General features: G+C 41.6%; 1 protein-coding gene across 1 annotated transcript; it reads right to left on the reverse strand.

Moving 5' to 3' along the window:
• Positions 1 to 8585: 8585 nt before the first annotated feature.
• Positions 8586 to 211612, reverse strand: GLI1 (GLI family zinc finger 1). The gene is made up of 12 exons (XM_073613802.1): positions 211018 to 211612; positions 31286 to 31443; positions 28603 to 28701; positions 27276 to 27471; positions 26694 to 26847; positions 24041 to 24148; positions 22230 to 22370; positions 21904 to 22053; positions 17812 to 17976; positions 16512 to 16772; positions 15985 to 16267; positions 8586 to 13954 (listed from the first exon to the last, which is right to left on the reverse strand). The coding sequence occupies exons 2-12, from the start codon at positions 31392 to 31394 to the stop codon at positions 11514 to 11516; spliced, it is 4107 nt and encodes a 1368-aa protein (XP_073469903.1). The 5' UTR covers positions 31395 to 31443; positions 211018 to 211612; the 3' UTR covers positions 8586 to 11513.
• Between the last annotated feature and the right edge of the window lie 76746 nt (positions 211613 to 288358).

Raw genomic sequence — 288358 nt, forward strand, 5'->3', positions numbered from 1 at the left:
CTATCCAGCGGCACCCTGCACCCTACACCATTTCTTTCACTGTCAACTCTTGGATTCCCTCATGGTCAGAAGTTGAGCCCTGGTGCTGTGAATCTTGTCACTTCCACCTGTCTCCTACTTGCTCTTGTAAATTCCTGTGCTGTGTCTCCAGACTGACTTCTTATTTTATCATGCTCAGATGACACCAGGATACATGTATATTAAGCAAAAAATGGATTGCTAAAGAAAAAAGCAACAGGACATACAGGGCCTGTAAAGTCATGTTGCTTTTTCCCAGATCGGACCAGTGTACAAAAGTGAGTACACCCCTAAGTGAAAATGTCCAAATTGGGCCCAAAGTGTCAATATTTTGTGTGACCACCATTATTTTCCAGCACTGCCTTAACCCTCTTGGGCATGGAGTTCACCAGAGCTTCACAGGTTGTCACTCTTCCACTCCTCTATGACGACATCACGGAGCTGGTCGGTGTTAGAGACCTTGCGCTCCTCTACCTTCTGTTTGAGGATGCCCCACAGATGCTCAATAGGGTTTAGGTCTGGAGACATGCTTGGCCAGCCCATCACCTTTCAGTGTTGTCACATGAAAAGATATAAAAAAAAATTACAAAAATGTGAGGGGTGTACTCACTTTTGTGAGATACTGTATGTGAGTGTGTGCATGTGCATGTATGTATGTGTATGTGTGTGTGTGTATGTGTTTATATGTGTGTGTGTATATATATCTATATATAGATATATATAGATATATATAGATATATATAGATATATATAGATATATATATACACATATGTGTGTGTGTATTTATATATGTGTGTGTATATACAGTATATGTGTATGTATGTGTGTGGTTCGTCAACCAGCCATGTTACGGAATCGGAGATAACGTGTTATTGATTATTGGCCTTGGAGTTATTGCTTTGACCCAAGTCCAGTCCAGGAACAGGAGGAGGAGGAGTTCTTGGACCAAAAATTGGGTGCTTTATTAATCATGATCAATTATGTCAAATGCCTTTGCTGCGGGAGCTTCAGGAGAATAATCCAGATGTTTTTCGGAATTATCTCCGGATGACGGACCCCTGTTTTCACCAACTCTTGGCATTGTTGACCCTCTATATCAGCTGTTGCAAAACTACAAGTCCCATCATGCCTCTGCCTCTGGGTGTCATGCTTGTGGCTGTCAGAGTCTTGTTATGCCTTGTGGGACTTGTAGTTCTGCAACAGCTGGAGGTCCGCTAGTTGCATATCCCTGCTCTATATTAAGAAGCAGGACACATGCATGAGGCTTTTATTTTATTTTTTGGTTGAATAATGATTTGATTTGGTATATTTTCAATATTTTTGGATGCATAGAATGTACTTTTTGGTTAATTTCTATTGGCAGATAGCATGTCTTATTTTATTTGTTTTCTTTTTTTAATGCACAATTAAAAAAATGTGGCATAGCACTGTGAATAATACTTGGCTATGTGTTTTACTTCAAATGACAGTTTGGGAGTAGGCAGTTACATTAAAAAAAATACAATGTAAAATTAACAAGGGACATCAACATAGTTGTATCTTTGATCTTAAAAACTACGGGATAATGGTGTTGTGGTAACTTGCACCAAAAAACAAAAAAAAAAGCATAATAATAATATTCTTGATATCACTAGAAAAAAAAGCCTTTGATAATTTGTTTGCAATAACTCCATCAGTATCACCAGCAAAGCAGCTTCATTATTATGCCATTAAAGAAGAAGAGACTGTTCAGTGCCTTTCGAGATTTCATAATTTGCCGCGTCACGAATGTTAATTCTATATTATGAACGCTAGTTTACAAGACTGGAATATATAAAAAGCCACACATTTAAAAAATGTTAAATCAAAAATATTTAAAATAAAAAATATGTATTATATAAATATAGTCCTTGTGATTAAATGTCCAACAACAAAAAATGTGAATACAAAAAATTCCGCAATATTCAATAGCTGATGGTAGAGGTTCAGGTAACGCAAATTCCTGTTAGATGAAATGCTTACCAGATAGCAAGCCAAATGAAACAGGTGGCTATAAACCCAGCCTGGGCCTTTGGGGAACCAATCCCAGTATATCCTGGACGAATTGCACTTGCAGACCGAATTGGATCCACAAAGGTTTTACCCAAAAAAATTTATAATAACATAGCGTAATACTGACACAAATTACGTGATAATAAAGAAAAGGAAAAAAGGATTTTTTTATATATGTGACACTCCACCAGTGATAAAATCATATAAGATCATAAACCATCCAGTGCCTATAGGCACAAATGGAATTATAAGGTGAGTGACATAAAAAACATGCATTAGAGTGAAAATCTCCTATATGGAGAACCAGTGCAAAAACCTTCCAAAAAAGCCGCTTACCAGATGTTAAAAAACAAGGAGGCATGTGATTAACCACCAGATGATAAATGGAAAAAGGAGGTATCTTTTCCTTTTCTTTATTATCACGTAATTTGTGTCAGTATTACACTATGTTATTATAAATTTTTTTCTTACACATGGAGCTCTCTTCAGCAAGGGATCTGTCAGCGGATCCCCACAGAGCTATACAGGATGGATGTCCATTTTTTTACATCAATGCCCATTCAGTTTGTATCCAGCAGAAACCATTTATATTAGACTACATCCAATCTGTCAAATTTAGGTCGGGAAAATCACAGTCCTTTTCTGTTTTATTTTTTTTCTTCAGATGGACTGGATGGACTTGGAGGTAGGGGAATGTATATCAGGCCTGCCTGAAAAACTGACAGATGGACCTAACCAATCTGCATGCCAGTTTTTATAAAGTATCATGCACTTTGGTGCTGGGTGCAATTTTTCAAAAGGGTCATGTACTTCGTTCGTTCTTCATTGAAAGGAATGGGCTGCCCTAAACGCAACATGTAGAAATGTGCAAAAACTCAGATGTTTCTTTTTTCTCTACAGTGGAACGTCAGATTATGAGCATAATCCGTTCCAGGAGTATGCTCGTAATCCAATGTACTCGCATATCAAAGCAAGTTTTCCCATTGAAGTCAATGGAAACGAAAATAATTTGTTCTGCATTGACTTCAATGGGATGCAATACTGCATGCAGCCAGAGGCGGGGGGCGCTGGAGAGCCTCGGAAACAGCCGAAAAGGCCCGAGCACACTTCGGCTGACCTTGGCAAACCTCGGAAAGACTCCGTTCACGAGCCTTTCCAAGGTTTGCCGAGGTCAGCCGAACTGTCCTCGGGCCTTTCTGTGCATTTCCGAATGCCGACGATCTGCGCTGTTCGGTACTGCACATCGTTTTTGGCCTGAATCCTGCTCGCTTGGCAAGACAATACTCGCAAACCGAGTTAGGATTTTTAGAAATACAGTGCTCGTTTTGCGAAATGCTCATTAACCACGTTACTCGCAAACTCGCAAGCTTCCACTGTATATCTTAAATGGTTATATTTTATGATTAGACTTTCTTAAGGCCAATTGGTTACGTATTCGTATTAATATACTTTGATAACTAAATGTCAATTTGGCATTGAATTAATATAACAATGTTGTTTATATCCAATCCAATATTATTATTATAATTTTTGTATACATTTATGGAACAACTGGATATCTTAAAGCGGAGTTCCACCCAAAAGTGGAACTTCAGTTTGTTCGTCTCTTCCCACCCTTCGGTGCCACATTTGGCACCTTTCAGGGGGGAGGGGGGCCTGTTTTTGATAGGTCCCCTTCCCCACTTCTGGGAGATGGCGCTGCGGCGCCATCTCTTGGAAGTTCGGCCCCCTCCTCCTTCCTCTGTCGCCGGGCCAATTAGAAATTCCCAGAGCGCTTTGCGCATACACACTAGGGAAGATCGGCTACGGTGGTGACATCGCGGGCTCCGTGGAGAGGTAAGTGTCCTAATAATAACAATCGGCAGCTGCAGTATTTGTGGCTGCTGACTTAATTTTTTGTGGGGAACTCCTATTTAAGCTGCATATATTTATTCTTATAAGCTTTTGATATTTTTACATTGTATACATGTTGTAAAACATTTGTGATTATATGTGCAATACAAAACCTCATGTATGTTTAACTATTAATATGTTTAATAAATGTATGAAAATTTATTGTACCTAGAAATGCACAAAAACGTATGCATGCTCTGTTACTACTGCATAGTTATGAACAGAGCCTGAATGTCCTTACTTTTATAAATACCTTCAGTGTTTGGCATCCACATCCAGTGTTCCAAATGAGGCACAAATTAAACTCCTGCAAACTCTGTGTAAAGGAAACTTAGCCTCGGTTCACACCAGAGGCGGCACGACTTGCAGGTCGCCTCACAGAGGCGACCTGCACACGACTGCCCGGGCGACTTGCAAAACGACTTCTGTATAGAAGTCTATGCAAGTCGCCCCAAGTCGCCCCCAAAGTCGTACAGGAACCTTTTTCTAAGTCGGAGCGACTTGCGTCGCTCCGATTAGAACGGTTCCCTTGTACTGAACGGGACGCTACTTGTCAGGCGACCTAGGTCGCCTGACAAGTCGTCCTAGTGTGAACCGAGCCTTAAGGTTTTCTTGTTAGATATATCATCACAGTAGTAAAAACATTCTGTAAAACAGTTGCCTTTAAAATATATGCTGTTTTTTCTTGTCCAATATCTTACAGATTTTACATTTTTTTTACTTTATCAGTTGGTAAATTATGGTTTCAACAAAGCCGCTAAATCGCAGTGTTTAAAAAGAATAATTTTAGCTTTATTAAAACTGTGTTCCAGCTGCCCTGCCCTTAGCGATAGATAATATAAACATTTTATGGTGTCTAGTCGCCATCTGGTGGTCATATTGATAAACCTTTGTTTAAATTAGCAATGGGAAAAAAAAGTGCTTAAAGTGAAACTTAGCGCCTAAAAGTTAGTTTGCTTCGTTTAACCACTTCAATACCGGACACTTTCACCCTTCTCCTTGCCCAGGTCAATTTTCAGCTTTCATCGCTGTCACAATTTGAATGCCAATTACTCAGTCATGCAACAAATGAAATTTTCTATCACTTTTTGAGGCAGATATTTTTCAAATTGTTTTGTTTTTTTGCCATACAAACAAAAGTATTCTGATACCTTTCTTTTGTAAAAAATAATCCAAATCAGTGTATATTATTTAGTCTGTGCGAAAGTTATAGAGCCTAAAAACTATATGGTATATACTGTATATTTGAAAATTGATCAATCCTGATGTACTATGAATTCATATAAAAATACTACGCTATACACTTAAATAAACAATAGCATCCAGCACTACGATCTTAACAAAAATTGTGTGAATGAATAAAGTGGAAGTAGTGCAGCGCTAAGAATCAAATGTTGAGTATTGACATATCAACATACTGTGATATACAAAATAAATTGTGATTAGCATATACAAAAAACTCTAAAACCATCAACTGATTAATAGTGTCTCTAAATAAAGTGCACTGTGCAAATTGTAAATCAACATTGGTAGTATAGTTCCATTGGTGATTAAAACATTAATCCATTAGTATATATTGATGGGAAGGAATCCAGGAGTGTAGGACTAAAAGAGTCACAGCCATGTGTGAATTCACCACCCAGGGGAGAAGATTAAACACACTTACCAGAAGGTAGCATCAATCAGGCATTTGAATTTAAAGCTCTGGATTGCGAGTGGTGCAATTCCTCCTCCTCAGCTGAGTCACCTCAGGCAACCTCAACCCGGCATATGAGAGTATGGATCAAGATGGCAATACCCCAGATGGTAAAAAACCTCCTTTCACCAGAGAACTCTTTAGTAGGTTTATGGTTAACAGCATTCATAAACAAAACAACAGAAAGCCTCCACATAGTGAAAAAACATTTGGTTACGGGTTTATTTGAAATAAAAAGGTTTTACATTTAAGAATGCTAGTAATGTGTAATGTTTTCATGTTTTTGGTAAAATATATTTTTCACAAAAAACTAATCCGAAACTCCCAAAGGTGTCTTCACAAACCACAAACAATACCATTGCTAATGCAAATTTTAAAAGAGTCACAATTTTGTGTGTTGTTTAGTATTTCCAAATGATCATAACTTTACACAAAAAATGTGATATGTGTACCAACATCAGAAATCAAAACATCAGAAATCAAAATGTCATTCCCAAAATTCAGAGGGTAACATCACTATTCTACACTCACACACCAAGACCCACCAAATATCACAGAATAAATCAAGAAGCATAACTCCTGACTAATGTCATTCCACCACCTATAGGTATGTCCAAAGAAATGCAGTATTTGTGTATTTATGTGTAGGAGGGTTCCACTACCATGCCATATGTTTACCATGGCCAAGGACAATAATCAGCCTTAAGAATTCCGCACCAGCACTAATTGCAGCCTCTTACCAAGCAAAAAGCAAAAAAATTTGAGATTGTTCAGCATGCTGACAGTAATCAGCCATACCCAGGCTTCAAAACAGATAGCATATGCCAGAAACAGGTTGTTCAATGGTTCTCCGGCCTTCCACAGTACATCTGCAATGATTAACAAATTGCACCCCTGGGACTTAGGACTGTTTGACACCACAGAGATGCATTCTACATCAATGTGGCAGCACAGTAGCTAACTGGTTATCACTTCTGCTTCACAGCACTGGGGTTCCTGGTTCAAATCCCAGACATGCCACTTCATGTAGAGAAGTTATCTGTTCTCCCTATGTTGTTAAACATAACTCATGTCCTTACCCAAACTATGTCTACATTTAGTATTTTTGTGGAGGAGGGTTCCACCACCATTGCAAATCATGTCATATGTTTTCCATGGGCAAGGGCAATAATCAGCCTTAAGAATTCCCCACTAGCACTAATTGCAGCCTCTTACCAAGTAACAAAATTAGAGATGTTTCTCTAGCAGCATGCTGACAGTAATCAGCCATACTCAGCCTGGCATAGATGGCATATGCCAGAAACAGGTTGATCAATGGTTCTCTGGCCTTCCACAGTACATCTACATTGATTAACAAATTGCACCCCTGGGACTTAGGACTGTTTGACACCACAGAAATGCAGACTACATTCATGTGGCAGCACAGTGGCTAACTGGTTAGCACTTCTGCTTAGCAGCACTGGGGTCTCTGGTTCAAATTTCAAACATGGCACTTCCTCTAGAGAATTTGTCTGTTCTCCCTATATTGTCCTTACCGAAATTATGGCCCTTTGGGTCTGGCATAGATTTTAAGGGGAACTCCACGCCAAAAAAAAATGGTGTGTGGCCCCCCTAAAATCCATACCAGGCCCTTTGGGTCTGGCATCGATTTTAAGGGTAATACCATGCCAAACAAAAAAAATAGCATGGGGTCCCCCCCAAAGTCCATACCAGGCCCTTTGGGTCTGGCATAGATTTTGAGGGGAACTCCATGCCAAAATTTAAAAAATGGTGTGGGGTCCCCCCAAAATCTATGCCACACCCAAAGGGCCTGGTATGGATTTTGGGGGGGATCCAAGCCATTTTTTTTGGCTTGGAGTTACCCTTAAAATCTATGCCAGACCCAAAGGGCCTGGTATGGATTTTGGGGGGGACCCCACACCACAACCACAGTCTGCTCAGTGATCTGTGAGAGTGAAAGAGAGCATGCGTGGGTAGGGAAGGAAGCTGAATAATTGTTCATGAGTTTCCAGGGCCATGCCTTCAACACTCTCTATGTCCTGATATCTGCAGAATGGAGTAGGGAGGACAATGTAATGAGCATCTGAAAAAAACAGCATTCTTTTACAAAACACAGCACAGCATGTGAAAGCAGAGCTTCACTCTCTAAATCATTATTGAATATTTTAAAACCATATCCTGCTAGCATTAGTGAATAAATAGGAAAGTATAACATATTTACCTGTTTTAAACTTGTCTTTTTATATTTCTTCAATTACATCCTGGTGTCCAGGCCTAGGCAAATTATGTCATACATCCCTGGAGTATTTAGGAGGGAAGGAGGGGTTTTCTTAGCCAAACACACCCACCTAGTATTTTTCGTTTGTGGTGCTGGGATGCAGTGCAGTTCTGCTTTAACATAAGACACTTTAATGCAAGGGAGGTTTTGGTGAATAAGTAAGTAAAGGTGAACTAACCCTCAAGGTTACAAATACAGAAGACTTTCTTCAAGCAATATTGTCTTGCAAAAATTATTATTTTTCCTGCAATCTATAGACAGAAAGGTGTGTTTTGGAAACGTGTGTAAATCACTCAAAAAAAATACGTCGAGTGGGAATGTGAATGTGAAGCCCAAGAGAATTAGCCGTTCTATGAGCAACACTCAGAAATGCCTGTTAATAGCTCAAAAAAAATTGTGAGTGAGAATGTGCATCTGTGCTTTGCGAAATGAGAATGGGGCCTTAACTTGATACAGATAGACATACTTTTTTTTGATCAACTTGGTCAATGGCTGCCAATATGCTCTCCTTGGGAGCCTGTGTAAGTGAACTTTTTTTCTCCTCCACTCTATGTAAATCTAAGGTAGTTACAACCAAATAAAACACAAACAATATCTTATATAAAGTAATACTGTCAAATGAGACATATTTTATTGTCTTATGAAAAAAGACTAGCAAAAAAGGAATTTACAAATATAAAAATACACACTGTACAAAACAGAAGGATTTACAAGCTTCCCTCGAGCTGTTAAAAATAAAACCTTTCATTGTTTTATTATTTTTTTTTTACATAAAACATTCTTAAAACCTTTGAATGTAGATCAGAGATAAAGTTATAGCATCTTCAAGAAGTATTCTCATTCTCTACATTTTACTGATATAGTTCTTTAATAAAAACAGTAAAAACGAAATATACAATAATAGAAAGAAAAAAGTGTGTGTCATCGATGACTGATGTGCTTTGGTATTTCTCCTAAAGGAACCTAACCTGATGAAAGTTCTAGTTTTTAAGCTGTCGATCTACTTTAAATGATGCTAGTTTTCTGCCTTTAATGTTGTCCTGTAGCTGTGTGATAGCTAATACATCACCAGCAAAGGACAAGCATTCAGCATGTTGGATATCCTGTGGACAAACAGTACCTGTCATGACTTACTAATAAGTGAATCAGATTTTCATTATGACAGCTAGGGTACATGGCAACATGTACATTTCTTTTGTAACAGATTCCCTTTAAACATGACTATTTTTTGTTTGACTTCAAGTTGGAAATGGAGATAAAAGCCCGGGTAACAGCCTCAGCCTTCACTCTCAGCCTGCCAAGGTTTTGGACATGTTTTTGCGTCATTAATAAATAATCTCCACTAAGCAAATGATCAGAATTCAAATTGCCATTGATGAATTTACAAACTTTTCTGCAATGTACTGTGTGACAGATCAGAAGTACAGAACTGGGAATTGCGCTTCCAAGACAGATCTTGTTTTTTTTTTTTTTTTTTTGTAAACATGTTTGTGAGAAGCCTCAGATAGAAGCTATCACTCTTTTACAAGAATCCATTTTTGCACCAGAGTAGTGAATTTATCTTCATACGTAGGTGGTTTATATTATGTAAGACACAACATTCTGGATCATGAATTGGCTAATGATAAGGAGAATGTTAGAAGACTAGAACCAGTGTGTAGTAGTTGCCTGCAATAACTGCTATAATGCAGTAAATAGAATAATCCCAATGGATAATGAGCTTCTAATGTGTCTGAATAATTGCTTATGGATTAACGGAACTTATAATTAAGCAGATCATGTATTCAGCTCCTATATATTGCATTAGCAGATTGGGTAGTGGTGAGATCCTTCATATCAAGATTGCTTTCCTTTATTGTTGAAGAAAAACTGCTGAAGTTTTAATGATGATCTCCTTGCAAACTGACAGGCTTCATTCTTATACTGGTTCACTGACTAGGTTTAATAAAAAACCTGTTTTAGGAGCAACATGGAAGCAATAAGGAGGCTGCCAATGCTGACCTCTCCTTCTGAAACGCCTGGCTGTAATGCTGGTGCTCTTACTTCAACAAGCTGAAGAAAAAGAACTAAATAACGAAATAGGGAGTGATGGCCTTTCTCCGACTTTCTTATTCTGCATTGCTCTTCTGTGTTAACTCTTAAAGTTTTTAAAACCAGAGGTTTAGCCTAAGTGCCACGGTACACATGGCAGACTATTGCTGTGCAGTTAACATGTGCAATACCTTTATTTGAATGGGCTGCTTAAAGCGCCACAACTTTCCAAAGATGGTTCCGCCAGTATTGTAGAGCAGCCCACCGCAATGCATAGTAGTGAATGACACAACACACCAACACTTGTGACAGGTGTTACTGCACATTGCAGTAACACGTGCATTTTCACAAACTTTACCAAAGAAAAGTGGTGTAAATGGGCCCTTGCGGTTACCTTATTAGGCGAAAGCTACACAGGTGAGAATTAGTAGCTCAGTCAAACTTCCAAAACAAAATAAATTAAATCACTAAATGTAGCAATTGATTGCTAATGAGATGGAACACATTTTAGCAGCACAATTGAGCTATTATAAATCCCCTGTGTAATTCTAGACTAATGAGGTGACTGCCAGCAAGCAGTTAAATCTTTCAGTAGAAAAAGATTAAAATATGGTGAAAAACAAAAAAAAAGACTAAAGCTCAAGTAGCTCAAGCTAAGAGCAGCCCCAAAATATGCATTTCGATAAGAGACAATTTAAATGATTTGTTTTATTCTGACTCTATATTTGACCTAGGAATGTTGATAAGTTTGCTTAACCAGGTTACCTTTGCCTGACCTTAGCAGTAGAAAATGTCACTTTGTAGGTTTTATCAATATTCCTGAGAAATTATCCCCTAGCATCTACGAACATATACACATTAGCTTATTAAATAAGGCAGTGTAAATAGCAATCAAAATATACACAGTACAATAATACACAGCAACCAGTAAACTTTCACCTTCCAATATGTAAGCACATAAAAAAAAAAGAAATATAGTTGCTGATTAATTACTGTATTTTGCTTGCTTGCCTTTGCCTTAATAAATAAACCCCTTATGTATAAAAGAGATGCCTACATGTAACAAGCGGCAGCCTGTGATATACTATCACTAAACTACAACATGTTACCATGCCATTGTGTAACAGAATGGTAGTATCTATAAAAATACATGTATGCTGTCCTCTAAATAAAATAGGTCAAGGTTACTATTTTAGTGAATCTCATCAGCTATCCTAGACAGAAATGTATTGTGATCCATGTTTAGTCAACAAATGTCAAACACTATCCAATATCATACAGTCATCTTACAAATATAAGGATATAGGGCAAATGTGCAAATTTTTGTCATAATTAGTAAGTCCATGACAGAAAGACAAGGCATAATGATAGAGATTTAATGGAAAGAGAACACTTTTTAGTACCATCAAAACTAATATCTTGCATTCTCTGTAAGCACACTATATAAAAATGACCCAGCATACTCTGAACACAAAGAGCAATAATGAGCAAGCTCTGCACCATAAATGATCATTAAGATCTGGGCAGTTGTCGGTTATGTCCCTATGAATGAAGTTCTAAGATGCTCAAGAAATATTGTTGAGGAACTTATTTTCGCCAGCTAAAGAAGACAGCATGGAGTTCAGGTCTGCCACAGCCATGTTTGGAACCATGGATGTTGGATTCCGTGATGTGCTCAAGTGTGAAGGAGGTTGAGATGGTCCTGGTATGCCAGATGGAGTTATATTATCTGACATTAAAGATGTGTGGTCTGATTCATCGATGATGGCAGTAAAATCAAGTTGAGTGTTCTCCAAGTCCAGACTGTCCAAAGGATTGGAAGCTGGACACGGACTACTGTATGGAATGGAGTCTGTCTTCATGAAATTCAGGTTAGAATTGTACTGTCCATGCTGAAGTCCATCACAGCTGTTTTGATGGTTTAGTGGTGGTACAAACCTTTGGGTTCCTGTTTTTATATGATGTATCTCACCTTGCCCTGAGTAATACATCATACTAGTGGTGTCATTATTGTCTGGCTGAGAATGGATGGGGGGCAGGGTAACCATTCTTCTAGGACTGGATTCAGCTGAATGGTAAGACGGACTAAGTTGAGGTGGACTACCCATGTATGTTGACTGGCTTGCTATACTGTGCTGCCGGCTTAATGGTTTTGGGCCACTGGGTGGATGAGGAACCATATCTAGACTGTAACACTGATTTCCAGGACTCCTCATTGTTTTAGATTGGCTTGACTGGCTATCCTGTGAATTTGGACTCAGTAAATTACTCTGTGTCTGTTTGCCCTGATAATTCATATATTTAGGGCTCATGTATGCCTGGGTATTAGGTGTATTTCTGTGCTGATTCTGGCCAGTTTCAACATCCTCCCCAGAGTTATTCATCATTGGAATATGCTTGGGCTGTTGCTCCAACATTAGTGCTTGTTGAGATTGAACATAATTTCTTACCATCATCTCTTTTACTTGCATCATGGGGGTTTGTGACCTTCGCCCCTGAGGGCTTAACATACTGGGGTTTAGGCCAACATTGTAGCATGTGTTTTGCTGGTTGTCTTGCTGACCTGGGTAATCACAGATTGTTTTTCCTGGGGACATGGGCACTGTGTTTGGCTGATTGAAAACATGTTGCTGAGCTGCATGATGCTTCATGTTCTGGCAGGACATCATAGATGACATGGATTGATGAAACTGGTGTTCTGGTTTGATATGCACCTGACCTAAGTGATTGTACCTTGGATTATTTACATGCATACTCTGTTGACAAGAATTGTTGTTCCCAAGGGAAACTTGTTTGGCTGACTCCGATGTTGGATTGGAGTACTGGCTATGACACTGATTTCCTGGTGATAGATTTGATTGCATCGCATGATGGTTGGGGCTTTGACCTGCAGTCACATCTATTGATGCAGAGCTTACTTCATGCCATTGAATAGGTAAATTGGAGTTGTTGGTCATTTGTCTTTGATTCTGGTAAGGCTCACTCTGAGCTGTGATTTGGCACTGGTTGAATTCAGAATGACCTAAAATATTGTCCTGGCCAGAATGGTTGTGTGGATTTATGTGCATTCCACCCATTGCTCTCTGAGAATTTGAGTAAGCATTTTGGGTTTGAACATCTAACCCATGAAGTTGAAGGCTTGGGTTCATCTGGCTACTAGGAGTACCCATTTGAGATCCTTGATAGTTCATATAGTGCTGCATTTCATTAGGGGCCATCATATTGTGCTCTTTATTGTGAGACTGTCCATTTGTGCTGGTTACCTCCATAAACACATTCTCACTGATGCTGGGTGGTCTGGGTGAAAAGATATGTCTCTGAATATTTGCATCAGAACCTCCATAATGTTGCTGTTGGCTAATAGTGTGTCTTCCCATCATGGCTGTATTCATATTGGACATACTCTTGAACCGCTGAACTTTAGATATTGCCTGAGGATCAACCCCAGGTCTGGCAGGGTCACTAGCTCTTCTTATTCCAGCCCCTGGAGCTTGGGCTGGGTGAATTATTCCTGTACCATAACTATGGTATTCATTATTACTATGTCTTCTTTGAGTGTTACTCCCTAAAACCGAAGTAATTGATGGCCCTCGGCAGTCTCCAGGAGGATAAGCCATGCGATTATTAGAATTCAATCTCTCCATGTTGGGAAGCGGTGTAGGTGGTGGACCACCAGTAGCTGCAGCATATTTTACTTTCAGTCTGTACTGCTGTGCCGGAGTTAGGCCTGGAAGTCCCATGGTATTGGAATGTCTGGAAGGATCTGAGGTCATTTGGTCATATGTATCCACCATGTTCCCAACTTCACCTGGTCGCTGGTTGGATAGATATGGTGACACAACAGAAGATCTACGGCTGACTGTATAAGCTGAACTCATTGTGCTTGTAGTGCTGTTGCGTCTGTCATTCAGTGGATTTAAATGATCATTAGAAGACAATTCCATTAGGTGATTGCTGTGGGGGATGCCAAGTGGACTGCACATTCCTTGCAATTCTCCCTGAGAAGCTGTAGATTTAAATAAAAAGATACTAAATCAAAAATTGCAAATCAAATTCACACCACCTAAAGATGGAAAGTTCTTCCATTGATATAACAATAGTAATTTTTTTAAAATATAAAGTGTATCTAAACTCAAGGGAAATTTTAATATATTGCAGCGTGTTGGCCTTTAGATGATATAGCTGCATTCATTTTCTTTTTTTTTAGGCTGAGTGAACAAACACCACTGATCGCTCAGTTGTTGGTCTTCAGTGAGCAGAGAGCCAGTGGCTGTCAGTCACCAGCTCTTTGTTCTGTCCCTTCAGCACTCGTGGAGTGCTGGGCTGTGAATGGGGGGGGGGGGGCAGCTGGTTTGGGCTTTCAGCGGGCAGGTGTCTGGGTGGATCCCAACAATAAAGTTGGGGTCTCTACAGAGCCTGGACCAGCTGAGGGACGCCAGTCAACAGTAGGCTTTATACAGGTCACAGGAGTACAGAATGAAGTGTACTCCTGTGATCTGCAGGAGTAGTAAGACCAAAAGAGCTTTGGCCCTACTTCTCCTTTAATATTGGATTTAACAAACCAAAAAGGCACAAAGAAGAGAAGTTCATTGTTGGGGCTTACATACACATCAAAGCATATCGAAACAAAAAAACAAAAATGGAATATAAAGATATAAAATGTTTGCTTTTGAGTTTAGATACACTTTAAGTCTTTTGGTTGCACAATGTGGTCCTTCAAAATCTGTCATAGGCATGTTAGGGGTAATAAATTGTACGAAGGGCAGTCCTTTTTTTAAAGGCTTTCTAATGGGAAAATGGTATTTTTAAGTAAAGTTCGTATCAGTAAAAGCATATGTTTCAAGAATGCTTTACTTTTAAACCCATTTACAAGTTAACTAAATAGTAACTAAATAGTAAATTAAAATACTTTCTTTAACCAGGAAACTTTTTATATTATCTTTAAGCATTTTCTCCATACGCTCTTCACTGGACTATATATGAAGCTTAGCTAATAAAAGCAATCCAAAGATGGAGCTTTTTTTTTCTGAAAGAAAGATTTGACTAACCAATCGAGTTTGCATAATTCATAACAAATAAAAAAAAAAAATAACACAACTGAACATTATTTTAAGATTTCCTGGAAACTGCCCAAATGGTAAATGCTCTGTGATACAGCAGATATTACCCAGATGTCACAGCAATTCCACTACCCACAAGTTTACATTGCTAATATTCCTTGATAATTATCATCTGCTGAAAATCATTTTCCAGTTAGTCGTTTACGTACAGTACAATGGACGAATTGATAAAGGAGTTCATCAAAGATTAGTCAGATCAATTAATTTTTGTTCTGTCTATGGTCATGCTAACAAATCTGTAACCTGTCTATTCTATTTTTTAATTTTTTAATGTTGCTAAAATCTTTGGCTAAGCATTGACTAAACTATAGTGCATGTTATTATTATTATTTTAGCCATGTAACTGTGCAGCTCTCATTGGTTTTCATTGCTGAAAATAATGGTTGTTACTTCAGAGAATGATTGCTCTAGCTTACTAAATTAAGCCTTAAAGCTGAATGCCAATCAATTAAATACACACTGGAAAAAAATTTACCTGCCAAAGGATTAATGTTTTGCCCATTTAGTCCTAAAATTTACACAGCTCTACCTAACAGCACATACATTGTGGTGACCTGACATTTCTCTGCTGCAGTTAATGAAAAATCCTAGGTCACCTCCCTGGCGTGCTCTCACTTCCTATCAGCATATGGGGCAAACCTGATTGGCACCAAGAGCTCTCTCTTCCTCTCCTAAGGCTACTTTACAGGGGATTACAGAAGGCTGATACCAATACAAATCCACGTATTTAGAAAAGCTGCATTAAAAAAATACATTGTGCCCACCATTTTATATCTTCCTAAAGGTCATCTTTATGTGAGTTAGTTTTGGAAAAGGGACTGAGATAAGTGATTGTCTGTTCTATGTACAGCATTGCAGAAATATATCAACACCATATAAATAAAATGTCCATTTTCAATCTACTAGTATGACTTACCTGTATTGTGGATAGCAGGCAGTTTTACAGACTTTCCTAAGGGTGGTGCTTTTCTCATCTGATTTAATTTGTCAATTCTGAGGTTCTCCAGCTTCCTGAGGGCAGAAGCTCCTGCAGTTCCAATAGACTCTACTGAAGGAATATCTTCTAATGTGGACAAGTCCTCAAAGCTACCACCAGCATTGGCATTCATTTCTACACCACTGTCATTGTTGTTTGTGCTACCCAATGGAGATCTTTCACTGCTGCAAGATGACTGTCCTCCAGGGCTGGGCTGAGATTTCTGTATCGCAATAGTAAAAAGATAGCAATAGAGGAGCTTTAGAGGCTTGATAGTTAAACACTTTTTACGTTATCTTCATATACAGGGTGGTTAGCATCTAATCATATAATATGTAACAGTGATGGTCGTGCTTATTATGTACATATTGTGTTTGGTTTCTTCTTTTTGTCATGTAATTGCTATTAGCTAATTATTTCTTATGTAAAAAGCAAAACTTTTTATGCGTATCTCAAACGATTCTCACCATAGCCATATCTGGCACAGTTAGTCTTCCCTCCTCCTTTCGTGCCTGGGCAGAGTTTGGATCTAAGTCCTGCTGAATGTCACTTTTCATCCCTTGAGGTCCAGTACCCTCATGTGTGCCATGACTTCTAGGCAGGCCATCCCCACGGTGTTTTTTAGTGATGTGTGCTTCAGGACCATGGACTGTCTTCACATGTTTCCTTAGAGAGCTGGGGTCTGTATACCTCTTTGTGCAGCCTGGGATCTTGCACACATATGGTTTCTGAATGAGATATCAATTTTGTTCAATTGAATAGTTTGCACATTTAAATGAATGCACTATGGCATATTAATCAAAATGCTAATACAGGAGCTAATTGTCATAGGAAAAAAAAGTTGATACAGACAGTTTTTCCTAATAATCAGCTAAATATGGCTAATTTCTAAAATTTTTACTGAACAGCCAGGAATTGAGATAAGATACTATATGTATGTATATAGCTATTTCCAGCACTAACTAGATATACCCAGTAGGTAATGAGTGCCTAAATTGGTCCCATGTAACTAACTGTAAGTGGCCAAATCTATTGCAACTTGGGCTGCCCACAGCAGACAAAACAAAGTTTCTGGTCTTATGATCTCCTAATGTATTACCAGCTTTGGTAATTGTCTACCAACAACTTTAATGCTTTCTGTTGGGGACTTTGGAGGTTTCCCCCACGTTCAGAGAAATGGAGAGTAATGGCAGACTGAGCAGAAGAAAGCTGTGGTAAAACTATTCCTGTGATTTTTTAAGAACATTGGTTAAACGAGACTGTCCTTATAATAATACTTATCCAGCAGGTGGTTTGAGAACTTTCAGCTTCTGTTTCAATATTTTTATCGGAGTTACAAAAGTCATGGTTTGCCCACGCAGGGGCGACATCAAACAGATATGTAAAGAAGTAGCGCGTGAACACGTAATGAGCAACATTACAATAAACTGTAACCAGGGCCATAGAGGACCAGGTTGAAAATTAGGGATATGTCATAGACTATATTACTCTGCACCCTTGAGTACAGCAGTCTACATTGCTAGCCTTCATATCAGTGAACTTTCAGCTTCTAAATAAACAGAGCTGTATTTTCCATAGTACATGTGTTTGAACTTATGCAATCATTTCTTCTGAGTAAAGGATTGATAAATACTTTGGACCTTATTGTTCCATAGTGCTGTTTTTGTACTTTTTGTACTGCTTTTCTGTACTTCGGTCTTAGATGAGTTTTTCATACTACTGTATTGACCATGTATCTGCACAAATGCCAACAAAGCTCTTTCCTACCTCATTGGAATGAGTGCGATTCTGGTGCTTGGCTCGGTCAGAAGCATTAGAGAATGCCTTGTTACAGCCTTCATGTTCACACACATATGGTTTCTCTCCTGTGTGGGAACGCAGGTGGGTCTTCAGATTTTCTAGACGTGAATATGCTTTGTTACAACCCTCAAACTAGAAAAAGAAAAGTACAGAACAAAGATAAAAATCATTTTGTTATACATGTACAGTATTAAGACCGTAATCTGATTTTTTTCACCAGTAAGATTGATAAAATTTATGAAATGTTCTAATGTACTCTATTTACCAAAATGGCTATGTTTAGTGCTGCCTCTGTTGCCTTTACCTTTTGTCACTCACTGTATTTACTGAACAGGATGGTAAGATGAAAGTGTAATGCCGTGTACACACGAGTGGACTTTCCGGCATACTTGATCCAGCGGACCAGAGTCTGCCGGACAATCCGACCGTGTGTAGGCTCCGGCGGACTTTTCCGGCGGACTTTTTCCCAAAAGTCCGCCGGACCTAGATTTGAAACATGTTTTAAATCTTTCCGTCTGACTCAGTTTCTGATGGAAAGTCCGCTCGTCTGTGTGCTGGTCCGACGGAAAGCCCGCTCGTCTGTATGCTTGTCCAACGGACCAGATACGACGTAAGGGCAGGGTATTGCATTACACGCTCGCTGCAATAGGAAAAACAAATTTTCCTATTGCGGTGAGCGTGGGGCATACCAGGCCCTTAGGTCTGGTATGGATTTTAAAGAGAACCCCCTACGCCGAAAAAACGGCGTGGGGTCCCCCCTAGAATCCATACCAGACCCCGATCCGAGCACGCAGCCCGGCCGGTCAGGAAAGGGGGTGGGGACGAACGAGCGCCCCCCCTCCTGAACCGTACCAGGCTGCATGCCCTCAACATGGGGGGTGGGTGCTTTGGGGGAGGGGGCGCCCTGCGGGCGCCCCCACCACAAAGTACCTTGTCCCCATGTTGATGAGGACAAGGGCTTCTTCCCGACAACCCTGGCCGTTGGTTTTCAGGGTCTGCGGATGGGGGGCTTATCGGAATCCGGGAGCCCTCTATAATAAGAGGGCCCTCAGATCCCGGCCCCCCACCCTATGTGAATGAGTATGGGGTACATGGTAGCCCTACCCATTTACCAAGGGAAAAAGTGTCAATAATAAAACACACTACACAGGTTTTTTAAATAATTTATTAGACAGCTCCGGGGGGGTCTTGCTCCGGGGGGGTCTTCTTCCGGGGGTCTTCTTTCGGGGGGGGGGTCTTCTTCTGGCTTCGGGGATCCCTCCGGTTCCTCTTCTCCCGGTGTTCCAGTTCTTCTGCCGGCTCCTCCGCTGTCTTCACGCCGCTCTTTTGCCAATGGAGGTCCGGACTTCTGGCTTCTGAGCTTCTTCTCTTCTCCTCTTCTTCCGATGTTGACACGACGCTCTCTCTGGCTGGAATGCTCTCTGAGAGCTCTGTTGTGACTTATATAAGCGGAGACCCCGCCCCCTTATGCCGTCACAGTCCCTGGGCATGCTGGGACTGTGACGTTTTAGGGGGCGTGGTCAACGACCACGCCTCCTTATGTCATCACAGTCCCAGCAGGGAGAAGAGGAACCGGAGGGATCCCCGATGCCGGAAGAAGACCCCCCCGGAAAAAGACCCCCGGAAGAAGACCCCCGGAAGAAGACCCCCCGGAGCAAGACCCCCCGGAGCTATCTAATAAATTATTTCAAAAACCTGTGTAGTGTGTTTTATTATTGACACTTTTTCCCTAGGTGAATGGGTAGGGGTGCCATGTACCCCATACTCATTCACATAGGGTGGGGGGCCGGGATCTGGGGGCCCTCTTATTATAGGGGGCTCCCAGATTCCTATAAGCCCCCCGCCAGCAGACCCCGACAACCAACGGCCAGGGTTGTTGGGAAGAGGCCCTTGTCCTCATCAACATAGGGACAAGGTGCTTTGTGGTGGGGGGGGCCTGCAGGGCGCCCCCTCCCCCAAAGCACCCACCCCCCATGTTGAGGGCATTCGGCCTGGTATGGTTCAGGAGGGGGGGGAGCTCGCTCGTCCCCACCCCCTTTCCTGACAGGCCGGGCTGCATGCTCGGATCGGGGTCTGGTATGGATTCTAGGGGGGACCCCACGCCGTTTTTTTCGGCGTAGGGGGTTCCCTTTAAAATCAATACCAGACCTAAGGGCCTGGTATGCCCCACGACGGGGCTCACAAGGTGTCAATCTTGCCAATAAAAGCGGCGAGATTGACTTCCTTTTCTAGTCCTGTCTTACCTGAGTCACGTTCAAAATGAACGGACTTGTCCGTGTGTGGGCAAGTCCGTTCATTCTGAAAATCCGGCGAAAGTCAGTCGGAAAGACGGGCGGACCTAGCCCGCCGGAAAGTCCGGTCGTGTGTGGGCAAGTCCATCTGTTTTTAAGTCCGGCGCACCTGGTGGACAAAGTCCGTCGGAAAGTCTGCCGGACCAAGTATGCCAGAAAGTCCAATCGTGTGTACGCGGCATGAGAATGGGGGGAAAAGGAGCTCTACCTTCCTTCTTGATTTAAAATAAAAACTGCTGCTTCTGCCAATAGCTCATCGTCAGGTTAGTTCATTTCTTGAAAATGGTAGAAAATCAAAAGTTGGACCGGACACTTGTATTAGTATCCAGGAAGCCTGATATAGAACAGAGAGCTATGAGAGCTAGAATAAACCTTCATGGATAACACTTGCTGTCAATTTTCAGGTCAGCTATTTTATGAATACTATCACCTTTTGGCCAATATTGGGACTTTTTAGGAACTCAAAATTATATAATTGTTATTTTATAAGCTAAAAGCTGTGTTAAAAACAAAAGAATCTTTTTAAGTTGCATGGCACCAGTGATATTTTTCTTACCAAGTTCTTCCTCCATTTAAGATTCTTTTAATAAGTACAAATTCTATGCTTTTATTCAGAGGACTGAGATGAGTGTTATTAGAATGTAGGATAATGTTTCCTGCTGTGGTTTTTAAGTACAATTTTACCCAAATTGCATTCTTGGATCTTTTGTTGGTTCCAGGTACAAGTTAGCTTAGGACGGGGCAAAAGTTGCTATTGCTACTTATGGAGGTAATGGGAGCCATTGGCTACAAAAACATTATGAATCACAGTTTGAACTGCAAATGTTCTAGGATAGAAGGCCTATATTCCCAACATAACTGCCATTTCTACAAGAAACAAATAAATGGTCTCCAAAGTTGTTTGTGTGGGACATTGTAATACCATGTATTAACATCAATTTTCACCACTGGAGCGCTGTGCATGGAGCTGTCTGAGTAGTTACATAATCTGAGGTCTTGTTGCCAGGTGCAATTTGTAGTATGAGTCTTCCTTTAGACTGTCCGCCACAGCTCTTATTGATACAGCTAGCTATCCTCTGGTTCACATTGTGGTTTTCAGCATTCATCATGAGAACATTATAAAAGAGAAAGTGCTTTGACAATATTTTTTAGAGAACTAGGCGATCTACTCAGTTTTGGGTCATTTCTGACCAAGCCATATCTGAAAACATGGTAAATCCCTGAGACTTCCATCCTTCCTCCCACAATATATTTGTAATGTTTTATGCAGTCAATATTAGCTATGGATTCTTATTTTGAAGAAGAATAGGAAGGAGGGGGCACTGGGTAAAAAAAAAATGAAATGATTTTATGTAACTTGTAAAAAGATTTATTTGTTTTTGATGAAATAAATAAAAATTATATATTGTACAGATACCCACAAAAACTCCCAGTATTGGCAAAAAAGTTTTGGTAGTATACTTGCAGGAATGCTGCTACTTATTTTAGTCCTCATATTCTCATATAAGTCTATACTATTGTGGTAATAAAACAGCCATTTTCAGGCACAATCTTTAAGCAGCAGGCCTTCTTTCTTTATTTTTTTAATTTTAAATATCAGTGTGGGCTACCATTTGAGGCATATATTAAAGTCCCACTATATTATGATTAACCAATAATGTTTTATACAGGGATGACCTCTGAGTGTAAAAAAAATATTGTTAACAACTCTACATCCTCACCATTATCTTTTTGAACTTTCTTTAATATGAATGGCTTCAAAACTCACTGTGCACTTGTGGGGCTTCTCCCCAGTGTGTCTTCTCATGTGGACAACAAGCATATACTGGGCCTTGAATGGTCTGAGTTCGCGGGAGCAGTCCTGCCAATGACACACAAACTCTTTCTTCTCCCCATGGATGTGTTCATTGTTAATGTGCTGTGGAAGAGTAATTTAAATGAAAAACAATTACTATACAACTGTCAATTTAAACACACTTGGAATTTGTTTTCTGGCCTTGTAAAAGTTGATAATGTTTAGAGGCCTTGATGTAGACTAGAGCAGCCAAATAAGCAGGTGGAAATGGCAGAGCTACAAGGAATCATCTGTCTTACATGAACAAGGTGTTCCTGAGTATCAAACTCTTTAGTACAGTTTTCCCAGTGACAGTTGGTTTCATACACAGCTTCTGGTTCATGTTTCCCATCTTCTTTCTCCAAGTCATCTCGGCCATCGAGCAACCCTAGCAATGGATCCTATTTGAAAGAGAAATTATAAATTATAAACTTTCCAGTATAAGTTGAAAGTAGAATTTTTCAGATATTCATAAACTTGCTGTACTGTTTCTAGGACTGAATAAAAGTTACACCCAGATATGTATTTAGAAGGTATGCTGCTTTAGTCAGAAATCTATCGGCATTGAAAATATCTATAAGGGCAAGTTCACACCACGCAACATTTGTATAAAATGTGTGTACTGGCGTGTGGTGTGAAAATGTGCTGCCAGGTACTATAATGTGTTGTTAAAACACTTTACAGTGCTTGCTCTTTTCTTCTTATTTTTTAAAACTTCTATGTAATTCTATGCATTGCAGTGCTTTGTGGTGTATTGCAGCATGTTGGAAAGTGCTGTGCTGCTCAAAAATGCAACATGTCCTATTTTTTTTTTTTTTAGCACACACCAATGCAGCACGTTGGTGTGAACTAAACTCATGGGACCTAAGACCTAACAAATTGTCTTCTTTTTGCAATGGGGCAGTGTTTGGTTATACTGGATGGACTTGTGTCTTTTTTCAACCAGACTAACTATGTAACTATGCTGGTGTGAATGAGCCTTAAAGGTTTTCAAGGTTATGGGCATCTAGTATTAGTTTGATTTCTTGCCACTAATCAGGCAGAGAATATTACTGTCATGTCTAATAGGCGTTACCCCTTCCATCACGAGTATTATTCATAAGATAAAAAGAAATCAGAATATTCCATGGAAGGTGACTGACCAAAGTGGAAGGAGACCGAAAAAAATAAAGGCAAATATGCACCGTTGGGGCTGAGCAATGGGTTTGCTTTAAGAAATATTTTGACATGCTATGGTGAATGGATTCTACCAAGGAGGGATTGTACAGACATATACTAGGGAGGTATGAATTGACAGATACACCTTTAAGGATTTTAAATGAGCGAAGTTTTAAGGAATGCCCAAAAGAGCATGTGGCTACATGTGAGATAATAGTTGGTGGCTGATAGAAACTTCCTTTTATCTGCATGTTGTATGATCTACTAAAATGTAAGCATGTATACAGCAGGTGCAAGATCTATGCTTTTTTGTTTACATACAAAATTTCTAAAGACTGTAGTAGAGATCCCTGCAATAAATATTGCCTTCCCCTCAAGTTTATTATTGAGATGAGGCGTGCGCATATCAAATATCCAACTTTGATCTGTACAGCAGTTATCATTACTTTTCACTGTTACAAGAAGAGAGAGTATGAGAAAATGCCTTTATGTTATTAGTCCCACAGACAGTCTTTTTACCAGGAAAAATAAACTCAAATAGCAAATGTCCAATTAAATACAACATTGGTCATACCTTATGTAATGTGCTTGGTCAGTTTGTTTGTTTGAAAATGTTTTATATGGACAACACCTGACTACGTTAATGACCTTAAAATAAATGTACATAAAAACCAAAAATGCCGCAATACCTTAAAAAAAAATTTAAGTAGAATTGTAGAAAAGCCAGTGCAAGCAATGTGAAGAAAAAAGCCTATTGCTGGAAGCCTCGGAGATGCCTATTAATGTTAATTGTCAGGTTGGGGGGCATATGGGTATGTCTATCTTTAATATTTCGGTGATGATTTAGGAATAGATTATGAAAACATTAATGGTAATACAATAATTATAAGCTTATGTTCTACTATACTCGTACCTGTGTGCCAGCAGAAGCCGGACTTGATATATCCCCCTCTGATCCATCTTCCAGTCGTTTGGTATTCATAGTGTCTAAGCTTGCGCTGGATAATGGCTCAGATTTCATCTGTGTGGATGACCAGTGTGATTAAATGAAAGTGAAAATATGGGCAGTGTAATGATTACATTTTTTTAAAACAAATATGTTATTATTTGTTGAGCTGTAAGCAGGGCTGGTGCTACCATTAGGTGGAGTAGGCAGCCGCCTAGGGCACACTACCCCCTAGCCTCTGTCCCGGTGAATCTCCAGGCGTGTATGAGCTCGCCCCTGTTCAGTGTCGGGCCGGCTGTCCTGGGAACACATCTGCTGCATGCCGCCAATACCCCAATGTGTCCCACTGAGCACCCCTCTGTCACATCTCCTCACAGAGTAATATCTCACAGCTCCGGGACTCCTTTGCTCCAGCCTGTCCCTCTGGTGTGGCGCTGTGTATCTGTGTGAGTGCAGCGGAGGGGCGGGGCTCAGTGGAGATGGGTGCATCGAGAGGGGCAGCGTCTGTTAGCTGACCTCCTGGTCGACAGGGACACCATGGAGCAGCTGGCTGGTGGCGCTGGTGGGGACACCATAGCAATACTGCCCGCCCAGTGCTAAGGAGAGCCCGGATGTGATGGTCAAAGAAGCGCAGAAGTAAGGAGGAGGATGGATCTTCCCCAACTACATCGAACTGTGTGTGGGGGGTGGAGGGGGTGAGTATTGCAAGAAATACAGTAGGTGACCGCGATATTGTGTTAATCTCGCCGCTGTTATCAGCGAGATTTGACACCTGCGAGCCCCGTCACGGGAGCCAGTGCCGAGCTGGCTAGCTCAACGGAAAAGGAAAACTTTTTTTTCCTTTCGCGATGAGTGACAGGCAGTGCTGACAGCTGTCTGGTATGAATCATGAGGGGGAACGCCTCGCCAAATTTTAAATAAAAAACCGACGTGGGTTCCCCACCAGGGGCATACCAGGCCCTTAGGTCTGGTATGGATTGTAAGGGGAACCCCCCTAGACCGAAAAATCGGCGTGGGGTCCCCCCAAAATCCATACCAGACCCTTATCCGAGCACACAGCCTGGCTGGTCAGGAATGGGGGTAGGGACGAGCGAGCGCCCCCCCCCCCTCCTGAACCGTACCAGGCCGCATGCCCTCAACATGGGGGGGTGGGCGCTTTGGGGCGGGGGGGCCCTGCGGGCCCCCCCACCCCAAAGAACCTTGTCCCCATGTTGACGAGGACAAGGGCCTCTTCCTGACAACCCTGGCCGTTGGTTGTCGGGGTCTGCGGGCAGAGGGCTTATCGGAATCCAGGAGCCCCATTTATTAAGGAGGCCCCCAGATCCGGCCCCCCACCCTATGTGAATGAGTATTGGGTACATGGTACCCCTACCCATTCACCTAGGGAAAAAAGTGTCAATAAAAAAATACACTACACAGGTTTTAAATGTAATTAGGCAGCTCCGAGGGTCTTCTTCTGACTTCGGGGGTCTTCTTCTGACTTCGCTCTCTCCGGCCTTTTCTCCCGGTGTTCGGCTTCTTCTTCCGGTGTTCCGCCTCTTCTCCAGGTGTTCGGCTTCTTCTCCCGGTGGCCAGGGTTGTCGGGAAGAGGTCCTTGTCCTCATCAACATGAGGACAAGGTGCTTTGGGGTGGGGGGGCCCGCAGGGTGCCCCCCTGCCCCAAAGCGCCCACCCCCCCATGTTGAGGGCATGCAGCCTGGTACAGTTCAGGGGGGGGCGCTCGCTCGTCCCCACCCCCATTCCTGATCGGCCGGGCTGCGTGTTCGGATAAGGGTCTGGTATGGATTTTGGGGGGAACCCCCACGCCGATTTTTCAGCGTAGGGGGTTCCCCTTACAATCCATACCAGACTTAAGGGCCTGGTATGCCCCTGGGGGGAACTCAAGCACCAAAAATTTGGCGCAGCATTCCCCCTCATGATTCATACCAGACAGCTGTCAGCACTGCCTGTCGCTCATTGGGAAAGGAAAAAAAAGTTTTCCTTTCCCGATGAGCGAGCCAGCGCGACATGCACAGCACCTTGTCGCCGAGAACAGATAGGATCACGCTGGAAACACAATCTCGCGGTCAGGTACTGTATGTGTCAGGTAGATGGGTCAGTGTATGTGTCAGGTAGGTGGGTCAGTGTATGTGTCAGGTAGGTGGGTCAGTCTATGTGTCAGGTAGGTGGGTCAGAGTATGTGTCAGGTAGGTGGGTCAGTGTATGTGTCAGGTAGGTGGGTCAGTGTGTGTGTAATGGTCAGGTAGGTCACATGTTACAAGGGGAGGGCAAAGGGGTGGAGTCAGGGGCGGAGCCAATTGGGTGGCAAAATGAGGTTTCGCCTAGGGTGTCAAAAATTCTTGCACCATCCCTGGCTGTAAGAGTACTGACATATCAAATTTAGGCAGACAATGTAGCCCTTAATAGGAATCTGTTAGCCTAAAACTTTAGAAGCTGCCACTGTTTACATGCCTTTGAAGGTGCCTGTTCCATTACTATCATCCCTATACTGGTTCTCCATCTTTTACAGTTATTGAGAGTCACTGACCTGGAACGAGCGTTACAGCTGATATGCATAATTTTGTCATGCTTATATTTAAATATTTAGGTTTTTTAGCATGGACGGACGGCCTGAACCCACCTGGCAGTGCTTGATTGAGGTGCGAGATTGAAGGGTGCCCATTCCTCTGCTGGTCAAGTGTTCATGCGAGTTGTAAGACATATGGCTGTTTGATCCATATGAGGAGCCCTGAGGTCTCTGATGGTTAAGGCAATTCTGATACCCAAGTGAGGGGCTGAAAGCAAAAGCAACATGGTGTAAAAGATAAAGTGATCAGTAGAGTTTACTTTTCAATATTTCAAAGCAGTAATGACCAATAATATTATATTAATGTTACAGCACCATACTTTTTGAAGGGACTTTTTTGGTGGGATTGTGACTTAGGATATACATACTTATTTAAACAGGCCCTGGTAACATTTAGGGGTGGCACATTGTTTTATTTTGTTACCGTGTTTCTTTATCTCTCTGCGGATGTAATTATTTTTATACATATATATACAACGGTTTAGAAATGGAAATGCCACAATAAACTGTCATCACTGTGGGATAAACAATTAAAACTTCCCAGAGAATGTTATTTTGAAAATCCAGCCATTGCTTTACCAAGGTCATTTACTTCTAACTATTTAACTATATTACAGCAAATGTTTCTATATATACCTTATAGTCCCGATTGACAAGTGGCCATAGGAACCATTGGCTGAGGAACATCTGGAGTTAATGAATGCTACCAGGGAATTAGGAGATGTTCGTATCATGGTCTGAAGATCGATACTGGCATCTGATAAAGGGGAAATAGACATGGCTCTCTTCTTGCTTAGCTTCACTGAACTTCGTGGAGTGGAGAAACGAGACCCTTATCAGAGAAAAACAGGTAATGGTCATTACATGATGTGAGTTTGCTGACACTACTTTATTACTATATTAAATATAATAAATATTGTACATTTTCCTAGATAAGACCTCTCTTGGTCAACTTTGTGAATGCTTTGGCAGGCTCAGTTGGGAGAGAAATTGGATATACAAACACATATCATTGTCTTTTGTATGCATGTACTCTTGTCTGGTAGCTCTAGGCTCCTGAGTTTAATTCCCATTGAGAACTGTCCACAGGGAGTGTATATGTCCTCCTTGTGTCTGCATGGGTTTGGTGTGGCTTGTATATGCTGCAGTATGGACATTAGCATGTGGTATTTTTATTAGCAGTAGACATAGTGACTGATTTGGATGGTTAAATGTACTCTATAAATTAGTAAAATTAATTATATAAACACATTGGGAATGATTTACTAAAGACAAAAAGACTGTGCACTTTGAAAGTGCAGTTGCTCCAGAGCTTAGTAAATGAGGTAAAGATTCCCATATCAAAGAATACCCAATCACGTGCAATAAAAATAAAAAAAAAAAACAGCATTTTTGCTTGAACATGATGGATGATGGAAGTCAGCAGAGCTTCTGCACATTTACTAAGGTCTGGAGCAACTGCTCTTGCAGAGTGCACAGTCCATTTCAGTCAGGCACTGATATCATCACTAATGGCAAATCCAACAGTGGTTCGTACGTCCTCTTCCTAGGACCTGGAAACTGCTACCAGTGGACCAATCACCTTGTGATCGTTAATAGTGCGATTTTTTCTTCCTACCTTTGTGAGTAGATTTTAATCTTGGTTTTAGTAAATAAATATACCTTGGGATGATGCACTAGGCTGGTGCGCTCTCTTTCTTTCTTATCGTTTACTACTAGGATAATCCCATCCTGGAAAGCAGCAAGGCCGAAATCCATTGTCCTTTTTGAACCCTTAGGATCATCTAGCTTACACACCTGTGCGCAAGAGTATTTGTTTCTATAATACTGCACAGTCCATTTGCCTTTAGTAAATCAACCCCTTTATCTATGACTAGGACATGCATATTTGTAAAATTTGATGATGTGTTTACAAAAATTTGGCTTGTGTTCTCTTTGGTGAGAGCCATTTTGAAATGCTTACCATCTGCACCAGCCATGTGCTCATTGGTTTGTGCCAGTCCAAAGCTATGGTGGCTGGTTATGAGGTTGTTCTGATGGCAGTAGGGCATCTCATTCATGCCTGCACATATAAAATAAATAGAAAAATACTGCATTATCATGGTAAAATAGCACAATAAATAATATCCATGCTCACTGTATGTAGCAACGTCAGTGTATTTAAGCAAAAGGTAAAACACACAGAATGAGAAAAAAAAAATGCTATATTTCTGGTAATGTAATAAAGCATAGCAAAAATACATCAGAAATGGGACTTAATGCCAAGTGTATTTACAAAATGATTTCATACTGACTGTTTTAACATCGATGCTGAGAAGTGGGAGTACCAAGACCTCATAAATCTGCACCTAACATACTTAAGGGTGGTGTCTGAAGTAAGAACCTATTGCCCAATGCAAACAATCAGCTTGTGTCAAATCTGAAAGCAAAAAGACTAGATGATTTTCTTGCAGTGAATAATAGCTAAAATTTGAAGTACAAAAGGTTGGCATGGCAAAATTTTGTTCAGGCAATGGTTGGGGCATCAGACAGAAATTTGTTTTCCTCCATATGGCAAAATTGGAAAACGTTTCCTCAAAGGATTTTGTTGTCCCTTCCTCTAGACCTAAAACTGCAGAATTTTGGTAAAGATGAACTGGATGGACACTAGTCGTTCCCAGATTTGATAACACTGTATCTTTGTAATATAGATGATTGCTGTTGCCAATGTAGACAATTCCTCTTGCAGATATAATTATGTAAAATTCTAGATTAATGTTAAAAATTTAATAAGATACATTTTCAAACCTTACTGAAACTTCTACCTATTTCCAGATATTGCTCCTTGACCAGTTTATTAGAAAGTTTTATTCCATTGATACTGTCAGTTTTAGCGCTGATGTACACGTGATTTGTTTTTCTACACGTCAAACACTCAAAGTCTGCATGTGACCTGCTTAGTGTTATTTTTCCTTTGATGCTGCAGCTTCTACTGAGGTGTCTTTGGATTTCAGGTAGTTCAAATGCACCCTTTCTTGTCAAGTGCTGCAGTTTGCATTAGAATGCATGCAGTTAGGCAGAACTGTGTTAAAAAAGAAGGGCTGTGTTTGAAATGAAGGCCTTTCTATACAAGCCCTTAGGCACATCAGAAAAGATGCCACTTCATAGCGTTGTGACATTTATTGACCCATGTACGGAACATGGGGGTGAGCATCCAGGGGAGATGAATGCTTCCTACAAACTACAGTATGCGGTAAAGAGAAATGTTAAAGGGAAAGTGTGGGAAGCTTTAAGAAAAAAAAAAAAATGATATATACTTACCTACCTGGTGCAGCTGTCCCCTGTCGATGTTTAAGCCCAAGAAATGAGTGATCACATGACTGCTGATCACTCCGTTTTCAGGTCTGCTCTGAACAGCGAGTGGTGACTGTCAGAGACTGCTCTGTGCTTTGCCCCTTCAGCACTCACTGGAGCGCCGGGCAGGAGAGGGGGAGGCATGCTGAGAGGCTGAGTCAGCTGCCTGTGAGGCATCTGGGTGGATCCCAACATTATTGTTGAGATTCCTCCAGGGTCTGGAGCAGCTCTGAAACATCAGCCTAAAGCAGGCTTTATCCTGTTGTTGGCTGATTCTGGGCCAGAGGAGTGCAGAATTAAGTGCACTCCTGTGACCCACAAGAGAAGTATGACCAAAAGCACTTTGGCCATACTTCTCTTTTAAAGGCTAAGTTCACTTTAAAACATAAAATAAAAAAATAAATGCACATTTTTTTTGCAGGTAAAAAAATGTGCATTTATTCTTTTTTGTTGCAGGTGCCTGGAAAGCACTGCACCAGCGATCAGCAGATCGCTGATGCCATGCAATTCTCCTGTACACTGTCAGTGTATCAGCATACCCATACGTCCCGTATGGGTAAGCCGATACTCGCTTACAGGAAGACTCAATGAATTACCACGGCACTGTGTGTCTGAATAACGTGGCCGTGTGGGTGGAGCCCCGCACGGTCGCGCTGTTTTCAAACAGTGGCAGCTAGTACGGGGAACTTCCGCAGGTACTGCTCCCATGGGGAGGAGGGCAGCAGGCAGAGGGTCCAGCAGTGGGAACGTGTTACATGTTCCACCCTAAAATCAGGTGGAACATGAAACATGTTCCCAAAGGTGAACTTATCCTTTGAAGTAGAAGGAGTGGAGAGGGATTAAAACCTGTCAGGTTTTTATTGTGTTCCCGCATGGGGAGATTCACCCTCTCTATTTGTTCTGGTAACCAATGTCACTAATAGTAAAAGTGAAAGAAAATCTCAAATTTTCATTTCATCTTTAATCTCAAAAGGGAAATTTTCAAAAGGTGACACATGTTGTGGTTTCTCAATATGGAGGGATTTCCTCTGGCTTCCTGTTGTGGTTATGGGACACGAAATGAAGGTAAATCTCCCCTATGGGACATAGATGTAAAAAAAATATAGAAAAGTCATAATCCTCTCTTACTCTATCCAAAATCCAAAAAATTTGGCTTTAGTTCTATTTAATCTTGTACCAACAGCAGAATATCCAAGCAATTTGAAAAAGTTGCAGTGTATAATAAAATAAACACAACATATTTGTATAGAAAAGACATATATTTGTTGCAAAGCAAAGTTACTCTTTAATTAGCAATCATTCTGTATACTAACCTTCAGCCATGACATTGGGGGACCTCAGATAGCAATGTTCTACATAGCTGTTCATAGGAGGATTCATGGAGTTGAACATAGCAGGGGGGCACTGGCGGGATGCCATCATGGACAACCCTTAGTCATTGGCACATCTGTTTATATTTTTTTTAGAACTTCTGCAAGAGAATATGTTAGAATTAAGTTTCTTGCAAATATTGAAACCTTTATACAGTATACAAGCATATATTACATGTAACATATACAGTATGTATTACATCATACCTCATGAATATACAAATAAAAAGTGAAATACATTTGGTTTACAGAGTCTGCTTTTGACTCAGACCACTCCAGCTGCAAAAGGTAATGTTATTCTGAGTACACACAGAAACCTTTGTGTCATAGGTAGACACTGGGGTTCCTAGTAGGCCATGGTCTAATATGTGCCAATTCTCATTCTGCCAAACAGTAACTGACTATGTTTATAGTTTATTTATTACTGATTTTTCATTGTTTTAATCAATCTTAAATAACTTTTGAAACTGTAATAATTTTGCTGTTTTCAGCTTGTTGAAATTCAGCGTAAGTCCCATAAAATGCCATGCAGGATCTAGATACCGTACTTAAAGCAGTAATAAGGACAAAACCAAAAATGTAACATTTTGCAGCTTACCAATTATTAGATGTGGTGGCTGCCTTAGTTTTCTTTTGACTTTTCTCCCTGGTGATCTGGCCAGTAACATACAGCACCTCCTGTATTAGAGTGCCTCCACTTTGGATGAAGGAACAAAAGAGACACCTTTGGACAGCAGCATTGTCAGATTTTTAAGGATAAGCTCACCTTTGTAAAGTAAATAATAAATGCTCATCTCTTTGCAGGTAAAAAAAAAAGTGCATTTAATTTTTTACTAGGGGCCTGGAAAGGGTGCAATGCAGGACTGTTGCAGACTGTCACTTTGAGTGCAATTTCAAGTGCACTTTGCACATGTAGTGCAAAGTGGATTTGCCTTTAGTAAATAATCCACATTGTGTTTTTATTAATTTACCACTAGATGGCAGCGCATAACTATCACTATACAAGAATAATCTCCGTGCACTCACTCATCATGGATGGTGGTACCCCCCGTTTCTCTACCCCTCTAGTTAAGTTATTTGGAGGCTTCTTTTTCATTTTTCCTTAGCTTAGTGAATATGGTGGAAATTTGCTTTAGAAAGAATACCCAATCATGTGCAAGGTAAATAAAATAAAACTGTTTGCCTGCACCTAATTGGATGATAGAATTTAGCAGAGATTCACTCATTCACTAGGGAAAGGGAAAATACACTTCCAAAATGATCAGCCTTTTGTAAAGCAACCCCTATAGGTGGATGTGCTGACACATTTGCACAGGCATGGCTCATCATTGTCAAAAGTTGGCACAAAGCAACAAGTGCATGGCAGAAAATGGCTGGAGGAAATACTGAAATATGAAAAATTATGAAAAAAAGTGAAAAGATTATTTATGGAAGTGAAATCATGGCCATGGTTTATGAAACACAGCACTTTAGCCAACTTAATCCAGTTAGGGTTTAGAGCCACTTTAAAAAGAAGCTTTTACATTTTTCTTTATCATTCATTATTTAGTACTCCGACATATCATTATTTCTAACATCACCCACTATTCATTCTTGCTCACTTCCATGTAGACCTTTTAATAAAAGTGTCCTCCTCTCTTCCACCAGCTAGCTGGAGCAATGTACACTTTGAACAGTAGGTGGTGCTATAACTGTAGGTATGCATATGTTGTGGGAAAGGCTCAGATCATGTAACTGATGTAACATCTGTAACAACATGGGCTTGTTCCACACATCTCAATGATGCCTAAATTCTTTCACTGTCTGTAGGTGGCCTGTGTAAAACCAGAAAGTGACTGAGGATATGAGTAATTAACTGAAATCACTTGCCCCAGACGCAATGAAATAAAACAAACACATTTAAAATGAAAATATTATCATAATTATCATAATGATATTACGTTTTGTGGGATCTGATGATAGAATTTGTGAGAGTTTCAGCCTATAATGGAAATGATACAACTCACCCATTATCAGTGGCACACTGTCTGTGAGCGGGAGCTGCGTACCCACTCCTGCATGCCTGTCAAAGGACTGCGTCTGCAGACACTTCCATAGGCTGCCTGCACGCAGCTCAGGGGTGGATGCAGGCAGAAAAACAAAAGCCTCATTCACGTAGTACGGGTGCCAGTGCCCCTGTGAATGAGGCAAGAGGGGCATTTCAATCTGTGCCCTGAGCAAGGCCCTGTTTGCCTGCACAGGACGCACAGATGTTGCATGCATTCCTGTGTAGGTAGCCCCATTGCTGTATTGTGGGATGCAGCAGCTGCACGGACACAGCCACTGTGTCCAGAATGACATCTGTGCGGGTGAAGGGCCCCAAACACACTCACATGGCACCCTCTCCCACACAGATGTCAAACTGGGAACAGCGACTGTGTCCTGCATCTTCTGCATCCCACAATACAGCAATAGGACTGCCTGCAACACCTGTGCATCCCCATGGAGTTAAATACTGCCCTGCCCGGGGTATGGATTGAAATGCCCCATGTGAAGGCCTAAGTGGGAAATGACCAGTGCTTGAGCAGTTTTCAGGAAATATACTGTAGTGATGGTACCTCTGACAACTAACCAAATGATTGCTTTAAACTGTAAAAATGCATTTTTACTCTATTATCAAAATGTATAAGAGAAAAAAAATATGTTTCTTATGCAAAATATCCATTGGGTTCTTCCTTCCCCCTACAGCAGCTTGGAGCTTACACAGGGCTGAACAGCATTGGCCAAGCACCAGTGCTGTCATGTGTGGGGAAGGGCAGTGGGTCACATGTTTCTTATACCTGGAAGTACAGGAAACAGTAGGGGAGCAAAGATAAGGTAAGGTGAGTATGTGTAACTGGTGGGCTCACCACAAAAACAAACTTGTTGTATTGCCCTGCATGAGTAAACCACGGGTTCACTGTAAATTTTAAATTTTTTGCTAAACCCAGGACCCTGCATTCACTATATCTGGTCTCCCACGGCACACAGAACATGGAAATGCAATTATTTTAGTAAAATATCAACTGATAAATACATTTTCTCATCAGCAGTATATAGAAGACTTGTGACTTCTATCAGTGTCTGGTTAAAGCAGAAGTAAACCCATAGATTTAACAGTTTCAAAAACAGTTACATTTGCGGCACGTGCCCAGAATGTAACTTTTACATTGGTTGTGCTCTCAACCAAACTGTCAAACCATCCAATGGCTGTGTCATAAGTGATCACACGTGCAACACTGTGATTTACTAAAACTGGAGAGTGCAAAATCTGGTGCAGCTGTGCATAGAAACCAGTCAGCTTCCAGTTTTTATTGTCAAAGCTTTAATTGAACAAGCTGAAGTTAGAAGCTGATTGGCTACCATGCACAGCTGCATCAGATTTTGCACCAGTTTTAGTAAATCAACCCCCATGGCAGTTGAAGATTAAACAGAGGCCAAGATGGCAGCTGTCTTGTCTGAAACTGATAGGAGGGTTTACTTCCACTTTAAAGCTTGTATGAGGAGTCCTCATTTTCCCCTGATTGTCCTATGAGGCTGCAGGACCCCTGACCTTTTGTCTGGACAGTGCTGATTGGCCCTGTGCTGATCACATGCACCCTCCCAAAAAAAAAAAAAAAAACTCTCTAGCCACACACACCAAACTGAGCATGTTCAGCTTGCCCCAAGGTTCAATTCTATCAGCAGATGGATATAACTCTCTCTTACTCCATTCAAAATGAAACTTTTTTCCCTATGGTTTTACTTTAATTTCACCTGTTGATCCTATAAGTGACACCCTTCCTGCCCAAGAGTGACAACACTCCCTCACTGTACTGAATCTATGGGGGAGATGCGTTGTAACCCTTGGCTGCTCTCCTGATTTAGAATACAATCACCCACTCCTCTCCTTTACATGGGGGGAGGTGTTCTGTAGTGCAAGGTAGCCCATCGACGGTGTGAATTTCTTTTGTTGCAGGAAAGAAATTTGCACGATTCCCCCATCTACATACACAGTGATGACAGGGGAATCCCTCCTGCCGAGTAATTGCCTTCTCCTGGTGGGGGGGGGGGAGATGGGCAGAGGCGGGAAAGCTGTCCTCTCCAGAAGAATACAGTGACTATCACTAGAGGCTATAGCAGCCACTTGCGATAATCGGAAGCAAATCCGCCAGTCTGGTTGTACCAAGTTGATTGATCGATCAACTTGGTACATTCAGCCTGTCCATTAGCGGTTCAAATCTTGGCCAGTTCCTGCTGAAACGACCGAGATTCGAACCATGTATGGCCGGCCTTAGGTAGCTAGATAGATAACAGATATCAGTTTAGTGCACAGGAAGTTACAAATATAATTAAATTATGATGGGATCAACAGATACTTTTCTTTACTTGCAGAAAATGTACTCAGGCTGAAAAAAGAAAACTAATGCATTCACCACATTTAAGGACTAATTCAAAGAGGGGACCAACAACTGCTGCATATGACTGCCCATAGACAGTAATTACAAGATGCGGCTGTATGCGTGTATGAATCGGTACTTGCGTAAGTACGTGCGCAGACTTATGCCGTATACACACGGTCGGATGTGAGCTTGTTGTCCGACCGTGTGTATGCGGCATTATGCCCTGAACATAGACAGTTTTCTTCGCTTTGAAAATGCTGACAATAGAAACAAATAGCACTGCTTCCTATACAATTATCATTTATGTGCCAGCTTTCATTTTCTAACCTGCAAAGCTAGAATTTGATTGGCTATTACTGACAACGATTTAAATGCTCTGCTACGTACACCAGAAGAGTAACATGAGAGTACCATAGCTAACTTCAAGTACGTCAGCCAACTAATGCTCTGAAATGGAACAAGCTGCTGCTAAAAAAAACCCTAAAACTGTACTTTCCCTGCATTTTTATTGGGTGTTGTAAGCCGTTAAAAGCAGTCCATTCAATTTAGTCTTGTTTATTACATTATACTCTAGATTGAAAACACCAGGTCTAGAAAGAACAGAAAGTCAGGGACCAATAATAGTGGAGATGCCTTGGTCAATGAGATGTAGTCTGCAACATTTCTTCCACTTTTACCTTTCACTGACTGCTTTAACCCTCCTCAGTACACATCATTTGAGGGAAGATTACAGTATTTACAGGAACTATCTGGTTGGGTCAAGGGAGGTCACAGAGAGACATTAATGTTTCAGGCTGAGCTGTTTAACAGCTGAGAAGCTTCATAATGAGGAGCAGGTCATCTGACGCTGTGGTTACGCTCCTCCTTCTACTTGGGTGGTATAAGGGAAGCCTGAGAGAAGCCAGGCATCCCAGTCAGTCAGCATAACAATGGACAAGCTGCATTCAGCAGCTCCCTGAAGGGATCTCATTTCCTGACAAGCTGGAGAAGGAGAAAGACCTAGATATTGTTATACTACTTGTTCTAGGACTTCCTCGGTGTAGGAGCACCACTCCTCTACATTGTGCCTACCTGGTATGGCCATTCCCTCCAAGTCATAGCACATTGTTTACATCTCATCTCTGTAACTTTTTTTACTCTTATGGTCCTTTCATACAGGAGGAGTCCATTCGTGAACAGGTCCTCTGATGAATCAGAGCAAAGCACAACAAATGTCACTTTTCTAACTTCTGTATCTGTTCAATTTTGATTGAGGGAAAATAGAGCTTAAAAATATCCATGTTAGGTTTGTTCACTTCCTTTTGCCTCTGATCTGTCATGATTAGGTCAGAAAAAACAGAAAAAGACGCAAGCCTTTTCCATTCTTTTTTCTTTTGGACCTAGGCAGACTCAGAGGAAAGCAGATGGAAACGGATGCTTACATCTGCCTGCCCATAGACTAACAGTGAACATCTGGTCAGGTCCTGCTGAAAAAACTGACAGCTCAGTTAGCATAGCTGGTCCCTAGAGTTCAGTTAGCACTGCCAGTCCCTATGGCTCAGTTAGCACTGCCATTCCCTATGGCTCAGTTAGTATAGGTTGTAAGCTCCTTGAGGGTAGGGACTGATGGGAATGTACAATGTATATGTAAAGCCCTGCATAAATTGACAGCGCTAAAAGTACCTGAAATAAATAATTAAATAAATAAATAAAATAGCTGGTCCCTAGAGCTCAGTTAGCACTGCCATTCCCTATGGCTCAGTTAGCATAGCTGGTCCCTATGACTCAGTTAGCTTAGCTGGTCCCTATGGCTTAGTTGGCCACAGCTGATCCCTATAGTTCAGTTAGCATAGCTGGTCCCTATGGCTCAGTCAGCATAGCTGGTCCCTATAGCTCAATTACCATTGCCTGTCCCTGTGGCTCAGTTAGCTATAGCTGGTCCCTAAAGTTTGGTTAGCCTATCTGGTTCCTATGGCTCAGTCAAAATAGTTGGTCATTATGACTCAGTTAGCATAGCTGATCCCTATGGCTCAGTTAGCATAACTGGTTCCTATAGCTCAGTTAGCATAGCCTGTCCCTATAGTTTGCATCAATTAATTTAAAGACAGCCGGTAGCTTAGCTGGTCCCTGTGGCTCAGTTAGCTATAGCTGGTTTCTATAGTTAAGTTAGCAAAGCTGGTCCCCTTGGCTCAGTTAACATAGCTGGTCCCTATAGCTTAGTTAGCATAGCTGGTACCTTTGACTCAGTTAGCATAGCTGGTCCCTATAGCTCAGGTAGCATAGATGGTACCTTTGACTCAGTTGGCATAGCTGGTCCCTATAGCTTAGTTGCATAGCTGGTCCTTATGGCTCAGTTAGCATAGCTGGTCCTTTTGGCTCAGTTAGCATAGCTGGTCTTTATGGCTCAGTTAGCATAACTGGTTCCTATAGCTCAATTAGCATAGATGGTCCTTATGGTTTACATTAATTATGTTAAAGACAGCACAAAAAATGCACAAAACTGCATATGTACAAGTGTGAACCAAGCCAAAAGCCCCATACACACCCCATATCAGAATATTGTACAAAAAATACCACTTTTGAAGTGATTGTACAATAATCTGATTGTTACTACACAGCTTTCATCTGAAATTTTCCACAGGAACAAACACGAAAATGTTCTCGTACTATACGAGATTGTGCGATTTTTGTTTAATCAGTACACTTTTTGTCAGAAAATAAAAAAATACAATACAAATACATTACACCATTCCTGAATTTTTATTATGTCTTACGAGAATCTTCACACTTTCGCAACCTATTCGTTTTTGATATGGAGACTAGCATGCAAAAAAAAAAAAAAAAACGTATCATCATTCGTCTGATAATTTCATTGTGTGTACTAGGCTTAATGGTGAGGTAAGACAGGCAACTTTCACATGTCATGAGAGGTTCACCCTCCACACCTTCCATACCCGGAAATACCAAGAGCTGCAGCTGGTGAACTGGGCCGAGTGAAAGTAAGGGGATTTGGTTTCTCAACCATTTTTCAGTCGGAGCACCCTTTAAAATTATAGACAAAAGCAGCCTTGAAAATTATGGACAGTCTCGAGGCACCCCATTCTAAAATGTAAAAAATGATTCTAATAGCTTTACATAATGCAGCAACATCCACACGTAGGACACCCAATGTTAGAGGTGACTTATGCAGCGTACACACGAGCGGACTTGCCAACGGGCTAAACTCCATAGGCATTTCCGACGAAAAGATTTAGAACATGTTCTATATCTGAGTCCGTCGGAAATGCTGACAGAAAAAGTCTGATGAGGTATACACACGGTCGGAATGTCCGACCAAAAGCTCCCATTGGACTTTTTCTGTCGGGAAGTTCGGCCCTGTGTACGCGGCATTATTCTTCCAAAGCAAACACTTTTGCACACTGGTACTGACTAGTATTTCAATGTTTCTCTTCTCTCTCGATTTCTTTCCATCAGTCAGCTAATGTCACCCCAGTGCTGAGGGAGAGGGGCAGAGGAGGGTCAAATAAGGATACAGTGGAGGCAACAGACATTCTCCTTATTAATTGATGATGTCATTGGTTGTTAGGATGCCAGTGTTTAGAAAGTCGAAATGATGCTTAATAAAAACCTGTGGCTTTGTGTAACTAAAAGGCAGGCTTGATCTACCTGCTGGCTTGTATACATATTCTGGGCAATTTTTAGGCATTCTGCCAAGGCACCCCTGAAGAAACCTCAAGGCACCCTGGTTGAAAAAGGCTGTGTTACGTGTTATGGTGTTGCCGTACCATGCATACTGAATGATACTTTAAAGGGGTTGTAAAGGCTCATGTTTTTTCACCTTAATGTATTAAGGTGAAAAAACACCTTGCAGTCACCGGCCCCCCAGCCCCCCCCCCCCATTTTACTTACCTGAGCCCCGAATTTCCGTCGGTGCGTCCCCGCTGTCCCTCTCTCCAGGGGTTCCCGGCTCTTGATTGGATAAATTGATAGCAGCGCAGCCATTGGCTCCTGCTGCTGTCAATCAAATCCAATGACGCGGGCACCGGGGGGCAGGGCCGAGTCCTGCATTTGGCCTCTATGGACGCTGGATGCTGGACTTGGGAGCGCGCCTGCAACGAGCTGCACAATGGAGGTAAGTATGACATGTTTGTTATTTTAAACAAATAAAAAACGGTCCTTTAGTATCACTTTGATGCACTAAGGCAATGCAAATGTGTTTTAATCACCATAATGCACCATAATGCATGATAACACACTACTATGCATTGTGGTGCACTGTATTGCCGTGACTGATGCATGTCCTCTTTTTGGACATTTTGGTGCATTGCCAGGCCATTCATTTGAATTGGCTGCCTTAATGCAATGCACGTTAACTTGTGAAAAGACATAACACAATCCAGGCTAGTGCAACAGAGCTCCTTTCTCTCAACATATCTGACAGTGAATTATGAAAGTTTCTCTTCCCATCTGCAGATTTTTTTTAGCTCTTGTACCTGTACAATCAATCTGTTTACGGCTCTTTCTATAGAGCAAATTAATGACAATTTTCCCATTACTATGCTTCCCTTCGTAACTGTTTTGTGACTGGTTGTCTCAGCTTTCTGTCAGCTATTTTCGTTGTATGCCATTTCAGACAACTAAACACAAAGCTACATGAAGAGAATTTCTATTCTAGTTGAATGAGGAAAACAGCTGTCCTGATTGTACTTGTAGAAGATATAGAAAAGCAGGATACACCAACCGATATGGGTTCCTGACGTACTTGCAGGCCCATTGCCGTACAGTATAAATTATGCCTGTATTTGCAGTGCCTGGGAACCCCAGCTGCTGCGGAACTCTGCCCATGCAATGAATGTTAAAATTCACTGTACACAGATATACTCATGTAAAGCCTGTACTTGCATTTAGGCGCACAAGTCATATTTTTCCAAACATGGGAATTTTTTTTGCAGGGATTCCAGGGGCACTGGTGGTCCAGTTTTATATAAGGCTCCCTCTGTATAGCAACACAGGTTCCCTGCCACCCTCCCTCATCAGGGACAGTAGGCTTGGATTAGATTTTGCTTGTGCTTTGAAGTTCTCTGTTGGTTTGTTACCATTATATACAATTGTTTTTTATGGAACTATGTATTTGATTGGCAGGACTTATCTGCAAAATAATGTATTAAACAGCAATAGGAAGGCTTTGCTGTTATTTGACTAATGCCATGTACACGCGGTCGGAATTTCGGCCCACAAAAGACCGATGAGAGTTTTTCGTCGGAAAATGCGACTGTGTGTATGCTCCATCGGTCTTTTGCTGGCAGAATTCCAGCCAGCAAAAGATTGAGAGCATGCTCTCAATTTTTCAGTCTGGAAAATTTCCTATCCGAAAATGCGATCGTCTGTGGCAATTCCGACGCGCAAAATCCCTACGCATGCTTGGAAACAATTCAACGCATGCTCAGAAGCATTGAACGTAATTTTCTCGGCTTGTCGTAGTACACCGTTATATCTTTTTCTGACGAGAAAAACGATCGTGTGTGCGCGGCAAAAGAGTTATGGGAGTTCAAAACATGGAACCAGCCTAGCCATACAGGGATTTTCAATTGCCCTTTAACCACTTCCATACCAGGCCTATTCTGGCACTCCTCTCCTACATGTAAAAAAATTATCATTGCTGGAAAATTACTCAGAACCCCCAAACATTATATATGTTTTTTTAGCATAGACTCTAGGGAATAAAATGGCAAATGTTGCAACTTTTTACATCACACGGTATTTGAGCAAACATTTTTCAAACACGTTTTTTTGGGAAAAAAAACTGTTTCATGAATTGAAAAAAAAAAAAACACAGTAAAGTTAGCCCGATTTTTTGTATATTGTGAAAGATGAAGTTATGCTGAGTAAATAGATACCTAGAATGTCACGCTTTTTTACATAGTTACATAGTAGGTGAGGTTGAAAAAAGACACACATCCATCAAGTCCAACCTTTGTGTGTGATTATGTGTCAGTATTACATTACATATCCCTGTATGTTGCGGTCATTCAGGTGAGTATCTAATAGTTTCTTGAAGCTATCAATGCTCTGTGCTGAGACCACCGCCTGTGGAAGGGAATTCCACATCCTTGCCGCTCTTACAGTAAAGAACCCTCTACGTAGTTTAAGATTAAACCTCTTTTCTTCTAATTGTAATGAGTGGCCCCGAGTCTTATTAAACTCTCTTCTGCGAAAAAGTTTTATCCCTATTGTGGGGTCACCAGTACAGTATTTGTAAATTGAAATCTTATCCCCTCTCAAGCGTCTCTTCTCCAGAGAGAATAAGTTCAGCGCTCGCAACCTTTCCTCATAACTAAGATCCTCCAGACCCTTTATTAGCTTTGTTGCCCTTCTTTGTACTCGCTCCATTTCCAGTACATCCTTCCTGAGGACTGGTTCCCAGAACTGGACAGCATACTCCAGGTGCGGCCGGACCAGAGTCTTGTAGAGCGGGAGAATTATGGTTTTATCTCTGGACTTGATCCCCCTTTTAATGCATGCCAATATTCTGTTTGCTTTATTAGCAGCAGCTTGGCATTGCATGCCATTGCTGAGCCTATCATCTACTAGGACCCCCAGGTCCTTTTCCATCCTAGATTCCCCCAGAGGTTCTCCCCCCAGTGTATAGATTGCATTCATATTTTTGCCACCCAAATGCATTATTTTACATTTTTCTACATTGAACCTCATTTGCCATGTAGTCGCCCACCCCATTAATTTGTTCAGGTCTTTTTGCAAGGTTTTCACATCCTGCGGAGAAGTTATTGCCCTGCTTAGCTTAGTATCGTCTGCAAATACAGAGATTGAACTGTTAATCCCATCCTCCAGGTCGTTTATAAACAAATTAAATAGGATTGGTCCCAGCACAGAACCCTGGGGAACCCCACTACCCACCCCTGACCATTCTGAGTATTCCCCATTTATCACCACCCTCTGAACACGCCCTTGTAGCCAGTTTTCAATCCATGTACTCACCCTATGGTCCATGCCAACGGACCTTATTTTGTACAGTAAAGGTTTATGGGGAACTGTGTCAAATGCTTTTGCAAAATCCAGATACACCACGTCTACGGGCCTTCCTTTATCTAGATGGCAACTCACCTCCTCATAGAAGGTTAATAGATTGGTTTGGCAAGAACGATTCTTCATGAATCCATGCTGATTACTGCTAATGATATCGTTCTTATTACTAAAATCTTGTATATAGTCCCTTATCATCCCCTCCAAGAGTTTACATACTATTGATGTTAGGCTAACTGGTCTGTAATTCCCAGGGATGTTTTTTGGGCCCTTTTTAAATATTGGTGCTACATTGGCTTTTCTCCAATCAAATGGTACCATTCCAGTCAATAGACTGTCTGTAAAAATTAGGAACAACGGTCTGGCAATCACCTGACTGAGTTCCCTAAGTACCCTCGGATGCAAGCCATCTGGTCCCGGTGATTTATTAATGTTAAGTTTCTCAAGTCTAATTTTAATTCCGTCCTCTGTTAACCATGGAGGTGCTTCCTGTGTTGTGTCATGAGGATAAACACTGCAGTTTTGGTTACTGAAGCCCCCCGATTCATTCGTGAAGACTGAGGAGAAGAATACATTCAATACCTTTGCCATCTCACCATCCTTTGTAACCAGATGTCCTTCCTCATTCTTTATGGGGCCAATATGGTCTGTCCTCCCTTTTTTACTGTTTACATACTTAGCCGTCCTAGTTGCACCCTTACATTTCTTATTGCATTCTTTATAAAGTTTGAATGCTGAGGATGATCCCTGAACCTTGTATTTTTTGAAGGCCTTCTCCTTTGCTTTTATATGCATTTTTACATTGGAGTTAAGCCATCCAGGATTTTTGTTTGCTCTTTTAAATTTATTACCCAATGGGATATATTGGCTAATGCCCTTATTTAATATGCTCTTAAAGCAAACCCATCTCTCCTCCGTATTCTTTGTTCCTAATATTTTATCCCAATTTATGCCTTTTAGCAAGGTTTGTAGTTTAGGGAAGTTGGCTCTTTTGAAATTCAGTGTCTTTGTGTTCCCTTCATGTTTCCTATTTGTGTGATTTATACTGAAACTAATTGACCTGTGATCGCTGTTACCTAAATTGCCCCGTATTTCCACATCTGTGATCAGGTCTGTATTGTTGGTAATCAGTAGATCCAGTAATGTTTTATTTCTAGTTGGTGCGTTTACCATCTGACCCATAAAATTGTCCTGCAAGACATTAAGCCTTAAATGAATGCGCGGTTCCCTCCGCCCAGTCTATGTCTGGATAATTAAAATCCCCCATTATGATTTAAAATGGCGCACACTCATGGAATGGGGCCAAACTTTGGTACTTAAAAATCTCCATAGGCGATGATTTTAAATGTTTTACAGGTTACCAGTTTAAAATTACAGAGGAGATCTTGGGCTAGAATTGTTGCTCTTGCTCTAATGCACGTGGCGATACCTCATGTGTGATTTGAATGCCGTTTACATATGTGGGCGCAACTTATGTATGCGTTCGCGTCTGTGCACGAGGGGACCGGGCGCTTTACATTTTTTTATTATTGTTTATTTTACCTTTATTTTTTTATTTTTACCACTTTCTCTTATTTATATATTTTTTGATCACTTTTATTCCTATTACAAGGAATGTAAACATCCCTTGTAATAGGAATAGTGCGTGACAGGTCCTCTTTATAGAGAGATCTGGGGTCTATAAGACCCCAGATCTCTCCTCCAGGCTGGATAGACTGAGATAAAAAAAAATTAAATGTCTTGGCCTTTCCAGCCGAGTCCCTGTCATTGTTTACATCCGTCAGCCCGGATGTGACATCATAACATCGCGCCCGGGCCTCCGAGGGTCATGCACTACTTCCATCCTTGTCTGCACATAATTGCTTACTTTTAGTAACAGCAGTGGACAATGCCTGTGCAAAGGGTGTCAAGTGGGTTACTTGTACTCTCTATCAAAGGCACATGTGACAGAGTGACAACGGAGAACCACAACTGGCAAACAGTTGTCACCCTATAACAGGAAGTGTCTAAAAATAGACCTTCATGGTAAGATCAGACTTTCTTTTAATAAAAGCGGCAGATTTTAAAATAGATTGAAAACAACTTTTGGAGTTATATTAAAATGTTATGTCTATATGAGATTTTCATGACTGGGTTTAGATATAAAAAAAAAGTTGCTTTTGTTCACTCTGTAAAAGAGAAGAATGCTATGGATCAGTCAGCTTTACCTTTACAACTGCTGACGCAAGATACCTCAGTTACAGGAAAACTACTTGCAACCTATTTAAAATCTGGACCCAGTTTTAGCCATGTGTATGGATTATAACAGACAGCGTGGTGCCATTTTCTGCTTGTATAAACTTTATAAATCTGTATGTGTGACAGAAGCCAGTAACCAGCTCCATTACAAGACTGTAGACCAGGCCATTTACAATCCTCAGATTCGGAACACATAAACAAATGAGCAAAGTCTTAGGAACTGGCGCTTCTGCAAATTTACTGTCCTGGTGAGGTGGACCCATGATGCCATTCCAGTAGCAGCACAAGGGAAATTACTGCAAGCTTTCCTCCACCTCACAAATGTTTTCTCCTATAAAACCATAAATATATTGTGTCATTTTCTTACAAATACATCATCTGAACATCATTCAGCAATTTACACCCCTATCCAGACTGAAAATGAAGCAGTGAAATTCAGAGGGGACACGTTTGACCTGTTCAGTTTTACTTAGGTAGCTGTAAAGTGTCTAAATGAGTAACCCAACCCCATTGACAGCACACATCCAGACACACATGATGTTACTGTCACGGTTACAGTGTATAATAATGGCTCCTGACTGCTACCCTGCCTACCAGTGCCATCTGGCTGGGTCCTCTTTTGTTGCTGATTTTGCATTTTTGTTGGTGAAATAACATGCAGCTAACTTATAGTTCCCCAACCATGTAGAACTCAATTGCTAGCTCTGTAGCGTGTTCATTTGCCAACGCTTACAGCCATCAGTCCTAGGTGTACTAACACAGGGGTGGCAAACCTTCCTTTTTGCCTCTCTACCCTAACCCCAGCATGCATTTAGAATTCTTTAGTGTGATACTAAGGGTTCTGTCACACATGCGGCCAGGGGGAGGTAAAACCAGGCTGTGAAATTGACATGCTGCTGCTCACAGCTGTACACATGCATCGGTGGCATGCACACATGTATTCCAATTACAATCCGTTCTGAATTACAAGTCTGTTTACATCCACCCGTGGATGGAGCTTCCGATCAGGTCTGCCTGAAAAACTGGCAGGTGAACCTCATCAGATGCTCCATGCAGTGCTTTTGACAGGTGGATGTAAACAGACTTGTGTCCGCTTACAACCATCTACCTCTAAGTCCATCCAGGGCTGGAAAAAAAAAAACAGAAAAGGACTGCAACCTTTTTAATTTTTCTGGACCTAGGCGTGACGGATCGGAGGTCCAAGGCATTTTTACCTTGGTTTCTTTCAGCGGAACTGTGTGAAAGTCACACTGAAAGTCAATGGGATGGATGTCAGTTTTTTTACATCAATGCCCATTCAGTTTGTGCCCATTGACATCTGGCCACCCATAAAGCTGTCACGGGTCCACCCATGTCCTCTGGTCACAAGCTGAATGGGCGTGGATGTAAAAAAACTGACATCCATCTAATTGAGTTTCGATCCAGCTTGGGGTCTGCTCATGGATCTGCTCCTAAGTGCCCTTTCTCACTGTTCAGCTGAAAAAAACCAAGGTAAAAATGTCTATGCATTTTTTAAGCACGTGTTTTCAATGCGTTTTTGGTGTGTTTTCTGGATTCCTGATTCCCAGCATGCACCTGTGAAACTTGTACATGTGACTGAAAAACACATTTCCATTTGTTTTAATGGTGGGGGTGTATGTTTGGTGCATTTTTTAAACTTGCATCAAAAATGCAGCATGCAGGACTTTTAAAAACGCACCATACCTATAGTGCATTGATGTGAAAAGTTACATAGGATTTAAAGGGATACATTCTTCACACATTTTTGTTCTGGTTTTTAAACACCAAAATTAGTTTGTATATCCGTCTTCAGTTCAGTTCAGTTCAATTAAATTTAGATCAGATGACATCAGTTTACATCTGTTTGCACACCCGTCTTCAGTGTAGTTCAGTTCAGTTTAGTTTATGTCATCCATTTACATCTGTTTATGTCCATAAAAATTGTCATTTTTTTCCTGCGGTTATACAGTAAACTGACTCGGATATAAGCGGTTTAACCACTTCAGTCCCAGAAGAATTTACCCCCTTCCTGACCAGAGCACTTTTTGCGATTCGGCACTGCGTTGCTATAACTGACAATTGCACGGTCGTGCGACGTGGCTCCCAAACAAAATTGATGTCCTTTTGTTCCCACAAATAGAGCTTTCTTTTGGTGGTATTTGATCACCTCTGCGGTTTTTATTTTTTGTGCTATAAACAAAAAAATAGCGACAATTTTGAAAAAACGCATTATTTTTTACTTTTTGCTAAAATAAATATCCCAAAAAAATATTTTAAAAAACTATTTTTTTCCTCAGTTTAGGCCGATACGTATTCTTTTACAGATTTTTTTGTAAAAAAAAATCGCAATAAGCGTTTATTGATTGGTTTGTGCAAAAGTTATAGCGTCTACAAAATAGGGGATAGTTTTATGGCATTTTTATTGATAATTTTTTTTTACTAGTCGATCTGCGATTTTTATCGCGACTGCAACATTATGGCGGACACATCGGACATTTTTGGAACCATTGTCATTTATACAGCAATCAGTGCTATACAAATGCACCGATTCCTGTGTAAATGACACTGGCAGTGAAGAGGTTAACCACTAGGGGGCAGTGTTCTTCCTCCCCATGAGGCGATCGCGTGTATCCCCGCGGCGATCGAGTCCGCGGGACCCGCGACCCGACCCACGGAGCTCCTGGCCGGCACACACGTGCGCCTCCGGTGGCGCACACGCAATGGCACAGCAGCAAATTTAAAGAGACGTACGGGTACGCCCATTTGCCCAGCCGTCCCATTCTGCCGACGTACATCGGCGTGCGCCGGTCGGGAACCGGTTAAATGGACATGTGTCCATTTACATCTGCCTGCCCATAGACATTGCTTCGCTTGTCCTCCAATGGACAGACTTGTGCTGACAGGCCCCCCTGCACAACCATTCACTTAGAAGATCAGTGTGCTGCTATTTCTCTACCCCCACCTCTCCAATCCCTTAATGTAGCTGAGAACATAGGTTATTTGATTAAAAAATAAAAAGGTATTTATCATTTTATTATATACACAAATGTTATGTCTTTTATTTCTATTTTAAATTGAATTGCTTGTTTTACAAGGTAAGGGTTCACATATACTTTAAAGCATTACTCTTCTTTTTATGCCAGACCAAACATTGCAGAAAAGGGCTGTGCGATAAACCTTTCATCTGTGTACATTTTCTGTACTATCTATTGTCAATCCCAGGAGCAGGTAGAAATATAAAAGAACAAAATACTCTAATTATTAATGTATATACATTTTCTAGAAATAAGTAAATAACTGGAGTAAAGTTACACCATAGAATTTGTAGTGCGATTGTATTATTGTAAGAGAGGAAACTTTCAGTCGATAGTGTAAGTAGGAGCTAGACAGGTTTTTCTTGTTGAAAAGAGAGCTCTCAGACTTATCACATATCACGTTCCATACATAGAGGTCCAGCATCAAATTTTAATCTTATTTGTACTGTATATCAGAGTTCATTTTTTAAAGCTGAACTCTGAACACAACATCTTATATGTTTTGCTCAGATATTTTTCACTTACTACTAATAGTTATTAGATTTCTTTAACTATTAAACATAAAATAATCACTTGTAAGCTCCCCCGGAAGTACAGCTGGCACCTTTCTTCCATCACCGCGGCCAGCCCCAAACACTGCAGTCATGTCTTCCTCTTCATGAGGAAGACATCGAAAAGTTTTTTGTATATGTCCACACTCACAGCTAGTACAACATTCTGGTGGAGGGAATTCCATATAGTGTTTATACTGCTATAACCATAAAGAACCCTTTCCACATTCTAAGATTAAATCTCCTTCCTTCTGTAGCCAGGTGCTTAGCTAACAATAGAGTGTGAGAGAAAACCTGACTGCAGCTGCTCTCAGTAGCTGCTGCCTTGTGGTGCTGAACTGGTTAACAGCTGTTTCAGCATGAGAGGGGAGATGCTAAGCAGGAAGAGTTCAATAGATTGAATCAGGCAGCAATGCACTGTGGGAACTGTAGTCTGGAGAAAATACTCTGCTGTGGTGATTAAAACCTTTTGAACTACATACCTCAGAGAGGAAATTTCCAGGAGGAGGGTAAAGGGCTGCATTTTCCTGGGCTGATCAAAAGCTTTTGAATTACATACCCCAGAGAGGAGATTTCCAGGGGGAGGGCAAAGAGCTGTATTTTCATGCGCTGTACATGACATAGCTTCCTCTTGCCATGAGGGAGACTGGAGAGTGCACATTGCTGTCCAGTGTGCACCACCACTGATGCATATCGGCGAACTGGGCAGAATCTGGAGCACTGAGTTTGGGGTGCTGACAGCCAGAGTTACCTGGGTGCAGAGCAGAGCAGAGAGTGGACCTATTGTTGCATGTGACTGGATGGTGAGATGAATTAATGCTGGGACTGGTGAGCTTCTGCTGTGGGGGTTTACTATTTGCTGCTAAAGACAGAGATCAAGCCCTTTAGGAACTGACCATACAGTCATCTAATAGCCTTATTTGCTGCCTGGTGACCGGGACTAAACTTTGCGCACCAGCAGTACAACTGGGCCTCAGTGCTAGTCGGCTGAAGAGTTAGGACTCATTACTACCCTTTACAGCTGCTCCACAGAGACCTTTACTTATTTGCTATGCTAAGAGGTACTTTTCAGGGGACCTTGCACCATATCCTAGCTATTCCCCTAGAGTGAACTCTAAACTAGTTATAGTACAATTTTTTAAATTGTAGTTAGGACATATATGCACTGTTTATTGCTGACTTTGCTTATTCATGAGTTAATTCCAGTCTTGTGGTACAAACCTATATTCTAGGTTAAGTTGGCTTAGTGATTATGCTGTCTAGCAGACTGTGTCTGAACATACCTTCTGTGTGTTCATTTATGCCCAAACCACCATTTATTGGAAACCCATACCAAAACATTGAGTTACTTTGCCACTAAACTATCTTGTGTCAATTTCCTGTGTTCCTATAAGTACGTGCAGTAACTTTCACTCAACCAGGCGTGCCAGAGGGGCTGAGGTTGTCCTTGGATTCGAGGCCCAGAACAAAGAACCCAGTTTACCAAGAGGCTCCTTCGGGGGTTAGCGCTACACCTATAACCTCAAAGCGTGGTTGCGTGTCCTCTTCAGCGACCTTAGAGTAAATAGTTTATCACAGATACTGAAGTCACCTTTAATATATTTGTACATTGTAATCATATCCCCTCTTAAGTGCCTCTTCTCCAGACTGAATAACTGTAATCTGTGTAATCAATCCTAATAGCTGAGCTCCTCCATCCCCCTCATTCGTTTTGTTTGCTTTCACTGAACTCTTTTGAATTCAACAATGTCTTTTCTGAGGATTGGTGACAAAAACTGAACTGCATATTCAAGATGAAGCCGAACCAGTGCTTTGTAAAGGGGAAGAATTATTGATTTATCCCTTTTTTAAATGCATGACAGTATTTTGATAGCTTTGTTAACTGCAGATTGGCACTGCATGCTATGTGTGATCTGTGCTGTGATCTGTAAGCACCCCCAGATCCTTTTCATCATTGACTCTGCTAGAGAGCCCTTCTGAATGTATAATTTGCATGTGTTTTCTTGGTAAAGTGCATAACTTTACATTTCTCAATAGTGAACCATATAGCTGCCATCAGTACAAACAAATGGCCATTGCCCCACCTATAAGTGGCCTTCACAGTAAGGAGCACATGGAAGGGCAACGCATGTAAAACAAAACCAAAGAAAATTCCCAGCACAACTTGTCAGCCAGCCTGCAACCAACCGAATTAACCTGTCTAACAGTTAGCTGGTTTGCACACATTTCCAAATACATGCGTAAGCTGCGGAGGCATCCCATTATTATCAGCAGTCCTAACTCTATACATTTTTGAGACACTCCATAGTAGAAGCACATGCATTATAATGGATAGGGATGAGCTTCGAGTTCGAGTCGAACTCATGTTCGACTCGAACATTGGCTGTTCGCAAGTTCGCCGAACAGCGAACAATTTGGGGTGTTCGCGGCAAATTCGAATGCCGCGGAACACCCTTTAAAAGTCTATGGGAGAAATCAAAAGTGCTAATTTTAAAGGCTAATATGCAAGTTATTGTCATAAAAAGTGTTTGGGGACCTGGGTCCTGCCCCAGGGGACATGGATCAATGCAAAAAAAAGTTTTAAAAACGGCCGTTTTTTCAGGAGCAGTGATTTTAATAATGCTTAAAGTCAAACAATAAAAGTGTAATATCCCTTTAAATTTCGTACCTGGGGGGTGTCTATAGTATGCCTGTAAAGGGGCGCATGTTTCCTGTGTTTAGAACAGTCTGATAGCAAAATGACATTTTGAAGGAAAAAACTCATTTAAAACTACCCGCGGCTATTGCATTGCCGACAATACACATAGAAGTTCATTGATAAAAACGGCATGGGAATTCCCCAAAGGGGAACCCCGAACCAAAATTAAAAAAAAAAAATGACGTGGGAGTCCCCCTAAATTCCATACCAGGCCCTTCAGGTCTGATATGGATATTAAGGGGAACCCCGGCCAAAATTTAAAAAAAAAAATGACGTGGGGTTCCCCCTAAATTCCATACCAGACCCTTCAGGTCTGGTATGGATTTTAAGGGGAACCCCGCGCCAAAAAAAACAAAAAAAAACGGCGTGGGGTCCCCCCAAAAATCCATACCAGACCCTTATCCGAGCACGCAACCTGGCAGGCCGCAGGAAAAGAGGGGGGGACGAGAGTGCGGCCCCCCCCTCCTGAACCGTACCAGGCCACATGCCCTCAACATTGGGAGGGTGCTTTGGGGTAGCCCCCCAAAACACCTTGTCCCCATGTTGATGAGGACAAGGGCCTCATCCCCACAACCCTGGCCGGTGGTTGTGGGGGTCTGTGGGCGGGGGGCTTATCGGAATCTGGAAGCCCCCTTTAACAAGGGGACCCCCAGATCCCGGCCCCCCCCTGTGTGAAATGGTAAGGGGGTACTTGCCCCTACCATTTCACTAAAAAACTGTCAAAAATGTTAAAAATGACAAGAGACAGTTTTTGACAATTCCTTTATTTAAATACTTCTTCTTTCTTCTATAGTGGTGCAGTGGGTAGCACTTTCGCCTAGCAGTAAGAAGGGTCGCTGGTTCGAATCCCAACCACGACACTACCTGCCTGGAGTTTGCATGTTCTCCCTGTGCCTGCGTGGGTTTCCTCCGGGTACTCCGGTTTCCTCCCACTCTCTAAAGACATGCTGGTAGGTTAATTGGATCCTGTCCAAATTGGCCCTAGTATGTATGAATGTGAGCTAGGGACCTTAGATTGTAAGCTCCTTGAGGGTAGGGACTGATGTGAATGTACAATGTATATGTAAAGCGCTGCGTAAATTGACAGCGCTATATAAGTACCATAAATAAATAAAATAAATAAATAAATCTTCCTTCATCTTCTGGTTCTTCTGGTTCTTCTGGCTCTTCTGGTTCTTCCTCCGGCGTTCTCGTCCAGCATCTCCTCCGCGGCGTCTTCTATCTTCTATTCTTTTTTCTATTCTATTCTTCTTTTCTTCTCTTCTTCATTTTCTTCTCCGGGCCGCTCCGCACCCATGCTGGAATGGAGGGAGGCTCCCGCTGTGTGACGGCGCTCCTCGTCTGATAGTTCTTAAATAATGGGGGGCGGGGCCACCCGGTGACCCCGCCCCCCTCTGACGCACGGTGACTTGACGGGACTTCCCTGTGACGTCACGGGGAATGCCACAGGGAAGTCCCGTCATGTCCCGTGCGTCAGAGGGGGGCGGGGTCACCGGGTGGCCCCGCCCCCCGTTATTTAAGAACTGTCAGACGAGGAGCGCCGTCACACAGCGGGAGCCTCCCTCCATGCCAGCATGGGTGCGGAGCGGCCCGGAGAAGAAAATGAAGAAGAGAAGAAGAGAAGAAAAGAAGAAGAGAAGAAGATGAAGAGAAGAGCGGGAGCCTCCCCCCATGCCATGGGTGCGGAGCGGCTCGAGGAGAAGAAGATAGAAGACGCCGCGGAGGAGATGCTGGACGAGAACGCCGGAGGAAGAACCAGAAGAGCCAGAAGAACCAGAAGATGTAGGAAGATAGAAGAAAGAAGAAGTATTTAAATAAAGGAATTGTCAAAAACTGTCTCTTGTCATTTTTAACATTTTTGACAGTTTTTTAGTGAAATGGTAGGGGCAAGTACCCCCTTACCATTTCACACAGGGGGGGGGCCGGGATCTGTGGGGTCCCCTTGTTAAAGGGGGCTTCCAGATTCCGATAAGCCCCCCGCCCGCAGACCCCCACAACCACCGGCCAGGGTTGTGGGGATGAGGCCCTTGTCCTCATCAACATGGGGACAAGGTGTTTTGGGGGGCTACCCCAAAGCACCCTCCTAATGTTGAGGGCATGTGGCCTGGTACGGTTCAGGAGGGGGGGGCCGCACTCTCGTCCCCCCCTCTTTTCCTGCGGCCTGCCAGGTTGCGTGCTCGGATAAGGGTCTGGTATGGATTTTTGGGGGGACCCCACACCGTTTTTTTTGGGCGTGGGGTTCCCCTTAAAATCCATACCAGACCTGAAGGGTCTGGTATGGAATTTAGGGGGAACCCCACGTCATTTTTTTTTTTTAATTTTGGCCGGGGTTCCCCTTAATATCCATACCAGACCTGAAGGGCCTGGTATGGAATTTAGGGGGACTCCCACGTCATTTTTTTTTTTTTAATTTTGGTTCGGGGTTCCCCTTTGGGGAATTCCCATGCCGTTTTTATCAATGAACTTCTATGTGTATTGTCGGCAATGCAATAGCCGCGGGTAGTTTTAAATGAGTTTTTTCCTTCAAAATGTCATTTTGCTGTCAGACTGTTCTAAACATAGGAAACATGTGCCCCTTTACAGGCATACTATAGACACCCCCCAGGTACGAAATTTAAAGGGATATTACACTTTTATTGTTTGACTTTAAGCATTATTAAAATCACTGCTCCTGAAAAAACGGCCGTTTTTAAAACTTTTTTTTGCATTGATCCATGTCCCCTGGGGCAGGACCCAGGTCCCCAAACACTTTTTATGACAATAACTTGCATATTAGCCTTTAAAATTAGCACTTTTGATTATTCATGTTCGTGTCCCATAGACTTTAACGGTGTTCGAACGAACTTTTTTCCTGTTCGCATGTTCTGGTGCGAACCGAACAGGGGGGTGTTCGGCTCATCCCTAATAATGGATAGACAGAGGGCAGGTGAGCCTGGAAGGAGCCCGCCTTATATGCTGTACACCAAGCATATAGCACATTGGCAGCAAATGTGTCCAGTGTGTCCCCTCACCAGTATTCCAACAGTACAAACAAATGGCCACTGTCCTCACCTATAAATGGCCTTCATGGCAAGGAGCACATAGAAGGGCAACGCATGAAGAAAAAAAACCAGAGAAAATTCCCAGCTCAACTTGACAGTCAGCCTGCAACCAACCAAATCAACCTAACAGTTTGTGTTAAAAACAGCGGGTTGCCATAGCTGCTATTTTGTTGAAGCGCCACACCACTGCTAAGACGTCCAGATACAACTTTATTACTGTAGCACTAACTCATGGTGGAGCTGCTGGTTTAAGCGGGTCTGTTACCTTCACTCTGCTTCCCTCTGTTTCACCGGCACCGGGTCTAGGGTTCCGTTGAGTTTACTCCTGGACAACACACGCACCAACACTGGAGTACGTTTTCAATGCTTTATTAAACAAACGACTTAGGAAGTAGCAGGAAAGAGGTAGAAAGGAAACTTGCAGAAGAAACTCAAATATTCTTGGTAGGGTTCTCTTGACAAAATGTCCTGGTAGAATTCAAATACTATTTGAAATGCGCTCCCCTCGTGGGACACACTCCTTGCTCGTCTGGATAGGCCTCTCTCACCGGTCTAGCAGCCAGCACGCAGCACGAATCAAAGTCTCTGCCACAGACTTGTTTGGGAACAAAATCCGTACAATCCTCTGCCACAGGATGTATAGGTTTTTCTATAGTGAAAGTCAGTCACAGTGCTTGAACCTTTAAGCCGAGCCGGCAACACTATGCTGTATAGTTACTTTTGGATACGCCCTCTATAGACCAGCACGCCGTGTGATCTCTCCAAGACGAGTCCTCCCCTGGGATCTCCTCGGCTGTCCAGCTTCGTCACACAGGACCGACAGCTCAGGACCATTCCTCGGCCGCGGTGGTAGGCTCCAGACAAGCCTCTGGACCTACCCCTGCGCCGCTGTATCGTGGGCCTCCTGAACGGAGGACCACGAGGTAGCTCCTTAACGCATACCTGTTGGCAATGAGGACCAGCAGGTGGCTGTAAAACGAACCCCAAAATATGGCATCTGTCCCATAAATACCCTCGACCAAAATGCAACTTGGAGGACCACCTCCACCGAGCGTGCCTCCGGGACAGAGGAGCATCCATTCGCTTCAACACGTTGCCTTTCCAACCCTGACCAGTGGCAACAGCGACACCCCCCGGTCAGCACGGAAACATACACAACGTCAGCCAAGCTGGAACAGAGGCAAACTTTAACCTTCCTAACGCATAATTTACTAAATTTACCTAACATGCAGTAGATTGCAAATCTACCAGCGCTACATTACATTAGAAGTAAGGTATGTAATCCAAAAAAGGAGCCAACGTGGTTCGGGGATCCAAGCACCCTAACTGGTAACAACGTGAACAAACCAGAAGTGAATTGGTCATACAATTGTATTTTTTCCAATGTGAATTACAAGTCCGGCCTTATCAGCAGCTTGTTTGGCAGCTAAAATTTATGTTCACTATGAATATCCAATTACATGCAAGGAGAATTTAATATCACAATATTTAATATCACATCACATACTAGCACATTATGTGAAACTTACCTTTAACAAAGCTATTCCAGTGCCGCAATGTCAGCGATGTGGCCGCTTCCATTTTCACCCATTTTGCTTTTGGTTTTGCGGGCTCCTGCTCTGTGACTAGCTGGAGCCGCGATGACGTCACTCCCAGGTATGTGCGCGGGAGCCGTCGTTCACAGCACAGGGCTCGGAGGGTACGACACTGGTGAACGTTCCTTCATAGTGCATGCGCCAGTGGCGTCCTTGGCTGCATGTAATGTAAATATCTCCTAAACGGTACACGTTTAGGAGATATTTACACTACCTATAGGTAAGCCTTATTATAGGCTTACCTATAGATAAATGCCAGCAAAGGAAGTTTATGTCCTCTTTAAAGTGAATAACTCAACACTAAGTTCACTATATGGACCACTTATGTACATATATACATATATACATGTTAATCATATCCCCCCTTAATGTCCTCTTCTCAAGAGAAAATAAATTCAGTTCCTCTAATTTTTCCTCATAGGCGAGTTCCTCCATGCCTCTTATCAGTTTGGTTGCCCTTCTCTGCACTTTCTTCAGTTCACCGATATCCAGTGTTGCCAACCACCAGTATTTTTACTGGCAGCCAGTAAAAAATGGCCACTTTTCTCCTGCCAGTAAATGCCAGTGACAGTAAAAGTTTGCCAGTAAAAAACATGGCTTGGAGGCTTGGCTCGGAACTGCGCATGTGCAGCTCGGTCTGGAGCCGGCAGAGACCATCTGAGTGCCTGCTACAGTATGTTCAAACGGCGCTGGCGGGGGGTCGGGTCAGACAGAGGTGGTGCCCGAGTGTGTCATGTGATGTCATGGTGCAAGGGAGCCAAGCGGAGCAACCGGAGTCTCGTGTGTGGGTCTGTGGGACGGGAGCAAGGCAAGCCAGGACTAGACTGGACTAGACTGAAGGAACCACCTGTCACTGACTCAGGAGGGGACGTATCGTGTTGGTGAGGTGTCATCATCATCTGTGCTACTACACACTGCTGTCAGTCTCATTGTGAGAGTCAATTTCATGTGTGTGTGTGCATGCCCATTCTAATTTCTTGCCCTCCAGAGTTCTGTACGAAATACTGTATAGTTTTTGCCTTAATATTTACCTAAATCATATTGTTAATTGCATATTGTACTAGTTTGTAGCCTAAATGCTGAAATTTGCACTTAAAACTGTCATTTTGTAACTTTTGAAAATGCCAGTAAAAACGTGCCTATGTCAGTAAATTTTGAGTGCTGTGTCAGTAAATTTCAATCTGGTAGGTTGGCAACACTGCCGATATCCCTTTTGTGAACTGGTGCCCAAAACTGAACTGCATATTCCAGATGAGGACTTACTAATGATTTGTACAGGGGCAAAATTATATATCTCTCTCTGGTGTCTATACAAGAAAGCATTTTGCTCGCTTTGGAATTGCATGCTATTATTAAGCTTATGGTCTACCAGAACCCCCAGATCCTTCTCCACCATTGATTCCCCCAGTTGTACTCCCCCTAGTATGTATGATGCATGTATATTCTTAGCCCCCCAAGTGCATAACTTTACATTTATCAACATTAAATCTCATCTGCTTCTTAGTTGCCCAATTAAACAGTGCGTTGAGGTCGGCTTGTAAGTTGGAGACATCCTATAAGGATGTTATTCCACTGCATAACTTGGTGGTTGGGACATAACTATTTCGAATGATGGAAAGACGGGGAATCACACTTTAACAATACAAATCCTGTAAAAAAAAAATATATCTTACAGTAAAATCTGTAGCGGCAGATATGGGCCTGGAAAAACCCACAACCGTGGCCACCTCATGCCACAGGATGAGAGCTGGACAGCCCAGGCCTGGAAAACCCGTTCTCTCTGGCTGCCCTTTATTTTATGTGGACTGAATGTGTGTGCAGAAATATGTTTAGACTAGCTATTGCCTGGCCCATGACAATTCCAAAAAATATATTTATTTTACCCAAATACACGCTTAAGTAACATTAAATAAAGAAGAAGGTAGGCGCATGAAACGTTGCTATGGTAATAAATGTGCTGAGATGACATTCCGAAAAACCGCTTAATGGACTGAGGCAGGAAAGGAAGAGGCCTCAGAGCTGCGAGAGAGGACGCTGACACCCTGCCTCTGCATTCCTGCTCAGCCACCCAGCGTGAAGACAGGGACAGGCCCAGAGAATGCGCAGCTTAAGATGCACCTCAACACAGGGAAAAAGAAAAGTGACAGATACCAGCCTGTTATATTCAAACATGAAGGGTAAAAGTAAATGAAAAACTTTAAAAGAAGAATTGAGGAAAACAATATGGATTGTAAAACATGAGCAAAGCTGTGCAGAATAAATAAACAGATTTATATAAGTTCTCTAAAGAAATTGACAAGGTTCTTTATAAAACCCGCACACAAGACTTGTGTCTCTTAGGTTGATATTGCATTGGCGACTTTGCCACTGGCGATTTGTCGAAATTGCCAGTGGCAAGATCACTAGGAGGCTGCTCGTTTGTCCATGTAGAATCTATATGGAGCTAGGGGAGAAAGACATTGCTCACATCGCTAGCGATGAAGATTTAGCAGCGTGCAGACCAGCAGCATTATGCTGCATCTGACTACAGAGGGAGCGATTCTGTAGTCTGTATTGCCACTAGCAATTTGTCTCTAGCAGAATAAATGTCCATCTGACATCAGCCTTAGAGTAACCAGATATCGTCATTTACTATTTAATGTCCATTCATGCGGCGCCCGTTACCATGCAGGTCCGTGTTTTGTCAGGACGGGGATGCACAGGTGTTGCATGCATGCCTGTGGTGGCGTCCCATTCATTTTATTGGGACAGATGACTGCACAGAGAGAGCTGCTGTGTCCTAAAATGACATGTAAGTGAGTGCGAGTGTGGGTCCCTGAATTCATACAGGGTGCATTCGGGACCCTCTCTCACCCCAATGTCATATTAGGACACAGCAGCTGTATCCACGAAGCCACATGTCCCAATAGAAGTGAATGGGAAGCCGACAAATGGATGCATGCAAACATCCCCCTAGTATTGCTAGCCATGGCCATCTTGAGTAAGGGCTGATGATTCATGTAGTAGTTACTTCCTGGAATCCATCTACCAGCAAATGGATGCATGCAAACACCCCCCTAATATTTTTAGCCATGGCCATCTTGAGTAAGGGCAGATGATTTATGTAGTAGTTACTTCCTGGAATCCATCATGCTCAGGCAGGCAGGCAGGCAGGCAGGAGGGTGTGCTTAGCTGAAAAAGCCCCTCCTCCCCTTCTCCACACGAAAGACAAAAAAATGCCCATGAAGACTGGGATGTATGACATCATTTTGGCTTAGGCCAGAAACCAGGAAGCAACTGAAGAATTGTAGAAAAGGTTAAAACAAGAAAATATACTTTCCCAACAATTTACTAATGCTAGCAACATAAGGATTACAAATAGTTAATGTTAACCGAGAGAGAAAAGTTCTACTTTAACCACTTGCCGAACAGCCGCCGTCATTATACTGCAGCAGTTTGGCACGATCCCGCAAGCCGTCATGCAGGATAACAGGCACGCTCGCGCCCACTGCACTAGGGGGATGCCGATGCTCGTGACCAGCAGTCGCGATGACCGCTGGCCACCTGCGACCGCGGGGAACGAGAGGCAGAACAAAGCCACACACACACGTCCCTGTTCTGTGAGGAGAGGAGAGGCATATTGTGAGTTCCTAATAGCTAGGAACCACGATCTGTCATCTCCTATCTCCATAACTGTGGAGGGAGTCAGTCCCCTCCCTCCACAGTTAGAACACACAAATAGGGAACACAGTTAATCCCTTGATCGCCCCCTAGTTTTAACTCCTTCCCTGCCAGTGACATTTATACAGTAATCAGTGCATTTTTATAGCACTGGTCGCTGTATAATTGTCAATCGTCCCAAAAATGTGTCAAAAGTGTCCGATGTGTCCGTCATAATGTCACAGTCACAATAAAAATCGCAGATCGCCGCCATTACTAGTAAAAAAAAAAAAGTAAAAAAAATTAAAATGCCATAAATCTATCCCCTATTTTGTAGATGCTATAACTTTTGCGCAAACCAATCAATATATGCTTATTGTGATTTTTATTACTAAAAATATGTAGAAGAATACATATCGGCCTAAACTGAGAAAAAAGTTAGCTTTTTTTAAAAAAATTGGGAATATTTATTATAGCAACAAGTACAAAATATTGTGTTTTTTTCAAAATTGTCGCTCTTTATTTGTTTATAGCACAAAAAATAAAAACTGCAGAGAAGTTCAAATACCACCAAAAGAAAGCTCTATTTGTGGGAAAAACAGGATGTCAATTTTGTTTGGGTACAGCAACTCACGACCGCGCAATTGTCAGTTAAAGAGACGCAGTGCCGTATCGCAAAAAATGGCCCGGTCGTTAAGGGGGAAAATCTTCCGGGGGCTAAGTGGTTACGAGAATAGAAATATCTGGGGTTGCCACTGCTGTCCTCAACTTTATTATAGTCATGCTGAGCCAAATATATATATATATATATATATATATATATATATTTATGGTCGGAGCCCTATGTCCGATATGGACATAGATAACACTTAATAATAAAGATAAGACTTACCATCGGAAATAGACCTGGAAGTGTGGACTTACCATATGAAATGGACCTGAAAGTGTGCCTTGGTCTAATGGCAAAAATAAGGGGGCATACCCTGGTTTTAAGAAATGATTATTCTGTAGAGAGAAATGAGATGAAATGAATGAAATGAAATGAATGCCTTGAAATGGGGATGGGAGGGTGGGTATCGCGCACAGGAAACCGACAAGCACCACAGGTGAGCGGGCTGCTTAAATACCCACCGGGCTCCTCCCATAAATTCAGGCCACCATACTGGCCTTCCTACTTATGGTCGGAGCCCTATGTCCGATATGGACATAGATAACACTTAATAATAAAGATAAGACTTACCATCGGAAATAGACCTGGAAGTGTGGACTTACCATATGAAATGGACCTGAAAGTGTGCCTTGGTCTAATGGCCGGTATGCCAAAATAAGGGGGCAAAAACATTCAGGTAGGGATATAATATATAATTGGTTTTCAGGTATTCATTGAGCCAATTTGGAGAATGCCTGTGCCATCTCTACTTGAGGACTGGGTATATACCGGGCGACGCAGGCTGGTTTCCATCTGCCTAGTCTTTTGATGATGTGGTCTGGAACCCCCTGGCGGGTTGCTGCGGAGGCTGCTCCGATGCGGAAAGAGTGTCCGGAGTACTGACTGGGTTTAAGGTGAAGATTGCGGAGAAGTATCCTTATGTGTTTTACAAAGTGACATGCGTTTGAGGGTTTAACTGGGAATGGTAGAAGAGGACTGGTGTCCGATTGTTCAGGCAGGAGTGAGAGGAGACGGTTAAGTACGGTGACTGGACACCAGCTGTTATTGGTTCTGTAGAGGTGAAATGTCCACTCCAGAGCCTGTTTCCTGGGTTTAAGAAACCTCGAGGTGAAGGATGAAATGGTCTTGGTGGCGAAGCAAGTGCCGTCTGCGTAATACTTGGTCTGTGGGGTGGTTATAGGTGAACCCGTAGTAAGCCAACTATATGGCTGCTTGTAGGACCGTGCTGGGCAGGAGACCGAATGGCGAAGTAGCCAGAATAGTCGACATATCCCTGAAGATGGGCCCCGTAATGGGTAAGCGCTTAGTACTAATCACTGGTTGTTGTTTCTGGATGCCCCTTAGGATGGCTCGTATAGCGTGTGATGAGAACAGTGAAGATTTTGTGGGGTCTTCCAGGGTCACGAAATGTTGTACGCCGGCTAGGTATAGCCGAATGGTATTGTAAGATAAGGTCAGCTGAGTGTGGCAGTATGAAATGAAGGCCAATACCTGTTTGACATCTATTGGTCCTTTACGGCAGGATGTGAGAAATTTATTGAACGCCTTTCAAGCTGTCTGGTAGGCTTTGAGTGTGTTATGAGAGAGTGAGTGATTGATGAGCTGCGTTGCTCCTTGTAAATGTTAAACTAGTCCAGGGTCAGTTGTGACCAGGCAGGGATAGGGGCCGACACTGGATCGGCTCCGGGAACCTGTTTGGAAAGGAGGTGTAGTTAGAACGTGACAGTGCGTCAGCAGCTAATTGTGTCTGCCTGGAATAAATGCACAGTGTATGTTAAACTGATGCTGTAAGAACAGTTGTACCAATCTGCGCAGGAAGGACATGACTGCTGGGGAATTGGACCTGCCTTTGTTGATGTCTGCCGTGGCCTGATTGTCGGTGGTGAAGATTACGGTTTGCCCTGTCCAATGGTGACCCCAGAGTTGTGCAGCTGCCACCATGGGGTAGAGTTCGAGGAGGGAAGATGTTTTGAATAAGCCGGGTATCAACAGTATCTGTTGAGGCCAGGGTCCTGAAAACCAATGATGGCCAAAAATTGCAGCGAAACCTGTGGTGGCTGCAGCGTCTGTCACCACCTGGGGTGACAGGGCTGAAACCATGGGTATAATTAGGGATATGCCATTCCGGGAGGACGGAATTCGTCCCACATAGATAGGTCCGCTATTGCTGCGGAGTCTAGATTTAAGATCTGACCGGGGTCTTGTGTTTCTGGCAGGAATCTCAGCAGGCGTGACACGAAGGTGCGGCCTTGTGGAATAATTCGTATGGCGAAATTCAGCATTGCCAGGAGAGATTGCAACTGCTTCTTGGTACACCCCTTGGAATTTGTGAAGGACCGCCTTAGTGCGGGTTAGTTTGTCGAGGGGGAGACTGGCTTGCATAGCGCAGGTGTCTAAGTTGGCCCCCGAGAAAGGTGATGTTATGTGCTGGCCTTCTACTTTGTGCTTGGTGATGGGAAGATTGGGTTTTCCGAATATCGCTCTGAGTTTGTCGAGGTCTCCTGGGGGCTTGCTGGGAGGTTCCATTAGTAGGAAGTCGTCCAGGTAATGGATGACTTTTGTCACTGAGCCTTGTGTAACAGTATACAAGCAAGAGACTGAGCGAATGTGTCGAAGAGCCAAGGGCTGCTCTTCGAACCGAACGTCAGTTTTGTGGCCAAATAATATGCCTCCTTCCACTTGATGCCATGCCAGCACCAAAGGGATGGATGGATAGGCAGGAGCTTAAAGGCATCCGAGATGTCGGTTTTGGAAAGCCAGGCACCTGTACCTGCTTTGATGACTGCTTGTATCGGCATGTCTACGGAGGAATATTTTAGGGAGAATTCTTCGGAGGGAATCAGGGAATTGAGACTGGGGATGTGGGAAGAATGAGGCGCAGACAGGTGGTACCCCAAACGTAATTTATTTGTGAATTTGCCCTTGACGAGCCCCAAATAGGGCTGACTCTCCAAGTGCTGAAAGGGGGCTGAGTGAAAGGCCTATAACGTACTCTCGGTCTAGTTCTGTTTGTAAGAGCCGATCTATGGTTTGTTCGTCGATGGCTGCTGAACGAATATTCCCACATTCGTACGTACTGTGAGGTAGTGAAATGAGGCCTGTGTGAAAGCCGACAGAGGGGCCGTGAAGTCTTCGCTGCCGGCCTGTGACATGATTTGATCTGATGAGAATATCCTGTTTTTGAGCTCGTATATTTTTTTTTTTTTTTTTTGTGAGAACGAAATGATTCGAAATGTTTGCCTTGATGTTTGAAATGACTGAACTGCATGACAAAGGTCCGGCCTGGCCGTGTCGTGACTGATGCGACCGTGAACCGGGCCCTGGAGCATGCACTGAAACGAGGCAACAGAAGAAACATTGGTGCACACCGGGACGGATCGGTGCTTGTTTGATGCATCTGGATTCGAATCGGAGCGCAGCATGAAATGAAATGAGAGAAATGTTTACCTTGACCGAGGCTTGAATTGGTTGTGCCGTGTTTTGCGACTGGCAACCGACCGAGCTCTGGTATAGGTATGGATTTTTTTTTTTTTTTTTTTTGAGGAAAATGAAAAGGTGACAATTCGTGAAGGGATTGCTAAGTAACTTGAAGCAATGATTTGTATGATGCTTGCAATCTTGTGACAATGAAATGATTCGAAATGTTTGCTTTGATTGTGAAATGAATGAACTGCATGACAGAGGTGCGGCCTGGTCGTGTCACGATTTGTTCGACCGTGAACCGGGCTCTGGAGCATGTATTGAAATGGGGCAACTGAAAATATTGGTGCTCCTGGGACGAATCGGTGCTTGTTTGATGCATCTGGATTCGAATAGGAGTGCAGTATTAAATGAAATGAGAGAAATGATTGTTTTGACCGCGGCTCGAATTGGTTGTGCCGTGTTAGCGACTGGCAACTAACCGAGCTCTGGTATAGGTATGAAACGCGATCGGAACCAGTGATGCATGCCGTGACGAATCGGTGCACCTCAGATGCGACTGGTTTCGAAACGGTGATGCGTTGTGGGAGTGAAATGGTAGAAATTGCATGACAGAGATGTGGATCAATCCCCCGATGTCTGCGATTAGCTATGATCTGGACTCTGGAGCATGTGTCAGAAATGTGGCCAATCCTGGGCACGCCGAGACGAATCGGTGCATTTTCATGCGACTGATTTCATGTCGGAATGTGACACGTGGAAATGAAATGATAACCATGACAGAGGTACAAATGACTGATAACGTAACTCTGGAGCATGTATAGAAATGAGGCCAATCCTGGGGCACGCCGAGACGAATCGGTGCATTTCATGCGACTGAATTCATGTCGGAACGTGATACGTGGAAATGAAATGATAACCATGACAGAGGTACGAATGACTGATAAAACGTAACTCTGGAGCATGTATAGAAATGAGGCCAATCCTGGGGCACGCCGAGACGAATCGGTGCATTTCATGCGACTGAATTCATGTCGGAACGTGATACGTGGAAATGAAATGATAACCATGACAGAGGTACGAATGACTGATAAAACGTAACTCTGGAGCATGTATAGAAATGAGGCCAATCCTGGGGCACGCCGAGACGAATCGGTGCATTTTTCATGCGACTGAATTCATGTCGGGACGTGATACATGGAAATGAAATGATAACCATGACAGAGGTACGAATGACTGATAAAACGTAACTCTGGAGCATGTATAGAAATGAGGCCAATCCTGGGGCACGCCGAGATGAATCGGTGCATTTCATGCGACTGAATTCATGTCGGAACGTGATACATGGAAATGAAATGATAACCATGACAGAGGTACGAATGACTGATAAAACGTAACTCTGGAGCATGTATAGAAATGAGGCCAATCCTGGGGCACGCCGAGACGAATCGGTGCATTTTTCATGCGACTGAATTCATGTCGGGACGTGATACATGGAAATGAAATGATAACCATGACAGAGGTACGAATGACTGATAAAACGTAACTCTGGAGCATGTATAGAAATGAGGCCAATCCTGGGGCACGCCGAGATGAATCGGTGCATTTCATGCGACTGAATTCATGTCGGAACGTGATACATGGAAATGAAATGATAACCATGACAGAGGTACGAATGACTGATGAAACGTAACTCTGGAGCATGTATAGAAATGAGGCCAATCCTGGGGCACGCCGAGACGAATCGGTGCATTTTTCATGCGACTGAATTCATGTCGGGACGTGATACATGGAAATGAAATGATAACCATGACAGAGGTACAATTGACTGACAATAACGTAACTCTGGAGCATGTATAGAAATGAGGCCGTAATAACTGGGGCACACCGGAACGAATCGGCGCATCTTTGGTGCGACTGGATTCGAATCGGAGCGCGGTAGGTGACTGAAATGAGAAATGATTTGAAAACGTCAGAAATGAGTTCAGAAATGTTTTCAGAAATGAGAAATGATTTGAAATGTCCGAAATGAGTTTAGAAATGTCTCAGAAATGAGAAATGATTGGTATCGAACTAACTTGATTTGATCTTTTACAAAATTGCGACTGGCTATGGCTGTCTACTGATACCGACATGCTAGAAATGAAGCGACGTCAGCGTCGCTGCGCTATCGAATTTGTAACATATCGAAAGTACGAGCGATATACATTGCAGTTTGTGAGATGCGGGTGAAACGAAATTTGAACTCACGGTTTAGTGACATGATATGAAAAACGAAAAGTCCGACGGGACCCTACCTGCGACAGCCAAGCCAGACGCGTGGTACGAACGATACGGATCGGTAAACACTGACACTCTCGAGCACGAAATAGCAAATGCGGGAACTTCGCGAGACAACGATTTACGGACGTTTGGTATTCGGATAGTCGGCCTAGTGACGTAACGTATCGCGCACAGGAAACCGACAAGCACCACAGGTGAGCGGGCTGCTTAAATACCCACCGGGCTCCTCCCATAAATTCAGGCCACCATACTGGCCTTCCTACATATATATATATATATATATACACATTTCGATGTGTGAATCGATATTCGGTATATATATATTAAATTACACAGAGAAAAAAACTTTTTTTTCTTAAACCTTAACCCCTTAAACACATATTATTAGGTTTATATACATAAAAACAATCTACTTATTCAATCAGTCAATCTATTTTATAGATCTATCTGAAAATAGACTACTCTTTCCTGTAAAATAAACTCTCTGTACTATATTTCCAGAATGACAGTTGGGATCTGATTGGCTCTAATGATCAGAGTAGACTTTTCCTATTACCGGCGGTACAGTACATAAGCTTTGATAGTATGAGAAGTAGAAAAATGGAGGAGGGTGGTGCTCTTGTACTAATTCTGTTACATGCGAGGTGGGTGTTCACGGCTAGTTTTGGTTTGGAAGCAGATGTTATACAGACAGCCATGGGCTGCTTGTAGCTGCAGTCCCGTTATGACATAGCACAAGTTTGGTTTGCTTTGGGAAGAAGCCAAGCCAGTAACTGAGGACTAGTAATTATTTCAGAAGTACTTAACCAATACGGCACAATATTCCCTAAAGAGATTATATGCAGGCCTACGAACACACATGCCAGTTACTGAAGACCTTATGTTATAAAAACTAGAAACAAGTTAAAGAATACCCTTAGACCATCATCAAAACAACACATCTAATAAGTTGTTACTAAACAATAATATATATTGGGGCCTGTGTTGACTATATGTACAATGGAAACCAGCTTTGGTAAACTATGCAACACCGTAAAAACTAGTAATCTATGTGAGGCATTAGTGAATTTAAAGCCCAATCCAGAAAATATGAACATTCTCACTTGCAGATTACTCCTCATTTAGGTCTAGGGAAGAGCACTTTTATTTACCTGATCTTCTGCTCCCCTGGCAGATGGCTTTAGACTGCTGGGGCATGGGGTAGTAGGTGCTGCCAGGACCAGTCTAGCAGTGTAGAGGAGCAGAGGATGTAGTAAGTACATCTACTTTTCCATGCCACCTAGACCTAAACAAGCAGTTAACCCTTGCATTGAGGGCACAGCTTCACTCCACATTCAATTTTAGATTGAATATAAATTGGTAAGTACTTCTCTAAGGATTTTATTGCTGTTTTTTTCCTTGCTAGGGAGACTTGCCTCCATTATTGTTCCTAATGACCATTGTCTCCAGTACAGAAAATAGTTGGAAATCTGAACATTTTAAGTTGTCCCAGTAACAGAAATTGAAGGGAAATCTTCCAATGGGTAAATCTGTGATGGTGACAACTACCTAAGGAGGACATCCCTTTGCTTTGGAGTGATCTACTCTTACGTACTTTCTGCTGTGTCTCTGGGACAAAGACTGAAGATCTTAGCCATTCCCTGCTTTATCCAAAACTAAAAAAACACACCCAAAGATGAGATAGTACCAACTCCATTCACAGAGTACCTTGAAAGGAACTACTTTGACATGTTAGACCTGTGTGACATTTTCAAATGACTGGCTCCTGATTAATGAAAATTGATGCAAATATGGAGTTGCTGTCCAAAGGACAAATCGAAGTACAACCTTCATGTTGTGAGAATATATACTATAAAATGGCCATGGGCCTCTGGCTCAGACTACAAATAAGTTTTTTTAAATAGTGATAACTAGAAGAAATGTTCGTAATTCTTTACCACAATTTTTTTGCAATTTTTACAGTATAACTGAAGGCAAAACTTTTTTTTTGCTTTGGATAGAGTGGAGATGGATGTGAATAGCTGTCAGTTTTTATTGCTACCTCTGTCACTGTTAGGGAGATTCACCCTCTCTATTTGTCCTGTTTACCATTACTATAATTGAAAATGAAAGTAAAAGAAAATACCAAATTTTGGGTTGTCCCCAGAACAATAATAGGGGGGAAATCTTCCAATGGAGTCACTAGTTCTGGTGACCTGGGGTCCCCCATGCGATTCTCTTAATTTGCAAGTATTTCCTCTCACTTTTTGTTTTGGCTATGGGACAGAAAGTGAAGAGAAATCTCCCCAATGGGACACAGACGCCCAACAAAAAAAATTTGGCAGGGGTTATGACTAGGGGTGTTGAATATAATTGTAGCATTGATGCATCACGATTCAGCTGTCCACAATTCTGCATCGATGCTACGACCGGCATAATCAATTGGCGGATGACGTCATCCCGATTTGCCCTGCCTCTCCTGGGAGAGAGCTCCCAGCATACTCTACTTACACGTGTTGAACTAACTGTGTCTTATTGAATCCTCCCACTGTGCTAACTCCTAGTGTGCTGGAATGTGCAAACGGAGAAGCCGAGCTGAACTCCCAGCACGGAACCAGTACGGTGCACTTTTTATTCAATAATATATGTTTATACAGAAAGCACTGATGGACTCCAGGAGAAGACCATAATGGATGGATTCCTCCATCTCCATCCCAAGACTCTTCCATCCTTCTGTTCCTCTCCATGGATTCCTCCATCTCCATCCCCAGACTCTTCCATCCTTTTGTTCCTATCCATGGATTCCTCCATCACCACCCCCAGACCCTTCCATCCTTCAATTCCTATCTCCAGACTCCTCCAGCCTTCCATTCTCTATCCAGGGATTCCTCCATCCCCAGACTCTTCCATCCTTCCTTTCTATTCATGGATTCTTCCATCCTTCAGTTCCTACCCCTCCCTCATATCCTGGACTCTTCCGTGTCCTTTTTTTTTTTTATTTTTAAAGCAGATACAATTAAAATAATGGAGTTCTTCTAAATGCTTGAATTTTTTTTTTTTTTTATTGAAATCATCGGCAGTAATCATGATGCATCATGATGCATCGTGGAATTAAATTGAATTGTTGACCAATCGTAATGAAATTGAATCATGAGACCAGTAAAGATGCGCACCTCTAGTTATGATTCTCCCTTACTCCATCCAAAATGAAAAAAGAGTTTTGCTTACAGTTCTACTTTAACCACTTAAGGACTGGAAGGATTTACCCCCTTAATGACCAGGCCATTTTTTGCGATACGGCACTGCGTCGATTTAACTGACAATTGCACGGTTGTGCAACGTCGTACCCAAACAAAATTTATGTCATTTTTTCCCCACAAATAGAGCTTTCTTTTGGTGGTATTTCATAACCTCTGCGGTTTTTATTTTTCACGAGAGACAATTTTGAAAAATAAAATATTTTTTACTTTTTGCTATAATAAATATCCCAACAAAAACATAAAAAAACTAATTTTTTCCTCAGTTTAGGCCAATATGTATTCTTTTACATATTTTTGGTAAAAAAAAATCGCAATAAGCGTACATTGATTGGTTTGCGCAAAAGTTATAGCGTCTACAAACTAGGGATAGATTTATGGCATTTTTTATTTATTTTTATTTTATTTACTAGTAATGACGGTGATCAGCAATCTTTAGCATGACTGCGACATTGCGGCGGACAGATCAGACACTTTTGACACTTTTTGGGACCAGTGATGTTTATACAGCAAACAGTGCTATAAAATGTACTGATTACTGTATAAATTACACTGGCAGGGAAGGGGTTAACACAAGTGGGGATCAAGGGGTTAAATGTGTTCCCTGTGAGGTGTTTCTAACTGTGGGGGTAGTGTACTGATTGGAGGAGGAGAGAGATTGCTGTTCCTGATCACTAGGAACAGACAATCTCTCTCTACTCCCCTGTCAGAGCGGGGATCTGTTTGTTTATATTGACAGAGCCCCGTTCTGGCCCTCTCTGGAGCAATCGCGAGTGGCCAGCGGACATCCCGGCCACCGGTCACATGCGTCGGCTTTGGTGCCGTGTGCGCACGTGCGCCCACTGTATCTATTGCATGAACCGACGTACAGATACGGAGATTCGCGCAATAGAGCCAACCCGCCGCAGTATAATGACGGCGGCTGGTCGGAAAGTGATTAAGTTGCTGCTTTACTGCATATCTAACATTAGTATTAGTAAACTGAAGGAACAAAATACATATTTTTAGGGTTTATGTGGGACTTTAAAGGCATATATATATAATGACACCAAATGACACCAAATGTATACATTAGGTGGAATGCTTACAAGGACCTCAGGGAGATGCGAACAGCTGCATAAGACCTCTAAATGTAAACAGAGGTCAGGGGTATTCCAAAGTCCAGACTGGCCATACTGGTCCCGGTGGGAACGGCAAAGGTTTCACCACCCACACATCTGACTGGACATCTTCTGGGCCCATAAGAAGGGACTGTTTAAATGTTGTTTGACTGATAAGTATGAATTCTTTCCCTGTTATATTTGAGCTTACTCCTGCCCCTGATGAAGATTTGTTGAAACGTGTTGGGTGCTTTCCTCATGTGCAAGTTATGCATAACAGTTGAACCAAGTGTGGAACATTGAGAAACTCTATATAAAGGGGTGTGTATTCATTTTATGTCAGGTAATGATTTTAATATTTCAAATATAAAATTACTTTAATAAAACTTGTTTTCATATATATTTGGCTGTGTTATACATGACTTTAAAGTCTCACATATACCCTAAAAATGATTGTATTTTGAAAATCTTAGGGATGTTGGCATGCATATACAGGTATAAGTCACACCTTATTTAATCTATATCAGAAAATTGAAGGAGCAGCTTCTGTTTACTGCCGTGTGTTCCAAAATGCTTCCAAGAACATTCAACTGTGATCTGTGAGCGAGTACTGTTCTGACAGTAAATATGATATTGCTGAAAATGTGCCTTTCAGTGCCCTTGTACTAATTACATTTTAGCTGTATTTATACATTAAAAAGTCAACATTATTGAGCAGATTTCGGATAATTGTTTCATAAAAAAAATACTTTGCCCATCACTGTGTGCATCAAATTGACCAGAAATACTTTGATAATTAAACCAGGGAGCTGATTGGTTTCTATGCAGAGCTGCACCAGATTTTGCACACTCCAGGTTTAGTAAAACAACCCCATAGTTACCGTACATACAGTGCCTTTAAAAAGTATTCATACCCCTTGAAATTTTCCACATTTTCTCATGTTGCAACCAAAAATGTAAATGTATTTTATTAGGATTTTATGTAATAGACCAACACAAAGTGGCACATAATTGTGACATAAAAGGAAAATGATAAGTGGTTTTTAATTTTTTTTTTTACAAATAAATATGTGAAAAGTGTGGCGTGCATTTGTATTCATCCCCCCCGAGTCAATACTTTGTAGAAACACTTTTGGCTGCAATTACAGCTGCAAGTCTTTTTGGGGATGTCTCAAGCTCTGTCAGATTGGATGGAGAGCATCTGTGAGCAGCATTTTTCAAGGTCTTGCCACAGATTCTCAATTGGATTTAGGTCTGGACTTTGACTGGGCCGTTCTAACACATGAATATGCTTTGATATAAACCATTTCATTGTAGCTCTGGCTGTATGTTTAGGGTCATTGTCCTGCTGGAAGGTGAACCTCCATCCCAGTCTCAAGTCTTTTGCAGACTCTAACAGGTTTTCCTCTAAGATTGCCCTGTATTCAGGCATGTACTGGCCATCGGGACTACAGGGAGTTTCCCGGTGGGCCGATGGCTCAGTGGGCCTATTTCAGTGACAGTGGACCGCCACCTCCCTCCGGTCCTCTGTCCCCCCCACAGTGCTCACCTCCTCTCCCTGGCTAGTTATGCAGCGCGCCTGAATACAGACATGATGCTCAGGGGTCAACACTGAGAAGCTCATCATACGATCCGGAAGGAGGGTGGCCTCATTTTCCTGCCTAATCTTGTCCCATTGGGGGGCGCCAAACTGATTCTTTGCCCCAGGTGAAATAATGTCTAACTTCCCCACTGGTACTGCCTATAAGAGAAATAATGTAGAACGGCTAATGGCTAGTCGGGGGGGGGGGCTTGGGTGGCAGGCCGGGGGAGGCGGGTTTGTCCAGCCGGCATGGGAGAGACCTGTCAAAGTGGGCCAGTCTGGATGAAGTCCAGGGCCAAATTTTTGTCCCAGTCCAGCCCTGCCTGTATTTGGCTCCATCCATCTTCCCCATCAACTCGGACCAGCTTCCCTGTCCCTGCTGAAGAAAAGCATCTCCACAACATGATGCTGCCACCACCATGTTTCACAGTGGGGATGGTGTTATCAGGGGGATGTGCAGTGTTAGTCTTCCACCACACATAGCATTTTGCTTTTTAGGCCAAAATGTTCAATGTTGGTCTCATCTGACCAGAGCACCTTCTTCTTCTTCCACATGTTTGCTGTGTCCCCCACATGGCTTCTCACAAACTGAAAATGGGACTTCTTATGGCTTTCTTTCAACAATGGCTTTCTTCTTGCCACTCTTCCATAATGGTCAGATTTGTGGAGAGCACGACTAATAGTTGTCCTGTGGACAGATTTTCCCATCTGAGCTGTGGATCTCTTCAGCTCCTCCAGAGTTACCATGGGCCTCTTGGCTACTTTTCTGATTAATGCTCTCCTTGCCCAGCCTGTCAGTGTAGGTGGATGGCCATGTCTTTGTAGGTTTGCAGTTGTGCCATACTCTTTTCATATTTGGATGATGAATTGAACAGTGCTCCGTGAGATGTTCAAAGCTTGGGGTATTTTTTTATGATCTAACCCTGCTTTAAACTTCTCCACAACTTTATCCCTGACTTGTCTGGTGTGTTACTTGGCCTTCAAGGATGTTGTTTGTTCACTAAGGTTCTCTAACAAACCTCTGAGGGCTTCACAGAACATTTGTATTCATAGTGAGATTAAATTACACACAGGTGGACCCTGTTTACTAATTAGGTGCTTTCTGAAGGCAATTGGTTCCACTAGATCTTAGTTAGGGGTATCAAGGGTAAAGGGGGCTGAATACAAATGCATGCCACACTTTTCAGATATTTATTTGTAAAAAAAGTTTGAAAATCTTTTATAATTTTCCTTCCACTTCACAATTATGTGCCACTTTGTGTTGGTCTATCACACAAAATCCTAATAACAAACATTTACGGTTTTGATTGTAACATGACAAAATGTGGAACATTTCAAGGGGTGTGAATACTTTTTCAAGGCACTGTAGTTAGTCTGGTTGAAAAAAGACACAAGACCATCCAGTTCAACTCAACTCAACTCACAATCCTATACCTACAGTTGATTCGGAGGAAGGCAAAAAAAACCCCCAAAAGCAATAAAGCATGATCCAATTTTCTCAACGCGGAAAAAAAAATCCTTCCTGATCCCCCAAGAGGCAATCAGATATATCTTTATATCTATCTATTAATGCTAGCAGCATAATGATTACAATAATGTTCTTTGAAAGGGTTTAGTTCCACTTTAACACTTTCCTATGAAATCTGGAAGCTCCGGGAAGCAGCACTGAGAAAGCAGAAGCCATCAGCATTGAAAATTGTAATCTGCAAATGCTGGCTTAAGACGTTTACCAAATATATTACTTGGAATATTTATTTCATTGTACTCAGTGTGTTGGACTTAAAATGCTGAGGGTTTAACAGTACTTCAAGGAAAATCTAAACACTGTATAAAATGTAAGATACATTTTGATTTATTATAAGTTTGAATAGTGGGCATCGAAAAATACATTCATGTAGTAAAAGTCATATTGGCGCTACAGGAGAGATGAATATATTTGCCTTTTTTGCCCCCTTTTTTTTTAAGAAAATTGCTCACATAAATCTTTTGGCATTGCAAAAGTCATTAAAGTTGCTTTTCTTGTGATTATGTGCATTCCATCATTTGAAAATTACTGTTACATCAATGGCGATCTCAGGGGTGGTCAAAAGATAGATTAAAACAGATGTTTTAATCTTTTAAAAACTAAGGATGTATTTTTAATGTTTTAAGAACTAAGGATGTATTTTAAATGTTTTAAAAACTAAGGATGCATTTTTAGCTCGGGTCACCTTTCCATGCAGAATGCCTTGTGTGACGCACACATTCAACTAAAACATCTCCTGCTTTCAGAAGAGTATAGTTAATACCTGGATCAAAAAGCATGGAATTCATATAGTCAGCATGTATGAATTAAGAAATGGATTGTTTGAATGCACTGTAATAACTTCTGAATACTTTCAAGAAGTACTGTGGCCAAGTTAGAAAAACAGATGTTGCTTTAAGAGAGTTGTCAAATATAAATCATATAAATGTTTTCAGTTTTAAAGTGGACCTAGCATCAGATATTTTTCTTCACAACGTGCACAAAAACTTTACATCATGACTGTGCTGCAGAGAGCAGAGCTCAGGGAGGGACCCGGCCTGTCCAACACACTATAGGCTGCCTGTAGAAATCTACAGGAGGGGGGCGGAGACAAGACCAGTCATCCTGCACAAGGAGAGAGAGCAGCAGTGACCGGTCTTTATTTCAAGAGGCCCTTGCATAAAGGCAACGTTTCACTCTGAATCACTGTACAGATCTGGAAAAAATACACAGAGCTCATCAAGATTCAAGTAGGAATATGTATGGCTCTTGTTTTTATACAATATTTGCTTATCTTGGAGTTCAGTTTTAAGTACATGCATGCTAAGTAACGTGGTTGAAACACTTACAAGTATTTGTTACCTCTTACAGACATCACATTTTTCCGGCTCACCAGTGGCGGCTGGTGCTCAAAATTTTTTGGGGGGCCACAAACAAACTAAAAAATTCTGAAAAAACCTCATCAATTGCAGCCTCACTGTACCATCAATTGCAGCCACTGTGCCATCAATCGCAGCCACTGTGCCATCAATCGCAGTCACTGTGCCATCAAACGCAGCCACTGTACCCATCAATTGCTCCCACTGTGCCCCATCAAACGCTGCCAGTGTGCCCCCCGCCGGCCAGCCGTCTGCACTTACCTGTCTCGGTGGGACAGCTCCTCAATGTTCCTCGATGTCTTCTCCTGTCCTCACTTCCCGTCCTCTGCTATGATTAGACGCCTGGCAAACAATCACAGCGCCTGTCGTTTCAGCCAATCAGGTGACAGGTAACAGATCCGAGCACCTGATTGGCGGAGAGGCGGTTTAGTGTTAGGAAAGTGAATATTTATTCGCTTTTCTAACACAGCTGAGTGATCTGCGAGCGCCCAGCATGGTGCTCGCAGGTCACCTTTTTTGACGCCTATTAAAGCCTATGGCTTTAATCAGATGCTTGAAAAACACCCCCCCGCTGCTGTAATTCAGGCGCCCATCACCTAAAAAGGGGCTGGGCGCCTGAATAGGGGGTGGTAGCAGCGGCCATAGATAGATTCATGCAATGCATGAATCTATCTATTGGTGCTAGAGGGGGGTGGCAGGAGAGAGGGGGCAACGCCCGTGTGCCCTTATGGACACACCGCCACTGCCACTCACAATGCCTTTTCTCTCTAAAAGGACAGAGCTATCTTTGTTTGGGCACTATTCTAGGTCCACATCTACATCTGGATTAAGATACCGGCTCAGAGATGACACAATCATGGTGTCTGTTCAGTTCTGGGCTGTATTCACACATATCTGATGCAGATTTGCAGACTACCTGCTGTAGTCTCTCACTTTGTGACTTACTACATAGTTACAGTGTACCATCTGAGAGGAGACTGAGGAAATGCTTCCTTCTGCCTGCAGCAGACAGATGGCAAAATCTCAGCTCAGGCAAAATGACCTGACTAAAGGCTCAAGAACATTCTTCTTTTAGAGCTTTAAGAAATATGATACTGTATTTTGAGACTTGCCGGCAATTTATAACTGAAAGGTACAAGATATGTCCACTTTAAAGGGAAACAATAGCCTTTTTTTTTTTTAGATAGACATACAAACGTGTCTATCTAAAATTGCAACACTAATCATTTTGTAATTGAATGTTATTAAAAATTACTTTTCCTTTTCAATCTGCAGCCAATGTATTTTTCTGAGAATACATTGCAATGTGGCTACATGGAGTTTTCTGTACACAGAGTGTGTACTGACCACTCCCCAGATACATAATTTCCTGCTTGTGTGATTGGCTCACAAATTTTCCCAGAAGTCTGCCTAAGATACAAGTCAGATTTCAGGCATCCCTTGCAAAAAAAATGTCATTTTTTGAGAGATACTTTCAATAGGAATCCATCTAAAGGGATGCAGGCCCAGCAGATTTCCTCATTAGTGCCCTGTAGCTCCACACCTGACAGTTAATTATGAAACCACTCCCATTAGACCCACTCAGAACAGAGGCACAGAGAAACACACAGGGATTTCTTCAGAACAACAAAAGGTAGGAATCTGCAGCAAAGTTTGTTATAATCCTTGCAAGGTACATAGATCACCCAGAGGGGAATGTTTTTTCTCAACAAAAGTGGAGTTACGCTTTAAGTGAAATCAAGAGTCACCAAAGCAAATAGCTACAATTACAGTAGCATGTGCGCCTTTGCATATATGGAATTCTCTCAGGAACTGGTGCAGTATGTTAGCTCCAATTGCATCTCCTCATGTACTTCCAAATGGGGGTAAATAAAGCTTGCCAGGAGTCCAAAATAAATTCCAATAGTGTAGTAGGTTTTATTACCAAACGTATAAAAGCAACATATAGATCAGAACAGTGAATCCAGTCAAAACTCACACAGAAAGCCGCTGCCGACCCGGGATGGTGCATTGGCATAACGTCAGCACCAGAATCTCTGCCCGACACGTTTCGTCCAATGGACAGGGACAGCACAGATAATATCACCCACACTGAATTCTGATAAACAGCACAATGGGTCTGATATGTTGATGTGTCAAGTCTAAGACCTTGTTCACATGGGGGTAACATGGCATACGCTAGGGCCGTGTTTGCTTGCATAAGGATCAATTGAGATGCTGCAGCTGCATGGACACCCATTGCTCCCAATTTTACAGCCATGCAAGTGCAGTGCAGGGTCCCAAACACAGACAGTGTGCATTCAGGGCCATGTACCTGCACCCACATGGCTGCCAAATAGGGAGCAGCAGCTGTTTCTGTGCAGCTGCTGCATCCCAATTGAAATTAATATATCTGCCTGCATGGGGATGCATGGAACACCTATGCATCTCCATGCAGGCAAACATGACTTTCGCTTGGAAGTACTCTATAGTATGCCCATGTGAACAAGGCCTAATGGTGACTGTATACACGCTTCGATTTTCTTTAATTGACTGATATTTGATTCAATCAAAATGATCAAATTGTAAACCAATTGAATAGCCATAACTTCTCTTCTGCTTGATTGGGACTTGGTTTAGCCTGGAGTCGATCAAACTGATTCGATTGGCAGGGGTGAAAAATGATTGATTATTTTGCAGTGCAAACAAATCCAACAGAATAGTGGCATGCATTAAAAAGGGAATTAACTCCAGAGATAAAACGATAATTCTCCCTCTCTACAAGACTCTGGTCCGGCCTCACCTGGAGTATGCCGTGCAGTTCTGGGCACCAGTTCTTTGGAAGGATGTACTGGAATGGAGAGAGTCCAGAGAAGGGCAACAAAGCTAATTAAGGGACTGAAGGACCTTAGTTATGAGGAGAGATTACAAGCACTGAACTTGTTCTCTCTGGAAATGAGACGCTTGAGAGGGGATCTGATTTTGATGTACAAATACCGTACTGGTGACCCCACAATAGGGATAAAACTTTTCCGCGTAAGGGAATTTAATAAGACACACGGCTATTCACTAAAATTAGAAGAAAACTGGTTTAACCTTAAACTGCATAGAGGGTTCTTTACTGTCAGAGCGGTAAGGTTGTGGAATTCTCTTCCACAAGCAGTGGTTTCAGCAGGGAGCATCGATAATTAAAAAAAACTATTAGATAAGCACATAAACGACCATAACATACACCTCACAACCTCACCAACTATGTAACTAAGTAACTATGCATAAATAGGCAGCACAGAGATTATTTGATTTTAGTTTGATTAAATAGATTACAGATCTCCTGGTGGAAACAGAGATACAATAGATAACTTACTATCGTACCTTTCAACTATTAATTGAAATGTCGACTATTGATTGATTATTGCTATTTGGAGAGGATGATCGGAAAAAGAAAATGATCATTTATTGATGCATGTATGGCCACCATAAAATAGAGAGTTATGTCTTCACAGCTACCATTTAGATCCTAAAACTTAAAATCTTAGCGGTGCCTGAGAATGAATTCCAATTCTGAATGCTGATGCTTTCATTCAACAGGTCCAACTATTCAACCAACGGCAGGTAAGAACATTTTCCATCCAACAGTCGGCTACTCCAGACTCGTATAAGAAGGCCAGCGGTGAGAGAAAAGACTAAACCAAACTTGAGAAAAATGGTGCATTGTTTTTAAAAAACACACATTAATTTTTTTAGGGGGGGGGGGAGGCAACCTCCATCTGATTACATTTGTGTCCAATTAATCTCCAAGCACACAGCAAGCTGCAGCTGCATGTAAAAGCAAATTGGAAAAATCTGTGAGGTGGGGGAAGGGAGAAAGTCTGTGTGTGGCATTGCAAGACCTCAATGATTCACTGGCTGCCCTCCCCCCCCACCCCACCCCTGCCGCAAGCCTGGAAAAAGAAAGCGTAAAAGAAATATAAAACGTAGTGGGAGAGTGAGAGAGAGAGAGAGAGAGGGGGAGAGGGAAAAGGGCCAAGCTCTGCAGTGAGGAGAGACAAGGAGAAAAGGACCAAAATAAAAGAGTTTTTCAGGGAGTTTTTATGCGTGGCATCTCCCTTTCAGAGGCGGCCTGGTACCATTGTGATTGTGCTGAGTGAATTAGGGATAAGACTAGAGAGGAGAAGGGGCAACTTTTAAAGGTAGGGGGCAAGAAGGAAAATGAAGCTGAATAATATTAGAATGGTAAATGGGGGTGCTTAACACCTTAACTGCTGAACTGCTCAAAGACCGGGGTCAAAGCTGAGAGCTGGGTTAAAAGGGACGAATCGGCCATCAGGTTGGAATGAGCTGGCCTTCCAACTTTATGTGTCGGGAAAGAAGGAAAACTTTAGAACCAATTATTTAGGCAAATACGTGACTTTGTTGCACTCTTCATCACACTTTTGTCATTTCAGATAGAAAAAAAAAAAACAGACCACCACCACCACTCTCATGTAGAAGATCTGAATACCGTAGTACAGGAGTTGTCCACCTGTGTTGTGCACACTTACTGTATTTATGTGCAAACTTAACCCAGTATACTTAAAAGCTTAAAATTGTAATGTCCATTGTGTGCCAGCAGTAGGGGGGTGGGGGTATTGTTACAATTCAAGGCACTTTTCACCTTTTAATTATTTTTTGTTAAAGTGTTACTAAACCTAAAACCTTTTTTTTTTACGTTATTGCATTGTTTTCATTAAGGTGAAAACCGTTTTAAATTTCCCTTCCCCTGTGTGAAGAGTAAGAGAGGGGAGAAGAGATCAGCGCTGTGCACGGCTGTCTCTATCCTCCCCTAACTTCCTCTTTACACAGCATTCGAGCAGGAGCAATTGGCTCTTGCTGCTGTCAATCAAATGCAGTGAAGGGGAAGTGGGGGGCGGGCCTAAGTCCCGCTGTGTAAGTCTATGGAGTGCAGCTCCGTAGACACACAGGTCAGGAGTGCACAGACCATGTTTCTGTGCATAGCAAGCGGCTGGCTATGGTGGACATAAAAAGAAGAGGACGAGCCAAGATTGCCACCGGGAACCCCAGAAGAGGAGGATCGGGGCCACTCTGTGCAATACCATAGCTCCTAACTGTCCCTGATTTCGAGGGAAGGTCCCTGATTTGGAGCAAAGTCCCTCTGTCCCTCTTTCCTCCTCATTTGTCCCTCATTTTGGTCTGATCCATATAGTTGTATATAAAATGCACTTTTTATTTTTCAAAAAGTGTTTCCCAGTGCTAAACCTTTCATCTAAATTCATTTGTAAATGTTAAAAGCCAATATAAAGGAACAGGAGTGGCAAAAAAATGTCCTTTTAATTAATTTAATTAACCTTTTTTTGGGTTAATTCTCCTTTAAGGGGGTGTGTCAGGGGGCGTGTCCTATGCCTACATACGTTTGCAAGTAGGTGTCCCTCATTCACATCTCAAAATGTATGGCAATACCACTGCACAGAGCAGGTAAGTATAACATGTTTGTTATTTTAATTTAAAATAAAAATCTGACCTTAGTAACACTTTAAGCTGAACTCCAGGCATGATCCTAATTGCATAGATATATTGATCAAACTTAGACCAATGTAAGTATACATATTTCGTGCCTGATAGACCTCCAGTGAAGCTGACAATCACTGCAGTATTTGGCACAACCACAGTGATCACTGCTATATTCCGGGTGCTATTCTGTGCACTCCCTCCAATACAGAATACCTTTTATTGGGCTCAATTCACTAAAGAATATAGCATGCAGTATTTGGGTCACATGACACATTTTTGCTAAATAACGTATGCGATACTGAAAATGTCAATTTACTATCCCTGTTTGTGGTACTCACTTTAAAAAGAAAAATGCTTGGTAAATAGCACAGTGTTAAAGTCAATTCACTTAAGGAAATAAACAAATAAATAAATAAATGCATGTGTTAAATAAGTAGTGGTCTGGGCATGTGTTAAAGAATGTATTTTATTTCAGCTGGTTGTCATGGAGCCAGCACCCCGTCGGGGTCCTTAACAAACAGTGAATAACTTATTGTTAAGGAGCCAGCACCCGTTGCCTCCTTAACCGCTTGCCGACCTTATCACATACATTTACGGTGTAGTTGATACGTGATCTAGCACCTCTGGGTAGGAGGGGCACGTGTGCGCCCCGCCGGAGACCCAGCTATGCTGTGCTATGAATATACACAGCAGATGACGATCAGCGGGCGCCGGCCAATTTTCAAACTTATCGTTTTTTTTCCGTTTATAGCGCAAGACATAAAAAAACTGCGGAAGGCAGCGGGGGGGGGGGGGGGGAACGTCCCCTCCCGCTGCTTGGGGATAACAGCCGAGTAGCTTTTTAGCCACATCGGTTGTTATCCCAGGAAAGCCAACTGCAGGCTCTACAAAAAATGTCCGTGGGCCAGGTGCACATGAATTCATCATGTGCACTGATGGGCCGGTGGTGGGCCGGGTGCAACCCGTAGGTTGCTGACCCCTGTTCTAATTAGTATTGTCTATGTATAATTTGAACAGTGAACATTTGAAAGCATTAGCAAGCTTCAGTACAAAAAATTATTTATAGTCATTCAAGCTATGTTGCTGTGGTATGCTTAGATACCTTTAAAATAGTACAATTTTCCATAGTGAAGTTGCCTTATAGTCAAGACCACTCAATGCTTCTAAATGATGCTGGTTATTTACGGTTTGAATTTTGAACGATTCCTGCCACTCAAGCTATGAGTGATCATGTCGGCTTGACAAACTTTAGGGTTCACACCTAAGATGCATGCGGCTGACAGCAGAGTGCATCCCTGTTCTCTATTTCAGGGGCAAATCAGGCCCACATTTTTGCCTGAATTAGGACTAGGGTTGCCACCTCATCCCTTTAAACCCAAACACATATGAATTCCACAGGTTCTGAGGCTAATTTAATGCAGCTAAGGCACCAAGTTAGTTTATTTACCACCTTAATCAGCCACAGAACCTGTGTAATTATTATATGTTTTCGGGTTTAAAGGGATGAGGTGGCAACCCTAATTAGGACCTGAAACAGAGCCAAAGACGCAAAGGACCTCTATGCAATTCGATCCGCAGAAGCCCTGGAGATGTGTGAAACGGCTCCATTGAGAGCCAGTCACTATCTCCTGCCATGCTAATTGGATGTGGGTAAGCCCGCCTCAAGCTGGCTACACATTATACAATTTTCTTATACAGGTTTCCTTTAGATTTACCAAAACCATATAATTTGAGTTCAAACTTAAACAATTTCAAATTGTATGCAATCAAGCAGGCCCTTGCACTACATAGTTGAGGGCAAATCTAAAGGAAATTGAACAAGAAGCCGCAGGTGTTGTGGCTGACTAAATACAAAAGATGGCAACAGAGATTCCTCCATCCACACTGTTTGGAGAAATCTATTAGAGCCAATGAGAGAAATCTATGTGTGTATGGCTTGCCTCAGTTACCGTTGGCTGCCAGCATGTTGAATCATGACATCAGGAAGGTCTTGCTACTCGAGTCCTTGGGAGATATAAAAAGACAGAAGGTAATTTAACCCACCAGCATTTACCCATTGCTAAAAAATGGGTGTTTGGTTGTCCTGAACTTTAATATGAAAGGTGAGGAGGAATAGGCCCCAAATTGAACACAGCAATGGGTTTCTGGATACTATCATAGATGTTGGTATTATGCTGCTCTTCGTATATGTACATCACACAAGAAGGGATAGATTTCATTGAAAGCCTATCACACTCTACATATGCAAGGCCTGTGTGGTGACTGCCGTTTGCTTCATGTGGTGGGCTGTTCGAATGTCTGTACAGCTGCACATTGTTTTATGGTAATGGCAGTGGATGAACCTGGTGAGAGGGAAAGTGAGAGATAATTCCCAGTAAGAGGATTGGGTAGGTAAGCCTTTTGTCATGCAGAATGTGTACATCGTCCTTTTTGTTTGAATTGCAAATTTTCACTAATTAGAAATAGATGCTGTATATATCCTTATTTGTATATCATACAAAAGGAAGTATCACTCCTCACACTTTAGGAAGCAGCTGTCCGCACACACTTGGCTTTTTTCACCCACTAACTACTACTTGAATGATTTTGTTTGTACACGCCACTAAATATCCTTAAAACTGACAGTGGTCACTATATTAGCAGCTATACCAAATTAGAGGATTGATGATGCTAAACTTCAGCCAGAAAAGAAAATATTGTCAGGCCTTATTTATGCTGTGCTTACACAACACAGTCTGGTGTAATGGGAGCTAAAGGATGTCTGGAAAAGAGTTTAATATAATTTCAAGCACAATATGGGAAAATATAAATTTCAACATCATTTTGTGCTGCTGATTTCAGGGCTAGAAAAAAGATGTAGAACTATAGTACTTTAGAACAAACATACTATATATTGCAGTGTACCAGTCCTTAGATGTGGAGGTTGCATTCATTTTCTTTTCAGGCTTTTTTTCTCTTGATTTCCAGTTAGTGATCCTGTCCTAGGTCGGCAACACTCACTCACTGGAGGAGCAGTGTTGCCACCCCATCCATTCAGAGCTGATGGCAATGCACCACAATGCCATATACAGTATATACTGTGTGTGTGTGTGTGTGTGTGTGTGTGTGTGTGTGTGTGTGTGTGTGTGTGTGTGTGTGTGTGTATGTATATATATAGATATATATATACACACACACACACACATATACAGTATCTCACAAAAGTGAGTATACCCCTCACATTTTTGTAAATATTTTATTATATCTTTTCATATGACAACACTGAAGAAGTGACACTTTGCTACAATGTAAAGTAGTGAGTGTACGGCTTGTATAACAGTGTAAATTTGCTATCCTCTCAAAATAACTCAACACACAGCCATTAATGTCTAAACTGCTGGCAACAAAAGTGAGTGAAAAAGTCCAAATTTGGCCCAAAGTGTCAATATTTTGTGTTGCCACCATTATTTTCCAGCACTGCCTTAACTCTTTTGGGCATGGAGTTCACCAAAGTGTCACAGGTTACCACTGGAGGTATCTTCCACTCCTCCATGATGACATCACAGAGCTGGTGGATGTTAGAGACCTTGCACTCTTCCACCTTCCATTTGAGGATGCCCCACAGATGCTCAATAGGGTTTAGGTCTGGAGACATGCTTGGCCAGTCCATTACCTTTACCCTCAGCTTCTTTAGCAAGGCAGTGGTCGTCTTGGAGGTGTGTTTGGGGTTGTTATCATGTTGGAATACTACCCTGCAGCCCAATCTCTGAAGGGAGATCATGCTCTGCTTCAGTATGTCACAGTACATGTTGGCATTCATGGTTCAATGAGCTGTAGCTCCCCAGTGCCGGCAACACTCATGCAGCCCCAGACCATGACACTCCCACCACCATGCTTGACTGTAGGCAAGACACACTTGTCTTTGTATTCCTCACCTGGCTGCCGCCACACAAGCTTTACACCATCTGAACCAAATAAGTTTATCTTGGTCTCATCAGACCACAGGACATGGTTCCAGTAATCCATGTCCTTAGTCTGCTTGTCTTCAGCAAACTGTTTTTGGGCTTTCTTGTGCATCATCTTTAGAAGAGGTTTCCTTCTGGGATGACAGCCATGCAGACCAATTTGATGCAGTGTGCAGCGTATGGTCTGAGCACTGACAGGCTGACCCCTCACCCCTACAACCTCTGCAGCAATGCTGGCAGCCACTCATTCGTCTATTTCCCAAAGACAAACTCTGGATACGACGCTGAGCACGTGCACTCAACTTCTTTGGTTGACCATGGCGAGGCCTGTTCTGAGTGGAACCTGTCCTGTTAAACTGCTGTATGGTCTTGGCCACAGTGCTGCAGCTCAGTTTCAGGGTCTTGGCAATCTTCTTATAGCCTAGACCATCTTTATGTAGAGCAACAATTCTTTTTTCAAGATCCTTAGAGAGTTCTTTGCCATGAGGTGCCATGTTGAATTTCCAGTGACCAATATGAGAGAGTGAGAGCGATAACACCAAATTTAACACACCTGCTCCCCATTCACACTTGAGACCCTGTAACACTAATGAGTCACATGACACCGGGGAGGGAAAATGGCTAATTGGGCCCAATTAGGACATTTTCACTTAGGAGTTTACTCACTTTTGTTGCCATCGGTTTAGACATTAATGGCTATGTGTTGAGTTATTTTGAGGGGATAGCAAATTTACACTGTTATACAAGCTGTACACTCACTACTTTACATTGTAGCAAAGTGTAATTTCTTCGGTGTTGTCACATGAAAAGATATAATAAAATATTTACAAAAATGTGAGGGGTGTACTCACTTTTGTGAGATACTGTATGTATACACAGCGGGTAAAATAAATATTGAACACGTCACCATTTTTCTAGGCAAATATATTTCTAAAGGTGCTATTGACATGAAATTTTCAATACATGTCGGAGGCAACCCATGCAATCCAGACATATAAATAAACCAAAACAAATAAGTTCAGAAATTAGAGAGGAGTTCCACCCAAAAGTGGAACTTCCACTTATTTGCTTCCTCCCCCCCTCCGGTGCCATATTTGGCACCTTTCAGGGGGGAATTGGGACCTGTTTTTAACAGTTCCCTGTCCCCACTTCCGGGAGACCAGGGCGGCCCTCAGAAGTTTGTCACCCCTCCTCCTTCCTCTGATGCCAGCCCAATTAGAAAGTGCAGTGTGCTTCGCACATGTGCAGTAGAGCCTTGAAGCTGAAAGGCGATGGCGGCAGCAGCACCCGACAGCTGATCCGAAGCTTCATATACTTTTTTTTCAGCAATGGAGTCTTTTGTGGTGAGCAGGTACAGGCCATGGCGGTTGAGTGCATTACTTATTGCTTTTTTTAAACAATTGTACCTGCTAATTCCAGGTCTTTCTGAAGCTCTCCACAAGTGGTCCTTGGCTCTTGGACAACTCTTCTGATAATTCTTTTAACTCATCTGTCAGAAATCTTGAGAGGAGCACCTGGTCGTGGCCTGGTTTATGGTGAAATGATGTTCATTCCACTTCCGGATTATGGCCCCAACAGTGCTCACTAGGACATTCAGAAGTTTAGAAATCCTTCTGTAACCAATGCCATCAGTATGTTTTGCAACAAAAAAGGGTGGGAAGGTTTTGAGAGAGCTCATTGCTATTAACCATCATGAGATTTTTTTTTATGTGTGACTCCTTGGTAATGAGACACCTTTTTATAGGCCATCAGTTGAGACTGAACCAGCTGATATTATTTTGCACTGACAAGGGACAGGGTTGATTTGTAATTACTGATAAAGTTCAGCTGGTGTCTTATGTTCCAATGCCTTTTTGCATCTCCCTTTCTTCATGTGTTTAATACTTTTTTCCCTGTGTCATTCTGTTTTATTACACATAACTTAGTTTCTAGAATTTACTTGTTTTGGTTTCTTTGTATGTATGGATTGCATAGATTGTTACCGACATGTGGTGAAGATTTCATGTCAATAACACCTTTAGAAAGATATTTTAGAAAAATGGTGACGTGTTCAATACTTATTTTATTCGCTGTATATGTAATAAACACTATGAGCTGTTGGTTCTACAAATTGTGTAGCTTTTTATGTTAAAGAGATTGTAAACACATACTTTTATAAAAATAACAAATATGTCATACTTACCTGCTCTGTGCCATGATTTTACCCCAATCCTCCTCTTCCTAAGTCCCACGCCAGTGCTCCTGAGTTCTCCCTCCAGCCGAGTGCCCACCCTTAGCAATCTGTGGGGGCAAATGTGTGGGCTCGCTCCCAAGCCAGCTCTGTGTGTCCGTAGACACACAGAGCGCGACTTGGCCATGCCCCCTGCTACCTCCTCACTTTATGTGATTGACAGCAGCAGGAGCCAATGACATTGCTGGTTTGAGTTCGGGCTCAGGTAAATATAAGGGGGCCGGGGTCTGGGGGTTGAGCTGCACAGAGAAGATTTTTTACCTTAATGCAGAGAATGCATTAAAAAGCTTAAACACCTTCAGCCTTTACAACCACTTTAAGGAAAAAAATACTTTGGCACTGTAGATGTAATTAATATTAACCCTTTCATGACTAAGCCTATTTTTGAAATTTGGTGTTTACAAGTTAAAATCCGTATTTTTTTGCTAGAAAATTACTTAGAACCCCCAAACATTATATATATATTTTTAGAAGAGAGTCTAGAGAATAAAATGGCGATTGTTGCAATATTTTTTATCACACAGTATTTGTGCAGCGGTGTTTTAAACGCAAATTTTTGGAAAAGTGACACTTTCATGAATTTAAAAAAATCCAAACAGTAAAGTTACCCCAATTTTTTTGTATAATGTGAAAGATGATGTTACGCCGAGTAAATAGATACCAAACATGTCACCCTTTATAATTGCACGCACTTGTGGAATGGCGACGAACTACGGTACCTATGAATTTCCATAGGCGACCCTTTAAAAAATTTTTACGGTTACCAGGTTTGAGCTACAGAGGAGGTCTAGGGCTAGAATTATTGCTCTCGCTCTGACGATCGCGGCGATACCTCACATGTGTGGTTTGAACACCGTTTACATATGCGGGCACGACTACCGTATGCGTTTTCTTCGCTGCGCGAGCTCGCGGGGACGGGGGCGCTTTAAAAATGTTTTATTTTTTTTTATTTATTTTATTTATTTTTGTACTTTCATAAATTGTGTTTAAAAATTTTTTTCTTTTTTACTTTTATTGCTGTCACAAGCAATGTAAACATCCCTTGTGACAGTAATAGGTGGTGACAGGTACTCTTTATGGAGGGATGGGGGGTCTAAAAGACCCCCCATCCCTCCTTTACACTTCAAAGTATTCAGATCGCTAAAAACGGCGATTCTGAATACTGTATACTTTTTTAAATTCTGCGCCATTGGCAGCCGAGTAAACGGGAAATGACGTCATGACGTCGCTTCCGCGTTTACAATTAGAAGGCTGGAACGAAGCCGCTCACAGCTTCGTTCCAGCCCACCCCCAGCCGCCGGAGATTCCCGATTGGACGCCGGGCCTCCCGATCGCACGGGAGGCCCGGTAACAGCGGCGGGAGGTGGCGGGAGGTGGCGGGAGGGGGGGGATGTCCCCTCCCGCTCCTCCGGTATAACAGCCGAGCGGCTTTTAGCCGCATCGGTTGTTATACTCGGGTAGCCGATCGCCCACTGAAAACAACGGTACCGGGATGATGCCTGCAGCTGCGGGCATCATCCCGGTATAACCCCGGAAAGCCGAGTACGCATATGTGCGTTCGGTCGGCGGGAAGGGGTTTAATGAATACAATAATCAAATTATTGGCTTGCTGTTATGGAAAAAGATGGCAGATATTTTTACTGTTTGGCAAAAAATAGGAGCAACATTCTTTACCAGTACTTAAAATTTTAATAATTTTGATGAAACGCTCCTTCCCAGTACCAGTTGAGGAAGTCACTTAAACTTAACACCACATTACATTTAAATGTAATACTGTAATTAAGAATAAAAAAATGTAGTTTTTAATTAATATTAATCACTTTCTTTTTCTATTCAATGTCTACAAAGATGAAGTATCCATTACACCCAATGGTATGTGTTGATTCTTAAATGATCTTAATTGATATCTTCATAAAGAATGCTGGGTCCATAGCATTATTTGGTAGACAATTGCAGATAATAAAGGAAGCTGTAGCTTGGTTCATGTGCGAACAGTAATGTTTGATTCTCTTTCAAGGGTAACAATGGATAATTCACAAGCCTGAACATGCACTAAACAGTAAGATATATACAAAGAAGACTTCCTCATCTCTTGGCATTTCAATATCAGTCAGAAACAGGCAAACACACTTTAAAAAGGTTCAAATATAAAAAGTTTGAAAGTATCAGCATATGGACCGATCAGTAAAAAGTGGTTCATGATCCATCACAACCTTAGCTTTGTAGATTTCCATAAATGTAGACTTAAAGGGTTACAATTCTGTCAGGATATTTGAAGAGCAAATCTTTTCAGCGGCAAAGTGGGTGCCAGTAAAAGGCTGCTTTAGAAGTCAAGACGGCAGAGGCCAAAGCCTTAAAATCATACAGTTAAACCCAAAGCACTCCAAGATCCTCCAAAGAGTTTGCCGGGCCACTTAGAAAGTTTGTCTTGTAATTGAGTAAATTGTTTACTCTTTTCTTCGAACTTTCTCCTCCCTATCTTTCCTGCCGTTGTCTTGAATACCCTCCTTTTTATCCACTGGACAGCATTCTGCACAGACATATAACCATGCCAAACAACTCTCTGCATGACAATGGTCAGGCTCTTCTGTATCTTGTAATTGGACGGGCTAAGGGTCGGTTTTATTAGCTGTGTGATTTAAAGCTAAACCTTTGAAACTGTCTTTTTAACACAGGCCTGTGCAGCTAGTGGCCGTGGGCTGAATCACGATGACAGAAAAAAAATATGCCAAAAAAGGAGGAAGCTCTGTTGCAAAGTTTCTCTCTAGTTTAGATGGATCAATAGATAAAGCCAAAAAAATATTTTTTGTGTTTACAGTTCAGTGCATAGCCATATTTTATGCAACTACCAAGGTAAAGACATAAGTTCAATATTATACATAAAATATAACCATTTATCAGCAACATGAGACTTTTGGAGTATTGCCAAGGGGTGGGCCACATAGTAAAAACCTCTTATTGAAATGATGACAAAAGTGGCACATTCCACAGCAAACACCAACACATCTGTCTCTATTTTAGAATGACTAAAGTGAATGTCTTGGTAAATATCTTCTTCAATTTGCATACTGATTCAAAAGGCAAATAACAGGATAAAACAAAGAAAGTGTTATATAGCAGAAGCAAAACATAAAGTATAGGCAGGCACAGGATAAAGAGTAAAGGGCCCAGTTATAAAACTGAAAAGTGGTAATCTATGCCATACTTATGACAGTGGTTATTATGTTACTATAAATGTGAACCTGTGTCCAGATTGTGCACACTAAACTATTTGCATATTCTAAACAACAATTAAAAGCAGTTCAAAACAAGCCATAATTCCTCTCTGTAACCATAAGTATTGTGGAGACATTTCATCTTCAAAGTGGAAGTTAAACTTTGCATTTTTGTATTAGTTTTGCTGTTTGGGCTGTGTACATTTATGTACAAGTGCACATTTTTTAGTGTCCATGGGATTTTTTTACCTTCTGCTGAAAAGTGATGTGGTATAGGAGTCCTTTGGATTCCTATCTAAATCATCACAGCACCAACAATATTAATGTATTGGTGGAGGGACCTCCATTGCCTTCCTCTTTGCTTACCAGTAAAAAGACACTGGTTTAATTATTATTTAATACATTTGATTGTTTTCACCAGTTTGTCAATATGTTTTCAGAACATGGTTGCTTCAGTTCCCCATGGTAATGCCACAGTAAGCTAGGCCACCCCATAGCCACAGGTTAACAAAACAAAAAGCCAGCTGGTTATAATACTGACCAGCTTGAGCTTTAGTCACCCAGTTTTCTTATTAACATCTGAGAGAGATAATTGTTTTTGTTAAATAAGTTTCCCCAAGTCCTTTGTCCTAAGTCATATGGACCCCATATCCCTTCACAACAGACCTACAGCGAGGATCCAAAAAGCAGCAGCCTAACCCTGTTTACTCTCTGGCTGATACAGAAAATGCTAGCGGTGTATTGGTATATAGTTATAAACAGTTCACTGTGAGATGAGATTTCATAGCCCTGATTACTGTGGTTACCAACAGGAAATACAGTGGTCACAATTTCCCTGTAATATCATATCCTATGAGTGAAAAGAGTTCCAAGACAGTGGGAAAAACTACCTTAAAGTATGTACAAATCCTAACAATGAAAAAAAAACATTTGCTCCCTTTTGTCCTGAAGGCCATTGAAAGGTTTGTGTTATATTTGTTTGATAGGTGCAAAAAATACCTGTTGATCCTTCCAGAAATCGTGTGGGATGATCATTTCCTCAGCACTTGTTCAAACACTGGTTCAAATTGCTAAAAGGCATTCTGGGACTGCTGTTGATGTTTATTATGGCATAGTAATAAACCTCCCAGTTTTTGGAAGTGCTACATTGACTAATATTTGATTTTCTTGCTGCTCTGCACTTTTATCAGTTATCATTGTTCCCAGCTCTTTCTGTGGATTCCAACTTCCAGTGGCCGAGAGGAGAAGCCAGGTAAGCCACCGAAACCACCCGCAACCTGGATGGGGTAAGTGCCGGGCTGGTGAGCAGGCGAGCGGGTGAGCGGGGCTAGAGGGCGAGTCTGGCGAGCGTGTGGGGGCATGCAACTCCTCAAAAAATGGAGCACCAGCCGCCACTGGAGGAGAGGGTTGTTCTGTAGCCCTGTCTAAAGGACTTATTGTTGTTCCTCTATAGCAGTTTTTCTCAACCTGAGTTCCATGGAACAGTAGGGTTCGTCCAATAGTTGTTAGAGGCTGTTAGAGGTTCCTTCTGCAATAAACAACTTCTCCCTCCTGGATGCATATAGGGTAGGGGGTATTCTTCCCAATGACTTCAAATGTAATGCCACGTACACAGGATCGGAAATGCTGCCAGCAAAACTCAGATGAAAGCTTTTGGTCGGAAAATGCGACCCTGTGTATGCTCCATCGGACTGTTGCTGGCGGAATTCCAGCCAGCAAAAGATTGAGAGCATGTTCTCTATTTTTCGGTCGGGAAAGGTTCCTATCCGAAAATGCGATTGTCTGTATGCAATTTGGACATGCAAAAAATCACGCATGCTTGGAAACAATTCGACGCATGCTCAGAAGCATTGAACTTCATTTTCTCGGCTCGTCTTTTGTTGTACGTCACCGCGTTCTTGATGGTCGAAAGTTCAGAGAACTTTTGTGTGACCGTGTGTATCCAAGCCAAGCTTGAGCGGAATTCTGTCGGAAAAACTATCCAAGATTTTTCCGACGGAAATTCCGCTTGTGTGTACGGGGCATTAGAAGCATTCTCCACAGTCCCAAGAGCTGTAGATATAGTAATTATTACAAGGGAGTTTTCTTAACCCGGAAAGTTCATTCAAGGGTTCCCCCACGTTAAAAAGGTTGAGAAAGGCTGCTCTATAGATATAGTACAATGGGAGAGTGTTGTCATCACGGGGTGAGTTACTGGCAGAATTACCAGGTTAAAAAAGGGAAAAACACCTGAAAAAAAGAAGGTAAACATTTAGGGACAGCTAAGTTGTTTTATAGTCAATTTTTGTTTTCGCGTTTTGATACATTTTAAAGAGTATGTTACCCCAAGATTTCATATTCCTGATATGTGTCTGTTGTACCGTCTATTTAAAATGCTTCCTGTTCTCTTTGCATTGATTCCTTTGTATGAAATACCTGGTGGTCCTGCCAGTCTGCCTGCTTTCCTATTTCAAACTGACCACGCTAATGTGTTTTTATGAGAACACAGCGTGGTCAGTTTTCTTGGTGTGCTGGGAGAACAGCCTGCCTGACATTCCATGATTAGACTTGTTCTGACACCCCCCCCCCCTGCACCGCTCTTCACTAGGAAGATCAGTGTGTTGCTGTTTCTCTGCCTCTTGCTGACAGACCTTTACTGCAGTCTTCACCCACAGCTCTCTCACACCCCGTACACATGGTCGGAATTTCCGACAGAAAATGGGAGCTTTTGTTCGGATATTCCGACTGTGTGTGTGCCCCATCGGACTTTTTCTGTTGGCATTTCCGACGGACTTAGATAGAGAACATGTTCTAAATTTTTCCGTCAGAAATGCCGACGGAGGTTATCCTGTTGGCAAGTCCGACCGTGTTTACACGGCATAAGACCCTTATGCAGCTGAGAACATAGGTTATGTAATCACTTATAGAAAAAGGAAAAACTGTGTTTTGCCTTTCTTCTATTTTAAGCTGAATGGGATGTTTTACAAGATAAAGGCTCACATATACTTTAAAGTGATTGTAAAGTCTCTTTAAAAAAAAAAAAATAAACATAAATAACAAACATGTTATACTTACCTGCTCTGTGCAGTGAATTTGCACAGGACATCCCAGATCCTCCTCTTCTCTGGTCCCTATTCGCTGATTCTGGCCCCTCCCTCCTGTAGAGTGCCCCCACAGCAAGCAGCTTTCTATGGGGGCACCCAAGCCCAGCTGCACCTCTGTGTGTCCAACCACAATGTCTGCACTTCAGGTAGGGGGCCACTGGCAACTGTGTTTATAGACAGCAGATGCCGAGCAGCGAGTGCCAACCAATGGATGACCGCTGGCACCCACCAATCATTGGAAAGACACACAGGACAGAGCCCTGCCAACATAAACAAGGCAGAGCTCTGTTCTGTCAGTGGGGAAGTTTGGGATTTTCTTTCTCCGCAAAGTAGGGTATAAAAACCATTACTTCCCTTAGTAAAAGCAATTGACATAGTACACCAAAACACTAACTAGGCACAAAGTGAACCCTTTGATCGCCCTAGATGTTTAACCTCTTCCCAGCCAGTGTCATTAGTACAGTAATGCCCTGTACACACGGTCGGACATTGATCGGACATTCCGACAACAAAATCCTAGGATTTTTTCCGACGGATGTTGGCTCAAACTTGTTTTGCGTACACACGGTCGCACAAAGTTGTCGGAATTTCCGATCACCAAGAACGCGGTGATGTAAACCACGTACGACGAGACTAGAAAAGGCCAGTTCAGAACCACCCTTTGGGCTCCTTTTGCTAATCTCGTGTTAGTAAAAGTTTGGTGAGAGACAATTCACGCTTTTTCAGACTCGTGGTTTTCAGATCGTTTTCTGCTGTTCAGTTTGTGCTTGTGGGTTTGTATCTGCTCTTCAGTGCGTGCAAGCAAGCTACGCGTGACTTGTCATTGTGTTCTTGTTCGTTTGTTACTGTTTTTCAGGTCGCTCTTCACAGGCTTTGCTGTTCTTCACTGCGTTCTGTTACTTCGTTCTGAGCAGCTGACCATTTTCTAGCCATGTTGCGTATACGCACTCCTCGTAGAGTTCGTGCTGTGCGGGGGCTTGGTGTTGGGGTCCTGACCTTGACACAAGTCCAGTCCATGAACAGGTTCGGGAGGAGTTCATGGACCAAGAATTGGTTGCTTCAGCATGACCAGTTCTGTCATATGCCTTTGCCACGTGAGATCTGTGAGAATAATCCTGATGATTTCAGGAACTTTCTCCGGATGACGGACCCCGTATTTCACCGTTTGTTGGCTTTGCTGACCCCCTATATTAGCAGGCCGGATACCTGCATGAGGCAAGCCATCACTCCGGAGCAGAGGCTCGTCGCCACCCTGCGGTACTTGGCGACGGGGAGAAGCCTGCAGGACCTCAAGTTCTCGACAGGCATCTCCCCCCAGGCTCTGGGGATCATTATCCCAGAGACCTGTTCTGCTATCATCCAGGTCCTGCAGAAGGAGTATATTAAGGTAAGATTTTTATCCTTTAATATCACATTTTATTGTATATAATGTTTGCTAATATATTGTATTTCTTTCCTCATTCCCTAATTACCATGATTGTAAAATGCTGTGAATGCCCCCTTTGTCCTCATGCATGCTGGATTTTTATTTTTTTGTTTTTTTGGTCCTTCATACTTATTTGCCTTCACTTACCTCCCCAGCATGATCTCCTGCCCTATATTCACCTCATGTAGTCACTTAACAATGTATTTTATCAGCTCCGTAGTAGTGCTTTACCCCAAACACCCCGTAAAATGTTTTTAAATGTGATTGGTGCTTTAAATTCAGGCAGAGTGCCAGAGGATCCGCCTATTTCTTACAACCATAAATATGGCGGAGTATAAACTGAATCACATTATCCTGGCATGCTGTGTTCTACACAACTTTTTACGGCAACATTCTGCCAACTATGCTGGCTCAGTTGGGCCTGAGGCCGGAATTCAAAATGAACCAACCCTGACGGCGCTTGAAAGTGACCATCCTGGCTTGCCCTCCCTGAGTGCCCGTGATGTCCGGCTAAGATACCTTGAATTCATTGTGGGTAGGGGGGCTATCAATATGCCAGACAATGTGTGAAACCTTTATCAAATAAAAAAAAACATTAAGCAAATCTTTGTTGACATTTCCTGCTTGTGTTTGTTTTAGCTGACCCTGACAGAAATGTGGTGAGTCCTGAAAATGGCGTGATTGTGTAACCTTATACTTGTAGTGCAAAGTGTATTTTCCCTTAGGAAATAACACCCATTGTCACAGAAAACACCAATTAGAGCACCCCAAAACCCAAAAGTGTTGTAGCGTTGAGACAATAATCCACACATTCTTGATTAACAAGCTTTTTAATACCTGCACAATCACATGTGCATTTAGAAAAGGTTTTTAAAACAAACCAACATGTTTGTTGTATAACAATTTTTGAGGTGGCATTAGAAAAAGTAGAAATGTCCATTTAAGATAAAACAGGCATGTTTAAAACCAACAAGAAAGACACAAATCTTGAACTTACAAAGTTCACATTTGGTAGAACTTGAAGGCAATATCAGACATGAGTATTTAGGAACTGTGTTTGATATTGCGTTCAGATGGGGTGAAGTCACCCCAAGAATAGCCAAATTTTGAAGAGGCACACCAATTTACGAATGTCAACATGTGCTACCTGCCATCACGGGGGATCAAGAGACGTGTTTTGGGGGAGCAACCCCTTCCTCTCAGCTACTTTATTATTGAGGAAGGGGTTGCACCCCCAAAACGCGTCCATTGATCTCCCATGATTGACACACTGTGTGCCTCTTCAAAATTTGGCTTTTCTACAATTGTACAAAAAATTTTAAAATTGTAGCACACCATAAAAGAAAGGGATTTGGAGGGGTTTTAAACTCTCCCCAAAACATCAATGATGTTATTATTTTTTTGAATAACATCATTGATTTTTTTCTTGATATTTTCCAATGCAACATTACACCCCATGATCTCCCCAATCAGGATCTGTGCACTTTCCGAGGTGAAATGCCCTGGATCCACAACATCACGATCACCTAAAAAGATAGAAACCAAAAAAAAAAACATGTATTATAAATATGCCGGCATCCATCTCTTACTTGAGCCTGTGGTCGCAGACACTCACCTGTTCTGGTGACTAGTTCCACCATGTCTTCTTCCTCCTCCTGCTCTTCTTGTCTTTGGGGGATTTCCCCTTCTTCCAGAGGTGGGGGGTCTGTGGTCTCCTCGGATGAGGGGTGTTTTCCGAGTCTTTTCTCCCCTATGTAAAAAAAAAAATGGTATACTTAGCACACAGATATTTGATGGCAGAAATATAAATATGAATTATTGCTTGGAATTGGGGTACAATTGTCTATTTTGTGAGAGTTCCAAGATGTTGAATTTTGAGTGTCCTTTGTCAAGCTTCAATACTTTCCCAGTTTTGTGCAAGCTTCACAGATGGAGACACCCCTATAGTATACACTGGAGCACCTGTGTGGGCCCCCTAATAAAAAGGCTGTTCTTGTGTCCCACACTAGAGCTTCAGTGTTCAGATGTGAAAACTGCTGCTGAGTGTCCTCTCCTTACACAGAATCGAGTTTGCATTTCATTCTAGTAACAAACCCATCTACTCAACCAAATTATTTTCAAACAAGTAGGCCCTAAAAAAAATGTGGGCAAATGCATATGGCCAAAACAATGGTGTTTTATAGGCCGAAAGAAAAATGTTGGATACGAACGAATAATGTGCCCATGAACATGAAAGTTGACATTTTAAATTGTACAACAGTTAAGAAAAGCACATGGAGCAGCACGAACGTAATAAACACAAAAAGAATAGGAACACAGGACAACTACTTACTTTTTTGCAGCACTCTCCGGATCTTTCGGTACTGCTCATGCTCTCTTAATTTCAGGTCCGACCACCGCTTCCTGAGCTGATCTTTCGATCGTCGTACCCCGAAATTCCGGTGCAGACTTTTGACCACTTTCGCCATTATCTTGGCCTTTCGGACATTGGGGTTGGGGTAAGGTCCATGCTTTCCATCATAGTCGGCCCTCTTCAGGATGTCGACCATCTCCAACATCTCCCCAAAGGACATATTTGATGCCTTAAATCTTCTCCTTCTGGATCCAGACGTTTCTGGCTCCGGGCTTTCCTCCCCCTCCTCCTCGTTGCTATAATTAGCACGCACCTGCTCTGACTCCACCATGTGCTCTTCCCCCACTGCCCCGAACGAAAAGGGGTGGGGAATAGACTAGAAAGAACGTCAGGGGCGGGCGGAGTTACACGCATGCGCAGTGTGTATAAAGCGTAACACGCATGCGTAGTACGTACGATCTGTGAGCGGAGGAAGGAGTATCGGAGGCGCCGATCGTGATAACGAAGGTAAGATCTAAACTTGGGCCTATACTGCTTCTAGATTGAGGCCTATATTGTAACAAGATTAGGAAAGTTTTGCCTGACATTAGGGTTTATCTTGTGTTGTGTCTTGCAGTGAAAATGGATATCTTGAAAGATAACGACTTTATGGCAATCTTCATTGATATGTTCAGGGAGCTGCCTTGTCTATGGGAGATAAACCACCCTGAATATAAGAACCAAACAAAGAGGAAGGCAGCACTGGATCAATTGCTGGAATTTGTGAAGACAGTTATCCCCACAGCAGACATCACCTATTTGAAGATCCTAATTGGTGGCCTGAAGAGCACTTATCTAAGGGAGCACAAGAAGGTCCAGGATTCCCAGAGATCTGGAGCTGCAGATGACATTTATGTACCCAGGCTCTGATACTATGACAGACTGCATTTTCTGGCAGGTCAGACTGAACCCAGGTCATCACTCTCCAGTCTTCCTTCCAGGCTTCCTTCCCCCCCAGCTGAGGCTTCTGATGCCCAACCTGGGCCTTCCAGGCCGCAACATGTGGAGGAGCCCAGCTTGAGCCAGGTATAGCATTCCTCTAAATATTTCTGCTTGTCCAATCAATGATGTTAACTAGATGTTAGTTTGGAGTACTAATTTATGATTGTGATTGATGATGCAAAAACTAAAACCATGTCCCTTTTTCATACACAGGGAAGTCTCAGCCAGGAGGTGGCCGGGCCAAGCAGGCTGCCTGATACCCAGGTCCCTCCCCTCCACCTTCAAAGAAAAAGTGGCAGGAAGATGAGTAACCTGGAGGAGGCTGCCATAGGCCTCTTTTGGAAGGCTACAGAGGCCCTGAGAACCCCCCACACTGTGGAGGAGGACTTTGCTTGCATAACTGCCTGCAAAATGCTGCAGATGGAGGAGGGCCAACGACTCCTGTGTGAGTCCTTAATTTTGGAAGCTCTCAATAAGGTGTTGAGGGGCCAAATAACATGTGCTACCCACATTTGTGACCTCACACATAGTCCTCCTCCTCCTCCAAGTCCTACTACTCCTCCTCCTCCTCCAGGTCCTCCTCCTGCCACATCTCCAACACCAGAGCCACAGCCAGGAAGGAAGCGTAGAAAGAAGACCAGAAAGTGATGATCCTGGGTCCAGTCTAGTCTGGCAAAAGATGCAGGCTCTTGTAGTACCACAGCCTGGGGACACAGATGTCATCTGCTGCTTTCATGATCTCTGGGACTTCTGGACCAGACTGCACTCCCTTAGATATGGACTCCTCAGGCCACCAATTTTGATGTTAAATAATTGATGTCTGCCCTGGGGGTCCAAGGCTTCGCCAATTTCTGCTGTTTCTCCAGTGTTGCCTCCCTCTTTGTTTGGTTCTGAGCCCTTAATAAAGGAATTTTTGTTTCAATTCTACTTGCCTATGTGTTTTTTCCTTAAAAAAGGACAGTTGGTTTGTGAGGAGGCAGGTACATTTCAAAAATACAATGTGAAATTAACAAGGGACACCAACACCAAGCAACCTTCTTGAGATTAAAAATAATATAAGATATCAATGGTGTTGTGGTAACTTGACAAACCAAACACACACAAAAATATTAGGGAGTAAAACTAACCAAAAAATAAAACAAAGATCAGCCTTGAAAAAAACACAAACCCCCCCCCAAAAAAAAAAAAAAAAAAACAGCCTTTAAAAATAAATAAATAAATAAATAAATAATTTTGTCAGATGTGACAAATCAAAATATATTGAGGGAATCCCGATAAATAATAAAGAAAGAAGTTTGAGAGAAGTCTGTGTGAATATGAGCAGCAAAACTACTTCATTCTTCTCACATTATAAAGAAGAAGAGAGTGCGCTGTATTAAACCATTTTTTACATTGCAGCGTGACGAAAGTGCTGTATCCATTGCGAACGCTAATTTTACCAGACCGAGCTGTTCCGTCTCGGAATTTCTTCTGAGCATGCGTGGCACTTTGTGCGTCGGAACTGGTCATACACGGCCGGAATTGACATGATCGGATTTCGTTGTCGGAAAATTTTATAGCCTGCTCTCAAACTTTGTGTGTCGGAAAATCCGATGGAAAATGTCCGATGGAGCCCACACACGGTCGGAATGTCCGACAACACGCTCCGATCGGACGTTTTCCATCGGAAAATCCGACCGTGTGTACGGGGCATAACAGTGCATATTTTTAGCAATGATCACTGTATTAGTGTCGCTGGTTCCCAAAAAAGTGTCAAAAGTGTCAATCAGTGTCCGATTGTCAGCCACAATATCACAGTCCCGCTATAAGTCGCTGATTGCCACCGTTACTAATATAAAAAAATATTATGTAAACAAGGCAGAGCTCTGCCCTGTCAGCAGGGAAGTTATGGATTTTCTTTCCCTGCAAATCAGGGAATAAAATCCATTACTTCCTTTGGTAAAAGCACTTCACACAGAGCACTAAAACACTGGCTATGCACAAAGTTAACCCTTTGATCACCCTAGATTTTACCCCTTCCCAGCCAGTGTCATTAGTACAGTGACAGTGCATATTTTTTAGCACTGATCACTGTATTAGTGTCAATGGTTCCCAAAAAGTGTCAAATGTGTCAGTTACTGTCCGATTGTCAGCCACAATATTGCAGTCCCGCTATAAGTCGCTGATTGCCACCATTACTAATATAAATAAAAAAATAAATATAAATTCCAGTGTATATATACCATAGTTTGTAGACGCTATAACTTTTGCGCAAACCAATCAATATACGCTTATTGGGAATTTTTTTTTTTTACCAAAAATATTAGCAAAATACATATTGGCCTACATTTTTGAAGAAATTTGATTTTAAAACTGTTGTCATTGGCTATGTTTTATAGAAATTAAAAAATTGGTTCAAATTTGTTGTTGGTGGTTCCGGCAATGGGTTTGAGAAAACAAAGAACTGCTGCCCCTACAGATACAGCCACCTGGGTGGAGTACAAGAGTTAATTGGGAGAGATGTAGGTGTGGCGCTATTCATATAAGATCTGTGCCTTGCAATGTGATTTAGAATAAACTTGGATGTACTATAAGGATTGGAGTGATCTATGGTGACTGCTAACAATTGACATCATAAATAGAGAATAAATGATATACAAAGCTAAAAATGATTAGCAAATATCTGAAGTGATGAGTGTTTGTTTATCTTGTGTGCTGCAATTTTTAAATAAAACCTTAAAGTGATAGGTGCTTCAAATATATATGTGTTACAACCCCTGCATTAGATATATAACAATCAAAATAGTGCAGTACATATATACATACATATACATGGCACTTGATTCATTTTAAATATTTCATATTCCTATCACTTGTTTTTATGTGTATTTTTGGATTTCTGCTTCTCTTAATATAACACTTTTTACGTGAATATTTAACCCTTTTATTTTTGTCTTATATTGGGAAAGGAATTTGACTGGTAGTAACACTGGGAAGCAGTGTCTTGCAGTGTTAATGTTATATGCTCAAAAGGTCCTGGCTGCTCAGGGTATCATATGTTGGCCAATCTGTTAATGTCTACCTTCCACGTTTAGAATGTAACCTTTGACCCAGCACTTCTTTTTCTCTGCAATTATTGTCTGCTGACCTCTGAAGTGCCTTTCATTGGTAAGCAATGTTCTTTAGGTCTGTTGCCACAGTAATACAAAAACTGCGACGGGAGCACAAGCATATTGACTGACACAGCCAGTTTATTATAGCTAATGCTTATTTATAATATCACAAAGCTGTGGCCAAATAATTGAACCACACTACCATGAGCTCACAGAAGATATAGTGATCTAAAAATATCAATCCCTTTTATGGTGAGCTGCTACTAACAAACGGCAAAACCATGAGTGCATTAAAATACTCCCAACACTCTAGCAGCACTCCAACTCTTTCATTCACATCATATAAAACCACCCAGTGATACATTTGGGTAAATAGAGTCCATTCATAAAGTGGGTACAGTGTCTATAAGTGTCACGCTTACCCCTTATGCAGGTGGTCAGACACTATAGCTGGCTTCTGTGTTCGTCACTTATAGCAGCCCCCTTTCCTATAAGGCAAGCAGGACTACCGATACTCCGTTGCCCCCAGTACTTATGCACAATGCTATAGTGTCTGGCTACCACTCAAGGGGAGGTGCAAACTGAGCAAAGCAAACAGGTACTTGCGGTTGGCAGAGTGGTTCAATGACAGTCCAGGTAAAAGGTAGGCAGAGTTCAGAGAATAGTCGATATCCGATCCAGGGCCATAAACAGGGAAATCCAATCTATCAGAGCAGGGCAGACAAACAGGTAACTTGATCAGGTATTACACACGCTATCACAAGCATGACACTGCAGGCTTGGCTGGCTTATATCAGGTTTGGTCTCCACCCAGAGTTTGGCCACAATCAATCACCTTGCAGGTGGACAGACAGACAAGGAGATGCCACAGCCAAAACCAGGATGCTGGAACCAGCAGCTATGACAGAGCACGCTCCTGACACTAAGGAAGACCATAAATTGGTGTACTGAGGTCTTGATCTTCACTAATGGACCAGTGACTCCAACCACCAAAGATACACCCGGTGAATTCCGCTCCCCTTTGACACCACACTCACCAGAAATGACTGTAACAATGGCGGTTCATCTATATTGCAATAATTAATCCATCATGAGGCTGGTAGTCCACAGCGCAATGGTCATCATATACTAAAACTCGAACAGGAAAAAATGAAACCACATAGTGTAATCCCATTCGGGATTTTTATTTTAAATGAACCTTCCCCCCTTTAAAATCACACTTACAAGAAAATACACAAATTACATGAATCCATACTTCAACAATCAGATTGCCATCATAAGATCTGTGACTAGCGCCTCATCACAGTCCCAGCCCGCTGTTGCAGTGTCAGACACCCTCAGACAATGTTGTAATGACGAAACACATCAGGGAGGGACCAGAAGTGACATCAGCACACTACCGAATGTGGCATGCACTGTCGCAACAGCGGCCACGAGTGTGGTGAGACGTTAGTCACAGATTTTACGGTGGCAATCTGATTGTTGAAGTATGGATTAATGTAAAGAGTTTATTTTATGCCTTTCTTGTAACTGAGATTTTAAAGGGGGAGGTTCATTTAAAATAAAAAACTGAACGGGATGACACTATGTGGTTTTGTTTTTTCCTGTTTGAGTTTTGGTGTATGATGACCATTGTGTTGTGGACCACCAGCCTCTTGATGGATTAATGATTGCGATATAGATAACGCGCTATTGTTACAGCCATTTTTAGTGAGTGTGGTGTCAAAGTGGAGTGGCATTCAACGGGTGTATCTTTGGTGGTTGGAGTCACGGGTCCAAAAGTGAACATCAAGACCTCAGTACACCAATTTATTGACTTTCTTAGAGACACTTTACCCACTTTATGACTGGACTTGATTTACCCAAATTTTTCACTGGGTGATTTTATGTGAATGAAAGAGGTGGAGAGCTGCTAGTGTTTGGAAGCATTTTAATACACTCATGGTTTTAATGCTTTTTTATAATATTTTATGAAAATGTCAGTTCTTCTAGTTGCTAAAATTCTAATCTATACAATAAAAATAATTGTGGGGGCCATTTTTTTTCCCAGAGTAATATTTTAGACAAAGTGCATCTTTGTGACAAATGTAAAAACCATTTGTTCTTTTACTCTCCAAATCTGAATTCAAGTCATAATTATTATTTTATAGGTGACATGTCTTTTCTTATGTCTCTGGAAGTATATACAAAGGGTAGGAAATCAAGCAATATACAAGAAGTGTTTCCAGTGTTACACGACAGAAGATATCCTTTTCAAGCATTCATATTGTTCATGCCTACATATCAGTGGTGAGTCCTGGGCACCTGCTCATCTACAGATACCTGTAATGTTTTTTTTTTTTTTTTACGGATACCTGTAATGTTTTTTTTTTTTTTTGTTTTTTTTTAATAATCCTATATGCAGGGTTCCTGCCTTTGTAAATGATGTTATCTAGAAATAGAGGAAAAATTCAGCTGGTAAGGTACTTAATGATGCAGATATTGCTACTACAGGGGCCTAATATTATACATACACAATTGATATGCATTTTAGAGGTACACCAACTCTATAAGTCTGGTTTATGAATTGGTCTACATTTTATATGGTAAGCAGCAAACTTTTTTATTTATTTGTCTACTTTACATAAATCTATTAACCACTTCAGCCCCGGACCATTATGCTGCCTAAGGACCAGAGGACTTTTTCTAAATTGGCACTGCGTCGCTTTAACTGCTAATTGCGCGGTCATGCAATGCTGTACCCAAACGAAATTTGCGTTCTTTTCTTCCCACAAATAGAGCTTTCTTTTGATGGTATTTGATCACCTCTGCCGTTTTTTTATTTTTTGCGCTATAAACGGAAAAAGACCGAAAATTTTGAAAAAAAATGATATTTTCTACTTTTTGTTATAAAAAAAATCCAATAAACTCAATTTTAGTCATACATTTAGGCCAAAATGTATTCGGCCACATGTCTTTGGTAAAAAAAATGTCAATAAGCCTATATTTATTGGTTTGCGCAAAAGTTATAGCGTCTACAAGCTAGGGTACATTTTCTGGAATTTACACAGCTTTTAGTTTATGACTGCCGATGTCATTTCTTGAGGTGCTAAAATGGCAGGGCAGTACAAAACCCCCCCAAATGACCCCATTTTGGAAAGTAGACACCCCAAGGAAATTGTTGAGAGGCATGTTGAGCCCATTGAATATTATTTTTTTTTTCTCAAGTGATTGAATAATGACAAAAAAAAAAAAAAATTACAAAAAGTTGTCACTAAATGATATATTGCTCACACAGGCCATGGGCATATGTGGAATTGCACCCCAAAATACATTTAGCTGCTTCTCCTGAGTATGGGGATACCACATGTGTGGGACTTTTTGGGAGCCTAGCCGCGTACGGGGCCCCGAAAACCAATCACCGCCTTCAGGATTTCTAAGGGTGTAAATTTTTGATTTCACTCTTCACTGCCTATCGCAGTTTCGGAGGCCATGGAATGCCCAGGTGGCACAAACCCCCCCCAAATGACCCCATTTTGGAAAGTAGACACCCGAAGCTATTTGCTGAGAGGCATGGTGAGTATTTTGCAGCTCTCATTTGTTTTTGAAAATGAAGAAAGACAAGAAAAAACTTTTTTTTTTCTTTTTTAAATTTTCAAAACTTTGTGACAAAAATTGTGGTCTGCAAAATACTCACTATACCTCTCAGCAAATAGCTTGGGGTGTCTACTTTCCAAAATGGGGTCATTTGGGGGGGGGTTGTGCCATCTGGGCATTCCATGGCCTCCAAAACTGTGATAGGCAGTGAAGAGTGAAATCAAAAATGTACGCCCTTAGAAAGCCTGAAGGCAGTGCTTGGTTTTCGGGGTCCCGTACGCGGCTAGGCTCCCAAAAAGTCTCACACATGTGGTATCCCCGTACTCAGGAGAAGCAACAGAATGTATTTTGGGATGTAATTTCACATATTCCCATGACATGTTTGAGCAATATATCATTTAGTGACAACTTTGTGCAAAAAAAAAAAAAAAATTTGTCTCTTTCCCGCAACTTGTGTCACAATATAAAATATTCCATGGACTCGACATGCCTCTCAGCAAATAGCTTGGGGGGGCATTCCCTCCCACTGCTTGTAAAAGCAGTCTAGAGGCTAATTAGCCGCTAGGATTACTTTTACATGAAAGCCGACCGCTGGCTGAAAAGAATGATACCAAGATGATACCTAAATCTGCAGGCATCATTCTGGTATAACCACTCAAAGTCGTGAATGGCGTATCTGAAGACAAAAAAATGGTTAACAATAAAAAACAGTAAACGGTAAAGTATAAAAAATTGCATACCTGAAAAGCAAACATGATAAAACATAATAACAATAAAACATTGCAGAATAGAATACAGTAAAAAAGAGCAGAACAATAGAGAGAGAATGAATAGAGAGAGAGAACAATAAAACGACAACTATTTTTTAAAATTTTATATATATATATATATATATATATATATATATATATATATATATATATATATTTTTTTTTTTTTACACTTTTTTTTGTAACTAACTTTTATAACTGTAACCGGTTCCAGGTTCGGGTCTCTCAAAATGCGATGGCATCTTGGGAGAACCTGTGAAAGTGTGCCTAGTCTGTGCAGTGCTGTACCCTACGCTAATACACAACTAGTGAATGGTAGCGTTCAAAACATTCACCAACGCAAAGACCAGGATTATCAGGACAGGAGTGACAATAATAGCGTGTGTCAGGCCTATATCCGCGCTTGCTGCAGACACATCTTTTTTGGGGGGGTTGGCTGGGTAGGGGTACTCGGGAGGACATAAAGAAAATGCCTCTAATGCAGCCGATTGCATTTGGTTGGGGATGTGAATGGGGGAAGTACGGGCGCTGCAGAAGTGGTGGGTTCCCAATTAGGATCGGCGAATGCAACAGGAAGGGCATTATGGGCACGACGGGCCTGTGTTCGTCTTCTTGGTGGCAGCGGGACGCTACTTGTGCTTGCCACCTCACCAGCTTGAACTGCATTTATGGGACTCGCCACGTCACCAAGTGTTACTGCAGTGCTGGTTTGACTACGACTGGGCTGTACTAGGCCGCTGGTGCTTGCCACTTCACCAAAACGCTACCAAAAAAACTGTTAGTGATCGCAGGGATCAGGCCTGACTCTGCGAACGCTGCAGTTATGCGTTTAGTGTTTTGTAAGTGTCAGTGATCGATCGATACTGTACTTGGGTGGGCTGGGCCGAGCGGAGGGGCAAAACGCAGGTGCTAGCAGGTATCTGGGCTGATTCCACTAACACTGCGTTTTTGGGAACCCTAAACTGCTGGGGACACTAGTATAGATCTGATCGGATCAGATATTGATCCGTTCAGATACTATACCACTAAGGGAGGCGTATGCTGCATGCGTGGGTGTTAGCGGTACTGGCGCTAAGCTGACGCTGCTTGGGGCTGGTGCTTGCCAGTTCACCAAAACGCTACCAAAAAAACTGTTAGCGATCGCAGGGATCAGGCCTGACTCTGCGAACGCTGCAGTTATGCGTTTAGTGTTTTGTAAGTGACAGTGATCGATCGATACTGCACTTGGGTGGGCTGGGCCGGGCGGAGGGGCAAAACGCAAGGGTGCTAGCAGGTATCTGGGCTGATCCTGCTAACACTGCGTTTTTGGGAACCCTAAACTGCTGGGGACGCTAGAATAGATCTGATCGGATCAGATATTGATCCGTTCAGATGCTATACCACTAAGGGAGGTGTACGGTGCGTGCGTGGGTGTTAGCGGTACTGGCGCAAACCTGACGCTGCCTGGGGCTGGTGCTTGCCAGTTCACCAAAATGCTACCAAAAAAACTGTTAGCGATCGCAGGGATCAGGCCTGACTCTGCGAACGTTGCAGTTATGCGTTTTGTAAGTGACAGTGATCGATCGATACTGCACTTCGGTGGGCTGGGCTGGGCCGGGCGGAGGGGCAAAACGCAGGTGCTAGCAGGTATCTGGGCTGATCCCGCTAACACTGTGTTTTTGGGAACCCTAAACTGCTGGGGACGCTAGTATAGATCTGATCGGATCAGATATTGATCCGTACAGATACTATACCACTAAGGGAGGCGTATGCTGCGTGCGTGGGTGTTAGCGGTACTGGCGCTAATCTGATGCTGCCTGGGGTGACGCATATCACCGCCGGGTGATCAGGGGGCTAAACCTTTATTAGGTAATAAACGACACTATAAAAAATAAACGAACTAACCAGCGTCACCCGTAACAGTTATACGGTGATCAGTGGTGAAAGGGTTAACTAGGGGGCAATCAAGAGGTTAAAACATTTATTAGGTAGTATATAGGGGTCCCTGTCACTATAAAACGCTGATGGCGAACCTAAATATTTACGTCCCTAACTAGCATCACCAGCGACACTAATACAGCGATCAGAAAAATGATCGCTTAGCGACACTGGCGACAGGGGGTGATCAAGGGGTTAAAACTTTATTAGGGGGGGTTAGGGGGGTACCCTAGACCTAAAGGGGGCTAATACTAACTGCCCTACCACAGTAACTGTCACAAACTGACACCATGCAGTAATCAGAAAAAAAAACAAAAAAAAAACTGCTTGGTGTCAGTGTGACAGGGGGAGGGGGAGGGGTGATTGGGGGGTGATCGGGGGGCGATCGGGGTGTTTTGTGTGCCTGGCATGTTCTACTGAGTGTGTGTGTTTGTGCACTCACATTGATGTCTTCTCTCCTCAGCGCCAGAATGGAAAATACCGAGCCGAGGAGAGATGACATCATTTCCTTTGCTGCTGTTTAGCATACAGCAGCAAAGGAATGTTCTGATTGGCCGGCGGCGATCGCGAGGGGGGGGACCACGAATGGATGGCCTCCCCCTCACCTCCGATCACCGGGGGACAAAAGAGGACCGCCTCGGGCACCGGGGGGGGTCCGATCGGACCCCACACCCGCAGGAGGCAGATCACGTATATGTACGTGATTCTGCCTGCCCGTGCCTCCTTGCCGACGTACATCGGCGTGAGGCGGTCCTTAAGTGGTTAATCTGATATACACAAAACAGCAAGTTTTTCTTTTAAATAATATGGTTTGAAGATTAAAGCGTAACTCCACTTTTGTTGAGAAAAAAACATTCCCCTCTGGGTGATCTATGTACATTGGAAGGATTTTAACAAACTTTGTTGCAGATTCCTACCTTTTGTTATTCTGAAGAAATCCCTGTGTGTTTGTCTGTGCCCATGTGGGAAAATGAATCTAATGTGAGTGGTTCCATAATTATCAATCAGTTGTGTACCTGCAGGCCACTAATGAGGGAATCTGCTGGGCCTGCATCCCTTTAGACATGTTTCTATTGGGAGTATCTCACCAAAAAAGACATTTTTGCTGCAGGGGATGCCTGAAATCCAGTTTGTATCTTAGTGCAGACTTCTGGGAAAATCAGTAAGCCAATCACACAAGCAGAAAATGATGTTTCTGGTGGGGGTAATGTTCTGTATACAGTACATTCTGTGTACAGAACACCTCCAGGTAGCCATATTGCGTTTTCAGACAACTACAGAGCTGCAGATTGAAAAGGAAAGGTAATTTTTAATAACATCCAATTACAATATGACTTGTGTCACAATTATATACGCTATATTATTTTTTCTTTATTTTCTATTTTTTTTTACCCCACAAAAGTGGAGTTACCCTTTAAGCATTTATGAACTAAAATCATGAACCGCAGATCTGTTTTAGCCAGTTTATTTTAGCAGTTGAGGTCTTGTTTTATAGGCAAGCAGAATGCCTTGTAAAGATATAATGTAACAGATATCTTTTTTGTACTTCCCACTTTTGTGAACACTTGACACCTAGCCTTTAGTAACACCACTATATCCTCTTGAGGCTTGACAGTGAGTATTAACCACAGGGGTACCACATGCATACCATGCCCCGTGAATAACAAATGTTTCACTGTAACAACTTGTGAGGGATTACTCCTCTAAAGATCAAACATGGGATATTAAATTATGTTTGTATATATTAGTTCTCATAACAATGCAGTTTTTTTTTAAATGCACCAGAATGATTGAGCATTGGTCACTACAATGACTTTTATATTATGACTACCTATGTGGTTGTCCAGCTTTACTAACATCCAGGAATTTTTTGTCATTCAGATTGCTGTCAGATATTAAGTAGTCCTTTAAATTATTAGGAGTGATATTAAAGGATATTTTTTTATCTATTTCAAATGCTGTTGAATTACTTTACAGAATGTAATCCTCCTTGATCTTGTTAAGTTTGCCTTTCCATGCGAATTAGATGGTCCTCACAGCACTGGCTATGATGTCCAGATTTCGGTTGGCACCTTTGCCTTGCACTGTTTTATGGAGCCACCCTTGCATGCGTGCTCCGAGCTGGCACCCACAGACCCATCCTCAGAAATGGATAGATGGGTGGCATTCCACTTGCTTGCTTCTCCTCCTTTTTGTGCATGTGGGGTACGGGGCAATGTGTAAAAGGTTGTTCTGAATCCAATTATTTTTTAAAATATTCAATTTTTTTTATAAAGTTCAGTTTTTTTCTGCCATTTTACTTGTTTGAGAATATATATGTGTTCCTTGCAATTCTACAGTGACCCTAATATATTTATATATATTCAAGTATATAATCTTAACTCTAAAAATACTTTCTATTGCTTTTAGCCAACTTCTTTTTAGCCTACTATTTTTCTTGCTGCCGTGCACTAACTTCCTGTTAGAGGGTGGCTACCTTCGCTCTCCATGGCCCCACTGTATGTAGGAACATAGCCACCCTCTCTTGCTCGCTCTTGAGATCAGGGCCGTCTTAATAGCATCAGGGGCCCCTAGGCAAACTAAAGCTCTGGGAAACCCATCAGCCTGCCCTAATTAATGCACCTGCTCTCAAGAATTAAAGTAGAGATAGTTGATAGAATTAAACATATATTTATTAGTGCTTTTATTGATTATAAACAATAAGAAAACATGCCATAAATCAAAGACTAATCAACACAAAGGGAACAGTACAGGAGGGGAGGCAGAAATGCACAGTACATGGGGGGGGGGGGGGGGGGTCAGGAGGGCACAATCCTGAGATCAGGAGGGCACAGTACAGGTTTTGGGATGCTACCCAGGACACAGTCATCCAGGGACAGCTTAGTAAAATTTGTTACTGTCCTGGAAAATCCAGGACAGTTGGCAAGTATTATGTAATGCAAGATTATTGAATTGTTACTACTCTGGCAGTTTGGGAAGCGCTGGCTTTTCTTTTGTTTTTTTGATTGTAAGGCCCCTTTCACACGAGGCGGGCTCCGTTTCTACGGAGCCCGCCTCGGTCCGCCGGCTCAGCGGGAGATCTGTCCGTTGATCTCCGCTGAGCCGGCGGATGACAGGTCCCTCTCTGCTCACTGAGCGGGGAGGGGCTTGTCAGGCGCCGCTGCCGCCTATGGAGGGATCGGACGAAAACGGACAGCGTGTCCGTTTTCGTCAGATCTCACCCGATTCGATCCGCCAGCGACGGATCTGGACGTAGAGCCATACGTCTGCTTTTAGCGGATCGGACGGGGTCGGTTGTCAGCGGACATGTCTCCTCTGACATCCGACGCTCCATAGGCTAACATGGAGCGCCCGTTCAGGTCCGCCGTCAAAACTGACAGGCGGACCTGAACGGTCCGATCGTGTGAAAGGGGCCTAACACTTTGTATAGTGTATCTGCTGGCTGCATCCCAGAAGGGGAGCGCAAATTACCATCAGTCTATTAGTATCCAGCCCTGCTGCCAGCACAGGCTGCAATACGCAGAATACTCAGCGACTGGATGCCGTACTGAGGGGTACTCAGGTCTAGGGCTGTGTACATCCTGGGACAGTTGCTCGAAACACAGAATTCTTATTACTATTGGGGCATTTATTTAATTTTATTTTGTCCTCTGTATGGCAATAACATGCCATAAATTTCTAACATTCATTAAAATCTAAAATACCACTTTTGGTTGCAGTAATAATGTAGCAGCTGTGTCTTCGCTGTATGTTTTCTGTTCCTGTCTATATAGTGCTGTTCATATATATGTTTTAGACAAGGAGTTAAGTAACCGTCCAAGGTTCAATATCATCCCTATTGGTCAGGGTTTCTCAACCAGGGCTCCATGGAATACTAGGGTTCCTCCAGAGATGGCTAGGGGTTACTTGAGCAATAAGCAATTTCTATTTCTCAGATAAGTTCCCACTGACACCATTGATCCTTTTAGCCATCTGTAAGAGGGTAAGTTTTCCCAATGACCACAAGCGTAAGGAACATTCTTCCCACTGACCATCACATCAATGTATCATGAGTTGTACATAAAGTAATATTTAGCAGGGCCCCCCCTGACACCAGAAAGTTATTTCAAGGTTTGCTCCGTCTTGAAAAGATTGAGAAAGGCTGCTATAGGTGTTTGCAGATGAACAGTCACATTCTTGTTAGATGTGAATGCTCAGGTCAGTTATCTTAAGACTGTAGAACCTAAAAGATTCCTTGTGTATAACCTCTGTGGGCTGGGTAACACTTTTATAGTGAAGTTTATGCTTGATATGTGTAGACAGACACTGCCAAATGGTTATAATGTTGGACATGTGGAAATGATTTTTTAGGACTATGGAAATAAAAGCTCTGGATTACCAGAAATGGTTCTATGAATTTAAAGGCAACCTGTCATGAAAAAAAAAAAAAACATGAAGGCCGCAACAATCACAAAATAATGTTTTAGAACTAAAGAGTGCAGAAAATGGCAAATACATTAATACATGACATTTAGGACTTCAGCTACGAGGAAATATTATCTAAACTGAATGTATTCTCTCTTTAGAACAGACGATTAAGGGTGGATATTATTTCCTAGTATAAATACATAATGGTCCACGTAGTAAACCTGGCGCAAAGTCATTTACTTGAAGGCTCCATTCACATCTTTTGCACTGTGGGAGTACACCGCTTGTAAACAAATGTTTTGTTGTTGGTGTGCTGAGGTGTCTTTCATGTTTAATGCCACCCAAATGCATGTGTGTTGCAGAGCACATCATTGTGGTGCACTATGTTTTAGAAAAAGGTACATGCTTTTCTTTGGTGTGATTTTGGTGTAGTAGGCAGCCCATTTAAAAATTGTCTGTCCTAATACAGTGCATGTATATGCACTTAAAAATGTTTATCAATGTACATGCAACACAGCGCATTGATACAAACCTAGCAAAAGTTTTTTGCAAAACATGGAGAACTGGAGGAAAAGACATTAAACCACCGCATACAGAAATAATTCTTAATAGTAAAAGCTGTGAAAACATGGGATAAACTTCCACGGGAGGTAGTTCTAGCCAACTCAGTAGATTGCTACAGAAAAAGGCTAGACAAGCCTCTAAATGTACAAAACATAACTGACTATTATTGTTTTTTGGAAATAACATTTTAGATTTGTATCTAATTGTCTTTGGAGATCAGGAAGGAATTTGTAAAGCAAATTGTATCATACAGTACAATGTTTTTTTGCCTTTCTCTAAATCCTCTGTGGGTTTGCAGTTCTGAGGATGCAGGTTTTTAACCACTTCAGCTCCGGAAGGTTTTACCCACTTCCTGACCAGGCCATTTTTTGCGATACAGCACTGCGTGGCTTTAACTGACAATTGCGCGGTCGTGCGATGCTGTACCCAAATGAAATTGAGGCCCATTTATCCCACAAATAGAGCTTTTAGTCGTATTTGATCGCCTATGCATTTTTCATTTTTTACGCTATAAACAAAAAAAAGACTGACAATTTTGAAAAAAAAAAAAAAGTATTTTTACTTCTGCTATAATACATACCCCCCCCCCAAAAAAAAATTCTTTATCAATTTAGGCCAATACATAGTCTTCTACATATTTTTGGTAAAAAAAAAAAAAAAAAATCAATCCCAATAAGCATATATTGGTTTGCGCAAAAGTTAAAGCGTCTACAAACTACAGGATAGATTTAGGGACTTTACTTTATTTTTTACTAGTAATGGCGGCGATCTGCAAATTTTTAGTGGGACTGCGACATTGTGGGGGACAAATCTGACACTGAGTGACACTTTTTGGGGACCAGTGACACCAATACTGTGATCAGTGCTATAAAAATGCACTGATTACTGTATAAATGACACTGGCAGGGAAGGGGTTTACACCAGGGGTGATCAAAGGGTTAAATGTTCCCTAGGGAGGTGCTTTCAAACTGTGTGGGGCAGAGCTTAGCTGAATCACAAGATCTCTCTTTCCCTTCCTGACAGATCCGCCGTTTGCCTTATTCACACAGGCAGACAGCTGATCCACCTCTCCTGTGAAAGATTTGTGGGTCACGGCGGCCATTGTGGCTGCCGGACCCACTGATTGGCTCCCGCTGTGTTCAATCATGTGCACGTGGTACATGATTTTGGGGCCGCCCTGCCACAGTAAATGTACGCGGGGTGGTCTGGAAGTGGTTAACCTAAAATGTATGTCTAGAAAAACATATTCTCTTACTTTTAGATAGAGTGGGAAAATATTATAACCCTTCTATTGGGGGCTCCATTAGAAAGATTTTCCCCTCACTTATTGTCCTACTGACATTTGTCAGACAATCAGAAACCTCCCTGATAGTATTACATGATGGATGAGTATCAGTCTATACCTTTTGTTACAGTTAAACATTTCAAATTTGTACAGTCCAGAGAAACTGCTGTCTATTAATCTGTATGCCATTTATTGTTCTTTTTTGGTATAGGCAAGTTTCTTGTCCTGTTTATGTCAGAGATATGGCTTTCCAGCCTCAAATCTTTCAAAAATACCATTTTTGATCAGACCTCCCTAGACTTTTTATGGGTGTACCTGGGTCCTATCAATTCCTTTTAGATCTGAGCTCATGTTGCTATTGGACATCTTCCGATTGCAAAGGGAAGTCAGCATGATGTGTGTTAGTTCCCTTGGAAAACTACCTCATTTTTGATGTTACCTCAATGTTGTGTTAGTGTTTTGTGCATCTACAAAACAGCTTGGATGGCACATCTGGAACTACCTGTCTTCCATGTCTCTAATCTCTGCCGGGGACCTGGAATGGTTCAGGGGGAAAGGCACATGCTTGTGGCCCCCCTTCCTTTTCTGGCCAGACAGGCTGCATGCTTGTTATGATGTACCATAAAAACCGATGACTGTGCAATAGCTGGTGTCCTTGCAACCAATGATGCTATCAGGTAGTAGGAGTCAGTCACCACAAACTAAGCCTCATCCCTAATCAGAAGGAAGCAGTATATGACAGGGGAGCTTGCTACAGAGTGCTGTAAAGATCCAGGGCAGCAGCAGCCCTGACACAGTACATGCAGTGCTTTGTCCCATCTCCCTGTAACACTAGCTGTAATGTAGCGTAGGATGCCTACACCCCCCCCCCCCCCTTTGCCCCTACTTGCTTTGGTGCACAGCCTCCCAACACTGCAGGTAGCTAGCAAAAAAATGGCAAGTTTGCTGGTGAGCGCCTAGCTCCAGCTGAGGCAAATGTCAGCTAGATACTGTATATCTGCAAATGTTTTTTTACCTAAATCTCGTCTTTATCTTTATGCTAGAAGCAGGTTTTAATTAGGTCCCTCTACTGTAGAGCACTACTGAATGCTAGACCCGCTTTGGAAGTTACAAACTGATGAGCTGTGTACCATTTTCTCTTTGCTATATGATCGTCAGATAATACATTTTATAAATAAGAGGGATTTGTTTATACCATTTCTCATTGCTTGTTGGTTGCTCCAAAATGGTTTCTTTCACGGAAAGAATTTCAGCCCATGTTCTCAGTGTGCGGTAAAGGGGGTGCTAATAAGCGCTGCATTCTTACAAGAATTAATTGTAGAGGACATTTATTACCATTTACTTCACTTTTTAACCCATTTCTTTTACTTTCTTTCAACTCAACCTGCCACTTAAATGAATTACTTAGTTTTTTTCTAGTCATTAATAAAAGTAACCTAATTGGTTTTCAATGTTTTGAAAACCTTGTCAAGCAAGCAAATCAAAATCTGTATGAGGATGTCAGCCTATGTTCCGTTGCCACTTTGGCTTTCCTGATTGGCATTCATTTCCACACGATTTCAATGTATCTTTTTGTAAATAAAACCTCAAGATGTTGGACTATATGGTATTTGGCCTTAAGTGGGCAATCTTGTGTGCATAATAATGGATGGTTGAGAGTGTAAGTTCTCAGAGCCTTCATTCCACTTGCTGGGCTTTTGTTGTTCTCATAATTCTCTGTGGCCTCTTCACGTGAATGTCATTCATATGGGGCTCGTACTAAATGCTTTGAAGGAACTCACAAACCTTGAGATGCATTGAAAAATAAGTAATACAAATTAAGAATCCCTTAGATGAGAGGTCCTCAAAACTTTTGCAGTCGTAGGGGCACTAAGGTCCAGCTTGCTGTTTTTGTGTGAGAAATGTATGTGGTTCCCAACAAAATAAATGCTATAAGTATTTATCTATTAACCACAAAAAAAGGAATTTTGTATTTTAATCCACGGTTGGACACCTAAATTATGGACAGTTACAGTAGTTATTTTCTTCGTTTTGTATTTTAAGATTTGTTAATTACAGGATGGTAACAATATGCTTGGCCAGCGTTTTCCATATCTGTTTACTCATGTGTTTTCCATATGAGGTCTACAATGTCTGAGAACCATATGTACTAATAAAACTTAATATTCAACTCAAACTGCTGTGGCCAACTGTTGGCCACACGAAGACTAACTCCAGACAAAACTTTCGTTCTGAATTTTATAGAGTGGGGAAGGGTTCGAACATCTCTTAATTGTTATTACTCTCATTGTACCCATTGAGGGGATTTACTCTCACTTCCCTCCCAGTAATAATGTGTCAGAATGACAGGAATAAATATAATATCTCTGACAGGAAAGCAGTGGGTTGAGGCTGTAGAAAAGCACACATATTTAATAGAGTGGGCAAAGGTTAAAACATCTGTCAAATTTGAATTTTGTCTGTCGTCCCATCTCAGTGACACACACACAATCCATAGATTCCCCCAGCTATACTAAATAGCATACATGGACAAATCTCTCACTGTTGGCTATTGTATTCTGAAAGCTGTCACCTACCACTGCCAGAATTTCTGAATAGGTTGCAGTTACTGTTTAGCTGACTTTTCTTAGCCCAGTTACTTCAATTTCTCAGTCAAAGTTTATGCAGCCAGGTGGTGTTGGCAGGGCAACCTCGAATTTCTGCCAATTTATAGGAATCGGCCAAAATTTGAGCCCTGTAAGGCCACATTTACCCATTCAGACAAAACTTTTACAATTGCATATGTGCCACCTTATTTTACCGCACCTTTACTTTACTACTTCATTTTGAATGACACCCCAATGCACATATACAGCACACCACAATGCACCTACATTATAGTGCACCACAAGACACAGGTATGAACAGTGCACTGTATTGGAAAAATGGTGCAGGGGCGCTTTTTATATGTGTTGCGGTACACTCACAGGATGTTACAGCGACGGGTATAGCAGTAGGTCTCAGGTACTCCCACTGCGTTTGTCTTAAAGGGCGGAATGTGGCCTGGCTGGTCCGTACCCAAGGGGAGGCTTCCAAGAAGCATGGCGTGTCCCTGCACTTTCCCTATGGAACTTCTCTCTGCCACCAAACACTGTTCCTGACATATGGGTGACCTGTCCTTACACTACCCACATGCGAAATGCGTGCCAATCCCAGGAGCCAGGGCCTTAAATAGACTTTACAAAAAACACACAGGAGGGAGAAAACGCCTAGTCCATTACCAGAGATTTCTTGTAAAAGATGAAAATTTTAACAAAAAAGAAGGATAATCATATGACTTCTAATAAGAACTCAGAACAGGTTTGCTGTGGGTATTAGACTGTTCTCTGATTATGCAATGTTACTAAAGAAATATTTGTTTATGGCTGGTTTAAAGTTAACCCGTGTTTACCATAAACCCCCTACACTGCAGGTAGCCATGCATAACAGGCACCTAGAGCTGTCTATGCACAGATACAGATCAGATACCTTGTAGACTCCTTGACATTTTTATTATGTATATATTTCAAATAAGAAAGCCTTTGAACATACAGTATATTTTGTTTACATTTGTAGTTGTGTAGAACCATCAGATTAGCTCTTCCTTTAGTGTATCTTGAATTTTGGAGAGCGCAACTCAGTTTATGTTTATCAACTGTATCGGGTTGATTTACTAAAGGTAAATAGACTGCCCTCTGCAAGTGCAGTTGCACCAGAACTTAGTAAATGAGGTAAGGCTTCACTTAGCAAAGAGTACCTAATCAAGTGCAAGGTCGGGGAGGTATTTAATAAAGAAGCATTTATCTCTCTTGGTGCTGTGAATTCACTTCACACTTCAGTGTATATTCCACAGAGGATTGCAAATAGGCAGGTGAGTGCAGGTAAGTGTCGCATGTCTCTTCTGCAATAAATATACTGCCTGTTCACAATTTTTTTTTTTTTTTTACATTTAGTTCCACTTTAATTTTTTTTAGAAAATCTGCCTGTTTATGGTTAGCATGAAGTAACAAACTAATGTAGCAATGCTAACAGCTGTATTACCTTGTCATACAATGTCACAAGATGTATTGCCATCACTCATAATTCAATGTCTGGTTTGGATTCCGTTTAGGCTGCACTCTCAGCATAACAGTGTGAACCCAACTTTCACACTTTGAAAAAGTGCTCAACATATCTTCGTGTTGCTAATTGGAAGCAGAACCCTGATTCCATGCCTGTGTTTGTTATAAGGAAATACAAAATAAATGTAAGTAAATAGTGGATTGCATTTATTTTAGTGTACTGGATCGTGTGGTTGTTTTTTAAAGACCCAACAGGACTTAAAGGACTGCTGTAGCTTAGTATAGTTTATTTATTTATTACAGCTTAAATAGCACCATCTAGTGGCAGATGGTCCTAACCTTTTTTGGGGGGGCGGCAAACAAACCCCCCTCCCGAGGTCCGCACTCACCCAGGTCCCAGGTGGCGACGCTGCTGATTCCTCTGCTTCTCCTCCCGGCCAACCTGATCTGCCTCCTGTCCTGATTGGCTGGGAGGAGAAGCCGGAAGACAATAGCAGATATTGATTCGCTAGTGTCACAAGTGGGTGGGATTGGGGCACAGTGCTCTGCGCCCCAAGCCCAACTTTTTTCAAGTCAATTATAGCCTCAGGTTTTAATCATGTGGCTTGCATAAAAAAACCTCATAGAAACCTCTGAGTCTGGTGCCCCACACGCATCCCTGCATGCAAATTAGGGGGGTGGCGCCCCTGAGCCCCTTATGGACCAGCCGCTCCTGGTGCCATCAATTTATGCAGCGCTTAACATTGTAAATATATATTAGTATATATTGTACATTCACATCAGTCCCTGCCCCCAAGGAGCTTACAAGGAGCCTACAAGGAGCCCAAGGAGATTACAATCTAAGGTTCCTAACTCACATTTATACATAAATATGCAAGACCCAATTTAGGCAGGAGACAGTTAACCTACCAGCATGTCTTTGAAGAGTGGGAGGAAACTGGAGTACCCCGAGGAAACCCACGCAGGCACAGGGAAAACATACAAATTCCAGGCATGTAGTGCCATGTTTGGGATTTGTACTGACGACCCTAGTGATGCTAACCACTTAGCCACTGTGCTGCCTTTTAATGGATGCCCGCACCCCTCTGAGTGCCTGTGTAAAATACTTACTTTCCTCCTCATTCCAGTGATTATAAAGAAATTTATAATCTCAGGATTTCCTTCCTTGTCATAAATGAAGTTGTTATAAAGACCTAAAACATAATGGGGGCTATTAAAAATTCACGTAAACCTGCATTTTTTTTTATTGTTAAAATCAACGTATATGTTCCATAACAAGAAGGCTCACATAGTATGCCTCCAAGAAACACACTTCACCAAAGATTCTACTCCAAAATATATTTCTCCTTTTTATCAACAAATTTACACGGCTTCTGCCTGTACCAAGCAAAGGGGAACTCTAATTGCATTTCACCGATCCACACCATTCACCTTATCATCAGAAATTAAAGACCCAGAAGGTAGATACCTGATACTCATGGGTTATATAATGGATACAGCAATCACGGTGATTTCCTACTACGCTCCTAACAAACAACCTACACCATTCCTCTCACATATATTACAAGTGATTAATACACACAAAATAGGAACAGTGATAATGTGTGGGGATTCGAACCAGGTCCTCCTCCCATTTCTAGATAAATCACCTTTTACACCATCCAAAATAACCTCTAGATTACCTTTTTCTCAACTTCTTTCCAAATACAATCTGGTAGATTCGTGGAGAGAAAGTAACCCAATGAAAAAGAAATTCACTTATTTCTCGCACCCTCATCAAACCTTCACCAGAATAGATCATATTTTTCTAACAATAGGAATGATACCAGAAATTATTGCATCAGATATAATTCCGATTCTGTGGTCTGACCATAATGCAGTATACACTACTATAGCCTCAGCCATACCAAAAGCGCATGACCCAACGTGGTACTTACCGGACATAATGCTCAAACACCCAGTACATCAGATGGCCATTGAACAAGCTTTAAAGGAATACATATCAATTAATAATACAACAGACATCTCCCCAATAACACTGTGGGAAGCTCATAAGCCTGTCTTGCGTGGTACAATACAAAGACAAATGGCACTATTTAAACGGGAACGCAAAAATCTAGCAAAAAAACTAGAACTCAATTTTAATGCAGCCTACATATCATTTCAAGATAATCCATCTCAGAGTACAAAATCTCATCTGGAAAAATCTAGATTGGAATACGATCTATTTCTCACTGAGTCAGTTGATAAATCCCTCAAACGCTCCAAACACAATTTCTACATGAATACAAACAAACCAGGTACATATTTGGCTCGGGCATTAAATTCAACTAACAAATCTTTCAAACCAATACGTTTGAAATTATCAAAAAATGTATACACTTGTAATCCAGTTAAAATAGTCCATAAATTTCACTCACATCTCGCAACTTTATACAAGACAAACAATGAATTTAATCCTACAGAGGCTGAATCCTTCTTCTCAAAAATAACCTTACCTGAGTTATCTCAGAATCAAAAAAGCAGTTTGGATGAGCCTATAACTATAGATGAAGTTGCTAACGCCATAAAAGGCCTAAAACTTAACAAAAGACCAGGCCCAGACGGCTACTCGGCTTTATACTATAAAACATTCTCAGAAATACTCTCTCCCATTCTCACTGAAACTTTTAACAAACTTCTAGATGGACATTCTTTTCGGCAAGAAACACTAATGGCAATTGTTTGTATGATCCCAAAACCCCTTTCTGATGATACTTCCTGTGTGAATTATCGGCCTATCTCTCTGTTAAACCTCGATATTAAATTATTAGCAAAAATAATAGCAAAACGCCTCAATAGCATTATAGGAAAATTAATACATAGAGATCAAGTAGGCTTCATGCCAAATAGACAGGCAGGCGATAATATACGCAGGGCAGTGTTATTGGCACATATTGCTAAAAAACGGAAAATCCCTTTATGTTTTCTATCTCTCGATATTAAGAGGGCATTTGACACAGTATCCTGGCAATATATGCAATATTCATTACAAAAATGGGGTTTTGGACCCCACTTTTTAACATGGATCAAAGCATTATATAATAAACCCAAAGCCTATATAAAATATGCTGGATACAAATCTGAAGCCTTTAATATCGAAAGAGGTACCCGACAGGGTTGCCCATTATCTCCCTTATTATTTGCCCTTATACTCAAACCCATGGCCCAATACATCAGAACAAACCAAACTATAACTGGCATTGAAGTAGGAGGTATTACACACAAATTATGTATATTTGCAGACGATATATTACTTTTTCTATCATCACCACAGGTCTCTGGTCCTAACTTAATACCAGCTCTTGATGGATTTGCAGCCCTATCCGGCCTTATGATTAATCCTAAGAAATGCCTAGTGCTTAATATTTCACTCACAAACATGGAATTGATCCCGGCTAGGGCTGCACTCCCATTCACATGGGCAGAAAAATCAATCCCATATCTTGGAATTCATTTAACAGCATCTCATTCTGACTTATTCTCAACCAATTATCCTCCTGTATTAAGACAGATCACAAATCTAATAAAACAATGGTCGCAACTTCCTTTATCCTGGATAGGGAAGATTAATGCAATCAAAATGACTATTCTACCCAAATTGCTTTATCTATTCAGAGTCCTCCCTATTTCAATTCCTTCCTATTTTTTGAGAATAGTACAAAAAAGAGCAACTTCGTTTATATGGGGCTCTTCTAAACCACGTATACCTATACACACACTACATCTTCCCAAAATAAAGGAGGCCTGGGATACCCTAATTTTACTAACTACTACAGAGCAGCACATTTGGCCAGTCTGTCCAAATACCATGCAAAACAGGAAATCCCATTATGGGTATTTATAGAGGCTTCAGAAAATGACCCTCTATTAATATCAAATTCATTATGGCTTGATCCTAAAGACCGCTTTAAAATTCATAATCCCATAACTAAACACTTCTTATCTCTCTGGGATAAACTAAAAACCAAATATCAGTTACAATCTCCACACAATCCTCTCCTCTCTTTTATCAGAAATCCAGCCTTTTATCCAGCATAGATCTACCCAAATTCTTTTAAAGCTTGGACAACATCAGACATTCAGACACTAAATGACTTCATAGCATCTAAATCATTCCTTTCATTCCCATCGCTTAGAGAAAAATATGATCTACCAAACTCTGAGATATTTAGATATCTCCAAATCAAAAATTTCTATACACCATTCCTAAAGGGGGATACACCATTATCCAAATTATCCATTTTTGAATCAATCTGTACAAAAGATCCATTTGCTAAAGGTACAATTTCATAACTTTATAATCAATTATATGGAGTAGCAAATCTTAATAGACCCTCTTACGTTCAGAGGTGGGAGGAGGACCTGGGACGAACTTTAGAAGACACGGACTGGTCTAACATATGGCTCACATCTAAGTCATCTTCACCCAACATCTTAGCACTGGAGACAAATTATAAAGTCCTAACTCGCTGGTACCTTGTGTGGCAAAATATTCACCTAATACCTCAGCTCTTTGTTTTCGAGGATGCCCAGAAATAGGCACATATTTACACATATGGTGGACGTGCCCAGTAATCCAAACCTTCTGGAAGGAAGTCTTCGTGATTGCATCTAAAATATTTAAAAAAATAATACAACCAGATCCATATTTAACTTTACTTAATCTAAAACCGGAATGGTTAACACTCTCTCAATTCAAACTTATGATCCAACTAATAACGGCTGCAAAACAAACAGTGGCCAAGGCATGGAAATCTCCTACATTGGTACTAGCAGAAACAATTCACAGAATGAATAATACAATGTCCCATGCTAAGATGGTAGCCATCGATCAAAATCAAATTCCAAAATTTGAAAAACTTTGGCATCCTTGGATAAAACAACAGTTCCTGTCAAACTTCAATGACTCTGTCCTGTTGCCATGGTAGCAGATTAAATGACTTACAGAGACACCCATTCTAAGGCTTCAAAGAGAACTAAAAAGAATAATAAACTGACGAGCGGGACAACCTTGTGGACCATACCTCTACCTTTCAACCCTTTTTCTTCTTTCTCTTTCCTTTTCTCCACCTTACGATTAAAGCTCATTATCAGAATTTATTTGACCTATATACACTCTACTTGTAAACAATATGTATAGTAGGTATAATTCATTTAAATACCTACAAAAGTAACTAAGGAAATGATCTATATCTTTAATTTAGGTTTACGTGTACCCAATGTTTAATATTTGAAATTTCATGATATTTACCTATATAAACCCTACTGTAAAACAATGAGCTTACTTTATAGATCCTTTTAAACTTACTTTATGTATCTTTATAACATTGTATACTCAATAAACTTCTTTTGACAAGGAAAATCAACGTATATGAAAAATTCTGTTCTTATTTATCACATTTGAAGTGTATCTGCTATTTTTGCAAAAAATTCATAAAGAAATACTGCCCTAATGGGTGAAAAGGAAAGTGATGTTAAATGATTAAGCTCAAAGGGTTTGAGTGAAACACGTTGGGGGCGTGGCCTGGTTGGAATCCAGACTGAGGTTGCCACTAACACATTGATGGGAGGGATTGTTCCGATGTCCGGATAAAGGGAGACCTTTCTCATACCCAGTGGTTACAGGAGCCGGGGCGAGCTCCTTCCCAGACTGGCACTCATAGCGGTGGACATTGAGGACTTACACCCTTTCTAAGAGCCTGGGAGGCTCACACATTGGGTCTTTCGGTGTAAAGTTAAATAAGACCTTTACAATGTTGGAGTAAATTGTCGATTGTGTCACGTGTGTAATTATTGTGTTGTAATATTTCTGCAGGAAAATGTGTCTTTGAGTTCCTTTTGGATCTAATATTTGATACATTTCCATTACTCTCCCAAATTCTCCTAATAGCTTCTCTCCTAGTTGTAAATCTCTGCCATTTCCCAGGAGAGATACTTGCGATAGTTCTATTTAAAGTTGTGACAGACACCTCTAAAACCTCTAACTGTCACCTCCGATGAGGGGTTTGCTCTTAAAGTGTAACTAAAGACAAAACTTTTTTTTTTTCATTTTGGATAGAGTAATGTAGGCCCTTTTGGGTTTTTTCTGCCCTCTGTGTCCTATTGGGGAGATTTCCCTTCACTTCCTGTCTTATAGCCAATACAAGAATTAAGAAAAACCCCTTTAAAAATTAGGGTAATATCTGGCTGCCACCGGAACTATTGTCTCCATTGAATGTTTTCCCTTCTATTCCTCTTCTGGTTGCAGCCCATCATTTTGGATTTTCTTTCACTTTCACTCTTTGTAATAATGGTAAACAGGACAAATTGAGAGGGTAAATCTCCCCAAAGGGGGCACAGACAACAAAAATGGCCTGACAGGTGTTCTAATCCCTCTCCACTCTATCCAAAACTTTAAAAAGTTTTGCTTTTAAATACTTGAATTGAATTTAACCACTCTCCGCCTGCCCACAGTAGTTTTACTGAGGGCAGTGGCAGCTGCAGGCCAGGCGATGTACCTGTACGTTGCCTGGCGCATCCCTTGGGGCACACAGCATGCCACTTTCTGGACCGCTGTGTTCACGAGATAACCCCTGGATTGTGGATTGGTATATCCAGCTGCTTGAGTGGTCGGGATGTCATGTGATCGCTATGTAATCACAGTGTCTCAGTGTCAATATAACTGCTCTGAATGGGTTTTATTCATAACTTTTGTGCTTAGTATTTTTATCCTGTGATTGGTCCACAGCTATCACATGTCACCTGGGCCAATCACAGCACCCTATGCCATGTGATTAACTGTAGCCAACCACAGATCACTAGTAATCACAGCTGCACTGCACTGGTGACAGTAAATAAAATAAATTGTGAAGAAAGGCCAAATTATTTTTATTTTCTTCATTTTTCAAAAAATTGAGACACAAAATTCTAACTTCAAAAATCTTGCCATGTCTCTTACTAAATACCTCAGACTGTCTACTTTCTGCAAAGGGGTAATTTGAGGGGTATTGTGTTATCCAGAAATTTTTAAGGGTCTCAATAAATGAGATTGGCCATCAGTACATCATGTTTGATCAGTTTTTAAGTACACTGTATATATACCATTTGGCCTACATTTATGAAGAAATTAGATTTTATTGGATATGTTTTATAACAGAAAGTAGAAAATATTGGTTTGTTTTTTTTTTGGTCTTTTTTCGTTATAGCAAAAAAACAGTGGTGATCAAATACCATCAAAGGAAAGCTCTATTTGAGTGAAAAAAATTATATAAATTTAATTTGCGTACTGCGCAATTGGCAATTAAAGTAGCGCATTGATGAATAGGTCATGAAGGGTGTAAAACCTTCCGGAGGTCAAGTGGTTGATATTAAGGTGGAAACAAATCTATACATAGTCCTGTGAAGTGAAAAAAACGCAATTAATATACTGAATACAAGTATGACCTGTAACTTCCACAAACAGTTATCTGAATATAGGTACATTTTTTGTTTTTCGTTTTGTTTTTTTTACAGATTGATATCCCCTGTGTCCCTTCAGTATATTGTCACAGCTTGATTAGGGTTTTATTATAGGGATCAGAGACTGACTCCAGTACACATGGGCCAAATGTCGTCCGGTTTCTATCATACCGGTCTATACCGCCTGACATGTGGCCTGTGTGTACTAGTCTTAAGCATGTCTATACTACAGACTGTTTGATGAAAACTCGTGCACAGGGAAAATTTGGCTAATGGCTCAAACAGCAGATTAGAACTAGCTTTACCTATGTTTACCTGGACTAGAATCTGACCTGTAATTAGTGGGCAGAAGCTCCATTTTTGTTTACTTACCTGTTGAGCAAGACCCATTAGAGGGTTGGGTTTGCAACACTTTATCAAGAGTCTGGCTGTTAGTAATAGATAATAATAGATAATAATAATAAAGAACAATATACAGTATGTGGAGGGGGCAGTGATGTCATGATCTTCACCACATCCAATCAGAGACTCTTTGTATTCATTGAGAAAAATGCAATGCATTATCTGAATGGCAATGGCGTAGACTTAGTGGCCCCCTATGGTTTATATACAGAAGGGCAGCCTTGTGGAATGGCACCAAGAAGATCATGACTGTCACTGTAGTAGATTGGGCTACTACAGTGATTTACAGCTTCCACAGAAGCTGATCAAGTATCATACTGTATATGCATACTTATAATGTGCCAGATTGGCCTATGGTAAGTATGCAAATATACCATCCCCTGAGTTTAACTTTAAAGCAGATCTTCACCCTCTAAACAAAGTTCCCTTCCTCTCCACCCCACCAAACCCCGCCCCCCCCCCCCCCCGACTACACAAATTACATTTTTTTTTTTACCTTTTTTTCATATAACGTTTCCGGCCCTGCCGCCCCATGCACGTCACTTGCCTCAGCAAATGATGTGCGCTGTGCTTCCTGGGATATGAACATCACATATCCCAGGAGGCACAGTCCTTTATTCACAAAGGAGGAGGGGGCAGGCCTAGCGATGTGTCATAAAAAGGCTTCACTGGAAAGGGGTGGGACTTTGAGTGAGGCATGGGACTGTGCCTCCATCCCAAATACAAGAAAAGGAGAGGGGGCCGAGTGGGACTTTAAATGAGGCAGTAGATAGATTGGGGTGAGGAAAAAATGTTCAAATTTATTGTGTAAAAACATCCTGGTATATATCACATGTGAAGGGTTACGTGTGCATGCGCACAAAACATGGCCTACATAATTACACGCGTATACAAACAGTCATAATAATGTCTACCAATAAATAGCTGTTACAATTATAATGTACAAAGATTACATGTATACTGGGAAGCACAAAACACATGATATAAAAAATGAGTATCAGGTATATAATATGAGATGCATCAAAAAGTAGATCAGGGTAAAGTCCTATATTAAAGCTCAGTGGCTGCATCCATGGTGCCCAACGCGTTTCTGTGAATACACTTCTTCAGGGGAGGATGCTACAGGATTTCTGAAATGAACAAGGTATAAAACCATCAAAAAAATAAAAATAAAAATGAAAAAAACAGAAAAGACGAAATGTCAGTTTCTGGGTACTCACAATATGACCAAACTGTGGAGCATGGTAGGGACTGGGTACGGAAACACGCCCTTCCCCGGAGCTGAGGTGGCAAGCAACACAACGCACAACAGGCGCCCACCAGCATCATCCCCAAAGCGCAGGCATCTCCTCCACACCATAGCCAATGATGGATAATGGTGATGATCAGGTATCTAAAATGAATGGATAAATCCATGGGGATAGTCAGGGATACTGTGACTAAGGAGTAGGAAGGAGTAAATAAATGAAGTCATGGAGTATTACCTGGAAATGCTTGGAACAAGAGCTCACCAACGCTGTGGCGTCTGCACTTGTGTGGGAAGGAGAAAGCCGCACTCGAGGCGACGCCTAATGAGCGTCCCGCCTGCGTCGGTGATTGCCACCAAAGTCACGCTGGGCCGACGGTGCGTGGGGCGGGACCCGGGCGGGACCCGCCTAGAATGACGCCACTGCATCTGGCTACGTCGGCACAGGATGGAAAAATATGCGCCCGCACAGCGGCACCAGCTGGTGACGTCATGTGCGGGAGCAGTGCGTGACGCCGATGCGATGTGAGCACCCGCCCCAATCCCCCACACCAAACCAGCCCAAAACGCGGGCAGATGTGGGGGGGATGGGGGGGCACGCAGAGCGCATCGCCGCTCCTGAAAAAGAACAGCCCAAAGCCCAGAATCCAGCCACCATGTTGGATTGTGTGCAGTGCGCCCAGTGTTTGAGCAACATGTGGTTGCACAAAAGCGTGTGTGTGGACCTGAAAGGTGTCATCAAAAGGCCTGTTGGCTGAACCTGAAAGAGCCAGCAGCCTCCCGATGACATCACAAATAACATCGCAGCATGTAACCCAATCGGTGGCAGAATAGAAGAGGATCTCAGCAGGACAACACTGGATCCAGTGGGTGGATGAGTATCTGATTTTTGCAGAACACAGCATCTGGTAAAAAGGGGTTTAAAAAAAAATGTGAGGGGAGGGTGAAGATCCGCTTTAAGCTGGCCATACATGGCTTGAATTTTGAGCTGTAAGTGGCCCTGCAGACACAACCTGGCTTGACAATTTTCGACTGGGAAATCAAAGTTACAGGCCACAAAAAAGTTGGTCAAACAGTGACTGAAGCCAATCAGCTGCACCCATTGTTTGGGTATTGTAACACTTGGGGGAGCTAGCTGCCAGATTACAATAGCCAGAAACAGAAGATTCATCCATCCACTCAGGTTTAGTGTGGATAGGGGAATCTATGGATTTCTTACTTTTCATGTCTTTACATGTATAGCCAACCTAAGTCTCCAGAGACTTATGTGTCAGATGTCAGATTTAAACTAAAGGATGTAAATATGGGTATATAAATAACTCACTACTAACTCCCCAACCGTCACATCAGATTTGAAACAGGTTTCATGGGAACCAGATGAAGGGTGTTTTCATTTGTTTGCAGAGGTGGGCTAGCTGTTCTGCCTGTTGCTGTGCCATACATCCAGGGTGGTTTGCTGTGTTATTCCAGGTGGTGACATTTCTCTTCCAGACCATTGGAAGCTGTTTTTTTTTCCCCACTCTCTTTATGAGGTACCAGTAATTCTTAACTCGTTTGCTGCTTTAAAAGTCACAGTGGTTATTTATTTATTTTTTAATAAGACGTTAATTGGCCTCACAACAACGCCACCGTATTTACTAAACTTCTTTATGCCCCTCACAAAATACGCTTGTTTATCGCTTAGTGAGCAACTTCAATTCAGGCAGCTGCATCTAGTTTATCATGTACACACTGTTTTCATTTAGGAAGCGCAGTCTGGATGTCTGAATAAACAGATGCAGCAGATATTTCCTGGATTTTTTACAAGCTTACTTACTGTTACAGAAGCAGCAGGTCTGAATTTTAGATGTTAAAGGATAGCTGAACTCAAGAGCAAAAATGTAATATACTGCAGCGTACAGTCCTGTGATGTGGCGGCTGAATTTGTTTTCCCTTTTCTTTTCAAGCTAAGAACATTTTTAGAAAATACAGAAAATGCCTGTTAATCCTGCAAATAATGCAGCGTTCTTGTCACTTCCTCTGAGCTGCCCTAAAGAATACGTTGCTTCCTAGTTGTAAACTTCCAATTGCCCTGCCTATGTAATGCAGTGTTGCCAACCTACCAGATTGAAATTTACTGACACAACACTCAAAATTTCCTGGCACAGCCAAGTTTTTACTGACATTTCCAAAAGTTATAAAATTACAGTTTTAAGTGCAAATTAGAGTATTTAAGCTAAAAACATATACAATATGCAATTAGCAATATGATTTAAAGAGGAAGTAAACTCTCCCACTCTGATGCTGCTTTTCATTTAGTCCATTATAATAAGTAATTATCAAACTATAGCCACTGTAATCCAGCCCAAATCGCATATTACTTACTGTTTAAAGAAACTTTAAAAAACTTGTTTGCAGGGTTTAGGCAGCGCCATCTTAAGCATTGTTTTCTGAGTCCACAGTAGAGTGTATTTCCGCCCTTACATTGAGTACTTCCTGTACTGTTTACCAAGCCTCCTTCTCAATCCAACGTTTCTATGGCAACCCCCGTTTCACTGCTCATAGCTGACTTGTTTTATTTCATAGTATTTACTTGAGCCTATTATCTAGTGTTTGCCTGTGTCATTATTATCAGCTTCAGCTGATAAGGCTGCAGTAATCCTGTCCAATGCCCAAGTTTACACTGCATGTGATGTCACATGGTCACATGGGGTGTAGTATGAAGCTCTGAGCGATTAGGCAGTCTTGTGGGATTTCAGAGTTGTGTTGAAGGAAGATCTGATAATAGACAGATAAGTACACAGAGTGTGCCATAAATCAGGGGAGATCTGGGCATGCTCAGTGAAGTCATTCTAAAGAACAAAAAGGATTACAACAATACTGAGCAAGTAAGGATATATCTACAAGCAGTGTTCATTAGGGTTTTTTATGCTGATTTACATGGGACAAAGTTGTCGGGGAGCGTTTACAACCACTTTAAGGTAGATAATAAAGGCAAAAAACATATTTCATATTTTATTTTCGATATAGTAAGTAAGTAGCTCAGGGACAGGACTTAGGAGGGCAAGAAATTAGAATGGGCAGCACACACACATAAAATTGACTCTCACAGTGACACTGACAGCAGTGTGCAGCAGCACAGATCATGATGAGACCTCACTAACACAACACGTCCCCTCCTGAGTCACAGTGACAGTCTCTCTCCAAGCCAAGTGGTCCCTCCAGTCCACTCTAGTCCAAACAGCACTGACGGTCCCAGTCCCAGCCTGCCTTGCTTCCATACCATAGACTGGCACATGAGGCTCTGGCCACTCAGCTTGGCTCCATTGCACCGTGACATCACACGACATGCTCAGGCACCGCCTCCGCCAGAGCTGCCCGATCACACTGTAGAAGGCACTCGGATGGTCTCTGCTGCCTATGGACCAAGCCGAGCGTCACAGCCATTTTTTTTACTGGCAACCTTTTACTTTTACTGGCATTTACTGGCAGGAGAAAATTTCCAGTTTTTTTACTGGCTGCCAGCAAAAATACTGACGGTTGGCAACACTGATGTAATGGAGATGAAGAGTTACAGACATGTTTGTAGTTCATATCAGGATAGCAGCCTAGTTGTGACAACCATGGCTTTATCCACAGATCAGTGGAGGAATGATGTAGCCACCCAAGGACAGGAAGTGTGTTATTTGCAGGATTACCAGGAGAAAATAAAGCAAAAGAGGCTTGAAAAAGAAAAGAAATGCAGCCACCACACCAAGGACCAATAATCTTGGTTTTGAATTTAGATACACCTTACAGTGTAATGATCACTGGAAACAAAATTCTGCCAATTGAAGTCCTTTTTTTAGTCTTGGATAGAGGAGTGGAAAGTTAAAACCTCTGTCAGGAGACATCAAAGGAATTACTCCAAAGTGAGAGGTAATCCCCTTTTAGATAGTTGTCACCAGAACAGCTGTCCCTATTGGAAGATTTTGTATTTGTCATGACTTCAGGCATCAAGACAAATAGGGGTTTATTTATTAAAAGTAAACTGTTTACTAGACATGTGCACAATGAAATATTTCGTTTCTGAATTTCGATTTCGTCCGAAAAATAAATGTATTTAGTTACTCCCGAAATTCGTTTTTATTTATTTCGTTTTTCGTTAAAAATTGCATTCTTCCGAAAATCCAAATTACGGTCGAATCTGTCATTGAAGGCTTATGGTGTCTGTCGAATATTCAAAGAAGGATCGACGGAGCAGCTAAACTGTACAGCGCTGTATAGTTTACCTGCTCCGTTGAATCTTCTTAGAACTTTCAACAGACACCATAAGCCAAAGTACGTATGTACTTAGTTCTAGCTATTTTACTGCTCCTCCTCTTTGGTTACAATCAGCCAATAACATTCATCATCATCATTATTTTTATTTATCTTTTCTCCCCTACGTCGAATCTTTTCTCCCCTACGTCAAATCTTTTCTCTCCATGTCGAATCTTTTCTCTCTATGTAGAATAATCTTGGACTAATAGAGTTAAGGTTATGCACATTCGACCACAGGTTTGATGGACACAGATTGTTATTGTCATCATCATGTCGAATCTCCTATCTATATCGAACTGTTGTAGCAACGAAAACAAAAATAAAGCATTTCTTTATGTTGGATCTTTTGGTTTTCGGATTCTGCACTTTCGTTATCGTTTGTTAAAATGATAACGAAAATACCTGAAATTCGGACGAAAATGCATTCGGACGAAAACGAATGCACATGTCTACTGTTTACTTTGCAATTGAACTTTCCCCAGAGCTTAGTAAATTTGGTGAGGCTCTGGTGGCTTCCATAATCCAATCAAGTGTAAGTAAAAATGCTGTTTTTTTATGCTTTTCCTTGATTATGATTGGATATTTTTTGCAAAGTAAAATTTTGCCACTTTCACTATGCTCACTAAGCACTAAGTTTCCTTTCAAAGTGCAACTTCCCTTGCAAAGTGGACAACCTATTTGTCTTAAGTAAATCAACCCCATAGAGAGGTTGAATCTCCCCAGCGTAGATGCAGACAGCAATAAAAACCTGGTATAAATTCTTCAACACTTCATGCATTTGTTTCACTTTGGGTTAAAGCGGAAGTAAGGTCCCCCATGCTCACCTCTCTTTCAGCATTTTATCACCACTCACCGACATCAGAAGTACAACTTGAAAATATAAAAAACCTAAAAAACTAAACTCTTTTGGCTGTAATGCCATTGCACACATTACCTGAATATATGACCGACATTAAATATTAAGAAAAAAAAATAAGAAAATCCTTTTTCTTAATTTTTTTTCTTTTAGCAGCTTAGTACCGTATTTCCCGGTGTATAAGGCGACCGGGCGTAAAAGATGACCCCCTAATTTTAAATTTTTTAAAGAGTTTTGCTTGTACCTACCATATAAGATCAGGCTTCCGACGCTTCATATTTCTTCCTTCTTTCTGGAGCTGGAGCCATATCCTTCTTTCTTCTCGCTGGAGCCAATCACGGCGAGCGATGTATTCTATTAATGAATACAAAGCCTGCTTGGATTGGCAGAGGCTGTAACATCATCAGCCCGTGCCTCTCTGACTCTCAAAGCCAATCCGAGCAGGCTACTCTACGTGGCCTGCTCGGATTGGCAGAGGTTGTTACTTCAATCCGAGCAGGCTCTGTATTCATTTGAATACATCGCTCACCGGGATTGGCTCAGCGCTATATTCTGTATGTAGCCGAAGCTACATACAGTATTACCGTACATCCAGCAGACATCCGAGGGGCTGACCCGGCATATAAGATGATCCCTGCTTTTTGGCCATTTTTTTAAAGTGTAAAAAGTCGTCTTTCACCCCGGAAAATACGGTATATTCATATGTGGTAGTGCAGTGTTAATTTTGACGTCAAATTTCAATTTAGTTTTAGTCATAGTCTTTTGACTAGAATGCTATTTTAGTTTTAGTCGTATTTTATTCTTTTAACTAAAATGTCATTTTAGTTTCAGTCTTATTTTAGTCATCTCAATTGTTTTAGTTTTAGTCGCATTTTAGTCGACTAAAATAAAATAATTTGGTCGACGAAAATATTTTAGTTGATGAAATTAACACTGCGTTGCACAGCCATTCACTGGCAAGCTCAGTGTGCTCTTCTCCCCCAGCTCTAATGCAGCTGAGAACAAAGGGAATGTGATCACTTATAAAAAAGGGAAAAAGGTATTTAGAATATATATATTTTTTTATATCTATACAAAAATGTTTTGCCTTTCATATATATATATATATATTAAAAACTGAATAGGTTGTGTTACAAGGTGATTGTTTACAATCACTTTAAACTGAGAGTTCAGTTCCACTTTAAGTTATGAGACCAATCAGTGATTGTTTACAGAGGTTCCAGCATGTTGGAAGTCTGTGTGTGTAAGATCATGAGGAAGGCCAGGGACAGGCAGATCATCACCTTAGAACAAGGGCTGCTGAAAGTTCTACCCCGTATTTCAGTATTCCTATACTCACTAGAAGCCATTTAACACTTGTGCCGAATTCAAAAAGAAACAAGATTCCACATTGGAAACCTATGTTTGGGATGATGGGGGTTGATTTTATAAAGGCTAATAGGGGGTTCACTTTGCAAGGGAATTTCCTTTAGCTTAGTGTAACAGATGCAGTTCTATTGACTTCCATCATCCATTCATGTGCAAGAAAAATGAGTGTTTTTTTTATTTTCCTTGCATGTAATTGGGTATTCTTTGCACCACATTCACTAATCTAAGGGGTGATTGTAGCTGTATTAGTGCACTTGTGACAGAAACAGTTGAGTACTGTCTGTGATACTTTTTTATTTGCACTGACAAATCTGACCACACTGCTAACATTCTACGAGGAAGTGAGCTACCCTCTAGACAGGGGAAGGCCTGTGGAAGTGGTGAATCTGGATTTTGCAAAAGCATTTGATACAGTTCCCCATAAGCGCTTAAAGTGGTTATAAACCTCCCTGCAGTGCTTGTACCTATAGGTAAGCCTTTAATAAGGCTTACCTATAGGCACTGTAAATATATCCTAAACGTGCGCTGTTTAGGGGATATTTACTGTATACTGCGCCGATGATGTAATCGGCGCATGCACTCTGAAGGAACGGCCGCCTGTGCTGTGACTGATGGCTCTCGCGCGCATGCGTGGGAGTGACGTCACACGGCTCTGACCAGTAACATAGGGCCACGGCCCTGGAAGGAAAAGGGACAAACATGGATGCGGCCTGCAGCAGGGACGGCGCGGGATTCGTTTGCAGGTAAGTGTCACATAATGCTAGTATGTGATGCATACTAGCACATTTACTTTGCAAGGAAGGGGAAAACTTTTTTCCCCCGCAGGATTTACTTCCTCTTTAGTCTACAAGCTGAGGTCTGCAGGCATGGACCATAAGGTTTGTTCTTGGGTAAAAAACTGGTTACAGAGGCATGTCCAAAGGGTGGAGATAAATAACGTGTACTCAGACTGGTCTGGAGTGGTAAGTGGGGTACCCCAAGGTTCTGTCTTGGGACCAATTCTATTCAATTGATTCATAAATGATATAGAGGATGAGATAAATAGCTCAATCTCAGTTTTTGCAGACGACACAAAAATAAGTAGGGCAATAACTTCACATCAGGATATATAAATTTTACAGAAAGACCTAAACAAAATAATGGAGTGGGCAACTACATGGCAAATGAGGTTTAATATGGAGAAATGTAAAGTAACGCACTTGGGGGCAAAAAACATAAATGCAAACTACTCGATAGGGGGGAGAACCGCTGGGGGAATCAAGGATGGAGAAAGATCTGGGGGTCCTGGTAGATGACAGACTGAGCAATAGCATGCAATATCCAGCTGCAGCTACCAAGGCTGGCAGAATTTTAGCATGCAAAAAAAAAGGGATATACTTCAGAGATAAAACTACAATTCTGCCAGTTTTATAAACTCTGGTCAGGCCACATCTGGAGTATCCCTTCCAGTTCTGGTCACCAGTCCTCAGAATGGCTGTGTTGGAACTGGAGACAGTCCAAAGAAGGGCAGAGAAATTAATAAGGGGCCTGGACGACCTCAATTATGCGGAACGACTACAAGCACTAAATTTATTTTTGCTGGAGAAGTGGCGCTCGAGAGGGGGACATGATAGCGATTTACAAATATCTCAATGTGATGCCAGCATAGGGAAAAAACTATTTAGTCTCAGGGAGTGTAAGAGGACAAGGGGCCACACAATGAGATTGGAGGATAAGTGGTTTAGCCTTAAACTGCGCTCTCTTCCACAATTGGTGGTGGCAGCAGGGAGTATGGATATTTTCAAAAGACTCTAGGATGTGCATCTTAAAGAACACAACATACAGGGATATGGGAAATAATTTTAGACACTGACACACAGGTTGAACTGGATGGACTATCGTTTTTATTCAAACTTACTATGTAACTATGTAATATACAATTTATCAGGACAAGCTTTTGGGGTATGTCTAACAGTACTAATTCACAAAAGTTTTAGTAGAGACCTTGTGGTATGAGATTCTTCTTTTTGCATCGTAAGAGAGAGAAGATGCCATTGTTGAACTGATCTGTGTTTCCTTAATGATTAGGTTGGTTAACTGCTTCTTCATGCGGCTATATGCAGTATCTTCCATCTTGCTTAGGGCACCTGCGACAGAAACAATTGAGTACTGTTGGTGATAGTTTTTTTATTTGCACTTTTGCACTAACATACAATTTTTCAGGACAAGGGGTATGTCCTCTTCTTCAAGGTCCAAGCTGTACTAATTCAAATGCTGCTAAAACATTTGTGGATTAGTACTGCTTGGAGATTGAAGATGGGGACATCCCCCGAAAGCTTGTCCTTGTTTGTTAGTGCAAATAAAAAAGTATAACAGACAGCACTCAATTGTTACTAATCTAAAGGAAAATTCCAATGCAAAGTGAAAATTCCTATTTGCATGTAGTAAATTAACCACAATGAGGGCTTTAGATGCTTGGAAATGCTTATTATCACAACTAGAGTGATGCTTGAATGTGCTGAAGTGACTTCTTTATCAAGCTGTGTATGGCAAACTCCAAAGTATGTACTAAATTATTTAAAAAATGGTAATAAAGTATTCCAGAAACGAAAACATACCTGAAGTCAGCCCATCCCTGTAATGGGTGCTTTCATTGGCCAATACAGGCAGTCCCCGAGTTACAAACACCCGAGTTACGAACGACTCCTACTTACAAACGACTCCTACTTACGAACGGCCTTAATGATGGCCACTTGTGCTCCACGCTGGTTCTGGATACCTCCGAGCAGCTATCTTGCAGCGCCGAACACATCGCACACTGCAGTTCTACATGTACTGCATGACCAGAAGAGCCCCAGATAACATAACTGCATGCCCAGAAGTGCCCGGAACATCCCACATCCCTGCACAGGCGGAAGTTACACTTACAAATGCACTGTTCCAACTAACACACCAATTCCACTTACGAACAAACCTATAGTCCCTATTGTGTTCGTAACTCAGGGACTGCCTGTAGTAAGGTGCAGGAAGTAAGTAACTTCAGGCTCTCCACTATGGACACTGGTTAAAAATGACATACTCTACCTTGCTAACATTTTCAGTAAGAGGTCAGCAATGTCAGTCTTTGTATTATTTTTTCATTATTCTTTCCTTTTAATTAGAAAATATCATCTTAAAGTGGTAGTAAACTCTGTTACCCCACTTGTACCTACAGGTAAGCCTATAATAAGGCTTACCTGTAGGCACTGTGAATATCTCCTAAACTTGCACATTTTAGGAGATATTCAGAGTGCATCCAGCTAATGACATCATCAGCGCATGCGCTCTGAAGGTCAGATGAGCGAACCCGTCAGATAATGTAACGGAAGTGACGTTCTGTCAGCTGCACATTCATTCCACCGCTACCAGGTTTGCTAATCTGACAGAACACCTGTAGTCAGAAGAAGGCAACGGACATCTTACTACACCCAGCTATGTGTTAAATTTCAGAGTAATTTTAGCAATAAATTATTATTGTTATTATTATTAGTCACAATTTATATAGCGCCAACAGTTTACGCAGCACTTTACAATGTAGAGGTTGGACAGCACAATTACAGTACAGTTTATTACAGAAGGGACAGGAGGGCCCTGCTCGTAGAGCTTATATTCTAAAGGGAGGGGGTGGTGGTACAAAAGGTAATAAGGCTTCCCTGAATAAGTGAGTTTTCAGGGATCTTTTAATGGTGGACAGGTTATGGGCTGATCGTATATACCGGGGTAGGGCACTAAAGTGAGCGTATATAAATAAATATAGTATATTGACATCTGTGATGTGCTGGAGTGACATCATCGGGACCCCGGACGCTCGTGTAGCCAGAGGCTGCAAACCCAGAAGAAAGACCGAGGGAAGATGTCAGCCATCTCAGCGGTGACATTGCGGCGCTGGAGGGCTTCGTTCTAAGGTAAGTTTCTCATAAATACATACTAGCACATTATGACATTGCCTTGCAGAATTTTTTTTTTTCGTTCAACCACCAGCGGCTTACCACCACTGTATGTGTAATATCAGTGCTCTTGGACTCCCAGACTCTTGGGTAAAATACATTTGCAGGATGCTTGAGGCTGCAAAAAGCTCCAAAACACGTATTTCCATGTTACTGGCAGCTAAATAAAAACAGAGAAGATTGCAAATATATTTATCTGGAAAAGGAAAAAAAAAAGAAGACTTTTTTTATAATGGAAAAAATATTTGATCTTTCGTTATATATGGTGCATATGATCTGCCAGCATATGGAAAGCATAAGTCTTCTTTAAAGACACAGCACAATGTCATTAAGTGCACCAGCTTGAATTGTTTTGGTACCAGTGGAAGCTGATTGCTTCCACACACTGTTAATAGGACTAAGAAGTCTTTCCAGACAGTAGTTACAAACTAAAGCAAAACAAAAACTTTAATATAGTTTCTAATGATTTAGATCTCTCAATATAACCCATTAGCAATTTTGTTCCAGTTTCTGAAAAATGGAGGGCATCTAATATGCAAATCTACTGATCTCCTGTACCAGACAGGCAGAATAATGTGCTGCCTGTACATGCTTTGGTTTAAAATCATTGTGAGTCAGTGGGTGACGTGAAATGTCTGTGGCCCTCCCCTACCTCTGACAGCTGACGAGACAGAATGGCCACACACAGCCTCATTTTTTTTAATTCTTCCACTGTTGGAACTATAGGAATCACTTGAAGAAACAGCATTTTTTTTTCACAAAAAAAGTTTGATTTTTCTCAAGTTACAGCATATTGTTTTGTTAGTTTAGATGTATATAATGCTTAACATTTTTTTGAATCTCCTATAGAGAGACAGACCACAATTAACCGCTTCAGCCCAGGAAGATTTTACCCCCTTCCTGACCAGAGCACTTTTTGCAATTCGGCACTGCTTTGCTTTAACCGACAATTGCGTGGTCATGCGACATTGTACCCTAACAAAATTGACTTTCTTTTTTTTTCCCACAAATAGAGCTTTCTTTTGGTGGTATTTGATCATCTCTGCAGTTTTTATTTTTTGGGCTATAAACAAAAAAAGAGTGACAATTTTGAAAAAAACACAATATTTTTTACTTTTTGCTATAATAAATATCCCCATTTTTTATAATAAAAAGCTAATTTTTTTCTCAGTTTAGGCCAATATGTATTCTTCCACATATTTTTGGTAATAAAAATCGCAATAAGCGCATATTGCAAAAGTTATATCGTCTACAAAATAGGGGATAGATTTATAGCATTTTTATTATTATTTTTTTTTTTTTTACTAGTAATGGTGGTGATCTGCGATTTATCGTGACTGCGACATTATGGTGGACACATCAGACAATTTTGACACATTTTGGGGACCATTGGCATTAATACAGCGATCAGTGCTATAAAAATGCATTGATTACTGTAAAAATGTCACTGGCAATGAAGGGGTTAACACTAGGGGGCGATCAAGGGGTTAATTGTGTTCTCTGGGAGGTGTTCTAACTGAAGGGGGGAGCGGACTGACTAGGGGAGATGACAGATCGCTGTTCATACCTTGTATGAACAGATAATCTGTCACTTCTCCCCTTAGAGAACCGGGTTTACACACAGAGATCCCAGTTCTCTCAGTGTTATGAGCAATCGCGGGAGTCCGGCGGTCATCGTGACCTCCGGGCACTCGCATCGGCTCCGGGGGCGAGCTGCGGGCGTGCGCCCTCCTAGTGGCCACCAGAAGGAGCGATGTTACATGACGGCGATTCCCCTGCCCGTGCCATTCTGCCTCAGTGCAACTGTGGTGGCTGGTTGGCAAGCGGTTAAAAACTGAAGTTTCCAGCATTACCCCACTCTGCTAAAAAAGTGTTTTTTCCAAGTTGTTGCCCCTTTTAGAGAGACGTATCCTCACATTGGCTAAGATCACACTATTGTGGCCCTGCGTGGGTGAGTTTGCATGAGCCTATTTATGGACTGCTGTACCTATGAGAAATGCAGCCGTAGAGCAGCCGCAGGGAACTGCACGGTGCTGCGGCACCATGTAGTTTCCACACCCAAAAATGCAGCATGTTTTCAGACACCGCATGTCTGCTAAAGGGAAGAGCGTTTTAGCTGCAGGTGCAGGAATGCGTGCAATTTACAAGCACTCCCACCAAACCACTCAGTTTCTACTTGCCTATCACTAAACCACTCAGCCCTCGTTTACATTGGAGCCACATGACATGCCACTTGACAGGTCAGATCGCATGACAAGTCATACCCTATTGCCGGCAATCACTCTGTGCAACACCGACTTTGCGGTGCGGCACCGATATGAAAAAATAGTTCCTGCACTACTTTCGCCAATTTTTGGGAGCGACTTGCATATACATCTGTGCATGAAGCCGCACAGATGTCTTCCAAGTCACACCCAAAGTTGGACTGACATGCGGCTTTAAATCGCGCAATTTCAGATGAAGTTGCATGTTTTCAAAGCCGCAGTCAATGTGAACAGGGGCAATTCTCTCTGCTGTCTAGTTCCTCTGTTATCAGCATGTGGCACTTCCGCCAACTTTTCCTGACAACAAGAGAAAAAAGGTGACAGGGGAGGGAACAATCTGTAATTGACAGCCTCAGCTCAACTGTCAGAGCTCTTGTACAGTGTGTAACTTCAGCTCCCTGTCCCCTGTTTCCTAAATCTGAAAAATTCTTTTAATCTCTGAGTTTTACAAGGATGTGCAGGACAAATGGCTGCAAATAAACAAGTCCAACTTTTGTAGAAGGATTTGTTTCATCTCTGCGTGTCACCTGAGGCCAATCACTTCAATGGGTATATATGTGGATTTTCCTTACCATGGCTTCAGCAGGTCCAACCTTTCTATCCAAAATGAAACAAAATGTTTTGGCAATAGTTACACTTTAAGGCTCCATATTTCACATAGGTCATTTAAAGCGTGTGTATAGCCCAAACTTTTTTTTTAGTTTTGATTAATGTAAGTAAGTTAACCCCCCTGGCGGTATTCCCGAGTCTGGCTCGGGTTGGATTTTTCATACCAAAAGCGGTAACCCCGAGCCAGATTCGGGCTTGCATCGCAGGATCCAGGAAGAGCATACTTACCTTGTCCCCTGGTTCCTGCGATGTCTCCCCGCTGTGATCGGCGAGCCGCTGTGTCTCGCTCGATTCACAGTGCCGAGCTCCGTTCCCTGCGAGCGTTGCGACGCACAGGGGACGGAGTTCGGCGGTAAATTCAAAAGTGAAACACACAGTATAGATACAGCATACTGTAATCTTACAGATTACAGTACTGTATCAAATAACTACACATCCCCTTTGTCCCTAGTGGTCTGCCCAGTGTCCTGCATGCAGTTTTATATATATAAAACTGTTCTTTCTGCCAGGAAACTGGAGATTGTCCATAGCAACCAAAACTGTCTCTTTACATCAAAAGTGGTTTTAGAGCAGCTAGAAAAAAGCGATAATAAATTAGAATCACTCGCAGAATTGAGCGATAGTGATTTGTGAGGAGATCCGTCATCAAACACTAAAAGTAACAAAAGCTAAAATTCTGCAACTGAGCAAATTTCAGTGTTTTTGATTTGATTACATTATTGAATAATTTTTATTATTATTATATTATTATTTGTTATAATTATTTATAGTTATTTATTATATTATAATTTTTTATTTCGTTTTTCAAACTTTATCATACCCGGGATGTCTACTAGACTCTTGTTTGGACAGATTCAAGTGAACTATTCCTAAGAATTACAGGCCTACAATATAAAACGCCAAATTTCTGTGCAAAATAATTGTACCGCTTTCAGCACCTAAAATCAGAAATAATCATACCGCCAGGGAGGTTAAGTTAATAAGTAAGTTAGAGCAAGCCCATGCAAAGTATAATAAATTTCCCTCTAAAGCAGTTGTCACCAGAACAGGTGACCCCATTGTGTATTTCCCATCACTTTCTGTCTCAACGATGATAGTCACCAGGACAAATACAGGGGTGACTCTCCAGTACACAGACAGTAATAAAAAGCTGACAGAGGTTCTGATCATCCATCCCTAGAAAAAAAGTTTGGGCTATACATATACTTTACAGAAGGTCAAAAGATATTATTTGGCCAACAAAGTCAATGCCGTGCTACCCTGCTGTGAGTTGCATAAATGTAATTTTTAGAATAGGAAAAAAATAGAAACTGCTAGACATCCTTTCTTCCATCAGTATGGCTCATCTCTAAAATAGTATGGATGTGAAATATCTAAACACGAGACAACAGTAAAATTTTAGGAGCCATGGGTTCATGACCCCTACTGTGTGTCTTCTCCAAATTAGTACCACATGCATCCCTTAAGCAGATGTCAGATGGATGCTTTACCCAGTTTTTGGTGAGGCAGGAGTTTCCTACAAGAGATTCCACCAATTCTATCATTAAAGTAGTGTTAAAAGCTCACTTTTTATTTCTTAAATAAATTGGTATAGACAAATTCACAATGTATGTTTTGAATAAAAAAAATAAGTCCTGAAACACTTACTTTTATATTTTATTACTACTGCAGCCTTGAGTTTCTGTGCGCAGCTTCCCTGAACTTCCTGTCGGGGAGTGCGCAATTATTACTTAATTACCAGCCACCTGATCCCCCTTCTTGGGACATGTCCCATGCCCCTTTCAATCACTTGGCATGTTTATGTGTCTAATGCTCTCAGGCTGCCCGCGCCTGTCTATGCAAGGAGAGCCCTCACAACAGACTATAGTTTCTCACAGGAGCGCCAGGAACGATTAGGAAGAGAGAGCGGTGCCAATCTGAGTGTAGCATTGGGTTAAAGCATCACATTTGATAGATTCAGTTCAACTCATGTTTGAGTAGATATAACCACTATATAACCATAGTATATACCACCGGAGCCGGAGAGGCCAGGACTGCAGATCAGAAAGGGATTCTCGTGGAAACTATACACACATGCTTTTTTTTATATCTACTCAAATGTGAGTTGAACTGAATCTATTAAATGTGATGCTTTAACCCAATGCTACAATCAGATTGGCACCGCTCTCGCTTCTTTTCCTTTTTTACTCCATATAGAGTCTCCTTCTGCTCTAACAGCTGGCCGTCGACACTGACACTGGTCAGAACCTACTTCATAGGTCTGGTTTTAGTAGCACATGGATCCATCGCTCCCTAGGACACTTGTTGAACTATTGGATTTTTAACCCCATTTATCCTAGTGGTGCACTACCAGCTGCAGACCCAGCGCTCCATATACACCTTACTCTTTGCGACAGGAACGGTTGGCTCCGCAGAATGCAAGGAGCCACCTCCTTGCAAGCCAAAGAGCCTACCTTATACCAGAAAATGAGGGCAACACTCTGGGTACCAGCTGAGTCAAGAAAACTTGTGAAATGAACAACAAGAAACAGTATAGAATAGTGTTCATATCAACAGTAGAAACAGCAAAAAAAAAAAGGCTATAATATCACTTTAACAAGCTCATCCCAGAAGTTTACAAGTTTTTCTAAACCTCTTATTACAATTAAAAAAGACTGATTATAAGGCACAGAATGTTTTATTCTGATGCAAAATATGGTGGTGTGCACTGAATACAGGCAGTACTTTTTTTCATGTTGGTGCAATGTAATCCAGTGCAGCCAAAAGAACGTAATGAACGTAATTTCATTTTGTGAAATTTCAATGGAGTTTGAACAAAAAAAGTAAATGGTGCAATGCACTGGGATCGGCAGTGCTTTTCCTTCCTGGGCACGTCAGCCGTTCCACCTTCAGCATGGCTTGCTGTTGTGAACAGACCCTTAAGTACTTATCTCTAGGAAAGTATGGCAAGCGGTTCTTTACAGTGCTTATAGTGAGGTTGATTTACTAAAATCTGGTGCAGGTCTACCAGCTTCCATTTTTTTTGTCCAAGCTGTGTTACTAAAGTAATACTAAAGCTAAAAATTTTTTTTTTTTTTTTTAACTTAATGCATTCCTCGCATTAAGGTAAAAAATATTTTGTACTCCTGCTGCTGTCAATCAAATGCAGTAAGGAGGAAGTGGATGTGGAGCTAAGCCTCACTGTGTAAGTCTATGGAGTGTGGCTGCACAAACACACAACTCGCGAGCGCGCAGACACTGGGGTTTATTTACTAAAGGCAAATCCACTTGCATGATTGCATGATAAAATCAGCAGAGATTCCCCTCATTTCAGATCTTCCCCTCAGATCTAAAGCGACTGCACTTCCAAGTGCACTTATAGTACAAAATGGATTTGCCTTTAGTAAATCAACCCCATGGTGTGCCTCCATAGATACGGCTTGCTGTGGGGACGCACGAAAAATTGGAGGAGCCAGGAGCGTCTCCGGGGGACCTGAGAAGAGGAGGATCGAGGCCGCTCTGTGCAATACCACTGCACGGAGCAGGTGAGTATAACATGTTTGTTATTTTATTTAAAAAAAACATTTTTTGAATGTAGTAACACTTTAATTGAGCAAGCTCAAGTTAGAAGCTGATTGGCTACCATGCACAGCTGCACCCGATTTTGCACTCTCAAATTTTACTAAATGAACCCCAGTGTGTGCAAAAGCAAAGTTTTGTAAACATAAATGCTAGATGCTAACTCCCAGGGCAAGCTTCAAATTCTTGCTGGTGGAATTACCCATCCTGGGAAGCAACTGTCAGGACTACTGTGGTCTCAGCATGAACTGCAGGCGTAATTTCCAATTTCCATTTCCAAAAAAAAAAAGTTTTTATTAGAGTAGGGAAGGTTTCCAACCTCTGTCAAGTTTTTATTGCTGTCTGTGTCCCTGCTAAGAAGATTCACCTTCTCTATTTGCCTTGGTTACCATAGTCACCACAACAGAAAGTAAGGAGAAATTCAACATTTTACAGTTGTCACCAGAACAAGTGAAAATCTTACAAAGTGAACAATAGTTCCTCTAGAAATTGTTTTAAAGGGGAATTCGCTTATTGCTCACTTATTAGCCCATACACAACTTGGTGATCTGCAGTGAAGACCAGGCCAAACAGAGCTTTCCTAAGAGGAAAAAGACTAGTTTTCATATTCAGTACCATTTGTAACTACTTTGAGAATGGCAAATGTTACCCAAAATAAGAACAATAAGGATTATTGGATTTTGCTGATTTTGCTGTATTTGCTAAACTGTAATGGGTATGTTTACTATAACTGCAACGACAATTCAAGATCTTTATTATTTGTGAGTTTTTCTAAACAGAAAGTTGTATGTATTGATGGCATAATTTGATTGAATCCCTAGAGAAATATACTGGTGAAAAAAGTAGCAGCATAAGGCCCTTGTTTTAAAACTGAATACAGTGAGTACAGTATATACAGACATAATACAAAAAAAGGTGAAGTGTAATTTCAATGAAAAGTTTTATCTTCAAGTGGATTTTTCATTAAAGCCAGGGAATTATACTTTCCCCTGGTTTGATTAAACCCATAAGAAAAGATTTAGCATGTGGAAGAATAGGCTAACCATGGGGAGAAGCAGGTTGCCGTAATGTATGATGGAGTAGAATATAATACTGCTAAGCCTGGGGTAGCCAGTGAATGGACGAGGCCGCTGAGGAATTGTTCATTACAAGGAAGGGTCTCAGCATTATCGTCTTTGATCTTCGACTTAGAGCATTTTAAATGGCTGGGAGAAATGTTAATCTTTTAGACCACACCTTCTGTCCATTTTTCTTTGCTGTGGCACATAAGTAGAGGACAGAAGGTAGCCTTTTAGCGCTGAGGAGAAATCACTGATAAAGTCTTTGTGCTTTAGTACTATTACAATACAATAATCAGGGATTAATTTACTTGAAAGTTTCTCTGCTACGTGTGTGTTTTGGAGCCAGTGCCTGCATCATGTTGGGCACAAAAATGTTATTTAAAGGCATATGCCACTTTTAGTAAAAAAATAAATACTAATAATAATAATAATAATAAATGCAGCCACATTGCAAATAGAAAAATTGTGCATTTATTATCTTTTTTTGCATTAGAGCCTGTAGAGCATTGCAAGCATGGTTAGTGCATTGTGGGTGTATTACATAGGTTCCAGTGCCAGGTTCAGACATAGGTAAGGGCCTTGGGATATGGAGTTGCAGGAAGTAATCAATTGACTATTATTCCCTGTACACACGATGGAAAACGTTCGATGGGAGCTTGTTGTTGGAAATTCTGTGTGTAGGCTCCATCGGACATTTTCCATCGGAATTTCCGTCACATAAAATTTGAGATCTGGATGTCAAATTTTCCGACAACAAAATCCGTTGTCGTAAATTCTGATCGTGTGTACACAATTCCGACGCACAAAGTCCCATGCATGCTCGGAATCAAGCAGAAGAGCTGCACTGGCTATTGAACTTCATTTTTCCCGGCTTGTCGTACGTGTTGTACATCACCGCGTTCTTGACTTTTTGGAATTTCTGACAAGATTTGTGTGACCGTAGGTATGCAAGACAAGTTTGAGCCAACATCCGTCGGAAAAAATCCATGGATTTTGTTGTCGGAATGTCCGATCGTGTGTACAGGGCATTAGTGCGGTAACATCACCACACCTGTGCTATTTGAGAATTACAAGTTCCTCTGTGGTGAAGGCAGATGGTAATTGTAGTATTCCTTTCGCAGATCAGTGTGAATGGATCTGTCAATGAATGGCAGGGTTGTGCAGCTAGAGCCGATCACAGCCGAGCTGAATAAAAAAAAAAAAAATACATTGCGGGAGAAGAATCAATTAACCCTCCTAGTGGTATTCCTGAGTCTGGCTCGGGGTGGATTTTCAATACCAAAAGCGGTAACCCCCGAGCCAGATTCGGGATCGCATCGCAGGATCCTTGTAGAGTTTACTTACCTTTGTCCCCTGGATCCTGCGATGTCTCCCCGCAGTGATCTACGAGCCGCCGTGTCTCGCTCGATTCACAGTGCCGAGTTCCGTTCCCTGCGAGCGTTGCGACGCACGGGGATGGAGTTCGGCGCCAAATTCAAAAAGTAAAACACACAGTATAGATACAGTATACTGTAATCTTACAGATTACATTACTGTATCAATAATTACACATCCCCTTTGTCCCTAGTGGTCTGTCCAGTGTCCTGCATGCAGTTTTATTTTATAAAAACTGTTCTTTCTGCCTGGAAACTGGAGATTGTCCATAGCAACCAAAACCGCCCCTTTACATCAAGAAAACAGCGATAATAAATTAAAATCACTTGCAGAATTGAGCGATAGTGATTTGTGGGGAGATCCGTCACCAAACACTGAAAAGTAATGACAGCGACAATTCTGCAACTGAGCAAATTTCAGTGTTTTTGATTTAATTACATTATTGAATAATTTTTATTATTATATTATTATTTAGTATAATTGTTTATAGTTATTTATTATATTATAATTTATGATTTCGTTTTTCAAACTTTATTATACCCGGGATGTCTACTAGACTCTTGTTTGAACAGATATAAGTGTGTTATTCCTAAGAATTACAGGCCTACAATATAAAACGCCAAATTTCCATTCAAAATAATTGTACCGCTTTCAGCACCTAAAATCTGAAATAATCATACCGCCAGGGAGGTTAATTTACTTTCTGAATAAGAGATGGCATACAAAGAATAAGAATATTCAATAAGGCACAGCAGAAAATTAGACTTCATCTGGTTAACTGATTGACTGAATGATTCTAAATGCTTGATATGGCTGTTGAAGATGGAATGTTTGATGTAAATCTTCTGTTGATGGTTTTGGTAGAGTTGTAGGTGTTGTATTTTTGTTGAATCTGTTGCTGCTAATTGCTGCTATGTTTTCAGTCTAGTGTGCTTAGGGCGTATGCATTTAAATACGGACCTGCACAGTGGAAGGAATAGAGAAAGACACAGAGAGAGACTGAAGGCTCTTAAGAGTAGACCAAAAGGGAACACATGGTTTTCCTAAGTAAACAAAGCTGACAAAAAAGTAAGATAGCACAAATTACCCTCCAGTATAATCAGTAAGTACATAATGTTGCGGGCAGTGAGTCCCACGAAATAGTATTTTGTAAGAAAATCTCTGCTATATCCAAAGAACCTCGTTAAGTGCCTTAATTACACTAATCTGATGGCAAACAATCATACATAGTAATCTGATAAGCAGATATTTTTTTCTGTAACTGCATTCACATGCAGTTCTTGTATATATGACCAATATTTGAGTGAATGTCTCTTTTAAGTGGCATTAGTAATATACATTGTAAGAAGTTATTGGTATCTATGTTTTTTGATTTATATTTTATTCTATGTGTTACATTAGTAAAACATTAACACAAATCAAAAGAGTGGGAGGAGCGAGGGATGTTCACATGTACACAGACTGTGTCCCTTGATATTTGCTGAGGACAAAAGCTAGCCCCACCTGTTCACCTATGTGTGGATCGCTTCGGTGACATCTAACAGGCCAGGTGGTGGCTGAGTTTCTGTGTGTTTTCTCACCATCGTTTACATCTCCCAGGTGAGAGATGGGCTACTAAACAGCCACTGTCTTCTATGCAGGACAATGAAAAGGAGGGGCAAGTGTAAGCTTCTGCTCTAAATGGATATATGTTACCTTTCCACCTCTAAATCTGGCCACATGCTGTAGATCGCAAAGAGAGTTAGAAAGGAAAGTGTCTGTGTCAGATTAAACTTTTTTTTTTTTCTAGTGCAAGGTTTACAAAAGAAATGAAGAACAGGATTCTAGGGGCAATGCTGCAAGTTTGTAGATTGAGTGATGTCCTTTATTGGCTATCTTGAGTTATTAAAGATGCAAGCGTTTAGAATAACTCAGATCTTTTCATCAAGCTATTTACATTTAGAAATGTACAAATAAAAAAATATAAATCCTGATGAAGGGATCTGAGTTATCCTGAAATTTTGCACTTTTAAGGTGACACTAAATAATAACCATATTCTCCAGAAATAATCCATATACACCCACTACTGAGAATGACCCTGTAATCTATTTTCCATAAAATGGTTTATTACTTTGTTTTTCTGCCTCCTTGTAACATCCTCTGTAAATTTCCAAACCTCTCCTTTTTTCTCTCGTCACTCGTGTTTGTTTGGAATAAGCAGTGCACATTAGTTGTGGTCATGTGCATTGCTCTATGCCAATGTTTCTCAACCATTTTTCAGTCAAGGCACCCTTTAAAATTATGGACAATCTTGAGGCATCCTCCAAAATTATGGACAGTTTTGAGGAGCCTTATTCTAAAATGTAAAAACTATTCTGATAGTTTTTCATAATGCACCAACATCAATATTCTTCCAAAGCAAATACACTTTTGCAAACTGGTACTGACTAGTATTCCAATTAGGGTTGTCCCGATACCACTTTTTTAAGACCGAGTACAAGTACCGATACTGTTTTTCAAGTACTCGCCGATACCGATTACCGATACTTTTTTTAAATGTCACGTGACAGTGTTTTTTTGGGGTTTATTTTTACAATTTTTTTTTTGTTTTTTATTTTAATTTTTATTATTTTTTACAATATATTTTTTTTACTATTTATTGCAATACTTTTTTTTTTTTTTAATTAGCTCTGTTGGTGGGCTTTGTGAGATATCAGACCCCTGAAATCTCCCCCTTGAGACAGAGAAAGAGACTGAGGATAGAGATTCCCAGTTCCTTTCTCTGCAGCCTCAGCTGCACTGAAAATGAATGGAGAGAAGACTCCTCTCCATTCATAAACTGAGACATCGTAATCACAGGAGATTACAATGTTTCAGTTATGTGAATGGACAGAGTCAGCTGACTCTGGCCATACAATAAAGGAAGGAGGAGGACATGGAGAGGTACAGCAGAACGGAGGGGGGACAGCAGCAGAACAGTGGGGTACAGCAGCAGAACGGCGGGGGACACGGAGGAAGAAAGGTGGGGGGCAGCAGAACGGAGGGGGACAGCAGCAGAATGGCAGGGGACACGGAGGAAGAAAGGAGGGGGACAGCAGCAGAATGGCAGGGGACACGGAGGAAGATAGGAGGGGGACAGCAGAACGGAGGGGGACAGCAGAAGAACGAAGGGGGACACAGAGGCAGAAAGGAGTGGGACAACAGAACGGAGGGGGCATGGAGGGGGACTGGAGGAGGATGCGGTGACAGTCAGTGGTGATCATGTGTGGGAGAGTTGCAAGCACTGATCACCGCTGTATAGATTTCACTAAAGCAGCTGAAGGGGGGGGGAGAAGCTTGTAACTCCCCCACTCACTGATCACCGCTGACTGTCCAGGTATCGGGTGAAGTATCGGGAGCATTTGCCCGAGTACAAGTACTCGGGCAAATGCTTGGTATCGGTGCCGATACCGATACTGGTATCGGTATCGGAACAACCCTAATTCCAATATTTCTCTTCTCCCTCAGTTTTTCTCCATCACTTAGCTAATGATACCCCAAAGCTGATGGAGAGAGGCAAGGGAGGGTCAAACAAGGATAATATGCAGGCAACTGACATTCTCCTTATCAACTGATAATGTAATTGTTCGTTAGGAGGTTGGCAGCTAGAAAATTGTAATGGTGCACCACGAAAACCTGTGGCTTTGTGTAACTAAAAGGCAGGTTTCATCCACCCACTGGCTTGTATACAATTTGAGGGCAATTTTAAGGCATTTTGTTAAGGCACCCCTGAAGAAACCTCAAGGTACCTTAGTTGAAAAAGGCTGCCTTATTCACACTACAAATTTACTAGTCAGTAGTCCATAGTCCAATGAGCAAGAGAGAGTGGCTACATTCATACACACTGTGGGGTTGATTTACTAAAACTGGAGAGTGCAAAATCTTGTGCAGCTGTGCATGGTAGCCAATCAGCTCTAACTTCAGGTTGTTCAATTAAGCTTTGGCAAAAAAAACTGGAAGATGACTTCCAGAGCTCCACCAGATTTTGCAATCTCCAGTTTTAGTCAATCAACCCCAGTGAGACCATGGAGAATGAACATAGCCACCCTCTAACAGGAAGTTCACAGCAAAAAAAAAGGAATCTGGGGATTTCAAGGAGACTGAGGGCAATAGAGGGTACTTTGTTGAAGTTCGGTGTCTCTCAGTTAGCCAAATAAAGGTTATCCCCTAAACTTGCCCTCAGATATAGTAAAAAGACCAAATCCACAATTCCCTAACTAGTTATGGGTAGTGAAAACAAAACATCAACAAAGATGTCAACTGGTACCGATGTGTACTAACAAACCTATGCAGCCAAATCGGTATACTATTCTTATTTGTGACTTTTCAACATGTATTTGAAATAAAGACTTCAACTATGTCTAATGCTGTTTTGTCCGCAATAAGAAGAGAACTGCAACACATTTATTACTAACCACAGAGTTTAATATGTAGGGCTTGTCTTGACTGATACCGTAATATGTGAAAAAAAAGTTATTTTGGCTATACCCCTATGAATCCCAGGAGTGCAATTTGTTCTGCACTCCTGCGATCCGTTTTTAGCTGACAAAGGACTGAAGGGGCTGAGGCCTGCTGTCTGCTGACATCACAGAGGTGGTCCAGGCTCAGAAAAAATCCCTACCATATGGTCAGTTTTCACCCAGAAGCCTGGAAAAGTACCTGGCTCAACCTCCCAGCCATCCACTAAGAGCCTGAGCCAGCCCCCCCACCACTGTCTAGTGCTCAAGTGAGCACTGGAGGGGGGGGGGGGCAGAGAGCCGCTGACTGACATCCATGGCTCTCTGCACAGAGTGGGGGGAAGAACTGAGCAGTCAACGGTGTTTGATCGCTCAGTTCTCACTATAGAGCCGACGGGGGACAGATACAGCATCAGATCGATGCTGCATCCACCAAGGTGAGTGTTTTTTTTTTTAAATCCTGAACTTCTCTTTTAATTCTTCTTTTGAATCAAAAGACGAACCTTTAAAATTAAATAACCTACAGTATTTGTGGGATACGTTGTCATGTTTATACTATATATTATACATATATATAATATAAAACATCTGTTTAAATATGTATAAATAAAATATAACAAAATTGTCCCAAGTAGTGAATATTAATTTCACCATTCAGTGGTGATGAATCAATCCCTGTCATGTAAAGCATGTACCAGGAAGGTTCACCTGCAGTAATTGTTTGGTGAATGTCAGCTTTTTAAATATTCCCCTAAAAGTATATCATGTCATTTTTACAATGCATGCAAAAAATTAAATAATTACTATGGGCAACACAATCGTTTGTTTTTGCTGTCTCCAATTATTCAGCATGAGGCCCTGTATATATGGATAGCAGAGATCCCTGGAAAGGAGGGGTGGGATTTTTTGTTAATGGATTCAGAAATGTATTAATTATCATACCAATATCACGATGCAAATGCCTAATGACAAGACACAAGAATATAAAATGGGAAATCATTATAAATATGAATACCTCTAACCATGCTATAACAAGAAAAAAAAATGCGAATAAAACAAATTCTGGATACTATGAAAAAAATGATAAGCAAAATGTACTTCACAGCAGATATTTGGAAGTGGGAAACATTTGTAAACATACGACAGACCTTGTTTTGTGCCTCTAGGTTCATTTATGGGTATTCATTGGCAGTAGCCCAGGGCAAACACTAGTGCAAATAAAATGCACTGAATGCATTACTCTCTCAGTAAGTCTTCTTGCGTTCCTTTACTTGGTAAATCTTGTGTTAGTTGCCTTTGCTTTGCAGCCAATTTACAGGAATGAATAGGTCTACAGTGCTATTAGTCCTTGTTTAGATATGAGATAGATTTTAATTTTTCAGAAATATGAGCATGACCAAATTCACATCATTTGGTTCATGTTTTATATTTAGAAAAGTGTTAAGAAAACAGGCACATTGAAAAAATATTTGACACATTTCAAAGTACAAATGAAGTTCAATGCATACAAAACTGCATTGTGCAAAGTTTATGATTTAATTAGAATAAGTCTTCAAGCAATGCATATTAAAATAACATAATACAACGCCTCTAACGTTAACTCAAAAATTCTTTGACAATAAAAACTCTCTTGCCTTAGATAACTAACTGTGCATTATGACATGCTGTACCAAAAGTCTAAGGCTGTGTGTATTGCTGGCTTCAGTGTTGATCAGCACAAGACAAATCATTTGAGACTGTCCCTATCTCTGTATGGTGTGTAGCTGCAATTCTACATGGTTGTAGCACCACATACAAGTCAGCAGAACTGCTCCTCCCTATTCAATCTCTTCATGTTCTATTCAAAACATAAGAAACTTTAAAGGCAAAACTTTTATTTTTGGTTTTGGATAGAGTATTAGAGGATTCGATCACCGGGTTATATTTTGCTTTCTTCACCTATGCTGGGACATTGTTTCTAGTACTGCAAGTGAGGGAAACATTTGAGTGACCCCCAGAACAGAAATAGAGGGGACATTTTCTAATCGTGGCCACTTCTGACAGTGAAATCCATTCAAGAGCAGATTTATCCCACTTAGGAGAAATTACCTCACTTCCTGCTATGTCTCCAGGACAGGAAATGAAGGAAAAAACTTGAATAGGATATAGACAGGGGCGTCAACCATTCTCTACTGCCTCCCTTCTCAACATTTTTACCCTAGAGCCACCCTTGCAAATAATGTTTAGGTCTTGCAGAACCCTTGCTAAAACCATTGGTGGTCAGTGGGCAAGTAAGGCCCCTTACTTGGAGGCTAGCAGGAAGCCCCCCCCCCCCCCCCCCATCCTTGCAGTAGTGGTCAGAATGCCCCCTTACGAACAACTAAAAAAGATCATTGGTCTCATGCTGCTGGTTCTGCCAAGTGGAGTTGGCCCCAAAACCAGACAGGCACCACCAAATGGGAAGGTCAATGTGCCATATCTCAAGGAACTCCTACCAACTTCTGGAGGAACCCTATGGTTCCATGGGACCCTGGTTGAGAATGTCTTCTCTACTCAAAGTGGAAAAAAGTTTGGCTTTAGATATTCTTTAACATATGCTGTGAATTGACCCTTCCTAAAGACTACTCTAGTAGGCCACTGCCACTGTTGTAATGCAAGATTTCACATTTGCATTTAAAACAAATGCCACCTAATAAGGACATCTAATATATTTTATCCTTTTGGAGGTATCCTTTAGGACATACTGTATAAACATGCTAGAACTGGTTTAGATTATTGAGAATGCTTAAATGGACTGGGGTTAAACTTTTATTGTGCTTTTATTTACTGTATTTATCGGCGTATAACACGCGCCGGCGTATAACACGCACCCCAAGTTTAGGAGGGAATTTTCAGGAAAAAAACTTTTTAAGGAAAAAAACTTACATTTAAATGCCCATCAATGCAGCCTTATCAGTATCCATCTGCAGCCTTGTAGTGTCATTTGCAGCCTTTCAGTGTCATTTGCAGCCTTTCAGTGTCGTTTGCAGCCTTGTGTCATCTGCAGCCTTGTTGTATCATTTGCAGCCTTATGTCATCTGCAGCCTTGTGTCATTCGCAGCCTTGTGTCATCTGCAGCCTTGTTGTGTCATCTGCAGCCTTGTGTCATCTGCAGCCTTGTTGTGTCATCTGCAGCCTTGTGTCATCTGCAGCCTTGTTGTATCATTTGCAGCCTTATGTCATCTGCAGCCTTGTGTCACTCTCAGCCTTGTGTCATCTGCAGCCTTGTTGTGTCATTTGCAGCCTTATGTCATCTGCAGCCTTGTTGTGTCATTTGCAGCCTTGTGTCATCTGCAGCCTTGTTGTGTCATCTGCAGCCTTGTGTCATCTGCAGCCTTGTTGTGTCATCTGCAGCCTTGCTCAGTGACACTGCAGCCTTGTAGTGTCACTGCAGTTTTTAAATATAGCGCCGCCAAGAGACACAGAGCCGGTCCTGTGTCTCTTGGCGGCTCTCGGCTCCTTTCGGCTCCTCGCGTAGTCCTGTGGGCGGAGCCGAGTGCCGCTGACATTCATACATAGCCGAGTGTACTCGGCTAGGTTTGGCTAGCTCCGCTCACAGTCACGCTCAGTCCCTGTGTTATGTCCATCTTAGGGTGGGACTGGGCGTGACTGTGAGCGGAGCTAGCCGAACCTAGCCAAATACACTCGGCTATGTAAGAATGTCGGCAGCGCTCGCTCCTCCGCTCACAGTCAGCGGGGGATCGGCGGGGATCGGCGTATAACACGCACCTGCAATTTTCCCCTGATTTTAAGGGGAAAAAAATTGCGTGTTAAACGCCAATAAATACGGTATTTATTTGAACCAAGAATATAGGTGAAACAGAGAAAAGCTGTGATCCCCATTTCAAGGCTGATCTCTCGTGTATACAAGTTTATGTAGCTGAGATGAGGAGCAGAGAACATATTCTCCACTACTCATCACAGCACACAACCGTTCTGTCACAAACTCCCTCTGAGAACAGAAGTTCTCGGATTCATAAACAGGCTGCAGAGGAGATCATTTTCCCCTGAGAACTGCCGAGAACTGAACTGAGAGAAAACCTCAGTTTAATAAACATACACAATATTTAGAATTGCATTGATCTCTTTTAAATACTGCATTCTACAACTACCAACCTGTGGCATCATATCATTGTGATATAAGGTCATTTAAAACCCCAGAATACAAACATTAATTTTGGCAATCTCTTGGTGTGCCCCCTATTCTTGTAGGCAAAGACGTATCTTTAAACATAAGAGACCATTCAAAGGCTACGGAGCCCAGAAGCACAAAAAGATCCAGAGATGTCTGGCTACACAATGTTGTATGTAGGTTGCATTAAAATTTGGCAAATACATTTGAATAAAATGAATGTAACTAAAGTTAGGTAATCTCTATATTATTTCTATGAAAACAATTAATATTCTGTATCATGAAAGGATTTGCCTTTGAGATGAAGATAAGAAATAGGGAACCCTTAAGCCTCATACACACGATCGGATTTTCCAACGGGAAATGTGTGATGACAGGCTGTTGGCGGAAAATCCGACCGTATGTACGCTCCATCGGACAATTGTTGTCAGATTTTCCACGGACAAATTTTGGATGGCAGGTTTTAAAATCTTCTGTGGACAAATGTCTGTTGTTGGATTTTCCGAGCGTGTGTACACAAGTCCATCGGACAAAAGTCCAAAGTACAAACACGCATGCTCGGAAGCAAGGACGAGCCAGAAGCAGTCGGTCTTGTAAAATTATAAAATCTTGAAATGCCTCGCACAATTCTCCTCTTCTTTAATGGGATAATAATGAATCTGCTTTGCTGGTGATAATGATGGAGTTATTGCAAAAATATTTTAAAAGGCTTTTTTTTCTAGGGATATCAAGAATAATATTATTATGCTTTTTTTTTGGGCAAGTTACCACAACACTATTATCCCGTAGTTTTTAAGATCAAAGATACAACTATGTTGGTGTCCTTTGTCAATTTTACATTGTATTTTTTTAAATGTACCTGCCTACTCCCAAACTGTCATTTGAAGTAAAACACATAGCCAAGTATTATTCTCCACAATTTTGTTATTGTGCATTAAAAAAAGAAAACAAATAAAATTAGACATGCTATCTGCCAATAGAACTTAACCAAAAAGTGCATTCTATGCAACCATAAAAGAACATATACCAAATCAAATCATTATTATTCAACCAAAAAATAAAATAAAAGCATCATGCATGTGTCCTGCTTCTTAATATAGGGGGTCAACAATGCGAGTTTGTGAAAGCAGGGGTCCGTCATCTGGAGTTAATTCCGAAAATCATCTAGAAAATCATCTGGATTATTCTCCTGGAGCTCCCGCAGCAAAGGCATATGACATAATTGGTCACGATTAATAAAGCAACCAATTTTTGGTCCAAGAACTCCTCCCCCTCCTATTCCTGGACTGGACTTGGGTCAAAGCAATAACTCCAAGGCCAATAATAAATAACTCGTTATCTCCTCCGATTCAGCAATATGTCTGGTTGATGAACGGCAATTCAGAAACGAACTGAAAAGTACGAAATGAAAAGCACAAACTGAAAATCGTTAAATGAAAAGTGCGAAATGAAAAGTGCAAATCAACAGTTACCAAACTTCTACTAACACAAAATTAGCAGAAGGAGCCCAAAGGGTGGCGCTAAAGATCTGAAAAACCACGTAGTACATCACTACGTTTGTGTTTGTTGACGGACAATTCCTTGCCGTTTGTATGCAAGACAAAATCCAGGCTCACACCTTCGGACAAAAGTTCGAGGTTTTGTCTGCGGAAAATCCGATCGTGTGTACAAGGCTTTAGACAGATTTGTAATGAGGCCTCAACACACTGTATGCTTATAGCCCTACTTGTAGGTTTGGCACATGTGCTATTCTGCCCCTTTATTATACAGGCACTATATTTATTGGTTCCCAGTGAGCGTATGAGAAAAGGACAGATAACGATGGTTTGTGGAATCTCTTGTGGCACACATAAACTTGTGATGAAAGCCTTCTGAAGGGAAAGGGTGAAACCACGTTGTTAGAATAAAGGCCCCAGAGGACATCTGTGGACAGCAATGTTTACACTGAAAGCAGGCTATGGTAAATATCTTATATTCCTGTATAGCTGGGGCCTGCAATGGGTTCACAGGGTAACTGTTGCTTTATACCCTAAACTCCTAGCAGCTGTTCCTTCTACTGTAGCGTAAAATAAATATATAATATTGATATAACCTCTTAACAATCATGTTTATTTGTAGCAGTCATTCTACTTCAATGTTTTTAATGGAACACTGGAGTATTTTCCTTGTTCTATAACTGATGGTAGTTATGAAGAAATAAAGATAGTGATCAGTCAAACAGTGTAGCTTTACTGAGGCTTTTTTATCAGAGAAGTTGTGCAGGCGCCTCGGGACACCCTTGTCAGCAAAAAGTAGTCATGGCTACACTGCACCACTCACCTTTTAATAACATGGCTAGCTTCAGCTAAAACTAAATTAAAAGAGAAGTACAGCCAAAGCTCGTTTGGCTGTATTTCTCCTGTGGATCACTAGACTGCAGTTTGTTCTGCACTCCTGTGACCCATTTTCAGCAGACAGCGGGCTGAAGCTGTCAGCTGACATCACAGAGCCGATCCAGGCTTGGGCATGATCGTGATAATGAAGTCGGGATCCACCCACATGTCTGGACTGGCAGAGTCACTGAAAGCCTGAGCCGGTCGCTCCCACCCCTCCACAGCCCAACGCTCCACTGACAGTCACCAGCTCTCTGCTCAGGGAGCCATAAGAGCTGAGCGATTGGTGATGTTTGATCACTCGGTTCTCAGTGTTAAAGTTGGCGGGGGACACCTAGGTAAATATGATTCGGAACACCCCCCCCCATACTTCTCTTTTAATAACACATTTAAAGATAAATTAAAAAACTGATTTTGTTACAGTATTCACCTTCAATCCAGCGCTCCCCCCAAAGTACTCCTGTTCCATCACTAAATGTCCTCAGTCTGACATTCAACATCAAACAACCCACTTCCTCTGGGCCCAGGTTGTCCTCCTTACTGTAAAATGAAAGAAGAAACAGTACAGTGATGAGCTCATCTTTCTGTTTCTCTTTCGGTCACTCTGCTCTTTCCCCCTATCTGCATGCTCCTTGTCAGCACATGAACTGATAGTTGCTCATTCTTTTACCACATAACAGCACTGGTATCAAATATACATTTTTGTCAAAAGTCAATCGCTAAGCAACCTCTCCATCTCTAACCAGGCCCCCCCCCAGCCACTAACATATGCCTACTGCTTGCACAGAGTAGTGACTCATGACTGTCATGGGAAGGACAGAGGTGTCTTTGACATTAGGGCTTTGATTGACAACTTGGCTTTGCCTTCTTTTTGCTGTGCAAGAGGCAAAAAGAAAAAAATAACACAGCCTATGACTTTGTGTTTCCTCCTATCTTTTCTAAACTCTAGAAACATTATTACGGGCTGAGTCATCTTGTTCACGGATGGATTTGCAGCAACTTACTACATGCATTAGACTGCTGTAGGTCAGCTCTGTAGTCATCAAAATCTTTATTTTTCATTTTTTAGAGATTTCTAGAAATCCAGCCTTTCCTTGCCATGGGAGAGAAGCGAATACGCAGATATGGATGTGAGACCCTAATAAATATCTATATATGTCTGCATCTTACTGATTGACTCACTGATTGCATAAAGCATGTGACAGCTCAATTTGCATTATTGGAGTTTACCATTTTACTGGTTTAGACCTGTTCAACTGAGGAGGAGACAGAGTGATTGCAGACTCAGGCTCAACTTTTTTTTTTAAATCCTTCACTCATATATGCCTTTTAGAACGCTAATAAAGTCAAACTTTGGCAAAAAAATGTATTTTAGTTTTTAATGAAGTAGAATTCTGTTTTTTCCTGTGTCCGCCTTTTGAGAATTTGCTCTCATATTATGTCCTGATGATATTGTCACAGGGACAGGAAGTGATGAAAATCTCTTTAATAGGGAGAAACAAAGAAATGATAACACTTTTTGTAGCATGGAGAATGACTGGCTGGCATATGGAGCCCCTTCTCTGTGGTCAATATAATGGGGAGATGGATGTTGCTATTGGTGGAGAACATCATCCTGTTATTTTGATTTTGCATTGAGTATTTCATTGCTGTTCTTGAGACATTTTTTCCCCAGCTCCCTGAAGAAGCTGGCATTGGCCCAAGAATTGCGTTGAAGTTTGATTTCCTGATACACGTCTATTATGGAAATATGTATATAATGATCTGTAAATCAAGGTATTGAGAGATCAGAAATGTAAAAATTGTGTTTTTTCCAAGATGTTTATATAATAAACAGCATATATTTTTTTATCAGGAAGTTTTACATTGAAAAAGTAAAAAATGTGATTTTACAAAAAGATTAATGTATAGTTTGCTATCTAAAGTCCTGTAGTTCTTTTTAGGATAGGGAGTTTTTGTCTGATTGTTTAGGATGTGGTACCAAAGCTCTGGCCATTCGTCTCCTGTAATTTAACAGGAGTGTACTTAGTTTTGCAGTCTTTTGACCCATATTCGGCCGACAGTAGGCTACAAGTCCACTGTTGGATGACATCACAGAGATGGTCCAGGGATCCTGACATTAATGTTGGGATCCACCCAGATGCCTGACCGGCAGCTGGCTCAGCCTCTCAACATGCTTCTTAGAGTGAGGGCCAGCCACTCCCACCCCCTCCACAGTCCAGCACTCTAGTAAGCTCTGGAGGGGCAGAGCACAGAGCTGCTCTGTGCTCAGAGTGGACCTTGAAAACTGAGTGATCAGTGGTCTTTGATCATTCAGTTCTTGTTATAGAACTGCCAGGGGACAGCTGCAGCATCGGATCCATGCTGCAAACATCTAGGTGAGTATGTATATTTGTTTTTTTAGGACCCTGCACTTCTCTTTTAAACAAATTTAAAGTTTTGTTAATGCTGCTCTGAGCTCAGAGTGGACCTTGAAAACTGAGTGATCAGTGGTCTTTGATCGTTCAGTTCTTGGTGTAGAGCTGGCAGGGGACAGCTGCAGCATCGGATCCATGCTGCAAACATGTAGGTGAGTATGTATATTTGTTTTTTTAGGACCCCGCACTTCTCTTTTAAACACAATTTAAGTTTTGTTAATGCCCCCCCCTTCTTCTTCTGTTGCATTTCAAATACAAATACCAGACACTCAGTCCTCAGTGCAGCTCAGAATTACTGAGCTCCTTCCACAGCCCCTGCACCCATAATAGATAGCTTAAGAGTGTTGCAGTGGGTTGGATAGAGGCTAGTTCTCCATCAGGTTTGCATTGCCTGTGATCAACAGTGCATGGTAGTGGGCAGGTATGTATTTAGGTGGAGACTGATGGGGATCAGGCAGTATCCCCATACTCTTTATTTGCATTCAGCTTTTGGCCAAGGAATCTCCCGGCTAGAAGCTGAATAGGGCTAGGGGTGAGTCATCGGTTGGTAGGAAGCCATGGGTCATCGGCACCCTAGCTACTATATGCACATTCATGACAGCTGCCCCACTCTGGGCACTGGCGTCTCTCTGTATGCCGGCTCAGAATTGATCTATTTGCTACCAGTTTCCTAATATGCCAACTGTCAGTAATTCTTTAAGAATCTGTTGGAGCCAAAGTGACAGTTTCTTAAAGTGTTGGTAATAAGTACTACCTGATCTAGTTGCATATATACTGTTACAGAAACAGTCGCACATGCTTGCTTGAGGAAGGCACAGGTTTTGAAGGGACCTACTGGCGGAAAAGTGCTGTGAATGCTTTATCAAATTCCCCCGGGGTTAGTAGGGCATTATGATACTGTTGGACATACGGTACCGTAATTACTTCTTATACAGCCTCTCCCACATCCTCTAATTTCAGCAAGGTTGCTCCTGTTTGGCAGGTGTTTTTGCCCCTTTTTTAAACCAAAAATACAGCACTTTTTTACTTCAACATGTTTTGTCAAAAAAATTCCACCCTACTTTTTTTCATTATGTCAGATAGATCTTTGATCCTTTATAAGTGTGGCAGAAAACATCTGGCATACAAAATTCCAATACGTGTGAGGAAATAGAGTAAAAATAGACTCCTTAGATTTTTTTCATCGTATTTGACCACACTGGTGTGCAAAAATGATCACAGCAATAGAAAGTTTCTATGCTGTTCGGTGAAGGGCTTCACCGAACCAATCTGTATAATAAACCACAAACTACTCACATACTTAAAAAAAAAAAACAAGCCTGGCACAAACTCCATGAGTAGATTTTGTTTTTGTCCGTCAGTCTGCCTGTCTGTCCTCCTTCACTGCTCATAGCCTGGTATTCCTGGAGGTGGAGGTACATCCCCCTTCTTGGCAGGCAAGCTGAGGAGAGAGTGTGTCTCATTTTGGATTCTTGGCTGGGGAACAGGCAGGGGAAGAGCTTGCTTGCGTCTGAAGGCCTCAGAACTGCTCTTAGATTTATGCCCATAGGCTTTCAACTTGTGTGGCCTGCTCTGCAACATGAAGTCAAAAGCTGGGAATGTACAAGTTACAGCCTTGCCTGTGCTACGCTGCTTGCAAGTGGAAATGGGTGTGTGTATGTTTATGTGTGTGCGTATATATATATATATATATATATATATATATATATATATATATATATATATTTCTAAATGCTCTTTTTTAAGCATAAGTCATTTCAAGTCAAGTCAAATAAATCACACATGAAACAACATGAAACAAGATCAAAGTAGAATCGAAGTAGAATTAGCACATAAACCTCTTCTATGTTTCTAAATTTCATGTGCCATGTTGCCAAGTAATCAAAAATGGAAAGTTTTTTTCCTTAGGACAGAGCTGGCAGCTTTGAATCTGAACACTTCAAATAAATTATTCAAATTACTTGCCCAAACCAATAACAGCATTTGTCATAGAGCTTTCTCAGGATGAGAAAGAAAAGATCCTTTTCCTGCACACACGGCAAATGAATCATTGTTTTAGTATAAAGAGAAGAATGTAAGAATGTGCCTTTACAAATTGTCACGAGAGTCAGATATGTATTAATGTCGGGGATCTGCCTATGTCTCCTCTTTGCAGCATATTACTAGATACCAAGTTAAAACACCTGCATTGGTTTTCATTGGTATGTGGGCAAATGTTGTGATAGTCTATTGACAGAATGTAAAGTTACCTGCACAAGAATGAATGTTTTGTATCTGTGATATGATCACACTAAGTGAGATCATACAGTTTTCTCTACATGTGTGGCCTGACAAGAGTGGAACACCATTCATTATGACCCAAATAATCTTAAAGAGAAGCTGCAGTGTTTTTTTAAATGAGAATGCATTACAAGTTGTTAGGCCTCCTTCACATTTCTGTACTTATGTGTACACCTATGCAAGGGTTGTGTTTCCCCCCCACGAGGATGCATAGGTATTTTGTGAAATCCCTGTGCAGTCTCATTCATATCAATTGGGACATATTGGTGACATGGTAAAGCCTTCTGCTCCCAGTCTGACATCTGCGTGTCCCCAAACTGTGTGCATTAGGGGACATGCACCCGCATGCACCCGGACTGAAAATTGGGAGCAGCTGCTGTGTCCATGCTGCTGTTGTGCCCAAATTGACATGAATGGGACTACCTGCACAGGGATGCTCGAAACACCTGTGCATTCCTGTGCAGGAAAACATGGCCGTCGCACTGGTGTACACTTCAGTATGCCTGTGTGAACAAGGCCTTATTGTTAGTTTAACCTTGCTAATATGCATTTTATTCTCTAGTTTGATGCATTTAAGATAGAAGCACTACTACAGTTTTGGCCAGATCCTGCTGAGTTGGCGACATTTTGAACTGTGGGTAGTCCTGTTGGCACCAATCCAACTAGCTCAGCAAAATTTGATCTTAAAGTGGTTGTTAACCCACTTCTATAAAAAGCACCTGTTCCTGCGTTATATAAAAATTATGCTTATCTCTACCTATAACATAGTGGCTCCCGGCAGTGAGGTGACTTCTTGACTCTCTCCTCTGTCCGGCTGACAGCTCCAGCGGGCGGGGCCGAGCACTGCCGTTGACGTCAGTTAGGGAGGAGAGGAGAGAGAGAGCCGAGGAGTCATGTGATCGCCGGGAGCCGCTGTGTTACAGGTACAGATAAGCATTTTTTTTTATATAACACAGGCACAGGGACACTTAATGTTATATTACAGAGGGGATAGAAGCATTTTATATTAATTATGAGAGCAACAGGAGCGGGGGGGGGGGGGGGGGTGGTTGCTGACACAAGCAGACAGGCAGGAAGGGAAGGTGGAGAGGATGGAGGAGAGGAGGACAGAGTAGAGCTGCCGATGACGGAGGCACGTAAATTGACCACGGTGTCAGGGCTCAGCAGGAATAATACACTGTAGTCAGCCTACAGGGGGGAGGGTATAGCCAGGCAGGATCAGCCAGGTTTTTAGGTGTTACACAGCACAAGCACTGTGCTGTATAACATGCTTTAAGGGAACAGGATCTGTGTTTTTTTGGGGGGGGTTAACAAACGCTTCAAGCTATCCATACACTGTAAGATTTTCCTTGTTTAACCAACAGTAAATGTACTCTGCGTTTCTTTGAGATCCCAGTGCAAATCTGGTGCAATTTTCAATTCATTCATTTGAATAGGCTGAAATAGCACTGGATCGCACCGAAAGCAGTGCATGCACTACTTTCAAAAACACACTGTAACTGGATTGCATAATGCTGCAGTACCATGCAATCTGGTGCAGACAAAAGCACTGTGTTTGAGACCTGCATTTGGGGTGTAGTAAGGATTACACTGACAACTGCAGCAGATCGCACACCCGGTGAGTTTTGTACACAGTGAGGAAAATGCGTACAGGAAAGTGGTTTTACCACACCGCACCCTGGTGTGAATGGACCCTATCAAAGTGGATGGAGGAATCTCCCCTACCATTTATTGTATCCTGACAGCTGGCACCCATAGCTGTCAGTGTAACTGAATATTGACTGGAACTGACTGGATACAGCCGCTGTTCAATTTTCTGCTCAACTCCTTCAATGTTCAGAGCAGATCAGGCAGTCAGCTTTCCCAGGGCCATCCCAAATTCACCAGGAATTGGCCAAAATTAGCTACATGTATAGCCAGCTTTAGATGTGACCAGTTATCATCTTTTCTGACAAAGTCCTGAAATAAAATCAATTACTGGCCCCGCCACTTAGAATGTATTAACAGGGGGCGTGGCTTGGCGCGCAGCAGAGATGGACGCTTAGTACAGGAGCTCCGGTGGTTTAGCAGCCTGAGCCCGTCTCCTAGTGCCGACAGCACCTCATAATGAGCAGAAGGAATCTGGGAACACCTCGCACCAGATCTCGCCGTTCAGCGGCGGCTTACAAAGGAAGGAATATATCTGATTTACTCAGAAATCTCTCGGCGGAACGGACCAGCAGGCCGGGATCCAAGATGGCGACGCCACATGCGGAGGAGGATTTCAGCGAGGACTCGCAATCCACGGCGGATGGCACTGGTAGGAACACTCCCCACCCTGATCTGCCGCTTACATACGCTGGCATGTCAGGCTTTGCAGCCGACATTAAAGCCACTTTCTCTGCGGCTATCACTGACTTAAAATCCAGCATGATTATATTAACAGACAAGATGGCCGCGGCGGAAGCTGCAGGCAGAGGCAGAGACATGGCAATCCACCGTTTAGAGAAAGTTACCTCCACACAAGCCCAACACCTCATCGAGATAAACAAGCATTTAGAGGATTTGGATAACAGAGGGAGGAGGAATAATATAAGGGTGAGGGGGATCCCCGAATCGGTGGAAGCTGAACAAATCCTCCCAGCTCTGCAAAGAGTCTTTAATAGCCTATTAGATAGGCCCGAGGACACAGCAATAGAATTTGTGAGAGCCCACAGAGCTCTCAGAGCAAGAGGCCCTGATACAATGCCACCCCGTGATATTATTTGCTGCTTGCAAAGCTTCCCTCTAAAAGAGGATATAATGCGCAGAGCACGCAGAAACGATCAAATCATCTTTAATGGCGAGACTATTATGCTCTTCCATGACCTCTCCCAGATAACTTTAAAAAATCGCAGAGCTTTGCGACCTCTCCTCGACAAACTTAGAGAAAAGGACATTCGCTACACATGGCGCTTCCCATTTGCACTTCTGGTGAATCACAATGGGAGACAACATACCCTTAGATCCCCTGAAGATCTACCAGATTTCTGCCACGCACTGCAAATAGATCTCATAGAATTACCAGAATGGTACCAGGAGTTCTTATTGCCTCCGCGGGAGAACACACAAGCAAGATCACCACTTACTTCTCCAGACAAGAGACATTCAAAGAAAATGAAACCGTCTCGCCCAGGAGGCTCCCAAGCAGGTACACCGAACAACAGACCACATTCTTCCAGAGAAATGGAGGACATTTGAGGATCCCTTTCCATCTTGGATTTATAACAGATTGGTTCAGAAGAGAAAGTTACACCACCCACTCTAAACCCAATTCAACCATGGATATACCTCATAGACCCACTCAAGGAAGATCAAGACTAATCATCACAGAGCGGTCTTCACAAAGACTTACGAGTTTGACATGAGACAGGCTCCTTTATAAAGGAAGATCCAAAAAGTTGCTCAGTTTGAAAGATGTTGATAGGAATGGGTAGTTCTAAGTTGTTAGGGTTAAATATTCTGACAAACCCATATAAGGCTTATAAAGGCTGACACGGAATTTAAAACCGAGGCAGAGCCAGTAGTACCAACAATATCAAGGAAATCCTCTCCTTATACGTTTAAACGTGGAAGGGATGGGAGACAAGCTCCATTTAAAGGAGACCCCATAACCTTCACATAACAGGTTGTTCCTCTCCACAAAACGAGGTTAATAATGTTATTTTTTATTTTTATTATTAAAATTAAAGTTAATTTCTCTGTTCGGGTCCAACCGCACACGAATAGAGACCACAGTTTCCTTCCTCAAGGGGAGGGGGGAGGGAGGGGAGGGAAAGGTTTTCTCTCCTTCTTTTTTCTCCCTTTCTTTTTTCTTTTTTTTCTTTTTGGCACTAGGTGACCAACACAGCTATAGCTTACATATACAGGCTGCTACCGGTTTCAGCTCTAATATTTAGTGTTGTTTTACTGTTACAGTTAAATTTGCATCTCTAAATAGCCGGGCAGTCATCCACTGCTCCCAACAAGTGCTCTCTAGTGGGGGGGATTCTCCTACTGGATAGCACTAATTTAAAGTACTTCCTTGGTCCATTTTGGTTCCAGGGAGAAGACAGTATATCTCACTCCTCTTTTCAACTCTTTCTTATTCTCACTCTCACCCCTCCTCTTTGACCACATCCCCTATCTTCCCCCCTTTACCTTGGTTTTTGTTTTCCCTCTTACCCTTCCCATTTCCCCCTTTAATTTCTCCCTTTAATATTATTTACTTCTCATCCATTTTTCTAATTACCTAAGATCAGAAGAGTGTATTGACTATTCACAATCTATAGCGAAAACACTAACAGTCATTAAGCTTTGTTTCCAGATCTTGTGCCGGCGGCTCTCCCTGAATCCACAAGATGACGTACTCATCTCTGGGACACTCTCCCACAGTGATCTCCCATAATATGAATGGTCTAAACATTCCTGAAAAACGCTCCAACCTACTAAGAGAACTCAAAAAAGGTAGGCCCAAGTTTGTTTTTTTACAGGAAACTCATTTCCAGACCGATAAGGTCCCCAAAATGACAGATTCCTTCTTCACACAATCCTACCATGCTACGAACAGCTCGGCCAAATCTAGGGGAGTTTCTATACTTATTAGTAGAGACGCTTCCTTCGAAGTCACAGATAAAATGGTGGACCCGGAAGGCAGGTTCCTATTCCTTAAGGGAAATTGTTCAGGCATCCCCATGACTTTAGCTAATGTTTATTTTCCTAACACAGCACATGCAACGTTCTGTAAACGCATTCATGACAAACTCCGAGATTTCAGTACAGGGTGTCTTATTCTCGGAGGAGACTTTAATGTACCATTAAACCCTTTAACTGACACTTCTACCGGCAAAACTTATATCACTTACAAGATCCTTAAAAGGATTAAAACACTACTCAACTCTCTACAACTAGTCGATTCCTGGAGATTCGTGCATCCTAATGATAAAGATTATACATTCTATTCATTTCCACACAGCAGATACTCCAGAATAGACTACATTTTTATTACACAAAAAGACCTCGACAGAATCTCGGAAGCAAGAATAGGAATTCAAACGGTAACAGACCACGCCCCTACATCACTAACCCTAAATTTATCTGACCCTACACCAAAATCCAACCAATGGAGATTAAACTCAGCTCTATTGACAGATCCAGTCTGGCTACCACAAATAACTAAGGCACTGAAAGAGTACTTTACACATAACTCCACACTTGAAGTAAACCCTTTGACAATTTGGGAGGCACACAAATGCACAATCAGAGGTGATCTCATTAGAGCAGGCTCACAACGTAAAAAAGAAAGAGATAAACAAATAAAACAATTGACAGGGAAAATCCGAAGTCTAGAAACATTACACAAACAATCACTAACAGAACAATCAGCAACAGAACTATTAGAAACAAGGAAGGCACTGCAACAGATTTATGACATTAAGTCTAAAAGATTTTTATTCTTCCGGAAAAAAATTTACTATGAACACGGGAACAAAACAGGCAAATTTCTAGCGAGAGCCCTGAAAGCCACTAGAGCACAACACAATATCTCTGGCATTAGATCAAAAGAAGGGAAAATAGACATTACCACCAAACAAATCGCACGCAACTTTCACGACTATTACACGGCCCTTTATAACCTACCCGCCTCACACAAAGCCAATGAGTCACAGGAATTAAGACAACAAAGTATTCAAAACTACCTTAGAGAATCCAAATTACCCATCCTGACAGCAGAAGAAATTTCCCAATTAGAAAAACCCATCGAAGCAATAGAACTACAACAGACAATCAAAGACCTTAAACCAGGGAAAAGCCCAGGCCCAGACGGCTTTACAGCCATTTATTACAAAACGTTTCAGGCCATCCTACTAGGACCACTACTAAGAGCTTTGAACTATATGTCACAACCCAGAGAGATCCCAACAAACTTTCTGGCAGCCCACATCACAATTCTACCCAAGCCACATAAAGATCCAGCAGAATGCGCTAGCTACAGGCCAATCTCGCTTCTGAATTTAGATGTGAAATTGATGTCAAAAATTATTGCTAATAGGCTAAAACCTTTGCTACACAATCTGATAGGCACCGAGCAGGCAGGATTCATGCCCGGCAGAGAAACTAGAGATAATGTCATCAAAACGCTCAACTTGATTCATGCAACTAGGAAAGAAAACATCGAGGGCCTTCTCCTGTCAACAGACGCGGAGAAGGCCTTCGATCGAGTGGCATGGGATTTCATGCTGGAAACCTGCAGATATATTGGCCTGGGAAGTCACATGATGACGTGGATCTCCTCTCTCTACTACAACCCCACGGCTCAACTCAAAATAAATGGTTCACTTTCAGAAACAGTTAAAATCAGAAATGGCACGAGACAGGGCTGTCCCCTCTCGCCAATTTTATTTATTTTAACACTAGAACCATTCATTAGACGGATTGTGGCAGAGAGAGCAATAAATGGTTTTAAAATAGCTGGAAGAGAGTTCAAAGTGGCAGCTTATGCGGATGACCTATTATTTTTCATATCCAACCCCCATATTTCACTCCCTACCTTATTAAATGAATTCTCTTTATTTGGCCATCTCTCCAATCTAAAAATTAATTACTCCAAGTCTGAAGCAATGAACATTAGCATACCCATGAATAAAATAGAAGCTATCAAATCCAACTGCCCCTTTAAATGGGAAAACTCAGCTCTAAAATATTTGGGGATATGGCTGACCCCCCAGATTTCCCAAATTTATGAACGCAATTTCACTCCGCTCTTAAAGACGATTAGCTCAGACCTTCAAACCTGGCACACGAAAAGTTTTTCGTGGTTCGGTCGCATAGCTATATGCAAAATGACGGTTCTACCTAGAGTACTATACTTATTCAGAAACTTACCAATTAAAATACCCCAAAGTTTCTTTAAAGCCTTAAACACAATCCAAATGAAATTTATATGGGCACACAAAAAACCCAGAATTCGCTGCTCAATACTCACACAACCTAAGGAGAAGGGGGGGATGGGAATCCCAGACTTCCGCGTGTACTACTGGGCAGCACATGTCACAAGAATAGTGGACTGGCACTGTCATCACAAAATTAAAGATTGGGTAGAATTAGAAGAGGCAATGAATCAGACCCCAATTAGGTTCTCACCATGGATCCCTTGGACTAGCCTTTCAACCACCATGAGGTCTCACCCCCTCATAGGCACCACGCTCACAATTTTTCACAAACTAACCAATTTCACAAACTTTTCCTCCCACTTAAGCCCACTTACGCCACTACAGGACAACCCTAACTTTACACCAGGCATTAAGAACAGCTTACTCCGCTCCACAAACACAAACAGAACACTACTAGCCATGGACTTCTTTTACAACAAAGATTTCAGAGATTACACCGACCTAAAAAAGGTAAATAACACTCCAGACCTACCTTTATGGACATACTTTCAATGCCGAAGTTACTTAAACCAATCTAGAGAAAAAAATAACTTCAATAGACCAATGACAGACATAGAAGAGGCCTGCCAAAAAGGAGAACCGATCCACAAAACGACTTCTCTGACCTATAAATGGATACAAAATAGCATGGGAGCGATGGACCACGGATTCAGGGAGAGCTGGTCAAAAGCACTAAAGATCTCATTGTCGGAGGATCAATGGAGAAAAGCGTGCATTTTTGCCCACAAATGCTCACTGAGTACAAGCACCCAGGAAACAGCTTATAAGCTGCTTACTCAGTGGTATGCCACTCCGGCGAAGCTGCACTCTTGGTTTCCGGATTATCCTGACACATGCTGGCGTTGCCATGATGAAAAGGGAACACTGCTACATATTTGGTGGCAGTGTCCCACACTAGAACCTTACTGGTCGGAAATTAAGGAGATCATTCTCCATATCACTGAGACGTCTTTAAAGTTGGATGCAGCGGGGTGCCTCCTCCATGTCAATGATTTCCCCATTAAAAAATATAAACACTCACTCTCTAAACACTTGTTGAACGCTGCAAAAGCCTTGATTCCAATTCATTGGAAATCTACAAAGATACCAACTATTAAGGATTGGCTCAACAAGGTTGCAGAGATTCATGAGATGGAGGAGACTATAGCCCAGGCAGGAGAAAATGTTGACCGCTACCATAAAACATGGAATCCCTGGATAATATTCAGATATTCTCAAAAATACTCAAACTTAATGAACCAAGTTTAAAGCATCTAAACTTTAAAGTCAGTCCAAACACAGACCATCTACTTCTAAAACAAATTATGACACTGAATACTTGCTTTGTAAACCATTCGCTATAATTGATCCAAACACAGAGGAAAAAAAAAAAAAAAAAAAAAAAAAAAAAAAAAAATGTTAGGTATAGGATCTGAAGTTTTTTACCCATCTGATTGGGTTAATGCTATAGATTGTTCCCTTCCTTTATTTTTATTTCTTACATCTCCTTACTATTTCTTATTTTTATATACGGATTAATATGTGATAAAACTTTGAGACACTATTAAAAATGCACTTAACTTGAAGGCACAAGTCTCGTAATCGACAACAATTGAATGATTTAAGTTGATTGAATCAATGTTGAATTATAGATATACTGTGCGCATATTTCTCTTTCTTTCTGTTTTATAATGGAGCTGCGACTCCATAGTTGCAATAACTTGACTTCAATAAACTTTGATGTTAAAAAAAAGAATGTATTAACAGAGTAAATGACATACATAAAGACACAAGAACAGAAAAATACAATCAGTGCTGTATTACTAAGCAGGAAGCAGACGTTGCTTTAAGCAGAACATATTCACTTATATATTTATTAAATAATAATAATAAAAAGAAAAGGCACTTTTAGACAATTTAAAAATAAAATGTAAAAGAACCATGTAGCACTATAGCTGCTGTAAGCTGACAGAGGGGTTGATTTACCAAACTTTTGGAAGTGCAGTTGCACTCTGCAAGAGCAGTTGCTCCAGAGCTTAGTAAATGAGGTAAAGCTTCACTTTGCAACGCATACCCAATCACATGCAAGGAAAATAAAAAAACAGCACTTTTGCTTGCACTTGATTGAATGATGGAAGTCACCAGAGCTCGCCCTCGTTCACTAAGCTCTAGAGCAACTTCACTTGCAAAAGTGCACAGTCTATTTGCCTTTAGTAAATCAACCCCCATAGTGTCTCCCCTTTGCAGGAACCAGGAGCTAGGCAATGCCACCTTGGATGATCTTGTAATGGGCTCCCTGCAGTATTCAGTGGGACCTAAGTTGCTTTTCAAAAAATTGAACAGTTTGATCATATCACCTACCACCCAGTCTGTGGAAGGAGAATAAATAGTCAACAACTTTATGCATTCAGTCTTTTTGAGGAATAAAAATAAAGGAGACAATTGTCAACCGACTCCTAGGTGACTAGGTGTATCTGGCTTCCATACTTTGAGGAACTGACCTGCAAACAAACATGCAAATCAGAAAATGCTGAGTAAAGTCAGAACTCCTAATCATCAATCAGGAACTTATTGAAACCACTGAATCAACATAAGAGCCAAAGAACTGCTATTTTCAGGTAGCCAGGTCAGTTGTGGCAGCCACTGTACTTCCACATGAAAGGTTTCCTATAAAATGAATGCGAATTAAGCATTTGCCTTTATGTACTTTATTTATGTATCCCATAGTTTGGCTATAGCTATTTGTTTGTGAGACCTTGATATCATATATAGCTCAATGATGGATCATGGTGCCAAGTAACTTCTGGATGGTGTGTATTGTCTTCTATAAGCTAGAAAGATAAGGAGGCTGAAGAAAAGATTAGAGGTTTTGCGGTAGATGTACAAGGGTGACAAAACAACTGCTTAGCACATGTATGTCGATGAAAGTCAGCAGCTAAATGTCAGGTGCTCAGTTCAGGCTTGTGCTGCATGAATAATGCTACTTTATTGACTAACCACTAATGAGTCAGTGAAACTCAACTCAGTTAATTGTTTCAAATGGCTGGAGTTTGATTAAATGTTATGGGGAATTTACCTTTTTTGCTCTGTTCCTTATACATTAGCCCCAGTTGCTGCTAAAATGTCAGTATGTTAAAATATCCGAGTTCCTTTCTTAAAGTTCCACTGATTATGAATATCATTGAAGGTGCATGTGCACCCATGAGCATTTATCAGAGAAAATAGCCATTTTAGAGGTTATATGTCAGTTTGTTCATGTATGGGCCAGCCATGACATTTAAAGCAGACCTAAACTCAAAGTGAAGGTTCGCTAAAGAGAATATCTGGGAATGCTCCCTTTGCCTAATCATTTTCCTGCAAAAATTGCTTTTTGCCTTGAATTCCTCCTGAAAAATGGAAGTACACTTCCCGTGCCTTGAGAATCTTAGCTGTATTGCTGCAGTTGTAGAGACATTTCAGCCTATGATTGCCAGTCTCATGAGAATTGGAGTGAGGTTTAGTGATGGCACTACTGTTCTCCTCACTATCTGTGGTCAAAATGTAAAATAATATATTCATTTCCACATTGTAATTCAATTATATCTAGCCTACGTATATTAATTGGAACAATGTTAAAGTTTGTAAACGTACTTTTTGCAGATCCCCACAATGTGATAGCTCCCCCACAGGGACTGGACAGCCATGAAAACCTGACAGGGGCTTCAACCCTTCCCCAGTTTAACTAACTCATGTTTTGGGTAGACTTCTAAGTTTGTTTGCTGACCACAAACACATTTCCAACCACTGTTCAGGAAACTAAGATGGAAAGGTGTTATTTCTACAGTAATGTTGCCTTCTTTCTGCATTAAAGCCAATAGTTTTTTATTTTATTTTATTCTTAACTATTTATAGAGGTTTATTGTGCTTGAGTAACATTCTTAACCACTTCCGGACCACCAAACGCTGATATACATCCTTAATTTAAGGACAGATATCGTTGTTATGGCAGCAGCTAGCTTCCATAACTCCGGTATCCTTGTGTTCGACCGGCGGTCCGCTACAAGATAAAAGTGGTCCCTGTGGCGCATTCGCCGCAAGATCACTTTTATCAGCGGCGGGAGAGGGGCCCCCCTCCTGCCGCGCCCCGGTGCCCTCTGCCGCTTACCGGAGCTGTCGACAGTGGCGGAGGCGATCGGGTCCTCTCTGTGGCTGGGCATGGAGACGAGTGAGGGGAAGATGACCCCCACCCCTCTCCATGACATTGATTGACAGATGGCCCTTTAAGAGCTATGGGCGGAAGTGATGTTTTGATGTCGCTTCTGCCCATAGCTCTTAAAGGGCCATTTTTTAAAAATAATTGTTTTAAATGACAAATTGTTTGTTTTTTTATTGCATTTTAGTGTACATATGAGATCTTTTTGATCCCAGATCTCACATTTAAGAGGTCCTGACATGCTTTTTTTCTATTACAAGGGATGTTTACAACATGTAGAATTTTTTTAAACGTCTCCTATGGAGATTTTAAGGGTAAAAGTTTGTCGCCATTCCACGAGCGGGCGCAATTTTGAAGCGTGACATGTTGAGTATCAATTTACTCGGCGTAACATTATCTTTCACAATATAAAACAATTGGGCTAACTTTACTGTTGTCTTATTTTTTAATTCAAAAAAGTGTATTTTTTCCAAAAAAAGTGCGCTTGTAAGACCGCTGCGCAAATACGGTGTGACAGAAAGTATTGCAATTCTCTAGGGTGTTGGAAAAAAATGTATAATGTTTGGGGGGTTCTAAGTAATTTTCTGGCAAAAAAAAACTGTTTTTAACTTATAAACAACGCATCTAAAAAAGAGGCTCGGTCCTTAAGTGGTTAATAACACCAATAATGAATTCTTATTTGAGCTGCAAACTATTTTACTAGCAGGGTGCTATGTGTTGCCTATGTGTAAAAAAAATCCAGAGGTCCAATCAGTTATACTACCCTGCTTCCCCCAAACAGACAAATTCTAGTCATGACCTCTGCTATCCTAACAAAACCCCTTGGGGTCAGTCTGATTGATTTAACCTTAGGTGTCCTAGAAATAACATTGCCCTATTTCCATGGCCTGCTATCAGCCCACCCTGACTGGGTTAGTTGACTAGTGACATTATAATGCTGCTAATGTAACATAAAAATTGATCATCTCTACGCTGTTTCTAAAGCTATATAATACATCTACTGTTCTTAATATATAGGAATTCACTAGAAAAAAAAGTTGGGTATTTAAATGCAATAGGATCAATTTACAAAGCTAACACACCCAAATATTAGTATCAATGTTAAAAAGTGACAGTTGTTTTCAGCTGAGTCAACTTTAAAAAAACAGTCACATGGTTAAATAGCAGAGCCTTGCACTTGCTTTGTGAATCAAGCCTAATACAATGAAAGCAGAAATATAAAACAGCTTCAGAAATGAAAATAATACAGCATGTAACAGTTGGCTAAATGGGGGTTTGACTTGACAAGTTGTTTAATAAAAAACATGTTTCTTTAGATCAAATTTGTGGAAATTAGGGTGGTTGTACATTTGAAATTAGACATTTTCTTCCTCTATTATTACCTCTAAAAAACCACCGACACAGCTCTGTCACCTTCAATGGGAAAGGGAACTAGGAAAACAGCTCGATCCGGAGGATTGGCAGGTCATGACTTTAGCAATATCCAAATGCTCAAAGAATGTTAATTTTTTTAGAAAATGCCTATAAGATACTTTACAGGTGGTACCACACGCCTGCTTGACTGGCCCGGTTCATCCCAGCCTACTCTCCCTTGTGCTTTCGAGGGTGCTCACAGAAGGGCACAATGTCACACATCTGGTGGACCTGTCCGAGGGTATGCAGGTTATGGATTAGAGTTTACTCCCTCCTCCGAAACATACTCCATGCTGACCTCAAAAAGGATCCGTTCGAGGCACTTCTCTGCAAACCAATTGCGGAGCTGCTTCGCCCGGAGTGCCAGCTGGCTTTGCATCTCTTTACTGCAACCAAACTAACGATAGCTAGGGCATGGAAGACACAGACACTAAGTTTTGAGGCGGTTAAGAATCGCATGGACGATATAATGGTTAATGAAAAGCTGACTGCTGTCCTTTCGGACACTCATGATAAGTTCCTGAAGGTATGGAGGCCATGGGTCGAATATACTAAACCCACCAGATTTGATACCACCCTTCTTCAGATTTAATGCACTCTTGCTCCCCACCGCGAGGACCCACCCTTCCCCCTTTCTTCCTCTTCTCTCCTTTCCCCCTATTCTTTACTCCTCCCTTCTCAACTAATCTCTGCCCCTAGCTCTTCTTTAACCTCCCTCTCAAAACTGTTTTCAGCCTCTGTTATATTCTTATTGTTTTGTTTTTCTTTGATTTACTAGCATACTTATTTTATTTATAAGATGCTAAACTTTTTGTTATGTTTATTCATAATGCATTATCTACACTGTTAAACTGTGAAATTGCTATGATTATCAATAAAACCCTTTGTAAAAGAAATTAGACATTTTCAAAAACCCATTATCAAGAGGATTATTATTATTATACAGGATTTATATAGCACCAACAGTTTACACAGTGCTTTACAATATAAAGGGGCAAAGTACAATTACAATGCGGTACAATACAGAAGGAATAGGAGGAGCTTACAATCTAAAGAAAGGATGGGGTAGAAAGATTAAGTAGCCTCAACCTTTCAAGTATTGTGCATACAAAGATACAAAGGAAAGATCCTGGGTAAAAAAGTTACACTTTAAAGTGGTTGTAAACCTGTTTAAAAAAAAACAAAAAAAAAAAAACCTGCAAGACAAAGGTATAATGAGCTAGTATGCATAGCATACTAGCTCATTATGAATTACCTGAGATGGAAGCCCCCGCCGCGGTCCTCGTTCACCGCTCTGGCGGCCAACATCTCCCCGGGGAGTTACTTCCGGTATCGCGGCTCCAGCGCTGTGATTGGCCGGAGCCGCGATGATGTCACTCCCACGCATGCGCGCGTGCGCCATCGGTAACGGCACAGTACAACTGAAGCAATGGCACGTACGTGACGTTGCTTCAATTCGTTTAAGTGCGCATTGCCGATGACGTTGGAACATGCACATACAGGGATATCTCCTAAACCGTGCAGGTTTAGGAGATATCTAGAGTAGCTACATGTAAGCCTAATGATAGGCTTGCCTGTAGTACAAAGTGGTTGTAAAGGGTTTCAACCACTTTAAGTTATGTTCTGTAAAGAGACTGTGTATACATGTGTACAGGTGTGTCAATATGTGTTTGCATATACACGCTTAGAATTCTTTTTCATCCTCTTCTAGCTGCCAATTATTTACTGTACACAAACATAAAATGTTCAATTTTTTAAGGCTCTGAACGTATCACTGCATTACAGATCTTTATGCAGCTGTTGGCATCTTTACGCAGCTGTGGGCATTGTCCTAACAAAAAAAAACAAAACAAGAAATGCTACAAATGTGGCTGCTTTTCACCTACATGCAAAAAGCCTAGAAAAAAACACCAAAAAACCTACCAGAATCTGAGACAGTACATGTAACTTCTTCCAATTTGTTTTTCTAAAAATTTGGAAATTCTCTTTGCTTGTGTTCATTTAGTACCTCCTGCATAGCTGGGGATGACAATGCATATGTCTCTGATGATTCAAATTTTTTATCTCTTTTCCTGTCAAAACACAAGATGCCTTGTGAACTTTCCTGGAAGTGTGGAAGGTGTCCTACCCTCACCATTTTTTTTTCCTCCATGCCCCTCCTAAGAGCTCTCCTGAGCTACTAATCTCTGCAGGATGGACAGCTGCCTGAAAGCAGATTGTGTATGGTTCAGGGAGTCTGTAAGGAATTTGATCCTGTAGAGTAAAGGGGCACAGAGCCAGCGAGTATTCAGGGTGGTCCAAAGAGAAAAAAATGCAGAGGAAAACAGGGATGGTTATGCATGTATGTATCTGCCTCTCTATATGTTATGCTTAAGCATGCAGTATAGAGAAATGTATATGATTGTATGTTTTTTTTTAATTTTGAAAGTATTTGTATGAATGCCGATCAATGTACATCTAAAGTTTTACAGCATCTGATAACAGTAGAAGTTCAGACATGTATACGCTAACAGTAGTCACTCTATTTCCTGCACAAAAAGGGATTAGCATTGCAAAAATTGAAATCAAGGTTTTTGCACATTGTCATCTGCTAATTCATATAGACAGTTTGCTGTACACAACATAGCATTTAGTTCAACATGAGGTTTCAGTTACATAGTTTTTGCAGAGAATGATAAGCTTATACACCACATCAAGGTAACCTCAAATCACACACATAGATGTCTTTCAGTCTCGTCTTTCAGCAAGGCACTTACTTAATACAGGAAGATTGAATGCATAAAGTTTGTGTTACTAATAGGACATATGGCCCTATGTATTATTTCTTGTGTCTACAGACAAGGATACAACTTTAGTAAGTTAGTTTTCAGTGTTGGGAGCCTAACAATGCTACATTTCAGCATCAGGCTGAAGTACAGTCACCAAGCTTCCCAAAGTGTCACTTAAGATGTATGTCTGTAACACTTATCCCTCCTGCTACCCAATGACGTAGCACCCAACCAAGTCCCTAAAATAAACCCTTAACTTTTAAGCCCTCCCCCAACACTTAACCCTTAAACCCTCACCCTAATCCTCCATTTAAAAAATAAAATAAAATTCTCATGTAAATATATCAATTTTTCAGATCTTCAATTCCAAACAGCAGGTGAAGCGATATGTCTCTTCTTACGTGTTTACTGGAGTATAATAACTGAGTTGTTTAAAATAATCTATTGTTTACAGATCTCAATAACTCAAACCTAGTCAGAGGAGTGAATCAACACCCATCCCTTCTTTCTTTCCACTGGCTTTCACCTATAGAGAGACAGCCTTAATGCAATTCATTACTACTGTTCTGTCTCTAAAAAAAAATTTTTTTTTGCAAAATAAAGATTTTATGCAGAGTAAAACAAAGATATTCATAATATCAATAATAATAATATCAATAAACATAAATGTATTCATTCATATTTAATAACTAAAGTGAAGTTTTTAATTCTAAATTCCCAACACTTTCCTGAAACTAAAATCTGACACTTATTTTAACCCTAAGAGCAAAACAAAATCTTCTGATCCCTGCTCCTAACACTAATCTAACCCCACCATTAAACGAATCCCTAACACCAAATAACCACTTCTTCTTGCCTTTTCATGCACCAGGAGCCTGTGCACCACACCATCACAGTACCTATCCCATGGAGCTAAAATCTATTGCTATTCCTACATAGCAATGTAGGACATGAGAGTTTTATCCGGAGCTGTATTATACAGGTCTTTGTCCCTAGTAATTTGAGTAATAACATACTTTTGTACACATTGCCCTATTCACCAACTGCCATGTTTCCTGATAACCAAATTGTATAAGTGAAGGTAACATTCAATTCGCTTTACATGTAGAGAACAAGACAAAATGGCTGCATATTACTTGAGAAGAGAATAACTTTGTGATTCATTGCCCTTTTGGCCACCAGTGTGGTTGGAAAAGGCTAAAATATAAGTGACAAAAGAATTAGTTGTGCTTTGGGGTTTCCCCCACTGCTCTAGGCCAGGGGTCTCAAAACTTTCCAAACAAAGGGCCAGTTTACAGTCCTTCAGGCTTTAGGGGGGCTGGACTGTGGAAGTTAAAAATGCCCCGGCGTCAGTGGAAGTAAACAGTGCCCCATCATTGGTTTTAGTGGGAGGAATAGTATCTCGTTGTTAGTATGAGTTGGAGGAATAATGCTCCGTCATTATTGTCAATGGATGGAATGGTGCCCCATTATTGGCAAGGCAAGGCAAGCACTGTGGTTGAGTTACTAAAATGGGAGAGTGCAAAATCTGGTGCAGCTCTGGATAGAAACCAGTAAATTCCCAGGTTTTTGGCAAAGCTTAATTGAACAAGCTGAAGTTAGAAGCTGAATGGCTACCATGCACCGCTGCACTAGATTTTGCACTCCCAAGTTTTAGTAAATCAACCCCCTTGTTACATACCAACAATATTTTGAAATACACATGGTTGTGTAATGCCAAACTTAACTGGATTAATGGGTGTTTTTTTAGTTCTGTGGTTGATTAGACACACGTAAGGCAATGACTGGATTTAATAAGCCAAGGAACCTGCATAACCTATAACCCCGATTAGCTTTCAGATGAGCAAATGTTTACAATCTAGCTTTACAAATTGGCTTTCCATTTAGAGCAAATGTAACTTCATTATTGACAGCTAGCTGAACTGCAACCTGAGAGTTCACTTCCCATCAAATTCACCTCCCGTTATAAACCACACAGCGACTCCATAACATCCTCAGGGAAAGGCAAGGATCACACCAGTTGTTCACGCCTTCTCTAATAAGTTGACAAAAGGATTTAGGAGTTTATAATAGAGGGTTTCCGTCCAGCACAGTTTGGAAGGTGTGTGCCACACAATTACTTATCTAAGTATTTACAGCTCATTGGTGAGGGATCATTTGGACTTTTTAAGGGATTCTTGCCTAAGCTCCTTCTCGGGGGGTCCAGTCCTAGTCCTGAAGAACATTGTTAGCCTAGTATTACTTTATTACTTATGAGATTATTGAACACACTCATTTTAATATATAGGCAAAATGAAAACATGATGCTAAAAACAGTAAAAGCAGTATTTTCCTGTGGCCACTCACTGAACTAAATTGAAGTGAATGGTTTATCACACTTTGCACTTAGCACTTTAGGACCTAATAGGGTCTTAGTTGACAAATTACCTTTCATAAAAAAGTCCTTATTACCACTCAACAATCAACCATGTTCAATTGAATACTGGAAAATAACAGCTGAAAAAACTAAGTATGAATCTGGTTTCTCTGAAGCAATGCAGCAAATACTTTATTTAAATGTATAAAAATATACTGCATTTTAACTCTAGTATCCATTCCATTTTATATTTTATATTCCTTTATGTATGTCTCCCCACATTTACATGCAGACCTAGCTGTCCAATAAAAGTGAAACGGGTGGGACTAAATCTGCCAGGGGTGCTTGAGCAGTTTATTTAAAATACGATTTAAACATTATTAATAAATAGTAATTGCAAAGACTGACAGTGTTATAGCTGTCACTGTTACTTTTGCTGGACAAGAAATTAATATTATAATAAATACTAACATTATATATATATTAACTGCATTGGTTAATTGTCAAAAACGTATTGTGCTTCTATGGGCCCGTTCATAAGCCTAGTACACACTGTTAGTTATTTTTAGTTCGACCCAGCGGGCTGAATGAAAAAAACCTGACAGCTCAGGTCGGAGCTGCTGCACTAAAAACCCGATGTTAGTGCAGCAATCTCCCATGCTTTTCTTTTGTATTCTGACAGATTAGAACACTTCGGTCAGTGCTCTCTGCCATTGTATGAGCTCATTGACCGGGAGCCAGTCGGCAGACCTTTTTCGGTCATGCCCCTTCGACAGCTTGTGTCGGACCGGCTGCAGTACACACTTGCCGAATGTTGGCTGGTTTCTATTGAACCGACTGATGCCGCCTGGTATTTGGCCCGTGTGGATGGGGCTATACAATATGCTATTCATACAGTGCACAATGCAGTCCTAATGCATAGATAAGTCAAACTGCCGTGTTTCCTATGTGTCGAGTTCACACCCCTGCCTTGCCAAGCACTGAAACGAGGTAGAACGCACACTACTTTTTTTTAATCACAGGGTGTTGCCACACACTGTACCCACATCACAACGCTCCGCTATAAACAAAATTTGTGAAATGTCACGGTATGATGCAGCCACTGGTGTGAATAAGCCCTAACTAGGGATCAGCAAGTTGGCTTGAAAGCTGTCTGAATCTGAAAATGTCATATTTGAGGCCGGTTTGCAAGACAATTTGGCTTACTTGTAATATTATATGAACAACAACAATGCTCTGTGCTCATAGTTTCAGAAAAGAAAATTAGTAGAGATTACTTTCAGAGAAAAAACTAAATATAAGATGGTAAGCACCACTAACACATCGCAACAATACAATAATACATGAAATGGCATCAACCAATAATGCTAGCCATGTATTTTTGAATACTATTAGGAAGGCTAGAGAATATATGTGTAATAGAAGATGGAAGAACAGAAATGTAATCACTCAAGCTTGACTTTCCAAAATTACGTAACTGAAATATACATTTTTCTTAAAGGAAATTGTAACCAGTAATCCAACAAGGGAGGACAAAATTTAGGGCATCCACTTGAAGGCATCAGCTTTTCAGGACCTGTTGATGAAAATCACACCACTGTGGTATAATCAAACTGGCCCTGTATTTTAGGCTATATCTCTGCTATAAACCAGAATTCCTGGATGGACATTTGGCCACATAGATATATAGAATGTAAATGTAGAATAAAACCTCTTTTCTTATAACATTGATGACATTAATAAAAAACTTTTGATGATGGAAAAGGAATGCTATACTTCATAGTTGCCCAAATCCGAATAGCCTAGTGAATGTAGAAGAGTAGATTATGTTTTCTGGACATTAGAATTTTTTATAGTCTTACATGAATCTTTCTCTTGGTGGTTGTGTTTTTTTTCAGGTGTGGGGGGGGGTGTACATATTCTTTACCTTATCACGTTAGTTTCATAGCTGAAAAAAACATGTTTCCTGCTTGTTCAAAGACTGAAAATTGTGAGCAAAGAATTCTCAATGAGCTGTGGAAACTCACATGTCATAACGGTGGAGCCTGATGAATGAGCTCTGCTCCAGGCTGTTTACAGACAATCTACAGACCCAAAAGAATATACAAATAAAAACATCAAGAAAGGCAATGGAACTAACGTGTATACAGCTATTAGGATAGGTCAGGATCTTTGTACAAAGTTATACTGTATAAAGAACAGAACCACTCATCACCGGTATTTCAAGCTAAATTTGACAAGCACACTTATTGTTTCTCATCAACAACTAGCTATTAAACCTACCAACAAATTCTCTGCTGAGCTTTACATTTATTTGGACTCCTATAACACACCTATAACACACTTGACCAAACTTGGGCTAATTACACTGAGATGCTGGATGCAGAAGCACATTTAGTGCCAGGATGAAAATTGTGGTGCTGCTTTCAAACACTGACTTTATGGGAAAGGGTTCATTCCTCAGGAACGATGCTAATGAAAGAGGAATTTGTATTGGAACCAACGCTGATGCCCTTTGTGTTTATTTTAATACCACACAGTGAAAGTGAAGCTGAATGCTCAGGAAAACTCTGTATATAAAATGAATACATATGATATTTTGTCTATACCTGGCCTTAGGATGCATTCAATGTGGAAATACATTGCCATATTTTTCAAGATTGGCCATAGTTGTCAAAACAGGGGACTCTTTGTCCCCTATTTGACAACCATGGCCAACATCTTGAAAAACATTTTGCACCAAGTGTATGAAAGAAACAGAAGAAGGAAATACCTGTGCTGATAGATTATAACCAAACAGATCATACTGTATTTGCTTTACTAACATGGAAAAATAAGACTGGATGCCAAAGGAGGACAGACAACATATGTTTTCACCCCCTTTTTATACACAGTTTTGGCTTGCTTTTGCAGGAACTGCTTGACATTGAGCACTGCTGCTTAGCCAGCACTCCCAAATATTTTGTTTTCCCAACTGTATTGCATTGTGCATGGGAAATTCTATTGCAAAGGCCTAGGTTCATTAAAGCGGACCTTCAGTAATTTTTTTCAACTTTCCATCTATTAAATCTTCTGCCCTTGTTGTTTTAACTTTGGATAGTAAAACATTTTTTTTCTGCCAGTAAATACCTTATACAGCCCACTTCCTGTTTCTTGTCTGGTAAAAAGTCTAGGCTTATGGCATTATGTACAGCTCTCTCTCTCACTCTGGTGAGAGTTTGCCAGGAAGGGAGGGGGGGATGAGTCACAAGAGGGCCAATGAGAGCTGTAGTGCTGCAGAGCTGGAGGTGTGCCTCTGTGTGTCTGTGTAAAACCAGGAAGTGAACAGGCAGCAGCTTCAGCTGCCCACAGTTAAAATGGTTGCAGCCAGACTCAGCGGAGGAAGATTTCTTCAGCATATTTTGCAAGTATAGAATCACAGTATATAAAAATTATATGCAAAGTGGTTGGAGGGAAGCTTCAGAATGACAAAGATGTTTTTATTACAAATTATGTGAGCCAACTGCAGTTCCACTTTAAGTTCAGATTTCATCTACAAGTTTAACTGTGCATGTTACCATTTTCTCAAGATCTTTCTGTAGTATGTCAACACCACATGAATCAAAATAATTCTGCTCAGGGTTGAGTAAATTTTTGTGAAAAATAGAAAAGCAATTCCAATTTCATCCACCAGGTTGTTTGTGTAAAAGAATGAAAAACAATTGACCAATTTCTGATTTTTAATCACAGTTTGGCTAATGTTAGAACATTTTGAATATGTTTATTTTCTGACTACTGTTTGGGGTGATTTACTAAAGGAGTAGCAGCTGTTTAGTTAGCAAAGTGAATGTTCACTCTGCAAAATGTGTGCTCACTTAGCTTAGTAGATCGAGTGAAGATGTGTTCACGCTGAGTAACCAATCATATGCACGTAAAACACAAAAAAATTGGATTTTTGCTGGTCATGATTGGATAATTCAAGCAAACACAGCTTAACCTCATTCCCTTAGTCCCAGCATCCGCAACTTCTAAACCAAGTTTTATGAGGGGAATATCGAATGCTTTTCTAGCATACATATTGTAATTGCCAATTCATAAAATACGATCATGTCAGTAAGAATAAGGAACTCCTGTTTCTCTGCCATCAAATTGTTCTCTGCTTTGTATTTTTTATACAGTGCCTTGAAAAAGTATTCATACCCCTTGATATTTTCCAAATTTTCTCATGTTACAACTGAAAACATAAATGTATTTTATTGGAATTTTATCTGATGGACCAACACAAAGTGGCAAATAATTGTGTAGTGGAAGGAAAATGATAAATGGTTTTCAAATTTTTTTACAAATAAATATGTGAAAGGTATGCATTTGTATTCAGCCCCCCTGAGTCAATACTTTGTAGAACCACCTTTTGCTGCAATTACAGCTGCAAGTCTTTTTGGGGATTTCTCTACCAGCTTTGCATATCTAGAGAGTGACATTTTTGCCCATTCTTCTTTGCAAAATAGCTCAAGCTCTGTCAGATTGGATAAAGAGCATCTGTGAACAGCAATTTTCAATTCTTGCCACAGATTCTCAATTGGATTTAGGTCTGGACTTTGACTGGGACAGTCTAACACATGAATTTGCTTTGATTTAAACTATTCTATTGTAGCTCTGGCTGTATGTTTAGGGTCGTTATCCTGCTGGAAGGTAAACCTTCACTCAAGTCTTTTGCAGACTCTAACAGGTTTTCTTCTAAGATTGCCCTGTATTTGGCTCCATCCGTTTTCCCATCAACTCTGACCAGCAACCCTGTCCGTGCTGAAGAAAAACATCCACACAACATGGATGGTACGTTCAGGGTGATGTGCAGTGTTAGTTTTCCGTCACACATAGTGTTTTGCTTTTAGGCCAGTTTTGCTTTTAGGTGTGCAGTTGTGCCATACTCTTTCCATTTTCGGATGATGGATTGAACAGTGCTTTGTGAGATGTTCAAAGCTTGAGATATTTTTTATAACCTAACCTTGCTTTAAACTTCTCCATAACTTTATCCCTGACCTGTCTGGTGTGTTCCTTGGCCTTCATGATGCTGTTTGTTCACTAAGGTTCTATAACAAACCTCTGAAGGCTTCGCAGAACAGCTGTATTTATACTGACAATAAATTGCACACAGGTGGACTCTATTTAATAATAAGGTGACTTCTGAGGGCAATTGGTTCCCCTAGATTTTAGTTAGAGGTATCAGAGTAAAGGGGGCTGAATACAAATGGAAGGCACACTTTTCAGATATTTATTTGTAAAAAAAAAATGAAAACCATTCATCACTTTCCTTCCACTTCACAATTACAGTATGTACCACTTTGTGTTGGTCTATCACATAAAATCTAAATAAAATACACTTATGTTTTTGGTTGTAACATGAAAAATATGTAAAATTTTAAGGGGTATGAATACTTTTTCAGGGCACTGTATAATCCATATACACTATGTACAGTAGATAGTAGTATATAGCAATTTTATAATTTAACAACTAAAAAACAAAAACAGTCCTTTGGACTTGTTTGATTTCTTTCAATGGACACACAAGCATCAGCTCAATCAACATATGTTATATATGAAGACTTCTAAATACCGGTAGTTTTTTTGCAAAATGCATAAATGCGCTAGAAGACGTATAACTGCAGGGCAAGATCACAAAAACATCTCTGGTTTCTAATACATACATATAAAAGAAGGGCCTCTAATATTAAAGGCTCCAAAGAAAATGCAACTCACTTTTTTTTAGGCAGTGATGTATTTTATTTACGGTATTTTGTCATCTTCAGCTCTCTTTTTCTCTTTTTTACTCAACTTTTTAAAAATATATTTGAATACGATTTGCTCATTTCAATAAATCGTTCTGTTAGTGGCATATAGAAAAAGAAATACTTGAATTGAAATCCGTAAATGTACCAAGTGACTTTTTTCTTTTTAAATTGCACAATCTCATTAAAATTAGGGTGGCTGTCATAAGGGAATCTCACTGTATATAAGAATAGGATGAGTTCCTCAACACACAGGTCAGCAGAGAGGAACTCTGGCAAAGTGCCACTTAATCACTTGCCTTTAAAAAGCGATAACTTTACTGCAAAAGTATATAAGAAAGCAGGTCAACAAAGAGCAGAAGAGAAAGCTGCTTCCCTTGTTGGTACTGAGTGTTTGTTGAAGGACTTAGCTCTTAGTGCTTGCAATACAAACACAAACACAGCACTCATAGAAGTGAAAGTTTCCTCTAAAATAACCTCTCACACGAGTCTTCTGCTGTGAAGACTACAGCTGAGGGCACAAAGAGGAAGAGCGGATATTTTAAAAAGACATCTACAATACATGGAGCTGGAGTATAACTTTCTTCAGAAAACACCATGTCATTAAAGATGGACTTACCAAATATTAGCATATAAATATCCAATTTGCTATTGTAACAATAGCAACCAGTCAAGAATTAGCATTCATTAGTCTGCCAACGTAGACTATAATTAGCTAAAGTTGCATGATTGCTTTCTACTCCTTTCATACTTTTATTTCATACTTAAAATTCATTGAGATGCTGGAGGGTCTTCTCCCAAAACAAGATGCATGTCTACTAGGACCGGTACTTTTTTTTCTACCAGCTTCCTCAAATCTGAAATGATGGAGCATTCATCAGACATTTGGGAAATTTTCGAATAAAAAAGTGTACACTGAAAATGTCTCCTTTGACTTAGCCCTTAAAAGTATTAACATTTACCTGTTTGTTTCAGATGACTGTTATTTAGGTTTATCTGCAACAATAGAGCTAAAAGTAGACACATGGCAAGTTTCAATCATTCAGTATGTTCAAATCATCTGATTTATGACAGAATACCCTATGAATACCCATTCTATGCATGAAAGTAAAAAAAAACTTCTGTGTGCAGCAGCTCCCTAATACTTACCTGAGCCCCATCTCAATCCAGTAATGTGCACCAAGAGCCTTGGTTCTCTGGGGACCCTTCCTACTCCTTGGCTGAGACAGCAGTAGGAGCCATTGGCCCTGCTGCTGTCAATCACAGCCAGTGAGCCAATGAAAAGTGAGAGGGGGCAGGGCCGAGCCATGGCTCTGTGTCTGAAAGTGGTTGTAAACCCTTACAGACCACTTTTACTTACAGGTAAGACTAGATTAAGGCTTGCCTGTAGGTGCAAGAAATATCTCCTAAACCTACACGGTTTAGGAGATATTTGCAAAAGACAGGCACCGCATGCGCCATAGACAATGGCGCACAGGTGCACTGAGCGTGCCGTTTCTAACGGCGATCATGCTGTTAGTGGCGGCTTCCGCGCGCATGCGCGGGAGTGACATAATTGCGGCTCCGGCCAATCACAGCACCGGAGCCACGATACCCAGAAGGAAGATGGATGCTTCGTGGAAGAAGGGACAGCGGTGACATCGAAGGCTCCTGTGTCAGGTAAGTGGCACATAATGGGCTACTATGCGATGCATAGTAGCCCATTATGCTTTACCTTTGCAGGGAAACAAAGAGGAAGTAAAACCCATCAAGGTTTACTTCCTCTTGAATGGACACACAGAGCAGCAGATCGTGAGCGAGCCTGCTTGGGTTCCCCCTCAGCAAGCTGTGTACTCTGGGAGCTCTTGGCAGGAGGGAGGGGCCAGGAACATGGGTGGGGGGCAGGAGAAGAATAAGATCCGTGCTAAACAACTGCACAGAGCAGGAAAGAATAACATATTTGTTATTTTAAATAAAAAAAATCTACCCTTAACAACACTTTTCTTTGGCTGACCACTGCATCTACAGTCCTCAGCATTGCCAGTTTCTTTGTGCTCCTTCAAAAGAGCTTGAACAGCACATCTTGAAACCCCAGTCTGCTTTGGAATCATTGCCTAAGAGAGATCTTTCTGATGCAGTATAACTACCTTGTGTCTTGTTGCTGTGCTCAGTCTTGCCATGATGTATGACCTGTGACATGAAACTGTCTTCCACAACCTCACCTTAGTAGCAGAGTCTGCCTGTTCCTCACCCAGTTTTGGGCCTCCCACACAGCTGTTTCTTTTTTAGTTAATGACTGTGTTTCAACCTACATATTAATTTCACTCCCAGAATGTCCTCGGTTGCCGTGCCATCCGTGAGTACCGCCCCTCCCGGACCGCGGGACTGCCCACCTCAGCTCCCGGCATGGAGTCGTTCTCCGGACTGCTTGTGGGGCCCTACCACTGTGCCTTTAGCATGCCCAATCCAAGTAAGTAAGCCCTGGTTATGGTGGTCTTACTTTACCCCAAACCTTGGCCCTGTATTTACAATTTCTATTTTTATTTTTTCAATTTTTATAGAAACCACACGTGCCCGCTCCAGATGAGTGGCTTAAGCCACAAAACGCGTAGAGCTACAGATTGCCGTGTATCCACTTGTTTCACCAGTACTTCAAGCCTTTATGCATTCCGTACCCATACAGGCTAGTGAGGCCATAGGTCCTGCAGGTCATATCCTTCTAATTATTGGCATACTTTTTAACTTTGTGGTGAACCTGGGAATTTTAAATATTCTTATTATATGGAATTACCATTTTATTTATGGTCATTACCGTACTCGTGTTGTTACCAACATATGTACCATGAACTGTGTTCAATGGGCTTATTATCTGTGTATGTTATTTATCAATGTTACCTGAATCATGTATGTATAATGCAATGTTCAATAAAATTCCCTCATATTCACCCAATTATCCCTTTTTCTTCTAATACAAATGGGATGGATATCCATGACCTTACCAGGCCATGATATCATTTAAAGTCCCTAGGGATGGAAATACATGATCTTACCAGATCATGGCTTCCTTAAAGTCCCTAATTTCCACCTTGTCCCCTAATTTCTTCTACATATTAATTTGATGATCATTGGTACCTGCTTGGTATAATTGATTTGTCATTCAACTGACTCTTATCCTACAAAATCCTTTGAATTGATGTTGGTTTGAAGCCACAGGCTAGTCACTAATCACTCCAAATATTAATTTGATTTACATTTTTCTTCTGTGAATGTATGTATAGCTAAATATATATATATATCTATATATATATAGATATATCTATATATATATCTATATAGATATATCTATATAGATATAGATATATCTATATAGATATATATATATAGATATATATATATATAGATAGATAGTAGTGTTGTCTCCCTAGGACAGAAAGTATGTGAATTGCAAGATCAACAGGTAAAAAAAGAAGAAAAAAAAGGCTGAGAAAGGAAACTTAGTGCAGCAATTACATCTAAGGACTGGTGAGCTGCAGTATATTTACAATTACATGTTTGTTCTTGGGTTTAAATATGCATTATATGTAAGAAAAACATCTTTAAATATCTATGCTACTGGTCATTAAGCAAGTTAAGATCATAAGCTTTTAAATAATATTGAATACACATGTTAAGAAAAAGAGATGTACTGAGCTATGATTGTCATATGTCTACCTTACAACTTCAATATCACTGTAGCAGTACATGAATATCTATTTATCTATCTGTGAATAAATAATGATGTCTCACCCTTCCACCCTTCATTGACACTTCATCAAAAGAAAGGCAAGGTGCGCACTGCAAACAGTGTTGAAGAAGCCTACAAAAGAAGCTACTGTAACTTCCCATGGGTAGATTAGAGGAACCTGAGCTGCTTCCACTTGTGATGGGAATTTGCAGGGGTAGGTGAGAAAGGAGAGGAAGGACAATGCATTACTTTACTGGGAGGAAGAGAGAATCACTTAAGAACAATACGCTTCATTAACATAATAGCACGATGGAGAGATCCCAGACACTTGTATAGGGGGATTCTTCTCTGTGTCATATACTAAGAAACAATTGCAACAGCTGAGTACACACTGTATATTGTTTGCCTTCTTTGGGTATTATCATTATTTTTAATTATTAGCAACTGGTAAAAAACTTGCATTGTCTACAATACAGAATTTAAGTTTAGGCACAGTTTATACCATGACAGTACAAGGGTCACTGAGTAAAAAATTTAGCAAGGAAAAAAGTGGTGTGACTACAGCAGGTTTGTAATCTAACAGGGTAATAACAAAAATAATGACTGTGCATTCATTAAACTGTGAACAATTACCATACCTGTGCTCTTACCTAGAAGCAGAGAAAACAAGACCCGTAAACTGTACCTCAGGAGCAGAGTGTACAATCACACCAAAAATACCGACCCAAGTTTGTTAGTTTTAATAGAACTCTGAGTTCTATTGCATTTATAAGGCAATCTGCCTAAGGCCTATTTACTGTAGTTATTCATTGCATGATTCATTGAATGATCACACAACTCTTTTGTTCCTATAGGATACATTGGGTTTGATTTACTAAAACTGGAGAGTGTAAAATCTGGTGCAGCTGTGCATGGTAGCCAATCAGCATCTAACTTCAGCTTGTTCAATTAAAGCTTTGACAAAAGAACTTGGAAGCTCGGTTTCTATGCAGAGCTGCACCAGATTTGCACTCTCCAGTTTTTGTAAATCCACCCCACTGTTTCTAAGTAATGTTCTAATGGATTAAAGAGAACCAGTCGTGGCTGGGCCTATGTAAACATCGAAATATTCAGTCTAAATATTCAGGAGGGTGTCTCAATTGGCAATTACTGTACATAGCAGGTACCACTATGTGCCTGCAGACAACCTCTTTCTCCCTAAAGTGTGTCCAAGGACCCCTAACCTTCTATAAATAACAATAAGATTTCTTTGATGCTAGCCCTACCCCTTCCTACCTAATATGTTTTATTATTTTTCCTTCCCCATTAACCAATAGAAAGACATATAGATAAGTGGGGGCAAATTAGAACCAGCATCAAGCAGATTTAGTCAATAGTTAAAGTTGGGGGGGGGGGCATATGCTCTACAGTGGTGTGAAATTGTACCGCAGATACTTCCAGGGGTGTGTAAAACAGGAACCTTCATGCTCATGGTTTATTTTTTTATTTATTTGTTTACTTTTGCTGCAACTGCTTATGCACCCTGGCTGTTTAATCATTTCTCCCAACCCCTGCCACTGTCACTTTTCACACCTGTTTGGCACATTGTGGGGTTGATTTACTAAAACTAGAGAGTGCAAAATCTGGTGCAGCTCTGCATAGAAACCAATCATTTCCAGGTTTTTGTTTTTCAAAGCTTAATTGAACAAGCTGAAGTTAGAAACTAATTGGCTATCATGCAGAGCTGCACCACATTTTGCACTCTCCAGTTCTAGTAAATCAACCCCATTGTGTGTACTAAGCTTTACAGCGACTTTAACAAAAATGTTACATCAGTATTGTTTACAATAATGGGAGGGATTTTTAGGCTGTAAAGAGTCTGAAATTTGTGAAATGCATATATCGTATATTTGAGCACTTTTTACAACCAACAAAAGGTGAATATTCACATTTATAACACCAATAAAAACCATAACATTTGCCCATCAACCTAAGCTCTAATGCTTGTTGCCCTTTTTGCTTTTGTTTCATCCTATATTCTTTATTGTTTGCAATGCATGTACAATATGTTTACTGTGTGCCTTACGAATACTGTATGCATTAAAGACTACATTGAAACAATTCCCTTTACATATTCATAATAATAAAGAATATAGCTCTTCACCTGTCAAACAAGTACTCACATAGGTTTTTGAATTGAGATAGAAAATCTGAGTAACCAGAGGAAACACACTCCGACAGGAGGACACTCCAATGCCGTGTACACACGATCGGACATTCCTACAACAAAATCCATGGATTTTTTCCGACGGATGTTGGCTCAAACTTGTCTTGCATACACATGATCACACAAATCGGAAATTCCGAACGTCAAGAACGCGGCGACGTACAAAACGAACGATGAGATGAGAAAAATTAAGTTCAATAGCCAGTCCGGCTCTTCTGCTTGATTCCGAGCATGCGTGGAACTTTGTGCATCGTAATTGTGTACACACGATTGGAATTTACGACAAAGGATTTTGTTTGTCGGAAAATTTGAGATCCAGATCTCAAATTTTGTGTGACAGAAATTCCGATGGAAAATGTCCGATGGAGCCTACACACAGTCGGAATTTCTGACAACAAGCTCCCATTGAACATTTGCGTTGGAAAATCTGACTGTGTGTACGGGGCATAAATCCGCTAAAGGTGTGGTAATCGTTTTAAAGTGTAAAATGGACACACTGTAGCTTAGCCTGAACAGAGTACGAGACAATATGATGGGTTTGAATATAGCCTGTTAAAAATGAAGACCCTTTTCAACACCAATACATGCCTCTAATTTTATCCCTCTGGAGGTCATTTCCTGAACACTTAAGACCTGTAAGTGACCTTGTCCCAACCTTTTCCAGCATAGTCTAGCCACCTTAGGAATTCCTGGTGCTTCCCTGGGCAGAGGCCATCCTGTCTAATGCTATCCATGATGTCTATCCATATTCTGCTACCTCCCATCATTTACTACAATGACTTTTCATCTCAATTAAATCCTTGACAACTTCTCTAAAGGGATAACATGCAAGTGGTACAAAAATGGGGTTAATGCTGGAATGTGGTGGGAGGGATAGTCATTAATTTGCAGCACCAAGCTTCCTAATGTAGTCCTTTGTCATACAACTGATGGACATTAGAACACAAAAGACCCCTAAGGCAGGACTTTCATTGCATGTCAATAGGTGTACAAATGACTCCAGGTGTGGAGCAACATGGAGTGCCTGGCCAGTTCACATGAGATTTCTAAAGTTTTAATGCTGACTTCCTAAATATGTGGAATAGGGAGAAAGTCACATGCAAATATCCAACAGATTTGTAAACTAACCTCTATGTCCTTTTCTGAATACTCCAATATAATTTGGAAAGTTACTTCAATTGGTGACAGCTTGATCCTAAACATAGAATGCATTTTTTTTTCAAAGATTGATGGTGGCAGATCAGGTGATTATGTGTTGTAGTTACTTTTTATTGCTGTAATTATGGGCTTGATTATGTTAAAAAAGGGGGTAGGTTACATGGGTGATTTCCAGTTGCGGTGAAACTTATCTATGATCATTTGATATATGTAAACCAATTAAATATAATGAATTGAGTTACACAGCAGTAAGAAGTTGAGAATAACTGGACATTTTGGCAGAAGTGCACTCTTATGAAGTTGATTGATGATAAATAAGAAAAAAGGTTTATGTTTCAATCCTTTCCGCACACATATTAGACAATGCTGGGTATCAGCATGTAATTTGAACTCATGAGAGGAGATTTCCATGTTCACTGTTCAATGTGGATCACCAAAAAGCTAGCCAAATGAAGGAATAATATTGAGGCTATTTCATTATTCATTAAAAATGGCATGGCATGAGGCAAAGTATCAGGATGTCATTAAAGTGGTCCTTAAGGTGTAAAGGGGTTGTAAAGTCAGAAGGTTTTTTATCTTAATGCATTCTTTGCATTAAGATAAAAAACCTTCTGTGTGCAGCAGCCCCCCTAATACTAACCTGAGCCCCATCTCTGTCCAGCGATGTCCATGAGTGTCTTGGCTGTCCGAGACTCTCCCTCCTGATTGACTGAGACACAACAGTGGCGCCATTGTCTCCCACTGCTGTCAATCAAAGTCAGTTAGCTAATCAGGAGAGAGAGAGTTCAGGGCCAGGCTGCAGCTCCATGTCTAAATGGACACAGACTGTGACTCGGCTCAGGTGCCCCCATAGCAAGCTGCTTGCTGTGGGGGCACTTGGCAGGAGGGAGGGGCCAGAAGCACCGAAGAGGAACCAGAGAAGAGGAGGATCCGAGCTGCTCTGTGCAAATCCACTGCACAAAGCAGGTAAGTATAACATGTTTGTTATTTTTATAGAAAAAAAAACAAGACTTTACAATCACTTTAAGTTTTTTTTTTTTTACCTTAATGCATTCTCTGCATTAAGGTAAAAAACCTTCTGTTATTAGGATCCCCCCTGCCCCCTTATACTTACCTGAGCCCAATCTCGAGGCAGAGCTGTGCCCGAGAGCTGTGGCTCTCTCCGATCTCTCTTTCCTCATAGGACAGAGAGTCAGCAGCAGAAGCCATTGGCTCCTGCTGCTGTCAATCAAATCCTGTGATGAGAGAGCAGGGGGCAGGGCCTTTCTTCATGGGATCCACACTACCTGGGCACATACAGATAAGTGTATTTGGGATTTCCAAAATGATTAAATCCTTTCAACATGGAGTTTTAACCACTGGCCGCCCGGCTCACGCTGATATATGTCAGCAAAGTGGTTCATCCCTGCGAATCGCCGTACAGGTACGTCTGTACCTTTAAGGGTGATAGCAGGCACACGCGCTGCCGGAGGGGCGTGCACACGCAGTCGGGAGCGCGTGTGCACGCCTGCTGCACGGCGGGGAACCCGATGCGCATGGCTGGCGGGCGCGATCACTGCCGGCCACACGCGATCGCATGCACGAGAACAGGAACAGGGATTTGTATGTGTAAACACACAAATCCCTATTTTTTCAGGAGAGAAGAGACATATCATTTGTTCCTACTAAGTAGGAAAAACGATATGTCTCTTCCTCTAGTCAGTCCTATCCCCCCACAGTTAGAACACACCCAGGGAACACACATTTAACCCCTTGATCGCCCTCTAGTGTTAACCCCTTCCCTGCCAGCGACATTTACACAGTAAACAGTGCCTTTTTATAGCTGTATAAATGTCAATGGTCCCAAAAATGTGTCAAATCTGTCTGCCAGAATGTTGCAGTACCGCTAAAAATCGCAGATCACCGCCATTACTAGTAAAAAAAAAATAATAATAAAAATGCCATAAAAATGCCATAAATCTTTCCCATAGTTTGTAGACGCTATAACTTTTGCACAAACCAATCAATATACGGTTATTGTGATTTTTTTTTTTTACCAAAAATATGTAGAAGAATATATATTGGCCTAAACTGAGGAAGAAATTTGTTTTTTAAAAATGTTTTTGGGGATATTTATTATAGCAAAAAGTAAAAAATATTGTTTTTTTTTTCAAAATTGTTGCTCTTTTTTTGTTTATAGCGCAAAAAATAAAAACCGCAGAGGTGATCAAATACCACCAAAAGAAAGCTCTATTTGTGGGGAAAAAAGGACGTCAATTTTGTTTCTGTTTTCTTCAAGAAACTATTAGATAAGCACCTGAATGACCGCAACATACAGGGATATATAATGTAATACTGACACACAATCACACACATAGGTTGGACTTGATGGACTTGTGTCTTTTTTCAACCTCACCTACTATGTAACTATGTTTGGTTACAGCGTCGCACGACCGCGCAATTGTCTCGCAAAAAATGGCCTGGTCATTAGGCAGTCAAATCTTACGGTCTGTAAGTGGTTAACTACCTGATGACCTGATGTGCCCGTCTTCTGCATTTGTTGCGTGGGGACGGTGGCCCTTTTTGTTCTTTCCCCATTAGCATCTTGGGTCCGCATGACTATTTGAGAGTTCCTTGTTTGGTATTCTGGTCCGCTTTGGCACTCGGTGGTCCGGAGGGGGTGTCTGTTCTTTTAATGATTCCGGTCATGTTCATTCATTGTTTATGTGCATTATGATATCCAGCCATGCCTCCTGATCTAGAATCTTTTGATCAAAACGCGTCAGCCTTTCACCTGGATATTTTATTCGTTTTGTACACATGATCAACAATATTTTATCAGGACTAATGTATATTGTACGGTGAATATGTCATACTGGAATCACATATTTTAGGATATCCCATTGAAATTACTTTTAACCATGTACAAATAAAATTATATTCTTTAAAAGATGTTAAATGTTTGGATGCTGCCTCAAAGTCCCGAGGGGTAATGGTAGACAGCTTGGGCTGAGCTGTGCTGTCTGTGTCTATGGAGATCAAGATGCAGTGACTTCCTATGAGGCACTCACCAAAGAGGAGTAGACAGGCACAGTGGTGGGGGACCCCAGAAGAGGAGGATCGGGGAAGCTCTGTGTAAAACCATTGCTCAGAGCAGGTAAGCATGACATTGCTATTATTAAAAAAAAGCTTTAGAATCACTTTAAATAGGGTGAATTCACTGATTCTCTAGGCTGTACCAGGTAGATAACCTTCCTGGCCTAATCAATACTGAGTAAAACAGTGCCAATCTGTAAATTGCTTATTGAACATATTAAGCTGGGTGTTGAATATTTTGACAATAAATGCCCTAACCTTTGCTTAAATGCTGGCCTTCATTTAACTTATACAATAAACTGTCCACTTTAAACGAGCAATCTTTAAATGTCCATTGCCCCCAAAAAATAATAGTGGTAAAAAAGCCACCAAAATGCAAATTTATAACTATAGTTTTTCCTGCATGATGTGAGATATATATATATATATATATATTGCTGGAGTTCAGCTTTAAGTTAAACTATCATTATCGTCTTTTATATATCAGACTTTTATAGAAGCATACAGGTCTGTGTTCAGATTGTGAAACTGAAATTGGTTTCTCTTACCAATAGGGTTACCTTAGGGCATGCCCCAAGTTTGGGAAACATTAGATCTGCAACAGAGGTAAGGAAGACTTATTGTCAATAAATGGGAAGCTTGTGTTATGCTCTGTACACACGGAAAATGTGTGATAGGACCTTGTTGTCGGAAATTCCGACCGTGTGTGGGCTCCATCACACATTTTCCATCGGATTTTCCGACACACAAAGTTTGAGAGCAGGCTATAAAATTTTCCGACAACAAATTCCGTTGTCGGAAATTCCGATCGTGTGTACACAAATCCGACGCACAAAGTGCCACGCATGCTCAGAATAAATAAAGAGATGAAAGCTATTGGCTACTGCCCCGTTTATAGTCCTGACGTATGTGTTTTACGTCACCGCGTTCAGAATGATCGGATTTTCCGACAACTTTGTGTGACCGTGTGTATGCAAGACAAGTTTGACAACATCCGTCAGAAAAAATCCTAGGAATGTCCGATCAATGTCCGACCGTGTGTACGGGGCATAAATGTTAGCATGACAGTAACTAAGTAACCCCTGCAAACCCCCCCACCTTCCCCAGACACACACCTTCTCCAATTTCTATGCCTCCTTTTCAGTGGATGCATATAGGCTAGAACACTGTAACTAAATCTGGTTGTGCTGGAAACCTGTGGTGCCAAACTTGTATGATGATATCACATGACTTTCCATTGCGATACTATGCTTATTTTTTTACTTTTTTGGTTTTACCTCAATGAGTCCTCAATTACATTGTCCTCAGTGCCCTACTCTTCTACAGCATCCACTTTTTTTGTCAAATGAGGTGACCTATTTGCGCATCTAAGCAATAAGGGGCATTTTTAAAAAACAAAATGGTTTGCTATCACTTTCAGAAACTTTGAAGCTTGTGGGAAAATCTCTGCAACCAATGAACTTCTTAACAAAAAAAGCAGTGAAACTTTAATAGTACACAGTTCCATTTAAAACATTAGAGCAGGTCTACCTATCTAAGTATGAAATGATATATTGAAGAGTACAGGTACAGCGAAAACCCACTGCAGTATTCACCCAGAATTGGCCAACAGGTTGATATGTTGATACAGCCAATGCATGGTGAGCAATGTTGCAGCTTTATTTTTTTGAAAAAGGGCACAGTTATCACTTGCTCTTATAGTGATTTATAAACATCTGGATGTACTTAGCACTTTCAGCATTCTCAGGCACAGACCCGATGAACAAATTTTACAGATAAACACAACCTAAAAGTAGGTATCTATTCTCAGGCAGAGTACCAAAAATAAATTAACATTCAATATAAGTCATAATTCAAAATTATATTTTTCTCTACAGCCCCCCTTTGTTGAAGTATGCCCATCAGCTATCTCCATCCCCTCTCACTCTTCAGTATCGCAGATGGCAGAACGAAGCCATGGGGATAGGCTTAATTTTTATTTTATTTAATCTCAGTTTATTAAAGACTTTTCATATGACAAGTCAAGGGTACAGAATGAAGAATGATAAGGGGAGGATGGGGGAGTAGAAATGGTACAAGGAACATAACATATGTCATAGCCAATTAGATTTGTCATGAGGTATAGGGTCCAAGCAAGACCACTTTGGATATATTATATTACTTGAATGTCTGTATATCACTGGGTGTATCATAAACTTTGAAGGAACCTATACCTGAAAATTTCATGACACATGTATCTAGATTATGCTTAGAGACACTATTAGTTCAGGGATTTTTGTGCCCATATTCTTTCGCTGGTCAAATGTGCAGCTCCTGGGTTAGGTTGGGTTCATTGGGGAGAAAGGGGGCAACAAGGTAAATAAAGGGATAGGGATTTTGACAAACTAGTTACCTTATAATTCTCCATTGTTCTGCTGGAGATTAAACACAATAGTAGTTTTGGTACAAAAATGCAATAGCATACATTTCTGTACATGTTTAAGTATTATTAAACACAAGTAGGCATTTAATAATAATACAATTTTTTATGCTCAACACAAAGTACACTTTGGGGTAATTTACTAAAACTGGAGATTGCAAAATCTGACACAGCTGTGCATGGTAGCCAATCAGCTTCTAACTTTAGCTTGTTTAATTAAACTTTGACAAACTTTGACAAAAAAAGGATGTTAACTGGTTTCTATGAAGAGCTGCACCAGATTTTGCACTCTCCAGTTTTAGTACAACACACACTACAACACACACCAATCATAAAAGGAATATGGGTTATAGGTAATGTTTGGTCAGTATTACAGCAGAACTTATTAAAGCTAAGTACCCTGTTGCCTTCCATATTAAATATATTTTGACAAATGCCTAAGTTTCTAGGCTACTAGATCAGTCCTAGAGCACCCTACATCCTAAAATGACTAATTGTTTTGTATAGAATTAGTGTAATAGTTTATCAGGATTTAAGCTTTCATCTCAAAATTATCAGTTGTCTACCGTCAAATAAAGTTAGGAAGATAACAAAACAAACAAGTTTAATGTTACTAAAGCAGAACAAAAATAAAAGATGAAAATGAATAGATTAGATTAAAAAAAAAAAAAAAAAACATTTGCTGCATTCTTTTTCAATTTAGAGATTTACCCTGCAGTATTTTTTTTATCTGCTATTCGATATTCGCAGTCTGATGGTCATCATCATTCAACCCATTTCCACAGAGCTCTGGTTGAATTGGACATGCCCTAGCCTGTGACTGGACAGTGAAAGAAAAAGCAGCAAAATGATGAGCTCATCTCTGTCAGTCTACTTTCTCTTCCTATAAGCACGATTCTTGTCAGCACATGAACTGACAGGCACCTTGTTCTACTTCTTTTGCTCACTTTTTCGTCTGCTTTACAGGGAATGTAAGAATGCAAGTGGCTGATACCAGGTCACACTCAGGTACATACACTGTCTGCATTTAAAAAATACATGTGATGATGTATTTACTGATTGCAGAGCTGAATTTATTTCTGTCTTTTATATCTGAATAGAGTTCAGCTTTACCAGTAAAACAAGAAAAGGTGTTTCCCTATTTTAGAATGGCTTGAACTCAATAGAACCATACTTATGAGGAGGCCACATAGGCAACAGCCTGTTTGAGGAGCTGCACCCTTTTCCTTAAAGGATGAGTTTAGCTTTTCAAATAAAATAATAAATGCACATCTTTTTGCAGGTGAAAATGTGCATATATATTTTTTTTTATTGGGAACCTGAAAAGCATTGCACACACAATCAGCAGATCGTGGGTGCTATGCAGGGCTCTTGTAGGCTCTGTGCGTAAGCTGTTTGGCCATACATCGTACAGCCAAGCAGTTACACATTAACAGGAAGCATCGATGAACTACTATAGCGCTCAACAGCACTGTGGTAGTTCATTGAGAACTACAAGCTGAAAGCCACAAAGGCTGCTGGAACTTGTAGTTTTCAATTCACAGAACACTGTAAATGAGTGACACGGTGGGCAGAGCCCCGTGCTGCCACTTTCTTTGAAGATTCTCACAGAGAGCAGGGGGAGAAGATCCTCTGCCACCCGTGACAGGGAGGTGCGGAGGACGGTGGATTTGTAACATGTTACATGTTACACCCTGAATATGGGTGTAACATGTAGCATGTTACAAAAGGTGTTATTATCCTTTAACCACTTCAGCTCTCGTACCTGTACATAAATTAAGGACTAGAGCAATTTTTATTTATTTTATTTGACACTGAAATTATGTTTCTGGTACAAAGGATGGCAAAAGTTATTTGCAAATAAAAAAGTATTTATTTTTCCTTCAATGCAAAACAAAACAAATGCAAATAAAAATAAATATATATTAATTGTAAAAGTAGAAAAAAATTAGGATAAAACTAATAGCTAAGGGTAGCAAGGGAGGAAGCGGTAATAATGGCTGCTAATTGTTAACTAAGGGTTAAAAGGAGTTACTGATCTACATATAAATAAAATAGTATATATGATTAAAGCGGAGCTCCACCCAAAAGGGGAAGCTCCGCTTGTTAGCTCCCCCCCCCCCCACTGCAACATTTGACACCTTTTGGGGAGGAGCAGGTACCTGTTTTGACACTGTGGCGAGGTCCCCCAGAAGTTTGGCCCCCCTCCTCCTTCCCCCCGCAGCCATTCACAGGGCGTAGCATGCTTCAGACATGAGCAGTAGGGAGCCGGCTGATTCACTGCCAGTTTCCCTCAGAAGGAACGGTGGCTATAGCACCTGAGAGACATTTTAAAAATCGACTGGGATGCCGACATCACGGGATCCCTGGACAGTAAGTGTCCTAATATATATATAATATGAGGAGGCTGGAGCTCTGCTTTACACACTACATTGTTACATTGTATTTGTTCAATAAAACTTGCAGACTATCTGCAAGTATCATTTTCCACAAAAGCTGCTGCATTTAACAGTTGTTCCTTCTGTGTAGTACAATGCAATTCCCTGTTCCCATTTTAACAGTCAGCAATTGCCAGTAATAGGGGGAGATGAGCTGAATGTAAGTGATGCATCTTAAAAACTTTGGTGAACTTTTTAGAAGATACCCCTAATGTTCAAAAACCATGTGTTGTAAAGTATATCCAAAGTCAAAACTTAGCAGGTTAAATCCCATGAGATTTTTTTTTTCTTTTTGTTGCCTTTGTCTTAATTGGGAGATTTCCTCTCATGTCTAGTTCCAGCGATACAATAGGAAGTGAGTGGAAATCTAATGTGGTATGAAAATTCCTTTTGTGACAGTTGTCACTGAAACAGGTGTCCCCATTTGGATAATTTCTCTTCTGTTTCTGTTTTGGTGACAACTGTATAATTTGGAATTTCATATCACTTTCTGTTTCACTGAAAATTATTATTATTTATTATACAGGATTTATATAGCGCTAACAGTTTGCGTAGCACTTTACAACATGAGGGCAGAGAGTACAGTTACAATACAATTCAATACAGGATGAATAAGAGGGCCCTGCTCGTTTGAGCTTACAATCAAGGAGGAAGGGTCAAATGATACAAAAGGTAATAGCTGTGGGGGATGATCTGATGGAGAAAGTAAAAGTACAGTTGTTAGGTGGGGGCCAGATAGGCTTCTCCGAAGAGAAGGGTTTTTAGGGATTGTCTAAAAGCAAGCAGAGTAGGAGATAGTCGGACAGATTGGGTTAGGGAGTTCCACAGGATGGGAGAGGCTCGGGAAAAAGTCCTAGAGACGAGCATGGGAGGAGGTGACAAGGGAACTAGAGAGCAGGAGGTCTTGGGAGGAACAAAGGGAACGTGTAGGTTGGTGTTTTGAGACGAGGTTAGGGATTTAGCTGGGGGCCGAGTTGTGGATGGCTTTGTAAGTTATTAGAATTTTTAATTTAATTTGTTGGGTGAGTGGAAGCCAGTGGAGGGACTGACAGAGAGGTGTAGCAGATACTGAGCGGTTGGTAAGGTGGATAAGCCTGGCAGCAGCATTCATGATGGATTGAAGGGGGGATAGCCTGTGTGAAGGTAATCCCGTGAGGAGGGAGTTGCAGTAGTTGAGGCAGGAGATGACCAGGGAGTGAACTAAGAGTTTTGTGGTGTCATTGGTTAGGAAGGGGTATATTTTGGAGATATTGCGGAGGTTGAGATGGCAAGATTTGGAAAGTGTTTGGATGTGAGGCCGAAAGGATAGTTCAGGATTACACCTAGAACCTTGGCATTCGGGGACGGGCTGATAGTAGTGCTATTGGTTTTGACAGCGAGATCAGGGGCAGAGGCATGTGGGGGAGGAAAAATTAGTTTTGGATAGATTGAGTTTGAGGAAGTGGTGTCACATCCAGGCTGATATTTCTTCTAGTAAATTAGTGATACGTGAGGAGACTGAAGGAGTGAGCTGAGGGGTAGAGAGAAAGATTTGGGTGTCGTCAGCATAGAGATGGTATTGGAAGCCATGGGAGGCTATTACCTGACCCAGGGAGGAGGTGTAGATGAAGAATAGGAGAGGTCCAAGAATAGAACCTTGGGGGACCCCGACAGAGAAAAGAGAAGAGAGGAGGCAGTTGAATTGTAAGTGACACTAAAGGTGCGGTTGGATAAACAGGATGAGAATCAGCGAAGAGTATAGTTATGGAGACCAAAGGCGTGGAGTTTTCTGAGGTGGAGGGGGTGGTCCACTGTGTCAAAGGCTGCAGAGAGGTCTAAGAGTAGGAGTACAGATAGAGTCCATTGGATTTAGCTGTTAGCAGATCGTTTATGAGTTTTAGGAGAGCAGTTTCCGTGGAGTGTTGAAGGCGCAATCCAGACTGAAGGGGATCAAGAAGGTTATTCTTGGTGAGGTGTAGACCAGGCGTTCAAGGAGTTTGGATAAAAAGGGGAGCAAGGAGATGGGGCTTAGGTTGTTAACCAGTTGCCACCCGCCCACTGTCAAATGACGGCGGGGTGGTCCGGCTCTCGTTCTGGGACGCCGTCATATGACGGCGTCCCAAAATGGCAGCTCTCACACACTCGCGGGGCGCGCATCGTGGCAATCGCAGGCGCGCTGTGTTGCTAGGACACGGCGCGACCCCGATCTCTGTAAAGAGCCACGTCTGCAGCTCTTTGACCATGTGATCGGCTGTGTCCAATCACAGCCGGTCACATGCATGTAAACACGGAGATGCCGGTAATCGGCACTCCTCGCCTCACACTGACAGAGTATGTGGCAAGGAGATCCAATCAGCAGAATCTCCACGAAGGGGGACATCTACACATGTAATCAGTGCACTGATCATCAATGCTCTGATTACAATATAGCGCCAACAGTGTCACCAATCAGTGCCCACCATTGCCCACCAGTGCCAGCAATCAGTGCCCACCAGTGCCAGCAATTAGTGCCCGCCACTGCCCACAAGTGCCACCAATCAGTGCCCATTAGCGATGCCAGTCAGTGCTGGCTATCAGTGCCACCTATCAGTGCTGCCCATCAATGCCCATCACTGCTATCCATCAATGCCCATCAGTGTCGCCCATCAGTGCCACCCATCAATGCCCATCAGTACAGCCTATACGTGCTGCCTGTTAGTGCCCACCAGTGCCGTCTATCAGTGCCCACCAGTGCCGCCTACTGGTGCCCATCAGTGCCACCTAACAGTGCCCATCAGTGCCACATATAAGTGCCACCTATCAGTGCCCATAAGGGTGGCAAATTAGTGCCTCCGCATCAGTGCCACCTAATCAGTGCCCATAAGTGCCACCTGATCAGTGCCCATAAGTGCCACCTCATCAATGCCCACCAGTTCAGCCTATCAGTGTCCATCAGTGCCCCCTCATCAGGGCACATCAGTGAAGGAGAAAATTTACTGACAGAAACTAAATTAAAAAAAAATTTCAACATTTTTGGCCTTTTGGGGTTTTTTTGTAAAAAATAAAAACCCCAGCAGTGATTAAATACCACCAAAAGAAAGCTATATTTGTGTGAAGAAAATGATAAAAATTTCATCTGGGTACAGTGTAGCATGACCGTGCAATTGTCATTCAAAGTGTGACAGCTCTGAAAGCTGAAAATGGCCTGGGCAGGAAGGGGGTGTAAGTGCCCTGTAGGCAAGTGGTTAAGATTGATGGGGTCTAGTGAGGACTTTTTAAGAATGGGGGTGACTAATGCATGTTTTAGAGAGTTTGGTAAGCTGCCTGAAGAGAAGGAGAGATTGAAAATGTGAGTTAGGGAATGTAGAATAGAGCTAGAGGGTGAACATAGCAATTGTGAGGGAACAGGGTCCAGGGGGCAAGTGGAAAGATGGATGTTAGAGAAAAGTTTAGCAACCTCGTCTATAGTGGCGGGGTTGAATAAGGGAAGTAATGATTGTGCCTGTGGACATGGGGTGTTAGGTGGAGAAGGCATCTGTACAGTAGAGATCTCCTCGCGAATTGCATCAATCTTATGTTTGAAGTGATTGGCGATCTCCTGGGCAGTGAGTGAGTTAGTGGGTGAAGGCAGTGGAGGACGAAGTAGAGAGTTGAAGGTAGAGAAGAGTTGACAGGGATGGGATGATAAGTTGTTAATGAGAGTGATAAAATAGGTCTGCTTGGCAGTGAGGAGGCAGAAATTGTATTTTTGTAGAGCAGATTTATAATGGTTGAAATCTTTCTGAGTCTTAAGCCACAGGTGCTCAAGTGCATGGCTATATTATTTCAGACTTCTAGTGGCATCTGTTTGTCAAGGTTGTAGAGGACGTGGCCTGGTTCTGTATGTAGTGAGGGGGGCAAGCTTGTCTTGGGAGAAGGGAGGATGACAGTGAAGTGTTGTAAATAGAAAATAGACATTAAGACAAAAAGAGAGTAAATCTGTCAGGGGCTTTATCTCTTTCCCACTTTTTTTGACCTTGCAAAAGGTTTTGGCCTTAGATACACTTCAATTTATTATTGTTTCAAAATGACATTAACGCACATTTTTTTTGTAAGCAAACAAGCATAAGACTAAAACAAATGCTACTTTCACTTATGTATACTTTGTATTTATGTACTCATTCATCTTGTTTCAATCTGTGCAGTCAAAAAGTCATTGATATGTTCCATGTTTCCATATTCCCATAATTCCCATAATAATTGTATAGATAATTTAAAGTAAATGCTCTGCAAGTTCTCTATGTGCAGTCTCTGGCACATCGCTTGAACTGTTAATTTACATGTATGGTTAATATATCACTGAGAGGTTGTGTTCTCCAACAAATGCTATGGGTACATTTTTAAATCCAGACAGGGTTTACAAAAATGAAATGACATTGGTTGTGGTGTAACAGAGCTCATAATCTACCACTTCACAAGTGAATGGTCTAACCACAAGGCCGCCAAGCCTATTCCTTTAAAGCTGCTGCCATTTTCCTTCTAGAATTAATTCCAAGCCAGCCGTGTGCACTCAACATGACGCACTTTGTGTTTGTTTATGCTTGGAATTTAGGCATATTTCCTGCAATGTTAAAAAAGAAAGGTTCGACTTTAACCCTGTGCTGTTGGCAAGAACAGGATTATTTAAAGCTGAACAAAACATGCAGAGAAAAGTAAAATCTCCAGCAACTGTGACGATCATAAAATATAGGAGCACATAGATGTTTTGCTCTAACGTGTAACCAATCACCAAATAGTGTTTTTCTGTCTATCACAAGTGAGGTAATGAAAGTATGATTCTGATTGGCTGTAGTAGTTGCATGCAAGGTGCAGCTATTTACATGTCTGCAGGTAAGTCCAATTCAGTCTTGAAATAAAGGCAAAATAGTACATACTAATACCTTTCTGTCTTACTTTAACAATGTGCATAATTGTGTAATACTGAGTGAGTAGGTAGATACTTATGACTCTTTGGAGAATTCACGTGTACAGTTAGTTTTGAACTGAAATATCTAAAATAAAATATTTCATTGATGGGCTGTGAGCTGTGTGGTCTGAAAGCTATTGCAAAGAATGCAGCGGTGGACACTTCTATATGCTGTTACAAACTCACTTCAATGGTGGCAAGTGCTTTTTGTCTAATATAGTATACGGTACATATTTCTGAAAGCTACATTTTCAAACTAAACTGTTGTCCTTGCAAGAGATCTCCAGTGTACAGTGTCTATGTCATCAGCAAACAGAAGCAGGAATGATTAGTGATCAGTCAGTGTTAGATGAAGTGTCAGCTATCTGGATTAGATCAATGCTTTTATCTACTGTTTCCTGTTCAAGTATTTACATACAGCATACTATAAGTGTCTTACAAACACACTCCACATAAATGTTGACAGAACAAACAGCATTGTCAAGGAACCTGCTAATATTTGCTTTATTACCATTTTTTCAATAGATAAAAAACTCTCTATGTGTCAGTATAAATACATGTGGATTTTTACTTATGGTGTGTGCTGTCTACATATGACAGTTCTCTAAGGATAAATGACTGCAATTTTTAGGCGCTCTAGTCTGACACGTTACTATTCAGATACTGAAAAAATCAACATAGGTAAAATAGGTAGGGAGCGGCCTTACCGGCGTAATCTATTACATTCTGTGCAATTAACTTACAATATTAATATAGATCTATCTATCTATCTATCTATCTATCTATCTATCTATCTATCTATCTATCTATCTATCTATCTATCTATCTATCTATATACTGTATATATTATCCAAAAGTTGCAGCATCAATGTAAAAAATGTGTTGATCCAATATACAAGCAGATACGCATCAGCAACTTGCATATTGGATTGATACATTTTCATGTTGGTGCTGCAGCCTCTGGATGTATATTCCTCTAAACTTTGGATCATTGGGCAGATCTAGTTGACATACACCTACCACTTACTTCTCCATGGTGACTATGTATTGAGATGTTAATATATATATATATATATATATATATATATATATATATATATATATATATATATTTTTTTTTTTTTTTCGCATTATTACCAACTCTACATTCTAGCAAGACATTAAGAGCACACAATGATTTGATCACATTCACATGCATGTACTGTATAAAAAAATATTAAATATTGCAGATTCCCTGCAAACAAGTTCTGTTTGAGGCAAAATAAAAGGCTATGAGGTAGGCCGCTATTCTTTCATTACAGAGTACAGTTTAAGAGCAGTGACTTAACTGAATTTAGTATAGAGCATCCGGTAATGATTGATTCAATCGCGTTATTTTACACAGATATCTTCTCTGGTGGTAGGTTCCCTTTAACGACGAATTTTGAGTGGGTGTAATGTCTGGAAGCCCCACACCAAAGAAGCTATTGTTGCATTTCATGTACTGATGAGTCCTTATAACTCAAAACAGCTGTATGCAAGCTGAATATTTGACTCACTATATTTGGTTATCTGTGTAAACCAATTCTGTATACACAGTTGGCCTCAATGACATTTGCATGTTCACCCACTAGTCCTTAAACAAGTATTTGATCTTTTATTTTAAGTCTGGTAGGGTAGGGTAGTACGGATATGACTTCTGATTCTTGAACCTTGTATTTAACTAGCCTTCAAAATCAATGGAGGAAGAAGTAAGTCAAAATATGAGAGGAGCATTGCCCAAGATCAAGAGGCTTAAGACAGCCAAAGATTAATTGAATTTTGACCGGTTCAGCAGGGACTAGCTGAGATTTGATACATCTATGGGCAGGCTGGTTGTACCCAAGTCAATCCATCGATCAACTTAGGTACAGCCAGTCTGTTGGATTTTTTACATGCAAGTACTGCTTGTAGGTATAGCCGCTAGCAGTAATCATTGTTCTCTGCTGGCCGGGAAGACTTCTGTTGGCAGAACACAATAGCGGTGTGGGAGGGATTCCCCCACCAACACTGACTGTAATAATGGGGGAAGCAAATCATTTTCTTTTCATCCACCCATGGTTGGAGGAAAATACATTTAGTAATCTATGGCCTGCTATAAACGGGGTTGTTGTTATCATTGGAAATACTGTTTTCTGTCTATCAGTCTGTAAGACATCTATCTGCTATTTTCCCCTCATTTTCCTTGCGTATCATCTATTGTTAAAAAAAAAAAAAAATTGTGGGAAATTAATTTCACAGATAATGCTACCAAGTTGTAAGGACTTCCTACCATTTTATACACAGAGCAAAACTGATAATATGTACACCACCCTAGTGCAAAAGGTAAGAGGAGAATAAACTTTCCTGAAATCAACCTAAGCATGTCATTTTTTATTTCACCAGTTTATCTCCCTTTTCCCTTTTGGCAGTTCAACTTTTCCTGGCTGATAATTACAAGGCCATCAAATGTTGGGTCATACTGCTTTAAATCAAAGGCACAGTGAAGATGACAAACACACTTCCTTTATAAGAGGGTACCATTATTGCTGAAAATCCAAAGCTCCATGAAATTGAAAACACTCTGCTATTTTTAAATAGCTAATTGGATATGAACTATGTCAAGTTTTCAGTATGTTTAAGACCTTGAAATTATATATTTTAAAAATCAGACTTCTTATGGCCCTTTCCTTCGTCATTTTCAATAATAGATGAGTTTCGAGGTCATGAACTTAGTACTGATTGGAAAATTAGTATGTTGTAGCATACAATAACTGCACATGGGTCACCTTGGAGATCTGTGGCCACATCTAAAACCCTTGGCTTATGGACTTGAGTCCTAATATGGTCATAGAACATCCATAGGACATACAATATGCTTCCACTTTCAATGTAGTTAAAGGATATCCCCAACTATAGGGATACATGAAATAATAATATGTTGCTAATAAAGGCCTTCTGATTTTGCTATAATGTTTATTGACTTATCAATCTATTTTCCTATTGTTGCTTGGAAAGCTTAACCTTTTATTGTATGCTGATAGATGGTAGACTACAATGACAATACATGCCACAACAAGAATCCGCTGCAGATATTATAAGCCAGTGACTAGCAAGTTGCTTCAACCTATCTATAATATTAGTGCAACATGTAACTGTTACAACCTCACAGTTAATAAATGTCAGTTGACTTCATACTTTATTTTACTAATGCAGTTGGTCTATTTATCCAGTGCCTGCGTTGTTTATTCCCATTTCCATACTGTAAACACAAGGAAACAGCACTGCAGTGGGGGTAGCGTGCTTATCAAAGCAAATAACTCTATAAAAGGAAGTCGTAAGACTAGAGAAAGTAGAAAAAAAAAATCTGAATTAATGGGTGAAGACTGGGTTATCTTACGACACTGGGAAAGTACGTATATGTGCTTTACTGGCTAGCTGATTAAAATCATGGCTTTTTGGCACTGGGATCTTGGGTTCAATTTACTCCAGGGATACTATTTGCATAAATTGTAAATGTTCACCCCCTGTTTATTTCTTACAGTACACTGAAGTCATGTCCCATTCTAAAAAACAGACTGGTCTGTTACCTAGCCATAGTGTATGTTGATGTATAACTTTAGTAGGGTCATTAAAATGTAAGCTCCTTCGGGGGAGGGACTGATGAGAAGGATTCTACGCTTGCTGTAAAACTTGCCTGTGCAATAAGAATAAAATATCTGGTTATATCAAAATATCCACATTATCTTTTCTTTCCATTAGCAATGTAATTTAGGTAAATTAAAAAAAAAAAAACTTAGACGTCAGCTTTTTCTTTTTAAATGTACTTATATAATAAGTAGGCAATACCCTACAAGTGTAGAATTTGCTTTCCCATAATTGACTGCTAATAAGTTGGAGCTACCTCATTACAATAACTGCAAATACTATCACATGTCCTACCTATTGCAGAATCATGCTACCAACTGGTAGTAGAAGAAAAACCGTAATAAAATATTTAGGAAAACCAACTTTTTTTGTTGTTGTTGTTCTAATTGGTTGAACATTGGTTTAATCAGCATTACATGCTCATTTTATGAAGCTGTCATAGGTCAGACCTCTTGAACAACTTCAGTCTTTAGTAAGGCGTGAGTAGCTTGTTACGAGAGCCACCACAGAGACACTTATTTAATGCAGAACGTGTGATTTCTATTTGTTTTATGAAAGTGCATTCTTTTCACTCCTTTGCTTCACTATCTATTCAATATGGCACCTTGGGTCTGTTTTAAAAAGGGGCTTTGTAAGTCAGCAAAAAAAAAAACACTGAAAAACAGAGAAGTGGAGAGTCTAGAAGGCTGTAGTATCACTATAAATCTGAATGATAGACTGATAAAGAGGCTGGCCAAGTGGTCCTTATCCTCCTCCAACATCTCGCATAATAGTGACGCACTTAGAAGAGAAAGCATATTAAACATCTCTTGTTTACCAGTCACTGAACCTTCACACTGCTCATTCCCTTATCCTCAGTAAGAATTTTGCAGCATTAAATAACAAGGAACCAAAACAACATTATAACTGAATTCCAACTAGCAATAAAAGCAAGTCACAGTTTCAAAGCCAATCCATGAAACTTATTTTTCTAGTGAAGACAAAAAAACACTCCGGATTTAGAATAAAACCTGGGTTTTATCTGACACATGGACAGTATGTATCCTTCACAAGCACTTTCCACTGACTGTAATATCCTAGCCTTCAAACTGTAAAAGTGAAAGAATTCTTGATGAGCTTCAAGTACTGCTGGAGACTGAAGATTATTGACCATATGCGCTATACTTTCTGACAGCTTTGCTAAGCAGGCCATGGGATTGTATCATTAGGCCTGTAATAATACATAGCAGACCCCCCTGAAAGACAACAGGTGGAGTTTTACCATCACTGAGACGAGACCAACTATCTGAAACATACTTGCCAAAACTTAGAAGGCATACTGTCACTGTAAAATTGTTGTAGCTGTTGGTTTGTGTAATAGTTTATACTACCGGGATGAGTTTAATAAATGTGAGAAACAAAGAAGGTGGTTTCTTAAGGTGCACCTATAAATTTTACTTAAGTGCAGTTAATCTGTGTTTTATTCAAACCCTCAATCAAGCTAAAGTGAAACCTCTTTTTTTTTAACTCTTCCTTCAGAAGAATACAGGTTTGCTAGTCTGGCGCAAAATGTATTTTGACACATAGTAGATACTATACAAAGCAGGTATCTAAAGACAAACCATAAAACCATACTGTATATAAGTAATCACATGGTACAGAGTCTAGCTATAAATGTTTTCACAAGAGTCACAAATTTCACCCTGGATCTACACATTTTTTCAACTGAATCCATTACAAAATGAGTGAAAGTTGTGTGAATATTGTGTAAAAACAACAATAATAATAAATAAATAATTAAACAAATAATTAAGCGAAGGCACCTACATATTATAAAGGCAGAATTGATAGATGAACAAATTGACTTTTGCAAGCAATCCAACAATTTCCCATTTGGATATTGCATGAGTCAACAAACAAATGATAACAAAAGCACAGAAGTGATAAAAATGCCTTTAATCTATTGTTAAATTACCCAGCCTGCTGAAACAGATCTGTCACACCAGCATGAAGTTAATGTGAAAAATATGAGAAAAGAAAATAATTTCTTGTGATTAAGCAAAACTCAGTGGGACAGATTTATAAAAAAAAAAAAAAAAAAAAACAGAAAAGAAGAAAAAAGAAAGTGCTAGCGAAATTTTGTTGTCACCATTAGCAACCAATCAAATTTTCTTACTGATCTACCCAAAGAATAAAAGATGAAGCTTCATTGGTTACTGTGGTCAACTGCTCTTCTTTTGCTGTGGTTTTATTTTCCCCAGTTTTTGTAAATAGGCCCCACTGCCTTTACAGTGACCATTATGACATAGCGTCCTCAGATCTCTTGTCGTAATCATCTAAAGATGTGCAAAGAATATGGCCAGCTTAACTTCTCCACCACGCTGATTATGTTTTAACATATCCTGGTACAACATGCAGTCCATACCTTTATCTTTAGAACCTCTCTTACTAGCTATGCTGGTGGCACACAAGCAGACTATATTAATGCTAAGCACATTTAGCATTGTGCAAACAACTTGACTTCACCAAGATAAAGTGTACACCCACGTGCAAATGTGCTTGTCTTCCTGACAAGCGGTATGACTTCATAATTAAACATGTAGGACATTGTTGACAGCAATAACAGTTTGAATATCCTAACAAAAAAAAAAAAAGTACCCCACTGACTCAAAAAAAAGTCCTATCTTATCAGCTTGCAAAACACACAGCCCATGTGAGGATGGAACCCTTCTTCCCTGTCCTACACAAGTATTGCCAAGTTATCTTACCTTGGAGAAGTAGAGTGCCTTCCAACTTTTCACTCCAGTGTCACTTTGCTTGTCCTCCAATTCATATGAGGTCCAATGATCCTTAAAAATCCACTTTTTGTACAAGTTTAAATGAATGAAACATCCAGCACAAGTATGTAAATAAAATTTGAAAAACTATTAAAAAAAAAAACAAAAAACGTGAAAATAAATTTTTACTTTTCGGTCGCCTTTGCTCCCTCGGTGTTAACCCTTTAAGATGCCGAGAGTTTTCAGCAAAGTTTGCGCTTGTTTTGTCCTCTGGTTGCAGTTATAAATATTTCATTCTCACAGGAGGACCACCCTGAAGCAGGAGAGGAGTGAGCTGATCTCTCTGAATTCTGCCTCCTCCTTGGGCTCAGGAATTAAAACTGTAACTTTTCCTGTACTTCCAAGCTACAGTTATCTCTTAACAGTAACAAGTTGTAGCATTTCCCCTGCTTTTGGAGTCTTTTGCTCTGATTTTTGGGAATACGTTAAAGGCTGAGCAGTCAGACTAGGCACTGTGTGTGGTTGGGATGGGGAGACCCAGAGGATTCTCAGTTCTCAGCATGCTGTCTGTGGTTACTTGGGCTGGAAAGAAGATGTGGAGTGGATAATATGTGGGATGCGGATTGGAATGCACTAAAGTGAGGGGGAGGAGGAAGCACATTCATTGAGCCACATTCCAATGGGAGAAGCACAGAAAAGGCAAGGCACATGAACATTAAGACTGCATACATGATACAATTCACATTTATCTTTACTTACATGTCATTTTCTCTGGCTGAGGAAAACCCACTAGCGATTTGCAACAGTTATTATTGTAATATTTTCTGTGTCACAATTACACTATAACCAGAATATAAACCATTAAATATTAATTATACTTCTTGTTATTTTTGTTATTACTATTATTATTATTTCATTGCTCTTTGACCTGGAAAAAACTTCAACACACTTTTAGGAATACTACTACTACCATTCAAATTATTTTGTTGTTGTTATTATTGCTATTATGTAATTTACTTTGGCCAGCAAAAAACTTGCTGATGGGTTTTTTAAAGCTAGTAATTCTGCAATTGGAAAATTTGTTGTGTCACCAACCATTACACAATTACACAATCACCAAAATGTAAATATACATTCATTACAACTTCATATAATAATAATAATAATAATAATAATTATTATTATTATTATTATTATTATTATTATTATTAATATTTTGTTGTTGTTATTATGCAGTTTTCTTTTGCCAGGAAAAAAAACCCACATAAAACAAACACTTAAAACAACAAAAAAAAGGAATACTGTAATAGCTATAGTAAAATTCTGTCTGTCACAACTACACCAGCACAGCAACAGTATATTAACATACATTCATTACACTTCACAATAATATTGTTTTGTTGTTGTTTTTTTTAATTTTTTGTCATTTTTCATTGGCTCTGGAAAAAATCCAATAAACATTTTTGAAGCTAGTAATATTAGAACAGTTATTGTAAATGATCTGCGTGTCACAATTACACAATCACTATTATATATACTTCTGGCTCTGACTTCTGGCTCCTCCCCCCTGCTGACTGCCCCAGTAGCAAGCTACTTGCTATGGGGGTACTCGTGTGTGCTCACTCCTGTGCCCAGCTTTGTGTGTCCATAAGATGCACAGATCATGGCTCAGCCACCCCCCCTCCTCAGTGGCTGTGATTGACAGCAGCGGGAGCCAATGAGTCAATGAGGAGGGAGAGAGGCGGGAGAGCCACTGTTCTCATGCACATTGCTGGATCAAGATCAGGCTCAGGTAAGTATAAGGGGGGCTGGAGGGGGAAGCTGCAAACAGAAGGTTTTCTACCTTCATGTATGGAATGCATGAAGGAAAAAAAAACCTTCAGCCTTTAGAACTACTGAAAGCAGAGTCCCAGTCACAAAATGGAAGATCTGCTTATCTGTCTCCTCCCCACTTCCGTCAGACTATTATGCAAACCATTTTATTGTCAATATATATATATATATATATATATATATATATATATATATATATATATTGTACATATCACACTCAATTTCCATATATCAGTGTACCCCAAAAATATGTGATCATAAAAAACTTTTAATACACAATTCGTAATTTTAAATGTCCCATGTGAAAGTCCCATACACCATGCTATCTTCGTACAATCCCCAAATCCGTATCTGATATTTTCTGACCAAACTTAGTGCACAAACACGGATACAGCACCCGAGTGCCCTTCACCCCATCTCATCTGTATCTTCTCACCTTGATTCCAGAACCCCTCTATCAAGGTAGGAAGTCAAACACGCCTGTTTGGTATATCAATCTGTGTTGCTCCTCTCCAGACTCACTTATGTCAGTGATCATCAGACTCCCAGGAGTGAAGGCCACCAAAGGGAAGCATAAACAACAATAGTGTGGACCGCTGAAATATTCTTTTTATTAAAAACTTTAAGTATTGCACTCAGGGCCTAAACTGGAGGGGGGCAGGGGGGAAAGTGTCCCTGGCTCCACATCAAGAGGGGCACCATGGGGGGTTGTCATCCACATAGGGAATCGCTGCTCTAAGGGTTCCACTGCCGCCCGATAAAGTCTAATGGACAGGTGGTGCCTGTTGTATTGTCCGGCATATTCCAGGGAAACAAAGAAAGAAGAAGGGAGACCGTATAGCGCACGAGTGCTGAAGCTACTGTTGCTGTTCCACTGTGCGGTTTCCCTTCTTTAATTAGTTTTTCTGGTATATGCCAGATATGCAGCGGGTGCTGTTTGTCTAGACTTTATTAGGCGGCAGTTGCACTCAGGAAAGGACTGACCATTGGGCCACTGCTTGAGGGCCTGGGGCCATTAGGGGGCCCCATCAGTGTGCCAAACTCAGTAAATTCAGGGACAGCTATCGCAGATTTTTATCTCCGTCTCAGAAAAGTCAGTTACTGTCATCCATTGTCTGTAACAATCCCGAGGCTATAACTGCCCTGCCTCTGCACTGCCTCCTAAGCCAATGGGAACACAGTGTACCCACCCCCTTCCCCAGTGCGGCTTATTTGACTTTAGACGAGGAGATGCCGACTGCTGGAGGACAAGAGAGGGAGGAGTGTACAGCCTGCACTGTATGGGGGGCTACAGCCCGCTAGAAGAAGGTGAGCTAAGCTAAATGTAATTTTGTCAGTGGCTTACCTTGGTGAGCAGGGGAGGCTGTGTTTCATCTAGCAGGGCTTCTCTTGTCTCTGAGGATCGATTTTCTGTGTAAGGAGAACTGCGCTGCATTATTTCCCCCAATCTCTGCTACACCTCCCTACTCATTACCTGCTCACCAGTATGCAGGCACAATCTCCTTCTCCTGTCCTGCACTACCACCTCACATGTCTGTGAAATGCTGGGGCACTACAAGTCCCAGCATGCCAGGAGAGGGGGCAGCAGCAGTGTGTTTGATCAGGCTGATATTTAGATGAAAGGTGCTGGCGTGTGCATGTGTTTGTGCACATGTATGTCTGTGTATGTGTGCATGTGCATGTACAGTATGTCTGTGTATGTGTGCATGTGCATGCATGTCTGTGTATGTGTGCATGCATGTCTGCGTATGTGTGCATGTGTGTGTGTGTGTATGTCTGTGTATGGGTGCATGTGCATGTATGTCTGTGTATGTGTGCATGTATGTCTGTGTATGTGTGCATGTGTGTGTGTGTATGTCTGTGTATGTGTGCATGTATGTCTGTGTATGTGTGCATGTATGTCTGTGTATGTGTGCATGTGTGTATGTCTGTGTATGTGTGCATGTATGTCTGTGTATGTGTGCATGTGCATGTATGTCTGTGTATGTGTGCATGTGCATGTATGTCTGTGTATGTGTGCATGTATGTATGTGTGTGTGTGTGTATGTGTGTGTGTGTATGTGTGCATGTGCATGCATGTCTGTGTATGTGTGCATATATGTCTGTGTATGTGTGCATGTGTGTGTGTATGTCTGTGTATGTGTGCATGTATGCCTGTGTATGTGTACATGTGCATGCATGTCTGTGTATGTGGGCATGTATGTCAGTGTATGTGTGCATATGCATGTATGTCTGTGTATGTGTGCATGTATGTCTGTGTATGTATGCATGTATGTATGTGTGTGTGTGTATGTGTGTGTGTGTGTATGTGTGCATGTGCATGTATGTCTGTGTATGTGTGCATATATGTCTGTGTATGTGTGCATGTGTGTGTGTGTATGTCTGTGTATGTGTGCATGTATGTCTGTGTATGTGTACATGTGCATGCATGTCTGTGTATGTGGGCATGTATGTCAGTGTATGTGTGCATGTGCATGTATGTCTGTGTATGTGTGCATGTGTGTGTATGTCTGTGTATGTGTGCATGTATGTATGTGTGTGTGTGCATGCATGTCTGTGTATGTGTGCATGCATGTCAGTGTATGTATGCATGTATGTCTGTGTATGTGTGCATGTATGTCTGTGCATGTGCATGTATGGATGTGTATGTGTGCATGTATGGCTGTGTATGTGTGCATGCCTGTGTATGTGTGCATGTATGTCTGTGTGTGTGTGTGTGTATGTCTGTGTATGTGTGCGTGTATGTCTGTGTATGTGTGCATATGTCTGTGTATGTATGCATGTATGTCTGTGTATGTGTGCATGTGTGTGTGTATGTCTGTGTATGTGCCCATGTGTGTGTGTATATCTGTGTATGTGTGCATGTGTGTGTGTATTTCTGTGTATGTGTACATGTGTGTGTATGTCTGTGTATGTGTGCATGTCTGTGTATGTGTGCATGCGTGTGTGTGTGTATGCCTGTGTATGTGTGCATGTGTGTGTATGTCTGTGCATATGTATACTGTCTGTGTGCATGTATGTGTATGTGTGCATGTGTGTGTGTGTGTCTGTGCATATGTATATCGTGTGTGTGTATGTCTATATGTCTGTGCATATGTATACAATGTGTGTATGTCTGTGTATGTGTGTATGTCTGTGCATATGTATACTGTGTGAGGGGCATGTGTATACCGTGTGAGGGGCTTTTAAACTAGGCAACGGGGGGGAGGGTCCAGAGGTAGAGATAGTTAGCGCGGAATATATTCCAGAGGGTAGTATTGGGGGCATTAGTGGAACTTTGACTAAAGCACATAAACCCGAGGTAAGTATAGTAACAAGTCCTATTTGCAACCTCGGAACACCCACAGTATGCGACCGGTCTAAACTATGTGGCATGTTCACCAATGCCAGGAGCCTGGCGGACAAGATGGGAGAACTAGAGATATTGTTGTACAAGGAGAGTTTAGATTTTGTGGGAATTTCAGAGACTTGGTTCAACGTCTCTCATAATTGGCTGGCAACCATTCAAGGGTATTCCCTTTATTGCAGGGATGGAGAGGGTAAAAAAGGGGGAGGGATATGCCTGTATATCAAGAATAATGTACAAGTGAATGTGAGAGATGACATCACTAAGGGAGCTAGGGAGGAGGTGGAATATTTATGGGTAGAGCTCCAAAGGGATGAAACAAAGGGTAAAGTAATACTGGGAGTATGCTATAGGCCCCTTAACCTGAGGGAGGAGGGGGAGACGAACCTCCTATCACAATTTTGATTAGCGGCAAGGATGGAAAGTGCCATCATAATGGGGATTTTAATTATCCAGACTTAAACTTGGCGGAAGGAACAGCGCATTCGTCTAAGGTTTGCCAGTTCCTAAATGTCTTGCAGGACAATTTCATGGGTCAGATGGTAGAACTAGAAACAAAGCGTTACTAGACCTACTGATTACCAACAATACAGACCTGTTCACGGATGTGGAAATACGGGGCAATTTAGGAAACAGCGATCACAGGTCAATTAGCTTCAGTATAAACCACACAAATAGGAAACATAAGGGGAATACTAAGACACTGAATTTGAAAAGAGCCAACTTCCCTAACCTACGAACCTTGCTTGAAGATATTAATTGTGATAAAATCTTAGGAACAAAGAACACAGAGGAGAGATGGGTTTTCTTTAAGAGCATATTAAATAAGGGCATTAGCCAGTGCATCCCATTGGGAAATAAATTTAAAAGAGCGAACAAAAGTCCTGGGTGGCTTAACTCCAATGTAAAAATGCATATAAAAGCAAAGGAGAAGGCCTTCAAAAAATACAAGGCGGAGGGATCATCATCAGCATTCAAACTTTACAAAGAATGCAACAAGAAATGTAAGTGTGCAATTAGGGCAGCTAAGATAGAACACAAAAGACACATAGCGGAGGGGAGCAAAGAAAATCACAAGAAATTCTTTAAGTATATAAACAGTAAAAGGGGAGGACAGACCATATTGGCCCCATAAAGAATGAGGAAGGAAATCTGGTTACAAAGGATGGTAAGATGGTGAAGGTATTGAATGTATTCTTCTCCTCCCCCCAATTCTCCGAGGGAATCGGAGGGTTTCAGTAACCAAAACTGCAATGTTTATTCTCATGACACATCACAGGAAGCACCCTCATGGCTAACAGAGGACAGAATTAGAAATAGACTTGAAAAACTTAACATTAATAAGTCACCGGGACCAGATGGCTTGCAACCGAGGATCCTTAGGGAACTCAGTCAAGTAATTGCCAGACCATTGTTCCTAATTTTTACTGACAGTCTACTGACTGGAATGGTAAAAGCTGATTGGAGAAAAGCCAATGTTGCACCAATATTTTAAAAAAGGGCCAAAATACATCCCTGGGAATTATAGACCAGTTAGCCTAACATCAATAGTATGCAAGCTCTTGGAGGGGATGATAAGGGACTATATACAAGATTTTAGTAATGAGAACTGTATCATTAGCAGTAATCAGCATGGATTCATGAAGAATCGTTCTTGCCAAACCAATCTATTAACCTTCTATGAGGAGGTGAGCTGCTAACTAGATAAAGGGAGGCCAGTATCTGGATTTTGCAAAAGCATTTGACACAGTTCCCCATAAACGTTTACTGTACAAAGTAAGGTCCATTGGAATGGATTGAAAACTGGCTACAAGGGCGAGTTCAGAGGGTAGTGATAAATGGGGAGTACTTAAAATGGTGAAGAGAGGAAAGTGGGGTCCCCCCAGGGTTCTGTCCTGGGACCAATCCTATTTAATTTGTTCATAAATGACCTGGAGGATGGGGTAAACAGTTCAATTTCTGTATTTGCTGATGATACTTAGCTAAGCAGGGAAATAACTTCTCCGCAGTATGTGGAAACCTTGCAAGTAGATCTTAACAAATTAATGGGGTGGGCAACTACATGGCAAATGAGGTTTAATGTGGAAAAATATAAAATAATGCATTTGGGTGGCAAAAATATGAATGCAATCTACTCACTGGGGGGAGAACCTCTGGGTGAATCAAGGATGGAAAAGGACCTGGGGGTCCTAGTAGATGATAGGCTCAGCAATGGCATGCAATGCCAAACTGCTGCTAACAATGGACCCAAAGCACGTGGCAAAAATGATTACACAGTGGTTGAATGAACAAAAGGTGAATGTCCTTGCATGGCCTAGTCAGAGCCCAGACCTAAACCCCATTGAAAATCTGTGGAATGGCTTGAAAACTGCAGTCCACAAACGGTCACCATCAAATTTAACTGAACTTTAGCAGCTCTGAAAAGAAGAGTGGGCAAATATTGCAAAGTTTAGATGTGCAAAGTTTGTAGAGACATATTCCAACAGACTAAAGGCTGTAATTAAAGCAAAAGGTGGTTAATCAAAATATTGACACAAGGGGGTGATCCTTTTTCCAACTCAGAGAAGGAACTGGATGAGGGGGTCACAACACTCCCCTTCTAGTCCAGGGTCTCCTCTGCACCCTTCTCCTAGTCCAGGACAACCTCTGCAGCCCCCCCCCCCCAGTCTAGGGCCTTCTCTGCACCCCCCTCCTAGTCCAGGGCCTCTTCTGCAGCCCCCCCCAAGTTTAGGGCCTCCTCTACACCCCGCCCTCCTAATCAAGGTCCTTTGTCACACTCACTCCCCTTTTCTAGTTCAGGGCCTCCTCTGCACTAATTACTGTAACCCATTCATGATTATTAAAAATGTTGATGTTACAATAATCTTCATTGTAACAGAAAACAACAGAGTACTACAATGTTACAATGGTGACACTGAACTACTCTGATGAAAGTATGTAAAAAAATAGTAAAAAATGAAAAAGAAAGTTTTAAAAATCGAATAATAAAAAAAAAAAAAAAGATATATATATAGATATATAGATATATCTATCGATATATATATTTTTTTAACATACTGTCGCCAGTTAGTGTCCCAGATTACTGCCACATCAGTCATATGATAATGCTGTACTGTACTGGTGATAGTATGTAATAAAAATTGTGAAAAAAACAAACAAATTTTATTCAATTTCTTAATTTTCTAAATATATGTGAATAAATTACAACTTCAAAAAACTCACTATGCCTCTTACTAAATGTCTCAGACTGTCATTTGGGGAACATTTGTACTGTCCTAGCATTTTAGGGCCTCAAGAAATGCGATTTGAGAGATCAGTTCATCAGAATTGATCAATTTCAAATATGTATGCCCCATAGTTTGTAGACTATAACTTTCACCTAAATCAATTATTATACCCTTATTGGGATTTTTTTTTCATCAAATACATGTAGTGGAATACATTTTGGTCTAAATTTATGACGCAATTTGATTTTATCGGATATGTTTTATAAGAGAAAGTAGAAAATATCAGGGTTTCTTTTCACAATTTTCAGTCTTTTTTCGTTTAAATCACAAAAGGATAGAAAAACCCAGTGGCGGTCAAATACCACAAAAAGAAAGCTCTACTTGTGTGAAAAAAATGATAAAAATGTCATTTGCATACAGTATTGTATGACTGCACAATTGCCATTTAAAGTAGCCCAGTGCTGAATAACAAAAAATGCCCTGGTCGTAAAGAGGGTAAAATCTTCCAGTGCTGAGGTGGTTAAATTTGCCTTTACTACCTGGTGCCTGTTTTCTTTAAAGTTGATGTAAACCCACTCTCAACCTTTCTAAACTACTGCCATAGTGGTTATCTATAAGGATATACATGCCCCCTGCATGTATCCTTACCTGTCAAATGTCTCCCCTCTGTCTGTTATGAGACGAAAAAACTGCAGCTTCTCTGGGTGGGTCTGTTGTCCGGAGCTCGGTGGGTGGAGTTGTGATGTCAGTAGACTCCACCTCTACACTCCCCTGCATTTTATCCTGTGTATTTCTTACACTGAACTTCTGCTATGATCACTAACATCCAGTCAAAACTCAGAAAAGTCACCACATGACTTCAGCATGCCCAATCATGCTGAGGTGTGGAGCAGCCAATCCTGGGAGAGCTGGAGAAGAAAGGAGGAGGGGATCTGAAGTACACAGAATGTCTCTCTCAGGCTTGTGCATGAGATATGTAAATCACCCGTCACTCACAGCAAGGGGGAGAAACACTCCTATTTCTCTGTCTGTCAGTTTTTATCTCACTGAAAAAAGATAAAAGGACTGCTCAGAACTGGATTAACTCTTCGTGTCAAGACTGGGCACAGATGACATGAAATCCTATACTGTACAAGGTGCAAGCCTTAGTTTAAAAAAAATAATTCGGGTTTACATCCACTTTAACCACTTCAGCCCCGGAAAATTTGGCTGCTCGATGACCAGAGCACTTCTTACAATTTGGCACTGCGCTGCTTTAACTAGTAATTGCGAGGTTCATGCAATGCTCTGCTCAAACTAAATTTGCGTCCCTTTTTTCCCACAAATAGATGATGGTATTTGATTGCCTCTCCAATTTTAATTTTTGCAATATAAACAGAAAGAATTAGAATTAGAATACCACCCTTCATTCACCCACTTTTTATGATGGACATACATGCACCATTTTTGTTTTAACTGTGGTAATGAAATCCCTTCCTACAGCGCTGGAGTCGCTGATTTACGTATCGTGAGAGCAAACGCTAAATAAATCGGTGCTGTGGCTGAATGGCGTACCTGCTAAGCAAATGATGGTTAACAATAAAACAAAGTAACATTACAGTATAACAGTAAGACATACCATACCTGCAAAGCAAATACAATAAAACATGGTAAAAATAAAATATTTTTTACCGCAATCTGCGGCCAAAAAACATATGCTTCAGCATATATTAACATTAATATAACACTAATGTTAGGAGCAAATCGCTCCTCCACCCCTGCCCCCATGCTTCGGCATATACGCTCTTTTTGTTAACTGTGGTGGTGAAATCACCTCCTACAGCACTGGAGCCACGGCTTTACGTATCGTGGGAGCAAACACTATTGCTGTCATAATAAATAAACCTGTGCTGCAGCTGAATGGTGTACCTGCTAAGCAAATGATGGTTAACAATAAAACAAAGTAACATTACAGTATAACAGTAAGACATACCATACCTGCAAAGCAAATACAATAAAACATAGTAAAAATAAAACATTACAGTTCTAAAATACAGTAACAATAGAGAGAGAACCATAGATATAGAACAATAGAGAGAAAACAATAGAGCGGACAATAGAGAGCGAACATAAGAGAGAGAACATTAGAGAGAGAGAAGAAAAATAAAACCACAACTATTTTTGTTTTTTTTTATTTTTATTTTTTGTGTTTTTGTGTGTGTTTTTTTTGCACTTTTATATAAACTGTAAATGTTCCAGATTAGGGTCTCTCAAAATGTGATGGCCATCTAATTTTTCGAGACCCTGTGTAAGTGTGCCCTAGGACTGTGCAATGCTGTACCATACGCTAATACTCCACTAGTGTGTGGTAGCGTTCAAAACATTCACCAATGCAAAGACCAGGTTGGTCAGGACAAGAGGGACAATAAAAGTGGGTGTCACGCCTATATCCGCGCTTTCTACAGACACGACATCTTCTTTGGGGATTTCTTTGGATAGGGGTAACAGGGAGGACATATGGAAAATGCCTCTCATGCAGCTGGCTCACTGCATTTGGATTGGGAAGTTGGGCCACAGCACAATCTGGAAACAGAAGGGCTTTGATGATCTCTTGCTGGAATTTAAGGAAGGATCCAGTTCATCCTGAAGCTTTGTATAGCACATAAGCATTCAGCAGAGCCAATTGGAATAAATATACAGACACTTTTTTATACCAGTGTCTGGCCTTATGGGCAATTAGGTACGGCGCCGACAAGTGGTCGTTGAGGTCCACCCCTCCCATATTAAGGTTATATTTGTGGACACAGAGGGGTTTCTCCACAACACCAGGCGCCGTTTGAATTTGGACCGTCATGTCTGCGTGAAGGGAGGACAGAACGAAAACATTCTTATTATCCCTCCACTTCACAGCGAGCACATTTTTACACTTCAAGCAGATTCTCTCCCCCAGCCTAAGATGGGAATCTATGGTGGTACAAGTGGCACCCCTTTCCGAATAAGGGTGACACCAAGTCCCACACAATCTTACCAGCGCTTCCTATGTAGTCTAGGCAGTTCTCCGGCTCTACGTAACTATCTCTTCCCTCATAAACCAAAAAACTATATGTATAGCCTATTGCCCTGTCACAGAGCTTATACATCTTGACCCCATATCTGGCACGCTTGCTGGGAAGATACTGTTTGAATGACAAGTGGCCAGAAAACCTAATCAGGGACTCATCGACGCAGACAACTTGAGGAGTAAACAAGGCTGCAAACTGTTGGTTGAAGTGGTTTACGAGGGGCCAAATTTTGTAGAGCTGATTGTATTCAGGGTCACCCGAGGATGACAGAGTTCATTGTCATTGAAATGCATGAACCGCAAGATCTGCTCGTATTGTCTCCTGGTCATGGAGGCAGAGAACAAGGGCATATGGTGAATTGGGTCAGTGGACCAATATGACCGCAACTCACTTTTTTTTAGTTATTCCCATGAGGAGGGATAGGCCCAGGAATGTCTTAAATTTGGAGACCGTAATAGGTCTCCAATCTCCGGCAAGGGTCAACTGGGGATTAGCGGTGATGAATTGACCAGCATACAAATTGCTTTGGTAGATCTATAGAGATTTTCTGTGAAAAACAGCGAATAAAAATCAAGTCACATAAAATCAATTGTTTCCACCTGAATTCCGGGTTGGCCAGTGAATGGGCGAAGTATGGGTGCTGCAGAAGTGGTGGGTTCCCAATTCGGATTGGCAAATGCAGCAGGAAGGACACTATGGGCTTGACAGGCCTGTCTTTGTCTTCTTGGTGGCTGTGGGACACTAGTTGTGCTAGCCACCTCACCAGCTTGAACTGCACTTATGGGACTCGCCACGTCACAACAAGTTACTGCAGTGCTGGATGTACGGCCAGGATGTACTAGGTCGCTGGTGCTTGCTTGTTCATCAGAAGGATGAGTGGCAATAGTACTGGCTCCCTGCTCCATACGAGAGCCCCCAACAACAGCAAAAGAACAGAGTCGGGTATGCCTGACTTTGACAGGGACCACTACTCAGTCGTCAGAGCTATCTGTCAGGGTGCCGCTGCTGTCTACAGGTTTGTATTCTGAGCCTGAATCTGACAGATGGGTGAGTTGCTTTGCACTCTCATCTGTCATGCTCAGAAACGTGTAGGGCTATTCACTAGTGTACCTTCGACTGGACATTTTGGCCTCTAAATTTACTGGTACAACTAGTGCGACTCATAGACAAAAAGAGCATTGTTCTGATTGTCAGAGCCTGCTTCAATCGCTACCAAAAAAACTGTTAGCGTTCGCAGGGATCAGGTTTGACTTTGCGAATGCTGCAGTTATGTGTTTAGTGTTTTGTAAGTGACAGTGATCGATTAATACTGCACTTAGGTGGGTTGGGCTGGGCTGGGTTGGGCGGTGGGGTTAAACGCAGGTGCTAGCAGGTATCTGGGCTGATCCTGCTAACGCTGCATTTTTGGCAACCTTAAACTATTGGGGACGCTAATATAGTTCTGATCAGATCACAGATATTGATCCGTTCAGACACTATACTACTAAGGGAGGTGTATGGTGCGTGCGTGGGTGTTAGCGCTACTGGCACTAATCTGACGCTGCCTGGGGTGACCCAGACCCTGACTGACACTGACACTGGGTGATCAGGGCGTTAAACCTTTATTGGGTAATATATGGCGGGTGCCCTGACACTATAAAAAACGAACTAACCAGTGTCACCCATAACACTAATACGGTGATCACTGGTGACAGGGGGTGATCAAGGGGTTGAACCTTTATTGGGGGTTTAGGGGGTCCCTAGACCTATCTGGGGCTACTACTAAGTACCCTAATGCTGATTAGTGTCACAATTGACACCAGTACAGTGATCAAAGTAAAACTATGAAAACTACACTGGGTGACACAGTGACAGGGAGTGAAGGGGTTAACTGGGGGGGGGGGGCGATCGGGGGGTGAAATGTGTGCCTATGTGTACTGTGTCAGTGTAGTGTTGGTGCAACTCACGTTTGGATGTCCTCTCTCCACTCTCTGGAATGGAAGAGATTTCCACGAGGGGAGATGACATCACTTCCCCTACCTGTGTTTACACTTACACAGGCAGGGGAGGATTTAATTCGTCAGAACCGATCAGCAGGTCCAGGCCAAAAATCATTGGCCTGGACCTGGTGACTGATCGGTTCTGAAACAAATGGGATCGTCACAGTTGCCCTAAGGTAACGTCGATTCGCCCACCCGTGCCATTCTGCCGCAGTAAAACTGCGACGCTGGTCAGGAAGCGGTTAATATAGCGTTACTATTTGGTATTACTTTAAGGGATTTCCTGTTCCTGTTTGTACACTTAACCTAGTGTGTTAGGGGCTCAGGATTTTTGGAAAAGGTTAAGGCAAAGAATGGACCCATCCTAATCAGCTGCTCCTATGGGGGTAGCGCTACACTTTACAAAGAGTTGTCTGCATTGAACAACTCCCCATAGAAGAACCAAAGATATGGTGATTGACTGTTCTGTTGCATGTGAATGTTTAGACGGCCAAGAGATTGAGTATCTCTTCGATGCCTGCTTGCAAGTCACTACCCTGCCAAAACCAATGTTCTAGCAATACTTTCATAAGAAGAAGATATGTTTGGACATGCCATGGATCTCAATGACAGTCACCATTGAGCTCCCCCTAGAAATAGCCAGGATTATTTGGATAAAAATTAAGTTGCGTGGCAGGATCTTGACCAGAAAGACACAGTAATCACATGTACATACAAGCAATATGTTATGTAAATCAAGCAAAACAGCATATACAGTATATAAAAAAAATAAAGTGAAAAATAAGTCCATTTGAAAAAAGTCCTGCAGTGAATCAAGCAGAAGAGCAACACTGGCTATTGAACTTAATTTTTCTCGGCTCGTTGTACCTGTTGTACGTCACCGCGTTCTTGATGTTCGGAATTTCTGAGCAACTTTGTGTGACCGTGTGTATGCAAGACAAGAGCCAACATCCGTCGGAAAAAATCCCATGGATTTTGTTGTTGGAAAATCCGTGTTCAGCAGGGACAAACCAAGAGTGGGCAGGAGAGCAAATACTTCCACTCCTTCAACTAACCATGAGGAACTGACACTTACTCAGTTAGGATCATTAAAGCTTCTATTGGATAATTAGGAGGTGTTCTCACAAGGGGACCATGTCTTGGGCTGTAGCAATGTGAATAGACACAAGATACCCACAGGAGAAACTCATTCCATCCTGGAGACATATCAATTCAAACCTCTACGCTTATATCAAGAAGTAGGGCAGGTGATAGCATAGATGAAGCAACAAGGAGTAACTGAAGAGAGTAATGCCCTGTACACAGGATAGGATTTTCTGATAACAAAATCCATGTTTTTTTTCCGACGGATGTTGGCTCAAACTTGTCTTGCATACACACAGTCACACAAATCTTGTCGTAAATTCCGAACGTCAAGAATGCAGTGACGTACAACACGTACGACAAGCCCAGAAAAATGAAGTTCAATAGCCAGTGTGGCTCTTCTGCTTGATTCCGAGCATGCGTGGAATTTTGTGCGTCGGAATTGTGTACACATGATCAGAATTTTCAACAACGAATTTTGTTATCGGAAAATTTGAGATCCAGATCTCAAATTTTGTTTGTCGGCAATTCTGACGAAAAATGTCCGATGGAGCCTACACACGGTCGGAATTTCCAACAACAAACATCGAACATTTGTTGTCGGAAAATCCTATCGTGTGTACAGGGTATAAGGGTGCAAGGGCAGCTCCAGTGGTCGGCCAGTCGAAGATTACATGCAAGTGAGAGGAATCCTGCTAACTATAGCTTCTTCAAGTAGAAGAGAACAAGAATATAGCTTCTTCAAGCTGGAACTGTTGGCTTTATTGTGATCAGTCAAAGAATAGACATTTGCAATTAGTTTCGGTCCAAATGTCAATTTGGACACATTTTTGGTTATTCAGAATAGTAATGAATTTCGTTGAAATTTGTTTAATTTCGTTTCATACATTCGTTTTTTAATGAATTCCAAATTTTTGGATTGATCGATTCGAATTCTGTGTGAAGAATAGCTGGTTGTTAACCACTTCAATACAGGGCACTTCCTGCCCAGACCAATTTTCAGCTTTCAGCGCTGTCGCAATTTGAATGACAATTGCGCGGTCATGCTACACTGTACCCAAACTAAATTTTTATCATTTTGTTCCCACAAATAGAGCTTTCTTTTGGTGGTATTTGATCACCTATGTGATTTTTATTTTCTGCTAAACAAATAAAAAAAAGACCGAAAATTTTGAAAAAAAAACTTTTTTTATGTTTCTGTTACAAAACTTTGTAAATAAGTAAGTGTTCTCCTTCACTGATGGGCACTGATGGGGCTGCACTGACGGGCACTGATAAGTCAGCACTAATGGGGCACTGATAATTGTCATGGATGGGCACTGATAGGTGGCACGGATGGGCATGGAAGGGCACTGATAGGTGGCACTGATGTACACTAATGGATGGTACTGATGGATGCCAATCAGTGCCTAACAATAATGCTTGCCAATCAGTGATGCCCATTGTGGGCACTTATTGGCATCCCTGGTGGCCATGGATGGCATACCTGGGGGTGTTTAGTGGTAGTCATCCCTGGTGGTCCTGGTGGCGTCCTCGGTGGTTCAGTGTGGGCATCCTCAGGGGGGGGCTGTGCTGATAATCAATCAGCATTGACCCCCCCTGTCAGAAGGGCAGCCGAACGGCTTTCCTCTACTCGTGTCTGATAGACGCGAGTGAGGAAAAGCCGATCAGCGGCTCTTTCTGTTTACATCGTGATCAGCTGTGATTGGACACGGCTGATCAAGTGGTAAAGAGTCTCTGTTAGACTCTTTACCTAGATTGGAGTTGCCTGTGTGTCAGACTGACACACCGCAACAACGATCGCCGCGATGCGCGCCCCTGGTGACGTCGTATGACATCCGGTCAGGATATTGCAACCACTTTGCTGATGTCATAATGCTATATGGTGGGCGGCAAGTGGTTAAGGAGCGAGCCGGGAAGCCAGCCGACATGTCCTTAACAACTGAAATGTAAATGTAAAAATCAGCAAAAAACAGCATGGGGTCCCCCCCAAATCCATACCAGACCCTTATGCAGCCCAGCAAGACAGGAAAGGAGGGGGGACGAGCCACCCTCCTGAACCATACCAGGCCACATACCCTCAAAATAGGGAAGGTGCAAAGCACCTTGTGACAAGCGCCTCTTCCCCACAACCCTGGGTGGTAGTTGTGGGGGTCTGCGGGAGGGGGCCCTCCTACCTATTCATAAAAAAAGTGTAAAAAGTGATTAAAGACACAACACATGTTTTTGACAATTCCTTTATTAAAAAAAAAATGTCCCTCAATGTTGGTCCAACATCAATCACGCCGCCCACTGCCACTGCCGGCCCGGAAAAAAAAGGAAAAACCTCCGGTCTCATCTAATGCCGCGTACGAATTTTCAACAGAAAGAGTCCAATGGGACTGTGTGTATGCCCCATCTGACTTTTTCTGTCTAAAATTCAGACAGACTTAAAGAACATGTTCTATATTTTTCCAACGGAACAAATTACTATCAGAAAAAACGCTCGTCTGTATGCTATTCCGACGCACCAAAAACTACGCATGCTCTGAAGCAAGTATGAGACGGAAGCTATTGGCTACTGGCTATTGAACTTCCGTTTTCTAGTCCCATTGTACGTGTTGTATGTCACCGTGTTCTGGACGGTCGGAATTTGGTGTGACCGTGTGTATGCAAGACAGCTTGAGCGGAATTCCGTTAGAATTCCGTCGGAAAAACCTTCAGAGTTTAAAACCGGTCATGTGTACAGGGCATTAGGGTCCCTCCCTCTGCCTGTCCTGCTGTCTGGCATTTCTTAAATGTCTAAGGGGTGGATTTTTTTATTGCAGGCAATTTTTGTTTTTACATTCAGCTGTCAGTGGGAAAGCCTGCTGGTGGCTGATAACTCATCGGTTGTTAAAGTGGAGTTCCACCCACTTTTACAACTCTTCAGCATCCCTCACTAAACTGTGCACTGTAAACGAATTGGATATTTTTACATTTTGTTTCTCAGCACCTACTGTAAATCTGCTGTATTCATTTTTCACTTCCTCCTCCCTGGCCGTGGCCCATCGCATCATTTCCTGTTTGCAATGTCTTCTGGAAAGGGGCGGCAACTTCCTCTGACACTGCCGTTGCTATGGAAACCTGACCTGAAACCTATTATACTGCTTGTGCTGCACTGAGCATGTGCGAGATCTGCAACGATGAGATCCAGGAAGAAATACAGTCTGGCTTCAGATGCCCACACTTAAGATGGCCATGGCCTGCTGTAAGTTTATAAATTAACAAACTACTCCTATACACTAACAAAACAGACCTTAGTTTACAGACTAACTTTACTAGAATACATTAAGCTTGTGTATTATAGGGGTATTTTTATTTAAAAAGTATAATTTCGGCTGGAACACCACTTTAAGGACGCAGAGGCTGGCTTCCCATGCCCGCTCCTTAAAACCAGCTATTCTTTACACAGAATTCGAATCGGTCAATCATTTTGCGATTGATTCGAATCGTTGCAAAAATGTGCAATTCGTCAGAAAATTAAGAAAGGAAACAAAGTTAAATGAAACAAAGCTAAACTAATTCTGAGACGAATCAATAAAACAAAATTAGTAACATAACAAATCTATCCGAAGCAAAACAAATTTTTCCGTTCTGCACATGTCTATCAAAGAATGTTTTGTTGAATATATAGCATGAACCAAGCTCAAGGTCTGGAAGAATTACAATCCCATAGTGCATCTCCAAACAGCTAAACTTGGCACTCTGAAGCAATGTTGGGCAGCCTATTTAGTGAAGTTTGAATTCTTCTTGCATTGTCACCCTTGAAAGAGCAACTAGGCCCCAAATGCTCTATTGCTGTACCCACTAGCGAGACCTCAGTGATATGTGGATGAAGAAGCTAAAGAGATCCCTGACTTGACTGAGGGAAGACCCAAGTGTACGCATCCAGTGAACCTCATCCATGTACAGGCAGTCCCCGTGTTACGAACACAATAGGGACTATAGGTTTGTTCTCAAGTGCAATTTGTGTGTAAGTCAGAACAGTGCATTTTTAAGTGTAACTTCAGCCTGTGCAGGGATGTGGGATGTTCCGGCACTTCTGGGCATGCAGTTATGTTACCTGGGGCTCTTCTGGCCATACAGTATATGTAGTACTGCAGTGTGGGATGTGTCTGGCACTGCAAGATAGCTGCTCAGAGGAATCTAGGACCAGCATGGAGCACAAACGGCTGGCATTGAGGTCCGTTTGTAAGTAGGAGTTGTTCGTAGCTCGGGTGTTCATAACTCGGGGACTGCCTGTACTGGAAGAATATAATTCAGTAAAGGCACAGAGACAGGATCCTGTGGATGCCCAAATAATAAAGGTGAAACAATTATGGCAGTGACCCAGTCCCAGAGAAAGTCAGAAGCTACTACCAGAAACAAAGAAACTGTTGAGTTAGTGGTCCCATCTTGTACTGACAGATGGTATACTGGAACACTGTTCAACCATAACTCGTCAGTGACCTGGCAGATTGTACTATCAAATGCCTAGGTCCACTCTGTGGCAGAAAGAATTCACAAAAAAGTGGGATGCTAGGGTGTCAACAAAACATATATGTAGCCATATAAATAAAGGTAATAATGTCAATAGTCATTTAAAATCGGCATCAACTTGATAAAGGTGGCAAGATGATACAAATAAAACAAAAATTGATGATGATAATAAAAAGTAAATAAAAAACGAAGGCTAACAAAAATTAGGAATAACTAGTAACACTGACATATTGACAGTATATGTACCACAAGGGGGATTATTTTAAACAAAAATGCGTCTACATATATTCATATCTATGTATGTGTACCTGAATATATACACACACAAAAAAAAAATATATATATATATATATATATATATTTTTTAAATTTTTATTTCAGGTACTTATATAGTGCTGTCAATTTATGCAGCGCTTTACATATACATTGTACATTCACATCAGTCCCTACCCTCAAGGAGCTTACAATCTAAGGTCCCTAACTCACATTCATACATACTAGGGACAATTTATACAGGATTCATGTCAGCATGTCTTTGAAGTGTGGGAGGAAACCGGAGCACCCGGAGGAAACCCACGCAGGCACAGGGAGAACATGCAAACTCCAGGCAGGTAGTGTCAAGGTTGGGATTCGAACCAGTGACCCTTCTTACTGCTAGGCGAAAGTGCTACCCACCACACCAATGTGCCGCCCCATATATGTATATATATACATGCACACGCACAACCATTATCGTGTATTCAAAAACACAAGGATAGATGATCGAAAACCTGTACTTAGGGGTGACTATAATTAAATGAGGCTACATGTTTCCATCTCCTCATTCAAACCATTTGGTGCAAGATAATAAAACATGTATATCCATATTTGCATCATCTCACCACCTTTATCAAGTTGATGCTGATTTTAAATGATTATTCACATTATTACCTTTATTTATTTGGCTATATATGTGTGTATTTGTTCTATGAGAAGTTCTTTTTAAGATCCAAATCACACAAGACGATATACATGAGGAGTTAACAGTTCCGTTCTAATTACTCTGCCCACTCCCTGGCCCCATAATGGGTTTTTAAGCTCTCTGTTTGCCGAAATCCATGACTTTGACAAAGCGCATGCGCACGAAATGCGTCATCACGGCAACAGACAAGTCTGCGTTCCACACTGGTTCCTGGGTCCTTTCCGTTTCCGCAGTCCTGGTGAGCTTTGCACGTCATCCACATGAGCCTCTTCTAGCCTAGGCTCCTCCCTCCCAGCTTCCAGCTCTGGGTTCAGGCAGCCCTGCCAGCTGATTCGTCTTCCACCACACCAGTGTCAGCCACACTACATCCACAGGCTTTCCCTGGGTTACCAGAGGTCTGTCACCCTCCCATGAATCGCTGCAATTCTTCCACGCCAGCCAGCCCAGTCAGCATCGGTCAGTGGATTCCCTCGTCCCCTCCGGGATTCCTTGGTGCAACATGGACATTGGTGCCACCCATGCTCCACCGTTAACATCTAATGCCGGCCGCGGTAGTGATGTACATCCAGATGAGGCTTGGAACGCCCTTGAGCTTAATGAAGGAGCGCGGCTACCAGAATATCGTAGCCCGTACGCTCAGGAAACGCGTTGCGGCCCTGTGACGTCACAGCTGTGCGCTTGCCCTCCATCTGCGTTCCAAGCCTCATCTGGATGTACATCACTACCGCGGCCGGCATTAGCGGTATACCAGGAGCTACACGCAGACCTGCCAGCACCACTGTGACCCACTGGATGAACTGCCCCTTGATGGATTACTCCTCTGGCTTCCTAGATGCTTTTTTTATACTACCAAAATGTGAGTTGTTTGCACATTGCTTTTAAAAATAAAAAACGGCCTTTTATACTACACCCAGAGGCGCCTCCCTTCCTTGTGTTTTTTCTATAGATTCTGGAGCTTGGTTTCAGTTCCTTGGAAGGCAGCCCTGCTTGTGGACTATATATTTATTCCTTTCCATACAGACTTGTTACATGGACCCCTAATGGACTATTCATGCTGATTCTTTTATATATTGTACATATATGTTTTTAAAATTGTATGCTGTTTACTGTGATGTTGCTAGATATTTTCCAGACTTTTGCGCCTTTTCCTTGTACATCCTGAAGTAGACCACATGCCCTCAACATGGGTGGTGCTTAGGGGCAGGGGGGCTCTGCCCTCCCTCCTCAAACCACCTTGTCTCCGTGTTGATGGGGACAAGGGTCTCTTTACCCTAGGCTGTGGTTATGGGGGTCTGCGGGCAGGGGGGCTTATCGGAATCTGGAAGCCCGCTTTAACGACTTTCCGACCACCTTACACGTATATACTGCGGCAAGGCGTCTCAGCTACGCAAACTGACGTACCTGTACTTCCGTCCTTGCATGTGGTATTGTGGGCACGTGGATCCCCGTTCTGACAGGGGACAATACTGAGATCTGCTGTTCCTAGTGATCAGGAACAGCGATCCCAGTAAGCCCACCCCCAACACAGTTAGAACACACCCAGGGAACACAGTTAACCCCTTTATCGCACCCTAGTGTTAACCCCTTCCCTGCCAGTGTCATTTATACATTGATCAGTGCATTTTTAGCACTGATCACTGTAATAATGTCACTGGTCCCCAAAAAGTGTCACTTGGGGTCAGATTTTGTAGACGCTATAACTTTTTAGGAAATGTATTATAGCAGAAAGTAAAAAATATTGTTTTTTTTCGAAAATTGTCAGTCTTTTTTTGTTTATAGAGCAAAAAATAGAAACTGCAGAGGTGATCAAATACCACCAAAAGAAAGCTCTATTTGTGGGAAAAAAAGGACATCAATTTTGTTTGGGTACAGCGTCTCAGGACTGTGCAATTGTCAGTTAAAACGTTGCAGCGCCGTATCGCAAAAAATGGCCTGGTCATTAAGGGGGTAAATCCTACCAGGGCTGAAGTGGTTAACAAGGTGGCACCCAGATCCCGTCCCCCTATGTGAATGAGTATGGGGTACATAGTACCCCTACCCATTCACCAAAAATGTGTAAAAGTGAATAAAGACATTACAAGAGTTTTTGACAAACCCTTTATTAAAAAATAAAAAAACAATGTCCCCCGATGTAGATCCATCTTCAATCATGATGCCCGCTGCACCGCCAGATCCGAAAAAAGAAAAAAGCTCTGCTTGCGATCAATGCTCCCGCAGTCTGCGTGCTCCGCCGTGTGACATTACTTAAATAGCTAAGGGTGGGGGTCACCCAGCAATGTCACCTGGTGGCACCACCCCCCCCGTGACGTCGGCGGCCCGGCATGCACCAGTCGATGATGTCACAGGGGGCGGTGCCACCAGGTGATGTTGCCTGGTGGCTCCGCCCCTTAGCTACTTAGGAAATGTCACACGGCAGAGCAGACAGACCGCGGGAGCATTCGTCACGAGCAGAGGTTTTTTTTTTTTTTTTTACGGCAGCGGTGGGCGTCATGATTGATGATGGATCTACATTAGGCGATAGGGCTTGTCAAAAACTCTTGTGCCGTCTCTATTCACTTTTACACTCTTTTGGTGCATGGTACTATGTATCCCACACTTATTCACATAGGGGTGGACGGGATCTGGGGATCCCTTTGTTAAAGGGGGCTTTCAGACTCTGATAAGTCCCCCACCCTATTCAACATGGGGACAAGGTGCTTTGGGGCGGGGCAGATAAAAAAATGCAAAACGCACGTGAAAACGCATCAAAAGGGCAACACTTGTGGTTCTATTGAAGTTTATTACATGGAAAGCGCAGTCTTCTCTGGGAAAAAAAGTCCCTGGCCCTTTCCAAAAACGCACCGGCTGAAAAAACGCATAGATGTGAAGGTGTACCATAGGAAACCATGTTAAATGGACTGTAGTGTGTTTCTGCAAACTGCAAAACACACTAACAAACACATAAATGTGAACCTAGGGTTATACTCACATGGACAAAAATAGTAAATGTGTATCAAAGTAAAATTATTTTGTAGAAAGTTGTAAATTTTGCGCTTGTATGAATATAGTGTTTTCAGGCTGGACACTGACTAACCCATAAATACTTTCTGACACATGAACCATTCTGGCAAATGGTAGAACTGGCATATTACCAGCCCAGGCCTGAGCCATAAGCTACCAAGCTTATTCAGTAAACAGTACAAAAGCCAAACATTTTGTGTAAAGCACAGTAACCCATGAGCAGCCAGTTAGAGTTATGTTTACTATGGTTGCATAAATAAAAACATAGCTTGCATATCTATCTTTGCTTTATTAATTAAGCCAATCATTTTTTCTTGTTATTCCTTTACAGAAACACACAAAACCGTTTTTTTGTCATATTGGATAAAAGCTTGTATTATAGGCCCAAGATGAATGAACAGTCTTGGTGGATAGGATGAATAGAGGTTAATAGAAGGGTTAAAATCAAGGGCATACCTATAGCTATAGCAACCAGTGCAGCTGCTGTGGGGCCCAGCAAGCAGAGAGCAGAGTCCATGACTGAAAAGGAAAAAATGCTGGATCAGAGGTTTGGTGCAGACTTTTCTGAGGACAGATTTGTGAAAGGAAGAAGCTCCCATACTTGACGGAAACTCAGCACAGCAGCAACTCATTATAAGCTGCTCAACTCTGACCACTAGTGTTATGAGGATGTTAATTATAAGCCACTTACAACTGATGGCAATCCATCAAAATGTTGCTATAGGACCCTGTAATTTATAGATACAACCTAAAATGAGACACTTTACTTTCCTAAAAATTAAAGGGGATAATCCAATATACTGTGTGCTGTGCAATATAAACAATATAAGGGTATGCTTGTAGGACGACATAAGTGTTTCCAACTATAATGTGTTTATAATATACATGTTATATCTTTTAAAGATTATGCACATGTACTCCTGAAGAAGATCCATCAAAACGCCTCAAGTCTACATGTGGATTGTATTGGACCTAAACAATTACTTGAACTCTAAATTCAGTATTTTATTGTTTGTTCCATGTTTTGGCTTTTATCAAATGTTATAATGAATGTATGGTTTTTATATAAGTAGTGTTGTTCTTGTATCTATATGTTCCTCAAAAAGTCATTGGCTACCACTATTGATGTTTGTAAATACTTTCCTGAAAATACATTTTTCATGCTCTCTGGTCATATGAAGATTAGGTGATCATGTGATCACATGATCTCTGCTGAATGAAAGGATTATCCAATCAGAATAATATAATGAATTACATCATTCACTATACAGAAAAAAAATATATACACGCCCCTGTTAAAATGTCAGGTTTCTGTGATGTAAAAAAACGAGACAAAGATAAATCATTTCAGAACTTTTTCCACATTTAATGTGACCTATAAACTGTACAACTCAGTTGAACAACAAACTAAATTCTTTTAGGTGGAGGTAAGTAAAAATAAAAAACTAAAATATTATGGTTGCATAATTGTGAAAACCCTTAAACTAATACTTTTTTCGAAGCACCTTTTGATTGCCTTTTGATTGAGTCTTTTTGGGTATGGGTCTATCAGCATGGCACATTTTGAATTGGCAGTATTTGCCCACTCTTCTTTGCAAAAACACTCCAAATTTGTCAGATTACGAGGACATCTCCTGTGCACAGCCCTCTTCAGATCACCCCACAGATTTTCAATCGGATTCAGGTCTGGGCTCTGGCAGGGCCATTCCAAAACTTTAATCTTCTTCTGGTGAAGCCATTCCTTTGTTTATTTGGCTGTATGCTTTGGGTTGTCATCATACTGATAGATGAAGTTCCTCTTCATGTTCAGCTTTCTAGCAGAAGCCTGAAGGTTTTGTCCCAATATTGACTGGTATTTGGAACTATTAATTTTTCCCTCTACCTTGACTAAGGCCCCTGTTCCAGCTGAAGAAAAACAGCCCCAAAGCATGATGCTGCCACCACCATGCTTCACTGTGGGAATGGTGTTCTTTTGGTGATGTACAGTGTTATTTTTGCACCAAACATATCTTTTGGAATTATGGTCAAAAAGTTCAACCTTGGTTTCATCAGACCATAACACATTTTCCCACATGCTTTTGGGAGACTTCAGATGTGTTTTTTCAAAATTTAGGCAGGCTTGGATATGTTTCTATGTAAGAAAAGGCTTCCGTCTTGACAGTCTCGCTGCCTGTGATTAGTGCAGCGCAGTGCTGACTTCCTGGCAGGCTCTGCACATGGGCTGTGCGAACACGCCGGAGCTCATCCATACTCAGTACCAGGATCCATTATGAATAAGCAATGGAAGGCACATAGCGAGTGGAGCACAACTAAACAATCTACACAGTAATAGAAAGAATTTAAATTGTATCAGCACAGAGTGGTACTGTGGATACAAAAAAACATATAAAAGTGCCACGTCCCAATAGAACTGGAAGGCTAAATAGATAAATTGATGATGAACTTTGTAGGCACCACAATAACAATGTTTATAAAATTTCTGTAATAACATTTCTGTATTAAAATGTCTTATTACATATTATAAAATGTACAATGCTAAAACATTTTCATTCACAGTAATGCAATAATTGCCTGATTGGCATATAACACACCACCTTGTTACATCAACATTGATAAACTGTCTATTTGGTCCAAAAAAAAACATATTGATAGACATGGTTGATATTACATCAAACTTGGGGGGTGATTTACGAAAGTGCAATGCACATTTCCATAATTATGAAATGGGGGGCCGGTAACAGAGCGCAAATCCCCCATTTACTATAGCGATCTCAGCCCACGGGAGAATGCAATCTGTGCGCAACTATGAACATGGTGCACGGCATCTCCAAATCAATATCGACAAAAGATGGAGGTGCCAATATTATGGGGTGATGTGAGGAAGTTTAGTAACAACTGCACAATTAACAAATATGCCCAAAATAGAATGAGAAATTAACTTTTTCAGAGAAAGTCTGCTGTGCCTGTAAGTACGTTTAGAACTGCGTGAGATCAATGTAATCAGTGTGCATGCGCAAGTGGCTGTTGCGCTCGTTCACATGTGTTTGTTCACTGCGCGGCCAAAAATAGGATTTTTATAACAGCTTACCTGTAAAATCCTTTTCTTTGAAGTACATCACGGGACACAGAGCCATAGTAATTAATATGTTGGTTATAGGCCACCTTCAGGTGATGAACACTGGCACACCCTGAACAGGAATTTGCCTCCCTATATAACCCCTCCCACTATTGGGAGTTTTTGTAGCAAAGCAATACACGTGTATACCAGAAAGAGGGGAGGGACCTCTTTGTCCCGTGATGTACTTCAAAGAAAAGGATTTTACAGGTAAGCTGTTATAAAAATCCTGTTTTCTTAATTGCACATTACAGGACACAGGGCCATAGTAATTACTATGTGGGATGTCCCAGAGCAATGCCAACTGAGGGGAGGGAGACACAACCAAAGTAGGGCAACATGAGATCAGAGGACTTATACTGCAGCCTGCAGCACACTGCGCCCAAAGGCGACATCCTCATGTCTTTTTACATCCACCTGATAGAATCTGCTAAATGTATAGACTGAAGACCAAGTTGTGGCCTTGCAAATTTGAGCCATGGAGGCTTGGTGATGCACTGCCCACAAAGCACTAACAGCCCTTGAGGAGTGAGTTTTGATTTGAGAGGGTGGGATCTACCTCTTTAAACTATAAGCTAGAATTATTACTTGTCAAATCCATTTAGAAATAGTAGATATCGATGCTGCCTGTCCTCTTTTAGGACCTTCAGGCAACACAAAGAAAACATCTGTTTTTTTAATCTGAGCAGTCGCCTTAAAGTAGACTGTGACTGCTCTCACCTCATGAAGAGAATGTAGTGATTTTTCTTCAATAGAACAGGGTTCTGGAAAATGAAGGTAGAACAATATTCTGGTTTAGATAAAAAACCTGACACTACCTTTGGAAGAAATTTAGGATGAGGACGCAATACTACCTCATCCTTGTGAATAATAATATGGCTCTTTGCAAGAAAGAGCAGCCAACTCTGATACCCTTCTTGCAGAAGATATGGTTACCAGAAGAACTAGTTTCCTTGTCAAAACGACCAGCTCACGTTTCTTCAGAATGTGGGTCTCAATAGCCAACCCGTTAAATTTAGTGTTTGTAAGGTAGACAAGGTGGACAAGGTGGTAGGGTCCATGGAACCTCTACGCCATCCTTATGGTCTCTGCATACTAAGATCCCCAGGGCCACGCTGGGGGCCACAAGAATCACCAATTTCCCTTCCTGCTTGATCCTGCGAAGAAGTCGTGGATGTGGGCAGAATAGGAGGGAATGCATAAATCAGTGAAAACGGATTCCACGGGAACACCAAGGCATCTGCTCCACATGCCAGCGAATCCTTTGCTCTTATCACAAAGTTGTCAATTTCTTTGTTGAACCTGGGCGCTAACAGATCTATGTCTGGGATAACCCATCTTTGACATATTGACAGGAAGATATCTAGGTGAAGGAACCATTCTCCCGGGAACAACTGCAAGTAGTCTGCCTGCCAATTTTCTATTCCTAGAATGAAGACTGCCGATAGGCAAAGTACATCATCTTCTGCCCAAGATAGGATATGATTCACCTCTCTCTGGGCCGCACAACTTCTTGTGCCCCCTTGGTGATTGATATAGGCCATTGCTGTTCAGACTGGATCCTGACAGGACAATTCTGTAAACTGAACCTTCAGGCCCTCAGGGCCAAGTGCTCTGCCCGAACCTCTAGAATGTTAATGGGCAAGGTCATTTCTGATCTGGACCACTTCTCTTGGACAGTTGCCTCTTCCAGGACTGCTCCCCAACCTAAAAAAAGGTTGGCATATGTTGTTACCACTTCCCAGGTAACTGTAGGAAGGATTTTCCTTTGCAGATTTTTGGTTATTAACCATAAACTGAGGCTCTGGTGCACCTTTGGAGTCAGACACATTGGGAAATCTAACGCTTGGACCTTCTTGTTCCAAGCCAACAGGATACTGTTTTACAGCAGCCTCGAATGAAATTGAGCATAAGGAATGGCCTCGAATGAAGCCACTATCTTTCCCAACAACCTCATGCAAAGTTGAATAGAAGGATTCCTCTTTGCTTCGACCACCTGAATCAGTTCCTTTATGGTGCTGATCCTTGCCTGGGGCAAGAATACCCTTTTCTGGGTGTATCTATGATCAGACCCAAGTATTCTAGCCCCCTTCATGGTTTTAAGGAAGATTTCTCTAGGTTGAGAATCCAACCTAGGTATTCCAGGTAGTTGAATGTGGTGACCATACTTTGGTCTAAGTGGGCTACCGACTGGTCTATCAAGAGCAGATTGTCTAGGTAAACTATATTCGTTATACCTTGGGCCCTTAATCTGGCTAGAGGAGGGGCCAGAAGCTTTGTTAACCCTGGATGTGCAGTATCTAGACTGAAAAGCAGAGCCACAAACTGAAAATGAAGATTTTCTACCATGAAAAGTAGATATTCAGGAACCAGTTTAGATCTTTGAGATCCAGAATGGGTTTGACATCTCCATTTTCTTTTGGCACCGTGAAAAAAAGATTTGAACAAAACTCCAACCCCTGCTCTTTCATGGGGACCACCATAATCACTTTTTTGCCAAAAGATGGTCCAATGCTTGAAAGAAAGACTCTTGGAACTCCAGTTTGTACCCTGGAGCTATTGAGTAAGTCCCCCATCTGTCTCGACACACTTCCTTCCAGACCCTTGAGAACTGCAGAAGTATTCCCCCTACTTGAGCAAGCGGGGGTGCCTCCTCAAAAGGAGGCTTTAGTATTTTGTAGGTTTCCTCCCCCAAGACTTCTGTCCCTGGGGTTGACCCTGAGGATTACCTCTTGAATTTGATGGCGGAGGCAGTCGTGACGGCCTTTGAGGCTGATGCCCCTGGCACTAGAGAAGGAGCTTGTTAAAATGAAATACGTTTACTCCTTTTCTTAAATGGCAAAGGGGTACTTTTTCCACTAGAAATTCTTTGGATGTATTCCCCAAATCATTCCCAAACAGCCATTTCACTGCAAAAAGGAAGACTAGCCAGGCGCTTCTTGCATGGCGCTTAGCAAAGGCACGAGGCCTGAAGGATAGAATCTCTCATAACGACTATTGCAAACATAAAGCTGCTAGTAGATTGCCAGATCCTGGGCCTGCTGAACAGGATAACCTTGAGCACCTGTTTAACTGATCTCTCAAAGATTGACCAATTACTGTCAGCGCAGGCTGAAACCCTCAACCTGGCAGAGAAAAAAGTGTTTTTTAATAGGAATTCCAACTTTTTATCCGTTGGATCCCTAAGCATTTGAGCATTGTCTGTCGGACAAGTCAAACTTTTATTCACAGAGGATATAGCAGCGTCAATTGCTGGTATCCCCACCTTTAGTGAAGTTTTTCCCCCATAGGATAAAGTGAGAAAAAACTAATTAGGAGGGAAAAAAATTCTTATCTGGGTGATCCCACTCACATACAAAAGCTTTTCCAGCAATGAATGGACAGCTTGAGGAGGCTTTAGTGAAGCCAGCAAAAATGGAGCTTTTAAACATACTCCCGTGCTGGACTTGCAGGGTGCGCACGCAGCGCTAAGCCCTGCCCCTTCCATCACATTGCAGCCTCCCTCCTCTCTTTTCAAAAGAGGGTTTTCCCGGGCGAGCACGGGCCTCCGATCCGACAGGATCGGTGCGTGTATGGGGGGGTGGTGAGGAGGAGGCCTGTGACAAACCGCCGTGCAGGGGCAGTGAAAAAATGGAGTAGCATCACCGATCGTTTTCGGCTTCCCTCTATCCAGGAGGAGGGGGAGAACTTTGTCCAGGTGGGGTTTGTTTCGTGGAAAAAAATCCCCTCCAATCTTACCGGAGGTTTGAGCTGCTCGCCGGAAATAAACCTGCTGCTTCTGTGACACAGCGTGATCTTTGAGGAAAGCATGACAAGGTACGTGCTCTATACAGCCCCCAGAGGTGACTCTTAGGCATAACAACTTTTCCTTTTTTAAAGGAGACATTTCATAAGAAAATGTAACAATTCCTTAGAAACCTCCACTTACCTTTCCCGCCGCAGGGTTGTCTGTGGTAAAAACCAACAGACCAAATCTTCACCTCTCACGGTGGGCTCCATTACAAAACCTTCAGGAACCGGGGACCCTCGGGGAACCCACACTCCTGGACCCATAAAGCACCCCACCAGTAAAAACTTTATGGCTGAAAAGACCAAAGCTTTGGATCCCGGGGTCTAGCTCTCTAAAAACAGAAGCGTTACGGGCTAAACCTCGTTTCTTGCGACATGAGGCCTGGGTACAATTCAATTCGGCCTGAAAAGACAATTTGAATGGATATGGCTGCATAGCTAGCCCCAGCAAGGATTGCTCCAGTGGAGCTCAGCACAGCACATCTTTACTCGTGACCAGAGCCTTAGACCAGGGGTCTCAAAATACCGGCCCGCGGGCCATTTACGGCCCGCGGAGCGGTTACAATTGGCCCGCAGGACTGATACATTTCCTGGTAAGCAATGGCCACCTGCCTACGATGTTTTTTTTTCTCTTCCTGGTTTACTCAGAGAAAGTCGTGCTAGCTGACGTCGGTGACATCGTGTGACGTCCGCCGCTGTTGCTTCTGGGAGTTGTGGTCCATGGCTGTGCGCTCAAGCTCCCTGTACCCGGCGGGTGGAGTCTGGAGAGCAGCGAGCGCAGCCAGCCTAAATACAGCCATTGGCATTGCTATAGGGGTGCGGGAGGGGCTGGGGGTGTGGCTGCCTCCTCCACTCCTCCCACAGACTCCTTCACTATGGATGATGCCACAGCTGAAGCAGATAGAGGCGAGGACAGACACAGCAGCCCTGCCCACCCACCCGGGTCTTCATCTGCAGACATGAGGCATGCTATGTAAGTTACTCTGCACACTGTCACTACATAGAGTTCTAAGATGCCCTGTACCACCCCAACCTGCCCTGTGCCACCCCAACCTGCCCTGTACCACCCCAACTTACCCTGTGCCACCCCAGCCTGCCCTGTACCACCCCAACCTACCCTGTTCCACCCCAACCTGCTCTGTTCCACCCCAACCTACACTGTACCACCCCAACCTACACTGTGCCACCCCAACCTGCCCTGTACCACCCCAACCTGCCCTGTGCCACCCTAGCCTGCCCTGTACCACCCAACCTACCCTGTGCCACCCAAACCTGCTCTGTACCACCCCAACCTACACTGTGCCACCCCAGCCTGCCCTGTGCCACCCCAACCTATACCGTGCCACCCCAACCTGCCCTGTGCCACCCCAACCTACACTGTGCCACTCCAACCTGCCCTGTGTCCCCCCAACCTACCCTGTGCCACCCCAACCTGCCCTATACCACCCCAACATGCCCTATACCACCCTAAACCACCCCAACTATAGCACCCTAATCTGCCACTATACCACCCTATACTATAATTTACAGGGGCTGGTTTGGGGTGCACCCCATGACCGTGCGCTGCCTGCATGGTGCTGTGCAGCCTAGACGGGGGGTGACACCATGTTTTACCGCACCAGGTGACACCAACCCTAGTGACGCCACTGACTACAGCCAAACTACAACTCCCAGTGGGATCTTCTTGGACACCGTCGTGGCTGAGTCTGACTCACTGGCTTGGCGTGCAAGGAGGAGGACCTGTCCTGTTGAGCCCGAGCTGGCAGCTGCCATCGGCTCATCGCTGAGGTCATGGTGAGAGACCCTGACACCCCCAGCTGACCCCCACATGATCATCCAATCTATCCCCCCTTATACACCTCATTTACCCTGCCCCAGTGCCCATCCAGTAACCTCAAAATAGCCCTCAACACTGGGAGCTGCTCAAGTGCCCGTGGCCTGTGGTTCCTGCTAGGAGCTGGCTGCGAACCTGTGAGGTCCTGCTGGCCACTGACCTGTGGGGTCCTGCAGGCTACTGACCTGGGGGTCCTGCTGGCCTCTGGCCATGTTTCCTGCTGACCTGCGGGTCCTGCTGGCCATGGCCTACAGGCCAGCAGGACCCACAGGTCCACAGCCAGTTCCCAGCAGGACCCATAGGCCATGGCCAGCAGGATCCACAGGCAGATCATGCTAGGAGCTGGCTGTGAAACTGTGGGGTCCTGCTGGACGCTAACCTGTGGGGTCCTGCTGGACCCTGTCCAGTGACCTGTGGGTCCTGCTGGCCACAGCCTACAGACCAGCAGGACCCATAGGTCAGTGGCCAGCAGGACCCACAGGTCTACAGCCAGCTCTCAGCAGGACCCACAAGCTTTGGGTCCTGCTGGGAGCTGGCTGCTGGATGCTGCAGAGCAAACACCGCCAAGCATCTGGCAGTAAGCAGTGACTGGTAGCAAGCAGTAACTACCACTATATATACCAGTTTAATGTTCTTTTTGAAGCTTAAAAGTTTGCATGCGGTCCCCATGGGATATGAAAACTCGTCCTGTGGCCCTCAGGTAATTTGAGTTTGAGACCCCTGCCTTAGACACTGGCGACAAACTTAGATACTCCCAGTAGTGGGAGGGGTTATATAGGGAGGCAACTTCTTGTTTAGGGTGTGCCAGTGTCCATCACCTGAAGGTGACCTATAACCCACACAGTAATTACTATGGCTCTGTGTCCTGTGACGTACGATTAAGAAATCTTAGTAAATGTTAAGCAACGTACATGCAATTGCATGGGTTGAACGGGCGCACCTCTAAACATGGCAAAGATCCTCAGAGAGTTCTTTGCCATGAGGTTCCATGTTGAACTTCCAGTGACCAGTATGAGAGAGTGAGAGCGATAACACCAAATTTAACACACCTGCTCCCCATTCACACCTGAGATGTTGTAACACTAACGAATCACATGACACCAGGGAGGGAAAATGGCTAATTGGGCCCAATTTGGACATTTTCACTTAGGGTTGTACTCACTTTTGTTGCCAGTGGTTTAGACATTAATGGCTGTGTGTTGAGTTATTTTGAGGGGACAGCAACTATACAAGCTGTACACTCACTACTTTACATTATAGCAAAGTGTCATTTCTTCAGTGTTGTCACACGAAAAGATACAATAAAATATTTACAAAAATGTGAGGGGTGTACTCACTTTTGTGAGATATATATATATATATATATATATTTTTTTTTTTTTACTTTCAAAATTTTCCCAAAAATTATGACAAAAAATTACAACTCTAAAAAACTTGCCATGCCTCTTACTAAATACCTTGGACTGTCTACATTCCGAAAAGGGGTCATTTGGGGGATAGCTGTACAGTTGTGTCTAATAATCTGGGGTGTACACAACAAAGTGCTAGAGTGCCATTTGCCTAATAGGGACACTAGTAAAATTGAAATGTGTGTCCCGAAAGAAAGAAATTGGTAGGGTTTTACCTTCACTTCCTGTTTGGCTATGTGACAGGAAGTGAAGCCAATTTTCAGAAAAGGGACACAAAGCCCAAGCTAAAAAAAGACAAGCAGGGGTTCTAACACTCACTTGGTTTCCCTCAAATTCCCACAATTAGCATAGGATTGTCTTGAGCTATATTTTAGCTCAGGGCTCTAAATCAGTGGTTCTCAACCCTGTCCTCAAATATCCCCCAACAGGCCGTTTTTGCAGGTTTACCTTCATCTTGCACAGGTGCTTTAAATCAGAGTCAATGGCTTGGTATTTTGGACAGCTATTTAGCTAAGATAAATTCCCAAAACATGTCCTGTCAGGGGTACTTGAGGACTGCGGCTGAGAACCACTGCGCTAAAGTGGAAAATTGAATACTTACCTCTCTGCAATTTTCCTTTCCTGGTGCCTATCCATGGCAGCATACACATGCATAGGCTACCATGAAGGCAGCAGGAAAGTAGCTTTTACACAAATTACACATTTTTTTGTTTTTCCATGCCAATCAGCCTAGTTAAGCTGCAGCTGGGAAATCTGTTGCATGAAAATTGTTTAGGGAGGGGGGGGGGTGTAAAATGCATTACTTGGATTGAGCATACAACTGCAAAACAAATGATTAACAACACATAAAACATAAAAATTTACTACAAATTTTATTGCTCAACAGAACAGGACTTGGAAAAGAGCAAGGAAAGCAAAAAACACATGTATGTTAATTTAAGACACTAACAGAAGATGGTTTTGAGGTCTGACCATTTTGCAGAGGAAATTAACAGGAGTTAAAAGGACTGCACCCACAAACGGACAGTCTCTTAGGGATTTAAACACTTAGTAGTCACAACAGCTTGAGGAAGATTTTGCAAAGACAATTAAATCAAAGTGAAACCAACAACCTACAAAAAACACATATTGACAACATCAAAAATATTTCAGTGAAAAATATTTCAGTGAAAATCCCCCCCCCCCAAAAAAAGAAATTGAAAAAAAACAAAAGTAAAAAATAATTGCTCTAAAACACATCTGTTTTGCAAAGACATAACAAACAAAATACAAAGAGAAAATATATGTGTTACAAACTCTATAAGGACACGCAAATGTACTCTCTTGCCGGCCCCACATCTGCAATCTTGTCTCTTTTCAGGGCAAGGTAAAGAATGCTATCTGCAAGCTTTATATAACATAGGTTTGCGTGCTAATGAGGCACTTGAAAACACATGCACAGTCCATGAAACACACAAAATGCAAGTTCACCCAATGTAGAGAAAGAACTTTAAAGTGGGTACACCTGTTAAGGATGTCTTTAAATTACTAACCCAAAAAACAAACTCTCTCATACACGCTGCGGTTGTGAGCCTGGAACAATATGATGCCTGTTTGTCAAACCATCTTGTGAGTGCATGCCATGTTTAGAGATCTGAGGATCTGAAAAAAAGAATTGTTGCGCTACATAAAGATAGCCTAGGCTATAAGAAGATTGCCAAGACCCTGAAACTGAGCTGAAGCACGGTGGCTAAGACCATACAGCGGTTTAACAGGACAGGTTCCACTCAGAACAGCACTCGCCATGGTCGACTAAAGAAATTGAGTGCACGTGCTCAGCGTCATATTCAGAGGTTGTCTTTGGAAAATAGATGTATGAGTGCTGCCAGCATTGCTGCAGAGGTTGAAGGGGTACGGGGTCAGCCTGTCAGTGCTCAGACCATACGCCACACACTATATCAAACTGGTCTACATGGCTGTCATCTCAGAAGGAAGCCTCTTCTAAAGATGATGCTCAAGTAAGCCCTGCAAACAGTTTGCTCAGGAAAAGCAGACTAAGGACATGGACTACTGGAACCATGTCCTGTGGTCTGATGAAACCAAGATAAACTTATTTGGTTCAGATGGTGTCAAGTGTGTGTGATGGCAACCAGGTGAGGAGTACAAAGACAAGTGTGTCTTGCCTACAGTCAAGCATGGTGGTGGGAGTGTCATGGTCTGGGACTGCATGAGTGCTGCCGGCACTGGGAAGCTACAGTTCGTTCAGTTCGTTGAGGGAACCATGAATGCCAACATGTACTGTGACATACTGAAGCAGAGCATGATCCCCTTTCTTCAGAGACTGGGTCGCAGAGCAGTATTCCAACATGATAACGACCCCAAACACACCTCCAAGATGACCACTGCCTTGCTAAAGAAGCTGAGGATAAGGTGATGGCTGGCTGGTAAAGCATGTCTCCAAACTTAAACTCTATTGAGCATCTGTGGGGCATCCTCAAACCTGAAGGTGGAGGAGTGCAAGGTTTCTAACATCCACCAGCTCTATGATGTCATCATGGAGGAGTGGAAGAGGACTCCAGTGGAAACCTGTTAAGCTCTGGTGAACTCCATGCCCAAGAGGGTTAGGGCAATGCTGGAAAATAATGGTGGCCACACAAAATATTGATACTTTGGGCCCAATTTGGACATTTTCACATAGGGGTGTACTCACTTTTGTTGTCAGCGTTTTAGACATTAATGGCTGTGTGTTGAGTTATTTTGTGGGGAAAGCAACTTTATACTGTTATACAAGCTGTACACTCACTACGTTACATTGTAGCAAAGTGTCATTTCTTCAGTGTTGTCACATGAAAAGATAATAAATCTTTTGTGAGATACTGTATATGCTCTCTCTCACTCTCTCTCTCTCTCTCTCTCTCTATATTACATACTGTCACCAGTGCAGTACAGCATCATTATATAACTGATGTGGTGGTAATCAGGAACAGTAATTGGTGACAGTACGTAAAAAAAAAAAAAAAAATGTATTTTTATTTAAATTTTTTTTAACACACTTTGACCAGAGCAAAATAATGTTACCATAGTAACATTGTACTACTCTGGGGAAGTGATCAGTATTTTTTTTTTTTTCTTTACACATTATGTTTGCTTATAGCAATGAATTTCATTACTCTAAGCAAAAAAATTTACTAAAGGAAATTGATTCATTCATTTTGTTTTGTTGAGATTAGCTGTGATTGGCCCAATCTGACAGCTGATCACATGGTACAGATGGGCTGTGATTGGCCCAATCTGTACCATGTGATCACTGTGACCAATCACAGCTAGCAACACAATTGTACACAATGAATGACTTGAAAGGAAGCCATCCATTGTTTGATGGGGACAAGGGTCTCTTCCCCACAACCCTAGCCGGTGGTTGTGGGTGTATGCAGGCAGGGACTTATCGGATCCTGCCCCCCCCATGTGAATGAGTTTGGGGTATATAGTACCTCTACCCATTCACCAAACAAGTGTCAAAAAGTAATAAAACGACAGAGACAGTTTTTGACAATTCCTTTATTAAAAAATAAAAAAACAGTGTCTCCCGATGTAAATCCATCGTCAATCACGCCGTATGCCGCACCTTGAGGGCATGTTGCCTGGTATGGTTCAGGAGGGTGGGGGGTTGGGGCTTGCTCGCCCCCCTTTCCTGACCTGACAAACTGCATGCTCGGATAAAGGTCTGGTATGGATTTTGGGGGGACCCCATGCCATTTTTTCTTTACCTTTCTTTTACCGTCAATTTTTTTATTATTCAACTGTCAGTGGGGAAGTCCATTGACAGCTGATGGCTCATCGGTTGTTAAAGACGCTGTTGCCGGCTTCCTGGCCCCACTCCTTAACCACTTGACGACCGCCTCACGCCGATGTACGTCGGCAAAGTGGCACGGACAGGCAAAATCACGTACAGGGTACGTGATTTGCCTTCCGCGGGTGGGGGGTCCGATCGGACCCCCCCCCCGGTGCCCGAGGCGGTCGTCTTTTGTCCAGCGGCGATCGGTGATGAGGGGGAGACCATCCGTTCGTGGCCCCCCCCTCGCGATCGCCGCCGGCCAATGAAAACACTCCTTTGCTGCTGTATGCTAAACAGCAGCAAAGGAAGTGATGTCATCTCCCCTCGGGTCGGTATTTTCCGTTCCGGCCCGAGGAGAGAAGACATCTATGTGAGTGCACCAACACACACACACACAGTAGAACATGCCAGGCATACAAAACACCCCGATCCCCCCCCCGATCGCCCCCCGATCCCCCCCCAATCACCCCCCCCCCCCTGTCACAAACTGACACCAGCAGTTTTTTTTTGTTTTTTTTCTGATTACTGCATGGTGTCAGTTTGTGACAGTTACAGTGTTGGGACAGTGAGTATTACCCCCCTTTAGGTCTAGGGTACCCCCCTAACCCCCCCTAATAAAGTTTTAACCCCTTGATCACCCCCTGTCACCAGTGTCACTAAGCGATCATTTTTCTGATCGCTGTATTAGTGTCGCTGGTGACGCTAGTTAGTGAGGTAAATATTTAGGTTCGCCGTCAGCGTTTTATAGCGTCAGGGACCCCCATATACTACCTAATAAATGTTTTAACCCCTTGATTGCCCCCTAGTTAACCCTTTCACCACTGATCACCGTATAACCGTTACGGATGACGCTGGTTAGTTCGTTTATTTTTTATAGTGTCAGGGCACCCGCCGTTTATTACCAAATAAAGGTTTAGCCCCCTGATCGCCCGGCGGTGATATGCGTCGCCCCAGGCAGCGTCAGATTAGCGCCAGTACCGCTAACACCCACGCACGCAGCATACGCCTCCCTTAGTGGTATAGTATCTGATCGGATCAATATCTGATCCGATCAGATCTATACTAGCGTCCCCAGCAGTTTAGGGTTCCCAAAAACGCAGTGTTAGCGGGATCAGCCCAGATACCTGCTAGCACCTGCGTTTTGTGCCTCCGCCCAGCCCACCCAAGTGCAGTATCGATCGATCACTGTCACTTACAAAACACTAAACGCATAACTGCAGCGTTCGCAGAGTCAGGCCTGATCCCTGCGATCGCTAACAGTTTTTTTGGTAGCATTTTGGTGAACTGGCAAGCACCAGCCCCAGGCGTCAGGTTAGCGCCAGTACCGCTAACACCCACGCACGCAGCATACGCCTCCCTTAGTGGTATAGTATCTGAACGGATCAATATCTGATCCGATCAGATCTATACTAGCGTCCCCAGCAGTTTAGGGTTCCCAAAAACGCAGTGTTAGCGGGATCAGCCCAGATACCTGCTAGCACCTGCGTTTTGCCCCTCCGCCCGGCCCAGCCCAGCCCACCCAAGTGCAGTATCGATCGATCACTGACACTTACAAAACACTAAACGCATAACTGCAGCGTTCGCAGAGTCAGGCCTGATCCCTGCGATCGCTAACAGTTTTTTTTGTAGCGTTTTGGTGAACTGGCAAGCACCAGCCCCAGGCAGCGTCAGATTAGCGCCAGTACCGCTAACACCCACGCACGCACCGTACACCTCCCTTAGTGGTATAGTATCTGATCGCATCAATATCTGATCCGATCAGATCTATACTAGCGTCACCAGCAGTTTAGGGTTCCCAAAAACGCAGTGTTAGCGGGATCAGCCCAGATACCTGCTAGCACCTGCGTTTTGCCCCTCCGCCCGGCCCGGCCCAGCCCACCCAAGTGCAGTATCGATCGATCACTGACACTTACAAAACACTAAACGCATAACTGCAGCGTTCGCAGAGTCAGGCCTGATCCCTGCGATCGCTAACGTTTTTTGGTAGCGTTTTGGTGAACTGGCAAGCGCCAGCGGCCTAGTACACCCCGGTCGTAGTCAAACCAGCACTGCAGTAACACTTGGTGACGTGGCGAGTCCCATAAGTGCAGTTGAAGCTGGTGAGGTGGCAAGCACAAGTAGTGTCCCGCTGCCACCAAAAAGACAAACACAGGCCTGTCGTGCCCATAGTGCCCTTCCTGCTGCATTCGCCAATCCTAATTGGGAACCCACCGCTTCTGCAGCGCCCGTACTTCCCCCATTCACATCCCCAACCAAATGCAGTCGGCTGCATGAGAGGCATTTTCTTTATGTCCTCCCGAGTACCCCTACCCAACGAACCCCCCAAAAAAGATGTCGTGTCTGCAGCAAGCGCGGATATAGGCGTGACACCCGCTATTATTGTCCCTCCTGTCCTGACAATCCTGGTCTTTGCATTGGTGAATGTTTTGAACGCTACCATTCACTAGTTGAGTATTAGCGTAGGGTACAGCATTGCACAGACTAGGACACACTTTCACAGGGTCTCCCAAGATGCCATCGCATTTTGAGAGACCCGAACCTGGAACCGGTTACCGTTATAAAAGTTAGTTACAAAAAAAGTGTAAAAAAAAAAAAAAATATGAAATAAAAAAAAATAGTTGTTGTTTTATTGTTCTCTCTCTCTCTATTCTCTCTCTCTATTGTTCTGCTCTTTTTTACTGTATTCTATTCTGCAATGTTTTATTGTTATTGTTATTGTTATTATGTTTTATCATGTTTGTTTTTCAGGTGTGTAATTATTTACACTTTACTGTGCTTTATTGTTAACCATTGTTAACCATTTTTTTGTCTTCAGGTACGCCATTCACGACTTTGAGTGGTTATACCAGAATGATGCCTGCAGGTTTAGGTATCATCTTGGTATCATTCTTTTCAGCCAGCGGTCGGCTTTCATGTAAAAGCAATCCTAGCGGCTAATTAGCCTCTAGACTGCTTTTACAAGCCGTGGGAGGGAATGCCCCCCCCCCCCCCACCGTCTTCCGTGTTTTTCTCTGGCTCTCCTGTCTCAACAGGGAACCTGAGAATGCAGCCGGTGATTCAGCCAGCTGACCATAGAGCTGATCAGAGACCAGAGTGGCTCCAAACATCTCTATGGCCTAAGAAACCGGAAGCTACGAGTATTTCATGACTTAGATTTCGCCGGATGTAAATAGCGCCATTGGGAAATTGGGGAAGCATTTTATCACACCGATCTTGGTGTGGTCAGATGCTTTGAGGGCAGAGGAGAGATCTAGGGTCTAATAGACCACAATTTTTTCAAAAAAGAGTACCTGTCACTACCTATTGCTATCATAGGGGATATTTACATTCCCCGAGATAACAATAAAAATGATTAAAAAAAAAAAAATGAAAGGAACAGTTTAAAAGTAAGATTAAAAAAGCAAAAAAATAATAAAGAAAAAAAAAAAAAAAAAAAAAAACACCCCTGTCGCCCCCTGCTCTCGCGCTAAGGCGAACGCAAGCGGCGGTCTGTCGTCAAACATAAACAGCAATTGCACCATGCATGTGAGGTATCACCGCGAAGGCCAGATCGAGTGCAGTAATTTTTCCAGTAGACCTCCTCTGTAAATCTAAAGTGGTAACCTGTAAAGGCTTTTGAAGGCTTTTAAACATGTATTTATTTTGTTGCCACTGCACGTTTGTGCGCAATTTTAAAGCATGTCATGTTTGGTATCCATGTACTCGGCCTAAGATCATCTTTTTTATTTCATCAAACATTTGGGCAATATAGCGTGTTTTAGTGCATTAAAATTAAAAAAAGTGTGTTTTTTCCCCAAAAAATGCGTTTGAAAAATCGCTGCGCAATTACTGTGTGAAAAAAAAAAATGAAACACCCACCATTTTAATCTGTAGGGCATTTGCTTTAAAAAAATATATAATGTTTGGGGGTTCAAAGTAATTTTTTTGCAAAAAAAAAAAACTTTTTCATGTAAACAATAAGTGTCAGAAAGGGCTTTGTCTTCAAGTGGTTAGAAGAGTGGGTGATGTGTGACATAAGCTTCTAAATGTTGTGCATAAAATGCCAGGACAGTTCAAAACCCCCCCAAATGACCCCATTTTGGAAAGTAGACACCCCAAGCTATTTGCTGAGAGGCATGTCGAGTCCATGGAATATTTTATATTGCGACACAAGTTGCGGGAAAGAGACAAATTTTTTTTTTTTTTTTTTTTTTTTTGCACAAAGTTGTCACTAAATGATATATTGCTCAAACATGCCATGGAAATATGTGAAATTACACCCCAAAATACATTCTGCTGCTTCTCCTGAGTACGGGGATACCACATGTGTGAGACTTTTTGGGAGCCTAGCCGCGTACAGGACCCCGAAAACCAAGCACCGCCTTCAGGCTTTCTAAGGGCGTGAATTTTTGATTTCACTCTTCACTGCCTATCACAGTTTCGGAGGCCATGGAATGCCCAGGTGGCACAAAACCCCCCCAAATGACCCCATTTTGGAAAGTAGACACCCCAAGCTATTTGCTGAGAGGTATAGTGAGTATTTTGCAGACCTCACTTTTTGTCACAAAGTTTTGAAAATTGAAAAAAGAAAAAAAAAAAATGTTTTTTCTTGTCTTTCTTCATTTTCAAAAACAAATGAGAGCTGCAAAATACTCACCATGCCTTTCAGCAAATAGCTTGGGGTGTCTACTTTCCAAAATGGGGTCATTTGGGGGGGTTTTGTGCCACCTGGGCATTCCATGGCCTCCGAAACTGTGATAGGCAGTAAAGAGTGAAATCAAAAATTTTCACCCTTAGAAATCCTGAAGGCAGTGATTGGTTTTCGGGGTCCAGTACGCGGCTAGGCTCCCAAAAAGTCCCACACATGTGGTATCCCCATACTCAGGAGAAGCAGCTAAATGTATTTTGGGGTGCAATTCCACATATGCCCATGGCCTGTGTGAGCAATATATCATTTAGTGACAACTTTATGAAAAAAAAAAAAAAAAAAAAAAAAAAGTGTCACTTTCCCGCAACTTGTGTCAAAATATAAAATATTCCATGGACTCAATATGCCTCTCAGCAAATAGCTTGGGGTGTCTACTTTCCAAAATGGGGTCATTTTGGGGGGTTTTGTGCCACCTGGGCATTCCATGGCCTCCGAAACTGTGATAGGCAGTGAAGAGTGAAAGCAAAAATTTACACCCTTAGAAATCCTGAAGGCGGTGATTGGTTTTCGGGGCCCCGTACGCGGCTAGGCTCCCAAAAAGTCCCACACATGTGGTATCCCCATACTCAGGAGAAGCAGCTAAATGTATTTTGGGGTGCAATTCCACATAGGCCCATGGCCTGTGTGAGCAATATATCATTTAGTGACGACTTTTTGTAAATATTTTTTTTTTTTTTTTTTTTGTCATTTTTCAATCACTTGGGACAAAAAAAATAAATATTCAATGGGTTCAACATGCCTCTCAGCAATTTCCTTGGGGTGTCTACTTTCCAAAATGGGGTCATTTGGGGGGGTTTTGTACTGCCCTGCCATTTTAGCACCTCAAGAAATGACATAGGCAGTCATAAACTAAAAGCTGTGTAAATTCCAGAAAATGTACCCTAGTTTGTAGACGCTATAACTTTTGCGCAAACCAATAAATATACGCTTATTGACATTTTTTTTACCAAAGACATGTGGCCGAATACATTTTGGCCTAAATGTATGACTAAAATTTAGTTTATTGGATTTTTTTTATAACAAAAAGTAGAAAATATCATTTTTTTTCAAAATTTTCGGTCTTTTTCCGTTTATAGCGCAAAAAATAAAAACCGCAGAGGTGATCAAATACCATCAAAAGAAAGCTCTATTTGTGGGAAGAAAAGGACGCAAATTTCGTTTGGGTACAGCATTGCATGACTGCGCAATTAGCAGTTAAAGCGACGCAGTGCCAAATTGGAAAAAGACCTCTGGTCCTTAGGCAGCATAATGGTCCGGGGCTCAAGTGGTTAACAACCAGCTTTTACTGTGCCCTGATTGGGCAAACCTTTGCCCAATCAGGACGCAGAATGCACTGTGCGGCGGCGCAGTGCATTGGAGGGCGTTCGACAAGGTGAACACCCGCCGAACACCCTGCAAATTCAGGTGTTCCCAAACGGGGTGAACAGCCAATGTTTGGCCCGAACTGATGCTCTGATCAAACCGTTTGCCGAACTCTACTTGTGAGTTGGTGTACTGTACACTATGTGACATTCTGGGCAGCTCAGAAGGTGGTGGCAGTAGTTTTCTGTGTAGAGAAAACTGAATGTGAACTGGCTGAACAAGCCCTGGCATTAAACATTCCTCCTGGTGCCAACTGTGGGCTGCTATGGTGGTAATTTAGCATGTTGGTCTACCTTTAAAGGGAACCTGTGCTAATGATGTCTGCAGGCTGCTATACTACCTTCCTTTTCTGTTTTTTTTTATCTAAAAAACTTGGGAATTGGTGTACAATGTTTACAGCCTCCCAACTTAATTCCTATTATCTGCAATTCTCTTAGTAGGTCTGTTGTATTGGTGGACCTAAGGCAAATGCCCTATTTGTCCTTTTATTGATAACAATTATTTAGAATGTGCATATATAACTCTTCAAACATCTTTTATATGAATCCTCTTTAATTATTTACCAGTGGTTGTTCTGTTTTTAAGGCTTATATAAGTATCATATCTTTTTTTGCTTTTACCTGAAGTAGTTTTCTAATAGACATTGCTTTAGATATCATTTGTTTTGATTATGTATAGAAACCTGTTTAAGTTTACAAGATGGAGGCTCATGATTAAATTAAAGGGTAACAGGCAATTAATGAACCTCATATACACTGATAATAGAAAATTATATGTTTCTGTGCTGTTAGTCATTGTCTTATTATGAGGCAGAGAGGTCCTGCTCTCACTAATGGAATGCTTACTAATTATCAGCATTGCCCAGGAAAAAGCACAATGGGAAACAAAAGGTATAGTGAATAAATTGGAGTATAAGGACTCACAAAATCCTGCCACACCTTGTTCTTTGCCCAGGGCACTGAATGAGGTGCCAAATAGCAAGCTTAAACCTTGTTATTACAATTTTGTAAGTGTTTTCATTTTTCTTTGTAACAAGCTATGTGGGTGTTCTGTACATTTCTCTTTCTTGGAGGGTGTATTAATCAACTGTTACAGTTTTATATCATACAACATCATCATTAATGTTGGTGGGTTTCTACGTAACCAAGCTTTTGATACCAAGGACATGATATATTATTGTACATAGATAATATTCAAATTTAAAAATATATATATATTTCAAATGTATATTACTTTAGAGGTTACAAAAAACAAACTTGTTAGTTTTTGTATGAAGCTGAAATCAATAAATCTTGTAAAGACACAATTAGTTTGATTTAAAAAAAAACAGAAATATTTGTATTTACAAAGATTTTCACCTTCTCATGTGTATTCTCACCTGATTCATGACATTATTTGTAGCTATCAAAATTATGCTAAGACATTAACATTCTCCTGTGATATTGCTTGCGGGCAACCAAACTGCCTGTGTAATTCTACATTCGCTTGCTCAAATGGCAGAAAACATACAAAGGTTAGTAATACAAAGAAGGAAACCGTTTTTCCAGGGGGAGCTCCTGGAAAACCAGACTAATGAAAAGAGCAACCAGGAAAGCAAACACTGGGTTGGAAATTTTGGAATTAAAGCTAGACTTTCCCACCATACCCTGATAAAAAAGAATGTTCTTTAGCATACATTCCACATTAATAATTATGCCACCAAATTTAGTATGTGATGTATATTGCCTCCAGCATTGCCTCCTCTTGTTGGAGGCTGCCATTTTTCTGAAGCCCAGAGCCCCTAAGCAGCAGGAAATCTTTAGTCTATCAGCAGATTGGCCTCTAGTGGCTCTGATTTTCAGCACAATACCAAAAATAGAGAGCAACTGAGCATGGGCAGAGCAGGGTAAGACATTGTAGCACTGGATTTTAAACAGTATAGACACTTTAATGTTTTACATAGCTATACCTGAAAAAGGGGCCCAGCATAACGTGATCTAGCAGGACTAAATTTTCTGACTAAAGTTCCACTTTAATGATATACGCCATGAGGAGTCTAGAACCATCAAATCCAGCCACCCCTCCAGTTCTAATGTTACCTTACACCACACCCACTCTGTGTATACATTTTTTCAAGGGCTCCCTCCAGCCTTGAACCCAGTCATGAAATACTGTAGCTGATCTCTTTAGAAATATTAATACATTCCTCAGTTGTGCAAACGTAACCCCAGAAAACCAGCCATCACATTTGGAATGTGCATACTTGCTTTTCACCCCATTCACCCTTTCATTCTGCAGGGGTCAGATGACAAGATAAACCAAAGTGTAGCCCTCTTTGTGTGTGTGTGTGTGGGGGGGGGGGTAAGGGTTATGGGAAGTAGCCCTCCCCAAACAGTATATTGCACTAAACCTGTAGATATATAAGAGAACCATAACCTTCGCTAATGGGAAGAATGGATTTGATAATAAAGTTGGTAGTGCCTCAACCCAGTACAGGGCCTCTGTAAGCAGAGGGAATTCCCTTCCTGGGAAATTAACCAGTAATCTTATCAAATTAATTGACAGTAGGTGAAGTACTGCAGCCAGCATATAACATTAACCATAAATGTATAAATCAGTGATGGCGAACCTTGGAACTCCAGATGTTTTGGAGCTACATTTCCCATGATGCTCAACTACACTGCAGAGTGCATGAGCATCATGGGAAATGTAGTTCCATAACATCTGGGGTGCCGAGGTTCACCATCACTGGTATAGATGCACACCAGTATGGAAATAATATGAGCTTAATATAATAAAAGATTCATAATTGTACATAAAGTACATCTAAGGTACAAACAGTTTTTATCAGCAAAGGGCCCAACAAAGAATCCTGCTGGAATGGTGCACATATATCCAGGTATATATATACTGTGGTCAATTAAGATACCACCAGATGAATTTAGCAGAAATTTTCCAGATGCAGGGGCCCCTGAGGATGATCATGATGTGGCATCTGTCTTGGTGACAAAAACCTGAAGATCAGCGATGATAGCGAGATCCTTCAACTATTGTCCAACAAATGGTGTGGAAAGCCAATCTATGGACAGGTATAGATTTTATTTCTTCAAAAGTAGCACCCAGGTTGCATTGCATTGCGCTTGCTTTACTGGGACAGGGTGACCTACAGAGAAAAAAATAAAATAAAAAGAATTGAAAATTGAAAATAATGTTAAAAGAAACCCCATAAAAACCTACCTCGTTGGCTTTTTTATGAAAAGAAATAGTGGAAACCTACTAAATTGGTGTTTAATTTCCTGTCAGTTAGGTGTAGAGTTACATACAAGAGATGGGAATTATTTAATTTAACTTTACCTATTTCTATTAACATATAAGTTCAAAATACACCAGTGAAGTGAGATAGACATATTGGCTTTTTTTTTTTGTAAAAACAAACAAAACAATGAAGACTTATCGGGCGGCACAGTGGTGTAGTGCGTAGCACTTTCGCCTAGCAGTAACAAGGGTTGCTGGTTCAAATACCAACCACGACACTACTTGCCTGGAGTTTGCATGTTCTCCCTGTGCCTGCATGGGTTTCCTCCAACACTCCAAAGACATGCTGGTAGGTTAATTGGATCCTGTCTAAATTGTCCCTAGTATGTATGAATGTGAATTAGGGACCTTAGATTGTAAACTCCTTGTAAAGCGCTGCGTTGACGGTGCTATATAAGTACCTAAAATAAATAAACTTATTCATGGTAGAAAAGCAAGAGACTGGACAGCCACAGTCAAATTACAGGTATGGTTTATTTTGTATGTTAATAGTTACTGTACAGTGTATGTCTAGACCCCCCCCCCCCCCCCCCCAAATGAATTTCTCAGTACATCCCTCCTCCCCATGTTCTATCCCCCACAAATGCCATAAGTGCAAAAAATGCCAGGAGAACTGCTAGAAGTGCAGCAAACTCCTAACAGAAAGACTTGACAGCTAGTTTCATAAAACATTTGAACATCAGATTTCTGTTACCAAATATTGAGATGGCGTCCACATTTTATTCTCTGCCTGATATATTTTATGCTCTGTGCAGAGGTTTTGTCCAATTTTTGTTTACAATTAACAGAACAACTAACTTGATCACAGACCTCGACGATCCTGTCATCAGAAGATACATTAAAAAAGGTCCACATTGCAAAACTCTTTCTATTTACTCTTTCTGCCTATTCAAGTGCTCATGTATTGTCCTGAGGCTAGCCAATTTCTATGAAACACATATCTGAAGTCTATATTTTATATTTATATTTTATCTATTTAATTTATGTCCTGCCCACAGGGTTCCGGAGATAAATAGTGAGTAGAATGGAGTTAGATTGGTTGTCTGTGGGTAACAGACCTAAGGAAGGACTCCATTCCCAGGGAAGAGACACCTGCTGCATCACCATGTTAGAACCGTGAGGGCAGAGAAGGGGTTCTTTCACTGTGAAGCTGTGATTGAGATTATTGAAGAACCATTTTTGTTTCAGCACCTCATTTTCCTCCAGGTTATTAAATTTAGATACTCAGTTGCAAATCCCCCCACTATGGTGAAAGCTTACTCTGACAGAACAAGGGCAACAGAGCAGGCCAGTATGTCAAGTACTTATTGGGCCACCTCCAGCCAGTGGTACATCCTTCACATCCACCCAGTAGTCCATGGGTATGATTATTTGTAAGTGTTTTAGTTACAGGGCATGAAAAGACCTTACATAGAAAAAAAACTAAACATTTAAAATAATATATATAAAAATGGTGTATATATGTAAATAATACAATTTGTATTATTTGTAATAATACAATAAATGTGTATTTGCCACAAACAGAACACAACTTCCTGCGGTAAGCAATTTTTCGCATGGCAAAGGCTGGTGTTGGAGTTTCAATCATCATGGCGGCATGGTTGATATGGTGTCAGGGTGATCAAAGCGCATTGTTTCTATTGTTACATTCTAATATGTAATGAAGTGGTTCAACTCACCATAATGCAGAACCAATGGGAGCCCTGGGCGTGTCACTTGCCACATCTCCTGCCACCAGATGCAGCTTGTCACTTGCCACCTTCGACTGTCACCAGATGCAGCTTTTAAACTTGCCACCATCACCTGCCACTATATGTGAATTGTCACTTGCCATGTCACCTGCCACCAGTTGTGGATTGTCACTTGCCACATCACCTGCCACCATTTGCAGACTGCCACATCACCTGCCACCATTTGCAGATTGTCACTTGCCACCATTTGCTGATTGTCACTTGCCACGTCACTTGCCACCATTTATGGATTGTCACTTGCCATGTCACCTGCCACCATTTGCAGATTGTCACTTGCCACCATTTGCAGATTGTCGCTTGCCACGTCACCTACCACCATTTGCAGATTGTCACTTGCCACCTTTTGCAGATTGTCACTTGCCACGTCACCTGCCACCATTTGCAGATTGTCACTTACCACGTCACTTGTCACGTCATCTGCCACCATTTGCAGATTGTCACTTTCCACGTCACTTCCAACGTCACCTGCCATGTCACCTGCCACCTGATGTGGATTGTCACTTGCCACGTCACCTGCCACCATTTGCAGATTGTCACTTGCCACGTCACCTGCCACCATTTGCAGATTGTCACTTGCCACGTCACCTGCCACCATTTGCACATTGTCACTTGCCACGTCACTTGTCACGTCACCTGCCGCCATTCGCAGATTGTCACTTGCCACGTCACCTGCCACCATTTGCAGATTGTTGCTTGCCATGTCATTTGCCACCATTTGCAGATTGTCACTTGCCATGTCACCTGCCACCATTTGTAGACTGTCACTTGCCACGTCACCTGCCACCATTAGCAGATTGTCACTTGCCATGTCACCTGCCATCATTAGCAGATTGTCACTTGCCACGTCACCTGCCAATAGATGTGGGTTGTCACTTGCCAACTGATGTGGATTGTCACTTGCCATGCCAGCCAGTGCCACCAAATGTGCATTGTCGCTGCATTGGTGGCAGGCTGGCAGCACTGGTCCATTTATTGAGGGCAGGAGAGCGGAGATGCGGGGCAGACAGTGAGAGATGGTGTAATCTCTCTGCTCCCGCCGTACCTCCAACATTGAAGAGGCCCGCGTTGTGAGGGTGGAAGAGAGCTGATGTGTGGCGGGCAGTGATAGATGATGTCATCTCTGCTCGTCCACCCGCTTGTCTCCCTCCTCTCATCCACCTCTAATGCAGCTCGCCGGTCACAGCGTTGGACCCGCTGGTTAGGCAGGGACCCTGCGGCAGGAGACTCAGGGCTATAGGCTCCAGATTCGGGGCTACAGCCTCAATCGCCACTCCCTGGCGATGCCTATGGACCGAGGGATTTATTTGCCAACTTGAGTCCTGTGATTTTGTAATGTCTGTTTTGTTTACTAATGAAATTATTTTATACTGATTTATTTTTATATGATCAAATGGATTTGTGATTGTTTTAAGTGTTTCTACTTTGTCCACATATGTTTTGATTGTAAAGGTGAGATACAAATATGTACAGCAGCGTACATATCGAAGCTGCGCGTCCGACCGTAACTAGGTCACTTCCGTTTTTTGTGTTTCTGACCTTCGGTGCTCTGGAACGCACGCCGCAACTTGGAGAGACAGCGTTTTTTGTACCTGGCAGGCTGTACATGTTGGTGCTAACTTATAGCACGTTGATATGTAAGTGCACATTCCTTATCTATATGCTGGGACTTTTGTTGCAATAAACTTGTTGTGCTATGATATCTGTTGAGCTTCACCTGAGCTTCTTTGGTATTAAATTAAGGAGATATATCTTGAGATGAGAGCCATCCTCTTCAGATACACAGGGACAGTGGCATCTCCAGCTTTCATATTTAGGGGGGGAACATGGGGGGACAGGGACAAAAGTAGGGGGGCAACTATAAAATGCAATTTTATATATATATATATATATATATATATATATATATATATACAGGGCAGGACTTAGGGTGGTGGGGGCCCCTGGGCTTGAGTCACTTTCGGGCCCTACCTTCTATACATTACTTTAAACCTTTAGTTTTCTTTTAAGCGCGCCACTCTGATACCGTTTGTCCGCCATTACATCACTGTCTAATGCAGACAGGTTTTCTCAACGGTAGTAAACGAGGCACTACGTAACTGCCAACAATCAGCAAACCTCAAGATAAGAGTTTAAGAAATTTTAAGGAAAAAAACTTACATTTAAATGCTCATCAATGCAGCCTTGCAAAGCGTTCATCTGCATGCTTGTCCAGTGTCATTTGCAGCCTTGCAGCCTTGTCAGTGTCATTTGCAGCCTTGCCCAGTGACATTGCAGCCTTGTCAGTGTCATTTGCAACCTTTCAGCCTTGTCAGTGTTATTTGCAGCCTTGCAGCCTTGTCAGTGTCATTTGCAGCCTTGCAGCCTTGTCAGTGTCATTTGCAGCCTCCATCTACAGCCTTATCAGTGTCCATCTGCAGCCTTGGCCGTGTCATTTGCAGCCTTCCCCAGGCTGCAGTTAAACTGCAGTGACTTGTCAGGCCCCTTTCACACTGGGGTGGTAGGGGGCATCGGCGGTAAAACAGCGCTATATTTAGCGCTGTTTTACCGCGGTATTCGGCCGCTAGAGGTGCGGTTTTAACCCCCCGCTGGCGGCCGAAAAAGGGTTAAAACCCCTCGTATAGCACGGCTATAGCCGCGGTATTACCGCGGTATAGCCACGCTGTCCCATTGATTTCAATGGGCAGGAGCGGTTTAGGAGTGGTTTAGGAGCGGTGAATACACCGCTCCTTCACCGCTCCAAAGAAGAGACATAGTGTACTCGGCTAGCTCTGCTCACAGTCACGCCCAGTCAGTGTTATGTCCATCATAGGGCGGGACTAGGCATGACTGTGAGTGGAACTAGCCGAGTATAGCCGAGTACACTCGGCTGGGGCCCGCGGCGCCCCCTATTGGGCGGGGCCCATGGGCTTGAGCCCAGTCAAGCCCAATGGTAAGTCCGGCCCTGTATATATATATATATATATCCTGGGGCCCTTTACTACGATCCCACAACGGCCCTTTCACATGTTCTGCAGTGAGCTCCCTTCCTTCTGTATTGGACCCCCCCTGGGTGGCAGAAAACAAGAGATATATGTCACCAGCATACCAAGAAAATATAAGGCTCCAAAAGCAGTGGGAGAACCATCAGGGTTGCAAAGGTTGTCTTGCCGCTGGGCCCTGGTGTTCTGCCACTATGGGGTTTCCCAGCCTCCTCTTGCTGTCCTGCCCCTGCTATTGACAGCGCTGGTCTGGCATCTCTTGGAATTTACAGGCTGGTTCTCCTGTCCTAAGGACAGGAGAAATCAGTCAGTTTTTTCAGTAACTGAGAGTCCGGGTGGAGTCCTTCCTGCAGCTCGCTCTTCTCCCTGCCAATGAGGATGCAGGGGAAGGAGCAGATCGGGCAGCTGTGGTTGTGTGAGTGCTCGCATTATGCAGTGTCAGCGAGCAGAGGGAGGGGGGAGGAATCACTCGCAGGAGCTGACTGGGGATGCTCTCCCTCTCAATAGAGACTGTGTTACTCAATAGAGACTGTGTTGCATCCGCTACGAATACAAACAAAAAGACATTGCCTTTTTGTAAAAAAAAAAAAAGGGGGGCACATGGTGGGGCACAGTATAATGTTGGGGGGGTCAGTGCCCCCTCTGCCCCCCCCTAGTGACGCCATTGCACAGGGATATCCAAGGAATCTGATTGTTACAAGGCTTGCACAAAATTTTTCCACTACAGTGACTGGATTCTTCCTAAAGACATTTTCTTTTTTCTTACAATTTACTGTGCTTTTATTGTAGAACACTACTTTGGACTGAATATATATATATATATATATATAGTTTATTAAGGATTTATATTTATTTATCGGTGTATAACATGCACTTTTTCCCCCTGAAAATCAGGGGGGATTCATGTGTGTGCGTGTCATACGCCAATTCCTGCTCTCTCTGAGGGAAGTGGAGTGCTGAGTGCTGCCAGATTATACACAGCTGCGATCTCCTGTGTACCCAGCGCTCAGTCATGCACAGTCCCGCCTCATGGCCAACATTGGACCACTGTTCTGTCTATCACAGGAGGCGGGACTGTGTGTTTGACTGATGGCCAGGTACACAGGAGATCGCTGCGCTGTGTAATCCGGCACTGGCGAGGCTGCAGATGGGCAATGTGCAGGCTGCATTCATTTGTAACGATGAGGCTGCAGATGGGCAATGGTGAGGCTGCAGATGGGCAATGGTGAGGCTGCAGATGGGCACTGTGCAGGCTGCATTGATGGGCACTGGTGAGGCTGCAGATGGGCACTGGTGAGGCTTCAGATGGGCACTGATCAGGCTGCATTGATGGACTGTGACCCTTATTTTGCTCCAAAGTTCTTTATTTAAAATGTAAGTTTTTTTCCTGAAACTTCCCTCTTATAATGAAGGTGCATGTTATAACCTGTGCATGTTATACGCCGATACGGTATATATAGCTTATTAAGGATTTATATTGATTTTTGGTGCCAGACTTTTACTTTATTCTGCTAATCATTTTTCAGATGAATTTTTGCACTTGAAAAGGGCAGCTGTAGCCACTTTTTTTGCACAAATATTATTTTCACATGTTTTTGGCACCGTTACTTTTTATTTGAATATACATCATGATCCAGACTGCCTGCCTTTGCCTGGGAAGAAAGCCTGCCTATGGCTGTAGGAGTGGTGTTTAGGCCTAGGACTTTTTTTTTTTAGTAACACCCATGTTGCATTGCATTGCATTTGCTTTGCTAAGAACAGTTTTACTTATGAGAAGATGGAGCAGAAAGAATAATAGACTTTATAGTCACAGGTAGCAGTAGGCACTGAATATCTCTTATGGAGAGAAGATACTTATGGTGAAGATACTTTGCCTTTGAAGGAACGGCAATGCATGTTGATAACTTGTATGTTAGAAAAGTTGCAGATCTGATGCATCAAGTTTGGTAAACGTTAACTCCTTCAAGCAAGTGCCATCCAGACTGGATATCATTTATTTGGGGGAAATATTCTCTCGTAAGGAGATCCTTCATGGGAGGAAATGTGGGGACAAAACACTGTGGGGTGTAGAGACTTTGGTAATTAAGTTAATTGGATTTTGCCACACTGCTTATCTACCCTGTGGTGTCTTGGGAGCTTTGGTTTTAATTAATTTGTGACCACGTAGTATGTGCTAGCGCAGTGGTCTCCAAACTCCAGGCCTGCAGCCTGATGCAGCCCTTTGATTGCCTTTATCTGGCCCTTGGGGCACTATTCCTCCCACTGATATGATACACTATTCTGTCAACTGACATCATCAATGGGGTACCATTTTCCCTCTGACACCAATAATGGGGCACTATTCCTCCCAATGATATCAACAATGGGGCACGATTCCTCCCCCAACACCAAATGTGTCGATGTTTACTCCCACTGATACCAGGAAACAAAAAGGAGGGTATTAGAACTTTAAATGAGGCATATGAAGAATACTGGATAATTGATAAAAAATACCATATTTATTAAACATATGCGCATATCATAACACATCCGATTTGTACTTACATGAGTAAAAATGATTACATCTACACACACACCCATGACCCATTAAATTCATCTATCTACATGGATATCATAATGACACTTATACAGTAAATATATATATATATATATATATATATATATATATATATATATATATATATATATATGTTGTGAGCCAGTATTGCTGCATATATTGAGATCATTTAAAGACAAAATTACATAATATAAAATATATTGAAAACATATATGCATTTAGAGATGCATATTGCATTGGCAACTATCATTTTGGATAAAGTATTCATATTGGATTAAGTATTACACTTCGGCTCAGCACTACAGCGAATGCACAAAGCGAAAATCTACAACAGACTACTGCAACACACTAAACAGACTTCTTTTTTAATAAATCTGCAAAAATGTCAACAATTCTATGTTTTTCTGTCAATATGGGGTGCTGTGTGTACAATAATGAGGAAAAAATGAACTTAAATGATTTTACAAATGGCTGCAATATAACAAAGAGTGAAAAATTAAAGAGGGTCTGAATACTTTCCGTCCCCACTGTATATCACCCTCACTCCCGTCTTCTCGTATTACTGCACTCATCAGCTCCTGCTAATTTTGAACCCACATACCAATAAAACCTCCAGGACAGTGAGAAGTCCCCCCACATAAGTCACACTCCCATATCATCTCTCTCACCCTTCTGCTTCTCCTAATGTCTGGAGATATTTCTCCAAATCCTGGACCGCCATCATTTACCTTTGGCCTTTGGCCAACATACCCAGCACTCCCTCTCCTTCGCCAGAAGCCGCAATCTACACAATCTAATTTCTCTTCTGCCTAAAACCAGCCTTCCCTTTTCCTGTGCCCTTTGGAATGCCCACTCCGTTTGCAACAAAATTTACCACCATCCATGACCTATTTATCACAAACTCCTTCAACCTACTTTCAATTACGGAAACATGGCTTCAAGAATCTGACTTTCTTTCTCCTGCTGCCCTCTCCAATGGTGGCCTCCTGTGGACTCACTCTCCCAGGCCCAGACAGAAAGGAGGTGGTGTTGGAATCCTCCTATCCCCTCAGAGCACTTTTCAGGTTCTTCATCCACCCCCTCTTTGTCCCTCTCCTCATTTGAAGCTCACTGTATTTGTCTATTTTCAATAGTTTCGTTGAGAAATGCTGTGATCTATGGGCCTCCTGGACCGGTATCAAGCTTCCTTGATGACTTGTCTGCCTGGCTACCTTACTTTATCTCTTCTGAAATCCCAACAATCATTCTTGGTGACTTCAACATCCCTGTTAATCTTAACACTCCCTCTACTTCTACATTTCTGAACCTAACCTCCTCTTTTGACCTGAAACAATGGGCAAATGCTTCACTCACTCTGTTGCCAACTGCCTTGACCTCATATTCTCCTACCTATGCACTCCACGCAACCTCTCCAACATTCCTTTTCCTCTCTTTGATCACTACCTTATTAGTTTCACTCTCTCCTTGTCTGCCTTCCAACTACCAAACAATTACCCGTAGAAACCTTCGCCCTCTTAACCCTTCTCTTCTTTGTTCTGCTACAGATTGTCTCTATGCCAAAATCTCATCCTTGTCCTGCCCCAACCTGGCCACTTCTATCTACAATAGTTCACTGTCATCCACCCTAGATACCTTGGCCCCCCTCACTATGCACAGAATCAGGCCCCGACTGCTACAACCCTGGCAGACAGACATTACCAAAAGCCTCAAAAAACAGAGCCGTGCTCTTGAGCATCTGTGGCATAAGATAAAGTCACAGCAAAGTTTTAGCCAATATAAATCTGCCCTCCAAAAATACCATTCCTGTCTCCACACTGCCAAACAGACTTACTTTATCATTCACATTAACACCCTCTCACGCAGTCCCCATCAACTCTTTTATACCTTTAATGCTCTACTTCGTCCGCCATTACCTCCACCCACTAACTTACTCAATGCCCAGGAGATTGCTAATCACTTCAAAAATAAGATTGAGACAATTCGTTTCGAGATCTCCTCCACTCTACAGATATCTCCCTCGCTTTACACTCTTTGTCCTCCTGTACAATCAAAATTCTTGTTTAACCCAACTACTACAGAGGAGGTCAATAAACTTTTTTCTAACGCCCACCTAACCTGATACCTGCTGGACCCCGTTCCTTCTCAAATACTACGGTCACCCTCTGACTCTATCCTACACTCTTTAACTCATATCTTCAACTTCTCCCTCTCTACTGGCATCTTCCCCAACCCGCTGAAACATGCACTAGTCACTCCCATACCAAAAAATGGTACCAGGCCTCACTGGACCCAACCAATCTTAACAACCTAAGACCTTACTCCCTTTTGCCTCCAAACTCCTTGAACGTTTAGTCTACAACCAACTGAGCGATCATCTCATTGAGAATACCCTTCTTGATCCCCTTAAGTCTGGATTTCCTCCACAGCACTCCACAGAAACTGCTCTTCTAAAACTCACAAACGACTTACTAACAGCTAAAACCAATGGACATTATTCCGTACTCTTACTCTTGGACCTCTCCGCTGCCTTTGATACAGTTGATCACCCCCTCCTCAAAAAAAATCAATTTGGTATCCATGCCTGTGCTCTCCGTTGATTCGAATCTTACCTATCTCACTGCACCTTCAGTGTCACAACTCTACTTCCTTCTCTCCAACACCTCTTACCATTGTGGTCCCCCAAGGTTCTGTCCTTGGACCTCTACTATTCTCGATCTACACGTCCTCCTTGGGTCAGCTGATAGCCTCCCATGGCTTCCACTACCATTTATATGCCGATGGCACCCAAATCTATCTCTCTATCCCTCAGCTCACCCCATCAGTCTCCTCACACATCACTGATTTAGTAACAGACATATCAGCCTGGATGTCACACCACTTCCTCAAACTGAATCTATCTAAAACCAAGCTCATAATATTTCCTCCCCCACATGCCCCTTCCAGTGACTTCTCTGTCAAGATCAATGGCACAACTATCAGTCCGTCCCCACATGCCAGGGTGCTAGGGGTAACCTAGACTCTGAACTGTCCTTTCGGGCCCATATCCAATCCCTGTCCAAATCATCTTAGCCTCCGCAACATCTCTAGAATACGCCCCTTTTTAACCAATGACACCACCAAGCTTCTAATTCACTCCCTGGTCGTCTCTCGCCTCGACTGCTGCAACCTACTCCTCATTGGACTACCTTTACATACACTATTCCCCCTTCAGTCCATAATGAATGCTGCTGCAAGACTCATCCACCATACCAACCGTTCAGTGTCCTCCACCCCTCTCTGCCAATCCCTGCACTGGCTTCCACTCACCCAACTAATAAAATTCAAAGTACTAACAATAATTTACAAAGCCATCCACAACTCTGCCCCCAGCTACATTACTAACCTAGCCTCAAAATACCAACCAAGCCGCTCTCTTCAGTCCTCCCAAGACCTCCTGCTCTCTAGCTCCCTTGTCACCTCCTCCCATGCTCGCTTACAGGATTTCTCCAGAGCTTCTCCCATCCTTTGGAACTCCCTACCCCAATCTGTCCGACTGTCCCCTAATCTTTCCATCTTTAGACAATCCCCGAAAACCCTTCTCTTTAAAGAAGCTTATCCTGCTTCTTACTAATACACTGTTTTAATTTCTCCATCAGCTCATCCCCCATAGCTATTACCCTTTGTATCAATTGACCCTCCCTCCTAGATTATAAGCTCTAGCGAGCAGGGCCCTCTGATTCCTCTTGTACCAAATTGTAATGTAACTGTAATGTCTGCCTTTATTTTGTTAAGCGCTGTGCAAACTGTTGGCACTATATAAAACCTGTATAATAATAATAATAATAATATTAATAAAGAGCACAATCCATTTTGTGGATTAATTCCACTTCTAGACATGTGCAGAATGAAAACTTTTTTTACATAAATTGTTTTAGTTAAATTTGTTTCGTTTATACGATTTGAATCGATTAAAATTTTCAGAATTCCAATTCAAATTGATTCAAATTTTTTGAATTTAAATCGATTCGAATAATTTTCAAATTCGAATGGTTTTCGAATTTGAATAATTTTCGAATAGTTTTCAAATTCAAATAGTTTTCCAACTTCCAAACAGAATAAAATAGATTAGAAAATAAAGGAATGGCATAGAAAACATAGAATAGACTAAAATAATATAACAGAAAATAAAAGAATAGAAACAAATGGAATGGAATAGAAACAAATGGAATAGAATAGAATAAAAAAGAATAGAATAAAATATAAAGAATATTACCATCTTCTGAAATTTGAATAGAAAAGAATCTAATTCAAAAAACAATATAATAGAATATCAATTTTAATTTAAATTGAAAAGAATAGATTATAATAGAAAATAACAGAATAGTATAGAAAAAAACAACAGAATAGAATAGAAAGAATATAACCATCTTCCTATTCTAATCTATTCTTTTTAATTCTATTGGAAATGAAGTGGTTCTATTTGAATTTTGGGAAATGGTTATATTCTTTCTATACTATTTTATTTTTTTTTTAAATTCTATTCTTTTTCTATTCTCTATTAGTTTATTCTATTCTATTCTATACTATTCTATACTTTTCTATTCTATTATTTTCTATTCAAATTCAAATTTATTCTATTCGAATTTTGGAAGATGGTTATATTATTTCCATTCTATTCTGTTGTTTTTTCTATACTATTCTGTTATTTTCTATTCTATTCTAATTTATTCTTTTCTATTTTATTCAAATTCAAATTGATTCTATTTGAATTTTGGAAAATGGATATATTCTTTCTATTCTATTATCTTTCTAATTCTATTCTATTATAGTCTATTCTACACTTTTTTTTCTATTCTATTCTTTTTTATTCTTTTCTTCTCTTATGTATTCAAATTTAAATTTATTCTATTTGAAATTCGAATTTCAGAATCTGTTCTTTTATTTTCTATTTTGTTCTGTTTTACTCTATTCTATTATATCATATTATATTTTTTTCTATTTTATTCCTTTATTTTCTATTCTATTTTATTCTCTTTGGAAATTAGAAAACGATTTGAATTTGAAAACTATTCGAATTCGAAAACTTTTTGAATTCAAATTTGAAAACTATTCGAATTCAAAAATTATTCAAATTGATTTAAAAATGATTTGAATCAATTTGAAAACTATTCAAATCAATTTGAATTCTGTACGATTTTTTTTCATTATTTCAAATTCGTTGATGTTCAGCACTATTGTAATTTGGAAATTCGAATACATCCGAACATCCGAAAAAGACAAACTTGTCCGAATTTCAATACGGAACGAAGCGATCTGCACATGTCTTTCTACTTCCTCAGGAGTGAATGCATAAAATGTATGTGTGGGAGATGTAAAGAAAACAAGTGTGATCTAGTTGTTGGACCCAAATGATGAGGAAGAAAAAAATATGTAGAAATCGGGAGGGGAAAAAAGATGATATCCAACCCTGTAGTACATACATATTGGCTCACCATCCAGAACCATGGTACTATAAACTGAGGGCCACCTAGAAGTCCCCACAAAGATGAGAGTGTCCATGTGACAGTTGCTGGTAATACATAGCAGTGACTCCAAAGGTGTCTATGAAATGAATACATTTGGGTCCAAAACTCCCCCATGAATCAACCAGTGAGATGGCAAGGACGCGCTGACGCTGGGACATCAATACTGACGTATGTCATCCAGAGTGAGGCGTGGCACCGATGCGCAACAGGCAAGGGCCTGCCCAAACCTCCGCGTGTCCAAGGCAACAAGATGGAAGGGGAGGGCACCCAGAGTGCATTGCAGCTCCTGGGCATATAAACAGCCAGTCAGGCTCTCAGAGTCAGACCGCATGGAACCGGACAAGATAGTGACACCAAGGTATAGAGAGAAAAAGCTGTATTTGGTGTATAAACATGCTGTATTCTATAAATGTCTCAATTGGTACAGATCAAAGACAAGGATCTGACAACTGTGGTGGAAACCCCAAAGGACCAAGGGTTGTAATTATGAATTATGTGTCAGCCAATCATCTGCCTCCATCCCTATTACATTGTAAACTGAAAAGGGGGTGCTTGGTACTTTAACCACTTCCCGCCCGCCCACGTCATATGACGTCCTGGGCTTTGGGCGGGTATATCTGAATGATGCCTGTAGTTACAGACATCATTCAGATATTGCCGGTTTCAGCCGGCGAATCTCTACACCATAGGAAAGATCATAGCGGCCGTTCCACCACTTGATCGTTCCTATGGGAGGCGAGAGGGGACGTCCCCCCCTCCCGCCACCCTCCAGTGCTTGCTCCGACTCACCGTTACGATCGGTGAGGCGGAGAGCAGATCCGCCGGCGCCGGATGTAGATCATAGAGATTTCTGGCAGACCAGATGGTCCCGGAGTCTCTATGATCATCGGAGGCCGGGCGCAATGTTATGACGTCACGCCGGCCTCTCCATTCAAAAAAACGGCGCCGCTTCGGCTGGGAAGCGGTGATAGTTTTTTATTTTTTTTTATTTCAGGCTTCCCAGCCTAGTGGTGAGATATGGGGTCTTATTGACTCCATATCTCACTATTAAGAGGACCTGTCATGTTATATTCCTATTACAAGGGATGTCTACATTCCTTGTAATAGGAATAAAAATGATCAAAAATGTTTTTTTTTCAAAAAAGTGTCAAAATAAAAAAAACAAAATATAATTATCAATACAAAAAAAAAATAAATTTTAAAGCGCCGCTGTCCCCGTGTGCTCGCACGCAGAAGTGAATGCATACGTAAGTCCCGCCCACATATGAAAACGGTGTTCATGTGAGGTATCACCGCGAACGTTGGAGCGAGAGCAATCATTTTGTCACTAGACCTCCTCTGTAACTCAAAACATGTAACCAGTAAAAAAATTTCAAGCGTCGCCTATGGGGATTTTTAAGTACTGAACATTGGCGCCATTCTGCGAGCATGTGCAATTTTGAAGCGTGACATGTTAGGTATCTATTTACTCGGCGTAACTTCATCTTTCACAATATGCAAAAACATTGGGCTAACTTTACTGTTTTGTTTTTTTTTAAACACAAAACAGTTTTTTTCCCCAAAAAAACACGTTCGAAAAATTCCCGCACAAATACCGTGTGAGATAAAAAGTTGTAACAACCACCATTGTATTCTCTATGGTCTTTGCTAAAAAAAAAATATAAAGTTTGGGGGTTCTATATAATTTTCTAGCAAAAAAATTATGATTTTTACATGTAGGAGAGAAATGTCAGAGTTGGCCTGGTAAGGAAGTGGTTAAATGAAGCACCTAAATAGGTGCCTCCATGCCTAATTGTTGCAATAAAAAGGAGGTATTGGGACATATGAGGCATGTAAAAAATACTGAACAATTGATCAAAATATCATATTTATTAAACATATGCACATGTCATAACACATCCGATTTGTATATACATGAGTAAAATTAATTACATCCATATACACGCCCATGACCCATTAAATTCATCTATCTACATGGATATCATAATGACACTTATGCAGTATATAATGTTATGAGCCAGTATTACTCCATATATTGAGATCATTAAAAGTCAAGATTACATAATATAAAATATTTTGAAAACATACATGCATCTAAAAAGCTTGACGCGTTTCGTGGATTAATTCCACTTCCTCAGGAGAAAATGCATAAAATGTATCTGTGGAAGACATATAAAAAAACTGTGTGATCTAGTTGTTGGACCCAAATGATGGGGAAGAAAAAATATATAGAAATCATTAGGGAAAAAAAGATGATATCCAATCCTGTAATACGTACACATTAGCTCACCATCCAGAACCAGGGTACTATAAACTGAGGGCCACCTAGAATATCTATCCCGGGGCTGTGGCAATAAGGACCGAAACACAAGCCAGGCACACATGAACAAGGCCCCACAAAGATGAGAGTGTCCATTTGACAGTCGCTGATAATACATAGCAGTGACTCCAAAGGTGTCTATGAAATTAATACATTATATATAACTATTGTGTAATAAATGGTGTGAACACCATATATAAATTGATCAGTGTTTATTAGTGACTCTAGACACATGGAAGAAAGTATAAATAAAAGGACCTATTGGTTGGACCGTGGCCACTGTGTGAGAAAAGAGTCGTAGATGGTGGTTGAAATGTTGCATATAACCCATTATGCAGTATCCCAAGAAAAAATACAAAGTGAATACCATAAACAAAAAGAAAAAGAAAAAAGTGTTGATAAAACACAGTGAATAGACAAACTCCCAGGGTGGTTACCTTGTGCGGCCACAAGAGATCGTTGTCCAATAGTGGTGTGCAGTAAGCAAAAGAACAGTAACTGACAGGACCATCAAGTCCAACATGGACACTCTCATCTTTGTGGGGACTTGGTCGTGTGTGCCTGGCTTGTCTGTGGGTCCTTATTGCCACAGCCCCCTGGACAGACATTCTAGGTGGCCCTCAGTTTATAGTACCATGGTTCTGGATGGTGACGCAATATGTAAGTACTACAGGGTTGGATATCATCTTTTTTTCCTCACGATTTCCATATATTTTTTCTTCCCTGTCATTTGGGTCCAACAACTAGATCACACTGTTTTTTTATATGTCTTCCACAGATACATTTTATGCATTCACTCCTGAGGAAGTGGAATTAATCCACAAAACGCATTGAGCTCTTTAAATGCATATATATTTTCAATATATTTTATATTATGTAATTTTTTCTTTTAATGATCTCAATATATGGAACAATACAGGCTCATAACATTATATACTGCATAAATGTCATTATGATATCCATGTAGATAGATGAATTTAATGGGTAATGGGTGTGTATATAGATGTAATAATTTTCACTCATGTATGTACAAATCGGATGTGTTATGACATGTGCATATGTTTAATAAATATGGTATTTTGATCAATTATCCAGTATTCTTTACGTGCCTCATTTAAAGTCCCTCATTTTTATTGCAAGGATTAGGGATGGAGGCACCTATTTAGGTGCTTCATTTAAAGTTCCAAACGCCCCCTTTTCAGTTTACTGATGCCAGGAAAATTTCCACTCCTGCTTGCCATACCCCAGCCCCCCTGAAGTCTGAAGAACAATAAACTGGGCCTTTGGAAAGTTTGGAGATCACTGTCCTAGAGCATGAGCTCAGTCTAAGTGACCAAGTTATGGAAATCAAGAATTCAGACACATGGTCTCTGACAACCCTGAGCTGAATTTTTACTGTTGTCCTTGGTTTTAAGAGGATAACGTTCAGCCGTGTTAGTAAACCCTCTTAAATGCATCAAAAACATGTGATGCCAGAATATGGTGTTGCTGATGCTGTCTGTGAAAATCGTTCTGTTCTTTAATACCACACACAGCTAAAAGGCATCTCCCAAAAATGTAATTCAAAGAATTACCATGTTGCATTAAAACAAGGACCCTCTCATCACTGTACACTTTTTTAAATTTTATTTTGCATTGGTACATGTCCCCTACCCAGCTACCCATGCCCTTCTTTTGCATTACCTTGACTGTTTGATTGAACATGGGCAGAAGTATTTTCAAGATCTGCCCCGCATAGACTTCAATGGGGATTGATATACAGATTAGAAATTTAGGACTTCAACAAACCCCCCACAAATCAAATCTGGGTACAATCACTTATCACTGGTGCAGACATATTGAAGTAAATCTAGCCAAATGTTATTCAAGACACATTTTATTGTTTTCTTAAGTTTCGGATACAGCTGAAAAGAATTTGGACAGTCAGGTTTTAAATGCTAACATATATACACATATATACACAATATATAATGTACAGTGCACACGCTTATGTGACAAAATATAAGTAAAACAATAGATAATGTATATAATAAATAAAATCAATCCATTAGGGTGCTATAAAAAGTGCAGAAAATGGCATATATATAAATGTGATCCATATTATAAAGTGCAATATATCAGTAATTATAGTCCATAATATAAAGTACAATTAATCCACAGTTCATCCACCATGTGACCATTTCCCAGAAAACTCTTGCATGTGATCCAAGTCTTTTGCTTCAAACATCACACTCGCAGTCAATGCTTTATCCTCAATCTCCCTTCTTCCCCCTGTGATTAAACAAACTCACCAAATGGTATTGGACTCTTTCCAAAAAGCAGGTCTATTGCAATTATCAGTATGCCCTTATATGCTTGAATCCTTTCCGCCCAATGCTCATCTCGGATAGTTGAGGAAAAACCCAGGCAAAAGAAAGCTATGGAAAGGTGAACTTACACCCAACACCATCCCCACCTACCTGGTCCCTGCTACATTTACTTCAGTGGGTAATAAGAATTCGCTACCCACACAGCTGATGCAGCAGTCCGGGGATCTGAAAACCCCACTCTTCATCCCCTTCTTTACTTAGGACTTCCGGGTTAGGTCAAAGCTATTTGGATTGGTTAGATGCTGGCATGTGACCACCTTGACCAATTGAAATTGCTCTGATCTGTCCCAGAAGTCCTAGGGAAAGAAGGGAATGAAAAGCGGCGTTTCCCCAGACCACTGCACTGGCTGCGTGGATAGTGACATCTAATCACCCACAGCGGTAAGTGCAGGGGGGGACCAGGGGGGTAGGGAGGGTATAAGGTGTTAGTTCACCTTTTCATTTTTTGTGAAAAGTTGATCTTACACTTTAAGCAATGTAATAGCCACTTACATTAAAAAGTGCTTTCCAAACACTGCATAAACTCTCAATCAATCATAATGACGTCACAATGCAAAGCCCTGCCCAACGCACATTTTATCAATCCTGATGTCAGAAGCGGTCTTGCAGCCATTATTATACATCCATTAATCCCTAACTTTCCTAACATTCTATACAAAGTAGCTGGTGACACCTAGTGGTAATATAACTAATTTCAGATTTACTTACTAACCTCTGTTAATTAGCCAAAATACCTAGTGGCATCTAGTGGTCAATTACCTAACTCCATGCAGTCTTTATTATGTTAACATTATTGTAGGAAAATGTTACAGATCCACCTAAAAAAAAGACCGAAGTTCCACTATGTGTTCAAAACTAGAAAAAAAAGTTGTACCTAGAATTGGGCTTTATGTTGTTTCAAATGTCACAAATAGACACAATTATTGTACGTGGTAATAGGTGCATACACCTGATTGAGCGTATGAATTGAGACAATCTTTTACCAGCCAATAATGGTAAGTTACCTAATTAATATGACCCACTAAGTATTATTGAAAACATTTATTCCAGTTCTTTGTAGTGATGTCAAAACAATTTATTGAAGTGGTGTAAAGCCAAATCTTTCTACTGAGTGCCAAAAAAGCTATCTTAGCTCCAAATTACATCTAAGTGGGAAGTTTCTAAGAGAGCATAATACAGTTTTCAGAAACCAAGTCATCTTCAAAAGAAAGTACAGGCCTCAAGTGACCACAGCATCTAAAAACTAGCACATCGAGCTAACTTTACTACAGGAAATAACAGCTGTGCAAAGAACTCCCTATTCCAGTTGCTAAAAGTACAGCGAATAACAACTGGCAAACTGCAGACTTCATGAGTAAGTGCAAGTCACTTTTATGGCAGATTTAGCAAAAGCCATATGATATAAAAATTTCACTACTGAATCCAGGAAGAAAGTTATAGATAAACCAAAAATGGGAGATTACAAGTCCAGTCATAGATGGGGATGAGTGGAGTAATTTCAGCAAAATAGATTTTGCTGATAAACTTACAATTTTTGCCAAAGTGTAAGCTCCTAATTTCACTCATTGAGCTGTTTGAAAAAAAAAAATACTGCTTTTTTCTGTATATAGAAGTCCATTTTTTGGGGCAGGATGGGGGAAGGGGGAACAGTAATTATGTAGATCTTATATATAGCCATTCACTCACAGTATATGTACAGTTACATAGATGCGTATATGATTTTTTTTTTATTTACTGTTCTATTTTTGTATATTTACAATTATGTTTAATTAGTATGTAGCTCCGTGGTCCTGTAAGATACGATATTTACTGTGTGTTCTTACTTGTGGCAGAATGACAATACAACTTGGTGCTCAGTCTGAGGCTGTGGAACTCGGTGTAAGTGGAGCTGGTATAAGTGGGAGTTAAAAACCAGAGTTAGAGTGTACAAGTCTTGCTGTTTGTTTGCTGTTTGTTTGCTTGCTGTTTGTTTGCTGTTTGTTTGCTGTTTGTTTGCTGGGTTGCATTTTTGGGGCTTTTCCTTTTAGTTTTTCATTTGCCTTTTGCTGTCACTTTTTAAATAGCTTTTTTTTTTTTTTTTTCTCTGGTTCCATCAGTCTATCAATTAAGGGGGGTGGTTAATTGCTCACAGGTGCCTATTTAACTGGGTGTAGGACTCAGTCTGAGCGTGCTCAGTCTGAGGCTGTGGAACTCGGTGTAAGTGGAGCTGGTATAAGTGGGAGTTAAAAACCAGAGTTTAAAACAGGAGGTTATAACAGGGGTCATAGTACCTGTGTAGTGTGAGTATCTGAGTGTTGTCTTAGTAGTGTGTGTGGATCGTTAGTACTTGTGTATTGTGTACTGTATACTTGAGTATTGCGAGTGCACATAGGTCTGCGGCTGTTCTGTGATTGCACGTAGGTCTGTGAGTACCTGTGTATTGTCTTGTTGTGTACCTGTGTATTGTCTTGAGTATTAGTGCCAGGAAGCTAGCTGTTAGGTAATTTGGACAGAGTAAAATCCCCAAATCCTCACTAAATTTAATAGGTACGATGCCCGGCGGGTGTGGAGAGGTGACTCTTTGTACATCTTGCCGCATGTATGCGTTCCTTGATCATCCGATCGAGGGCGAATACTGCTGTGCAAAATGTAAGCACATTGTTTCCCTGGAAGCCCAGGTTCTGAATCTGGGGAAGCAACTGTCAGCACTGAGAAGTCCCTCCATACTAAAGGTGAGCCAGGAACGTACACGGCAGGTGCCAGCAGGGGCCAGCATAGAGGCGGGTGGAGACAAAGAGGTGCAGGCACTAGCAAAGAGTAGATGGGTGACAGTCAGGAGGGGTAGAGGGGGAAGTGCCAGAGAGGCCGATCCAGGACTGGAGCATCCCAATAAGTACACTCCATTGAGTGACATTGGTGAAACCAGTCAGGGACCAGCACTGCTGGAGATGAGGGACTCTCCTAGCTGCCAGGGGAAGAACTCCTCCAGTGAGAGTGGGGGGACAGCAAAGGGAAAGGAAAGACAGATTCTGGTGGTAGGGGACTCAATTCTTAGAAGGACAGAGAGGGCAATCTGTAACCAAGACCTGAAGCGCCGAACAGTATGTTGTCTACCGGGCGCTCGGGTTCGGCACATCACGGATCTTGTGGACAGATTACTGGGAGGGGCTGGGGAAGACCCGGCTGTCATGGTGCACGTTGGCACCAATGACAAAGTCAGAGGCAGATGGAGTGTCCTAATGAACGATTTTAGGGACTTAGGTGCTAAATTGAGGAAAAGGACCTCCAAGGTAGTGTTCTCAGGAATACTACCGGTACATCGAGCCACACCAGAAAGGCAGAGGGAGATTAGGGAAGTAAACAAGTGGCTGAAGAGCTGGTGTAGTAAGGAGGGGTTTGGGTTCCTGGAGGACTGGGCTGACTTCTCAGTCGGTATCCGGTACTATAGAAGGGACGGACTGCACCTAAATGAGGAGGGTGCAGATCTGCTGGGAATGAAGATGGCCAAAAAGTTAGAGGGGTTTTTAAACTAGGCGATGGGGGGGGAGGGTCCAGAGACAGTGATAGCCAGCGCGGAAGATATTCCAGAGGGTAGTATTGGGGGCATTAGTGGTAGGTTAACCAAAGCACAAAAACACAAGGTGAGTATAGTAGCAAGTCCTAGTTGCAATCTTGAAACACCCAATACGAGGACAATATGCGACCGGTCTAAACTATGTGGCATGTTCACCAATGCCAGGGACATGGCGGACAAGATGGGTGAACTAGAGATACTGTTGTACAAGGAGGATTTGGATTTTGTGGGAATTTCAGAGACCTGGTTCAACAGCTCTCATGATTGGCTGGCAAACATTCAAGGGTATACCCTATACTGCAAGGATAGAGAGGGTAAAAAAGGGGGAGGGGTATGCCTATATATCAAGAATAATGTACAAGTGATTGTGAGAGATGACATCGCTGAGGGAGCTAGTGAGGAGGTGGAATCCTTATGGGTAGAGCTCCAAAGGGATGAAGCTAAGGGGAAAATAATACTGGGAGTATGCTATAGGCCCCCTAACCTGAGGGAGGAAGTGGAGACGGATCTCCTATCACAAACTGGATTAGCAGCAAGGATGGGAAGTGTTATCATAATGGGGGATTTTAATTATCCAGACATAGACTGGGCGGAGGGAACCGCGCATTCATTTAAGGCTCGCCATTTCCTTAATGTCTTGCAGGACAATTTTATGGGTCAGATGGTAGACGCACCAACTAGAAATAAAACATTACTGGATCTACTGATTACCAACAATACAGACCTGATCACAGATGTGGAAATACGGGGCAATTTAGGTAACAGCGATCACAGGTCAATTAGTTTCAGTATAAATCACACAAATAGGAAACATGAAGGGAACACAAAGACACTGAATTTCAAAAGAGCCAACTTCCCTAAACTACAAACCTTGCTAAAAGGCATAAATTGGGATAAAATATTAGGAACAAAGAATACGGAGGAGAGATGGGTTTGCTTTAAGAGCATATTAAATAAGGGCATTAGCCAATGTATCCCATTGGGTAATAAATTTAAAAGAGCGAAAAAAAATCCTGGATGGCTTAACTCCAATGTAAAAATGCATATAAAAGCAAAGGAGAAGGCCTTCAAAAAATACAAGGTGGAGGGATCATCCTCAGCATTCAGACTTTATAAAGAATGCAATAAGAAATGTAAGGGTGCAATTAGGACGGCTAAGATAGAACATGAAAGACACATAGCGGAGGAGAGCAAAAAAAAATCCCAAGAAATTCTTTAAGTATGTAAACAGTAAAAAAAGGAGGACAGACCATATTGGCCCCATAAAGAATGAGGAAGGACATCTGGTTACAAAGGATGGGGAGATGGCAAAGGTATTGAATTTATTCTTCTCCTCAGTATTCACGAGTGAATCGGGGGGCTTCAGTAACCAAAACTGCAGTGTTTATCCTCATGACACAACACAGGAAGCACCTACATGGTTAACAGAGGACGGAATTAAAATTAGACTTGAGAAACTTAACATTAATAAATCACCGGGACCAGATGGCTTGCATTCGAGGGTACTTAGGGAACTCAGTCAGGTGATTGCCAGACCGTTGTTCCTAATTTTTTCAGACAGTCTATTGACTGGAATGGTACCAGCTGATTGGAGAAAAGCCAATGTAGCACCAATATTTAAAAAGGGCCCAAAAAACATCCCTGGGAATTACAGACCAGTTAGCCTAACATCAATAGTATGTAAACTCTTGGAGGGGATGATAAGGGACTATATACAAGATTTTAGTAATAAGAATTATATCATTAGCAGTAATCAGCATGGATTCATGAAGAATCGTTCTTGCCAAACCAATCTATTAACCTTCTATGAGGAGGTGAGTTGCCATCTAGATAAAGGAAGGCCCGTAGACGTGGTGTATCTGGATTTTGCAAAAGCATTTGACACAGTTCCCCATAAACGTTTACTGTACAAAATAAGGTCCGTTGGCATGGACCATAGGGTGAGTACATGGATTGAAAACTGGCTACAAGGGCATGTTCAGAGGGTGGTGATAAATGGGGAGTACTCAGAATGGTCAGGGGTGGGTAGTGGGGTTCCCCAGGGTTCTGTGCTGGGACCAATCCTATTTAATTTGTTTATAAACCACCTGGAGGATGGGATAAACAGCTCAATCTCTGTATTTGCAGACGATACTAAGCTAAGCAGGGCAATAACTTCTCCGCAGGATGTGGAAACCTTGCAAAAAGACCTGAACAAACTAATGGGGTGGGCGACTACATGGCAAATGAGGTTCAATGTAGAAAAATGTAAAATAATGCATTTGGGTGGCAAAAATATTAATGCAATCTATACACTGGGGGGAGAACCTCTGGGAGAATCTAGGATGGAAAAGGACCTGGGGGTCCTAGTAGATGATAGGCTCAGCAATGGCATGCAATGCCAAGCTGCTGCTAATAAAGCAAACAGAATATTGGCATGCATTAAAAGGGGGATCAACTCCAGAGATAAAACGATAATTCTCCCGCTCTACAAGACTCTGGTCCGGCCGCACCTGGAGTATGCTGTCCTGTTCTGGGCACCAGTCCTCAGGAGGGATGTACTAGAAATGGAGCGAGTACAAAGAAGGGCAACAAAGCTAATAAAGGGTCTGGAGGATCTTAGTTATGAGGAAAGGTTGCGAGCACTGAACTTATTCTCTCTGGAGAAGAGACGCTTGAGAGGGGATATGATTTCAATTTACAAATACTGTACTGGTGACCCCACAATAGGGATAAAACTTTTTCACAGAAGAGAGTTTAATAAGACTCATGGCCACTCATTACAATTAGAAGAAAAGAGGTTTAACCTTAAACTACGTAGAGGGTTCTTTACTGTAAGAGCGGCAAGGATGTGGAATTCCCTTCCACAGGCGGTGGTCTCAGCGGGGAGCATTGAAAGCTTCAAGAAACTATTAGATAATCACCTGAATGACCGCAACATACAGGGATATGTAATGAAATACTGACACATAATCACACACATAGGTTGGACTTGATGGACTTGTGTCTTTTTTCAACCTCACCTACTATGTAACTATGTAACTATGTAATAATAATCGGGTATCCTCAATAGGGCGCCCTTCCAACAAATAGACACCCCCACCGCGCCAATGTCTCTGAAGTCTAAATACAAAGTTGTGCTAACCAGTGTTAAATAGTGAACACAAATACCTAATAAAACGAATAAAGTTGACCAGTGTTAGATGGTGAACACAAAATATAGTGAAAACGTGAAAAATTGCAAAACTGAAAACAGCTGCCCCTTTAAATCATAAATCATATATACAAAATATTTGATCCTACATGCCACTGACTGCCCAATAATCTCCTAAAGGCATATGGGATAAATATGGGGCGCTCCAAAGAATAATGATTTGTAACCGACCAAATCTGTGTTTAACACAATAGTGGTGGGACTTCTGTCCAGCGGGGAAATCTGTACATGGTTTCTTTATCCAACTTACCACAATTGATCCAATGTTTTAAACAACAACTGGGAATGAGATGTATAATGATTAAAGAAGTGTGATTCATATATAATGTTTTTAAGAAGATTTTGTATGTGCTCGATTTTGCTTTGCATGAGTCTTAATAAGATACTCCATGTAGAAACAGCAGAACGGGGACGCGAGGTGTGCGTATGCGCAATGCGCGGCCGAATGGGCGTCAATTAGAAACGAATATAAGGGGTGATTGACAGCATACACAGCCAATCCCATGATTAAGTCTACCTATGACGAAACATGTCGGGGGCGTGGCTGTGAGACGTGACACACAGCGAGGTTAGACTACACAGGAGTCAGGAAGTTTGAGTGCACGGAGGAGCGGAAGATAGCCGAAGGGAGGGTGAGATTGCAGTACACTGCAGCCCAGAGAAAGAACACCTCGGGTCCGCCGTGACCAACAGTTGTTTTGTTGTTTGATTTTCACCTGTTTGAAGATTGCTTGAAGATTGATGTGATCCACACTTGATTTCTGCTGTTTTATCTTTGGCACAATGTGAGTGCATCAGTTGTAGATTGCAGTGGTTTTAATAAATAGTATTTGCTGGTTTACACTATTGGAAGCACTTTATTTTCTTTCATGTGGATCCGTATAAACAACCATTCCTCTGGACACCGATTATTCCATTTACACCTGAGTGTGGTAAAACAAGCGTTTTTGCCTTGCATGAAAGTGCTGGCATTGTAATTCGGTGAGTGCATTTCTGGAGGGTGTGATTCACTGAACACAGGGGTGAGGTGGAAGACACACGAAGACACTTGAATGTATACAGCTGATATTACACTAGATGTGATCACAAGCAGTTCCTCGCGGATGGATCTGATATATATGGACTGTCATATGATGTTTTAATATGTCACAGCATGGTGTGCAGTGATTTCACATAGTGTTTTCACGTATATGTCACAATTATACTTTTTAGATTTATTTTTGCTGTTTGTAGATTGATAGCACCATCTAACCGTCACGTGTGACACAAATACAGTGGGAGGGTCCCACCACTATTGTGTTAAACACAGATTTGGTCGGTTACAAATCATTATTCTTTGGAGCGCCCCATATTTGTCCCATATGCCTTTAGGAGATTATTGGGCAGTCAGTGGCATGTAGGATCAAATATTTTGTATATATGTAACTATGTAACTTGACTTGACTTGATGAGATTTTCCTAGTACAGCATGATAGGGTTAGAATCTCTTAAATTCAGCATGCCTAAAACATCTTATAAAGTTACCCTATTTTTCACATTTTGCTTTTTAAAATGTTCTAGAATGCTGGAGTCCAACTTGTGGCCCAATAACCACAGAGTGTCCCAAGGTACCTTTTGTATGGCCCCTGGGTTCTATCAGCCAGTGTCCAGTGTTGCCTGTCTAGATGTTCACTCTGTGCTCTAAGACTTCTCCTTTGACTTGCTAACTTTTGACATAAGAAAAGTCTGGAAATATAAGCCATGCGCTAATGAGAGGTCAGCAAACTGCTGTGTGTAGCATCATATTTGCACTGTTAGAACTGCTACATGATACTGCAGCACCTGCACTGTTATAACGGCCGCACAACACTGTATCACCCATGCCAGGCTAAAGACAAATAAGCATTCTGTGACTAGGAATGAGTGAGAGTTTTCAAATTTTCAGTGAAAATGATGACATTTCAACATCATTTCACAATTTCAGTGAAATGCTTATGCTTTGGAGTCAAACAGAAAAGTGAAATTACAGTGTTTTTTTGTGGCCTTTAATCATTTCGCTGCCATGGATGTAATTTACACACACTTGCAGCTCCTACATCAGTTGGTAGCATTTGTAAATCTGAAAAGCTGATTGCTGGCTATCAGGTGGATGCAATCTGGTGGTTGTACAACCCTCCCCAACCCTCCCCTAGAATAAACATGGAAGCACCAAACACTACATCACTTCCAGATGTAATGGAGCGCAATCTGCAAACTGCACAAGTGTGCGCTGTTTTTTTTCCTGCTGGCGCACATGGTCTGGCACTGCTCTCTGCTCCTGCAGCCACACAACAGCACAACGATTCAAGGATGTTTCCTGGGCCCCAGTTGCTTGGCACATATTACACTAACCCTTCCTGCCCTGAACTGCTGTTGTGAGTACCCTTCTGGAAAAAATTAGCACCACACATAGCAGATTTAAGACATAAAGGTGCTGGGTCAGGAGGCCTCACCAGTAGGATTGCCACCTGTCCGGGATTCACCCGGACAGTTCAGGTTTGCAATCACGCATCCGGGTTTCAGACTGTCTGAAACCCGGACACATTATTCAGACCGGACTATGGCTTCCCAGCAGGGTTGCTGGCTGCCGTTGTATAAGCTGAGAGTGTGTGTTACACTCTTTCACACTGCCCAAAGCCAGCACTAACAATCCCCCCATCCCACACACAAACTGGAGAGGAGCGAGGGCTCAATCTGCACCTCTTCCACCCGACCCTACCCCTCTGTCTGCCCACACTCCAATCCCTGGCGCTGTGGCTCAGAAAATGAAAATGGGAGTGGGGAATTTGAAGTCCAGTAGCCTCAGATACATCTAATGAGAGGTGCTTACTGCCAAGGGGTAAGTGAGCTCACTATCCATCCCTGTCTGTGACTGAATTCTCCTCCCTCCTCTCTCCAGCCCTTGAGTGAGTACACTAAGGCAAATCAGGGTTCTCAGAGCACCCCTTACATCAGAGTTCCCCCTTTACACCAGAGGCCACAGTGTTCCCCCTTACATCAGAGTCCTCTCCGTACATCAGAGTTCTCAGTGTTCCCCCTGAAATCAGGGCCCCATAAGTCTATGCTCCGGAGTCTGTTTCTGACTTTCCCATCGCAGCTGCAATGCTCTCTATGGAAAAGGATGAGACCTCAGATGAAGGTTTACAGTATTTGCTGAAATCCCTCAAATGCTTAAAGATATCACTGCTGTCCTTATGATGCAGTACGCATATGCGTGAACTGCCTTAATTTATAGAAACCAGCATCAGACTGTCCTAAGGTCTCCAGCTTGGGTTCCCTTAAAATGCCCAAACCTGCTAAGACATTTCCTGTACATACCCACTTTGAGCCTGTTTTGTGCAGTGACTGGCCTCACCCTGAGAGATTAAGCAACTTGGTTGTCCCATCAACACTGGACTTCTTGGGTGTGAGGTCACCCAACCAGAATCCAGTGGGACAATGCGATGGCCTACATCAATCATCAGGAAGGAACCAAAAGTAGAGATACAGGCCTGATTATCCCTTGGACAGAACTGCACATTTTGGCTCTATGAACTGTCCACATCCTATGCATGGGAAATTAGAAGGGGGACTTCCTAAGTCATTAGCATTTACATACAACAGAATGAACTCCACCTGGAGGTGTTTCAAGCCCCCTGCCTGAAATGGGGGGTATCAAACGTAAATCTTTTGGCATCCAGGTTCATAAGCAAACTGGGCAGATTTGTTTCCAGATTCAGGGACCCTTGGGGCTTTGCAGTAGATGCTCTGGTGACTCTGTGGAATCAGTGCTACCAGTTCTATGACCTCCCTTCTCCAAGTCCTCCCTAGTTTGCTCCACAGTTTTGAGATGGCAGTGGTATGGGATACTCTCCATTGACCCTTCAGGATTGTGTGGACCATTTTGACCCAAGGGTTATCCTGTTTGTCGGTTGCTGGTTTAAATACCATGGCTGTTGAACCCCAGTTCCCGAGGGACAGGGGCCTATCAGATTTGGTCATTCTTTCTTTCCTGAGGACTAGGAAGCTAACTTCTTGCAAATTCTTCCATCGCACATGGATGGCCAGCTTTGCATTGTGTGAGGCTAGGAAATTCAATACTTGAAAGATCTCCAAGGGATGTATCCTGTCCTTTCTCCAGCATCAGTCTGTATGTACCATCAAGGGCAAATCTCAGCCCTGACCCTGTCATTTAAGAGACTGATGGCCTCTCTTTCCCTATTTAAAGCCTTTGTACAGGGTGTCTCACACACTGTGGGATCTTCTGGCCCTTCAGTGGCCTCCCTTCAAACCCATTAGGGATATTCTCTAAATTAAGAGCCCTATCCGGTAGTCTGAAAGATAAGGTTCAACCCCTCCTTGCTAATATGCACCAGATCTGTCAGTACTTCAGGGGCTCTCCAGCAAGGCTGCCACTGGTTCTTCGTTTTACACTTTTGTTAAGGTTTATCAGGTAGTAAAGTCAGTTAAGTTCTTTCTTGACCCGTTGTTACGTGGGGCATTTGGTGATTGGTTTCTGTACTGCCCACCCTCAGTTAGACTGCTTATGGGCAGACTAAAGATCCTGTGTCTTAGGCTGTATGATTTAGAAAACAGGAATATTGATGTACCTTTAAATGTCATATATTAGATTACATGTGTCAAACACAAGGCCCTCTGTGTCAGGAAAGGGTCCGTCCGCTGGTAAGATATATCATTTGGCGTGCAGTACTGAGGTCCACCAGCAGGTGTCTCCTGGCAGTTTGGAACTGTCAGGGGAATCTTTCCCTGCTGGTGGTATTTCATCATTTGGCCGCAGTACTGACGTCCACCAGCGGATGGATCCTGGCAGTATGGAGCAGACAACACTCCCTGTGCTCAGATGTTACATGAAGACAATTATTGTCAGTCCCATAAATACCCAGCAAGCCCTCACATGCTTGCCTTGGTATCTTTCTTCCTTGCGCCCTGACCTGTACCTGCGACCTGCACCTTGTACCTTGTAACCTGTATCTGAACCTGAACCTGAGCCTGCACCTGAGCCTGTACCCGAACCCCATCCTGATCCTGTCCCTCCTGTGTTCCCATTCCCTTGTAGCCTGATCCCATCCATTATCTCCCTCTCCTATCCTGCCCTTGTTCAGTTGCTGATCCCCTGTGTATGACCCTGGCCTGGCTAACGTGTTTGATTTCGGTACTTCCCTTTGGCTGTATATATTATCTGTTGTCTGTGGGTTTTATTGTTGATTGGTTGAGCACTATTTGTATTTGGGGTGTTTACTTATTTATATCACTTATCTTAAATAAACATTATTCTTATTCACTTTACATGCATTTTGGTTTCCTCTTTGCAGTCCACACAATCTGGCCACACCTGTTCATGACACTCTGGCTGAGTTCGGCCCTGCAGGTCCTTTCATAAGGCTCTTGTACCTCTTCTGCAGCTGCGACGCACCCCTTGTTCCTGCCTCCACCTTGTTTCAACAGTAGGCAGCAGAGAGTAGGACAGAACTCCTCTTAGAGACCCTGCCCCTCTCTGTGCAGCTGCAGCACCCCTTCGTCTCCGCCTCCTATGGTGCCAGCATTCAACTGACTCCAGCCATCCTATGGTCCTCCTGCCGACCCTGCACTTACTGCTTCTCAGCTCCACCCCCAACTTCTTCCTGGCAGCAGCACAAGATAAGGAGAGTGCTCTGTAATGTATGAGGGTGGGGGACTCTTGACATCTGATTTGGGGGGGGGGGGGTGCTTTGGGTATCTAATCTAACAGATACAACTGGAACCACCCCCCTTTATATCTATATAACCCCACCCACTCCATGAGGCTTCAGTTTTAAGCCAGCAATAAGAAGATTACAAAGAAAAGAGGTGAGGGAACTTTGTCTTGTACTGTAATTTAAGGTATGGAATTTGCATGAAAAAATTATCTGAATCGTACAGGACACAAGACTTGATTCTTAGACCCTGGGATGCCTTTAAGCAATAATTCAAGGGGTGGACAACAAAATGGCTAACAGCAGCAACAGGCCCACATGAAAAACATGAAGGGTCAACAGACTAGAAAAGATAACAGCAGAAGCTCCTTGCAGCTGAAGCATGCAACAGCAGTCTCAGACAGCCACCTGGCAAACAAGCAATTTGGAAAAACATGAATAGGGAGTTGGCCTGTAACCTATGATTGGGACAGATGCTAAATGCTGCAAAAAGCTCAAGAACCCAGACATCTCTGGAAAAATGGGCTTAGGCAGGGAAGGAACTTGTTTCAGGAGGCAGAAGGTAAAATGACCACTCACCATGTGGAAGAGAATGAAGGAAAAAGAAGTTGTGACAGTTCTGACCCCATCCATAAGGTAAATCCTAAAATGTTTTATATGCCTTCAGGCTGGACATGGGGGTGGAGAATTGCAGTCCTACAGAAGGGCAGAAGAACAGCATCAGGCAAAGAAGAAGAACTGGCTTCCAGGATTTTTGGTCCTGACGTAACATAAGAAAAGGAGAAAGAAGACCCTATTGGTACAAGAGACCATTTAAGGGAGTAACCCCCTTGAACACAAGGAGAGGGCTCTGTGTTGGCAAGAGCAACCAAAGAAAGTCCCAGAAGGACACTGAAGGCCATAGTGGGCAAGAATGTAGACAATGAAGAGCAAATTCTTGCAAAAAAAAAAAATGCACAGGAAGTGCAAGGGCAAAATTGTTAGGGAAAGATATACAAAACCTAAACGTTGGGATGTTTCTAACTGGTGTTATCAGTGAATAAAAGATGGCATTAGATTTCTGAAATCTCAAAAGTCTGCAAAGTATTGGGGTACCTACAGACTGAAACCCTGCTAAGGGAAGGAAAGGGCATATCAGAGCTC

Source organism: Aquarana catesbeiana, linkage group LG02, assembly GCF_042186555.1.
Source record: "Aquarana catesbeiana isolate 2022-GZ linkage group LG02, ASM4218655v1, whole genome shotgun sequence".
NCBI classification, from domain to species: Eukaryota; Metazoa; Chordata; class Amphibia; order Anura; family Ranidae; genus Aquarana; species Aquarana catesbeiana.

Bases quoted from the DNA above. Each gene is read 5' to 3' on its own strand.
- GLI1 (XM_073613802.1), bottom strand. From the start codon at position 31,394: ATGATGGCATCCCGCCAGTGCCCCCCTGCTATGTTCAACTCCATGAAT. The intron at 28,702-31,285 runs GTTAGTATACAG...TTATATGTGCAG, and splicing joins CCCCAATGTCATGGCTGAAG to GCATGAATGAGATGCCCTAC. The intron at 27,472-28,602 runs GTAAGCATTTCA...TTCTCTGATAAG, and splicing joins GCACATGGCTGGTGCAGATG to GGTCTCGTTTCTCCACTCCA.